General features: G+C 43.5%; 5 protein-coding genes and 1 long non-coding RNA gene across 22 annotated transcripts; 3 read left to right on the top strand and 3 right to left on the bottom strand.

Annotated features, from left to right (window-relative positions):
- The first annotated feature begins 15,103 nt into the window (after window positions 1–15,103).
- On the top strand, window positions 15,104–123,414 carry MATN2 (matrilin 2). Of its 6 annotated transcripts, XM_075920330.1 has the most exons (27): window positions 15,612–15,807; window positions 20,403–20,580; window positions 26,352–26,528; window positions 42,998–43,567; window positions 50,217–50,339; window positions 56,489–56,611; window positions 63,783–63,905; window positions 70,620–70,742; window positions 82,293–82,415; window positions 85,049–85,171; window positions 88,161–88,283; window positions 92,388–92,510; window positions 92,661–92,783; window positions 92,907–93,029; window positions 93,160–93,282; window positions 93,433–93,555; window positions 93,671–93,793; window positions 93,909–94,031; window positions 94,397–94,519; window positions 94,948–95,070; window positions 95,160–95,282; window positions 107,807–108,220; window positions 114,805–114,957; window positions 118,273–118,344; window positions 119,124–119,234; window positions 119,579–119,677; window positions 123,075–123,414. In XM_075920330.1, exons 3-27 carry the CDS (start codon window positions 26,393–26,395, stop codon window positions 123,125–123,127), a joined length of 3,699 nt encoding a protein of 1,232 aa, XP_075776445.1. In that variant the 5' UTR covers window positions 15,612–15,807; window positions 20,403–20,580; window positions 26,352–26,392; the 3' UTR covers window positions 123,128–123,414. The 6 variants fall into 6 exon arrangements, with proteins under 6 accessions (XP_075776446.1, XP_075776447.1, XP_075776443.1 ...); XM_075920331.1 differs by lacking the exons at window positions 15,612–15,807; window positions 20,403–20,580 and adding an exon at window positions 15,104–15,424 and having other exon boundaries at window positions 26,352–26,516; XM_075920328.1 differs by lacking the exons at window positions 15,612–15,807; window positions 20,403–20,580 and adding an exon at window positions 15,106–15,424.
- Window positions 81,774–84,125, bottom strand: LOC142826987 (uncharacterized). The gene is made up of 2 exons (XR_012901303.1): window positions 83,759–84,125; window positions 81,774–82,084 (listed from the first exon to the last, which is right to left on the bottom strand). It is a non-coding gene; the product is annotated as an uncharacterized LOC142826987 (long non-coding RNA).
- A 4,826-nt stretch (window positions 123,415–128,240) lies between the features above and the next one.
- Window positions 128,241–133,516, bottom strand: RPL30 (ribosomal protein L30). The gene is made up of 5 exons (NM_001286924.1): window positions 133,500–133,516; window positions 133,367–133,417; window positions 132,083–132,228; window positions 130,274–130,404; window positions 128,241–128,339 (listed from the first exon to the last, which is right to left on the bottom strand). Exons 2-5 carry the CDS (start codon window positions 133,385–133,387, stop codon window positions 128,290–128,292), a joined length of 348 nt encoding a protein of 115 aa, NP_001273853.1. The 5' UTR covers window positions 133,388–133,417; window positions 133,500–133,516; the 3' UTR covers window positions 128,241–128,289.
- A 70-nt stretch (window positions 133,517–133,586) lies between these two features.
- Window positions 133,587–176,004, top strand: ERICH5 (glutamate rich 5). 7 transcript variants are annotated; one of them, XR_001368335.3, is made up of 5 exons: window positions 146,319–146,699; window positions 153,465–154,247; window positions 157,578–157,694; window positions 158,207–158,293; window positions 171,000–176,004. XR_001368335.3 is itself a non-coding variant. In XM_075920325.1 (4 exons), exons 1-4 carry the CDS (start codon window positions 146,570–146,572, stop codon window positions 161,204–161,206), a joined length of 1,092 nt encoding a protein of 363 aa, XP_075776440.1. In that variant the 5' UTR covers window positions 146,316–146,569; the 3' UTR covers window positions 161,207–161,771. The 7 variants fall into 7 exon arrangements, 6 of the variants coding, with proteins under 6 accessions (XP_075776441.1, XP_075776440.1, XP_014429484.2 ...); XM_075920325.1 differs by lacking the exons at window positions 158,207–158,293; window positions 171,000–176,004 and adding an exon at window positions 161,145–161,771 and having other exon boundaries at window positions 146,316–146,699; XM_014574000.3 differs by lacking the exon at window positions 158,207–158,293 and having other exon boundaries at window positions 146,324–146,699.
- An 8,449-nt stretch (window positions 176,005–184,453) lies between these two features.
- RIDA (reactive intermediate imine deaminase A) lies at window positions 184,454–194,646 on the bottom strand. Its single transcript, XM_075920319.1, has 6 exons — window positions 194,511–194,646; window positions 192,751–192,856; window positions 191,894–191,948; window positions 190,307–190,375; window positions 186,627–186,685; window positions 184,454–185,436 (listed from the first exon to the last, which is right to left on the bottom strand). The coding sequence occupies exons 1-6, from the start codon at window positions 194,573–194,575 to the stop codon at window positions 185,374–185,376; spliced, it is 417 nt and encodes a 138-aa protein (XP_075776434.1). The 5' UTR covers window positions 194,576–194,646; the 3' UTR covers window positions 184,454–185,373.
- A 94-nt stretch (window positions 194,647–194,740) lies between these two features.
- On the top strand, window positions 194,741–240,121 carry POP1 (POP1 ribonuclease P/MRP subunit). 6 transcript variants are annotated; one of them, XM_075920316.1, is made up of 17 exons: window positions 194,754–194,887; window positions 195,958–196,006; window positions 197,567–197,712; window positions 200,479–200,664; window positions 202,723–202,898; window positions 205,101–205,349; window positions 206,001–206,088; window positions 206,405–206,592; window positions 209,186–209,433; window positions 209,581–209,674; window positions 210,630–210,741; window positions 212,948–213,067; window positions 226,619–226,734; window positions 228,978–229,169; window positions 230,138–230,292; window positions 232,907–233,227; window positions 238,724–240,121. In XM_075920316.1, the coding sequence occupies exons 3-17, from the start codon at window positions 197,568–197,570 to the stop codon at window positions 239,376–239,378; spliced, it is 3,045 nt and encodes a 1,014-aa protein (XP_075776431.1). In that variant the 5' UTR covers window positions 194,754–194,887; window positions 195,958–196,006; window position 197,567; the 3' UTR covers window positions 239,379–240,121. The 6 variants fall into 6 exon arrangements, with proteins under 6 accessions (XP_075776428.1, XP_075776431.1, XP_075776433.1 ...); XM_075920318.1 differs by having other exon boundaries at window positions 194,755–194,887; window positions 195,904–196,006; XM_075920317.1 differs by having other exon boundaries at window positions 194,755–194,887; window positions 195,904–196,031.
- The last annotated feature ends 926 nt before the right edge of the window (window positions 240,122–241,047 follow it).

Here is a 241,047-nt window from a genome sequence, read left to right as displayed (position 1 = left end):
TAGACTTTGATGTGATCCTGTTTACTTACAAAGAATGTATAAAGTTACCAAATTCCATTCTCAATTTCTTATAACGGAAACAAACTGAAAGACTTAGAGAAAATTTTAACTGCTCATCTGAAAAGGGGATAACTTTATCATTAACAAGCAGTGCAAATAGTTCAGGAACAAAGTAGTCCTGCAAGACAAGACATTAAATGTGGACACTAACCCGTTGTAACAGTGAAAATCTAAGATGTTCCTATACTGGAACTGGGATGTGTAATTTCCAGCCTGAGATGACATACCCACATTAGCTTTGATCAAGCTCTCATGCTAAAAATAGAAGTGTTAAGTGCAGTAGCACAGGGGTTAGCCACCCAAGTAAGTATCTAGCATCTCGGATGGGCTCATACTTAGGCAGTTAACCTCTCCTTCCACTTGCACTGCTGCAGCTATTGATCTGTTTTTAGCGTACTAGCTCAATCAAAGCTAGCACGGATATGTCTCCTCAGGCTGGAAATTACATCTCTCCCTTCCCCCATTCAAAAGCATTGAATTTCACATAACCAAAAGTGTTGCATGTTGACACATGTCCATAGCCCTCAAATGACTGGATCATGGTCACCAGTGAAAGGGGGTTAACTTCAGATCAGCTCACCCATATCTTTCCACAGGTTGTCAGAAGAAGGAATATAGGAGCTGGTGCTTGGGAATGGGAAGAATGTCTTTGGGAAAGTTAGACTTCACATCCAGAGGTCATGAGACTGGATTGAATCACAGACTGGCATGTTTTGAGTTGTGATCTGATCTCTGATCAAAGAGCTGTGCTTATGACATCTGAATTCATCCATCATTTTATGTCAATTTTGAGTTCATCTTTTAGACCGTTGACCTTTCTGTGCTGCTTGTGCTTATCACATATAATAGAATGCATGCTTGATTCAAATTTGCTTTTGGAATTGCAGGAATTTGATTTTTGGTGGAAGTTTCAAGGATCACATTGCTATTTTTCCAATTTTATTGGACTGAATTATTTCTCAACCTTTTTTTTGTGCTTGCAATTTGTACTTAAAAATCATGACCCTCCCGTCCCCATACTATGACTTGAAAAGATTGCAATTTTCTGTACTAAAAATATCAAGTAACTTATAAATAATACTGGCCCACAAGCAATATTCAGATGTATGTAAATAAATGAACATGAGAAAAAAATTGTGCCAAATCAATGTTTATTTTTACATTAAAAACTATAGATTCACTTTTTTATGTATGATGAGTTTTATGGAGTCCTTTTTTGCATCAGCTAACTTTTTTGTTAGGTTGAATTGAAGAAACATTCATCAGTAAGTCATTTCCCATAGATGATATATTTTGTTGCTTTGTTTTTATCTCAATAATCGAGGATAATCCCAATTCTAAAAAATACGATATTGCTAAGAAGATTAAAGCTCTCAAAGTTTCAATTACAAATTCAGGATACTCAGGCTTCTGTGCCTTCAAAACTGTGTGCACATCTTCTGATGGAAATGAACACTGATGCATTTTATCAAATGAAAGCTTGATCAATTTATCTTACAGGTTTCCTGTAAATTTGACAGATTCAGCTACTCTTTTTTATTAAATGGATTAATTATCCACATCTTGCAAAGTTCAACATCAGGTGGGGAGTAAACATTTTGCTGCTTAAATGTGAGTATATGTTCAATCATAATGTGTTTAAATTGTTTAATGGCTACTTCTTGTCGCTGACAATTTCATGAATTCACAACTCAGAGGAAATTATTCAGGTTCCAAGCTTTTTTTCCAAAGGCTCTCACTTTGTCTCCAAACATTTCTGTTTCATCCTTAAATTCATATTCAGCTCATTCATGACTGAAAACATTAGCTAAGTAAGCTTAAATGAAAATGTTATGATGGGTCACTGAATTAGTTAGAAAAGAGAGACCTTTCATCCTATGGGAACATAAATACTTCAGCTCGCAATTCAAAAAGTCTGTTTAACACTTTCCCCATGAGAACCACATCACTTCACTTCAGTGTGCAAAAGAAGAGTTTAAAAATGTGTGCCCATTTATCACATAAAACTGAAACAGATGAGATGATAGAGGACAGCTTTTTATGAAATATTCAACTTGTAAAGATTCATTTAGCACCTGACGCAACTCAGAAGGCATTTCTTTTTGCAGCATGGGTTTGTCAATGTAAGAAGCAATAGGTCCAAATTAAATGTGACATCGATATTAATCTTGCAAAAAGCCTGCTATTCTTGCCAGTCATTACTTTGGCGCCCGTCACTGCATATAGCAATACTTTTTTCCCAACTGATTTGAAAATATTCGGTAGCTTCAACAAATGCGTTAAATAGAAATTAACGAGTCATGTGGCTAGGGAGTGCTTTTCAGTAGAACATGTTTTCCTCAACAGTAGCATCTAAATTATATGAAATAAAAGCTAAGAAATGTGCTGAGCCTGAAACATCTGTTGATTTATCAAACTGAACAACAGTTTTAAATTCTTTCAACTGCTCATGAATGTCATCAGCCATTTCAGTTACAGGGACCTGTCAGCACCCAGGAGCACAGGCCCAAATAAGACCAAATGCCTGAATAAATGTCCTTTACTTTGTACAAAAGTTTTACAAAGATAAATCTAATGAAGTTTGCCCCCTTTATCAATGAGATATGCACAGCTACTGTGCCCCTCCACCTCCATGTAAAAGCTATCTACCCTATTAAATAAGTTATTAAATAATCAAAAGTGATTTAAATATAAAAATAGGATTTAAGTGATTGCAAGTGAAAACAAAAGTAACTCCTCAAAAAATAAACCATGCCAGCTAAACCTAATACACTAAGAGAAATTGTTACAAATCATATTTCTTACCCTAGTTCTTTTTTCAGGTGGAGGTCCTCAAAAGCCGGTGTTGATATCTTTCTGGAAATCTAAATACGCTATATCTACTGTATTTCCCCTTGTCCACATGTTTGTTGACCCCTTCAAAGAACTCTGGTGGATTAGTGAAGCATGATTTCCCTTTACAGAAACCATGTTGACTTTTCCCAACAAATTATATTAATCTATGTGTATAACAATTTTATTCTTTACTACAATTTCAACTAATTCACCCCAGTACTGACTCACTGGTCTGTAATTGCCAGGATCACTTCAAAAACCCTTTTTAAATGTTGGCATCACATTAGCTGTCTTCCAGTCATTAGTTATGGAGTTGATTTAAAGGATAGGTTACAAACCACACAGTTGTTAGTTCCACAATTTCACATTTGAGTCCTTTAGGACTCTTGGGTGAATGCCGTCTGGTCCCAGTGACTTGTTACTATGAAGTTTATTAATTTGTTCCAAAACCTCCTCTGACACCTCAATCTGGAACAATTGCTCAGATTTGACACCTAAAAAGAATGGCTCAGGTTTGGGAATCTCCTAACATCCTCAGCTGTGAAGACTGAAGCAAAGAATTCATTTAGTTTCTCCACAATGACCTTATCATCTTTGAGTGCTCCTTTAGCATCTCAATCATCCAGTCCACTGGTTGTTTAGCAGGCTTCTTTTGATGTACTTAAAAACATTTTGCTATTACTTTTTGAGTTTTTCGCTAGCTGTTTTTCAAACTCCTTTTTGGTTTACCTTATTATATATGGGGATAGTTGAAATCCCCCACTATTGTTGAGTTTTTTATTTTGATAGCCTCTCTAATTTTTGTCCTGGTCTGGTAGTCAATAATATATCCCTACTGCTATATTCTTCTTAGAGCATGAAATTACTACCCATAGAGATTGTGGAACATTTTGGTTCATTTAAGATTTTTACTTCATTTGATTCTACATTTTCTTTCACATATCGTTCCACTTCCCCACCAGCATGATCTGTTCTGTCTTTCCGATATATTTTGTACCCTGATATGACTCTGTCCCATTGATTGTCCTCATTCTACCAAGTTTGTTGCTGGACCAAAGAGCCCAGGAGCAACACAGGCTATATGGCCCTGGCTGGGCCAGGTGGCATCTGGGGAGTCCCCACCTTGGACAGGAACCCCCAGCATCAGCAGGGCCAGCCAGTGGCCAAGGGAGCCCATGTCAGGGAACTTTTGGTATCAGCGAGGCCAGGCAGCAGCTGGGGAGCTTTCACCCGGGCCGGGGAACCCTTAGCGTCAGCGGAGCCATGTGGCTGGGGATTCCCAGCCCTACCCAGGGGGAATCCCTGGCAGCAGCTGGAGTGCCCGAAGCTGAGTGGCCCTGGCCAGGGATCCCAGGAAAACCCTGATGGCAGCAAGGCCAGTGACAGCTGGGAGGCCCCAGCTGGGAACCCTGGAGAACATCCTGTGGCAGCAGGACTGGCACTGGCCAAGCAGTCCCTGCTGAGAACCCCAGGAGACAATGAGGCAGCAGGTGGGCAACAAGGTGGGGCAGCCATGATGGGCCATGCTTTAGCAGGGCCAGCTGCAGTGTGAGGAGCCCAGGACCAGGCAGCCAGCAGGGGAGCATGGACCTATCATGGTCCAGCAAACTCCCTGGTCCCAAACAGCTCAGGTCCCCGGGGTTCCAGACCAGGGAGGTCCAACCTGTATTGGCTTTCACTAGAAGATCTACATTAATAAGCAGTATATAATAATTTCTCATTTCTTATATAAGAAAGATATATGGACACAAATAGAATATACACATTCAAAGGATTACAAGCTTTTAAACAAAGTAAATGTGCCACATTATGCATATTTTAGTTTATGCATATTCATATTCAGAAACATTTCCATAAAAGGATAGGTACCATAGCATCACAAAGGTATATGCCTCTTCATGGTCATCCATGCTTATAATCATATATAATGCTTCAGGAAACATGACATTCTCAGTTATTCTATATGCCTTATATATTTGGGCAATGAAAACTGACACAAGATACGAAGCTTCAAGAGCATTCTTACCAACATTATTCGTATTCCACATTGTTTGCTGACTAGGAAGGTTTCTACAGGCATGTTAGCAATAAGAGGGTGATCAGAGAGGGTCGAGGGCCCTTACTGGATAAGGGAGGTAACCTAGTGGCAGATGATGTGGGGAAAGCTGAAGTACTCAATGCTTTTTTTGCTTCTGTCTTTACAGACAGTCAGCTCCCAGACTACAGCAATAGAAAATGCAATATGGGAAGGAGGTGGGCAGCTCTCGGTGGAGAAAGAAGAGGTTAAGAACTATTTAGAAAAGCTAGAAATACACAAATCCATAGGTCACGATTTAATCCATCTGAGGGAGTTGGCAAATGTCACTGCAGAGCCTTTGGCCATTATCTTTGAAAACTCGTGGGGATCGGGAGAGATCCTGGATCATTGGAAAAAGGCAAATGTAGTTCTCATCTTTAAAAGAGGGAAGAAGGACAATCCAGGGAACTACAGAGGAATCAGCCTTATCTCAGTCCCTGGAAAAATCATGGAGGGGATCCTCCAGGAATCCATTTTGAAGCACTTGGAGAGGGGCAAGAGATTAGGAATAGTCAACATGGATTCACCAAGGGCAAGTCATGCCTGACCAATCTGATTAGCTTCTCTGATGACATAACTAGCTCTGTGCATATGGGAAAGTCAGTGCCTGTAGTATATCTTGACTCTAGCAAAGCTTTAGATACAGTCTCCCACAATATTCTTGCCAGCAAGTTAAGAAAGTATGGATTGGATAAATGGACTGTAAGATAGATAGAAAGCTGGCTAGATTGCCAGGCCAAACCAGTAGCGATCAATTCTGTCTAGCCGGCGATTGATTTCAAGGATCGGTTCTAGGACCGGTTTTATTCAACATCTTTATTAATGACCTGGATGAGGGGATGAATTGCACGCTCAGCAATCTTGCTGATAACACACAGCTAGGGGGAGAAGTAGATACTTTGGAGGGCAGGGATAGCGTCCAGAGTGACCTAGACAAATTCGAGGATTGGGCCAAAAGAAATCTGATGAGGTTGAACAAGGACAAGTGCAGAGTCCTGCACTTGGGACAGAAGAATCCCAAGCATTGTTACAGGCTGGGGACCGACTGGCTAGGTAGCAGTTCTACAGAAAAGGACCTGGGGATTACAAGGAATGAGAAGCTGGATATGAATCAACAGTGTGGCCTTGTAGCCAAGAAGGCTAATGGCATATTAGGATGCATTAGGAGGAGCATTGCCAGCAGATCTAGAGAAATGATTATTTCCCTTTATTCATTACTGGTGAGGCCACATCTGGAATATTGCCTCCAATTCTGGGCCCCCGCTACAGAAAGGATGTGGACGCATTGGAGAGGGTTCAGCGGAGGGCGATCAAAATGATTGGGGAGCTGAAGCACTTGACCTGCGAGGAAAGACTGAGGGATTTGGGCCTATTTAGTCTGCAAAAGAGAAGAGTGAGGGGGGATTTGATAGAAACCTTCGATGTCCTGAAGGGAGGTTCCAAAGAGGATGAAGAAAGGCTGTTCACAGTAGTGACGGATGGCAGAACAAGGAGTAATGGTCTCAAGTTACAGTGGGGGAGGTCTAGGTGGGATATTAGGAAAAACTATTTCACTAGGAGGATGGTGAAGCACTGGAATGGGTTATGTAGGGAGGTGGTAGAATCTCCATCCCTATAGGTTTTTAAGTCTTGGCTTGACAAAGCTTTGGCAGGTATGATTTAGTTGGGATTGGTCCTGCTTTGGGCAGGGGACTGGACTCAATGACCTCCTGAGGTCTCTTCCAGCCCTATCAATCTATTCAAACTGTTCAGTTTTCTCTTAATACATTCAAAAGGCTTGTTCTTTAATTGTGGATATGTACTTTCCAAATGCCAAATTAATTTTGAAGGTTTCAAGCTTTCAGCACTGCACCCCACACCATGAGGTTTGTTTGACTGCTGTAAAACTACATCTGATAGCTGCACTTGTATTTTCTGTACATCATCTTCATTCCTTTAATCTGTGAAGTGCTTGGTTGAGCTCTTGAAAAATTATCCATTGCACAGTAAGACCTGGCTGAAACATGTGCATGTACTACTTGCTTGCTGCAAAGAACACCACCATCTTCTTCAACAGGAATTGGTAGCAAGCTCTGATTCCATGAAATCATGTACTTGCTTCAGACTTGGTAGGCTCCATAGAAGGTGCACATGACCAGGGCTTGCCAAGCCGCAGCGAGCCCCGCTCACCAGCCATGCGGTTCAGCACGCTGTGCATGCTGATCGCACTGTGGCACCGGGTCGCACTGTGGCACCACAAACCTGAGACACCCCCTTTCACAGTGGGACCTAAACCTGGTTTTAGCACAGCTCATGGGAACCTCTCACCACATGTCCTCTTTCACTGCTTTCCTTTAAGGTGGCCACCTTGGTGGTGATTTACTTCGGCTAGAAGGGTGTCAGAGCTCTGTGCATTAATCTCCAAGCTTCCATACACATGCTTCTTCAAGCGTAAGGTTTAATTTTGGCCTCATCCAAGTTTTTTTCCTTAATGTGCAAGCAAAAGTCTGATTTTTGGGGAAATGTTGGTAAGAACTAATGTAACAATTGACAGAGACCAAATGGTGCCATGAACAATTATACTGATGTCTGTTTTCTTCACAGTTGTTCAAGTCCTCTGTGATGAATGAACCAACTTGATTGGGGGTAACAGAAACCTGGTACATTGCCCCCTGCCCTTAGAAGAACAAAAAAAAGGGGTAAGATAGCAACTAAATGATTTATAGGACTTAATATATGATAGAACATTAACCATATTTGGCAATAGTTTAGACAAACTAAATAAAGGTATCTTGGTTACCTCAAGAGGCTGGTAATAGGACATAGAACTTCTGTGGAAAATAGATCTTGTCAAACTAACATGATAATCCTTAATTTTATTAGATTAAAAGTTTGGCTGATAAAGGCAATTGTGCTGACAACTTCTTTAAGGCATTTGATTTCAAATTGCAAGGTATGTTTAAATAGATTTAAAACTGGCTAAATGATAGGTCTCAGTGTAATTGTAAATGGGGAATCGTCATCAAAGTACGTATGTTTCTAATGGGGGTATTTACAGGTTTGGGACTTGGCTCTATGCTATTTCATATTTTTATTTATGACCTGAAATAAAACATAAAAGTATCATTGATAAAGTCTGCAAGCAACTCGAAGATTGGGGGTGTGTAAATAATGAAAAGGATAGGTCACTGACTGAAAGTAATCTAGATTACTTGGTGAGCAGCATGGAACCAAATGAAAATGTATTTATCTAGAAACAAAGGTAGGCCATATTTTCAGGAAGGTGTTAAAGAACTTCTCTGGACACACAGCCCCAAATCTGGCACACCTATAAGGGCTTTTATAGCTAGAGAGGGATGGCTCCTTAAAAGGGAGGATCCAAGCCTAGTGTAAGGTGGCAGTAAAGGGAAGCAGAGCTAGAGCCCACAAAGCAGAGGCTGCTTCCCCAGAAAGCTGCTGAAGGGCTTCTCTTTTCTGGATCCTCTGGAGAGGTGGAGGGACCATCTTTACTTTGCTTTACTTTTCCCTAGGGTACTCAGCCTGGGTACTCAGCCTGGGCTTGTCAGATAAGATGAGGATTCAAAATCCATCCTCCACAAAGGCTATTTATCTATTTTCTGTGTGAAACAGCAGAGTAAGCCCAGACTATTTTGGAGATTGCACCTTTGCTTTGTTTGTCTTTTTTCATCATGGACTGCAGCCACGCCTTGAAGGGCAGAGAGCCTTATGGCCAGAAGACCGTATCTCACACTCCAAACCAGTGCTACAGCAACAACTACAGCTAGTAGGGGAATCTGGAATGAGAAGTGCCTATCCTAATGGGACAGGGACAACATACAGGTAGAACTTCTGACGGTGCTACCTTGAGATACGACTTGTATAATGGGGTGAATATGGGGGTTTCAGATGCTGCCTAGAGGCACAGAGCGCCATGGTGAGCATATAGAGATTAAAACAGCCTGACCTATTGAAGTAGTTCTGTGATCAGACTTCATTTGACAGCGATGTTGTAGCTATTCTCTGGATATATGGAGGGCTTCTGCTTTCATCTGATACATTTAATGAACACAGTTAACTGCACTTCCACCAATAGATGGTGCTACATGTTTATCTTTGTATTTTGTTGTTGCATCTGATAGGGGTGGGAGGAGGAGTAGTGAGAAATGGGTTCGAGAAGTAGAAGTCAGAAGTTTGGCCTGTCTAGACTACGTGGAAGATTCGAAAGAGGATATGCAAATTCTGTGGGATTTGCATATCTTCTTCTAATCTCACTTTCGAAAGTGAAGGTAGCCGGGACACAGCTTTTTCGGCACCCCCCCCCCCCCCCTTTTCGAAAAGCTGCGTAAACTTCATTTTTTGAGGAAAAGTGGCTTTTCGAAAAAGGGAGGGGGGATTGCCAAAAAGCTGCATCGCGACTACTTTTTCGACTGCTTTCGAAAGTGAGATCAGAAGAGGATATGCAAATTCCCATGGAATTTGCATATCCTCTTTCGAATCTTCTGCATAGTCTAGACATAGGAGTTCTACCTGTTTTGCCAAGTTTCTAGTTGCAATGTTCCAACAAATCCTTTGAGTTCCATAAGCAATTATGCAACCCAGAAGGATGCCTATGGTGGTGGATCTCACACAATATGTATTCACTATAAACCTGTAATGAAAAAAGGGGTTGGAGATACTCAGAGCAGTGAGGCTAGATTCAGCCTGGTCTTGTGACAAAATCTGGAAAGAATAGGATTGTCATGCCAGAAAACTTATAGAGAACAGTGATGGAGTGTCTTTGTGATGATAAAACAGCAGGCCACCTGTAACATGAAAAAACACTGAGTCCGGTATTTGACAGATACTTTTGGCTAGGCGTGGCTGCAGCTGCAAAGAACAGAAGGCTTTTCCTACCTTGTCTATCAAGAAAGGAGAGCAGCAGCAAAAAGAACTCCTTTAAAGGAAATTACCTGGGAGTTCATTCTGCTTGACTTGAAAGGCCCACTACCAGAAATGCCTTCTAGAAATCTGTATTTGCCAGAAGTGTATGACACCACCTCAGAATACATGGCAGTGCTGCCTTTAACAGATAAAAGGATACAGTTTCAGAAGCCTTGATGAGAGATGAAGTGTTGCAATTCAGCCCACCAATCTGCATCTGCAACAATCAGAAAAAGGAATTTGAATAATTTGACATGAGGTTTGCCCACAAATCCAAAAAACTAAAATGACGACCAGTGTTGCCAGTCCTGTGAAAAATGAGAGAGTGGAGACAGTAAACTGTATTGGTTCCATGTTTAGAGTTTAAATCAGTGAAGACCAATTATGCTTTTTGTCATCTTTGTATATAACAGCAGCTGGCACACAATTATTCATTAGTATGAATTATATTTTGACTTCATAAAACCAAACTTCCCTATAATGTGATGTTCAGGCAGCAAGAAGTGGTAATCCTCCTTGATCCTATCAAGGCTTTTGACTCTGCAAAGACTTATGCAAGTGATCTGAGGACAGCATTCCAGAAGGTGGAAGAAAAGAAGAGCTGGATAGCATGTGCCAAGCACAAGATGCCAGGAAAAAGGAGAATTCTGTTCCCAGTAAAGAAGGGGAGATGGTGTGGCTATGTGGCAACCGGAAAAAGTAGCCTGCCCTGTGGACAAAATCCCAAACTTACTCCTTTTCAGAGAGGACCTTCCATACTACTTAAGAAAATAAACACTTTCTCTTCACTGATACAAAACATGAGAGATCACCCCTTTGCAGTAGACAGAGAAGTAAATTCATTCATTGAAAGAAAAGTGATTGCCAATACTGAGGTTGCTCAACAGCCATCCCAAAAGGTTGCAGAAGAGGCCTTGTAGGTACCTCCACAGGTTTCTGTGGCCTATGGTGGAAAACTGGTTGTGAAAAATTGCTGGGTATCCTTGTGACCTCACTACCTTAATAGTCTGTTCACAATGGATAGGCCTAACCTTTAGAACATGAATCCTGTATTCACAGATAACCTAGGTACAACACGTCTCAATGATTGAATATAAGAAATACATAGGCAGAACAATCCAAAAATTTGTATGGATGGTAGACTGCCTGGATTCCTAAGAGCTGCAACAGTATTAAAAATTTTAGTTACTATTTTAAATTCTTAAAACAGTAAATTCTTAAATTGTTACAGAAAAGTGATCATTACAGATTGCTTACACCGATAGATGATGCTGTCTTTATCTTAATGTCAAGTTGTTGTCTTGTATTGGATGAGGAAAACAGAGTTGGCAGGAAGCTTGAGTCTCACTTGTTTGTGCTGCAGTTGATACCTGCAGTCTTCCATTATATTATTTCAGGTCTTTATGTGACTATTATGCTAGCGCTAAAATCACTTACAACAGCGATATGAGAAAACAGGCTCTGTTCATGAAATGGAGCTAGTGGGTAGCAATAATTCATTTATACACTTTAACAATTTATATTCTTATTAAAAACATAAGTTTTAATGATCACTTTTCTGTGTTTACAGAAGTAACATGTATAATAGGAAAATAATTTTTTTTGGCAAATGCAACAGCATAATATTACTCCTTCCATTAAAGAAGTAATATAGCCAATCCCAGTAATAAATAAATAAATAAATAAATAAAACCTAACAGTAGTCCAGACCTGGTCAAGGACAACTTTCAGACACTTAACCATAATGCTTAAGGGCCAATGTTGTCCCATTGAAAAACCAAGGGAAAACAATTGACTACTTGCCTGAACAGTCACTTGGAATTAGTCTTAAATCAGCATAATCTAAGTTTTTCTGTAATTTAACCTTTTAAAAATTAATTTAATAAAAGAATCCTTTACAAATATAATTAAACAGGTCACTAAAGGCCTAAGGGCAAATAATTTGTCATTTTTTGTATTGTTACAAGAATACAGAGAAGAGGGGAAAAAATTAAAGGTTTAAAAAACATGACCTATGTGGAAATTTGATTTGTTCAGTCTGAAGAACAGAAGAAGAAATGGAGACATAACAGTTTTCAAGTACATAAAAGGTTGTTACAAGGAAGAAGGAGAAAACTTGTTCTTGTTAACCTCTGAGGAGAAAACAAGAAGCCATGGTCTTAAATTGCAGCATTGGTAGATGAGGTTGGACATTAGGAAAAACTTCCTGTTAAGGTGGTTAAGCACTGGAATAAATTGTATAGGGAGGCTGTGTGGTCCCCAACACTGGAGATTAAGAAAAGCCAGTTAGACAATCTTTCAGGGATAGTTTAGAATAATACTTAGTTCTGCCTTGAGTGTAGGGGACTGGACTAACGTCAGTACCGGGCAAATTAGTTGAAACTATAGTAAAGAATAAAATTGTCAGACACATAGATGAACATAATTTGTTGGGGGAAAGTCAATGTGGTTTCAGTAAAGGGAAATCATGCCTTATTTAATCTACTAGAGTTCTTTGAAGGGGTCGTCAGACACGTGGACAAGGGGGATCCAGTGGATATAGTATACTTAAATTTCCAAAAGCCTTTGACAAGGTCCCTCACCAAAGGCTCTTAAGTAAAGTAAGTTGTCATGGGATAAGAGGGAAAGTCCTTTCAGGGATTGATAACTGGTTAGAAGACAGGAAACAAAGGATAGGAGTAAATAGCAAGTTTTCGGGATGGAGAGAGATAACTAGTGGTGTACCCCCAGAATCTGTCCTGGGCCCAATCCTATTAAACTTATTCATAAATGATCTGGAGAGAGGAGTAAACAGTGAGGTGGCAAAATTTGCAGATGATACCAAACTGCTCAAGATAGTTAAGATCAAAGCAGACTGTGAAGAGTTTCAAAAAGATCTCACCAGACTAAGTGATTGGTCAACAAAATGGCAAATGAAATGTAATGTACATTACTTTACATTTCTCAACATTGGAAAAAATAATCCCAACTATATATACAATATGATGGGGACTAATTTAGCTACAACTACTCAAGAGACCGTTCTTGGAGTCATTGTGGATAGTTCTCTGAAAACATCTACTCAGTGTGCAGTGACCATCAAAAAAACAAACAATGTTAGGAATCGTTTAAAAAGCGATAGAATGTAAGACAGAGAATCTTATTGTTTCTATATAAAACCATGTATGCCCACATCTTGAATACTGTGTGCAGATGTGGTTGCCTCATCTCAAAATAGATATATTGGCATTGGAAAAAGTTCAGAAAAGGGCAGCAAAAATTATTAGAGGTTTGGAACGGGTGACATATGAAGAGAGAGATTAAAAAGACTTGGACTTTTCATCTTAGAAAAGAGTCTGAGTGGACATGATAGAGGTCTATAAAATCATGACTGGTGTGGAAAAAGTGAATAAGGAAAAGTATTTACTTGTTCCCATAATATGAGAACTAGGGTCACAAAATTAAATAGCAGGTATAAAACAAACAAAAGGAAGTTTTTTTTTCACACAGAACACAGTCAACCTGTGGAACTCTTTGCCAGAGGATGTTGTGAAGACGAAGACTTTAACAGAGTTCAAAAAAGAGTTAGATAAATTCATGGAGGTTAGGTCCATCAATGGCTATTAGCCAGGCTGGGTAGGAATGGTGTCCCTAGCCTCTGTGTGTCTGGAAATGGATGACCGGAGATGGATCACGTGATGATTACCTGTTGTTGTGTTCACTGGCTCTGGGGCATCTGGCATTGGCTACTGTCAGAAGACAGGATACTGGGCTAGATGAACCTTTGGTCTGATCCAGTATGGCCATTCTTATGACTAGAAGACCTCTCAGGGTCCCTTCTAGTCCTATCATACTATGATCTACTCAACTACCACTAGTATGAGCTGCAGAATCTTGAATAGATATTAAAAAGACAAATTTTAATCTTATTTTTTTCGACAAGTCTCCATAAACACTGAACATCTTGGGCGAAAAAATATAAGATGCTAGGGCCTGAAATTCAAATTATTCCAACCTGTGAAAACCCATTGGCTTTCTCATGAGTGATCTTTGGCTGTTGTCTTACAATTTCTGCAGCTGTTATTACTGGCTTTGGATAGTATCTATCAACATGGAAAAGATCTAAATAGCGAGCTGGGTGGACTGTTTGCTACTACATTTAGAGAAGACAATCACCATTCTCTCTCGTGTAAGTCTACTGTTGAAACCATAATGTATCATTAAACAATGCCAGGCAGCTGTGACAACAGTAGTAGATTTTTGATCCAAGTGTAGCTTCTATTGCTGGACAATCAGATATCCTTTGAAAACATACGAGAAATAAAGGCTTCTGTTCGGAAATTGACTAATGAAGGCTTTTATATCAGAACCTTCAATGAAGAGGACAAGAAGTGTTTGCTAAACCAATTGAAAAAGTACACAGACTTGATTCTTACAAATCTACAACAGTGACTTTGGGATTCTACTTAACCTCTATATAGCTTTTTTCCAAAGACCTGCCTTATAAAGCAGGACCTGTTGAGTAGAGTGAAGCACTAACAGCAATGGAACTTCCTACCATGTGAACAGAATAGGACATTTGAAGACAGATTTCAGTGTCATATGATGAATGAATGAAGATTTTATTTAATGTTTTATTGTTACTAGAGGCATACTAGAGTTTTGTATGTTTCCTGCGATGAGAGATTTTATTTCTTCCTATTCCTAGTCATAATAATAAAGCATAGGGACATCTGTGGGGAAGCAACTGTTACGTGCCTCATGCTGGCCCTAGTGAGTCTTCTCCTACTTGTTTTCCCTGAAAGTAGCTTTTATGATTAAAAACACATCTGTCTACCCTTAAGTAACAGTTGGAAGCATACATTTTTGAAGGGCTTTTGTAACCTAAAATTACAGAACTCTGCATCGAGCTTCTTAGCTGGTAGTGGTAGCAGGGCTAGCTTGCCCCCTTGTCAGTTGGACTTCAGCCCTTTTGCCCTATTTTCACCCATTGGCCAGAAGAAAGTTATTTGGACTAACACACAGATAATGACTCAAGCCTTTTCTTGCATAACAAATTTGTAGCTGTTGTTACAAAGCCCATGTCCAGATTTTTCCATCTAAGTAATTTATTATATAGCTGGCAGGCTTTCCTCCAGTGTTAATAAATGATCATTACCCCTACAGTGTCCATTTATTTCACCACCCTGCAATCTGCTTTCCCTACAGAAATTCCCCAGCCTCCATGCAGACACAGAAACCACGTCTGAAGCTAGGAAGCCCACATGATTCACTGGGGACTGTTTGCTTTGGCGCTGGAGGTGCTGGTGTGGGGAATGGGATTTCCATTTCCCAACGTTTCCTTTGGTGGATTTCCCTGGACAGGAATCACTAACTGCGCCGGGCCCCGTGCCAAGGGCTGACGCTCAGATGCTGGGAGAAGGATGCTGCTGATGCTGGTCTGAAGTTCAACTGCTGGTGCCCGGGAAAACCAACCCGCTCCCAGTTTGTCCGAGCCGAGGCTCCCGGCCCCGCTGCTGAGGGAGATCCCCTGCGGCCAGGCGCAGCGACGAGAGCCCCGCTCTGCAGAGCCAGGTCTGAGAGAGAGAGTCGCGTGAGGGAGCGCGGGGAGCCCAGCCGGCCCGAGAGCGGGCAGCAGCGCGACCCCAGCTGGGGCGCTCGCAGCACCCGCGGAAGGGCTGGGAGCACGGGCGGCCGCCAGCCTCTGCTGGCCCCTCACGTGTCTCCACGGGGGAGGGACGGGCCAGTGGCTCCCTCCTCCCTTCCCGCCCGGCACAAGGGGGGCGCCGCGTCTGGGTTTGAAACCGTCCGAGCAGGGCACCGGCCCAGCCAGGCGCCTCCCGCCTGCGCGCAGCACAGAGCGCGGGACAGGGCTGGGAGGCGGCGGGCGGCCTGCCGGGCTCTGTGCGGAGCGCCCCGGCTTTCGCCCTCGGTCTGCAGCCCAGCCAGCGCCGCAGGTAAGCGCCGCCAGCGCCCCGCCGCTCTGGCAGCGCGGGGTTTGCGCCGTGGCGGAGCTGCGCCGCGGAGCCCGCTGCGCGTACGCAGGTGTGGCTGGCGCAGGGCAGCGTTTGAGCAGCGCTGCGGGGCAGAGCAGGGCTGGACCCAAGCAGTTCGGAGATCTGGCTCCCCGGCTGTAGCGTGCAGCCGCCACCCATTTCTAGTGCTGGAGTTTGAGGTGGGCTCTCCAGGCGCTTAGCTGGGCTTGGCGTGAGCAGGGTTTGCTTTTATCTGTCCCATGCACACCCCAACGATGAAATCATAGTTCCATTGAGGATACTTGACACTTACAGACAGGCAGAGTAAGAGGAATGCTGCTTGCGAGCGTCTTAGAGCAGGATTTAAGTTTATTTACTGTGTATGTTTTGACATGTACTAGATTCAATAACTATCTGCTTCCCCCAGCCTCTGACACCTGCCTTTAGTTTTCCACAATTGTGAACATTTGCATTGATAAAAATAGAAAAATACTTAAAACCCATAACTGTGGGCAATTGGGAATGTATCCTTCACTAAAACAAAAAAGAATGCTTAAAAATATACACTGAGATTATCCATTGAAATTATTAAAAATACTCAAATTCTGCTAAAACTTTTTATAAAGGAATCAAGAAGATTCATTGGTGCTTAGAGTCCTCACTTGAAAGAGCTACCTGTTCTGCCTTCTTAGAGACAAGTTAGGTCCTTGCTACTATCCTTAGGTATCATAAGGCAGTAAAAATTGCCACACTGAATCCTCCATACATTTGAAAACACCATTAGCAACCTCTGTTTTATACTTATGATGGTATTTTTATGTAGTGGATTGGCTAATGTGTATGGGCCTCAATGCTTTCTCCTGCAGTCTCAAAATAGCACAACTATGTGTCATAAGCACTATGCTGACATTAAAGGAGATTCTCCTTTGAATTTATACTTGTGGAGTAGGAGAATCTGAGTTATATTCCCAGTTTCCATTGTAAAATTTCCGAGTTGTCATGATGACAATTTTGACATTTACAAAATCCTGAATAGCCAAAAGAGTTGAAGGTGGTTTTTGATATTGAGGAGTGACAGCATTTTTGCATGCTGTCAAACAACTGACACATGGCACCACACAGATAGCTACATTTTAAGTGGTGGATGAAGTAATTTTGTATCTTATCCTCTATTCAGGATGATTATGAATTGTATAAGACTAAGCTCCCAGTTTTGCATCATATCTTACATAACATTAAGGTTTATAAACAATGAATGGTCTTCTTACACCTTAGGGACTCACCAAAATATATAGAATCATGAGCTTTTATGGGAAAAACCCTCTTCATCAGATGAACTGGAGTGGAAATAAGAGAAATCAAGATTTTTTATATATATATATATATACACACACACACACACACACACACACACACACACACACACACACACACACACACACACACACACACACACACACTTACTATACTTTAAAAAGGTTTTTCCTGTGGGACAATACAGTCACTCTGCATCCCTCAGCCCCTTCCTCTGCCCTCAACCACGTGGCCTACCCCTTCCCCTTGATCCGTGGGAGCCACGAGCCATGTGGCCTCCTCCATGCTCCGACCTGCCTGATGAGGGCTGGGACAGTGGGAGCTGTGAGCTATATGGCTCCTGGGGCATGTGGCTTCCTCCCTCCCCGGTACTCTGGGGAGAGGCGGTGTGGCTGCCCTACTTTATCTCCTCTCCTGCCATGATTACCAGGTGAGGAGAGGTGGGAGCACATGGGAGTCATGGGAGCAGGTGGGGGAGTGGGAGCTGTTTGGCCTTGTGGGGAATGGCGGGAGGTGCATGGGAGCCGCAGAGCCTCACGGGGGCTCGGATGGGGGGGCAGTGGTGTGCAGGACATGCCACATCACCAGTGGTCCAAGGGAGGGGGCACATGGGAGCTGTGCAGTCTTGCCTTTCACTGGCGGAGGGCTGGAGTCGTGTGGCCTTCCCCCTCATGGCTAGAGCCATGTGGCCTTCCCCCTCGCAGTGAGATGGAGAGAGCTGGGCCAGCTGCCGCCTCAGTCCTACCCACCCACCCCAACCGGAGGTCAGAGCAGGGAGAGCCAGGGCTGCTACACCTCCACCTGGCACTCCCCAGAGGCCAAGAAGAGAGCTTGGGCTGCCCTCCCACAGGGGCAGGAGTTAGCAAGCGTAACAAGCAGGGGGCACCACCCCCGTGTGTATATGTGTGTGTGCCAACAGTTAATGTCTTTGTTTAGGTCCAGGGTAACGTCAAATCTGTGCATCTGGAAATTAGCCAGTTGATAATACTCTCTAACATAATGAAAATTGTTGTGGGTTCTTCAGTGACCACAAGTTGTCAGGATCTCAGTTTAAAATGACAGCATTTCCATGTCCTAATGACCCATAACATAATGGTGGACATTAGGTTAGTATTAACTCAGAAAAGAAGAATGCAATCTAGTGATACACAAAGCACTTCCTGAAGCATTTGGCTTTTCTTCTTAGGCCACCATTCAAGAAGTGAACTGGCCTGACTCTGTTTAGCTTGAGACATTGGGGGAAAAGATCACACATGGTGTGGTGTGCCTGTGTTACTAAGGGACATTAAAATAGAAGGCATAGATTGTCTCAGTGAATCCCACCATGTCTAGGGATAAGAGACTCTAATAATGGGCATAGTGAGACATGCATATGATTTTTCTATGAAAACTGAAATATTTGAAACTGAAAATAGCTGAAACCTTTCTATACTATTTCCTTTGAATGCCTTCTAAAATCTAGATATTTAAATTTTAATTTATATAATTCTGTGTGTGTGTATAGTTATATAAATATTATTAAAACTAAATCTGATGTATTTGCGTGTTATTTTAAGAAAGAAAATACATCAGATTGGCTGTAAGGCCCTAACCCTGTACATTGGCACATACTTAACTACTTCTGTAAGTAGTTCCATTGACTTCAGTCGGATTACTCATGAGTAAAGTATAATGCATGCTTAAATGTGTGCAGGATTGAGGCCCAAGTATAAAATAGCAAGGGGTATTTTAGGAATCTTATACAGACTAGAGAAAGATTAATCCGATACAAAGACTCTAACATGATTGATATACTCTACTCAGATGAGGAGAAAACATCAACTGCCACTATTTCACATTTATTGTCAGATTTTTCTGATTGATAAAGTATGTTCACAATTAAACTTTGTTTTCATTACAAGTAAAGAGTATCTGGAATACGCTATTTTGTTTTAGGCAGATGGTGGTGTACAATTCACCCTTTCTTCAACCTGACATAGCAGCCGTGGGGCCAGTATGGATACGCTAAATCTGTTTAGCATGCCTGTTATTTTTAATACATTTTAGTTTGTAACGAAATAGCTGTATTTTATTAGACAAAATTAAACAGCCAACTTGTATTATGTGTGTAATCTAAATTTCTCAGCACTATTCTCGTAACTTTCTGGAATCTCAGATGACTAGAACAGACCCATAACCAGAGAGCACAGATGTACGTGCCCCAAAAGAACAAGTTGAATGAAACAATCTATTGTTCAAACAGCAACAGAAGTAAAATCACTAACATGGAGGTTGATGCTATCATAAAATAAGAATCCCTTGGTAAATCCTACTCAGTGGAAATTGTGAAGAGTGAACCATGCTGTTGGTGCACGGGTATCCAACATCACTGTAAACTTTTATTATAGTAAATTTCTGAAATTCTTGAAATTATCATGTTATTTTCAATAATGTCAATATTAACCTCAGCAATATTAATGACTCGAAATATCACAAAGATGGATGTGTTAGAAACAATTAACAGATGCTATATTATTGTTTATTTCATTAAAGACCTAGAAAATGAAATAATATCAATATAACTTGAAATGTATTCTCAAAGAAAATATACTTAACATTTTCACTAAGTTCATTAGATAAAGTGAGTGTTGTCAGCAAGAAAGTGTTACTACGACATTTACATAGCACAATGACATTGTAATGTGAAAACCGAAATGTTGAACATGTTTTAATATGCTTTGTGTTAGCAAGAAATGTGTTGATCTGAATGCAGAAAGTTTATTTTCATTTTTCTTAAGATATCTTGTTTGTAAAAAATTGTAAGATGAGAGAAGTAAATCCTCTCAGAATTTTTAAAATGAGAACTTAAGGTTAAGTTCTAAAAACATTCCAAGCTTTTCTATTACCATTTGTAGTTTAAAATAATTGTAATCAGCTCATGCAAACTGAAAAGATATTTGGTGTAGGTCTGGCTGTGTGCTGCATGCACAATATTACAACAAGCAATGTATTGTGATGTGTACCTGCTTACATAATTTTTGTGTCTTTTAGACTATATGCAACATTCCTTAAAACAATTTGAATTATTAAAAATTGCTACAAATCATCTTTGTGTGATTGCTAATGTTGGGTATGAGAAACTGCTCTATAAAGTCTAGTTAATTTCAACATAGCCACTAAGTATCAAAACTAACAATATTGGGATTTGATATGTCACAAAACTAGTGGAAGACTTACTCTCCTGAATTATGACAAATTGTCTGATTGTTCGTATTATTTGTTAGCCTCCTATAGTGATCATTCTTGCTAGTCCAACCCAACAGTTGGCTGAGTTTGTCCAAACCAAAGGAAAAAAAACAGAAAGCAGTGGTTGTCTTTGACCTCTCTCCAGCACAAAAAAACCCTCAATGGTTTTATTGGGAGCTGTGTGCTATACCATTGAGCCCAGGACTCCATTAGAAGGTATGATGGGAAATGGGTAAACTGGGTTTACCTTGTGGTTTGGCTAGTCTCCATGATTGTTTGATCTGGGTGGCGAGGAGGCACATATTACAACACTGCTGGTTCACCTTGATACCCTACTTTAGTTGCTGTGTATAAACTCACTTCCGTATTAGCTTGCCTGGTTTCTGTAGTGACCATAAGAGCAGTTGTGGGAAAAGTCTATTTTCTGCTGTGCTGAGTGCTCTTTTTACCTTTGTAATGAGGATGTTCAGATAGAATCATAGAGCTGGAAGAGACTTCAGAAGGTCATCAAGTCCGGCCCCCTGCTCAAAGAAGGACCAATCCCAACTAAATCAACCCAGCTAGGGCTTTGTCAAGCCGAGACTTAAAAACTTCTAGATTCCACCACCTCCCTAGGTAACCCATTTCAGTACTTTCCCACCCTCCTTGTAAAATAGTTTTTTCGTAATTTCCAACCTAGATCTCCCCCACTGTAACTTGAGACCATTGCTCCTTGTTCTGCCATCCGTCACTACTGTGAACAGCCTTTCTCCATCCTCTCTGGAACCTCCCTTCAGGAAGCTGAAGGCTGCTATCAAATCCCCCCTCATTCTTCTCTCCTGCAGACTAAAGAAACCCAATTCCCTCAGTCTCTCCTCATAGGTGATATGCCCCAGCCCCCCTAATCATTGTGGTCGCCCTCCACTGGATCCTTTCTATAGTGGGGGCCCCAGTACTGGACACAATACTCCAGATGTGACCTCACCAGAGCCAAATAAAGGGCAATAATCTCTTCTCTAGATCTGCTAGCAATGCTCCTCCTAATGCAACCTAATATGCCTTTAGCTTTCTTGGCTACAAGGGCACACAGTTTACTCATATCCAGATTCTCATTTCTTGTAATCCCCAGGTCCTTTTCTGCTGAACTGCTACTTAGCTAGTCGGTCCCTAGCCTGTAACAATGCTTGGGATTCTTCCGTCCCAAGAGCAGGACTCTGCACTTGTCCTTGTTGAACCTCATCAGATTTCTTTTGGCCCAATCCTCTAATCTGTCTGGGTCACTCTGGACCCTATCCCTGTCCTCCAACATATCTACCTCTCCCCCTAGCTTAGTGTCATCTGCAAACTTGCTGAGGGTGCAATCCATCCCCCTCATCTAGGTCATTAATAAAGATGTTGAACAAAACCAGTCCTAGAACCAATCTTTGGGGCACTCTGCTAGAAACTGACCACCAACCTGACATCGAGCCGTTGATCACTACCCGTCGGGCTCGACAGTCTAGATGGCTTTCTATCCATTTATCCAATCCAAACTTCCTTAACTTGCTGGCAAGAATATTGTGGGAGACTGTATCAAAAGCTTTCCTAAAGTCAAGGTATATCACATCCACTGACTTTCCCATATCCACAGAGCCAATTACCTCATCATAGAAGCTAATCAGATTGGTCAGGCATGACTTGCCCTTCGCTATGGTTGGCTCCTATACTGAAGCAGCAATCCAGGGAGAAAGGAAGGTGTAAGGCTTATAGCTGCAGTTCCAGAATCCAAGCCGTCAGTCAGGAGCTCTTCCCTCACATTCCATTCTCAGCAAGAGAACATGCTACAAGAACAGCTGAAGCAGAGCTGGAGCAGGCATCAGAAGACCACTGATAGAAACGACCACTACTTCTAATGGTTTGCACAGTAGTGCCCATTGATTTTTAACTATTTAAATTGAAACTCCTAAGAGAAGGGGCCACGTTTGTACTCCATTCTCTTCATTAGAGGCTGGGACTGAAAGCAGTTGAAATGAAGTTGGGGAAGGTACCAAAATGCCACAGATCCAGTAGAGAGAGATCCACTGCTTTAAGGACTGTTGCATGGCTACTGTTCAAAGGCTGAGACTGGTTGCAATGGAGTGGGGCCCGCACAAGGACAGATCATTATTGGGCACTGAACCATAACATGAGTAACCCCATTGCTGGGTCTCTCAACTTCAGAGAGGCAGATTTACTGCCCTATCCTGTGTGGTACTGTGCACCTCCTGTGAGGTGCTGCTGAACCTCCATTGGGAATCAATGTCTCACAGAACTGAGGTCCTTAGTTAGCTTGCTCCTGAGGTGGGACTAGAGCCTCATATGATTCTGCAATGGTGGGTTTGAGGCTTATCTACTAAATAAAACGTTTCTATCATCTAAACAATTATTTATAAGACACTAATCATCATTCAAAAGCACTTATGAGATTTAATGTTGCCTGGGAAATTTGCCAGCTTGATCTTTCATGTGGATGAGACCTCCCCTTACCAGATCCTTGCCATTTTTCATAGGACTCTTCCTCATCTAGCCACCTCCTGGATACATTAAACCCATTTTTTCTGTACTGATATCAGGATGCCAGCTACCTAGGCAAGGCTCCTTGGTGGTGAAGCATTGTTCGGGTCAGGGGTGATTCTTGGGATGTATTATTCATATCTCAACTACTTGCCTTGTGCTTTGTGAATTGGCTGCCCCTCAGGCTGTAAGAACTAGGGATGTTAAAATACATTTAATTAAATAGCCGTTTAACTGCTGAAAATTTCAGCAGTTACACATGGGGTGGGGATCGGCTCCACAGGAGCCAGTGAGAGCAGAGAGCTGGCTTTTAAGCCAGCTCCCCGCACATACCGGCTCCCGCCTGCCGCCCTGTCTCACCCCCCTCCTCCCAGCAGTGGCTCCCCAGGAGCCAGTGCGCACAGGGAGCTGACTTTTAAGCCAGCTTCCCACATGTATCAGCTCCTGCCTGCCTCCCTCCTGCCCTGCTTTTAAGCCGTCTCCCCATGCATACCAGGAACCTGCACGTAGATCGTGAAGGTTAACAGATGATCCCAGGCTCATTGGTTAACAGTGTACATGGTTACACTTTCAATCCATAATGAGAACCATTGACTACATCATCATGTTTTGGGTTTGGAGGTGGTTGGCCAAAAGGGGTAGGGCCAGAATTCAAATACAGGTTGAATGTCTTTAGTTCGGCACAGAAAGTCAATATTGTCTAGCAGCATTACCAACACTTGCACCATTTACTGGGATGTTAGAAGACATTTAGGGGTAAATTAGAGATAAATAACAGAACACTGAGAGCTAGGACTGGTAGCTATAAACAAGCTTTATGGGATTGCAGGACATTTGTATACTCCCATAATAAGTGGACATCCAGCTAACTAAAATCATGTTGGACTATGGATGTTGCCAGACCAGGGAGTGCCAGATTAGAGATGTTCAACCTGTAGGATGCAGTCTGAATCACTTACGATGTCACTGAGGGCATGCATTGGAATCAGCTTAGGCTCTTTATCAGTGTCATGTAAGAGTACAGGCAGTCCCCGGGTTACGTACAAGATAGGGACTGTAGGTTTGTTCTTAAGTTGAATCTGTATGTAAGTCGGAACTGGCATCCAGATTCAGCCGCTGCTGAAACTGATCAGTTTCAACAGTGGCTGAATCTGGACACCAGTTCTGACTTACATACAGATTCAACTTAAGAACCCCAGGCGTCCCCAAGTCAGCAGCGGCTGAATCAGGACTCCTGGGGCAGAGCAGCTGGGGTGCTGCCGGGTTGGTCCAGTAGCGCCAAGGAGCGGTGCTGCGGGACCAACCGGCAGCGCCCCATCTGCTCTACCACAGGCCCCGGGCTTTGCTCCACGTCTCACTGGTCTGCTGGGGGGGGGTGGCACTAGCTGCGTTCCCCCCCCCCCCCAGCAGACCAGGGAGACGTGGAGCAAAGCGGCGGAGGACCCGGGCCGGACCGCGGCGCTTCCAGATCAGCTGGAAGCACCATGGTCCGGCCCGGGTCCTCCGCGGCTTTGCTCGGCGTTTCCCTTGTCTGCAGACCAGGGAGACGCCGAGCAAAGCGGCGGAGGACCCGGGGCCGGACCCGCGGCCGCTTCCAGATCAGCTGGAAGCGGCCGCGGGTCCGGCCCCGGGTCCTCCGCCGCTTTGCTCCCCGTCTCCCTGGTCTGCTGGCTCCCCCAGCAGACCAGGGAGACGGGGAGCAGCTTTTCTCGCCCCGGAGGAGGCGGGCGGCGGGACCAGGCATCCCGCCGCTCCAGTCCTCCGGGGCGAGAAAATCCCTGTTAGTAACTGCGGATCCGACATAAGTCGGATCTGCATAACTCGGGGACTGCCTGTACTGTGGATGACCAAACATCATCTCTTTTGTGGGCAATATGGAATATCAGGAAATAAATGGTGTTGATCAAAGTCAAAGATTGGGCTGAGCAGTAGTGGCAGAAGTTTCCAGAAGCCAGATTACAGAAGTCAGACTGTTTCCCCTGGTCTCCTTTCAGTGCCAAGTAAGACTGGGCATAGTGGTGTCTTGTGTCAGGTAGTCCTTGCAAAATGATTAGGTTGAAATTTGGATCATAGGTGGAATAGAGGTAAATAGTTTCTCATTAGCATTTGGGAGGCAGTCCCCTTTAGGGGAAAAAAGTAGCAAGGCAGCACTGATGAAGGCTCAATGGTGGTACAATCTAAGCAAGAATAATTTGCTGTTTTGTACTGGTAGATATTAAAAATGTATCTGGATAACCTTTGGGGTATGTCTAGACTATACGCTTCTTTCGAAAGAGATCGTCTAGACAGCCACAACTTTTTTCAAAAAAGCAATCCACTTTTTCGAAAGATCATCCAGGCAATCTGGATGCTCTGTTTCGAAAAAGCCCTGTTTGTGTTCAAGAATGCCTTTTTTCAAAAGAGCTCTTTTGAAAAAAGGCGTTCTTCCTTGTAAAATGAGGTTTACTGCTGTCAAAAAAAAAACGCTGTGTTCTTTCGATTTAATTTCGAAAGAATGTGGCAGCAGTCTAGAGTCTAGATGCAGATGAAGTTTTTTTTTTTTTAAAAAGGCCACTTTTTTTTGAAAAAACCCTGTAGTCTAGACATAGCCTTGGAGTGCCTGTCACACCATGATAGAGCCTTTGGGTTAGATATTTGAATCCCCTGTTTACCATTTAGGAAAGGATAGAATAGCCTCAAGTTTAGCTTACAAGGCCTACCTTCCCTTTTCTTGAGCATTATAGATGGATTTTATGTTCATACAGGTGCAGCCAAGAATTATCCCAATAGCTTTAGGAAGCAGGTTGTGACGAGGCCATATAAATACATACATATTGGCAAAAAGAAGTTAAAAAGCAGTTGCTAAGGCAAGAATGGAGGCTGAAGAGGAATTATACAGGAAGTTGATGGAAGATAATAGCAAGACATTGATTTTTAGGTTGGCTAAAAGAAGAAAGCATGAGCCACAAGATATGAAGAATCTTTGTGTGAAAGATGGGAACTGTGTAGCGATTAACCCAACAGAGGTATGGAAGCTATTAAATGAGAAGAGAAGGTTAGGAGAGCAAGCACCATCAACAGTTATAGAGAAACCTCAAAAAGGTTTCTGTAGAGGAGATAAAAGAAGCACTGAATATAATGAAAAAATAGTGAACCCACTGATGAAAAAGAGAGAACTGATGATGTAATCAAGGCAGGTGGAGATAATGGAATAAAATGGCTTGATGGATCATGTGTTTGCTGGATACAAGCTAGAATACCATATGACTGGAGCAGAGGGGCTAATAGACTTGCCAGACTTGTTCGCAAGATGGGAGCACTGGCTCTGTGCTCCCAGAACAGTCGGGACCTTGAGTAGAAGGCATGGTGGTGGGGTGTTTGTGTGGTAGAAGGGCAGAAGTGAGGACAGGATGGCCCCCATTACTATAGTATAAGTATGCATAGTTTGGATAATCAGAGTTCTTTTCTTTTCTTTTCTTTTCTTTTCTTTTCCACAGTTTTCCATTCCTGATTGCCCATCTTGCTTTTCTTCACGAAAATGAAGAAAATGGTTACATGCTTCCTACTGCTGTTGGGACAAACTCTACTTTTCAGCGCCTTTGCCAGGGAGAGACATCTTCCAGCAGTATTTTCAAGCCAAAAAAATGGTGCTAACCCACAAGGTATTTTACTTGGTGAGTTGTAATAAGCATTCCTAACAAAAATTGTAAATGTATGGCTTATTGGTCAGATGCTGGCTGAGATAATTATAGTAAAAGGGAATCTGCCATCTGCAGAAGGGAAAGAAAATTTTTGACTTTATTGTTGGTAGAAGGAGATTGCTATCAGTCTGTCCAGTTTCTACCAGGGCAGCCAGAACTTGAACCCACTACTCTGTGCTCCCCAGGCAACTGCCCTATCACACTCTAAAGTTCTGTAGAAAAGAACCTGGGGATTACAGTGGATGAGAAGTTGGATGAGAGGCACCAGTGTGCCCTTGTAAGCAAGAAGGCTAATCCCAAGCATTGGTACAGGCTGCGGACCAACTGGCTAAGTAGCAGTTCAGCAGAAAAGGACCTGGGCATTACAAGGAATGAGAATCTGGATATGAGTAAACAGTGTGCTCTTGTAGCCAAGAAAGCTAAAGGCATATTAGGTTGCATTAGGAGGAACATTGCCAGAAGATCTAGAGAAGTGATTATTCCCCTTTATTTGTCTCTGGTGAGGCCACATCTGGAGTATTGCGTCCAGTACTGGGGCCCCCACTATAGAAAGGATCCAGCGGAAGGTGACCAAAATGATTAGGGGGCTGGGGCACGTCACCTATGAGGAGAGACTGAGGGATTTGGGTTTCTTTAGTCTGCAGTAGAGAAAAGTGAGGGGGGATTTGATAGCAGCCTTCAACTTCCTGAAGGGAGGTTCCAGAGAGGATGGGCTGTTCACAGTAGTGACGGATGGCAGAACAAGGAGCAACGATCTCAAGTTACAGTGGGGGAGGTCTAGGTTGGAAATTAGGAAAAACTATTTCACTAGGAGGGTGATGTAGCACTGGAATGGGTTACCTAGGGAGGTGGTTGAATCTCCATCCCTAGAGGTTTTTAAGTCTCGGCTTGACAAGCCTTGCCTGGGATGATTTAGCTGGGATTGGTCCTTCTTTGGGCAGTGGGCTGGGCTTGATGACTCCTGAGGTCTCTTCCAGCCCTTTGATTCTATGAATCCCTTCATTTTCATCATGTTGATTTTCTTCAAATGGGTAGAGATTTCCCCTGCTGTGCTGAGAAGCTATAGAGGACAGAAACTAATATTTAGCTTATGTCTGGAATATAGAGAGCTGGCTAGTATATTTTCACTGATTTTGGATCCCATTTCATAAGACAGTGTTTAGGTCGGGGTTATGATCCACTACTCACAATTTAATTTAACTGAGTGGATGAATTACAAATATGTCATATTACAGAGCCCCAGGAATTGACTGTATAATTCTCTTAAAATAGGACTAAAATTCCTGTATGTTGTACTTCATTAATATATTTAAACTCCAGATTTGGTACAATAATTCTGCAGAGGACATGTGATTTTTTTTCAGTGTTTCCTTTTGCAAAAAAAAAAAATTAAACTGTTTATTCTGATATTTTGCCCATTTGTTTTCTTTTGAATTCCATTAACTATATTTTCACATTTCCATTCCCTCCCTCTCAGGCATGATAATATTGTAGATATAGGTCGCTTCTGAAATACTTCAGAATTAAACAGATTTATTCCTTTAATTAAGATCAAATGAAATGCTTATCCTCAGCAACAGCTCCCTGCGGAGCAACGCCTGAAGTCCCACTCCTGCATTGCAACCTGGCACACAAGATTACAGTGTTGCTCAGCTGTGGCCTTTCACTCCCTCAGATGACCCAATTCCCTTCTGGGTCTCACACCTTTGATTAGTGGAGGGTTGTGGTTCAGTGAGGAGGGAGAATACATAAAGAAGATAGGGGAAGAGTCCCTGGGACTGATGGAGTATTTGTGGGGGAAGGGGAGCGAGGTTCAATGGGAAAGCAGGAATATATAAAGGGGCATGAGGCACCTGGGAATATAGAGGTGGGGACTGAGATGGCTGCAAGGGTTGGGAAGATTTGTGGGAGTGAAATGGAGAAGTGGGGGTTGAGGGCTGCCATGCTGGGTAAATTTCAAGGAGACGTCTGTGTAATTGTAGGGTGGGTAAGTGTAATGGGGTTGATGAGTTTCTCAAGGGATGGGATAATGCTCAATAGAATGATGCAGTACGTAAAAATGGGTTTTGTGTACTGTTTGTATTTACATATATTCATTTGAGATATTTATCAATGCAAATGTAATAAAAAGAAATAAAACATTTTAAATAACAAAAAATCCTCAAAATAAAATGAGCAATTATGCAAAACTAAAAAGAATTTCATAGGATTCTAAGGAAGAGGGATGCAGGAAAACATGGTTCCTATTCTCTCTCTTCTTGCATTTAGTCCGGAAAACTGCTTAGCTTGGCTTTCTTTTTTTCTGAGGAGAAATAGCATGGGGAAAGTGCACTCGTCACTCTGAGGGTGGGGAAAGAGCATGGTAGCCTCACGGATAAAGTCAATATGGCTGCCCTCTGTTTCAGAGCTGTGTGGCCCAACGGCCAGAGTAAAGAGAGCTCCGCTGAGCTGCAAAGAAGCATAGCCCAATGGCCAGAGTCAGGAGGAAGTGGCTTAATGGGTTGCTTGTCAAAGGGGGTTGCCAGGGAAAGGGGACCCAGGCCCTCCCTGCTCCGCTAAATCCCAGCTCGGGGCCCTGGGATATTGATTTTGTGTGTTCTGATAGTGGATTACAGTTTGTTTCAGGAGAGTTCCAGAATTTCAATAAGGACTGAGATTTCGATCACACATCTTCACTGGGGTATGGTCAAAGCAATGGAAAACTGAAATCAGCAGGAAAAATTGCTAAGAAAACTTGAAAAAAGTGAAGAATGCAGAGGCTCAACCATATTTAGCACTACCCAGTTATAGGAATACTCCATCTCCAGAGCTAAATTCTAATCCAGCCCAAAGACTGATGAGCCAGAGAATGAAGCTGATCTTGTTGACAATCTGAAGGTTGTTTGATCCTGGGTATCCAGGTGCTTCATGTGGTGAACTACAGAGAAACCAACAAAAAAGACAAGTGTTTTATTACAACAGATGTGCCAGAGATATGCCAGATCTGGAGCCAGATGACAAAGTGCAAATACACCTATTAACAAAACAGGATAAATTCTGGCACAAAGCTGCAGTGGTACAACTAGGAAACGACATCATATCAAGTGCAACAGAACAATAAAGATATGAAAGTGCTAGCAGACACTTGCAAGCAGCATACTGCTTCCTGCAGGGAATTGCTTGCAAGCAACTCTTCCTGGGGAACTGAAAACCCATGAGGTTGAAGAAGTCATGTTGTAAGCAGCCACAATAAAGCTGGAAATTATTTACCCTATGTCAGAGTAAGATCTTATATGGCAGAAAATCCAGGCAAAATGAAGCATAAAATATTCATCATCTTGCCTGTGATCTCTTGTACTAAGGTTTTCCTCAGTTTTAGGGGAATCACTTGAAAACATCTGTTTCCAGCTCACAAGAGTTTTACCTTCTTGGCACTGTTGTATCCTGGTGGTTTAGGATATTGATTGTAATAGTCCCTAAACATGTATTTGCCTAGTCTTTGGGAGGCATTTTGTAAGTGAATAAAGAAGCAGATGTCAAGACCAGACCAGGTGTATGTGTCTGCAACATACTGGCAGTGTGGTACATTTGCTGACATGTATAAAACACTACGTGGGAGCAGTGCTGTCAGTGACTGTGATGATCCTGAGGAGCTGCTTCCTGGAAGAGGCTCTTTTCCTGAGAGGGCAGAAGTGGCCAAGCCACCATGAGAAGCCAGAGTGAGTATCAAGGCAAGTGCAGACTGTGGGATCTTTAGCCACTCCCGTCACTGACACACTATGGCAGGGTGAATGAATTTGAGCCTCAGAAGGATACATGAACATGCTATGCAGAGTGCATCCCCTGTGGCCTATTGGCTATTGACAAAATGGAAGTTTATCCTCATCTTGAGGATTGTGAGACTTGTGGATTGATGTGATCTTCTGGAACCAAGAACTCCCAAAACAGTGACATCTGATGCTGTAGTTAAAGCAGTAACAGATCATTATGAACTAAAACAATCTGTTAGTGTCCTGTGATTTAAATTTTACTCCTGCTTCAGGGCTCCTAATGAACCTGTCTCACAGTTTGTGGCAAATCTGTGCTAACTGGTAGCCCAATGGGAATTTGGAAATGGTGTGGAGGATACAATGTTGAGTGACAACATTGTTTGTGACCTCAATAGTGAAACTGTGCAGTTAAGGATTCTGGTAGAGCCCACTCTTAACACTCCAAAAGGCCCTGGATATCGCTGCGGCATTGGAAATGGCTGCTAGAGGCACCCAGGAACTTTCTCAAATCCCTGACAGGTGGGAGATAGGAAAGTGATGGTCAGGCCACAGCAGGAAAGGCCAGCCTCCAGGCCACTAATGCTAGCAGGACTATAGAGTGCCACCAATGGAGGGGATCATTCTCACACTGAGTATAGGCATAAAGATTCAGAGTACTATTATTGTAAAAGAGAAGACATTTGGCTAGGTGCTGCAGAACTAAAGAAAGGGCGTGCAGAGATACCTGGGAAAAGAGGGGAAATAAAATGCCCCCATTCGGGGACCTGAATGGGAAGAAGAGATAAGGTGTCTGCTTTCTTGCATCAGTCAGATTTTTATAAGAAATCAGTCAGAGCCAAGCTACAGTTGACTGGACAAAACATGAAACTGGAGCTTGACAAAGGCATAGTGATCACACAGTTGAGGCAAAAGACCTGCAAAGTTATTGCTGATGCATTCCCTAGCCTTGTCCCTTACCTGAGCTCTACGCAAGTCCTTCAATGTGAGGAAAATTCCTAAACTTGGGAGAATGGAAATAGAAGTGAGGTCAAGCTCCCAGAGAGCTCATCTCCCTCTCTTTGTCATGGCTTTGTCAGGGTCAAGTCTTTTTGGTTGGAACTGACTCTCTGCCTTGCAGGTTGGCTGGAACGAGTTCCTGGGACCTTTTGTATGACATGAGTGCAGGATCAATGAATGACCTGTTGGAAAAACTTGGGCAAGTATTTTGAGAGGAAATGAGAGAACTCCAGAATCTTGGGTTGAGACTACTTGTAGATCCTACTGAATGTCCACAGTTTTGCCAGGTCCACCATCTTCCTTATGAGCTACACGCCAGGGTAGAAGAGGAACTTGATGTTTAGAGACTGCAGGGATTATCCATGTAGTGAAATTCTCTGAATGCACTGTTCTGGAAGTGCCAGTATTACAAGCTGATGGTTCATACAGTTATGCTACAAACAAACAAACTGCAAACCAGGTTACCTGCTTGGAGCAGTACCCTTTCGACGCATAGAAGAACCTTACTAAGCTAGTTATGTTGCATACTTGACAATAGTCCTGCATGAAGGCTCTCAGAATGTAGCCACTATCAATACACATAAAGGATTCTGTGGCTATACCTGCTTAGTGTTTGGGGTTTCCTATATTTGTGCTCTCTTCCAACATGTGACGGAAGGATTACTTGCTGGATTGCACCATGTCCTGGTATACCTAAACGATGCTCTCATGACAGGAGAGAGAGAAGTGGAGTATCTGTGGAGCCTAAACGAAGCCCTACAAAGGTTAGAAGAAGCTGGGTTGCAACTCAAGTGCTCAAAGCATGTTTTTGTGGCCAAGGTGGTGGTTTATTTAAAAAATGGTATTTTGGGGAAAGGACTGTGAACCCTGGTGGAGACGGCTGAAGCTATCAAAGAAGGTCCTGTTCCAGAAAATGTGAGTTAATTTCACATATGGCAAAGATAAAGGATGTTGTAACCAAAATACAAAATTGAATCTCTGTGATCAGATTGAGAGGACTAGCTAACAACTATAGAAATACTCCCATGTTTCTATCTTTTATTCTACAAAACAACAAATCAATATTTTTTCAGAGAAAGCAGTTTTTCTAGCTAGACATCTGCTTGGTAAAGGCTATATGTATTTCATATGATGTGATCATATCAGTTTCTGGGAGTTATTGTCTGAATGCAGTTGGGTAATTGAATGAGTTTTGCAATTGCATGTCAGGTAATTACAATGGTTGCATGTCAGGTAATTTGAATTCTTAGAAATATAAATTATTTGTCTACCCATTTATGAGGTTAAGATGATAAATGAGGGAAATATTCATTTAGTGAACATTTCTTCCAAGGGTATATATAGGTAACACTGGAACTTAAACTGCTAGAAGTTTCCTGAAACTGAACGGTACTGAAAAAGAGAGAGAGAGGGCCTAAAAATATGCAATTGGATTCTGTCCAGTAAAAACGGCTGTTAGTCAAATTTGAATGTCTGTGTTGAATTATATTTTGAAACTAAAGACATAATGATTTATCCCTTGGTTATACGCATGGTTCCTTAATAACATGAATGGATGTAATACGATGCGTGAGAATGACGACTGCATTTGTGATTCATTCACTCTAGACGGTCAAGCAACATAGGTTTATTCAGAAATACATTCTATCCAATCTAGTTTTTACACTTGTGTAGCGCCCCCTCTCCACCTGGTTACCTTCTTTAAAGCCAGTCTCCTTACAGGTTTTGATGGATAGGTCTGGGTTCTTCTGGATCCAGCCACCCACTCAACTTTATTTTTTCTGATGGATTTATTTGGCGGTGCCTCCACCCGCCTCACTCCGTCCTGGCAGAGTCACCAGGGCAACTTGGGAGGAAAATTCTAGCCCAGGGTAATCCCCACATATTTGCCAGATAGTTGGAGACTCCCAGAAAATAGCACAAACACATACACTATAATAAACACAATTATATTAAACAGGAGACAAATATAACAGAACAGGGTAAAACACTATTTTTAGAGTCACCGGTGCCCAGCAACTGTAAGATCACTGTCCCGTTGGTACGCGGACTTTGTTGGGGCCCTTGATGACTGTTGACCACAAAATACTTCTCTGCAGTGGTTTAGCAGTGGGGCTGACTATGTCCAGTACAGCCCAAAGGACTCACAAATGGGAAAAGGCAGTAAATCCCTCCACAGTTTTAATATGCAGCAGGTAATAAAAACCCCAAACAAATTCCCTGACTAACTAAAAATTGGTGCACTCACACATTCCATGCATGAGCCTCAGGTTGAGAGATGACTCAGTCACTGCAAAGGGCTGCTCTCTTCTCGCATGGATCCTCTTCAGGCAGGAACCAGGCTGCTTCAGTCCCAGAATTTTCCTTCACCGTGAAGGGATACAGGGCTCAAGGTGCAGGCCACACAACTGCACCAAAATTCAAACTATAACCTCCTAGCCCAGCATTCAGACCCACACAGCAGGCAGCAGCCCTGAACTCGCTGCTAGAGCAGAGCTGACCATGCGGTGACTCTCTCACTCAGGGAGCTGGAAAGCCGACTCAGCCTGGCTGGGGAAGCCTCCCAGCAAACTCCACAACTGGGAATCAACAGTGGAGACATAAAACCCAGCTGAGGGATCCTGCCTTCAGGTCCCTAGAGGCTAGTTCTCAGGGAGAACCCTGCATGCAGGCCTGGGGCTTACTAGCTCCCACACAGCCAGTCCTCCCCTTGCCCTGGCTGGCTCCAGACTCCCCATGGTCTCTCCTTCCCCCTGGGAAGGGCATCTCACTCCCTATGGGTTGCCGGGCAGACTCTGGCCCTGGTAGGGAGGGGGAGCCAAGGCAAACTCAGAGTACCTCTCCCTGAGCTGCCAGCAGACAAGGCCCTGGGAATCTAAGTAATCTCCTTGGGGGTTACACTTGTGTGTGTCTTGTGTGTATTTTTTGCTCACAAAAGATGTCAGGTTAACCCGGCTAGATTAAATTAGTCCATCTGCAGATAGGACAAAAAAGACAGTGACAAGGAGGCTTTGCACATGCCTTATCATTGTGAAACCGAACTGACATAGAGGCACCAGCACTTGGGAGTGAGAGGGCAGCTTATTCTTCATTCCCATTCAATCTTTGATGTTTCTGCTGACCTGTCAACAAGGTTTCCAGTTAGTACCAGTTATAGGGGTGATCTTATGTCCACTCGTCCACTTGGAGCGGGACTGAGACCACCAAACTGTGTAAAAGTGGACTGTGTAAAAGGTCGTAATAGCTTTTGATCGCTATCTGCCTAGGCTGGATTTGAAACAGTGATAATGAAGTGCTCTGCTTTACCCAAACTGTCACTTCAAATTAACAAGTTCTGTTTTCATTGACTATCAGCTTTTGTTAGCCTATGAGGGTTTGTTTTCCATGGGCCGACATTTCAAAGCTCTAATCTGAATCCCCCAAAGATCAAGTGTATTTGAATCTGGGATTTTGGTCTGCTTCTAGTCACATTTTTAACATTGACATAGTTTACAAACTGTTGTGTTTAGATTTTACTGCTTATTTTTAAGTCCTGCATCAAACAGCACTATCCTCTTTCCAGCAGTGACCAATACAGTAACCACTGTGACATTGAGGCTACGTCTAGTTCAAAATACAGGCAGTCCCCAGGTTACGTACAAGATAGGGACTGTAGGTTTGTTCTTAAGTTGAATTTGTATGTAAGTCGGAACTGGTACATATTGCAGGGGAAACTCTAGCCAAACATTTCTCCAGAGCTCAGTTTTATTCTCCCACACCTCACTTCCCTCAGTCCTTTATTCTCAAACTGAGGTATCTGCTGAGAAAAGCCGCTCTGTGTCTCACTGGTCTGCTGGGGGGGGGGGGGGGGGGGGCGCTAGCTTCGCGTCTCCCTGGTCTGCTGGGGGGAAGCAGCTACTGCAGGGTTGCCTCACCCCATTTGTAAGTAGGGATCCGATGTAAGTCGGATCCAGGTAACCCGGGGACTGCCTGTAAGATACACAATTTGAACTACACAAATTGCATATCTTATTTCGAAATAGCTTATTTCATAAGTAATTTTGAAATGACTCACTATTCTGAAACATCCCTTATTCCTTGTGGAATTAGGTTTACAGGGATGTCGGAATAACGAGACCAGAATAACGGGCTTGCTGTTAAGATGCAGGATAGCTACTTCAGGATAATCTGGTATCCCGAAATAGCATTGCCGTGTAGATATAGCCTGAGAGGACAATATTCTGTTAGTGGTACAAGAAAAATTATGTTCTTATCCCTTTTTTTCTTAAGGCTGTTCTAATTCTGTCCATCATGTTTCTCTGATATACTGGTATTTCTCTAGCTATCTTTATTTAAATAGGGGTTATAATTCTCTAAAAGAACTTAGTTCTAGAAACAATTCTGTAAATTATGCACCAAACTGTAAAAATGTTTTATTCTTATAAAATTGTGCATTCTCTATTTGAAACTGCTTGTTTAAAAAACACAACCACCAAACTACTGTAGTGAGCCAGATCTATGTGGAACACAGTTTACTTTGAAAACGAGTCACACTCTTAAATTAAAAAGTGGGGGGAGTAAGAGAGAGTGTTTGTTCATATGCATATTTTCCCTTGAGGGGAAGGTCAGGCCAAAAAAGAACATGAAACATCCAGTGTCAGCACTTCAGTTTACCAATTTAAAGAAATTACAGATGTACAAAATCATACTGCGAGTAACATTTTTCAAGGGACTCTGAGAAACGGCTTCACTTTACAAGGAAAGGTGGCTAAGCAGAAAGGGGTCTTATGGGCAAAGAGTGGAAAAATTGATTTGAAATCTCTGGGGCTCTGAATATTTATTTAGCTATTGGTAAAGTACTGGTACAAATGTATTGGCTCAGCTCTTGTGATCTAACATGTACTTTATTTGCTTGCAAGCTATGAGGCACTGGCACTAATTAGAGCATGGATAGAGTATTGTTTCCAAGGGAATTTATGGCAACCAGAAAAGACAACTCCTGAAATGTGAGAATATGTTCCCTCTGGATAAAAGTAACTTGTTGCAAATCATGCCTTTAATAATTAAAGTTGAGATGACTGATAACTTACAATGTGTAGAAAACTTCCATTGGCATACAGTCATAAATTCACATTTTAAAAGAAGATTGTTATATACCTTTTAAAATATTTTAATATGATATCCTGAAAGAACAGTACAAACTCATTAAAATTATATTGTTTTATGTTGAATTTTCCACACAAGTCCTCCAAAAGCTATTTGCGTTTTAAACCTGGCCCTTCTCAGCCATAATTATTTCCATGTCCCTCAGCCATAGGCAGGCTGAGAAGTAGGCCACAAAGAAGTTTCAGGCTTGTGAGAAGAAAGAAGTTAAGAATCCTCCTATACACACTTGTGCTCACACTATTTGATGCTTATGTTTTCGTTATGGTTTGTCACTAGGAGAGTAAATATCAGTTAGTAGTAAATATTGGTTAAAACAGTTAACAAGTTAAACAATTAAAAAATATTTTAACCAATGTCACTCAAGCAGTCTGGCACAGGGCAGTTGGGGCTTGGGCTTTGGGGCTGGCTCCCCACCAGGCACATGGGGGCTGCTCCAGGCCGACCTGCTCGCCATGGATGGAGTTGGGGCTGGAGCTGCTCTGGCATGGCCATGGTCTGTCTGCTACAGTCAGGGCTCTGCCTGCTGGCCAGTCCACCGTGGCCAGCATCTCACCCACTTGCTGGCTTGATGGAGCTGGGCTGGGGTCCCTCTGGTTGGCCGACCCAGTGTGGAGGGGGCTGCTCCAGCCTGGCACGGCTAGATGGCTGCTGGGGTTGGGGCAAGCATTCTGGTAACCCTAACACTTACCATTTAACCTTTTACATCTCTGTTTGTTACATGGGCAGGGGAGGAGGAAGCAAAGAGAGGAAAATACCCCTAAACTGTATAAAAACAGAATTTCAAGTGGCACTAGTTGTGCTCCTGCACACTAGCACCTCTCTGTGGTTGCTCAGGACACTAATTCTTAGTCCCTGACCTATATAATCTGTTCTCAGTTGGGAGCACAAGTGACATTCATACCTTGCTGAGAACAGCTGAACCAATTAAGGAACTCTAGGTTATCGGAATCTTTGTCCCTGAGTTCCACGTAGATGGCAAGAGGTGTGCTTCATACCAAACTCAGCTGCACTACTGAGTTGGGGATTAAGAACTATTTGAACTCATTTGTTTCTTGGTGCTCTGGGAGGAGAGGTGCTAACTAATGGCATTCATCATTACCATGGTGCTTTGGTACAGGTGACTGGGAAAAAGCAGGATGGAAGAAAAAGAAGGGACCAGTGTAATCATTTCCCACAGTAATTGGTAATGGAGAATTTGTGTGTGGAAGGAAATGGAAGTCTGTAGGCGGTATCCCTGCTGGTTGGAGCATAATGGAAGGTTTTGGCATGGAGGGAATGAAGATGTATCTGGAGGCTGTAAAATATTAGAGAAAGCTTTTTTCCAAGTCACCTTGCTAAAGGACTTTACAATAAGGAATGCAGGAGGAGAATGAGAAGGGAAGAAGGAGAGAAAAGAAAATGAAGGACAGAGAAAAACTGCAAAATATTTAGTTGGAACTGAGGAGCAGTCAACATTATTCATACACAGAAAAGAGGGGGGACTAATTGCCTTGAAAAGCTTGCAGTGTAGGTTCAAGTTTGATGTGCCTTTGCAAAGCTTCTGCAGTTCCCTAGAATTATTTATTTGCAGGGCTGGTGACAGACATTGCTGGGTCCTGGGTGACGGGGGCCTGGGCTGTGGGCCCCAGGAAAGAGCAGACCCTGGGGCAGAAAAGGTGGGGTTAGGAACTAGCTTCCCCAAGCCAGTTCTCAATGCTGCCCACACCGTGCTGCGTGGGACTCCCGTAGTGATTTAAAGAACTGGTGGCTGCTGCTGCTGCTGCTGCTGCTGCTGCTGCTGCTGCTGCTGCTGCTGCTGCTGTTGTGGTAGTAGCAGCCTAGAGCCCTAATCAGCGTTCCCTCTAAGATTTTCCATCCGTGAGTGGAGTGAGTTTTTTCTTGTGCACCAATATTGACATCATGTGCACAGGGTGCACAGTCTCTCCACAGCCTGGTTCCAGCTGTTGCACATGGGGCAGCCCTCTCTCCCCCGCCACGTGGCCTGGGCCGCCGAAGCAGCTCCCCAGCCACCAGAGCATCACCCCTGCCACACTGACCCCACTGCCACCAGGGACTCTCCCCAGCAGACCCGCGGCAACCCCCATGCTCACCTAGGCCATGTGATGGCTGCACCTGGGCAGGACCATGGTGCTATTTTTAGCACCACCATCCTGGCCTAGGAGCAGCTGCACCGTGGCCCCAGCAGAAGTCCCGGAACATGGGGCAGCCACCCACCATACGGCCCTGCCCATGGGAGCAGCTGGGACTGGGGCTGCACGGTAGCTGCTGGGGTCATGGTGCTACTTTTAGACTCCAACTCCTGGCTGCTGTGTGGTGGCTGCCCAGCTGACCTGGGGCAGGGCAGCCACCTGCTACATGGCTCCGCCCCCTGGGACCATGGCTGTGCTGCTCTGCAGAGGAAGTGGGTGGGACTAACATTTTTCATGCACCTTAGAGGGGGAACTCTGGCCCTGATCCCTTTTAAATCACTGGATCCAGGGGCAACTGCCCAATACCTTCTCCCATCAGAGGCCCTTTTTATTTGTATCCCCTTCCTAGCTAAGCTTTTTGTAAGCATTCTTATCTTATTTTTTTGCCTGTGAATAAAGTGAGGTTGTGCTTGCCAGTGAACTTCAAGTTTGAGTATTTTTATTAAGGCCAGATCTCCTACTGACAGACTAAGAAATTTTATGCAAATATACATGAATATGTGAAAGCCTGTCAAACCCAATTTTTGTCTGTTTTCATAGTAGCAGAAGAAAACCAGACCTCAAATCTTTGGAAATGTCAGGGCCTAAGAACTATTTTTGGCTCACAGTGAATTAATGAACCCGTCTTGAGACAAGCTGGGTAAGATTTCCATTGTTCCGCAAGGGATATGGTAAGAACAAGAGGGGAAGAGGAAAAGATTGAGAGAGAGAAGAAACAAAAATAAATTTTATCTTGCCCCAGCATGGGGAATAGATTAGATTGTTTCCTCACTAGCACACTGATGAGCTGTCATGCTCAAACAGGTGTGCTGTGGATTTTTTTAAAAGTACATGTGAAAACTAGGGAAGGTTCAGAAAAGGACAACAAAAATGATTTGGGGTTTTGGAATGGGTCCCATCTGAAGATAGAATAAAAAGATTTGGGACTTTTCAGCTTAGAAAAGTGGAGACTAAGGGGGGATATGATAGGTCTATAAAATCATGACTGGTGTGGGAAGAGTGAATAAGGAAAAGTGATTTACTTATTCCCACAATATAAGAACTAGGGGTCACAAATGAAATTAATAGGCAGCAGGTTTAAAACAAACAAAAGGAAGTTTTTCTTCACTCAGCACACAGTCAACCTGTGGAACTCCTTGCCAGAGAATGCGGTGAAGGCTAGAACTTTAAAAGGGTTCAAAAAAGAGCTAGATAGATTCATGGAGGTTAGGTCCATCAATGGCTATTAGCCAGGATGGGTAGGAAAGGTGTCCCTAACCTCTGTTTCTCTGGAAGTGGGAGACGGGAGGGATCATGTGAGGATTACCTGTTGTGATCCCTCCCTCTGTGGCATCTGATATTGGCCACTGTCCGTGGACAGGATACTGGGCTAGATGGACTTTTGGTGTGACTGTTCTTATGCCTTCTGATTGGCTATCTGCTCCACAGCCCTACCTCCTCCAGGAGAGGAGCAATCAATCAGAGCTTAATCTGCATTTGACTTCCCTCCTCCCCCCAGTGGGAAATTAGGGCTCCAACAGGAACCAGAGTCATTGAGATGAGTCCAAATCCTTCGATTGAAATTGAAAATCTCCTCTGAAGCACAAAGGGATTCAGATGTGAGGTTGCACTTTTGACCTGTCCTTACCGGTGACAAGCTAGTTTTGATGCCAGCTTTCTAGAGAAACAGCTTTAGTACTTTTTCAGTGTCTGGCTTTCTTCTCTTTTGTCCCCACTCCTGTAAATTACCTCATATCATGCCAGTGTGGAGTTTCATGATAGTTTTTTATTTTGCTTAGCTAAAGCAAGTAGTAATTATATAGAGCAGTAAGATAATGAGCTGGAACATTGGTTAATATACCAGCAAGGCTGTATCTATTCGAACTGGAATTCCATTTCTGCTCATTTTGGCTTATGTTCAACATCCTCTGATTTTGCAAGATTATGTGGCTCTTGCTTATTCGTCTGCTTATGAGTAAAGCTGTACTGTGTATTCCACAGGAATAAATCCATTCAGTTATTTTATGGATAGCAAATAGCATTTCTATTCTGTGCCTACAGATGTTCTTGGCTGCCTGTGAAAAGACCTCTGATTTGGTGAATAAAAACAGGATCTGATCCTTTCCTTTCCTTTCCTTCCCATTGGCAGAAACGTGTAGTTAATATTTTTCAGCTGCTCACAAGAGAACTTAAACAAGGGCTCATCTACACACAGGAGGCTGTCTAGGTTAACTTTAAATCAGCTTCCCTGTACGTAGGCAGACCACTTGCCTAGCTTTGAGCCAGAGTGTCCTCTTTTGGGGTGGTTTGTCTTGCACCCAGCACTGGGACAAAATGGAATGTGGTTTTGTCTGGCATTGTATGGGGGTTGCCATTTTTAAGAGTGTGCTGCTCCACCCCTTCTGGCATGACCTTGAATGAACCATGTGTGCAAGGTTATACTGGTGGGGGGGACACACACTTAAACATGGTGCCCATATCATCCAGTGCAACTTCATGCACCAGGTGCCTGAGGTCATACCAGAGCAGCATGTGCTTAAAGATGGCACCCTCCATGTGGCATGTTCCCATATGCAAGGTCATACCAATGGGAGGCACTTTTCATGCAGCATAATCTCACATGCACTCTGCATGCAAGATAACACCATTGGGGGGGGGGGGGGGGTCAGGTCATGCCATTCTTAGAAGTACCAAAACCTCCAGTATTCCAGGGCATGCAAGTGGCTACCCTGCTTGTGCATACGTATTGTACAATCTTGATTGACCCAATTACATACAATATTTTTCATAGGACTCGTGCCTCATTTAGAGCCCAAAAGAGATGATGCTTTGGACATCAGAGAAGGCTATTGTCTACACAATCCTTCCCCATTTGTTGATGGAGTGAACGGTGTGTAGTGAATGAGACAGGGGATTATAAGAACAGCAAAAGATGGTCCCCAGGTCAATTCCACCATGAAAAACTGGATTCCAATTTCCTCTCTGATGGTAGGCTAGTTGCATAATTGTACACAATTGGTTACAGATTACGTATTCCTTATTTTCTGCATGCCCAACTTGGCAGAAAGGCTGAGTATTTCCAGCTGTGGTTGAAATCACTGAGAGCTGTGCTTTGAATGTGGACAGCACTATGTAATGCCAAATTCTCTGAAAATCAGGCTCATTCCATCTCAAATACAACACACAAAACAAGCAGTTTTAACCTTTAAATGCTCTGTGTGTCAGTTCCTCCTCTGTAAATAGGGATAATAATACCTCCATTCATCACCGATGAAAATAAATTAATTAATGTATGTGAAGTATTCAGATACTTTAGTGATGAGTTACATAGAAAAGCCCCTGAGGAAAATAACAATTCTCTCTTCATGGCAGAGTTTGAATAGTGTGCAGTACATAAATCATAGGGACACAGTCAGAGCAAAGCAAAATATTGAATAGCTGCTCATTCAGTGAGCATTACCCATCCTGTGCATGGAATGAAGCAGGGATGCAGTAGAAAAATTAATATGTAACCATGTAATTAAAGGCTATCTGATAAATACCTATGACAGCTCCCTCTTTCTCCTCTTTCTCGCCTTACAGCGCTGAGAGGTAATGGGAACGGAGACAGATTAAAACATTAGTGAGGAACCTAAAAGACTGAGAAATTGGGATTATGGAATGTTGCGACAAGAGAGATAATGAAAAAGTATTGAAGATGATGGGTGGGAGAGAGAAAATGAGGGAAAGAAAAAGAAAGGAAAGAGCAGCGAGGAACGGAAATGACCAGAATGTAATGTGAAAGTGTGTGCATGAAAGTATGCAAGGGCACACAAGCCATGGAAACTACTGTCACTAATTTCCCCTCCCTCCTCCCCCATGCACTGAAGAGTAGTTGGACTATAGAAAAGTAGCATTTGGTCCATACATAGTACAGGGTGATCCTTTCTGGTCCAGCACCCTCAGGAACTGAGCGGTCCCGAACCACAGTGTTTTCCAGACCAGGGGAGGTCAAGGCTCCCCTCCTGGCTGCCAGTCCTGATTCCCGCACAAGTCCCATTGCTTCCAGCCCTGGCAGGGCTGTGCTCCCTGATTTGCTGGCTTGACTGGGTCTGTGTTCCCAGGCACTGGCCCTGCAGCCTAGTCGGGTCTGTACTGTCCACTATGCTGGCTGACTGCCACCAGGGCTGCGCTCCATACTGCCAAGTGTACAACCAGCTCCTGAACCTGGCCAGCTGAGACTCTCTGATCCAGCAAAATTGTTGCCAGACCAGAGGATACTGGATTTTAGAGGCTTAACCTGTAGCTCATTTTGCCAGCACACTTGAATCTTTGGGCTAGCTTGATTTGCTGTATATTTTAGAATTGTAGTTGATTAATCTTTGTTTTTTTTTCCCCCTTCCAGAGAATGCTTGCAATAGCAAACGTCTTGATCTCGTCTTCATCATCGACAGCTCTCGCAGCGTACGCCCGTATGACTTTGAAAAAGTGAAGGAATTCATTTTAACCATCTTGCAGTTCCTAGACATCGGTCCTGATGTCACCAGAGTAGGCCTCATTCAGTATGGCAGCACAGTCAAACATGAGTTTTCCTTGAAGACATTCAGGAGGAAGCATGATATGGAACGAGCAGTGAAAAGAATGATGCACTTGGCCACTGGGACCATGACTGGGCTGGCTATTCAGTATGCAATGACCATTGCATTTTCGGAATCAGAAGGAGCGCGGCCACTGAGCCAGAATGTGCCCAGAATTATCATGATAGTGACAGATGGGCGACCACAGGATCCTGTGGCAGAGGTTGCAGCTAAAGCCCGGAACTCAGGCATCCTGATTTTTGCCATCGGTGTGGGAAGAGTGGATATGAACACTTTGAAGTCCATTGGAAGTGAACCTCATGAAGAGCATGTCTTTTTGGTGGCTAATTTCAGTCAGATTGAAACACTAACCTCTGCATTCCAGACTAAACTTTGCGGTAAGACAGATATTTGTGGATTTGAAAGCCTGGGTGAAAATATTCAGGGCAAAAAGCAAACATGTAAAAACATCAAAGAAAAGTTATTTAGGTTTTATAGCTTCAGAGGGGTAGCTGAGTTAGTCTGTTACAGGAAAATCTTAAAAAACAACAAATAGTCTAGTAGCACTTTAACAAAACATGTAGATGGTATCATGAGCTTACATGGGCAAAATATATAAAATATAAAGAATACTCCAGTCATCTGAAGAAGTGGGTTTTGCCCACGAAAGCCCATGATACCATCTACATGTTTTGTTAGTCTTTAAAGTGCTACTAGACTATTTGTTGTTTTATAGTGCAATATAAAAACTAAGCAGAAAGCTAACTAAACCAGAAAAAAATGGAGACTAATTTATATAAAATGTATACACTAATAAAAGTGATTTATCCCAAAGACATTCAGATTAGCAAACATCTGTAGTGGAGAGAATCAATTCTGCAGTTGAACCCATTACAGTGTGATTTAATTCTCAGTGAAAATATGAAATGGGTGAAATACCAATACAATTCCTTTACCATTTATTATTGTTATTATTCATTAATTATTTTAGCTGAATTTACCATCCTTTGTTACTTACATGTCAGATAAGTAATTTGATCTATGTTAATATTTTTAATTATTTCATTTAGTACTGATCTGTCAATGTGAAAGTATCATTGTTGTCATATTCTGGGTGCAGTCCAGATCAGTGATGGGTTGTTTCACTACTTATCCTGTAACCCTGGGTGCCTTAAATTGCTCTGCTGCTATAGCTCCCTTGCTTGGATGCTCCCAACCATCTTACGAGCATTCATTGAATGTTTGTCTCATATGTAGCTCTGGGCCTGCAACTCTGACTCCAGCAGCTTCCTTTTGGGGTGTAAAATGCCACAGTCTTCTATACACCAGATTTTTGGTTACACCTGGCAGGAGAACCCCAACTCCTCATGGTCCAGAATTTTCCTGAAACTGTGCCTCCTTTCTTGGACCATTCAGGGGTTTGTTTGCTCAATTAAAGGACAAAATGCACAGATTACCACCTTAACTGGAGTTAGCAAACACTTCAATTCAACCACATCACTGTGTGTGTTTCAATGAAAAGTAAAACAAGTTTATTAACAAAAGTGAGTTCAAGTATGAAGCATAGCGTTAGAAATGGTTACAAGCAAATAAAAGTGAAAAACACTTCCTAAAGATTAAGATTTAATAAAAACTTAATCTTAGTTGAAGGTCTGATTTTTACCACATACCTTCCAGCCAGAAAACTAACCATAACTAACCACCTCGCTCACCAACATCTTCCACAAACTCCAAAGCACTCTGTTCCTTTGAAAGGTAACTTAGGTTCTTTTCCCTTCCCTTTCAGAGGTCAGTGACCTTTTGAAATGGATTATTTTGAAGGTTGTCCCTTTCAGAAAGTAATTCCAGCTGTGGGGAAGGAGACATGGAGTCTGGTGGTGAAAGGAAGTGCCATGCTGATTTCTTACCCCATTGTTGCTTCCAGCACAGCTTGTTATGACTGTATGCAAACACACACACTAATACAGACTGGCAAAGGATTGCACAGCCACTTCTGCCCATCCCTGGCACATTTCTGGACTGCATACAAGCCGCCAGCTATATTTTGGACATGAGCTACATTTAGCCTAAATAGACTAGATTTGTAAGTGGACTACATTCCACCTCCCTCTCCTTCATACACCTCACTGTTCACACAAGGCTTGTTAAACCGTTGGGATGGGAAGGAGCAGCATAGTAACAGGAAAGGCAGTAGAAGGCACATATTTTGAACATCTCTGCACATCATAGCAAGAATGCGAGTTTCTATTAAAACTTTATTTCTAAATGCTTGTTCCACTGCTTGTACTTCCTGGAGTCCATTTAATACTCCATGGAGGGGAGGCATACGCTGTGCCATTAGCAGATACGCACAGCTCCCTGTGGCTGGTAATAACTTTTATATTCGTTCATAATCCAGAAATCCTTCCCATTACTATATTAATAAATACACACATAGAGCTAAAAACCTACCAAGTTCTGGGGCAACTTCTGCCTCCTCTGTTTCGGTTGTAAGTTCCATGGCAGGCTGCTTCTCTGGGGAGATGTCAAAAAGCTCCTCTGAGTATACCCCTGAGATGTGCAGCAGCTGCTCTAGCAGCAAAGCCTCCTTCAGGACTGGTTTCAGGAACAGAATCATTTTGGTAACATCATCTGGTTCTATCCTGGATTGAGGAGGTCACCACTCTGGTTGACTGGGCTGTCATGAAGCTCTGGTGGCTCTGTACTTGGTGCAGCACCCAGCCATGGGCCAAACCCCTCACAAAAAGAGGCTGAAAGACAGCAAGTCCCCAGATGCATAGGTCTCATCCCTGCTCTTCTGATAGCCATTCTTGAGCCACTTAATCCTCTCTCTGCCCTGGGAGCGTGCCCAGTGAATCCCCAGTGCTGCCAGCTTCTTCACTATTTCTGGGCATGTATGGTAACGCTGTGGCCATTGCAAACAACAGGAAAAGGTTCAATGTGTCTGCAGCTCAGCAATCACAATAAAATGGAAGGGTTAAATGCTGAGCTATTGTACCTGAACAAGGAGGCTTGCTTCCATTTCCTGGGAGTCAAATGGCTGTAGAAAGGAAAAAGAACACCGGTCCGTGGAGTTGTGGGATGACATTGGAAGACTCTCAGGTCCCAAGTCTGGGGCTTTGAGGCTGAGCTGTACTGCAAGGCAAAAGATAGAATGTGGGCCTGAGCCCCTGTGGGACTGGTCTCTTACCATCCACCCACAGTGCGGACCAGGCCTGAGTGGGACAGAATTGTGTGTAGATAGAAATGGGATTTGGACTAGAACCTGGGTCTAAGAACATAAAAATGGCCATACTGGGTCAGACCAAAGGTCCATCTAGCCCAGTATCCTGTCTTCCGACAGTGGCCAATACCAGGTTCCCCAGAAGGGGTGGATCAAAGACAATGATCAAGCAATTTGTCTCCTGCCATCCTTCTCCAGCCTTTGACAAACAGAGGCCAGGGGCACCATGCCTTACCCCCTGGCTAATATCCTTTTATGGACCTAACCTCCATTAATTTATCTAGCTCTTTTTTTAAACTCTGTTATAGTCCTAGCCTTCACAGCCTCCTCTGGCCAGGAGTTCCACAGGTTGACTGTGCGCTGTGTGAAGAAGAACTTTCCTATATTAGTTTTAAACCTGCTACCCATTAATTTAATTTGGTGTCCTCTAGTACTTATATTATGGGAACAAGTAAATAACTTTTCTTTATTCTCCCTCTCTATACCACTCATGATTTGATATACCTCCATCATATCCCTCCTCAGTCTCCTCTTTTCTAAACTGAAAAGTCCCAGTCTCTTTAGCCTGTCCTCATATGGGACCTGTTCCAAACCCCTAATCATTTTAGTGGCTCTTTTCTGAACCTTTTCTAAGGCCAAAATATCTTTTTTGAGGTGAGGAGACCACATCTGTACACAATATTCAAGATGTGGGTGTACTATAGTTTTATATAGGGGCAGTAAGATATTCTTCATCTTATTTTCTATCCCTTTTTAAATAATTCCTAGTATCCCGTTGGCTTTTTTGACTGCTGCTGCACACTGCATGGACATTTTCAGAGAATTATCCATGATAACTCCAAGATCTCTTTCCTGATTAGTTGTAACTAAATTAGCCCCTATCATATTGTATGTATAGTTGGGGTTATTTTTTCCAATGTGCATCACTTTACCCTTATCCACGTTAAATTTCATTTGCCATTTTGTTGCCCAGTCACTGAGTTTGGTGAGATCTTTTCGAAGTTCTTCACAGTCTGCTTTGGTCTTGACTATCTTGAACAGTTTAGTATCGTCTGCAAACTTTGCAACCTCACTGCTCACCTCTTTCTCTAGATTGTTTGAGTAAGTTGAATAGGATTGGTCCTAGGACTGATCCTTCGGGAAAACCATTAGTTACACCTCTCCATTCTGAAAATTTACCATTTAGTCCTACCCTTTGTTTCCTGTCTTTTAACCAGTTCTCAATCCATGAAAGGATCTTCCCTCTTATCTCATGACAGCCTAATTTACACAGAAGCTTTTGGTGAGGGACCTTGTCAAAGGATTTCTGGAAATCAAGTATACTATATCTACTGGATCTCCCTTGTCCACATGTTTGTTAACCCCTTCAAAGAACTCTAAAAGATTAGTAAGACATAATTTCCCTTAACAGAAACTATGTTGACTTTTGCCCAACAAATTAATGTCTAAATCCAGGATTACATTTCAGGTTACATTTCAGACAACCTTAATTCTAGTATTTAATGACTTTTGAGTTATTTGACTTTGCCATTGGATGTTCTTCTAAGGTTGTGTGTGAGAGAGGGGTTTTTTTTATGTAATAGTCTATAAATACATTTTGTGCTGCAAATTCTCTAATGCCTGGAACATATAAAATGACTTTCTATTCTACTTAGCAGTTGGCAGATTTAAAAGATATTTTGCCATAATAAGATAGTATTTAATTATTATGGCTAGTGGCATACAGTCAGGAGGAGACTTGTGTTTGGAGAAACATCAAAGAGCTTAAATTTCACTTTCAGAAGAGTTTTAATGCAAAAGAAAAAGACAAGGAGTCCCAGCAGATTCTTGTTCACATAAATGATAGCTCTTGAAAAGTTGTAGTACAGCTGATTATATTATGATCCATCATTTTAATACGAGAGTTAGAAATAGTGTTGGTTTGTACATTGGTTGTGAATTCATAATGCTAGTGACTGTTCCAAGACTAGACACAGGGTATGTTTTTCTCAACCGCAATGTTTTTTCTAAAAAGTACCACATACACCACATGCTGAGCTGTTTCTCTGGTTTCTGTTGGGATCATTAGAAAAATACTAGCAGATTTCCTCAGCATTGCCTGGTTGTACCAAAACAGAGCACTACTCCAAATATCTCCATTTTATCTATTTTCTGTAAGATTTATTGAGAAACAGTCCTCTTCAAGGTTCAGCCTATCTTTCTGGCTCATCTCGGCTCCTCTGTCTTTTTCAGCATTTGCTCAGATTATGTCAATTTTGAGAACTATACTTGCTTTAGTGATTCTCTTTATTCTCTTTTCTGTTTGGTTTTATGAGAAGCAGTCCCCTTATAGGCACAGCCCATTGTCCTGGCACAAACAAACTGTTATGTTGCTTTAAGTTATTATAAGAGGAAGCTGTATACTGAATTTGGTGGTCCTAGCCCTTACCGTTAGGAGGAGTTCTTAATCAAACAGACAAACTCTCCAAAATAGATGAAAGTTAAATATATATAGTCTATACATTTAAAGGGTTCACCCATCTAGTACAATGAAGACCTGTGAAGACTTAGTTGGCTATTGCACAAAGTACACTTACCCATAACTAGGTATTCACTGCGAACGGTTTCACCGTGGGTAACAGAAGTGATGTATAAACAATGTTCATTAAAATAAATAAAACACCAATTAGATTTATTTTCATACACAGTAAGGCAGATATCTTACAATGTTGAATACTGTGGATTTTAATGGCATATGTTGCTTTTGTGAATAGAGTTATCCATGTGCAAGTTTTCTACCTTTAGTTAAAATTTTACATGGAATTAAAATAAATAAAACACCAATTAGATTTATTTTCATACACAGTAAGGCAGATATCTTACAATGTTGAATACTGTGGATTTTATCCACAGTAGAAAGAAAGGATAGGAGGGGATTCTTAATGCCCAGAGTCAGTCTGATCTAGAAAGTAAAAGTTCAATAAAACAGCAATAAATATTCCAGAACTAGCCCTAACTGCTATCTTTCCATCGGCTTTTCCCACTTCTATGTATTTTGCTATTTTTAAGTTGCAATTTAATTTGGTGAGAAAATAAAAAAATATTTTTGTAATTTAGAAAAGCTCATACTCTGTTTTTCCTGAGGAAAAAAATACTAGGGCCCAGTTTCTGTATATTGGGCTGTGGGGGAATGGGCCTCAGTTTAAGCTAGTTTCATGCTTATCTGACCCACAGCACTGCATGACCTGAATAGTGCAAGTTTCCTCATCAGTTCATCTGCTATTCACTCTATTTCATTAGTTTGATGTACTTTTTTCATTCAACAACCATGTAATTAAATACTCTGTAAAGATGAATGTATTTCAAGTCATTTTATTTCTTGATCCACTCTAGTGTGATGTATTTGTTTAATTGGGCTGCATAGTCCATTAAAATCCACAGTATTCAACATTGTAAGATATCTGCCTTACTGTGTATGAAAATAAATCTAATTGGTGTTTTATTTATTTTAATTCCATGTAAAATTTTAACTAAAGGTAGAAAACTTGCACATGGATAACTCTATTCACAAAAGCAACATATATATTTCAGCAAGACACAGAAATATTTTGAAATACAAAATATTTTCAGGCATAAATATATACTGCTTATTATGGTTTTGTTGTATTTTTCACAAGAGCACATGAAATTTTAAGACTTCCATATATGTTTTGGCTGTTAAAAAATAATTTTAGAACCTCTAGATTTTTATAGTATAATCCTTAACAAGCAATTTATTTTCACTTTAGTTATACTTACCATTAACTGATCATGGTAATGACTGATGTTTTGACTTTTTTTTTCAGTGCCCCATGTGTGCAGTATAATTGAGCATGGTTGTGATCACTTCTGTATTAACACTCCTGGCTCCTATATGTGCAAATGTAAACAAGGATACATCCTGAATGCTGACCACAAGACTTGCGGCAGTAAGTTGTCTTTTCTAACTTATTTTTTTCTCATTCCCATCACACATGCAAACTCTCATACCTTCAGTGAGGGGGGGAAAAGAGGTTTCAAGACAGCATGAAAACTTTGAACGTCTCCAAAACAAACTAGATGGGGCAAAGTTTTGCCTCTTTTTTTTTTGGTAAATGGGAAAGCTGTCATTAGCCCTTCCAGGGCCTGTCAACTTTAAGTTAACTTTTAAAAATGGTAGCAGTGTACTGTAACATAGTGAAATGGTATTTATATTTGTTGGTGTATTAAAGCCAGAAGATCTTGGCAAGAATCAAGACAGGAACACAAGCATTTCCATAGCAGCTCTGACCAACATTCCATCTCAGCCAGTATCCTGTCTCAGGTTGTAGCCAGTACCAGACATTATGGGAAGGGGTAATAAACCCAACAGGGACAATTATGAAATAACATGAAGGGAAGTTTCTTCCTAACCAGTATTTAAATCAAGTGATTTTAAATCCTTTCAATAAACTGTTTTAATTTTCTTATCTAACATAATTGTGGATACTTTTGTTTTTCACATGAATGGCTAATATAAACAATTGTCTGTATAGTAATGAGTTCCACCAATTAATCGTGCTTTTTTAAAGACTATTTCTTTTTATGAGTTTAAAATTTGTTGCCTTTCAATTTAATTGCATATCAAGTTCTTATATTATGTGAGAAGGTAAACTGGGGGATCCATAAGTTATCATTTCTATGCAATCCATCCATTTTAAATACCTCTATCCTGTTATTTATCATGTGTGGTATCGCCCGCTATGCACAAGACACACACTCACTCTTAAGTATTGCTATTTTAAATGAAAAAGTCCCAGTCACTCCAACCTTTCCACACATAGAAGTCTGTCAATACCTCTAATCATTTTATTGCCTATCTCTGATCCCCTTCTGTGTCTGCTATCTATCCTCCTCTATGAGAGAGAAGGATCAGAACTGACTATAGTAGTCAGTGTAAGGGTACCAGTTGTGTAAAGATATTATATTATTTTTGGCCCGTTCTTTATGCACCCTATCATTTTGTTTGCTTTTTTGACTACCCTTTCGCAAAGAGATTTCATCTGTGAGAGCTCTTCTTCACTTTACAAAGCTTTAAGAATAATACTTTATACTTCTACAGCTTCTTCTATCCAAGACTCTCAAATTACTTTGCAAATATAATAAATTAAACTTCACAATACACCCATGTACACTTTGTATTACTGCTCTCATGTTACGCATGGGGAGATTTGAAACTTACAAGTCACTTGTTCAAGCTCATGCAGCATGTAGGTACTGAACCCAGATCTCCTACCTTTGTGCTTTTATCCCATTCTTGCTTTTTATTATCATCAGTTCCAAAATGTAGTTTAAATTGCTCTGATTTCAAGTTTCCCCGCCTCAAAAAAGATTAGAAAGAAATCTTCTGAGACATGCTAATTTCTTTGTCACGATAAATTATCCATTCTCTCATTCCTTCCATGGTTCTTTGTTTTCACAGAATAAACGTAATTTTGAAGAAATATTCCTCCTTCCTCTGGCTTTCTAGAATACATCATAATTCCTGAAAATTCTTAAAGTCAGCGTTTTTATTTTACTTTCTTTCAGTTTCACACTCTCTCAACGAAAATTGAACCTGATAACTGTATTTAAGTGCTATTCAGTTTTGGATAAAATCTTTTCTGAAGTAGTTCTTGCTATTTCCTGTTGTGTTATACATTTATAACCGGAGTTTGAGATTCCGGGCTCTATGGGTATGTCTGTAGAACATTTTGGAGTGATCCTCCAAGTCCTGGTGGACAAAAAATGGGCTTGAAGAGTTTGCCTTAGCATTCTAAAAATAGATGTGTAGCCAGCCCCTTGAAGTTGTAGTGTGAACCTTCCCAAGCCTCTTCTTTAGTGGGACTTCAGAGTACTCGATTGGAGTTCTGTGTGTGCAATTAACTAAGGGGAGCATCACACAATGACCATTAATGTGTTAACGTTTCCATTGCCATTTCTGCAGTAATATTCTTTGGCTTGGTTTCTCCTCATCCTGTTTTTTCTTCCTCAAGCTGAATTCACAATATGCAAGATTGAATTTTTTCATTAATTTTCCATACTTTGCTTTAATATGTGGTTTCTTGTTTTTCCTATTTGCTAGCTTGCATTCATACATTTATTCATTCATCCACCCATCTGTCAATCAGATGTCACTTAGGTTCAGTTAGCTAAACTCAAAAGTGAAATGAGTTATGTAGTCTGCTCTCAGTCTACTACCTACTGGACATATTTTTACATTAGCAAACAGTACCATACGTACTAGAGAAATCTGGTACGAAAAGAGAAGATGTGTTGTACATCAAATGTGTTACTAGAGCTGTATATGGAAAACTTAATACAGACCCTGACCTAACTATTGCTGTTGGCCTCTGATTTTCACAAGTACAAAAAAGACAAAAACACATTCCCCACCTGACCTCTGTGCAACATAAACCTCTGTTGTGTTTACATTTAAGGCAATATGAGCAGTGCATCATTTGAAGGTAGTTGGGTTATTAGAGCTGGCATGTGGAGATATAACAGCTGCCCGAGAGTTGACTAGTGGATTGGACATCACCCAAGCACAGGGGGAACAGTGTTCTGTTCATGACAATGCAGGAATTGGGCACCTGGGTTGTATTTTATACATTTTAAGAAATAATATTTGTAAGATACTTTAAAGTTGGAAAGTGCTTCTGGTATATAAATGCTAAGAGTTATCATATGTTTGCTCAGAGAGAACAGCTTGTCAATGTGTAAATAGCATATATTTTACAGGCCATCCATTCCTAGAAAAAAACTGGTTTAATAAATAATGTTCATATTGGATTAATTTTACATTGTAATTAATCTCTCACATTATTCTTCAGCTATACACAGATCATCATGTCCATATTTCAAATGTACCACATTAAGCAGTGTAGCTGCCCTATATTTTTCGATTGAAATGTTATGAAAAACAGAGACTTTTTTCCAAATTAGTAATTTTTGTGAGGTTTTTTTATTTTAGAAAATTTGTGTGTTTTTTTCCTGAGAAATGTGAAAAGCAAAAAATGTGCCTTTTTCTCAGTGTATCTCAATGTGTGCCTTTTTCACAAAAACTCAATTTGAAATAGTTAATTCGAATTAAGCTAATTCAAAATAACGCTAATTCGAAATAACGAAATAACACTGAGTGGACCCTGAACCGAAGTTAAGGCTGGCCGGAACCAGTGCTGGCAGAGCATCAGGTTAGGACTTAGCGTGTGAGGCTGCTGCCTGAGGCTAACTGAGCTCCGTGCTTAAAGGGACTCTACCCACACCCCGGACAGACAGTTCTCAGGGTTCCCTGCTTGCTTGTCTGCCTTCATGAGGGACAGCAAAGCAGTCCTGTCTTGGAGTGCCCTAAGTGCTTGCACTCGGGACACCACAGCACTCGGCCACTTGGAGCCAGAGCTGCCCCATGGCATCTCGTGGGGTTGTTGCCATCAACCTGGCTGCACTTGCTGCAGGCTGCCATCCGCAGGGTCCATCGGGGGGTTGTCAGGATCCAGGAGGCCCTGCGGGAGAGCATCCACCCCGAGGATCCCTCAGAGCCTCCCCGGTCCTCCCCACCAGGGCTTGTGCCCCATTCCTCCCTCACGTCCTTCCACTTTCCCCTCCCTAGCCCCCCTTCCTGATGTCAAATAAAAGACACGCATGTTCAAAAATAGAAACTGGGTTTATTGAACAAAACTGAGGGAGGGGGATGAACCTCTGGGGAGACTGGGGAAAGGAGGCGGGAGATGGGAGGAGAGAGGGTGGGAGAGGAGAGGGAGGAAAACTGAGAGGAGGGAGCTGGAAGGGGGAAGCAAGGGGAGGAAGGGGGAGGGAAGGCTCAGGAGTGGGGGTCTCATTGAGCCACGTGTCTCCCAGCACAGCAGGTGCAGGGGCCTTGGCATCCCTGGGGAAATGGGGAGGAGGGTGTGGAGATTGAGGAGGAGGTTGAGGAGGGAGAGGCGGTAGGAGGAGAAGATGTGGGAGGAGGAACGGTAGCTGGGGGGGCAGCGGGCGCTGGAGCGGCATGAGGCAGCACGCTCTGCACCAGGGTCTGCAGATGGGTACAGATGGCACGACCCTGGCCAAGAAGCTCCCTCTGGAACTCCCATTCTTCCTGTGCCCGCTGCTCCATGATGTGCGTCAGGGCTCACAGGGCCCCCAGCTGCTGCTCTCGGTGCCCCTGCCATATTGTGGTTGTCCTGTGGAGCCCTCAGGTGTGGGAGCATGTCCCGGGTGGGGTGGGGTGCCCTGCACGTGCAGCTGGTGCGTCTGTGGAGAAAGAAGAGAAGTGGTCAGTTCTCCCTGGGGACACAGTGGGTGAAGCCCAGCCCCCTTCTGTGAGGTGAGGATGACCGTGCCCTGCACCGTCAGAGCCACTGTGCTTGCACAGAGGCCATGGTTGGAATGTCCGGCTATCCCCGGGAGTGGGAGCTGCCCCAAGACCGCACCCATGCCTCTGTGCTGTGTATAGTGTGGGTGAGGTGGGGGAGAGATATTAGAGGGGGTTTGTGTAGGGAGGGCGTCCAGCTGTGTCTCGCCCCAGGGGGACACAGGAGCATGTCAGGTCTCTTCACACATTAGGCCACAGCCCCTGTGTGACAGGCAGCTGGAGCCACCTGCACAGGGGTGGCACGGCACGTGCTCACACGTGCACAGTTTGCTGCGTGATCCCTGGGTAAGCAAGGCCCACGCTCCCTGGTCTCCCTCCCCACCCCACTCCCCCGAGAAGGGGACAGTGATGGCACTTACATGGTGTGGCCTCCCCAGATGACCCTGGTGACTCCGCTGCTGGAACAGCTCTGAGGTCCGGTCGGTGTGGCACCCTCTGTGGCAGCTCCTCCTCTGTGCCCTGGTCAGGGCCCTCTGGTCGCAGCTCGCTGCCCCCTGGGGTGGCATGGACCATCCCGCCACCCCGGATGCGGTCCAGTGCCTTGAAGTAGGGGCAGGTGTTTGCCCCTGCTAAGGAGCTGCCCCCAGTGGCCCTGACGTACCTCTGCCACAACTCTTTAATTTTCAGTTGCACCTGCTCCTGGGTGCGCCTGTGGCCTTTCTGGGTCATGGTGGCAGCTATGCAGCCATAGACGGCCTCATTCCTTCGTCTAGTGCAGAGATCATGGACATTGGGGGCCTGCCTCCAAGCCTCAATGAGGTCCATGATCTCTGCACTAGTCCAGGAGGGAGCGCGGCATCTACGACCCCTGGCTGGCTCCTGGGTCTTGGGGCACTGGGCGGGGGACAGCTGGCTGGCACTGGCTGCCCAGCTCATGGTGGGGCCACTGGGTCAGGGGCAGATACTGCTGGCAGGCCTGGATCTGGCACATGCAGTCTGGCCAGAGTCTACCCCTTTAAGGGCTCCGTGGCTTGGGGAGAGGAGAGGAATTTTCCTGGTTTGGCCCAGAGTAGCCACCAGGTGAAACAGGGAAGGGCTGGAGGCCAGCTAATTCGAATTAAGTATCTACACAGCACTTATTTCGAATTAGCTATTTTGAATTTGGCGTTACTCCTCGTAAAATGAGGTTTACCAAATTCGAATTAAGCGCGCCGCTATTTCAAATTAAATTCAAAATAGTGGTTTGCATGTATAGACGCTATTAAAGTTAATTCGAAATAACGGCTGTTATTTCGAATTAACTTTGCTGTGTAGACATACTCTTTTTCCTTCATCCACCTCCCTTTTGTCAGTAGCAGAAGGGAAAACGAAAAAAGTAAATCCAAAAAACTGAAAAAATAATACATGAAAATTTGATTAGCTCAGACCACTGCAGAAGTTATTTTTATTTGTTTGCAAAATCCAAACAAAAAGCCCCCGAACTTTTATTTGTCATCTATCTCTATTAGGGCATGATCTTTCCTGATTCAAATAAATGTCAGTTTTGCTATTGACTTCAACGGATGCAGGATCAGGCTCCTAAGCAGTATGTGGTCACTCTTAAGAGCATAATATTTCCAAAATTTTCCAGGAAACAGGTGTTCTTCATTAGAATGTGTCATTCCCTGATGAGTTATTGATATCTTCCTGAACAGCATTTTCAGTCTATAATTCACCTATACAATATAGAAGGTAAATGGAACCCCATATTAATGTAATGATTTTTTGCAGCCCAGGACCTATGTGCTGTGGAGAAACATGCCTGTGAACAGATCTGTGTGAACACACCTGGATCCTATGTCTGTCAGTGTTATGATGGCTATGAGCTTGATGAAGATGGAAAGAAGTGTATCAGTGAGTATGGCTTAGAAATTCCCTTGGCACACAAGCCAAAAAGACAGGAAGATGAGATTCTGATTTTTCAGGGCTGGTTTTTGTAGGGGAACGTTTGACACAAGCAACCTGATTTCTGCTGAACTCTTTCAGTACAAATAAATGAATAGAACAGCCACAAACCAAGCCTGGAAACTCTTCTTTCTCACACAGATTTTAGACACAGCATGTTGTATATAGATTGTTGTAAAGGTTTTTTCCCCCAGTGAATTCTGAAATAATAAAAAGGTGAAAAACTGCCCCAAATAATTTTACACAGCGTTATTCTGGTACAGGCAGTCCCCGGGTTACGTACAAGATAGGGACTGTAGGTTTGTTCTTAAGTTGAATCTGTATGTAAGTCAGAACTGGCGTCAGCCACTGCTGAAACTGATCAGTTTCAACCGCGGCTGAATCTGGACGCCAGTTCTGACTTACATACAGATTCAACTTAAGAAACCCAGGCATCCCCAAGTCAGCTGCTGCTGAAACTGATCAGCGGCTGATTCCAGGAAGCCTGGGGCAGAGCAACTCTGTCTCGGGCTTCCTGTAGTCAGCCACTGGTCAGTTTCAGCAGCGGCTGACTTGGGGACGCCTGGGGCAGAGCAGCTGGGGTGCTGCTGGGTTGCTCCAGTAGCGCGGCTCCTCGGCGCTACTGGAGCAACCCAGCAGCACCCCAGCTGCTCTGCCCCAGGTGTCCTGATTCAGCCGCTGCTGAAACTGACCAGCAGCGGCTGAATCAGGACGCCTGGGGCAGAGCAGCTGGGGTACTGCCGGGTTGGTCCGGAGCAACGCTGCGGGACCAACCCGGCAGCCCCCAGCTGCTCTACCCCAGGGGTAGGCAAGAAAAGCCTGGTCTGCTGGGGGGGGGCACTAGCTGCACCCCTCCCCAGCAGACCAGGGAGACGGGGGTGGCGGGACCGCCCAAGTCCTCCATGGCTTTGCTCCGTCTCCCTGGTCTGCTGACCTGGGAGATGCGGAGCAAAGCCGCAGAGCACACAGGCAGCGGGACAGTCCAGGCGCGCCACGGCTGTCCCACTGCTGGCATGCTCCGAGGCTTTGCTCCCCATCTCCCTGGTCTGCTGGTCGGGAGACGGGGAGCAGAGCCGCGGAGCACGCCCGCAGGGGGACAGCTCAAGCGTGCCCGGGCTGTCCCGCTGAGGGCGTGCTCCAAGGCTTTGCTCCCCGTCTCCCTGCAGACCAGGGAGACGGGGAGCAGCTTTTCTCGCCCCAGAGGATGGGGGCGGCAGACCGCGGCGCATCTGGGCATCCCGCTGCTCCTGTCCTCCGGGGCGAGAAAAGCCCCATTCGTAACTGCAGATCCGACGTAAGTCAGATCCACGTAACTCGGGGACTGCCTGTATTTCGAATCAAGTGCCTGATTTTCTATTCAGAATCCATGTAGTTCTCATCAATTGTATGGTACTATTTAGACTGGTAATATAACAAACAAAAGCATAGTCACTACTATGAAAATACCAGTTACTGCTAAAGGGTTGCTTTCTCTTCAAATAGAAGTAACATCCTGGGAAAATCTAGGAGAGGATGCACATTCCTTTTAATATCTGTTTCCATGCCATGGTTAGCTGAGAAGGCTTTCCTCATCTGTTTCCAAGGGGTGGCATTAAAAGATCACTATGTAATGATTTGTTGTGTGATTTTTGGATAGGGAATGGAGGGTGCTGTGGGCCCTTCTACCCCAAACCTCAAGCCTAAAGTAGGCAACCTTCGGACTTGTCTATACTGCCACTTTACTCTACTGTAACGTTCTCCTTATGCTTCGTGAAATGAGGTTTACAGGAGCGGTCGACAAAGGCATTCCCTGTCGACCGATCCGCGTCTTGACTGCCACGCTGTGCCGACGATCAGCTGAGCCGTCACAGAGCGGTGGCCATTTTTATTTTAATGAAGCCGGGGATATTTAAATCCCGGCTTCATTGACTGTTGGGTAGTCTAATTTACATGCCTCTGGCAACAGAGGCATGTAGTCTAGACATATCCTTAGTGTGCTACATCAGAGTCCTGCAGAGGGGACAGGAGACTTCTCTAATCTTTTGCCCTTGAGGCAGGGAGTCAAAATTTCATTAATCATTTACATATTACACTATTTATTAAGGTAACAAAGGACTGCTAGGATGTTTCCTAACATTAAATAATCTGTTCCAATCTTTGGGAATTGCAAAAAGTAAGTAGCCTAAATGACAAGAAAGTACAGTAAATGTAGATTTTTTTCTATAATTGTTGTATTCGGGAAGTAGTAACTAAGTTACTAATCTCTTTCTTTGAGAAGTTAACTGGGGGTTTTTTAGACAAAGGAAATGCAATAAATCTAATCTACATGATGTCAGTAGGGCATTTGACCCAGTTCCACATGAGAAATTATTAAACTGAAGAGGATGGTGATTAATATGAGAACTGAATGATGGATAAGGAACTAAGTAAAGGGGAGACTGCATCAGTTCATACTGAAAAATGAACGATTAGGCAGGAGGGAGGTTACTAGTGGAGTACCTCAGGGATCAGTCTTGGGACCAATATTATTTAACATTTTTATTATTGAAATTGGCACAAAAAGTGGTGTGTGGGAAGGTGCTAATAGAATTTGCAGATGACACAAAGTTGGGAGGTATTGCCAATAGGAAGGAGGAGTAGAATACCTTACTGGGTAATGTTGTAAATGTACTAATAAAAATAGGATGGAATTTAATGGTGCAAAGTGCCTTGAGGGACTAAGAATGAGAATTTTTGCTATAAATTTGGGAGTTATCAGTTGCGAGTGGCAGTGGAGGAGAAAGACCTGAGTATATTACAGGCAGTTCCCGGGTTACGTACAAGATAGGGACTCTAGGTTTGTTCTTAAGTTGAATTTGTATGAAAGTCGGAACTGGTACAATATTGTAGGGGAAACTCTAGCCAAACATTTCTCCAGAGCTCAGTTTTATTCTCCCATACCTCACTTCCCTCAGTCCTTTATTCTCAAGCTGAGGTGTCTGCTGAGAAAAGCCGCTCCGCGTCTCCCTGGTCTGCTGGGGGGGGGGGGGGGGGGGGGCGCTAGCTTCGCGTCTCCCTGGTCTGCTGGGGGGAAGCAGCTAGTGTGGGGTTGCCTCGCCCCGTTTGTAAGTAGGGATCCGATGTAAGTCGGATCCATGTAACCCGGGGACTGCCTGTAGTTGATCACAGAATGACTATGAGCTATCAGTGTGAAAAAGGCCAACCTGGTTCTGGGGATGCATCTGACAAGATATTTCCAGTAGAGTCAGGGAAGTGTTAGTACCATTATACAAGTCACTGGTGATACCTCATCTGGCTTGTGTTGAGCAAGGTGGGCCATAAACCAAAAAGTTTGAGAACTACTGCTCTGAGAGATAGTCTGGAGCTCTGCTGGTGAATATGGAACCATGTTAACAGGTTTCTACAGGCACCATTCCTAGAACCAGGTGACTGATTTCCAATACAGTATGCAATTCGGTCTGCAGCTTTAACATTTTTTCTGGTCCAAGCTGTCCATGAATAGACTGGTGGTGAAGGGGGGGGGGGGGGGGCTCAGTTTTGTTCAATGAACGTGGAGATGGCCAAATTTCACACTGCACTATTGGTGAAGTGCTGGTAGTGAAAGTTTCTTTGAGTATCAATATTTAAGCATCTAACTGGTCACCTACATTAGATGGTATAGTTTCTGTTCCTTAACTAGATAATGTAAACCTTCCTTAATAGGAAGAGAGGCTGGAAACGGTGAACCAGAGCCAATGGGCAAGGCTTCATGGCTGCAGAGCTATTAGATACCAAAGCGGCCTGTTAGCAGCTTTCTCAAACTAGGCCTGCAGCCCACTTTGAGAAACACTGTCATAGAGAAAGACATAATTAGAACCAATGGCTGGAAGCTGAAGCCCGACAAACTCAAGTTAAAAAAACATACTTTTTGAGCAGTGAGGGTGATTTACCCTGGGACCAAACTACCAAAGGAAGTAGTGGATTCTAGATCTCTTGATGTCTTTGCATCAAAACTGGAGGCCTTGCCAGAGAATATGTTTCAGTCAAGCAAATTATTGGGTTCAACCCAGGGGGTAACTGGATATAATTACTGTATGGCCTATTCTATGCAGGAGGCTACCTAGAAACAATCCAACTTCAGAGGACAAGAACTTAAAACATTACTTTAGTTTAGAACCTATGGAGAAGCATTGCTTATGTAGCATGAAAAAATTCTGATGCATTCATTGTGAAACAAGTAGATGAATGTCCACTGAAAACCAGATATGGATCTGATCCTAATCTGCATATGGATGAGAATGACTCCCATATGCTTTAAATCTTCAAAAGGCTTCAAATCCAGGGAAAAAAAACCAAAACAATGAGCTAAGCAGAATGCTGAGGCAAGTAAACATTCCCATATTTAAATCACGAGGCCAAGAGTCATTGAAACATTTCAGAGGAGTAAGCACACAGCTGATGCATCTGCACCCCAATCTTCTGCCCCAGGTCACAACCCAACTTCCTGCACTCTGACCCCAAGTCACAGCCCACTCTTGCTGGTGGCCCCTCCAACAAGTTTTCCTAAAATACTTAATTAACTTTAGGAAAAACAAATAAATATGCACATATGCATGTCCAAAATGATTGCGTGTCCAAAATTATTGTAATTTATTTACACAATGGTTTTTTTAAACTCAATCAAAATAATGAACAGTTGTCTCTATTCATAATGGACCTAAACAGAATAGAAACACACATAAGGTACATTGCATGTTCTTGTCTTTTCTTGTTGTTGTTTCTTCTGCTTTTTTGGTTGCTTTTTTGTTTTAGACTTGCAAGCTAGTAAATCTGCTGTGAAAGGTGGAGTCTGTATGTTTGTTAATATTTGCACAGAAGCTGACTTGTGAGCAAGGTAGGAGTCCGTGAAAAGTGATAGGAACAAATACACTACTCCTCACAGCAAATACCACTTTTCACAGCAGATTTACTCAGACCCTGCAAGTTGGAGGACAAATTAAGCCCTGGATGGAGAGATATGTAGGAGGCAGAAACGGCAATGGATGGGAGGCCGGGGTAGAAGGCAGGGGCAGTGAATGGGATGCCAGGGGAGGGGGCTAAGGGCAATGGATGGGAGCCTGGGGAGGCAGCAAGGCCAGCAGTTATGTGGGCAAGCCCAGGGCCAGTGCCTGAAGCCTAGAGTCCAGACTGAAGCGCTGTAGCCAGTGACCAGAACCTGCTGCCCTATGGCCAGAGCCTGCCACCCACAACTCCAAGACTGATACCAGAAGCCCAAGCCCCACCAGCTCCAGGAAGGGAGGGAAGGGCTGTAACAAGGGTGGGCCAAGCAGGGCACTCACCCCGGGTGCATCATAATCAGGGATGCAAAGATGCAGAAAGTAAAAACAATAAGCTGCAAAAGTAAAGAGCGTGACACGTAGCAACCTAAAGAGAGGGGTGCATAATTAATATTTTGCCCCAGGCACAAAAATATCTAGTTACAGTACTGAGGGGGGGAAATCACCAGCTGCTCCTCCAGCATTTCTGTCTCCAGAAGGGAGCAGGGCCCAACCTCTGCTGGGAACCCTGGGGAGGGGCCATTAGTTACCACCCCCATCACTATTCAGAAGGCTGTGGCCATCAGAAAAATCCCCTGGTGGTCGCATTTGAGAAACGTTGTCCTAGAGTGTGGTTGATTTGCATATGAACAATATTACAACAATGTAACAATGTTTGCCTCTAAGAGCAATTGGCAAGAGAGCACTTCAGCCACATACGGTCTGTCACCATGGCTTGTCTTCACTAGTGAAACTGGCAAGCTAGCTATTGTTGCCAGCCCTCCCAGGCTGGCTGGGGTCTACAGGAATTTGCATTGATCTCCCAGTGACTGTTGAAAGCAGTCTGGGAGATTTTAACAGGTTCAGTACAACTAATGAGATTACATCATGTTGGGGGGTGGTGAAAACTACAAGAATGGCGTTAGTCAACGTTGGCAATCTTACGCCTCACATTTCTGTGTGAAGTTGGGCATGTTGCTGTCCTGAGCAGAAAGAAGAACTTAAATCAGACAAGTGGGAATAGTGTGAGCCAAGCAATGTGGTGTGGAAAGAACACTTTGTGATCGGTCTGTGTTTAACAGTTGTAAGAATTAATGTATATGAAGATTCTGCTCAGGTTGCAGGGAATTAAAGTTTTATTTGCATTTGACTCCTTAAGCCCTTTTCTTTAAACCTCTTATTTACCTGTGTAAAGTCTTATTTTAACAATTGCGGGGGTTAGCCTTTTTGTAAATAGTTGGTATAACTCTTATTTTTCTGTCAAACAAAGGGCAGTGTGTGTAATAAACTATCCAGGCCAGAGCCTGGCCTCTGCTACAGCAGCTTTGCAAATGGGAATCTTGGGATGACACAGAGTTAGTGAAGCTGATGTTCCAGTCCCCAGCACAGGGTATGTGTTCCTCCCTTGCACTTGGGGTTCCTGGCTTCTGGCTCAGCTCCTTGAGGTCATATGCAATTGGGGGTAAGTTTAAGTACGTAATCTGGATCTGGCCCAACCCCAGTTGTTCCAGGATTGGGAGCAGAGGGACAGAAGATGACATTAGAGTAGAACCACTATGGCCTCTCTCCAGTGTATGCTAAAGGCATCTTCTATAGTGTGTAGGATTAAGCTCTGTTTCAAGAACTGAGATGGCTTGATGAAGAGTTGCAAAAGTTGCAGGTAGCCATTGAAACAAGAGGGCTGGTGACAATATTTGGTAGGGGAACTAATCTGAGAATCAGATTCAAATCTCAGTTACTCTTGTCTAAATCATTTGCATCAATGGCAGTACCCTGGTTAAACATGAAGTAACCCAGGATAGTATCTGCTGTGTCCCTTCTCTAATCAATATAAACAAGTGGGATTGGATGGGATCTCACACTGAGTCTTGCCATAAAGTCACACATTTGATCAACCATTTAAATGTAACCTGTCTGATAGAAAGGAGCCAGCCCCTAGCCATCACTCATTGTACTAACATTCTTAAACTACAGATGTTTCAAGGCAGAGATCATGCCCGTTCAGTATTTGTGCAGCCCTTAACAATGATCAGGACCCTTAGTTACTGCAATAAAAATACTTAATCGTATTTGTATTTGAATTGGTTTGTCTTAATTCTGTGTACCCTTCCCATTTTCTTTTCCAGTTGTAGACCTTTGTGCTTTGGATAACCAAGGCTGTGAACATGAGTGTGTAAGTACGGATGACTCCTACTACTGTCGATGCCATCAAGGATTTATTCTAAATTCAGACAGAAGAACTTGCAGAAGTAAGTTGTAGGGTATTTTAAGCGCTATGATAAATTTGCTCTCCTATTACTGCCTAAGGGTACGTCTAGACTACCGCGTTTTGTCGACGGAAGTTTTGTCGACAGATACTGTCGACAAAACTTCCGTCGACAAAGAGCGTCCAGACACATTGAGTTCTGTCGACAAAGCAAGCTGCTTTGTCGACAGAACTCCGTAGTCTGGACGCAATGTTACAGGCAATAACACCTTCTGTCGACAGAGTTCTGTCGACAGAAGGTGTTATGCCTCGTAAAATGAGGTTTACCAGCATCGACAAAACTGCTGAGTTCTGTCGACGTTATGTCGACAGAACTCAGCGGTAGTGTAGACGCTGGTATAGTTTTGTCGACAAAAGTCCACTTTTGTCGACAAAACTAGGTAGTCTAGACACACCTTAAGTTCCAGTGGTGATTCTTCCACTGCCCTTCCGGAAGATGCTGAGGACAAGTAGAATGTCAGGCATGGACTAGCTCCTGGAGCCATAAGTAATAAAAGCAGTGCAAGTTTCCTCCTCCTTTGGGGACAGGGAGTTCTTAACATATGGCCATGCTTCTCCTTAGGTAGTAAAATCAAAAGCCTTTATGTTGCATGATCCCTTTGGATTTCCGGAGTCTTTTATTTTTAATGCCCTCCTTCCTTGTGCAAAAGATCAGAAAAATATCTTAATTTATACAACACAATTCCTAATTTTTCTTTGTTTATAAAACAGCTTTGATCATTAACTGTGAAATGCCCTATATGGAGGCACTGTTAAGGTTGCATAGATAAGCATGCCACATTCAGGAAATGTAAATGGAAAGGTATATTGTACATTAGCTGTGGTGATTTCTATATATGGATTATGATAAAGAAACTTAATTGCTGTGGGTGTGAGTAGCTGCAACTCTTAATTTTTGTGAAGTTGCACTGCTTACACTAGTGTGAACAAATACTGTGGTTTATCAAATAATGCAGTGCAATATGACTGTGTTTTATGCAATCCTAGATACACATGTATGCCTGTGATTGTAATAAAAGTCTGTACTATAATGAAATGCTATTAGTCACAATAGAGTTAATGCCAGTTGATGTAATTGGCAATTTTGCAGGCCCTTGATAGCGTTGGCAGGCACCAGTCAGATGCAAGTCTATTAGCATTACATGCAGTGTGCATATTCCCAGGCCATACCAGTATGTGTACATACAGGGCTGGACTGAGCCATTCCGGCGCCCCGGGCAGACAGTTTAATTGAGCCCCAGGTTGGGGGAGGGTGCATGTGCAGCCCCGCCGCTGACCAGCGCGTGGGTGAGGGCGCGGAGCTGGTGTGCAGCTCGGGGCCGCCCAGGGCTGGCTGAGCCTGGCCGTGCAGGGCCCCACAGCCGTGCGGGGAAGGGCGCTGCTGGTTGGCGCTGCGGAGGTTAACGCGGCCCTCCCGCCCCGAGCGGCCGCTGCAGGGTGGCTGCTGGGAGCTGCTGCAGCCCATGATCCGGGAGCCAGGCACGCGGTGCCAAATGGCAGCTATAAGGGGTGCTGCATGCCCCTTACAGCTGCCATCAGGCACCCCCCATAGGTTGGCGCCCCGGGCAGCTGCCCAGCTAGCCCATGCCTTAATCCAGCCCTGTGTACATATCCACATAAGCATGGAGTTTACAGTATTCTTAGTATAGCATAACTGCTTCCCACTGCTTGGGCAGCAATTCAGATTCATTGTTGTTCCCTCAAAATTGTCAGGATTTTTAGGTGATTTTTTTTTAAACTGATCATGCACATCTTAAAACAAGTTAATATTTATGTCAGCTGTTAACAGTGTAAGACTTACATCAGTTGTAAGCACTTTAAAGCAGGGCTACTTAATGCGGCCTGAGGTGTGGTTTGGGTTTACACGGGGCTCAACATGCGGCCAACAGGTGGGATCCTTTGAACATGGCCTCAACTGGGAACATGCTCCATAATGGAGAGTCAATGTAATGGTCTTCTGTTGATATGCATTTTAGTAGTTCAATTCCTGGACTGTCATTGCTCATTAAAAATGCTCTTATGGATGGAAATCGGGTGAATATTGCATTTTATTAATATCAGCAGAAGTGACTTAAATGGGGCCTGTGTGTTGCGTGATCTTGCCTTAATCTTTGTATTCATGCCCATCAGTGTGAAAGAAGCTATTTCCATATCTTTGCATGTATATGCAGCCACACTTAAGTTGTGGCCCTTGGCATGTGCTGTGAGTATCATTATGGCCCCTGGGGCTTCCAAAGTTCAGAGCCCTGCTTTAAAGAGATCTAAACCTCTGGAGCATTTTAACTTGTTTAACATGCTTTAAATACTTTAAAACATCTTAAAGTGCAAAAAAAATCCCAAAATTATAAATTGGAGAAAACAGGTTGTGTAGATGTAACGGGGCAGGAGATGCTGAATAAGAAGCAGCAGCCAAACAAGAATGGGCTGGAGCGAGGATAGCATTGGTTAAGATCAGCACAGGTCAGAATGCCTTTGCTGAATGTAAACATAAAATAACTTATCAAACCACTTCTCTGAAAACTGGACTTCTTTTGCGTCTTTCAAAGCAAATCAAGAATGAAGAAAATAGACTGCAAATTGCTTTAAAATCAGCGAATTGTTCATATTAGACTAAACTGATTCAGAGCAAGGGTGTGTCAAAAATCCCGTGATCTAAATCACACTGGCTATGGGTCAGTGTGAGCAACGCACAAGAAAAAACTTTTAATGACTCATTTTAAATGTTCAAAGTTTAAATGCCTAACATTATTTTCTACAAATTTGGATTGATGGGTAAGTCTCATTGGGTATGTCTACACTACCCTCCTAGTTCGAACTAGGAGGGTAATGTAGGCATACCGCACTTGCAAATGAAGCCCGGGATTTGAATTTCCCGGGCTTCATTTGCATAAGCGGGGAGCCGCCATTTTTAAAACCCCACCGGTTCGAACCCCGTGCAGCGCGGCTACACGGGGCTCGAACTAGGTAGTTCGGACTAGGATTCCTATTCCGAACTACCTAGTTTCACGAGGTGTACCGGTAGTTCGGAATAGGAATCCTAGTCCGAACTACCTAGTTCGAGCCCCGTGTAGCCGCGCTGCACGGGGTTCGAACCAGCGGGGTTTTAAAAATGGCAGCTCCCCGCTTATGCAAATGAAGCCCAGGAAATTCAAATCCCGGGCTTCATTTGCAAGTGCGGTATGCCTACATTACCCTCCTAGTTCAAACTAGCGGGGTAGTGTAGACATACCCAATGAGAGCTAAAAAACAAGACAAGATTCTACTCATTCTAGGAAAGATGGAGCCAAAATGGTCAAGCTAGCTAGTTTGCTTTATTTATTTATGCTTTGATTAAGGCTGCCAACTTTCTAATTGCTCAAAATCAAACATCCCTATCCCTTCCCTGAGCCCCCCCCCCCCACCTCCACCCAACCCCTTCTCCGAAGCTCCATCCCCTACTCACTCTATCCCATCTCCCTCTGTCACTTGCTCTCCCCACACCCTCACTCACTCACTTATTTTCACTGGTCTGGAGCAGGGGGTTGGAGTGCAGAAGTGGGTGAGGGCATCAGCTGGGGATGCAGGCTCATGGCTGGGATCAGAGCAGAAGGGTGTGAGGTGCAGAAAGAGACTCTGGCCTTGGACTAAGAGGTTCAGAGTGTGGGAGGGGAGTTTGGGCTGGGGCAGAGGACTGGGGGTGGGGGTGGGAGAGGTTTTGTGGTGCTGGCTCTGGGCAGCACTCAATTCAGGAGGCTTCTGCAAGCAGCAGTATGTCCCTCAGCTCATAGGCAGAGCCTGGGCCAGATGGCTCTGCACTTTGCCTCTGCCTAGGGTGACCACATTTCCCTATGCCAAATACAGGACACCTGGTAAAATTACTGGTATTCAAGCAAGCTCAACGGCAGTCAGTCGGAACGGTGCAGGACAAATGTTCAAATTCACATCCAGTTGACTGAGGCTTGTTGCACATTACTCTTTCCCTGGGTGCCAGCCTAGCCAGAATCAGTGGGGGAAGGAAGGAGCCTGCCAGCTAGGCTGTTAGGGAGCTGAATGATCCAGCCAGTGGCTGGTTCTTCACACAGTGCTGGGAGTGGGGTGCACCCCGCTGAGGAGGGATCTGAAGGAGCAGTGGGACAGGGAAATGAATGGGCACAGCAGGCAGAGGAGAAGCGTGTAAGGGGCTGTTGAAAGGCAGCAGAAGTGACACACAAACCAGCCACTGCCAGCCCACACTCACCAGCCACCACTGCAAGCAGCCAGTGCTGGCTGGAAATGGAGGGGGGTGGGGGCTTACTGGCTGAGAGTGGGCCTGCGGCACTGACAGACCAGCAAGGGGAGCAGCTGGTCCCACACACTGAAGCTTTGCCTGACCACCAGCGTTGCACACTCACCCCCAATGTCAGCCACTGGACACACACCCCAACTCACTCACCACTGGTGGATGGGCAGCTGGGGAACAAAGATCCAGCCAGCAGTAGGATCCACCAGTATGATGGGAGGAGAGAGACAGGAAATATGGGACAATTGACCTGTTTTTTTTTTTTAAGTAGAGGCACCAGAAGGAAGGCTTAAATACGGGACTGTCTCCTTAAAAACAGGATATCTGGTCACCCTACCTCCTCCCTCAGGCACCACCCCCGCAGCTCCCATTGGCTACGGTTCCAGGGCAATGCAAGCTGCAGACCTGGTGCTTGGGGCAGGGTGGGGCAGCACACGGAGCCCCTGTGGCCATTCCTCTGCCTAGGAGATGAGGTAGAGACATGTCGCCACTTCTGCGGAGCCTGATGGGAAACCTGCTATCCCTGCACCGACCAGACTTAACCACTCAGTCAGCAGTGCTGACTGGAACCACCAGGGTCCCTTTTTGACCGGGCATTGAAAACTGGACACCTGGCAACCCTAGCCAAGTGCAGGACTAGATAGAGATAAGTACTGTAGGCCCAGGCCTTGAGCTTTAACTCCTAGAGTCATTTGATTACATCATACATTTGGGTTTCATTTACAAAAATAAAAAAGTAAGCTTCTAGCCCCTTATGCTTACAAAGAAATGCCTGAAAATAGAAATGTTACCAAGACAGCATGGAACAAAAGCACGGAGAGGTGTGAACTACCCACCACCTCATAGTTCACTACAAGACACATTGCTCTTGGAGTTTGCCATTGGTAGCCCATCCTCCCAAGCAGGTGCACTGTGGTACACCCTGGCTGTTGGAATACTTATTAGTGCCTTCCTGCCATTGTCCTTGTTGCTGATTCTGCTCCTTCATAGGGAAGGGGAGCCCCTCTTGTTACATATAAAAAAGACAGTCTCTGCACTATCAAGTTTTTCTAGATAATCTTTCATTCATCTCTAAGGGTCAGATTTGTAAAGGTATATGGGCACCTACAGATGCGGATGGGCACCTATGTCTTTAGGAGCCTAAGCAACAATTGGGCAGAATTTTTTTTCCAAACATTTCTCCATCTGAAAATACTGATCTGTCAAAATCAAAACTTTTAATGGAAACAAATTGGTTGTGATGGAATGTTCCTTGGGAATGTTTCTCAGGTCCAAGATGGAATTTCTGATGAGAGGAACCAGAACAGCCATTCCAGTGATTATCACATTCAGCCCGAAAGTGGAAGAGTTCCAAAAGGAGAGATTAAGAGAAACTGATTCAGAGGAGTGAGTCAAACTGGGTATCTCCTACCTCTTAGGTGAGTGCCCAAACTATTGGCTGTTCTGCCCTAAGCAGGCCTCTGTGGGTTTTTTTTATGAAAAATTTGGAAGTCTCTCAGTTTTTTTTTTCCAGTGAAGAAAGAAAGCACACCACAAAACCTCAACATGTTTCACAAATTGGATTCATGTCTTCCAGGCATCCCTACCTTTAAAAATCTGACTCTAAGTAGCTAATGTCTGCCCTCCTATTTAGTTGTACCAGGAAGGAGGTGTTAGGGGTTAATTCTGACTGGTGTAAATCGGGAGTAACTCCACGGAGCTCAGTGGTGCTATTCTGATATAAAACCAGAGAGGCCCTTATGGTCAAATGCTCCTTCAAAGTAAAGTAAATTACAAACCTCTTGTTCACGTCACGCTGGTATAGGATCAGGCCCTAAGTGTTAGTCCTGGGGGAATTCTGCAGTTGTTGCAGAATTCCCCACAGAGTGAAGTGTGCGTCGATCCCACTAATTACTGCACAGTGAGCTTTCTTTTCAAACATACTTTATACATTGGTTATAGCGGTTGCCTATAAATTCTGATCAAGAGCAACTTATATGAGGGAACTGCAAAGCAAACCCGCGTTGTTCTGACTGACTTTGACAGTGACATAATGCTCTGATGTGGTGCAAGGTACCCAGTAGCATATGAATACTGCATATTTCTTCTTATAAATCATATCTAATTTGCACACAGTAAAATAGTATAACCAGGGCATTTGTTAAAAAACAAATAATACATTTTCAATGTGATCAATGGGTATTTAGCTGCAGAAATCTCAAACGTATTAGCACTCATTTCTGTACATCCTCCCATTGAAAACTTATGCCGCAAAGATTCACTAAAAATATGTATGATTTATTACTGTCTGTGTGAAAATGGAACATTCTGTTTTCACAGCTTGAGACAGTATGGCAAAGTGTCAGGAGCATATCCAGAAAGCGAGATGCTCATTGAGGTAATTGTTTTTAATTTAATTTATTTGTCTGTGTTCCTCTTTTCTATACACATTTTTTTCAGGACCAGATTATTGTGCTTTGCAGAACCATGGATGTCAACAGGAGTGTGTAAATACAGATGATTCCTATTTTTGTCAGTGCCGACAAGGATTTACTCTTAATCCAGATAAGAGAACTTGCAAAAGTAAGTTTAAGTTGTCCTATAGCAGGGGTGGCCAACCTGTGACTCTTGAGCTGCATGCGGCTCTTTGCTCAGAGAAATGCAGCTCTTATGAATACATAGTAAGGATGTTAAGGATTAGTCGACTAGTTGCTTCACCCTCCCCCCTTGCTGCCTTTATCAGATAGAGGGAGCAAAGGGAGGAGAAGAAGGGGTACTTCAAAGCAGCAGCACCGCCCGGGGTCTGGGCTCTATGCAGTGCTGCTGCTTTGAAACACCATGGCAGTGTTTCAAAGGGGCAATGCCACACAGCTGATCCAGGGCTCCATGAGGTACTGCTTGTTTTGAAATGATGCCGCATTGTTTCAAAGCAGCAGTGCCGTGGAGCCTGGGGTCAGCTGGAAAGTCCCCTGCTGACCCCGGGTTCTGCGGAAATGCCGCATGGAGCCCGAGTCCCCAGCTGATCCCAGGTTCCGTGGAAATGCCTCATGGAGCCTGGGGTCAGCTAGGGAATCCCCAGCTGAGCCCAACTCCACGTGGCATTTCAAAATGGCAGTGCTGCATGGAGCCCAGGGTCAGCGGAGGACTCTGAGTCCCCCGCTGACCGCAGGCTCCATGCGGGCACTTCTGCTTTGAAATGCACAAGAGCCTCCAGGGGTTCTTGTACATTTCAAAGCAGAAGCACCCATGTGGAGCCTGAAGTCAGTGGGATTTCCCACTGGCCCCGGGCTGCACACGGAGTTCCAGCTTTGAAATACACAAATAGCCCCCACTGGGGTTCTTGTACATTTCAAAGGAGGAATGCAGAAGTGCCATTCGTCTAGTAAATTAATTGGTATTTCACATCCTTAGTACACACAGAATTTCACATTTTAGTAAATGGTCTGTTAATATTTGTCTTCTATTACTCTGTTATGTGTTTTATATTTACAGGCAGTCCCCGAGTTATGCGGATCCGACTTACGAACGGGGCTTTTCTCGCCCCGGAGGACGGGAGCAGCGGGACGCCCAGATGAGCCGTGGTCCCACCGCCCGCGTCCTCCGGGGCGAGAAAAGCTGCTCCCCATCTCCCTGGTCTGCTGGTCAGACCAGGGAGACAGGGAGCAAAGCCTCGGAGGTCGCCCGCAGCGCGTCTGGGCTGTCCCGCTGCAGGTGTCCTCCGCGGCTTTGCTCCACGTCTACCTGGTCTGCTGGGGGGGGGGGGGGGGGCGCAGCTAGTGCCCCCTCCCCCCCAGCAGACCAGGCTTTTCTGCCCACGACGCCTGGGGTAGAGCAGCTGGGGCGCTGCTGGGTTGGTCCCGCAGCGCCGCTCCTTGGCGCTACTGGACCAACCCGGCAGCACCCCAGCTGCTCTGTCCCAGGCGTCCTGATTCAGCCGCTGCTGGTCAGTTTCAGCCCGAGGAGCGGCGCTACTGGAGCAACCCAGCAGCACCCCAGCTGCTCTGCCCCAGGCGTCCCCAAGTCAGCCGCTGCTGAAACTGACCAGCAGCTGACCACAGGAAGCCTGAGGCAGAGTTGCTCTGCCCCCGGCTTCCTGGAATCAGCCGCTGATCAGTTTCAGCAGCAGCTGACTTGGGGACGCCTGGGGTTCTTAAGTTGAATCTGTATGTAAGTCAGAACTGGCATCCAGATTCAGCTGCTGTTGAAACTGATCAGTTTCAGCAGCGGCTGAATCTGGACGCCAGTTCCGACTTACATACAGATTCAACTTAAGAACAAACCTACAGTCCCTATCTTGTACGTAACCCGGGGACTGCCTGTATTTATATATAATACATGGTTCTACTATTCACAGCTATTTTGGCTCTTAGTCTGTAACTGGTCGGCCACCCCTATCCAATAGTATGTAATAAAGTTTATCTGCTTTTACATCTCAAAATCCATATGGCTGACTTTCCAGAAAGATCATAATCTCTTCCTTAGTAAAGAGTGAAACAAAACTTCTATTGTAATGTTGATTTTTAACCTAAGACGCTTCCTCCACCCCATAACTTTGCCCAAAACTAAACCAAATTCCTTGATATTTTGCAGGCCAGATTTTACACCACATTAGAATTTTTCTAAAGAGTTTGATGCAATTCTGGGGAGTAATATGAGACACATTATGGCTCAAAACTAGAGTGCACATTGCTTCTTTGAAATTTTCTTACTTTGGGCTTGCTGTTAACACATGTGGTTTTACCTAAATTCTTCAAATGTATGTTTTAGCCAAAAATGGATGCCTTTGACTAGGTTTGGGAAAGTAGGAAATGTATTACTTAATTATTAAAAGCAGTTCATGTTTATATATAAAACACTACAGAGTTCTTCAAATTACCATCTCAGTTTCTTACGAAGTTTAGAAAACAAAGTTGTATCTGCTTCCTAAAATGAGGCATTAACCTTGGTATAGAACAAATGTCCTAAGGAGGATGTGGAATCTCCATTACTGGAGGTTTTTAAGAACATTAGACAAATGCCTATTATGGATAACATTTAAGCCACATCTACATTAGAAAATATTGCTGATGCAGGTTACATAAGCATAAAGCTGTAGTAGTTAGTATATTACTTGTGTGCATACATCAGGGGTGTCCAAACTTTTTTCAAAGAGGGCCAGATTTGATGAAGTGAACATGCGTGAGGGCCGACCATGTTGCCTGACATTCTTTGAACCATTAAAATTAAATGCAAATGAACTATTTTATGCAAAGTTTATTGCAAACGGCATGCTTTTCATTTCGTCACATGGATGACAAATCTAAACAGGTGTTAAATCACTCTGCCTTTCATATCTGAAGCCCAAACGAAAAAAAAATCCAGGAAGCTGAAATATATGTCAGGAACATTGTAAAGTACATTACATATTATTGGTAATAAAGGTTGTCCGTCAACTTTTAAGTTCAAAAAATATGAACAGGAACATAACACCAAGTATACATGTTGTGTCCAAATACATTTATAACTGATTTAGACCAACTGACTAACTGAGATTTTACAATGTATTCATCTCAATACACATGGATTCGTTGGGGGCCATAAAAGATAGATATTGCCAAATTACCTGTGGGGCCGTATTAAACCGGAACACGGGCCGCAATTGGCCCGCGGGCCGGACTTTGGACATGCCTGGCATACATACTTGCCTCCTTGTGTTGGCACTGTGTAGAAGATATTTCAGTGTGCAACCTGCCACCAGTCAGCACATTGTCTTTTAGGTACTTTTGGCAATGCATGGTGGGACAGAAACAGGGCCCATTACAGTGGTGTCTGGAATCAAGGGTCAACCTCCATAATGCACTGTTCTACATTCCATAATATTATCTCTCCCATAATTTTTGCACCTATTTTTCAATTTCCTGTATGAGATCTGTTGTCTCTGGCACAGCATGAAGCTTGCACAGCTCTGAACTATTGTTATGAGAACTTCAAGCACAGGAAGCAAAATCCCCTGGTATTTATAGAACCACAAGAAGAGGTGCAAGGAACATGGTGGTCAGTTTGCGATGGGACATTAGTGAGAACCAATTTCAAGGTTATCGGTGTCATTCACAGAGCAGCAGCAGATGGTGGAGTGCTATTTCTGGGCCTGAGAAACAAGCACTAACTGGTGGGATCGTATTGTAATATCAGTTTGCAACGACTAGCAGAAGCTGCGAAACTTTCAGACACACAAGGCTACATTCCTTGATCTGTGTGCATAAGGACACCAGACTGAGAGCTGCAGAGACAGTGAAGAAACACTGTGGAAACTTGTAACGCTGGATTGTTATCAGTCCATGGGAATTCATTCTGGAGTGGGAAAATCCCCAGTGAGGGCCTTTGTTATGCAAGTGTGCAAGGCCATTAAACATCTCTTGCTGTGCAGCACTCTGACTAGTGTTTCCTGTAAGCAGAGCGCTTGGACATCTGCCCAGGAGAGATTCAGGTGCTGCCCAGCTGATTAGCAGAGTGCTCACAGCTGGCAGCATGGGTTTCTATTTGTCGGTGCACATGTGCACATAACAAAATGTATCCCACTCATGGATGGAAAAAATTAAAGGGAATACTGGCTGTGGGCAATGTGCAGGACAAAGTGGATGTATTGGTACCAGTCAGGTTCTGGAACTGTGGTGGAGCAATAGATGTCATATATATCCCTAATTTTGCCATAGATTGCCTCACCACAGAGCACACAGAGTGAATGTGGGAGGGGGGCTGACCCCTATGCCACCCCATGCCAACCCCCAGTAATCCTCTAGGCCATCCTGAGCCTAATGGGTTCCCTGCATAGGACAATTGAGGTGGCTGCCGCAGGGCCCCTTGAAGCACAGGACCTGGGCCAGCGGTCCTGAGCTGTCCTATGCATGGAATGGCTCTGCTCCTCTGTCTCATGAAGCCACACATTGGCCACCTCAACAATAGCAAGGAAAGATTCAGCACCTGCAGGTACAGAATGCCAGCTGAATGTGCATTTGGTAGACTGAGAAAGGTGATGGTGTTGTTTACTCACCAGACTGGATCTCAGTGCAAAAAACCCCACCAATGATTCTAGCTGCCCATTGTGTCCTGCACAATACTTGTGAAGCAAAGGAGAGAAACTTGTCACAGGGATGGTGGCTATATGCTGAAGAGTTTGAATAGCCAGACACAAGGGCCATCAGATGAGCTCAGTGAGGAGCTATAGAGCTTAGTGGGCTTTCAAAGAGCACTTTAACAGTGTGTCACAGTCATTTGTTTGGATGAACCATGGTCACCCTAAAACTGCAGTTTGGGGGCCTATTACAAATAGTGCTGACACTGCGCCTGTTCATGTTGGGGGGCTTGCTGTATATTTCTGATTATTACACTGATCCTGTGAGTTGTGAGCATACAATACCGCTAATTTCATTTCCACTAAGCATTATCCACCATGTGTTGAAAGCCAAGATTAATAATTTTTTAAACAAAAGAATTTTAGTTAGAATAACAGCTCCAAAAAATCTTAAGAATTTAAAAGTAAATGCGTTTTAACTTAAAAATATTTAGGAACCTTAATAGAATATAAGAACATAAGCATGGCCATACTGGGTCAGACCAAAGGTCCATCTAGCCCAGTATCCTGTCTGCCGTCAGTGACCAATGCCAGATGCCCCGAAGGGAGGGATTGTAACAAGTAATCCTCACGTGATCCCTCCTCTGTCACCCACCTCCAGAGAAACAGAGGCTAGGAATACCATTCCTACCCATCCTGGCTAATAGCCATTGATGGACCCTAAACTCCATGAATCTAGCTAGCTCTTTTTTTAACCCTGCTGAAGTTCTAGCCTTCACCACATCCTCTGGCAAGGAGTTCCACAGGTTGACTATGTGCTGAGTGAAGAAAAACTTCCTTTTGTTTGTTTTAAATCTGCTAACTATTAATTTCATTTGGTGACTTCTAGTTCTTATATTGTGGGAATAAGTAAATCACTTTTCCTTATTTCCTTTTTCCATACCAGTCATGATTTTATAGACCTGTATCATATCCCCCCTTAGTCTCCTCTTTTCTAAGATGAAAAGTCCAAGTCTTTTTAATCTCTCTTCATATAGGACCTGTTCCAAACCCCTAATCATTTTGTTGCCATTTTCTGAACCTTTTCCAATGCCAATATATCTTTTTTGAGATGAGACGACCACATCTGTTCGCAGTATTCATGATGTGGACGTACCATGGTTTTATATAGAGGCAATAAGATATTTTCTGTCTTATTCTTTATCCCTTTTTGAATGACTCCTAACATTCTATTTGCTTTTTTGACTGCCACTGCACACTGAGTGGATGTTTTCAGAGAACTATCCACAGTGACTCCAAGATCTTTCTCTTGAGTAGTTGTAGCCAAATTAGTCCCCATCAAATTGTATGTGTAGTTGGGATTATTTTTTTCCAATGTGCATTACTTTACATTTATCAACATTGAATTTTTTCCATTTTGTTGCGCAGTCTCTTAGTTTGGTGAGATCTTTTTCAAGTTCTTCACAGTCTGCTTTGGTCTTAACTATCTTGAGCAGTTTAGTTTCATCTGCAAATTTTGCCACCTCACTCTTTACCCCTTTCTTTATATCATTTATAAATAAGTTCAATAGAATGGGTCCCAGGACAGACCCTTGGTGGACCCCACTAGTTACCTCTTTCCCAGGGGCAGATGACCATTTTGTGGGGCCCAGGGCAGCCCAATTTCGTGGGGCTCCCCTTTGCCATGGCGCATGCACAGGGCTTCTTGAAGCGCGGGGCCCGGGGCGACCGCCCCACTCGCCCTGCCCTATATCTGCCCCTGCTCTCTCCACTCGGAAAACTTACCATTTATTCCTTCCCTTTGTTTCCTGTCTTTTAACCAGTTATCAGTCCACAAAAGGACCTTCCCTCTTATCCTATGACAACTTACTTTACTTAAGAACCTTTGGTGAGGGACCTTTTCAAAGGCTTTCTGGAAATCTAAATACACTATAACCACTGGATTCCTCTTTTCCACATGTTTGTTGCCCCCCTCAAAGAGCTCTAGTAGATTAGTAAGGCATGATTTCTCATTACTGAAACCAGGTTGACTTTCCCCCAACAAATTATATTCAGCCATGTGTCTAACAATTTTATTTTTTATTATAGTTTACTATAAATAAACAAGAGGAAAAAACATTGATGTTTATTGTAGGAATGCATCCATGCGTCCTGGGTCTATCAGGCACTGTAGGTGAAATTGTGATTGACCATGGTTCCCACAGTGTGGAGTAAGAGAGGCAGATGGGCTGACCCTAAAGCCCAGTGGAATTCAGGCAAGGGGCTGCTATTTTGCAGTTCTCCATAGACTGCAATGGGAGCTTAGCCCAAAACCATTGAACATGGAGGTTCACAAGAGTCTGCAGCATCTGACTTTGCTGATGGAGGAGCCCTATTATGTCCTCATTCATTTCCCTCACCTTTTCCTGCACTTTTCTCCTGTCTGCTCCTTCCTTCTCCATCTTCTCTGCAGTATTTACCCTCCAGACCTTAAGGGTCTGGTGCAGCACTGGCTTGCTGGTTCCACTCTCTGCTCAAGACATGGTGACTGTGTCTAGACTGGCAAGTTTTTCCACAAAAAGCAGCTGCTTTTGTGGAAAAACTTGCCAGCTGTCTATACTGGCCGCTTGATTTTGCGCAAAAGCACTGACTTTCTACTGTCTGAAATCAGTGCTTCTTGTGCAAGTACTATGCTGCTCCCGTTCGGGCAAAAGTCCTTTTCCGGAAATGCTTTTGCGCAAAAGGGCCAGTGTAGACAGCTGAAAACTGTTTTGTGCAAAAAAGCCCCGATGGCGAAAATGGCGATCGGGGCTTTCTTGCGCAAAACTGCATCTAGATTGGCATGGACGCTTTTCCGCAAAAAGTGCTTTTGTGGAAAAGTGTCTGTGCCAATCTAGACGCTCTTTTCTACAAATGCTTTTAATGGAAAAACTTTTCTGTTAAAAGCATTTGCAGAAAATCATGCCAGTCTAGACGTAGCTGGTGAGTATGGCCTCCTGGGGTGAGGGAAACAAAGAGGGAGTTGCTTGGTTGCATGAAACTATTCGTATAGGGCACTGGCACCATTTTTCACAGGTGGTAGTGGTTATGGCTGATAACTCCCTTCTGAAGGTAACAAAGGCAGAGAAAGCACAACTGTTGCTGGCATTTTGAAGTCACCTGAGTATGAATGCTGCTAGACTATGTGCTCGAATGGTGCTTGCTGAAGTTATCGACACCTGGCATAGGAAAGTGTCCTACCACAGAGAAAGAAATAGGGCTGCCATCCCTAGAAGCCTTCAAGAGAGGACTATAGTGTACCTCCATGGCCTTTCAGGAGGACTCAGACATTGCTATGTACGTAAACAAAGTGCTCCACATGGCCCTTGAGGGGAATGAAAAGTAGATAGCAACTCTGCCTCTTTATTGTATTCTCACCTCTTGTAATACGAGTAAATTAATGAAAATTTGATAGCTCCTAAGTTGGCAAATTCATATACCCACTTACCTGAGGTTCCTTCCCATGCATTGGGCTCACCCATGCTCAACTGCAGGGGCTGGCTGGTCTGCTGTGGAATCAAATACTGGTCCTAGGTCACAGCACAACTGGACCTCCCCTCTCCTCCCCCAGTCACTTGTCCCCCATACTCCTTCTCCTGGCTGTTCACTGCAGGGGCCGGTGACTTGGGCTCCTCAGAGGTATCTATGATGGTATGTGAGATGGTGGTGGGGTTTCCACCAAGTATGGAACGCAGCTCTTTGTGAAAGCACCTGGTCTGTGATGTGGCTCAGTGCTCGCTACCATGGCGCCTCCTGCTGGTTAGTCTGGGATTAGCTCTTCTTTGGCTTTGGAGCGCCATCTGCTGGCCTTTTCCAATCCATTAGTTGCCTCCTGTTAGTGTCTCCACCACTGATCACATCCGGCCCCATGTCCCTTCCCCAGCAGTACTGCCCTGCAGCAGTGCCCCCACACTCTGGAGTCCTCCTCTCCCAACTCTCTGTACCCAACTTGCCTCAGTAACCCACTGCCAGACATCATATCCCCTGTCTCAGGAAAACTGCAGTCTGAAATGGCCACTCATCATTGCAAAGCGTGAGTAAACCCTGCTGCCATCTCCTGCCCTGTCTGCCTCCCTGCAGCCCTAATACCTCTCAAGCCTTGAAAGCAAGGCCTCAGCCTGGGGGATTTGTCTGGCAATAGTTGCCTACCTCTGCCTGTCCTTCCCCAGCACTGCTCTGTCTCAGGTACCCTCCCTAGCTTCCCAGGCAGCCAGGTCCTTCCTGCTCCACAGCTGAAGCAGGAAAGTGAGTGAGCCCTTCAGAAGTCCTTTTTATAGGGCCTAGCCAGGCCCTGATTGGCTCTCTCTGGCCTTCCTCTGATTGGGTCCCAGCCCCCTTCTTTACTTTGGATTGTTTTAACCCTATATGGGCCACTGCAGACCAACCATCACATCACAGGCACCAGACTGATTTTTCAGTGGCCTTATTGACCTTCTGATGTGCCTACTGTAGTTCCTTAGCTTTCGTTGTTCTCACTGCTGCTGGTCCCTGTTGTAGCCCTTTTCCCGCCTCCCTGAGCAAGCTGCTCATACATGCTGGTATTTCTGGTTCAGAGCTGTGCATGCAAAGCCTCTTCTCCCCATTGGCCCAGGAGATCCAATAGGCAAGAGTGTATCTGGAGCATATAAATGGGATGATCAGTTGAGCATTTGCACTCAGCGAAGGAGAGCAGATAAAAGAGTGCTCACCAAACTGGACAACCAGGAAAAGGCATTTCAAAAATTATAAGGATTGTAAAGGAGTGAGGGCTTCTGATATATATGACATCTGGGCAGAGGAATTAACAATTGTAGCCAGAGCAGTCAGCTGCTGGAGGACTAGTTAGGGCCAACATAGGTAATGCAGTGTCTACACTTGTATTGCATTGATCTCCGTCAGTAGTTCAGTGCTGCTCGGGAGGTCAGTGCTACTTTGCTAACAGAAAGGGGCACTTATACTGGTGGGAGACCAATTTAAGTGAAGACAAATGCACAGCTAGGTGGATGCAAAGCACTTTATGTTGACCTAACTTTGTGTGGTAAACCCAACCTCCGAGCAGGAGACTGGATTAGATGATCTATCAAGGGCCCTTCCAGTCCTACATTTCTATGATTTCTATGGTGTAGCTCCTCTGATATGGGGCCAAGCAAGCTTGCATCAAAGCAGATGCATCATGAAAGTTTCTTAAGACATATATAACACTTACATGCAGATGAAGAAACTAGCCTGTCTAGAGCAGGGGGCTGGACTTGATGACCTTCTGAGGTCTTTTCCAGCTCTATGATTCTATGATAGCCTTTCTTAGTACCTAAATACTATGAAAACCAAGAGAGAGAGGCAGTATTAATGTTTCTCTAAGGGTATATCTAGACTGGGATGCTATTTCGGGATACCAAAGGTATCCCAAAATAGATATTCCATGTCTTTTAAATTAGCCTGTTATTTTGAAATAGATTTCAAAATAACAGGCTCACTATTCCAATGTCCCTGTAACCTTCATTCCACACGGGTTTATTTCAAAATTTGGCACTGTAGACAGCACCAAATTTCGAAATAAGATTCGCAATTTGTGTAGCTCAAATTGCATATCTTATTTCGACCTATGTGTGCAATGTAGATGCACCCTAATTGTAAACTCACATATTATTTCAGACAGATACAGTAAAGTTAAGAAAATAGATTCCTCTGAAATGTCTTTCATCTTCACAAAAATTGTGTGCTTTGGTATGTGCTTTCTGAATTAAGGAAACACTTTTCATGAACTGGTATCATTTTTAACAGCAGTCTGAATTGCTGCTATTTTTATAATTTTACTAGCAGACTTACTTGGCATTGCCCAGGTCCTTCAGGGCAGGAGCTGGCAATGTGGGGGGTGCAGAAGTCAGGGCAGGGCTGTGGGGAGGTGTTAGGACAGTGCAGGAGTCTGGGGGCAGAGGTGTGTACAAGAGTGAGGGTTGGAAGATGAGGAGGGGCTCAGGGTGGGGCATCCCATCTAGTACAGGCCTTTTCTCTCCTGCTAGCCGCCTCTCAGCTACCAGGGGTCTTTTTTCTCCTCCAGCCCATGCCCCCAGCCACCCCTTCCTTTGATGCTGCGGACAAGAGCTGGAAGGGGGGAAAAGGGTTTGGGGCAGGGAAGCTACTTTCTGGTGTGCTGGAAGGCAAGGGGAGCCCCAGCCCCGCTGGCCACTTCCTTGGTGGTACAGCTGCCCTCAGAGGACGCTCTCCCCTGTAGGCTCACAGCCCCCCAGTGGCCACTCTCAGTATCTCATCTCTCCAAACAGCCCAGCCTCTCCCTTTCCATGTCATGGAAAATAGTCCCTTTCCCGGCACTTCTGGTTATCCTGGCACAACCAAATCTTGACTTTGCTTTGAGTTAGGAGATGAGGAAGCGGCATCCCAAATTTGGTGGTCCTAGCTCTTGCTGTTCAGGAGGAGTTCTTGAACAAACGGAATCGCAGACAGATGCACAAATCTCTAACCTATAGATATAGAATTGTGACCTTATTCAGGACTTTACAGAGCAGGTGTTCCTTGATCAACATAGAAGCAAAGGGTCCAATCCTGCAAACATTTCCAAGAATAATGTTTATTACGAGGAGCACAATTGTGAATTATGGACATGATAATGTCCCTACTAATGTCAATGGGATTCCTTTCAGTGACTTCAATGGGCTTTGGATCAGCCTTTAAGTTTGATAGTATTTCAGAAGGGAGCTCTCATTCCCAAACTCTGTACTTCATGGTTCATGTTAACGACTTGTAAAATAAACCAATCCATCAACTTTTATACTCCCTCTTTTCTAAGCTGAACCGTTTGTCACTGCAGAGTAGTACCAGGTACTCCTTCTCCCCAAAGTGTTGATGCTACTTCTGATGGCTGGAGAAGAAAGAATACAGGAATCAAAGCAAAGTCTTGCACATTTTTACCAATAGACCACAACATCTGCTGCTTCCCACAGTTTTATTAACTGTCTGTCTGTCACATAAAGTTTAGTTCCATTTAAGAAGCATGACATTCTCTAAACTGTTTTGGTTCAGTAATCAGCATATACTTAGCTTGTATTCTTTAACCTCTCTCCCCACAGGGATAAGCGTCTGTGCTTTGGGTAAACATGGCTGTGAACAGGAATGTGTTAACACAGAAGACTCTTTTGTGTGCAGATGTCATAGTGGATACACCCTAAATCATGATGGCAAAACGTGCAGAAGTGAGTATTTCACACAAACTGCAGCAATTAGTTATTGCATTGGGCTGAGTTTAGAAAAGAATGAAAGAACTCTCCAGGGGCCCTTTTGGGATATTTTGGAGCTATGTACACTGTGGTAACTGTACAGTCCAACAAGAGCCAGCTCTAGTGAGGTAATGTTGGTAGGATGCCTGCATATATCCACTCAGTGGAGAACAAGTTTATCATCTTGTAAAGTTCTAATAACAGGAATTATTTATTTAGAAGGGGAGCCTGACATTTTAAATGGTTTGTTACAAATGCATCCAAAACTAGCTGCTATTTAGGCAGTTATACACCTAATACTCATGATTTTTCCCCTTGAAGGCTGGTTGGGGTTTTTTTTTTCCCCTTCTGAAGCCTATCTGATATAAATACATCTTTTGCTATATAGGAATGGAAATACTGCTAGACAAATGATGTTCTAACAAAAATCATGCCAACCCTAGATGTCAAAATATATTATTTTCCCCAGAACCATTTTGTGTCTTTAAAGCAACACTTTAAAAATGCAGAGAGCAGCAATTTTTCTTAATGTACCTATGCCATTTGGAAAAAATACCCAAAGAAATTGTATATATAAGAAAGTTATTATGTTCAGTGAGGAAAGGAAAATATTGATGGATTTGTAGCATACAGGAAAACTTTGATACACTGTAATGTAAGTAAATTAGACAACTTGGTTTGATTTTTCAGATGGCCCAGTGCTTGGCACTTTCTGAAAGGCATAGCCCCTTTGAGGTGTCACAAATAGGGCACTCCATGACTGAGGCATCCCAAGTCACTAGTCACTTTTGAAAATCTTGGCCCTTTTCTCGTTTTATTTGTATGGGTTTTATTTTTGCAGATTTAGGTATCATAATATGAGTGTTGACTTAAATGTATAGTTACTGTAGTTCCAGAAGCCTGCTAATAGGCAGATTTCTGATTGCATTGTTACTTGAAAGAACATATGGAAAGATTTAGTGTGAGAAACTAGAGGGGTTATATTTTGAAATTGATATTAATAATACATATTACAATGGGCATTTGTATTTGTAACAGATGATGTGATCTGAGGACATAATTTGCCAAATTGGATACTAGTTTGTTTATTTTAGTTGTTTCACATCTCTCTTGTATAACTTCCCTAAACACAGCTCCACTTATGATGATGTAAACTTATGGAAAAAAGGAGAATGTGCCAACTGGAACTTCTTGTAACTAGTGAAAACTTCAATCTCAACTTCACTTGTTCAATCCAACAGTATTTGTGACCATGTATGATATTAAATCTGGACAGATTCCTGTAAATGTATTATATATAATTTTAAAACCAATCTTACACAGTTCAGGAGGCCTCTTTCATCTTAGCAAATGGCTGTGGATATGTGTGATAAACCAGTAAATTTCTGCATCTGTAAATGTAGAATTGACACATAATAGATGACATTTATCTCAGGTCACATTGACTTCAGTCAAGTTGAGTTGGGTGAATTTGACCCAGATGACTAAGAATAGTGAAGCATGTCCACTCTAAAAAGTTCAGGGGAGGAGCTTGTTATAAATTTTTTTTAAGTTTTTTGCTCCCTAAAAGTGCTCTGTACTTTTACTGAATTGGCAGCTACACTACATATTCCCATAAACACATATTTTGCTTTATGAACTATCATTGATATTTCTCAATTTCCCCTTGTTATGAGATATAATGCAGAATTCACATATATTTTGGGGAAGGGAGAGTTAGAGACCATTTCCATCACAAATACAGAATCAATAAAATGCAAAGTGGTTACATTAAGTTCCCTATACTCTCAGTTTTTAAGTGTCCCATATTTTGGCTTTAGCAGGTAGAACCTAGCAGCAAAATAATATTTTTAGATTATTTTTGTCAGTTTCAAAATGTATTCATAATCCTCTCATTTTTGTGGAATAAGTTGAAACTCATAAATGATTAACATTCACATTTACTGTCTGATAAAAACATGTGGTGAACAAAGAAGGGATTTCTATGTGTGAAAAAGAGAGTGTGGCTTTGTGTTACTAAAGGCATAACACTATTAGGATTCCTTGATTCTCTATTCCCAATCCTGTGAGATTGTGGGCAAGATCTGTGCCTTACATTTGTTGCCTGTAACATAGGGATGATAGAATCTACCTCCCTGAGTTGTAACAAGTGTAAATTAATTCATGTTTTTCAAATGGATCTTTAAATGGAATAGCTATGTAAGTGCAAATGTTTATGATTTTTTTTCTTAATAACCATATGTACACAAATTCAGCAGCACAGAGAGCAGGTCTGCACTCTACGTACAAGTCAATCTAAGCTATGCAATTTGAGTTACGTTAGCAGTTAACTCAAACTGATATACCAGTAGCTTAGATAGTTACTGCTCGTGCTGGGTCAACAGGACAACTCTCCCATCAACTCCCATTACTCTTGTTCCAGGGGAGTACTGGAGTTGGCAAGAGAGTGATTGGCAGTCAATTTAGTGAGTTTTCACTAGACCTGCTAAATCGATCAATCGCTACAGCATCAATCCACCCGGTAGTGGAGGCAAGCCCTTAGCTCCATTTCATGGTGTTGGTCTTTAAATCTCTAATGTGTCTTATTAATTCCTAACATGAATCATTAGGAGTGGATCACTGTGCTGAGAGCAGCCATGGCTGTGAGCAGATGTGCCTGAACATAGGTGACTCATATGTTTGTCAGTGTTCTGAAGGATTCGTCATTAATGAAGACCTAAAAACCTGCACGCGTAAGTCTTTTGATAATTTCTTTGATCAAAATAAAGAAGACAGATCATGAGCTTCTGTTCACCCTACCTCCTAACACAAGAACAAGGAACTTTAAATAAAATTAAATAGGTGGAACATTCAAAAATCATTTAAAAAACCATTTTTTCATACAATAAATAATTAAACTGTGACTCTGTCTGCCACTGGTAGTCATTGAGGACAAGAACTTTACAAGAGTCAAATTATTCAGAGTTATCATAATTAACAATGATAAAATGGTTTGGAAGGGATATCAAGCCTCATGTTGTAGAGTTTATACTAATCTCTAACCTTTATAGACCAGGATGAGACCTCATGTGAAGGACAGATTAGCCCACATCCATCTACGCAGGATTCTTACATCTTTCTTTGAATGTACAAATCCCTCCAGAGAAAATCCATCATCACTCTCCATTAAATACATATCTACAGAATATCTTACAACAAAGACAATATCCCCGTTTGCAGGCAGCAGCTTAGTTTCCATCTTCAGGCTGCAGTTCTAAAATCTCATTGGTGGGGAAAGGCCTCTGTCTCATTTACCATTCACTCAGGATCTCTGGCTGCCTATTCTTCTAGCCTGCTGGCAGGGAGGAAGATGTTAGTGGGTATTCTTATCCTCTCCTCTTTGCTGTTGGTAAGGGATCTATTGTAGATATATTATTCTAAAGCCAGACAGCTCATTGTCCCTCTTCACAAACTTTGTGCTGCTGCTTTTTTCGTCTTCTACCCCTCTTGTATGTCTGGACACAGGCACAAATCATTGGACCCTATGCTCTGAAAGCCCTGTGCATGGGTGAACACACTCTGTGTGTTTTATTATTTATTCAGGAGCATCATTAGAACTGTCACTAATGCAGCTTTTATAGGAACCAGAATACATCAGAAATTAAATTTGCCCTAGCAATGTTTCTATTCTTAACATAGCTAATAGGTGTTAAGATTCACTTTAATGGGGTAAATTGCTGGCTCCAGTGGAAAAATCAGCAGAAGGGGCCAATAATAAAGGAAAATGTAGTGCATTTTGCCTTTCTATTTCTTCCTGGAATTATCCAAGCTGGCCAGAGAGGTTTGGCAGCCCTCACCAAAGATCTTGGCAGACACTATATAGGCCTGTCTCTCTTCCCACCCCTACCACTCCCCAGGCATGTTGATTGCAGCTTCTGAATCTGCTGCTTTCCTTGCCATTGGGTAACCGTTTCAGCAAGAGTGAAACGGCCATTGGCAAGGTCCTCCTGGAACTGCACAGATGAAGCCATAGGGAGATTCCAGGGAAAGATAATGCAAATCAGAGGATGGAAACACCTTTGATTCCCCCTCTCCTGCCCCCTCAAGTCCACAGAGACCCAGCCAGCCAACCACCCCTCCAGAAGAGGGGTAACTAATGCTATCAGAACAGAACTCCTGCCTTCTGGGCAGAAAGAGATGAGGGATGGATCCATTGCTTCTAGTGAACCAATGGATATAGGGAAGCAGCTGTTGTTTTAAGAGTTTTGTTGATTTTCCAATGGAAAGTCCTGTTTCCTCCATAGTTCAAAAGATGTTTTTAAACTCTGATAATTTAGTTTTCTCTGGGTGTTGCTTGGATTCCTATCAGAAGAATTAAAACTACTTAGTGACTCCTGGACTGTTCTGGGCACTGAATTTAATCTTCCTTGAGTATTTCCTCTACTTGCCAATTTGCCCCTCTCTGCACATCTACTTTGTTCTGCTCCTGAGCCACAGCTGACCCAGTAAAAACAAAAGTACATGGGCAATCTTTTTAGATTATCGTAAAAGATTTCTGGGTCTTTTGGATAACTGTTAAATGAGCAGCTGAATAGATGTGTTTAATATATGCCACTTGTGTATAAAAGCACTTGGGAATCAAAACATTGCTGTCATATATACAGGCAAGAATATCTCTTGGCACCTGAGGGAAGACTCTACTGATAAATTGGCTTCTGCTCTGTTATCTAGCAACAATAGCAAATGGGATTCCAGATGCAGCCGAGATCATGCACAGCTGAGCTGAATGCGGATTATTGAACTCTCAGAGAGCAGCACCCTGTCTCATATTAAAGAAAAGAAAATCCTTAGACAACTCAAGATGACAAATGTAACTGAATTGAAAAGATTTGTGGCAATTATTGTGCAGCAGGCCCATCAATGGAGGGGACAAAGAGGGAAACCACCATTGCTATTGCGGCAGCAGTGGCGGCTGGAGCCCGCAGCCCTTTAAATCACCACTGAAGTTCCAAATGGCGCACTCTGGGCAGCTGTTAGGGCTGCCTGGGAAGGTGGGGGTACAATATGCTCAAAGGAGTACGGGGGGCAGGGGGCACAGCCGTACAGGAAGCATTGAGGGGCGGCTGCCTTAGCCCTTCCTCTTCCACCTGAGGCCTTGCCCCTTCCAGGAGCATGGAGCTGGCCCCCCACACACATCTTGCCCGGGGCCCAGAGAAGCTGTTGGCTATTCCATTGTTCAGCATGAAAGCTCACGGGATCTAATCCAAAATCCACTGGAGTCTATGGGATCAGGTGAACTCTGAGTGCTGGGACTGACCCACTCACATTTTCACATCAAATATGTATGCAGAATCATCCATAAAAATGGATGTTTAGAAGCAAACCTCTGTTGTATTGATAGCTTGAGATGTTTACTGTGTATTACGTGATGTCATTCGCAAAGTATCTGTACAATTTGTTCAAAAAGCTCTGAAATATCTGGACCTTTTCTGAGCAATTTACGAACAGAAAGGTAGCTTTTTTCACTTCTCTCCACAGGAACCACTGTAAATCATACCTAAAGACTCCTTTGTTGTTGCTTAAAGCTCTATGTTTTTTTCCGATAATGAACTGAGTTAGTGTTCAAACAATAGAGTATTTGCTTGTTTGTATGCCATGCAGTTGTTGTAGAGACAACTAACTGCTAATTCATTAATTTTTTATTTATTTTTATAACTTCCATCCTCTTTACTGGTCTTGCAGGAGTGGACTATTGTGCACTGAGTGACCCTGGTTGTGAACATTTATGTGTAAACAGTGAAAAATCTTATATTTGTCAATGCTTTGAAGGATACGAACTTCGCGATGATAGGAAAACTTGTAAATGTAAGTTTTTATCAGACCAAATGACATGGCACCATAGTGTTTGTTGCCTTCAGCTTTATAAAACCAATTTGTGCAATAAAAATGAAGTTGCCTAGAGCAGAGAGTGGAGAGTGAATTTCAGGGCAAACTGCCTCTGTCAGGACTTTGACACCTGCAAGGGGAAGACCACTGTGAGCTAGCCAGTCACAAAGCAGAAGCTGTAGCTGCTGGAGAGAGAGAACAGCAACAGAGTGTGCAGCAAGAGCATGCCGTACTTGGAAGGAGCTAGTCCCCTTAGTGATCCATAGGTGCTGGAAGCCACATATGCAGGATTTACAGTTTGACTCAATGACTCTCAGCACCCCCACTGTACAAACTGTTCCAGCCCCGTGGAATGGCCAGGGGTCCTAATACAGGCCCGTATGCAGGAATTTCTGTAGGGAGGTGCTTTTTTATAAATGTGGATGCAAGGGTGTGAGCATACCTCCTCCCCCCGAAGGTCCCCTGAGTAAGCGAGCTCCGGCTGGTCGGCTGAGGGAAATCAGGAGCAGCATACTGCCCGAGCCTCCCATTCCCATGCTCCCGTCAGGCCGGGGAAGGCTGGGGTTGATTTCTTCAGCCCTGCCCACAAGGCCTGTCTGTCTGATGGGACTCAGGGCCAAGCAGAGTCAAACAAGGTACCTGAGAAATGAGCCTTTTCACAAGGTGTGGAGCAGCCAGAAGCACAATAACCTGGAGTGTGAGAAGCAGCCTGTTGTGTATTGGATTGTAGATATAGATCTTGTTGTTATAGTAACTGAGTTAGGTCACTAGGCTCAGCCCAGCTGGTTTGGGCTAGTTCTGTGCTATGCAATAAAATGGACACTTGCAACTACTCAAGCTCTCTGTGTTTCCACTGATTTCATCCCATACTGTGGAACTCCACACGACATAACACAGCCTTATTGCTGGATGCATGAGCCCTGGAGCATTAACTCCAAGGGCCTGGGGAAATCAGCCCCAGCTTTCGCTGGGCCAGCTGAAGCAAGCCGCTCCTGCCTTCCCCTGGGCAGCTGGAGCACCCTTACTTGAGGGACCATAGAGAGGTGTGCTCACACCCTTTGCACGCCCTTGTGAACAGGTCTGATTCATCAGTTCAAATTGCTAATTGGAAATCTGCCTGTATTTGAAGCCACATTCAGAAGCTCTTCTCGAGCTTTAACCCTGCTGTGCTCTGGAGAACCATGTCTATCCCATGCTGGTAACTGAGGGGCTTCCTCAAGCCTTCGTAAGAAGGGGAAGTATGACTTGCAGTTACCTCACAGAAGCAAGTTGGCTGAGGTACTGTCTTGTATAAATTGTATTGGACCAATCTGAGTTGGTGAGAGAGACAAGTTTTCAAGCTACACAGAGCTCTTCTTCAGGTTTGGGAGAGACACTCAGAGTCAGTGTCACTGTCAAATAGAAGATGGAACAGATGGCGTAGCATAGTTAACACATTCAAAGGACCACTTACGAAGAAGTGGCCCCTTTACAACGCCTCAGTCATGGACTAGTTAAGGGGGCCACAGATTGTTGTAATGAGTCTTAAATCCAGTGTGTCTCTTAAATTCATACCTTTGCTAGATGCTACAAAATAGGAACTGAAGTTCCCAGGCTCATTTTTTTGAAGCTGTTGTGCAGGTTTCCTCTGAGGGTGAGGCCTATGGGATCAGACAGAGTGATGGATTTGTGAAAAGTATAGTACAGGCATGTCAAACTGGCGTTTGGAGGGCTGCATATGGCCCGATCAAAATTTTTTGCGGCCCGTCAGAACATTTTTCTGAAAGAATGAAGTGCGGCCCACTGGCCAATCGGAGCACATGGCCAAGTGCTTGCTCACGGCTGGCCGAGCCACTCTGCACACATGCTCACAGCCGGCTGGGTGCTCTGCACTGGGCACTCCAGCAGGCACTCACAGCTGGCCGCTGTGCTCACGCCGCCCCAGCACCTCAGGTGGCAAAGTTGACTCTGGGATCCAGGTATTAGGTTGGGGGGGCGGCTGGGAGAGCCTGGCTCTGGGGGAGCGGGGAGGCATTAGGTTGGGGGGGCGCTAGCTGTGGGGGTGGGAGGAGGCATTAGATTGCGGAGCTGGGAGAACTTGGCTCTGGGGGAGGGAGAGAGGCATTAGGTGGGGGGCTGGATCTGGGGGAGCGGAGGAGAATTGGGTTAGAACGGGGGTATGGGAGTGTCTGGCTCTGGGGGAGAGGAAGGGGTTATTTTGTTAATATTTTGTTTTTTATTTATTTATTCCCAAATAAAATCACAAAATGCATATTAATTTTATATCAATAAATATGTCAGTTTTTTGCAATTGCATGAATTATATCTTTATGCAAAATCTCAAACTTAACAAACTATCTGAAATTTTCATAGAAGCCTGGTCTATACTTGTTTTTATTTTAACAAAACAAGTTATGTATCATATACAAAATTTAAAAGTACCTTACATTTATATTTAAATTTAAAATTATGTAAAATTAATTTTAAAATGGTTTAATATGTACAAATAATTTTACACATCAAATTATTGTAATATTATAAAATATACCTAAAACATAATCTATAATAATAAATAACTATTTTTGACAAAGTACATTTTTTTTTGGTGGCCCTAGGGCCACGTGTCCTTCTGCCTGGCACCTAAAATGCTGTTTTTTTGTTTTGTTTTTGTTTTTTTGCTCAACAGACCATCTGGGAACCCTAGGTGGCCCTGAAAGCTATTGGTTTTCGTTTGTGTGGCCCCCAGTTGGCTTTGAGTTTGACATGCCTGGTGTAGTAGCTCCAGAGGCATTTCCAAACCTGCTCAGACCCTCTTGCCCCCCTCTGAGCAAGCTACAACAGAATCAGGCACCACCCAAAGGGATGGTCTCCTTACTTCCTTTGGGACTAGAATGTGGGACTGAGGTGACAGCAGTGAAGAGGGGTAATCAACAAACAGAGAGAGAGAAAGGGATGGAAAATGAGTATAACAAAGATATTTAGTGCGTGCCTGGATAGCTTTTAATTTTTGTTTTGCTTTAATCTAAAGTATAACTAAATTAAATAAAATAGCAGCAGCTCTCACTGCCTACCCATCATAAGCTGACAATTTCCTTTGGGCATCACAGCATGTAATACCATAGATCATGTTACACACACCTTAAACCCTGTGTAGACTAAGCTATTGTAACCCTATTTAATTACAAAAAGTCAAATATCTGTTTGACCACAGAGGGGAGTGGGCTTGAACAGGATTTTGCTTGTAGATAATAAGATGATAATAGAAATACCTTATCTTCATAGAAAAAGCTGGATTTGAAAAGTGAATAACTTGACTGTTCAAAATCTGTTCGCTCCTTAGAGGTGTGACCCAGAGCTGCATTTTTAAATGTATTTAGATTCTCACCTAGTGGGATTTTCAAAGCACCCGCACCTAGCTCCACAATGCCATTTAAGCATCTAACTCCCCTTGGTTTCAGTGAGAGTTGGACACCTAGATCCAGTGGGATTAGGAAAATCCCTCTGGAGTCTACCTGCATCTTTAGGCAACTAAACACCATTGAAATTCGACCCCTGGTTACCATATTTTGCTTTCTGAGGCCCCTCTCCTTCCAAAAAATAGACCGTGGATGAGAAGAGGAGAAGGGAAAAGTACTTGTTTGATTAACAACAAAAGATGAAAGAATAAGAGGTTATTGGGAATGTATTGCTGGATTACATTAAACCAACATACGCAAGAATATAAACTGCAGGGCTCTTTCACTGCGTAACTAAGATCTTTTAATATTTGCATTTATAAAAATTTTAGTAAGCAAACTTTATTTTCTGTCTAAATTATTCTCTGGTAAAAATGTCTGCAAATCAGTCAGCCATAGTTGTGAACATGTTTGTGTTAATATGGACAATTCATACATCTGCAAGTGCCGTGAGGGATTTGCATTGCGGGAAGATGGGAAAACATGCAGAAGTAAATAACCTTATTTTTGCCATATAACAGGCAAAGAAAGAAAGAAAAAGAATGAATGAATTTCACTGCTCTTTCATTGAAAGAATGTCCTTATAATATTTGCATTTATGAAAATGTTTTAATTAGTAAACTGCATTAAATATCTGAACTGTCCTCAGATAAAGATCTCTGCAAATCCGCTGATCATGGTTGTGAACATGTTTGTGTAAATATGGACAATTCATACATCTGCAAGTGCCGTGAGGGATTTGCATTGCGGGAAGATGGGAAAACATGCAGAAGTAAGTAACCTTACTTTTGCCGTACTTGTATGTGCAGCAGGCAAAGAAAGAACTTCACTGCTCTTTTATGGAAAGAATATCCTTATAAGATTTTCATTTATAAGAATATTTTCATTAGTAAACTGCATTAAATATCTATGCTGTTCTCAGATAAAGACCTCTGCAAATCAGTCAGCCATGGTTGTGAACATGTTTGTGTTAATATGGATAATTCATACATCTGCAAGTGCCGCAAGGGATTCGCACTTGCGGAAGATAGGAAAACGTGCAGAAGTAAGTCACCTTAATTTTGCCTTACTTGTGTGTAAGAAAGAAAGAAAGAAAGACCTTATAGTATTTGAATTTATGAAAATGTTTTAATTAGTAAACTGCATTAAATATGTGAACTGTCCTCAGATAAAGATCTCTGCAAATCAGTTGACCATGGTTGTGAACATGTTTGTGTTAATACGGACATTTCATATATCTGCAAGTGCCGCAAGGGATTCGCACTGCGGGAAGATGGGAAAACGTGCAGAAGTAAGTCCCCTTAATTTTGCTGTACTTGTGTATGAAAGAGAAAAAAAGAAAGAGAAAGTCTTTATAGTATTTGCAATTATGAAAATGTTTTTTATTAGTAAACTACATTAAATATCTGAACTGTCCTCAGATAAAGATCTCTGCAAATCAGTTGACCATGGTTGTGAACATGTTTGTGTAAATACGGACAATTCATACATCTGCAAGTGCCGTGAGGGATTTGCATTGCGGGAAGATGGGAAAACATGCAGAAGCAAGTAACCTTACTTTTGCCATACCTGTATGTGCAGCAGGCAAAGAAAGAACTTCACTGCTCTTTTATGGAAAAAATATCCGTATAAGATTTTCATTTATAAGAATATTTTCATTAGTAAACTGCATTAAATATCTATGCTGTTCTCAGATAAAGACCCCTGCAAATCAGTCAGCCATGGTTGTGAACATGTTTGTGTTAATACGGACATTTCATATATCTGCAAGTGTCATGAGGGATTCGCACTGCGGGAAGATGGGAAAACGTGCAGAAGTAAGTCACCTTAATTTTGCTGTACTTGTGTGTGAAAGAGAAAGCCCTTATAGTATTTGCATTTATGAAAATGTTTTAATTTGTAAATTGCATTAAATATCTGAATTGTCCTCAGATAAAGATCTCTGCAAATCAGTCAGCCATGGTTGTGAACATGTTTGTGTTAATACGGACATTTCATATATCTGCAAGTGTCATGAGGGATTCGCACTGCGGGAAGATGGGAAAACGTGCAGAAGTAAGTCACCTTAATTTTGCTGTACTTGTGTGTGAAAGAGAAAGCCCTTATAGTATTTGCATTTATGAAAATGTTTTAATTTGTAAATTGCATTAATTATCTGAATTGTCCTCAGATAAAGATCTCTGCAAATCAGTCAGCCATGGTTGTGAACATGTTTGTGTAAATACGGACAATTCATATATCTGCAAGTGCCACGAGGGATTTGTGCTGCAGGAAGATGGGAAAACATGCAGAAGTAAGTAACCTTACTTTTGCCATACCTGTATGTGCAGCAGGCAAAGAGAGAACTTCGCTGCTCTTTTATGGAAAGAATATCCTTATAGGATTTTCATTGATAAGAATATTTTCATTAGTAAACTGCATTAAATATCTATGCTGTCCTCAGAGAAAGACCCCTGCAAATCAGTCAGCCATGGTTGTGAGCATGTTTGCATTAATACGGACAGTTCATTCATGTGCAAGTGCCGTGAGGGATTTGTACTAAAAGAGAATGGGAAAATGTGCAGAAGTAAATAGTTTGATATTTAATGGAAGATTATTCTTGTAAAGGTTTGTATTTATAGAAGTATTTAACTAGCAAACTGTCTCTACTGTTCTCAGAGAAGGATGTCTGCAAATCAGTCAACCATGGCTGTGAACATGTTTGTATAAATACCGGTAACTCATACACCTGTCAGTGCCACGAGGGATTTGTACTAAGAGAGGATGGGAAAACATGCAGAAGTAAGTAGCTTGATCTTTGTAGTATATTTTTGTCTTCATCTGACCAAAAAAAGAAAAAGAATGAATGTCATTGCTTTCTTACTTGAGAAATATCCTTCTAATCCTTTATAAAGGCCAAGTAGTTCTAATTAGCCAACTCTCAACTGTTCTCAGATAAAGACCTCTAAATCCATTGACCATGGCTGTGAACATGTTTGTGTTAATGATGATATTTCATACACCTGCCATTGCAATGAGGCATTTATTCTAGGAAATGATGGAAGAACATGCAGAAGTTAGTACTGTAGCCTAATATATTTGCTGAACACTTTATTCTGATATCAACAACATGAGAGAATGAAAAATTTCAGTGCCCTTTTCTTGGAAGATTGTCTCGTAATCTTTACAGTTATGATGTTTTAGCTGTTAAATATCTAATCTATTTACAGATAAGGACACCTGCAAATCAGCTGGCCATGGCTGTGAACATATTTGCATTAACACTGAAAATTCATATATTTGCAAGTGCCGTGAGGGATTTATATTGAGAGAGGATGGAAGAACATGTAGAAGTAAGTAATCTGATATTTATTGGCAGATTGTTTTTGTAATCCCATTTGCAAAACCATTTTAATGAACAAATGCTCTCATCTGTTCTCAGATAAAGACCTCTGCAAAACAATTGATCATGGCTGTGAACATATTTGCATTAATAATGACCATTCCTATGTCTGCAAGTGCCGTGAGGGATTTGTACTACATAAAGATGGGAAAATGTGCAGAAGTAAGTAATCTGATCCTTATTGTACCTTTCATGCATTGAGCAACTGCTTGTTTGGTTTTAAAATGAATGCATCTAGCATCCCTTCTTCCCAAATAATATAAAGTTTGAGGTCATAAAGTATCAAAGCCACCATTGGAGGAGTGAAAGGTTGCAGCTGTCCTGGAACCCAGCAGTTAAAGGGGCCTAGGGCTCTGGGCTTGTCAGCCGACAGTCAGGGCAGTGTGTGCATGTGTGTTACACCCAAGTCTTCAACTGCTGAGACACAAAGTCTCGTTGCAGTGGGCAGCCTAGGAGGAAAAAAATAGTTTAACGTCTGTGACTTTACTGCTAGGACCGGGGTCCCGTCGCAGAGGGCAGCCAACAGGCTCTCAGACGCCCCGAGTTTATAGGAAGAGCTTATTACACCTTAGATTTCAGCTGCTAGAATTTGTAATTCCTTCGCAGCGGGCAGCCTTGGGGAAAGACTGAAAGGTGCCCCAGTGGATTGTGCCAGCTGGGTGTGACACAAATCCAAACGCCCAAGCTCTCCCTATATCTAAGACTGGCTGAAGTTCTTTTAAATTGTGCTTGGTTCTGTTACAGCAACTGAAGGAGTCAGGTTAAAGCTTAAACAGTTACAGGTTTATTGAGGAAGCTTATAAATCATATGGTTGCAATGGCTATTGTTCTATTTCTTAACTACTAGCAAAATATAGATCTTAAAAATGGTTACAAAGAAGATAAAGATAGAAAAATAGAAATAATGGTACCAAGTAACAGCTTACTCTTTCTATGTGTACACTTAAGACAGAGGATCACATCCAGGTACCATTTTTACCCCCTTCTGTGCCTCTCGACTCCAGCATGTCAGGCCAGGGCCGGTCCCTCAATTCCTAGGAAAGACGAAAATACGAGGTGGGCGTCCCCATAGAACCTCAGGAGGTCAAACACCTAACCCGCCCAGCAGGTAGAGGGTAGAATGACACTCAAAGTGAGCGTGTGCTGGATCTATCTTATATACCCATTGGGTCACGTATTTCTCTTTCTTATCTGTAATGCCAAATGGGGCTGGTCTGTCTTTTGTGAGACCAGTTCTTACAAGGGAGTTGTGAACTTAATTTACACTTGTAAGAGCAATAACTAAATTTGAATTACTGGGGATTCTTTTCTCAGTGGGAAATTCCTCTCCCAGGGACTGTGTGTGTGTTCGAATCAACATGGGTGCCAGCCGGGGCAGTTCTCGTATCCTCGAGGCCAGCTTATTGACTTAATCGCTCTCTCTCCACATATCTGTTTTTTTCAGCTTCTCAGGATCAGATGAGCCAGCATAGACTATGCTGATTTTACTGCTCCTTCTCTGCCCTGTATGCTTCAGAGAGGCAAATAAGATGGATGATAGGGGGGTTAGTCTGTCTGGCTACAGGGCTATAGGAGCAGCAGCAGCAGCTCTGAGCCCTTTAAATCGCCACCAGAACCCTGCCCAATGCAATCTGGGCAGCGCTGATGGCTGGTAGAGGGAGGCACAGTGCAGTCCAGGCAGCGCTGAGCACTGCCCCTTTCACCTAAGACCCTACCCCTTCTGGGGAGGGCTTGAGCCAAGCCACCCCTACATTGCCCAGGGCCCAGCGAAGTCAGTTGCCAGCCCTGAAAAGCATGTTAGCAAGCTAGAAAATGGTTTGAACCTCTTAACCTGAAGATTTTGGAAGCAAAAGCTGTTAAAGCAAGAATTCTTGTAAACCAGCAAGTATAGCAGTCACCCTTTCCAAACATCAGGAAAAGAGTCAAAAGTAAAAAATCTGTGTTACCAGGGAACATGAACTTTAGTTAGGTTCATATACCATAAGTGTGTTTTTTCCTCATGTAAAAGAACATCAGGAATAACTTTGCTGTCATCTAACAGGAAAAGCTTTGACCACTGTCCCATTTATCAGTGTTTTCCTATATTAGATAGTTAGCTGTTGGGAAATCCCATGAACATTTCTGCTACTATATAAAACCCTGGGCCTAGACACCTCTGCAGTATACAGCCCATCAAAGCTTCATGACCCAACCAGGCTCTACAATGGATGTCCATTCTAATCTTAGGTGGGGAGACCTGCCTGCCCCCTAAAGAGTAATATAATGTTCGTGGACCTGCCCAAACCTTCTCACTGCCTAGGACCATTGGTTTTGGATTATTCCTGCTTGGGCTGCAGAACTCACCAAAGGAGAAGCAGAATTGGTGGAGTTCTGTTAAGGGAATGGGGAACTCCTGCTGCCAAACTGCAACCATAGGACCCTCTTCCTCAGCTCTGTCATGTACCAGGCTGACGATCACCTTTAGGTTGCACTGTGCAACTAGTCTAAACAGTGGAGAGAATATTACAGACCCTTTCCTGTAACATAAGAAGGACTCCAGATTGGGCCTGTGGCAATAAATAAACACGTTATAGAAGTCTCTTATGAAGCACAGGCAAGTAGCCTTGCTGACCTCTGTCAATGGAGGAATGCTGCAAAACATACAATAAACCTCTTGGCTCTTTCCTACAGACATGTTAGCTGCAATAATCAATTACTGTCCAAACACAGATGGATGTTGGCTTTTAAGTTTTATTTACATGTGAAGGATAATATTTTAAATTGCTGAGAGAAAAGGAACAGGATAATGGCATCTGGCTAGATCCCAGTATGTATTTGTATTTTGAGAAACTAAGCCAAGTTGCAGACAGGATTTATTACTAGTTGGTATTAAAATATTAGTTTGTGATTAGCTATGCTTTTCATAGTAACGAATTGGGCACATGGTCAGCTAACCAGAGCTTAGTGTTTTAGCATACTGTATAAACCTTTTCTTTAGAATACATAGCAAAGGTGAGAGAAAACTCTCTATCTAATTTGAATATTGTCTATAAGGAATTATAACTAGGAAAGTAAACACTGATCTTGACACAGGCAAAAGTTAAAAATCAAAGGGTATGTCTACACTAGCCCCGTAGTTCGAACTAGGGAGGCTAATGAGGGTGACTGAAATTGCAAATGAAGCGCGGGATTTAAATATAAAATGAAACGGGAGTTCAAAGTAAAGACCTTAATTCAACTTAGCTGTTATTCCAGGAGGAATAACAGCTAATTCAAGTTAGGGGTTTACTTCGAACTCCAGTTTCACTGTCGCGTGTAGATGTGGGCAGTTATTCCGGGCTAGTCAATTTCCAAAATGGCGACCGCCCGGGAACATGCTAATGAAGCATGGGATATTTAAATCCCACGCTTCATGTACAATTTCGGTCGCCCTCATTAGCCTCCCTAGTTCGAACTAGGGGGCTAGTGTAGACATACCCAAGTTAATTTGGGGCGCTCAGAGGAGACATTGAAAGTCTGAAAGAAATAAAGGCACAAATACTACAGTCCTTACTCATTCACATTTCCTTTGAAAGTTAATAAAAATGTTGACTGAGTGAACACAGGAGGATTTGGCCTAATATTAACTAAACAAATGTGCTCTTTTTTTCTGTCCATTCTTAGATGAAGTTGGAACTGGCAACCTTTAATTGGTCTTAAAAAGTTCCTTCAGTGTTTCTGCCCTAAGCCAGCAATTAGGGAGACAACCTAAAGTTTCAGATGAGGGGAAGATAGAAAGGAAAGCACAAATGTATTTTGATTCTAGTAAGATTTGCAACAATTTCAGAATAAGATCAAATGGTGTTTGTAGTCATTCATTTCTTTCAAAACTGGCATACGTATGTGAACGTAGCACAATTAGTACATTCTTATCAAAGCTTTCCTTGGCACTCGTCACAGTAATCTGTTTAAACACCTTGTGATGGTTTCCCCTACCCCGTGCTTTATTAAATTGTCTTATGGATACCAGTATGCATAACTTGAAGATGCTTTGGACAAAATACCTCATGTAACCTATGAATTTTAATGTTTCAATCTGCTGGATCTGTATATCTTTTTTTGGTGTATCTTATATGTAAAGTTAGAAATATGGAATATGGAATGGTTTATGGTTTTAAATGTGCAAATGAAAGCCATCAAGGGTGTTTCCAATGCTGGGCCACCTCAATGTGTTAAGTCTAAGCAGTTGTTGGGCTTAGGTGTGTGATCACCCCAACTGGTAGGGTCTGATCAGGTAATTTTCCATGGAAGAGGAGAATGTGAAAAAAAGAATTCCCACCTAAAAGGAAGGCTATTTAAGATGCAAAGTTTTTAGGCTCTTTGTCTTTGGCTGGAATGTCACTCCCAAGAGAATAAACCAGAGACTCCAGGGGAAAAAAGATCTTGCCTGGCTGTGCGATTTAGCTGAAATCAAAACAGTTTTAGGGTAAGTTTGCTAGAAGCTTTAGGGCAGGACTACTCAACTTTGGAAGCCCAGGGGGCCACAGTGATACTCACAGCACATGCCGAGGGCTGCAACTTTAGTGTGGTTGCATATACATGCAAATATATATGCAAATAGCTTCTTTCACACTGACAGGTATGAATACAAAGATTAAGGCAGGACTACACAACACAGGCCCCATTTAAGTCAGTTCTGCTGATATTAATAAAATGCAATATTCACCCCACCCATATGACTTCACTTTTAATGAGCAATGACAGTCCAGGAATTGAACTACTAAAATGCACCTCAAGAGAGGTCCATTATATTGATTGGCCATTATGGAGCATGTTTCCAGTGGAGGCCATGTTCAAAGGATCCCACCTGCGGGCTGTGTGTTGAGCCCTGTGTAAACCCAAACCGCACCATGGGCCGCAAACAGGACATGGGCCACATATTGAGCAGCGCTGCTTTAGCGTCCTAGAATTAGCTATGTGTTTTCTGTTATTTTAAATTAGTAATTCACTTAGCTCCGCCTGTTTTCACTTGCAGCCACTTACAATCCAATTGTTTTTACTTAATAAAACTACTTTTATTTACTATCAAGCCCAGTGTCAATAATGGTTATTTGGGGGAGCAATCAGTGTGCACATCCTCCTTTCATCCTTAACAGGGACTTACGAGAATGATTTATTTGGGGTTCTGATCCCATTTGCAGAGTGGGTTTCTGGGAAGCTGAGCCTCAGGCTACATTTGCCTCAGACTTGAAGAGGTTCAGTGTTCTGTATTTCTCTTTGGGCGGGGGGGATCTCAGCTCTGTACCTAGGCTGGGGGAGAGCAACAAGGTAGTAAAAAGCCCCAGAGAACAAGGTGGCAAGTGTCAGTGGCTTTGTCAGCACTCTGGGAACAGGGCTGGATTAAGGGAGGGGCTAGCCGGGCAGCTCCCCTGGGCACCAACCTATGGGGGGCGCCTGATGGCAGCTGTAAGGGGCGCTGAGCGCCCGGCCACGCAGTGCCCCTTAGAGCTGCCATCAGGCACCGTGCGCCTGATCGCAGCTGTAAGGTGCGCAGCGCACCGTGGGGCGGGGCCATGCATACTCCGTGCACCCAGGGGTGGAGCCGCGTATGCGTTGCGCGCCTGCTGCCCGGGGCACAGGAATGGCTTGAGCCGGCCCTGACTGGGCAGCACCCCCAATGGGTCTTTTGTGACTGCGCCCTATCACACACATATCTAAATAGATTCATATATTTAGCATTACAACACACCTGTGAAGTAAGGGATGTGTGTATCTTATTTTGGTGCATGTATCATTCTTGTATGTAAAGTTAGAAATATGAAGTACGGGATTGTTCCTGATTTTAAATGTGCAAATGAAAGCCATCAGTGATGCTCAGGAAGCCTTAATGACTGGGTGATCAACATAACGACGTGTAAATAGCCTTGTTTGTCCTTTTAGTCTAAGCAGTGGTTGGTCCTAGGAGGACATAGAATCATAGAATACTAGAACTGGAAGGGACCTTGAGAGGTCATCTAGTCCAGTCCCCAGCCTTCACAGCAGGACCCAGTACCATCTAGACCAGAGGTGACCAACCCATTCTGTACAAAGAGCCAAGATATCAGTGGATCCAGCACAAAGAACCAGGGCAAAGTTGTCAAGCAAAAAAAATAGCTCTGCCCATTGAAGAAAACGTGTTTAGAGGCCACCAATGCCATCTTTAATTCTCCATTTTTAATGGCCACGCTGGATGGCTCCTCTGCCCAGGTCAGCACAGGAAGCCGGGAGGTGAGGGTCATTTTTGGGAGTGTGGGGATGGTTTTACGAGCCACAGGGAGGGGGGCTTCACGAGCCACACCCAAGGAACAGGGAAAAGCCGCATGTGGCTCACGAGCCGCGGGTTGGCCACAGCTGGTCTAGATCATCCCTGATAGATGTCTGTCTAACCTGCTCTTAAATATCTCCAGAGATGGAGATTCCACAACCTCCTTAGGCAATTCATTCCAGTGTTTAATTACCCTGACAGTTCAGAAGTTTTTCCTCATGTCCAACCTAAACCTCCCTTGCTGCAACTTAAGCCCATTGCTTCTTGTCCTATCCTCAGAGGCCAAGGAGAACAATCTTTCTCCCTCCTACTTGTGACACCCTTTTAGATACCTGAAAACTGCTATCATGTCCCCTCTCAGTGTTCTCCTTTTCCAAACTAAACAAGCCCAATTCACATATAGACATGTGACTATAGCACCTTGTACTCGGATATCAGTTTGATCAAGTAATTATCCTGAAGGGGGAATGTAAAACAAAAGATTCCTACCCAAGAAATATCTATTTAAGCAATGGGAAACTATCAGTCCCTTTGTCTTAGGCTGGCTGGGGGAACAAGGACAATTGGAGGACAGGGTTCCCTCTAAGGAGTGTGCCTATGCGGGGATGCACCAAAAATTTCAGTTCCACCCACCTCCTGAGCAGAGCCATGCAGCTGAGGCCCCAGTATGGTGGATGGTTGCCCTGTCTGAGGAGCAGCTGGGCAGAGCTGGAGCCTGGGCCACAGCACTAAAAATAGCACCACAGTCCCAGCTGCAATCCCAGTACACGGGGCAGCTGCCAGCCATGTGGCCGCATCCCCAGGATCAGCTGAAGTTGTGGCTGAGTGGCAGCTGCTGGGGCCCTGGGGCCAGAGCAGCAGTACTAAAAATAGCGCTATGGCCCTGGCTGCAGTGCAGCCATCAAACGGCCCAGGCTGAGCATGGGAGTCCTGGGCTGCAGTGGGGCTGCTGGGGAGAGCCCCTGGTGATAGCGGGGCTGTTGTGTGGAATGCAAAACTCTGGGCACAGGAGTTGGGACCATTGGAGAGAAACCCTGTCAAGAGCGGGGCCACTGGGCAGAGCACAGAGCCCTCCCAGGTAACGTCAGAGCCTGGTGGGGGAGGGGAAGCTGAGCCCTGGGTGACAGCAGAGCAGCGGGAGGATGGGGGGGGGGGGTAGTAGAGCCTCCCTCCGCCATCGGGGGAGCAGAGCTCCAGGCAGCAGCAGGTGGCCAGGAGGAAATGTGGAGACTCGGGTGTGTTGACCTCCCTTGGTCTGGCAAATTCCCTGCTCCAGGACCACTTAGGTCCCAGGAGTACTGGACCAGGGAGGTTCAGCCTGCAGTTTACTTTTGAAGGGTATCTTTGAAATAATTAAGGCTAGAGCTTTTTTATTTTTTGATGGAAGTTAAGGTTCTGGAATACAACATAGAGCCTCTAGGAGAAAGAGCCAACTCACCAAATCACCATAAGTTTAGTCATTACTATAGAAGAAGGCGCTTTGTTTCATCAATTTGATGAGATACCAATTTACTTAACAAACCACTCGCATGAATCTGTAGTTATGTAACAAGCAGAGTTTTCTGTTCATAGCCTTATGTCATTTGCCTCTGTTGGTGGAGAAGACTTGTCTTTTGTATCTGTTACAATGTCCCCCATTTACAAAAATCAGCACTTGCCAAAAGTTACCACAGGACTGTGCTATCTCAGATAACACTATGTGTTAACAGAAGGCAACTGCTGAATTTTCTAGTGTTTGGAAAAAGTAGCTATTAATGGGACAAAGTCAGATTGGAAGGAGATCTCTAATGAGGTTCCACAGGGGTTTATTCTGGGGGGTCTGATGGTGTTTACTATATTTAGTAATGGCCCTAGATGTAGGAATTTGCAGGTGATACAAAGCTGGCCAGCAGCGGGGTTGCAAATACTGTGAAGGATAGGACTAAAATTCAAAGGTATCTTGATAAATTAAAGAACTGGCGGATATCAGAAATTCAGCAAGGACAAATGTAAGGTGGTTTTTCTCAAGGAAGAAAAACCAAACGCACAAATACAGAATATTTTTCTCTCTCTCACTCTCACTTTCACTTGGAGTGTATAGGCAACTAAAATTTTTTCAATGAATATTGATTATTTTGTATTGATGCTAAATCAATATACAGTTGGTGACATTAAAGGGACTTTTCTATGATTCATAGGGGATCTGAAGCATGCAGATAATATAAGAAATATAATAAATAATTAGGTTATATAGTATGTACCATGTAGTAATGTGAACTGAACAGGATGGCAGCCTGCAGCAAGTGCAGCCGGGCTGATGGCAACAACCCCACGAGATGCACCGGCGTGCCCAGGGGCAGCTCTGGCTCCATGTGGCCAAGTGCTGTGGTGTCCCGAGTGAGGGCACTCAGTGCACTCCAAGACAGGACTGCTTTGCTGTCCCTCATCAAGGTAGACAAGCAAGCGGGGAACCCTGAGAACTGTCTGTCCAGAGTGGGGATAGGGTCCCTTTAAGCACGGAGCTCAGTTAGCCTCAGGCAGCAGCCCCACACACTAAGTCCTAACCTGATGACCTGCCGGCACTGGTTCCGGCCAGCTTTAGCTTCGGTTCAGGGTCCATTCAGTGTGGACGCGCTATTTTGAAATAGCAAAATGCTATTTCAAAATAGTTTTTGTGTGTAGATGCGTTAATTCGAATTAGCTTAATTCGAATTAACTATTTTGAATTAGTTAATTAAAAAAAGCGCTGTAGTGTAGACATATCCTAAGGGATTAAACTCAGATAGCTAGCAAAGGTGTTGGCCAGCGGGCTGGGAGAACCAATTGAGATAGCGTTGAAATTTGAATTGGATATAAATTCCTTGCCTGCTTTCTTTGTGTGTGAGAGAGAAACTAGGAGTTGAGAGAGACAGAGTGATTTAAACCCAGGCAGGACTACCATCCCTCCAAGGAATTTCGGGGGCATGGAAGTGGACTGAACCAAGAAAAGATTAGAAGTGAGTAAAGGGGATGGGAAGTGAATCTAGTTGTGTTCAGGGTATTCTTTCTTTATTTTGTGGTTTGGTTTGAACTGTTCTGTGAATCTATCCCTCCTCTTCCCATTTACTACCTTGCATTGTGCCCAGAGACTTTGCTCTGTGTTTTAATTAGTTGTCCTTAGTTGCTCTGTAACATCTAGCAACCAAGTATGCTCTATCAAGTTTATATTTTGTTTTGTAATAAAAATAACTTTTTTTAAGGAGGTGATTTGATTCTTGTGTCCCGGAAGGTCTGTCTGTGTGTATCTGCAGGCCTCTGACTGAGGGGTCAGCCCCCAGAGACTGCAGCTTGTTTTTCTCTTTTCTTTTTTTCAAGCTCTGTTGGTGCAAAAGAGCTTGGGGTACCCCTTGGGGTTGGTTCAAGTGGTCACCCCTGGTTTTAGGGATAAAAATCACTTGATGGTGGCAGCAGTTCCCCAAAATCTGTGTATTGTGATTCCGGGAGGAAGTTTTTTGGTAACCAGTGCCTGTAGAGCATAGGCTTGCGCAGCATATTTCATTAGGGTGTGCACCCAAAGAATTTTTTTAAAATGTACTTTGACCCCCATTAGCCACACCCCTGACCCTCATTAGCCACGCCTCTGGAGGTAACACTCTCGGGGCAATATGGACATATGACCAGAAGTAAAAGGTGTTATGTGACCCCCCCTAAGGACTTTTTCCACCATCCTCCTACCAATAGGAATTAGTTTGGCCCCCGCACCCCCCTCATGAAACTATCCTGTAATTGCACTAACTCAGTGTGTGTGACATTATCTCGGACCCCCGCACCACAGCCCTTTGAAACATTAGGGTGTGTCTGTGAACACCTGGCACCCCCCCTTGCGCACGCCTATGCTGTAGAGGCAAGGTTTTTAAGCTCTCTTGCAGGCCTCCACCTTCTGCACTTGGAGTGCAAGAGTGGAGAACAGCCCTGACTATTGGGCTGGGATGAAAGAGCAGGGGTTGGGATGAGAAGGGGCACTGTGCAGAAGTTAGGGGCAAAGGGAGCACAATGAAGGGTTAGCGGTAAAGGTTGCACGGGATGGGGCTGCAGGGTTTGGGAATGCAAGAATGTGGGAGCAAGGCTCAGTGGGAGTGAGACTGGGAGACAAGCTGGGTGGTTTTCAGTGTGTGTGTGTGTGTGTGTGTGTGTGTGTGTGTGTGTGTGCAGGGTCCTACGCCTTGTTAATTATCCCTTGTTTTAGTATTTTTTCTTTCGTAACAATTTAAAGTATATATTTGTTAGTAACTGGTGGGTATCATGGTGGCACACATCTGAACAAGGGCACATGATGTCAATATTGGTGCACACGACAAAACTCATTGTGCTCACGATGGAAAATCTTAGAGGGAACACTCCTGGAGACCCAAGTCAGAGTAAAAAAATCATCTTTGACTAGTTTTGTAAGGATAAGAATGAGGTATTTTAAGTCATTAAATTACAGGATGGTGTCAGGACTGTTTTTAATGGCTTCGCTTTTTAGCTCTATGTTGAAATTGTCTTTGCTGAAATTTTGAGAGAGAAACTAATCCAATGTATCGCCTATAAATTTATTACGTTAAGCAAACAATTATAAAACAAATATATGTAAATACCTAACTAGCTAATTTAACTTATAATTTGCCTAACTTTCTTAACTTACAGTAATACAGTGGAATAATCAAATAAAGATTATAAATGAAGTATAATTAGTAAGTCACTTGTTGAGTTAATTTGGCTCAATGAGTATTATAATTAGTGATTGTTTTAATCATAACAAAACAACTCTCAGGATTTTACATGTTAAAAGGAGAAGCTTATCCCTTTAAGTTAAGCCATTCAGCTAAAAGTCTAGTCCTTGCCTTGATTTTAAGTAAATGCAGCACTTGAATGATTTTATAGGCCATATTTACAATACAATATTATGTCAACCTAACTTACGTTGCGATATAGCAGTAGCAGTTATTAAATTGCTTGTGTGTACACATGCAGATTTTTGTGTTGGGAGTGTATTTCCTAACCAGGAGCACATGTATTAATTGTATTGTCAGTGTGGGGTATTGTGGGAAGCTCCTGAAAGTCAGTAACAGTCCACGTAAGCAACAAAGTATCTATACTGACATTGCATTGACCTAATTAAATCAACTGCGACTCTGCACTGCTCCAGGAGGTGTTACTAAATCAGGCTAAAGAGGTACTTATGTCAGCAGGAGCCAAATGTAAGTGAAGACACTTCCACAAATAGGTCAACACAAGCCGTTTGCATCAGTCTAATTGTATAACACAGACCAGGCTCCAATAACTTCCTCCTTTGGCTGCTCTCTCCCATTAAGCTTCAGTGTTCACAGAAACTACTGTTATAGCAGTTTCAAAAAGTTTAACTCACAGTTCTCTCACTAACAGGTTTAGGGGTTTAACGTGTACTTCAGGGACCAATTTGTGACATGCAGAGACACACTCATGCACATCAGTGGAAGCTGGAGTGATTTTGCATAAAGTATTTTATAGGGATCCCCTAACTCTGCCTCAGAAGATACCCCAATATCTTCAAATCCCAGTTAGATGTTACAACCTGGTAGCCATAATTTGATATGAGGCACTAGCTTGGAATCTTGATCTTGAAGTCATTGTGAAGAACATTCTAGCTTGCTGTGTACATATCTTGCTACAGTTCATAACTGCTAGAAGTTGTCACTCGAAAATAGGACTTAAGGAATATCCTCTGATAAGGAAGCTGGTAGACAAATTTCTGCTTAGGTCCACAACATAGAGTTTAAATATAATTAATGACTTCTCAGCATATACACATCCATTCATTCCACATGTACTGAGGATAATGAAATGACACTGGAAATGTAATTCTGACGTCGGAGCAGAGTCTATGGCAAGTGGATGGCCTTAATCTAATAACGTTTTGCCTACAAGCCAGAAACCTGCTTCAGACAGCTAATATTGCTAACTTTCATTAAACAGTTAACTGAGGCCTAAATCCAAACATGGCCTGTGTTCTGTACAGTTTTCTTATGCACATGTTTTCACTATGGAATTGCAAATAATGATGGGAAAAGGGATATGAGAATTTAAGCTGTTAACTTGAGTGGCAGATTGTGAGGAGAGGTGGTTTCAAACTATTCTGGATCTTGTCATGCTCCTTTGTTGGACTTGCATGAAGTAATATTTTCCTTCATCTTAAGTACTGTCATGGCCCCCATCACCAAGTTGTACAAGCACCTCGCAGTCTATAATATACTTATTCTCATAATTCCCCGTAAGGTAATGAAGTATCATCATGCACATTTTACAGATGGGGAACTTGTAGCACAGACAGGCTAAGTGACTTGATCAGGATCACAGAGAAGGAAATGAACCCGCATCCCAGGCTAGTTCCCTAACCATGAGAAATCTTTCCACTTTTTAAATCTTTACTTTTATTTTATTTATACAGGGTGCACTGAAGGCCCCATTGATCTGGTGTTCGTGATTGATGGTTCAAAAAGTCTTGGAGAGAATAATTTTGAAGTTGTAAAGGAATTTGTCTCTGGAATCTTGGATTCTCTTGAGATTTCTCCCAAAGCTGCTCGAGTTGGTTTGCTGCAGTATTCCAGTCAAGTCCGCACAGAATTCACATTAAGACAATTCAGCACAGTCAAAGACATGAAAAAAGCAGTGTCTCACATGAAATACATGGGGAAAGGCTCCATGACTGGACTCGCCTTGAAACAAATGTTTGAGAGAAGCTTTACTGAAGCAGAAGGGGCAAGGCCAGTGTCAGCAGATGTGCCCAGGGTTTCTATAGTGTTTACGGATGGACGAGCCCAAGATGAGGTCTCTGAGTGGGCCAGCAAAGCAAAGCAGAATGGTAAACTGCTATTTTGTCCCTGTTACTTTAAAGATAATGTTTATATTTATTTTAAAAAGTATTTCAACATATATTAATGAAGAGACAAGACTGCTGTAATGTACTGACCAATTCATGTGCCACTGACCTCTGCTGGAGAGAATTATATTTTCCCCATTTGGCTTGGACTAGGGATTTTGCCACAAAGCACTCCATTTCAACTAGTATCCCAGGAATCTGAGCATCTGTGTACTGAAGTACCAAACCATTCCAACGCTGTTGCTTTGCTTAGCCTGAATGCTGAGCTGTGACCAGCACATTTTCACTAAACATACTTAATATAAATAGAGAATTGCAGGAGCTTTATTAAAGATTTGTTGATCCATAGGCTACAATTTTATAGAAACCCACTCCCAAAAAACAAACAGATGAATATATTAATCTAAAACACCCCTCTCAAAATATCAGAAATATGTTGGTCTGGACTTTGCTTTAACTATAATTGTTTTAAAAATACATCGTGAATGTGGAAGCAATTATATGTCGCTGTGACTAAGTGTCCATCCTACACAAGACCAGAAAGCATTGAGGTGGCCACATGCACCTGGAGGAGGAGCCAGTGAGCAGTGATTATAGGCAGGGCCAATATAAAGCCCAGGAGCTGAAACCAGCTAGGGCTGCAGGAAAGTACCCTCCCTGGGAGGAGGGAATTGTTCATCTGAGAAACCCAGAGATTATGGGGTTGGGAGGGAGAGCCAGAAGGTATGGAGAAGCTTAGAGAAAAGGCAGTAAGATCTTTGGCTGCTGACCTGAGGGTCCCTGAGCTGAAACCTAGAGTAGACAGTGGGCCTGGCTTGGGTTCCCTACCAGGCAGTAGGGAATGTCACAGACCAGACAATGGAGAGTGGGTTGCCTGGGACAGTTTGCCCCAAAAGACTGTGATGCCATGGACCTTGCCGGAGGATCAAGCCATAAAGAGGAAGCTGCAGCTCCTACAGTCAGAGGATCTGTATGGTGAGAATGGTTGATGGGTGGAAAGACTGCCAAAGGTGAGGGTGCACCTAGAGGGCATGTCTATACTAGGAAATTATTTCAAAATAACTAAACTTGACTTAAGAACTCCCAATTTTACAAAATCGGAATAGCATATCCCCACAACAGGGAAGCCTCAAACTTAGTCCAAGGCAGGCTTTCTTGACTTAGAGCCCCAGGAAGCACTGAGAAGTAATTAGTTCAAATTACTCTGGTGAGTAGTTATTTCAAAATAGTGACACCATAATGTCCACATTACTGCTATTTTGAAATAATTCCCCAAGGAAAGCATGAGTTCAGATTTCAAAATAAGTGACCTGTTATTTCGAAATAATGGGCTTGGTAGTGTTGAGGCTCCACTTATAAATTCGACCTAATGGGGGTTATTTTGAAATAACGCCCTAGTGGAGACCAGGGCAGAAGGAGCTGATTCCCAAAGCGGTTGGGAGGAAGCACCCTCTTGGTAAGTTGGCCCTGTGACAGTTGCTCAATTTCACCAGATCCTGCTGAAATATAAACTGGTGGAGTATCAGTCACATATGCGGGAATTTGGGGGGAGGTGCAAGCTGTGGGAGGGGCTGGTGGCTGCCCCCTCTCCCCATGGCCCAGCCCTGCCCCCGGCCTCGTTCTGGGGTGAGGAAGGGGAGAATCAGACCCAGCCTTCCCCGGCCAGAGGGAGCACAGGGGAGGGAGGCTTGGGCAGCGCACCTCCCTGCTTCGTCCTGGCTGGACAGAGCACAGGGAAGGGAGTCTGGGGCAATGCACCACCCCTGCCTTCTCTAGGTCATCTGGAATTGGCCCCATGATGGACCATGGACTGTGGGTGGTGCATTTGCACCCTCCTTCCTATGGGCCCCTGTGTGCAACAGATAAAGCTTCTAGGACCTTAAAAAGATTTCAGAACATGGTGGGGTTGGAGCAGCCCCTGCTGGGCATGGCAGATAAGGTTGCCAGGTGTCCGGTTTTGAACCGTACAGTGCAGTATTTGAGTTTCCTGTTTGGGAAACAAATTGAGAAAATATAAATGAGACAATATAAATGTCTGGTATTTTCTAAATAAGATGTAATGTAGATTGTGATGTCATGTCAAGTGTGTCCGGTATTTTTGTTGAAACCATCTGGCAACCCTAATGGCAAAGCTGGGTTGGAGCAGCACTACCGGTGGCCATGGTGTAGTGGTGCCGGAGCTGCCTCCGCAGCCTGTGGTTAACCCATTAAACGAATCCTTTAACCGGTTAACTATTCTGGGCAATTTTTATATCCCTAGTACAGGTTGCCTCCCTAAACCAGGACTCTCTCATCTGGCAACATCTGTGGTCCAGCTGGACCACAGATGTTGCTGAACGAGAGTGCCCTGGGTCAGGAGGGTGAGCTGCAGAGAGCGCCGCACTTGGCAAGGCTGGTGGTAGTGGGATCAGGGCCTCAGCCACCCAGTAGTGGTAGCAGGGCCATAGTAACAGGGTTGAGGCAGCCCGTGTGTACTGGCCTGGCAGTGGGGACAGAGCTGTGGCAGCCTGGCTGGCAGCAAGGCCGGGCCGTGGCCACCCAGCAGGGGAAGCCCATCTGGGGCTGTGGCAGTGGTGCTAGGGCTGCGGCAACCCAGCTGGGGCCACAGCAGGTCAGTGGCCTGTAGCGGGGCCAGAGCTTTGTGCTGCCAGGCTGGCAGTGGGGCTGAACAGCAACTATGGCAGCGGGACTGGGGCAGCTGTGGGTATGTCTAGACTGCATCCCTCTATCAGCAGAGGGATGCAGATTAGGCAGGTTGACATTGCAAATGAAGCAGGGATTTAAATATCCTGCGCTTAATTTGCATCAAAATGGCCACTGTTTTTGCCGACTCAGCACTTTGTCAGTAAAAAGCAGCAGTCTAGAGGGGGATCTGTCGAGAGAGAACCTTTTTTGACAGATCCCCCTCTAGACTGCCTCTTTTTGCCGACAAAATGCTGAGTCGTCAAAAATGGTGGCCATTTTTATGCAAATTAAGTACGGGATATTTAAATCCCTGCTTCCTTTGCAATGTCGACCTGCCTAATCTGCATCCCTCTGCCGACAGAGGGATGCAGTCTAGACATACCCACAGCTGCCCCAGTCTGGGCCACAGGAGCTGGTGGCAGGGGGGATGACAGGCCGGGATGGCAGGCTGAGGGACATGGTGGCAGGGGACCTTTCTTGGTCTGGCAAATTCCCTCGTCTAGGACTGCTCAGGTAGTCAGTGCCAGACCAGTGAGGTCCAACTTGTAGTGGTATGGGGAGATGAAGAAGATACTGGAAAAGTACAGAATAGGAGACAACTGTGATAACAAGCTTGTTATCACTATGCCTCTTTCTGAAGGCCTGAAAATAAAACCAGCAATTTAGGGTTCCATACACCGAACTGAAGTAGGCAATAATTGGGACAGCATATGGGAGAGTTACAGGCCGTGGAGAGTAAAAGATTTGGCAAGAAGTACAAGCCAACTCACTTTCAGTGAGAAACCTCAGCAGTAGGTTGCTTTCACTGAGAGAGCATGAGCCAAATACATCTCCTGTGTAATCCCACTGAGGGGAGTGTAGTTATGCTGAGCCAGGAATTTGGCAGTGAATGTGTTATTACTGTTAATTCCAAGTCTTTTAAAAGCAGCAGACCTCAGCATGAACAGTCCATTCATTAACCCAAATCAGCCTCTCTCATATGATAGATGTTTTACAATCCAGGCTAGCACAATGTCAGCCAGGGTCTAGATAAAAAGCAGGACTCTGCTTAATAAAAATGTAGGCACTGGCGATGGAAAAGGTGTATTGGCTATGGCAGTGTTTCCCAAATGGTGCTCCATGGAACCCTGGGGTTCCGTGAAGCGAACGTTAAGGGTTCCGCGAGAACCCAAACACTCCCCTCCCCCGCCCATAAAGAGACAGAGGAGCCTGGCACGCAAAGACGCTGGCTCCTTCCCCGCTCCCCTTTCAGACATCTCCCGCGTCCCCCGCTGCCACTCTGCTTTTATCACTGGACCTAGCAGCAGCAACAGCTGCTTGTCCCGCTTCTGCCCGATCAACCTAAGATCCCTCTCCCGGGGCCCCCGCTGCGACTCTGCTTTTACCACCGGAACTCCTACTCACTGTGAGGATCGGAACAAATCCCCATACACACTGTGAGGACACGTGGCTCCTGTGTGTGACTTTAAGTTTAAGAATTCAATCTAATATCAAAATTCCCCATGGATCGTTGGTTAAAAGAAGGAACTTTAAAGAGAAAAGTGAGTACTTCAAACTCCAATATTTTTACTGAAACCCGCAAGGAAAATACTGAGGCAGCTCAAGTTAATTATGAAAAATTTCAGCTGACTAATAAGAAACGCAGGTATTGTGAGGACTATTTGGCATTTGGATTCACAAGCAATGGAAATGAAGATGCTCCAGGTGCCCAGTGTGTAGTGTGCAACAAAATATTATCTAATAGTTGTTTAGTACCTGCTAAATTGCGAAGACATTTTGAAACAAATCATCCAGAATACAAAGATAAAGACATTAGTTTTTTTAAGCAAAAGCTTGAATCGCTTGAAAAAAGTAAACTCTTCATGTCAAAAATTGTTGCATTTTCATTATCAGATTTGGCAGAGGCATCTTATAAAGTAAGCTATTGTATATCGCTCGCCGGAGAAGCACACACTATTGGGGAATCACTCATAAAACCATGTGCAAAATATATTGTAATGTGTACGTTGGATCAGGAGTCTAGTAAAAAAGTTGAGGCTGTGCCACTATCAAACAATACTGTCACACGTCGTATTCACGATCTTGCTGCTGACATCGAGAAGGAGCTTATTTTTCGACTGCATTTATGTGATGCATATGCATTACAATTAGACGAGTCCACTGATGTTGCAGGTCTTGCAGTTCTGCTTGTATTTGTCCATTATGATTTTAATAGTTCTATTGAAGAAGACTTACTTTTATGTGAATTTTTGCAAACCAATACAACTGGTGAGAATATATTCAATTGTATCAATAACTTTATGAAAACACATCAAATAAGCTGGGAAAAATGTGTTGATGTGTGCAGTGATGGTGCCAAAGCAATGGTAGGAACAGTGGCTGGCGCTGTAACACGAATAAAAAATGTAGCACCAAACTGCACCAGCAGTCACTGCATTCTCCACAGACAAGCTCTGGTAGTTAAGAATATTTCTCCCTGTCTTAAAAATGTGTTGGACAAAGCAGTACAGATTATTAATTATATAATAATTTTTTTTTTGCTCGACAAACTTAATCCCTGGCTAGGAAGTTCCTTGAAATTTTTCTGAGTTTGAAAGGGTTCCGTGGTCAAAAAAAAGTGGGAAACACTGGGCTATGGCATCATATCTAGTCTCCTGCTTTGGCAGTGGACAGCTGAAAATGGTTATTGGTAGTGAGTACACAGATATCATGAACAGTAAAGGGAAACAGATATACTAACCCCAGGCCCCACTTTTTATCTGAAACAAAGGAACTGAACATTCAGTTTTTGCTATTGGTATTTGAAGCTCTCTTAAAAATTGCTTCAGTCCTTAAAAGGATAATCGTTGTGGGTGTTTTTTTAAATGACTGGGATCCCAGCCAGATATTCTGCACTCATTTCACAGTGACCTTTTGCAGACAGGACAAGGACCAACTTTTAATGTTGCTTTAAATTCCAAAGTGGTCAGTGCAAGATCAATGCATTTTCTAATAGCAGAAATGAATATCAGATCACGTGTAAACCAGAAGCAAAAAATTCCTGCCAGCTATTGGAAAACAGAAATATGAAATGTGTTGCTTTGTGTGGCGTGTGTTTAAAATTTGTCTGATGAGAGGAATGTGAGCCATTCCCTGAGCCCACCTACCAGGATGAATTAAGACTGAATCCCCTTAATTGATCTCCTTTTCCCAGTTCTCTTCCTTTGCCCTCCCTCCCTCCACAGAAACTAGATACCCAATGCAGGAGAGACTCTTGCACCCACAATTACTGCCCTAAGACACATTAATCTCTTCTCCCTGGTGTCACGACTGGCTCCTCTTGCCCAGTAGTCCAGTTCCACCACAAAAATTCTGCATTTCTCTTTGACCAAGATCCCAAGCTCTAGATTAATCTGTATAGCTATCAGAAAATGATGCCACAAATCAATTTATCAGGAAACAGATGATCTATTTCAGAATTCTTTCTCTATCTGCCTTGCTGGTACGTCAAGCCTATTTATCCTTTCAGCAAAAATTGGACTGATGAGCTCTGCATCCCTCCCTAGTCATTCAGAACCACTGCTAAATTGACCAGATGTGTGACCAGACGGTGCTCTTTCGGGTTTCATTTATCATCAGTCCTAACCATATGTTTATGGGTTTTTTTAGCTGCAGAATTGTTGTTAAAACCCAATGGTAAAGCAATCAGTTTCTAGAGCATTTCTGATACTGTAGAATTCAATGCAACTAAGATTATTCATCTAACACAATCTTTGGAGTTACATGGCATGCACATTTCTGATGCTATAAGTAATCCAAAACATGATACATCTCCCTTTCATTTAACTGTGGATTTTTAAAAAGTTGCTATAGTAATAACATGCCATTTCTTTGAACTATAGGTATAACTATCTATGCTGTTGGAATAGGAAAAGCAATTGAAGAAGAATTACTGGAAATTGCTTCTGAACCACCAGACAAACATCTCTTCTATGCTGAAGACTTCAGTACCATGGAGGAGATAAGTGAAAAACTAAAAAAGCAGATCTGTGAAGGTACCACATGCCACTTCCATTGAGATTAAGAAAAGTGAACAGCCATCTATATTTTGTTTCTCTTCTGTTTTTAATAAACAATGCATACTGAAACCCCAAAAGGATTATAATGTCCCTTTTCCCTGCCCCCATTTTACCAGGCTGTAGTTAGATCAGTGAATTTCACTTGGGCTAAACATTAGCTAATCCATAAGGAATATTGAGGGTCTAAATTATGATTTATTGAAAGAACAATGACTCTTACCGTCTGAGTCATGTTTAAAATTGTGTAGGAGAATGTTGCTGATGTTTCCCTATGTAAGTCAGTGGAAACACTCAGCAGCAATCAATCAATAAACCAAACAAGGAAAACAAAACTCACGGATTTCTTCTGCAGTATTCACAACAGCAACAAAATAGTTCACTATACCCAGTAAGTAAACAGAAAAACAACCAGTTTGTGCTTCAAACCAGTCTTTGATCCATGAGTGCAGATCCATCCATCATCCCCCCCCCCCCGGCCCCCACTCTAGCCCTGCTTCTGTTAGCTTCTTTGCAGGGAGCAAGCTGGAATGGACTCCTGTTTGCCAGTGACCTAGAGATGACCCTGCACCCACTCGCACTCTATGCTCATTCCTATTGGTGCCTGAAGTCACTTCCTGTAACAAGAGAGTGAAGCACAAGAACCCCAGGGAACATTTAATTTTCATTGTGCTTAATTTTAATGTACCAGTTAGGTGTTTTAGTTTTGTTTTTAAAGTTTGCTGTGCAAGATTGCCTGGCAGGAAGTAACACATTCTTCCTTTAGGCAGGGCTGTGGGAGGACTCAGGAGAAAAAAATCTGCCTGGGATCCCTCCAAACTGTGTATTCCCTGACTCTCCCTCAGCCTTGAGGATCTTATCACTAGCTCCCTTTGATATACAAAATACTGAAAATGCAGAAAAGCAGTTCTGTTCACCCACTGGCATACTAAGTAGGTGTGCAGATGAAGCCCATTTCAAAAACAGAGGGAGATTCCAAGTCTAAAATTCTCTGGAAACTCTTCTAATACAGTGATAGAAATGTAGCCGTGTTAGCCTGGGGTAGCTGAAGCAAAATGCAGGACAATGTAGTCTTTAAAGTGCTTCTTCTAATACAGTAATTCCTCATTTAACACTATAGATGCGTTTCTGAAAATGTTTGTGCTAAGCGAAAACATGCTATGCAAGATCAATTTTCCCTTTAAAAATAATGGAAAACATGGGGTTGCATTTCAGGTGGTGGTGGCAAAGTCAATTTTTTGTTGGTGCTCCGTTATCAATGTCAACATTAGATATCTAGCAACATCCGTGGTTTGTTAAAATACAAAGATAAACACGTGAGTGGAGGAGTGCTGTGACCACATGTATTCATCCGCTCATACGTATTACCACTGTTTTCTCTGATACCGCCGCACAAAGTAGTCCACCACTTGATTATTTTTCATGTTATTTTGGGGACGGTCGTGTTATTTGAAAAAGTCCCCTAAAAATAAAATCGTTCTATTGCAAAAATGTGTTAAGAGGGCACATGTTAAATGAGTAATTACTGTAAATCTTTCCCTATCACACATCCTTTAGATAACTGCAGTACTGTTTACCATACATTTTTCACAGAGGTAGCTGTGTCAGTCTAACTCAAAAACTTAAAAAACAGCAAATGGTGCTGTAGCATCTTAGAGATTAAAAAAAATATAGATAGTATCATGCACTTTCATGGGCACAACCCACTTTTATCATCTTAAGAAGTGAGTTATGCCCACAAAAGCTCATGATAACCATCTACATTTTTTGGTTAGTCTCTAAAGTGCTACAGGACCATGCCATAAATTTTGTTTACTTTTCAGATGTGCTATTTGCTAAACCAAAAATAAGTAAATCTCACCCCCTTGTGGTAGTTTCCAAACTAGAAACTCTGCCACCAGTGGTCTGGTATTCTGCTGCAGCTCCTCTTGTCATTCATCACAAATGGGTAATGCCTCTCACCTGTGGAATTCAGTGGCCATCCCTACAGGGTTGCTGCTAGAGTCTCCAGGACTAAGCACCATTCCAACCTGGGCCACCAGAAATTCTGCCCCAAGTGGTGGAACAAACTGGCATCTCCATTTCTCACAACCATTGTTTTATTTGCATTATTTGTTATACAACAGAAACTTTGTTCTGTTCTTTCATCCTCCACTTGGCTGAGAAAATCACTGGCTCTAACTCTCTTGATTCTTCTAGTACAGCATCTCTGTAGTACAGTAGTTCTCAAACTGGGGTCCGCATACCAATAGTGGTTCCCAGCCACCTTCCATGTGGTCAGCAGCTCAAGCTCAGCTCCCTCCCTCTCACCGGAGTAGGTAGCCTGGGCTGGCACTCCCCCCTATAGCCCTCCCCACCCTGAAGGTTGGAGTGCCAGTGCGGCTTCCTGCTGTGGGAGGGGAGAGAAAGCCCTGAGCCTCCCTGCTGGACCCCCAGCTCACCAGCTGCTGAAATGTTTCTAAGTTTGAAAGAACTCCTTGGCTACGTCTAAACTGGCATGATTTTCCGCAAATGCTTTTAACGGAAATTTTTTTTCCATTAAAAGCATTTGCGGAAAAGAACGTCTAGATTGGCACGGACGCTTTTCCACAAAAGCACTTTTTGCGGAAAAGTGTCCATGCCAATCTAGACACAGTTTTGTGCAAGAAAGCCCTGATCACCATTTTTGCCATCGGGGCTTTTTTGTGCAAAACAGTTTTCAGCTGTCTACACTGGCCCTTTTGTGCAAAAGCATTTCCGGAAAAGGGCTTTTGCCCGAACAGGAACGTCAAAGCATTTGCGCAAGCAGCACTGATTTCGGACAGTAGAACATCAGTGCTTTTGGGCAAAATCAAGTGGCCAGTGTAGACAGTTGGCAAGTTATTCCGCAAAAGCAGGCGCTTTTGCGGAAAAACTTGCCAGTCTAGACGCAGCCTTTTGGTGGCTTAAGCTGAAGAGCAGGGCTTAGTCCTGGAGTCTTCTTCAAAAATGAGCAGGGACAGCCCATTCCCAGCTCATGCTGGGTCCCCCACTGCACACCAGCCTCACAATTGCTTCCCTTTACACACACCTCTGAGTTCCACACACCAGTGTCCTTGTCCATTTGGAAATCGCTGACAATTAGTTAAGTGGAGAAGCCACAGCAGGGTTAGCTTCCAGCCCCCTTTGTCCATTTGTTACGAATGGAAGCTGCTAACAGGTAATCATCAGGAAATAAATACCATTTTCCTATCATTGGATGCTACTCTTCTGTGCAAAGAATCACAATGTTTTTCTATTAATCTCTCTTTCCCTTTTGGAAATTGTTTCTGCCAGCCTTGGAGCAGTCAGATCACCATCAGAATCTACTGACAGATGGGCTTCAGACGACTGGCCCTCGTTCTTCAGGTGAGATGCTTCAAATCAACGTGTCCTGTTTTCACCTCAGATGGTTCCCCACTCAGCATTCTCCACAGAGGAAAAAAAACCAACAAATCGTCTGGTAGCACTTTATAGACTAATAAAACATGTGGATGGTATCATGAGCTTTCGTGAGCACAGCCTACTTCTTCAGATTACCAGTAATCTGAAGAAGTGGGCTGTGCCCACAAAAGTTCATACCCCCATCTACATGTTTTGTTAGTCTATAAAGTGCTACCAGACCATTTGTTGGTTTTTTCCTGTAACAGACTAACTGAAGCTCCTCTACAGAGAAAGTCCATTATTCACCCAAAGGGATACACCTGTAAAATACCTTCCACAAATCCTTTCTGCTCTGCATAATACAGCTTCTGAGCCTTGCTGCAACAAGCTCATGGATGTATCCTCCCTCCTTAAACTTCCATATCAATCTTGTTCTTTATTGGTATCTAGAACCTCAGGCTTAACAGGAACTGACAGATCTAAATTCCTTTTCCAGGTCTGCAAAAAAAACTTTAAAAACATTTACAGTAGATACAGTCTAACAGCTCAGCTTTCGTGAAATTTGTGTACCACAGCTTCTGTGGGTAAAATGCAAATTTACACCATGAGTAGTCTCTGCTAAAATCCAGTGGATTAAGGTGCTAATTAGTGGGTGAGTGGCAGAATCTAGCCTTAAATGAATAAGGTGTTATGTACTAAATTCAACAGATATGCTGCACGATTATGAGTTAATCAATTTTAATTGCAGTTCTATCTTCCTACAGGATCTGAACCAGCCAGCATAGCCATCACAGACCTCCTTGCTTGTTCTAATTTTGCAGTACATCACAAATATCTTTTTGAAGAGGGGAATGTTTCAGAGTCAACAAGATCAGGTAATCAGTTACGATGATGCAGGAATTTCCAGTTGCCTTCTGTGGTTATACAGATTAGAAAGATGGGTCAAAAGTGGAAATTCATAAACAACACCCGCCACAGAGTGGCATTTCTTGACACATTTCTTCATAGTTGCTTAGGTACCTCCTTCTCTGTAATGCTTATAGGTAAGTATTTAACTGGGATCTGATGTGTCTTTTGATGATTGTTGTACTATATTTTGATGCCAGAAAACTATATTGAACATACAATGCATTCAGTGGCTATATTGTTGTGCATTCAGTATTTTTACTTTAGATACTGCCTCACCATTTCTCTAAACGCCTTTGATCTGCTTTTCCAGCAAAGACTTCAAAAGATAAGAAAGAACAATGCAACTGTGAAAATCTTGTGACATTCCAGAACCATGCCAATGCTGCAGTAAGAAAACTAACCCAGCGCTATATCCTTTCTGAATAACTGATCCTGGATCATAAGTAGAAAAAAGTTATTTAGCATTAATTCTCTCTCCCTCTTTTGTAATCAGTGTCAAACACCTAAAACTCAGATACCTCTTTGGGCCCAAAAGCAATTTAACAAAACAATTGTACTACAGTTTATACAGCTCCTTCAATGAAAGGACTCACGATTTTATTCATAAACATGCATTGTCTTAATCACTGAATAGCAAGACAAGTCTACATCTCAGATCAGGTGAGTCGAGTATGAGAGGAGGCAAAGAAAATGGAGACTGATTTTGAAATCATAATCCTATTCTCTAGGATTTTGCTATTGTTGAAATATCCATCATCATATTTTTGAGTAGTGTTTATTGGCAACAAGGAAACTTATCCAAATACTGATGAGAAGTTTCCTGTTGTGCTCAGTGCAGATGCAACAAGCCACTTTGTATAATATCCTGACACTCTCATTTGGAAATTATGGTAAAGAACAGTGGTAAAGACTAATTTTATATACAAACCCCTTCTGGCTTGAAATGTATATTCAGCTACTCTACGTTGGGTTTTACTGTCTCATTTCAGAGGAGTTATTACTACAGTGCTGCAATAAACAAGTTATTTGTAGGTTCCATCAGCCATCTTACATAAGAGAAAACAACGTAAACTTTCTATGTAGCTTCCCATACTGCCTAGCTATTACCTTTAAGAAAGCCATTTTGAATATTTGAGAGAATGAACGAAAAAGCTGCAAGTTCTCTCCCTTCAATTTCAGTTTTGTACACAAGGACTGCATTTGAGATCAGAAGAGACCCACTCGCTGGGTGGGAGGGAAAAGAGGCGGGGGGTTAAGGAGAGAAACAGTGATGCAGAGATTACTCAGAGGAGTTCTTACTGGGATGCTTCCCAAAGCATAAGTGCTTCTGAAACTGGCTTGGCTTAACTGTCTGAGGCACATGTAGGCTTGAACAGGGAAACTTGCCAGAAAAGTTATATTGTTACAGCTCCATTACTAACCTCTCATGGGCACTTAAGTGGTATACAAGCTTGTACCCAGGAATTTCTATGGGGACGGTGGTTTTTTTCCCCATAAATGCGAACTACAAGGGTGTGAATGCACTCCCCATGATCACCCCAATCAAGCAGGGAAATCAGCCCGTCTTTCCCCAGCCGGCCAGAGCAGCATGGAGTGAGGCCTAGGCAGCCTGCCACTCCCGCCTTCCCCTGGCCGGCCACAGCATGCTTACCTGGGGCACACCCCGTGTGTGGACCTGGTATAGTTATGCATGTAACAAGCCTAAGTAATACCAAGAAAAACATTTGTAAACGAATTCTCAGAAGGGATCATAACACCAAAAGCATTGGACATGAACAGCTTAAAAGAACAGTAGACAACAATATGACTAATAAACATAAGATGTTGTATGTCTGTATAGAAGCCAACCAAAAGGAAGTTGCCAAAGAAACAGGGAGAGACAGAGCTTTGATTCCCAAGGACCTACTAGACATAGGAGCATCCAGTGTTTAGGGTATTAGCTTTGAACTCAGGATACAGCTACATTGCAATAGGGACCCACCTGAGCTTACACTACAATCTTATAGCCTCCCCAGCTCAAGCCCAAAACAGGTGACAGATCAGCCACAGGGTGTTTCATTGTGTAGATGTACATTGAAGGCCTGGGTTCAGGATTTTACTCTGAATCAAGCAGAGTTGGGACTTGAACCCAGCTTTCAAACATCCAGAGGGGGGACCAACCCTACCACTCTTTCACAAGAAAAGGCTGAGCTGGGTTAGGCATCTAAGGGTGGGAAAAGAGCTCATGCCTGTAAATCCCAAGCAGCAACAGGCACTGCTACAAGTTGGAGTTAGGTACCTAACTGTTTGAAGGGCAGGCTTGTTCAGGCTGCATCACTGTTCTACAAACTTCCTGTTCACTAGCTTAAGCAGTTCCCAGCTTGCTGGCTTTTGTGGTTCCCTTTCTTATGCACACAATTCTCCCCCTGTAGATTATACAGTGAGAGAGTTGTGCATAAGAAAGGAGATACAAAGAATGAGAAATGGAAGGCTGGAAGTGACTTCAAGAGGTCAAGTCCAGCCACCTGCATTAAGAACAGTCCTGGCAGGTGTTGAGCAGTGTAAAAAATGGGTGGCCACAAACCACCAAGCCCCTGTGCTTTGTGGAGCCAGCCCTTAGTCTGTCTGTTCCATCTGTGAAAGAGTTATATCAGTTTATAAGTGTCGAAGACACACACTGAAGATCACATGGTATTCAAATTCTACAGTACTCATAAGTACCTTGCTGTTTTCCTGTATTGTACCAGCTGTGTTGGTCAGTTAGGGACTCCATAGGTTTGTCATATTAATCTACAGAGAATATATTTATAATGTCTCAATGGTAAGTAGCTGAAACTTTTAAAGATTGCATTAGTAAAGAACAAAACTTCCCTGCACTTTAAAATGCCAACAGAAGCCCCTTTTCTCCTTTGTGCTAAGCAGAAAGTAGTGGCCTGAAACTCCTGTCCATGCGTACTTTTGGTAATGCAAGTAGACAGCATTTTGTAAAATGCTAGAACTAAACTTCTAGGAATGGTTAAAAAAAAAAGTTGTAAAGATCCACATTAGGCCCCATATAGCTCCCTTTGTTCCTGTGCCCAGTCCTGCTTTGACAAGGAAGAAATAAGGTTGATCTGTGAAATGCAAGGAGTAAAGAGAGGGAAGACTCTTAGGCTATGTCTAGACTGCAGAGTTTTTCTGAGATACCAGAGGTATCCCGGAAAAAACTCTGCCACGTCCAAGGAACATGTCTACTTTTCTGAAAAAAAATTCAGAAAAGCAGGTGCATTTTTTTGATAACTGTAAACCTCATTCTACAAGGAAGGGATGTTCCGAAAAAGGGTTCTTTTCCCCCAACATTTGGCCCAGTGTAGATGAGCCAAATGTTGGAAAAGCCTCTTTCAAAAAAAAGAATTGGAAAAAATACACAAATTGCATTTCAATTTGTGTATCTTTTTCTGGAAAAAAATGGCAGCATAGACAGCCTCAGTAACATTGTAAACCTCTATAACCAGCAGTCAGCTGCAGTTATATTTTCTCTCTTCCCTCCATAAGTTGAGGGTGGTAGGAGACACTTAAAGGACAGTGAAAGAGTAGCAATAACATCAAAATGCCAAGTAGAAAAACATGCAGCATTGTGCTGCATTCAGACTAATCTTTAGCTCTTGTTAAAAATAGGTGTGGACAGGTTAGCACAGGCTGCTATGACATGATTTTTCAAATTCTTTTTAAAAGATTTCACTTTCCTTCAGTATATTGAGATTCAAAATAATAGTTGAAAGGGATTCTGGTGAGTTCTTCTATAATACTGGGTATTAGAGATGGCTTTTTCCTTAACTTATCAATACTGGAAGAAATAACTAAGAGAATGGAAGCCCTGGAAAACAGACTAAGATACTGATGAAGAGTTCTTAAGTGTACACTGTACTGTATATTTATACATACATGTTGCAAAGCTATTTTGTTAAAGCTATACAAAGCTATGTAACACAAGTCTATTTGTGTTTGAGGAAAAGATGTTTTTGGACCCATTATTTACCTACTGAGGCAGAGCATATTCTTTTGCATTGATTGCAGTAAGACAAATGTTGAAAGGAATTTTAAAAAAATGTAGTAACTAGCAAAATTTCTATTAAACACTTGAATTTATAAACTATGCAACTTAATAAAATGCTTTTATTTTTAAAATTGTGAAACCTTGGTGACGTGTTTGGGTATTTTTAGGCTATTTACAGGTGTATTATTTTGGGGAAATTTCATTGTCTGCACCACACAGCTCAGATTAGTGATCACCATGGCCTGGGAATCTATTACACTCCTCTGTAAATCATTGTGCCCCAATCTTTTACCTCCATCATACTAAAAATGGAGTACAACATATATTTGACTATACAATAATTTAATGTATACTTTTGTCTAATATAAACCATTGCCTAAAGAAAATGAGAGCATACATGTAGCCCACCTTAATATATCAAATATATACACCAACTCATACCAGCGTTTTTTGGTACTCTTCCAGTGAGCAACACTCAATATTAGTTTGCCATCTTCTTACTACATCCGGAACACATACACTCTTCATCTAGCATTTTAGTTAAATGGGCAAAATTCATTTGGTCCCAGTCTACATTCTGCTGTATCACACTGTAAACTCTTCATATTAAGGGTCTTGCGTTCTGCCTAACAGTGGCAGACATTCAAGTTTTTCCAGTTAGGGGACAGAATATGGGACACTAAAGTGTTTTAGGGAAAATAGTCCTAGGACAAATTTATACACCCATACTCCAATTTGAGAATATAACACACTTCTCTGAAATAGGTTCTCAGGCTGGACAATCCTACTTGTGTTGGTTAACAACAGAACTGAGCAAATAACTGATTGAACAAACAAACATGTGGCTAATGTCAAAGTGAAACTGTTTCTTATCAAAACAAAACCCAAGACAATGTCAACTGAGCAGACCTGAACAAGTTTTCCTGAACTGCAATTTCACCTTCTGCTTCCAGTCTCTGAAAAAAATCTTCCAGTTGTGGGGGGTTTTGTCATGAGTAAATAAATCTGCGTATATGCCTGAAGCTAAAGCTGCGACAGATGTTATTTCAGGAGAATGCTTACAGATGAAAACCAACTCTGTTCTCCAAGAAACTTGAAGGGTGTATTTTTTCTTTCCGTCAAATTCCATTAGTTTTGTTACTAACATCCTCTTCGAAGAGTGTTATATATACACATGGCTTGACAAACCGCGGCAAAAACCACTCGCCAGGCCTGCACTGAGCATGCGCAAACTGCCAGTGAATGGGGCGACCGGCTGAAATCTAGTGGCGAGTAGATAAGCGGATTTGTTGAGCCCTGTATATATAGCATGTTGTTTCTTGCTGTGCCCATAAACATTTAACATATGGACATGAATTAAACAAGTCCCCTTGGCTATGTCTAGACTGGCCCCTAATTCCGGAAGAGGCATGCAAAGCAGGTAAGTCAGAATAGGGAAATCCGCGGGGGATTTAAATACCCCCCCGCGGGATTTAAATAAACATGTCTGCCGCTTTTTTTCCCGGCTTGGGGAAAAGCCGAAAAAAAGCATATAGACTGGCGCGATCCTCCAGAATAAAGCCCTTTTCCGGAGGATCTCTTATTCCTACCTGAAAGTAGGAATAAGAGATCCTCCGGAAAAGGGCTTTATTCTGGAGGATCGCGCCAGTCTAGACGCTTTTTTCCAGCTTTCCCCCAAGCCAGGAAAAAAGCAGCGGACATGTTTATTTAAATCCCCCACGGATTTCCCTATTCTGACTTACCTGCTTTGCATGCCTCTTCCGGAATTAGGGGCCAGTCTAGACGTAGCCCTTCTGATTTCAGCTTCCCAAAATAGTTATTTCCTACCTCTGTTCCAGAACATCAGTTACCTTTTCTACATTCTTGTTAAAATAGTTAATCCATTGTGGCGATGGAAGCATAACTTCTACAAACTTACTATTGTAATAGGACATCCCTCCCTGCAGACTGAAGAGTAGTGGTTCAGTTTGATAACTCCAAAATTGGCATGTGTTTACTGCACTTACAGGAGCAGAAGGTATCAAAGGGTGCCATCTATACTGTAACCTTACCTCAAAATAATTATGCAATTTGTTCTAAGCAATTTCCATAGCTTCTTTAAAGGTAATTTTGAAGTAACTCAGGGTTACCGGGACATTGAAATAAGCTGCCTGTTATTTCAAAATCTATTGTGAAACAGGCTGCTTCAATAGATGTAGGAATAGCTATTTCAGGATACTTCTGGTATCCCAAGATAGCTCTGCAATGTAGACAAAACCAAAAAGTTGCTTGAGGACAGAATTTAGTATTCAAGTGTGATAGACACAAAGGTTATGACATGAATTTGCTTCAGCTGAAAAGTAAAAAACAAAACAAAAAACCAAAAAACTAACTCACATAGGTCTTGCATGAATGTACACTGCTGAATAAAAAGCACTAAGCTATTTAAGTACAATGAGAAAATGAATTTTCAAACATTTACAGCTTTGGACTCTCAATTCTTAATGAATCTCCTTTTGCAACAAATTAACTGGTAAAGAAAAACATTACTGTTACAAAGAATCTCTGAAACTAGACTGAAGCAGTAAAGGGATTCTGCACTTGCGATATGAGATTACAAGAAATTCTGCATCCAATTCTTTTCCAAAAGATCCATTAGTTCTTCAGAATAGTCAAAGAAAATCTACATATAGTTCCTGTCAGAGCATTAGTTAAGCAAGAGACTTTCAATCTGACATTTAGCTCAATCCCCCTTTCTAGAAGAGGTAAATGAATGCAGTTTCATCTTATGTGCTTCCTAGCATACATCCAGAGTTTACATTGTATTTGAAATCTGTATTAGTATCTGCTTTCAGAAGTTGACAGATGCCAAACACCCTTCCTCACCCTTCTCCAAGAAATTTAAACATCAAATACTTAAGTATAGATACTTAGTTTTTACACTAAACACCTGTTAATAATCAAGTGGAGGTTAGTGTACTGTCCAATTTAAATAACTGGAATTTAAACAGGCAAATTGTATATTTTATAAAAGCATTTTAAAAACAAGCTTCCTCTGAAAATGAAAGGATCCTAATATAAATATTTAAAGATCAAGGGGTTAATTTTCCAGTATTTAGCTAAATAAATGCCTTCAGATTTTAATGGATGTAATCTGCAAAGATTCTTACCCTTCAGAAGACACACAAATCAATGAATGATTCAGCAGCCATTTACTACAATGTTGTGTATGTATTTTGTATGGCTATTTTAGATTGCTGAAAAGTTAGAACCACCCAGGAGAGAAGTTGTAGTTTTACTGTGCATTCTTTTTTACTAGATGCCTGCAGAGAAGTTGACCTCTCACTTAAATACTCATTTGTAGTAAATTATAGCACCAATGACTTCCATACAGGCCCAGTACAGAAAGATCATCTCCCCCCAGGAGGAGAGACCAAGATTCTTAAGCTTAATAGTGGTCTGAATAAATCTTAAAAAATCCCATGGTCTTCAGAAGGGACCCACAGTACTTTCTGTTAAAAAAACCAACAACCCACCACATGCACACTTAAACCCTTAGGCTAGGTCTACACTGGCAGGTTCTTTTGCAGGAACTCCTGCGAAAGATGTTCTTGCACAAGAACATGTCCACACGACCACATGCTTTTGCGCAAGAGCACCCATGGCAGTGTGGACGCTCTCTTGCGCAAGAAAGCTCTGATGGTCATTTTAGCCATAGGGCTTTCTTACACAAGAAACCCTGCCACACATTCACACTGCACTCTTGCACAAGCAGCCCTCTCTTCTCACGCTTTACTGTAAATCATCTTGTGCAAGAGTGGGCAGGCAGTGTGGACATTCTGCTGGTTATTGCACAAGAACCCACCAGCGTAGACATAGCCTTAAGGTGTGAAGTTGGGTCCCACAACCCGTCATATTAAAATAACCCTATGCCTCATTGCTACTTCTCAGATTTTGAGAGACACTGTTCTGATATATTGAAATGAATTCGCCCTTTAAAAATGTAGGTCCATGCAAATCTCATGTGAACTAGGCTTTTACACTGAGTTTTGATATTAACATACATAGACCAAAACATGAAACCAAAAATAATGAAATCCTGGGAAAGAAGAGTTGTCAAATTTGCACTGACCTTTCAAAATACCAGTGTTCTCTCATTTATGGTTTCAGCTAAAGCAAAGAAGTGACAAATAATTGGATACCAGTTGTAGTAAGTAACGGGCTGTAGATGAAGTTTTCATCTGGCATTTGTGAAGGTCTGATAATTGGTAATGACATCACTTGTTTGATAAAATGTAACAAAAAATAAATTCAAGGATTCCTCATTTATACCTACCCGACTGAGTTTAAGCCGACCAATACATGATTAAAACCATGGTGCCTAGACCTTTCGTAGGTATCGTGATTAAATGCTTATAAAACATTTTTACTTGTGGAGTAAACTGCTTATTATTTAGGGTTTTTTAGGCACATTTAGAGATGTTAAATACCTCTTCAACCATTTAATTTAATAAAGCCATGTGATTTAATAAGCATTTTATGGTTAAGTCATACCCTATGTAAAAAATTCCAACATTCCTCTTGGAATAATAATAAAAAAAAATCTTCTCTTCCATGGATCTTGAAGAATTTTTACTTCAAATAGCCTCTTTTGTCTTTATATTTTTAAACATTCTTATAAGCTCCATTTTGTTTCCACACCTCAGGCTTATCTCCGATTAAATTGATTTTTAAGGCAGTTTTAAGACCTACTCCCATTGAATTAACCACTCAAAAACAAAATAAAGCACAAAGTTAGAATTTTCAGGGACTCTTATTCCACGTGCCCTATTCAAATCCAAAGCCTATAAAAATGTTACACTTTTTCCTGCAGAAAACAATTATAAATGAAAAGGAGGCACAGTAATAGTAATCAGTCTCTATTTGTAAACTTGTGCCCCAAACAATATAATTAATACAAAATACAATTCTTCAAAACAAGTCTATAACCAGTTTTATTATAGAAAGAAGGACCATTTTTCCATTTTTTACTTTTCACTGGTCTGCTCTGGCATGCTTCTAATGATGTCAGAATCACCTGCAAATGAAAAAAAAATACATCTCATGAAAGCGGTTATAGCAAAATCCATTTACAAATACAGGAGAACTATTTCCATAATAGCTGTGCACTTTAAGCCTGGAAACTATTTTAAGTTAGTCACTCCACAACAAACAATAGCTTCCACTTACAAATCTGTTCACTGGGCTTTTGAAAATTCTACCACATTAAAAGACTCAATAGAGTTAGCACCAACAAATAGTTTTGAGGATAAAGGCCACTCTCAGAAATATACTATTTGAAAGGAAAGTATTTAAGAGATTGCAAGTCCATTGCACAGTTTTAATACAGCAAGTGATTAGTCTGATCACTAAAATATCAAGGCAGCAATCATATCTGCAGCATACACAATATCAACTCAAAAGCAGAAGTATTATACAGACTTAAGAGCTAAATTAAGCATCTAAAAATAAAATTCCATACTGTATTTATATCACACAATAACTAGATGTAGTGAAACTTCAAAGAGTTACTCAACTCCATAATGGTACATGTAGGAGAGAGAGAAAACCATCTTTAAGCAAAAGCTCATCACCTAATAAACCATCTTGTTAGTCTTTAAAGTGCTGCATACTCCTGTCTTTTGTTTCAGCTAGACTAGACTAACACAGCTGCATCTCTATCACCCATCTTTAAGCAGGCATTCAAATTGGCTGAAAGCAACAACTAGTTGTGTCTGATAAGCAAAGGCTTATCAGATAGTTAACTAGTGACTCAACTAGCTCCTTTGCCGCCTCTATCAGGCAGCAAGAAGGGGAGCAGGATTTAGTGCTGGGATTATCTAAATTTAACATCCTTAACTGATGCATTGTCAAACAGCAGAATTGGACTGTTTATGAATAGTTTGGTGCAAATTAAAGACAAGCAAATGTTTGAGTTGTCATCTTAGAGGTTTTAAGCAAACACCCTTTAGCCCAGAGTGGCGAATCTGTTTTGCATCAGGGGCCTCTGGACCCACAGAAAAAAATCAGTCAGGGACCATACACAAGTAGTGCTTTTGGGGGGGGGGGGGGCGGGACACGACAGCACACGCGCACACACACATACACACACACCCCTTCACTGATGTGGATCCACAGACTGAGAAGGAAGACACTTCCCACAGTCCCCTCTCACACCGGGGGTGGGGGGGCAGCCTAGTAGATGGAGTGCTCCAGACCTGCGGTGTGGTGGGGAGGCTAAAGCACAAGCACAGCTACTCCAATTCTGGGAGCGGGGGAAGCCCTGAGTCTCAGAGGCTGGACCCGGGCAAGCCACGGGCCAATTTGGCTGTGGGCCCTGAAGTTCCCTATGCTTTAAGCCCACAGATTTCAAGAGACAATAATTATTTTTTGCTCACTGCTGACAATCACTTTAAATGAGAAAGGTTAGAGTATTAGCAATCATGTTCACTTTCAAGCTTGTATGTCCAAAAAGAAAAACTGGATTAGAGATTGTATCTGAGCCACATTAATTGGCCATTTCTAAACAGGATTACCATCCACTGCAAATTATTGTAAAGATCCACTTTAATGGGGGAAAATAGATTGCTGAGGTAAAGCAAGCCCAAGAAAGAAAACATGCAGTGTCAAGCATATGAATTATACTTAAAAAAAAGAGTTGTGTCCTGGCAATGCTGTCCAGGTCATTGATCTTTGAATTAACCACTCAAAACAAAATAAAGCACAAACTGGTAGGATTTTCAGGGACTCTTATTCTACTTGCCCTATTCAAATCCAAAGCCTTTGGAATTGTGGATCTTTAGAATACGTTAGTCAGTGGTAATCCTATTTAAAAATGACCCAGGATTAAACAGAATAGCAAATCCAGTTAATGTTTTTTTGGTGATTGAGTCTTAAATAAGCAAAAGGAGCAAGAGTGTCAGGGTGGGGACCGTAGGTTAGTATGTTGTCAAAGTTGCAAGATACACATACCTGGATCAATGATAGCCAGTGTGCACACTCTGTAGTATTTTCCACATGCTGTACCCAATTCAATATTGTTGCCACTGTAGTGGTGCACACCAGTCTTCGCCAACATAGCATAGTACTCAATCTCTGATTTTCTGAGAATTAAAAACTACATATCAGAAAGTGGTACACTCACTCATTCCCATCAAATGAATCCTTCAATGGGACATCAGACTAGTTTGAAACCTAACCACACTTCCAAAGTTTTAGATGGAGCAGAGAACTTTATTTTATTCCTCCAGTTTAGGTGTATTGGGGGTGGTCACCATGTCTCCTCAGGGGGACTCCCACTTCCTAATCACAGTTCTGAGATACAAGGCCAATTCGGTTTGTCAAGATTGGGGTCTGGCAGCTATAGTTAGTGATGTCTTTTCCAGAGGGCCCAAGGGGCTGTTCAAATAGCAGCAAGGCCCCTTAGTAGAGGGGAAGAAGGGCCAACAGGAGATGCAAATATAGACTGCTGACAGGGAGTGGGAGCTGAGCAGGGCCCCTTGACACATTGGTCACTGGAACCTGTAGCTGATGAGGGTTGGGGAAGGCAGGTGGTCAAATGCTGAACAGACTGGGAAACAGAAATCTGAGCTTCTCTTGGTGACTAGTGATGTTAGCGCATAGACATTTACAGGGCTCAACAAACAATGTAATCTACTCGCCTGTGGCGACTAGATTACACCCTGGAAGAGCCGGTGCAGAGCGATCTGCACATGCGCAGAGCACAGAACCACGCAGGTGGCGAGCGGGGCTCGCTGCCACTCAGTGAACCCTGGACATTTAAACAATTAACCGATAAGCCTGGGATTATCGGTTAGTCGTAAGAACTACATAAACACCTTGCTGCCTGTGGGGCCATGGGGAAGGCAAGGGTGCCTGTGGCAAACTAGCTTAAGCTGATTCTCTGCAAACGCCAGTTTCCACAGAGCTGCCTGTCCCCCCACTGCCTCTTTCAGAGCAGCGGTTCTGCAGAGCCACCTGCCCTCCTCCCCCATTGCTGCTGCCTCTAAATCACAAGCAGCATCCTGAGAGAAGAGGAGAAGCAGGCAAAATACCTGAGCAATCTGTCCACAGCAAGCCCAGGAATCCCAAGACTAGTGGCTGCTGCTACCCCATACTGTTCAGCCTCTTTATCAGAGACAAAAGTACTGGGCAGTAGGGGAGGAGCTGGTCTGCGCAGGGGTCCATTTTTTAAACCAGCTCCCCTCAGACTGGATCCGCTAGCTACCCCACACTGCTGCCTCTGATAAAGGCAGCACCACAGGGTGGCAGGGAGCTCTCCAATAGCAGGGCCAGGAGCACAATGGTGTCAGCCCCACCCTTAGGGAGTATTTTAAAACTGCAATCACTAAAAATTGTTGTGGCTACACGATTACTAAAATAAACGCTAAGACCCCCATTCGTGACAGAGGCACTAAAGCGAATTGTATCCAGTTCTTTCACACACCTAGCCTGCCTTTCATCTGGCCTCTGAGCTGCAAGTTGTGTCAACCACCACTCCCTCCCTCCAGCAATCACACTTAGTATAATATTCTGCAAATATTTCAAAACCAGTATCACCATTAAAACTTACTTTCCGCCAAATTGTATACATGGACTAAAAGTTATTATGCATGTGTGCTCAAAATAGTGTCAACAGACCCTTTGCTATACCCTTAACGTTATTTCAGTCATGCTAAATGCAACAAATATTAATAAGCTTCCTTTGCTGTATCGAAGACAGGCAGCATAATTTAGAAACACTTTTACAGGAATTAAAATTTTCAATAGAATTATACTTACCTCAAAGCAGGACAGTTGTTGGCTAAGATAACCAGCTTGGCTTTGCCCTGCCGGATCATTTTCAGAGTCTGTTTGTATCCTAGTACATATTTACCGCTTTTCATAACCAGCTGAAGCCTTGAGTTTATAGACTCCAGTGACTTTTTCTGTAACAGTTAAGGTATATGAAGTAATGCATTTAACACAAATAATGAACTGGGGCTTTAACTAAATATAAGGTTTTTGGTTCATAATCTTTTGAATAGTAGAAAGCTTAAAGTAACTCATGTCTAAACATCCAAGTTACAAAAAAGCTTGTAATTGTTTTTGTTTTAACATAGCATGACACCATTCCTCAGATTTCAAGATAAGATAACTATCTACACCTTAAATGCAATGAAAAACTAACTGGCATTTAAATAAAAACGACTACTCATTTTATGTTGTATTGTTCTGAAATTCTAGTATGAGCCTATCCCTTTTAGTGCCAGAATATTGGCAAGATCCTGTAAACCATAATTTAACTGTCCAAGACACAGTAGATTTAGAAGGAAGCATCGAGTAACCCCTTTTTAATTGCAATCTAAACAGCAGACCCTGTCCTCTGTATATCTTTCATACAATCATAGTGACAGTGATCACTATTAAAAGGATGCTGGAGTTATTTTTGTACAATGTTCGTAAAGTAGTACATTTTGTAATTATAAAGGACAACTTACAGAACACCCCCCTCATATTTTCGAGGGTACAAAAATGAATGTACACTGATCACAAGTTATAACATACTGGAAGGCAGACTTAAATGCTCCGACACACATACCCCAACTTGGTTCTGGAATAGTTAGGCAATAATGCTGCCTGACCCCCCCCCCCCCCCATAAAACTAGTTAGTAAAGCCTCTAGCTGAGCACAGCCCCAGGCGAGGGAATACGAGGCTGTCAGTGATAACGAGGCGGGCTGCCACACGGGGCTCACAGAAGAGCGAGGTGGGGGGCAGCCCAGCACAGCTAGGGGCATGACGATACCACCCTGCGCCAGGAGCGAGCGTCGCCTGCCAACTGAACGAGCCCGGTGACAGGCCTCCCAAGGTGACCCAGGGCACCCTGCCTCCCCCATTCACAGGGGCCCGCTGTGCCCCTCACCCCAGCTGCTCTCTGGCCGCTCCTCCTCCAGCCAGCGCCCGACACCGGGAGACCAGCCGCCAACCAGCCCCCGAGCCCCAGCCCCCGAGCCCCAGGCCTCCCCGCAACCTGCCGCCGCCACGTGAGCGCCGGGCCCGCCCCGCTCGCTCGCTCACTCACTCACCGTTTTCTTCGCGGCCACCATGTTGCTGCCTCACGTGGGGTCCGGCGGTAGCTGAAACACAAACGAGAAGATTATTACCCAGCACCGGCCCCGCCCGCATCGCCCCTGCCCGGCCCCGCGGAGCCCCGCTCACCCGAAACGCGCCTCCAAGATGGCCGGGCAACAAGAAAGGAAAGAGCTCCCACAATGCAGCGCAAATCCCCCGTGGCCCGGCGCGCGCGCTCTCGCGAGATGTTACTTTGCTCCGCCCCTTCCGGGTTGACCTAGGCCGGCGCAAGCGGCCCGAGGCGGCTGTCGCTACGTGACGGGGAGAGGTGGTGCTAAGGTTGGTGAAAGCCTCGATTGGGTCTTAGCTTTGTGGGGGAGGAGCCAGCAGAGTCTCGCCCCCGCCCTGAGGTCTGGCGGCCGCCCGAGCCCCGCCCGCTAGCGAGCTTTTCCCGCGGGCACTGGGGGGCGGGACTCTGCGAGGGGGCTGGGAGCCTGCGGGGTGCGGGGGCTCGTTCTCTGACTTGTGGGAGGGGGCGGGGCTGGTCTGACGGGGCTGCGGGGAGTCGCTGTGTAGGCTTGGTCCGTTGGCTCCGCTCAGCCCGGACCTGGCTGCTGTAAGAGGCGCAGAGGCGGGGCATAGCCACTGCGGCTAGACGGGCATTTTAATGTATCAAAGAACGTTACGTGCGGCTCCAGGGACACGCTGCTCATCCCTCGTCTTGGGAAACGCATGTCCAAAGGGTGCCTTAGGAGTGACCGCTCTAAGGGGTGTGTAGGCACCGGGGTGTAAAATCCCATGCAATTGGCTAACAGAACATAAGAACAGCCATAGTGGGTCAGGCCACAGGGAATGAACAGAACAGGAAATCATCAAGTGATCCCTCTCCTGTCACCCTTCCCATGGGTCCATTAAGATTACTGATGCTTCAGATGTATGGAGTGGAAATCCATCTGTGACACTCTTCTTCTCCCCCCCCCCCCCATGATTTATTAAATGGACTTATGGACATGAATATACATAAAGATGCTTTGAGCAAATTATTTCCTGTAACCTGTCAATCTTCATGTCATGATCCTCTGGTTCTGTTTATCTTACTTTGATGTATGCATCATTGGTGTGTAAAATTAGACCTGGAGTAGGGGATACTTTGTGAGTTTTAAATGTGTAAGAGTCATTGAGGGTGTTACCTTCAATGTTTTGATGAGCAACTGTTAACTTGCTTTCTAGACAAAAATGGTTATGATTTTGTTTTTATATGAAACCCTTTGGTGTCAGTGTTCTTACTGTCCCTTGTATTTTGGTACTTTGATAATAAACTTATCCTTGTTTTTGCTATAAATATAATGTAAATTCTGTGATATAAAGCAAAGTGGTGATCTGGAGTTGAGTCTTGCCAGCTGGTTGTATACTCTTCCTTTGGGAAAAGTAGGCCTGGTGTTTCTGAGGGTGTTCAGGTGATATGGGGCTGGATGCTGCAAGGAACACACTTAGGACTTGAGGTTTAGCCTCTTGCATGCTTTTAGAAAAATGTTATCCTTAGTTCTAGTTCACAGCCAAAGTTTGTGTGAAAACAGCATTCTCTACAGCAGAGGTGGGCAATAATTTTGGAATGAGGGCTGTTGTGAGAATCATAGGTCCGATGATGCATACCCAAGGGGGGAAGGACAGAACCAGGTGGACAGTTTTATCAAATAAAAAATATTTATTTATGACAGTGGTGAATTTATAGTATTTATTCTAAGATTTTTAATAGACCGTGTTAATAATGAATTTACAGTATTTATTATATTCTATGATTTCTAGTTAAACATGTCAGATATAAGGATGGGAATGGCAAGGGGAATAGTCTCTAATCTTAAAATATCCAGCTACACTAATTAAATAACAGTGATAACTACAAACTCTATGTACTACCCAAAAACAACTACAACACTAAGCTTATACAACAAGGAAAAATCAAATCATACATACCAACTTACACAGCACACGGAACATTTCACAGATATCGGTTCGGTTGCGAAGGCCTTGGTTACGCCTGAGAGTCTGGGGAGGTGGCTGGTCGGTTGAGCAGGCCGGCAGCGCTTTGAAGTCTACGAGAAGGCACACGCACGGTGGTACATGTGTTGCGAAGACCTCCTCAAGCGAACTGTGCGATGGGTATTTATCCCCAAATCTGCACATTGCTTTCCCGTGCTTGCATATTACCATATATGGCCCAATGGTCACCAAGTGGGGGGGGTCTGTGTCCCAAGGGTTGGGCCGAAACTGTGCAGGTTTCATGCGACCAGGTAAGCCCCGCAGTTCTCACGCCAAGGTGACGGGTGGGAGAGTCTGAGGCTATTTTCCCCTTTTCACACCTTCCCTTTTTCTAAAGGCAATGGTATGCAGGAAGGGTGCGTCCGGTTACTCTTAAAGGATGGAGCCATGTAGATTAGACAGATAGGCACAGGCAAATGAAGCCGCAATTTAAATGATCGCGGCTTCATTTAAATTTACATGGCTGCCGCGCTGAGCCGACAAACAGATGATCAGCTGTTTGTCGGCTCAGCGCGCTAGTCTGGACGCTCCCCTGCCGACATCAAAGCCCTTTGTCGGCAGCCCTGTTATTCCTCGTGGGATGAGGTTTACCGGGGCTGCCGACAAAGGGCTTTGATGTCGGCAGGGGAGTGTCCAGACTAGCGCGCTGAGCCGACAAACAGCTGATCAGCTGTTTGTCGGCTCAGCGCGGCAGCCATGTAAATTTAAATGAAGCCGCGATCATTTAAATCGCGGCTTCATTTGCCTTTGCCAAAAAAACAAATCTACATGGCTCCGTCGACGGAGCCATGTAGTTTAGATGTACCCAAGGAGTCCTGCAGCCCACTGTAGCAAGAGCGGCCTGGCCAAACTTTTTTACTGGGGGGGACAGTTTCTTTTCTCTAACAAGGGCCACTTCGCAAATTTTGGAAATGGCTGCGGGCTGACCCGGAAGGTGGCCCTGGAGGTGCCGCGGCCAGGCAGTTCGGGCCAGCCCCAGAGGCACTGCTACTGCAGCCATACGGCCTGGGGTTGGCCCTGGACCGCGTGGCCACAGTAGTGGCACCTCCGGGGCTGGCCCTAGGCTGCGTGGCCGAGGCTCCGTTGAGGAGTCTCAGGCCCAGTGCTGCCTCCTCCCCAGCAGCTGCGCCAGGGGAGGAGTGGCGGGACTGAGCTCCTCCTAGGGTTGCCAGATGGTTTCAGAAAAAATACCCCCCCCCCCCCAAAAAAAAAGACCCTGAGAGTAGTTAAGAAAAAAAAATCCCAACATGGCCCCTTTAAAAAACGTGTGATGAGGCTTTTTGGCCCTAACAGGCTGCTGGCGGCCGCCTGCCATCTTTCCTCCCTGCACGGGGCCGGACAGCTCCTCTGCAGAACCTGATAAGCACTAAAGTTGCCAGGCTGCCTCCGTATTGAGCTGGACAGCCCAGGATTTTCGTCACCTGTCTGGGAAAAAATCAGAAAGTACTGGACTTTTTAGGTGTCCAGTATTTTCTGAATTTTTTTACCATACAGGAGGTGAAAATACCAGACTGTCTGGTTCAATACCGGACACCTGGCAACCCTTCTCCTTCTTCCGCTGTGCCCACCCCGGTCTACGGGAACCAGAAAGGTTTTTTTTTAATAAAATAAAATAAATTTAGTTGTAACAATAGGAATTAATTTGTTTCATCGTATATTTATATTCTATTTTCATATAACACTAAAAATTGTAAAAGGAGAAAATGAGAATTTTAGCCAGATACATGACTTACACTGATAGCAAGACAAAATGATGTCAAAAGTGCTGTTAACATAAAAAGGCGAAGCTGTAATGCATGTCCAGCAGTAATGCAATGAAAGTTCTGACAAAGAGAAAGAAGGCTGCAAGTATGTGATCTGAGGGATTTAAAGAATTGGATTTAGTTGTGTACATAGGCAGATTGACATTTAAAGTACATTTCAAAATTAGTATTTTAAATTGAGAGAGGGTTGAATAAATTATGTTGTCAAAAGCTGAAACTGGATTTTGATGGCAAATAGCCTCAAAGTGATTTATTTTTCAGTGGAACCTAGACACTCTGAACCCCACAGCTACTCGTGAGTGCAGGGTCTGAACCCCTGCTGCAGGCGCCAGGCTCCCCACTAATCTTCCCACTGGTTGCTGGCCCGCCCTTCCCACCAATTGCATTTCTGGCATGTGACATCTCGTCCTCCTCCCCAGGTGTCGCCTGTGTCTGATGGGAGCTGCAGGACAATGCCTGCTGAGGTAACCAGTGATGCTTTCTGGGTAATGGTTAACCATTACCTAGGAGTAGCTCCCTACCTGCTGCCCATGACAGGCAGAGGGCTGCTTTAGCTCTGCGGGGCTGCCGGCTCCTAGCCCAAGCAGCTTGGGCATCAGCAAGCTTGCATGTGTCTGAAAGCAACAGATTTAAAATTTATAATGACCATGACAAATTGGAAAATTATTGGTATGAGTTCAACAAGGTGAAATTCAATAAAGAGAAATCAAAGGACTTCCCTTAGAAGGGAAAACCCAAACGCACAACTAAAAAATGGGGAATAACTATCTAAGTAGTATTCCTCAGATCAAATAGTGGAAGAAAATTGGCATGACCATATATACCAAAGGGATACAATCAAAAAAAGTGAACACATATGAAAAGGACAAATCAAATTTCAGAACAGAGGGGAGATGAGGGGGGGAGATAAATGTCTGTGAGCTAATGATATTAGAAGTGATAATTGGGGAAGCTATCTTTGTAATGGGTAAGATAATTAGCATCTTTGTTGAGGCCCCGGCGTAAAGTGGGTAACTGAGGCTCAACAAATTGAAAGAGCCAGACAAATACCCAGAAACCATCTACTTCAAGACAGACAATTTGTTTTTTTTATTCTTCCTCATCCCCCTCTGTTCTGAAATTTGATGGTCATGCCAATTTTCTTCCACAATTTGATCTGAGGAAGTGGGTCTGGCCCATGAAAGCTCATCACCTAATAAACCATCTTGTTAGTCTTTAAAGTGCTACATAGTCCTGTTTTTTGTTTCAGCTAGATCAGACTAACTTGGCTACATTTCTATTACTATCTAAGTAGTTGTACTTCTGAAGTGTACTTCTGAAGTGTATCAGTGGCAGGGGTTGGCAAACTATGAGCCACATACAGTCTGTCAGGGCGTTTAATCCAGCCTTAAGGGTTACCAATCCAGCAACACAGTGGGGCTGAGGCAGGCTCTGTGCCTGTCTTGGCCTTGTGCTACTCCTGGGAGTGGCTGGCAATTCCCTGGGGAGATGGAGAGGTTAGACAGCTCCATGTGCTGCCCTCACTGGCAGGCACCATCCAGCAGCTCCCATGGGACACAGGTGACACATAGGGAGAAGGAGAAGGTGTCACATGGCCCCAAATGCCGTGGGTGGGAGGGGCTGGCCAGGAACCAGCTGGAAGATTAGTGGGGGGTCTAGGGCTTGCAGCAGGGGTTCAGACCGTGCACTCACCAGCAGCAGTGGGGTAAGCAGAGCAATAGCCCCAATCTGGGTCAGAGTTTCAAGGTGCTACTGGAAAAATAAAGTGACATAAGATGTAAAGATGGCACTCTGTACATAATTCCTAACAAGAAATAATGACATGTAATTTCACCACAGTAATGTGAGGCGTGGACAATAGAAACAAATCTAGTGGTTATATATGCCATAGTTATGTATATGGTAAAGTGAGAGGACATAATAAAAATGGGAAAGAACTCCCTCTAGTGAAAAAAGAAAAAATTACATTGAACATTCTAAAACAGGAAAAAACTTTAAAAATAACGACTAGTCTTGCAGCACCTTAGAAACTAACAAAAATAGATGGTATCATGAGCTTTCATGGGCATAAACCACTTCTGTAGATGGGTTGTGCCCACAAAAGCTCATGATACCATCTACATTTTTGTTAAGTGTCTGAGGTGCTGTGAGGCTATTTGTTATTTTTTTTTAAATTTTCAGTTACAGACTAACATGGCTACCCCTCTGAAATTCTAAAACTGACCTGTCAAATACTTGACTTACAGTAGGGGTGGCCAAACTAAAGCTTGAGAGCCACATGTGGCTCTTTTATAGTTAAAGTGTAGCTTGCTGAGTAGCTTCCACTCTCTCCCTAAATTCTCCACCTACCAGATTAGGGAGAGGCTTCTGCCCAGCAGCGGTGTGGTGATTCCTCGGGCTTCTCCTAGAGATGACAGGAGCCTGCTAAGAGTTGGTGGGCACAATTTAAAATCCAGCCCAACAGACTGAGTGATGATCTCCTCTTAACCTTCACTGGCCCCTTCCTGCAGCTCCCGAAGTGTGTCTAGACTACAGGGTTTTGTCGACAAAAGTTGACAAAACTATACCTGCATCTACACTACCGCTGCATTATGTCAACAGTAAGTCGACAGAACGTGGCAGTTTTGTCGACGGTGGTAAACCTTTTACGAGGAATAACGCCTTTGTCACCAGAATTCTGTCAACAAAAGGTAAGTGTGGACACAGGGAGCCAGTTCTGTTGACAAAAAAGGCCTCCAGAAAAAAGCCCTTTTCAGGTACAACATGTCTGTGGTTCCTGGCTGCAGCCTCTTAAAGGCACAGGCACCCAGACACGCCTTGCTGTCTGGCAGCTAGCCAGAACAGCTGTGCCAGCCATGGCCCAGCCTCAAGGCCCCTCTGGCCCTTCTCGGGACAGAGACGAGGACCCACTCAGGGGCACCAAAAGGCGGGCACCATCCTGGTCTGGCCCTGAAATAAAAGACCTGCTGGAGCTCTGCTCCCATTTCAGTTATGTTACAAAATCTTTATTTTTGACAGACACATTTACTCTGTGGATAAACAGGTGAACAGTTAAAAGAGAAAGTTTTGTTCAACAGTTCATGCATTTTCTTTACTGCTAGTGTTTGTAATGAAGCAATTTTCTATATACAAAGAAAAGTGGGTCTTCTATGTGTTCTGAATGGGAAGAGAGTGAGGGTTGTGGAGGGAAAGGTAGGGGTGGGCCCATGGGGGAGGCCCTGGGGAGAGTCAGTGGGCTCCTTCTGGGAATCTCTCCCTCAGGGCCTTTCGGATTTGGACACCAGCCTGGTGAGCCTGGCGGATGGCAGATGTCCGGGGCTGCTGAAATGGCCTGTCCTCACCATCAGCACCTGTCCCCCACCCCGGCAGGAAGGTCCCCGCTTTCCTCTCTACGAGGTTGTGGAGGGTGTAACATGTGGCCACCACCTCCGGGATGTTGCGTTCCCCCATCTCCAGGCATGTGAGAAGGCAACAGAACCTCCCTTTCAGCCGGCCGAAGGCACATTCCCACCTGGATGCGAGCCTGGCTAAGATGCATGTTAAAAAGCTCCTTGCTCACATCCAGATGGCCAGTATAGAGCTTCATGAGCCATGGCATCGGGGGTAGGCCACATTGGCCACTATGCACACCGGCATCTGCACATCCACGAGTGCGAGGTGTCGCTGAAGGAAAAATGTTCCTGCTTGCAACCTGCAGTATAGCTAGGCGTTCCTGAATATGCGGGCATCATGTGCCCGCCCCGACCACCTGACACAAATGTCTGTAAAGTGTCCCCGGTGGTCGATGAGGGCCTGCAGCACCATGGAATAGTAGCCCTTCCCGTTTATAAACTGGGCTGCTCGATGGGGCGGTGCACAGATTGCGATGTGTGTCCCATCGAGGGCTCCTCTGCAGTTCGGGAATCCAAGGGCGGTAAACCTGGCGATGATGTTGTCCAGGTCCCCGAGATGGACGAGCCTCTTCAGCAGCTCCGCATTGATGGCCCTCGCCACCTGAAGCATGAGACAAATAGACAAACAGAAACCAGGGAGTTAGGTTCCTAAGCACTTGGGAGGGACACTTCCCCACTCCCACTCCACCCCTCCCCTTGTCAGGATGCCCCCTTCCCCCTCATCTGTGTAGGGGTGGCCGAGGAGCAACCTCCAAGTGCCACTCCATCCCCCACTCCCTCTTGCCTTGCCTGGCAGTCCCCCTTTCTCAATTCCCCCACTCATCAGGGCCTGTCCCCCAAGAGTGACTTACCTCCATCAAGACGGCCCCAACGGTAGACCTCCCCACGCCAAACTGATACCCCCACAGAGCGGTAGTTGTCGGGGATGGCTAGCTTCCACAGGGCGATTGCGACCCGCTTCTGCAGGGGGATGGCGGGCCGCAGGTGGGTGTCCTGGTGTTCCAGAGCAGGGGTGAGCCAGGCACACAGCTCCAGGAACATGGCATTCCGCATCTGGAAATTGCAGAGCAAGTGTTCGTCATCCCAGAGCTGCATGACAAGCCAGTCCCACCAGTCGGAACTCGTCTCGTGCCTCCAAATCTGCCTGTCCCAAAAAAGTTTGGGGGCAAGGGCAGAGCTCCTGCATCCTGGAGGAGGGTCTCCTAGGTATGGTCCGGGTTCATACGGAGCAGGAGATTCATGATAGAGTCATGCAGATGCAGCAGAAGCTGCAGTATGGCAGCGTGGGGCCATCGCCTGCCATGGGGCAGCTCAGGCTCCATGGCCAAATAAATGGTGAAAAGCAGGAAAAAAAAACCAGAAAATAAATTTCTGTGGTGTCCAAGGAAGCAGGGCAACCAAAGCAAAAACTGCAGCAGCTTTGCTTTCCCTCTAGAAGGTAGGCAAGCCAGAGCAACGGCTGTCCACACGTCTCTGCAAAGAGCAGGCAGCAGCACCTGGACTTTAAGGCTGCCCCTGTGACCTTCCAGAAGCACTTCCGGGTGCCTTCTTTTGTCAACAGAGTGTCCGGCAGTCTGGACGCTCTTTGTCGACAAAGCAGATCGGTTTTTTTTCAATCCACGTCATGTAGTCTAGACGCTCTTTGTCAACAATATCTGTTGACAAAGCCTCTGTCAAAAAAGGCATGCAGTCTAGACGTAGCCCCAGGTATTAGCTCCCCATGGAGAAACAGTGGCAAACAGCTGGGAAAGGCTACTGCCTTAGCTCTGTGAGGAGAGCCAGAAGCAAAAGCAGCAGCTCTGCTTGCAGCTCCCAGCAGTTTGCTACTGCCTCTCCCTACAGCTGTAGCTCCCAGTCTTTCATCTCCAGCAGCTTCCATACAAGGTAGGGGCCTGACAACACCATATGACTGAGTGTGAACAGCAAACCCTGGCAGAAATCTGACATTACCTCCTCCTCCCTCCTCCCACACACATTGCCTCTGGCTTCTCCCATTGGGGAAGGATTCTTGGGGATTCAGCCCCATGGGGTGTGCCTACTGGGGTTCAGGTCTTCAGCAGGAACAAGGTTGAAGCCCTGAGCTCCAGCAGCCATATTCCAGCTTTTGAAAATCTGAAAATTGTTGCTTGTGGCTCAGAGGGTCAGTAAGTTGGGCCACCCCTGATACATGTACTGTATGTTATCACAAATGTGCCATTCTGTAAATTGCCATGTGAATTGGGTTCTCATGAAAACTGGACCAATAGTAATGGATCAGAGAGGAAGAGGTGATCACACCTAAATTGGGTCAGGATATTCAGGGCACTGGAGATAGAAACTACCACCTTGGCTTTCACCTGTAAGTAGATTGGCAGACTATATGGAGAATGAATCATCCTGAGCTGAGGGGGAACCTGCAACGGGAAAATCTGGAAAACTTGTTCTGGAATTGCTGCTGGGATTTAATACCAAAATTCAAATGTCACTTTACCATTTTATTCAGGCCTTGTGTCCAAGCCAGAGTAAATGGAACTTTTCCTTGGCAGAGAGAAAGAGGAGGGATAGTATGTTACAACTGGTAAAAGGCTCAGAGTGCAAAGATGAAGTAGGGGAGGCATTGTGATTCAAAGGTGTATCTTTGAGTCATAGTATCTCCAAGGGCTACGTTTGGGGTTGTTCCGTTTAACTTCTACAGTACTCCATGCTCAGAGCTATGCCTAAAGTGATTAGCCCCAAATGGCAGATTATGTATTCAGAAACGGAAGCTGCTCTTTAAAAACATGGTCCATGAGCTTTATTTTATCACCGTAACAAGACTAATTTTTAGAGCATCTTTTAAAGCTGTTGAAATTATTTTAATAAATAGGGTTGCCAGATGTCCAGTTTTGAATCAGACAGTCCAGTATTTGAGCTTTCTGTTCGGGAAACAAACTGAGAAAATATAAATGAGACCATATAAATGTCCGGTATTTTCTAAATAAGATGTAATGTAGATTGTGATGTAATGTCAAGTGTGTCTGGTATTTTTGTTGAAACCATCTGGCAACCCTATTGATAAAGGAAAAATACAGAAGAATAAGGTTAATGTTTTTGAATGTTTTCTCCAGCAGAATTAATAGACTGTTACATAAGAACATGTGAGCACCTGCATTCATTACTTTCCCTTTTGCACTTGTTATGAGTATTAAAAGTGACAGGCTGTGTTTTCTGATAATGATCACATTTAAATCAAATGCAAACATGTTCATCCAATTTTCATAGGGTCATGCACTATGCTATCCCTTTATTGTCAGGCAAACAAATATATCTCATTGTTTCAGAACATTAGAGTCTGGAGCCCTACCAATGTACGTATTTGCTGAATTAGCATTCACATTTCTTATCTGTCATCTATCCAATGACTACAAAGATTTAAAAAAATGAGGAAAGGGCCAAGATACAGGGAAAATCATGTAACTAAATACATATTTATTTGGATATATGCACACTAAATGCAGTTCATCCTCTGCATCCCTGTGTTCTAGAAGGGTATGATCTGTGATTGTCAATGGGTGGGCCACAGCCTAGCTCTGGAGGGTAGGGGATGTGAGTATCTGGGCCGGGGCCCCCCATGGCTGGGTTTTGGGAGAAGGGGCAGAGAAGCAGGAATTGGGTAGTTGTAGATGTTTCCTTAACTCTCTACACTCTGAGAAATTTGTGTGTGTGTGTCTGGAATGTTACAGATCTACTTACTGACGGATATTATAAAATAATTTACCAAAATAATTGAAACTGCTGTGATTATATGCTATTATTTTGAAAAGTGAGATTTGCAGAATTTTAAATATTGTGCATAGAATTTTTAATTTTTTGGTGCAGAATTCCTCCAGGAGTAGTTTATGGCACTTATTACTGTGGTAATTTGTGGCTCCAACCAACAGGAACAAATTTTCTCTCTGTCTAGTAAATCTACTTCCTAACTCTTTTCCACCTCATTGTAAAGCATATCTTGTCTCTCTACCCATCTGTCAATAATTATAGGAACATTTAAAAGTAAAGTGATTTGGGGTGTACTTTGTATGAAACTACACAATAGGGACCACTCTTTCAAAAGGGAATTGGAGAAGGAGATTTGGGTGAGTAAAGACTACTGCTATGAATGTGGGCTGGCTTAGACTTCCAACAGTATATTGTAAAATATATACATGTTGCGGTATAATTAAAATTGTATAAGATAAAAGACTACATTTTATTAAATCAGGTTTTCACACCTTTTCATCTTACTCTTGGTATATTTGTGGCAAAAATGTTAATGACAAATTTGAATTTTTCATTAAACTTGAGTTAAATTTTGTGACTCATTTTATAACTAAATTATGTGAAAGTTCTTATCAGATCATTACATCTGAAATAATTTTAATTTACTTGTTACATTCTTGCTTTGCACAAGTTTGACTTTCTGCATTTCTTGACACTGGGAAAGTGAATCTAGAAGGGGTCCCTCTCTTTCTGAGTTTCCTCTTGGTCTAGCCCAGTATCAGTGGGGTTGGGTGTCCCATCTTGCTGTGGTTCTAGCTCTGTGATCTGTTACTATTTTAGGATTAACACTGAAATCATTATCGCTGGTCATCTGAAGAAGTGGGCTGTGCCCACGAAAGCTCATGATACCATCTACGTGCTTTGTTAGTCTTTAAAGTGCTACCAGACTATTTGTTGTTTAAGTTTATCCTATACAGACTAACTCTGCTACCCCCTGAAGCAGCTGAAACCATTGTGATCCATATGAAGTGTGGGTGGTGGTGGGCAGCTGGATCCCAGTAACCAGGGGTGGCCTGCGAGCCTAGGCGCCCCGTGATGACATCATGGTCATTGACAGCCATACAGGTGGGGGCGCCAATTGTGCCGCCTGCCTGGGGCGCCAGCTGCTGCAGCCGACCTTGGGCTGCTCCTGCCACTAACCCTGGGCTTTGCTTTTGGGTGGGGCAGCTCCTGCCTTCCTATCATACGCCCTTTTCTACTGCTGCCTCCCTGGATAGTTAAACAGAGTTGGGAGAAATGGAGGCTGGAGCAATGTGTATAATGGGGTGGTGAGGGCCATTGAACCATCCTGTAGGTGACCGAAACCATTCCAAGACAGGGGTGCAGCACCTGTGAGGGGGAGAGGGGCTGCCTAGACTAGAGTTGCAGCACTTGTGTATGAGAGAGGGGCTGCGTAGACTAGCGCAGTGGTTCCCAAAGTGTGGTCCGTGGCTCAGTACTGGTCCTTAGAAGAAAAATACTGGTCCTTAGAAAAATTCATGCACAATCCTATTAATTTGTGTGACGGGGTAGCAGCACCCCACACAACCGACCATGGTAGCATGGCCCTCTTGGGAGAGAGCCCGCTGCTGTGGTGTCTCTGACGGGCACGCTCCCGGACTGCAGGGCTAGATCCTGTAGGCACTAGGACCCAAGGAGAAGGCCTGACGCAGTGCACACCGAGGCAGAACGCCCGGTGCCGGACGCAGCTGGGGGAGCCAGTGCTGCCGATAAAGTGGCTGGGATTGAGGCCAGGATGGGGGAAGGGGCAGACCAACCCCCCCGGACACAATTTATTTGCATATTCATCATTTGCTTAGTGAATATGCAAATAAATGTTACTGGTCCTCCACAAGTTTGTGAATCCAGTTTTCCAGTATCAAAAAGATTGGGAACCACTGGACTAGAGGAAAAAAGGGAGGGGGCGTCCAGATTTGACAAAGGAGGCGGACACACTAGTCTCTCTCTCTATGGACCTCCTAGCCTGCCCCACGTGCCTACCGCTACCCTGTTCGACCCCCCCCTGCGCCTGCGCTCTGCACTGGCCCAACTGCGAGCTCTGGCGCTGAGAAAACTAAGTGGCGACTCGCTGCGCTGTTCATATGGCAACAGAGCGCGAGCTGTAAACACGCGGCTGCAGGGGGGCGCTGCTCTGAGCCCGGGAGCTGCAGCGGCGCGCGGGTATCTTGCACGCCACTTGCCCGGTCTGCGGAGTCCGCCGCGGGGTCTCCCGTGAGCCTGGAGCGAGCGCGGGGCGCGAGGCGTCATGGGCTGTTCTAGCAGCACTCAGACCCAGACCCAGGACAGCAACCGGCCGGCTGCAAAACCCAGCGACACCAACGGGCTGCAGAAATGTGGTGAGCACGGACCGGCCAAGCGGGGCTCTTCTCTCTCTGGTGTGTGCTGGGGCCGGGCCGGGCCGGGGCAGCCCAGAGTCAGACCTCACGCATGGGGCTGCCCTGCTGCCCATTTCTTATGGGGGGTCAAAGTCTCGGAGAGCCGGTGTTGTTTATTATTAGTGTCCGCTGTTACGATTTTACTGATTTTGTCCTTCGCTAGCGCCTCTAATTCCAGCCCCCCAAAGCACTTTGCAAGGTGGATGTAAGTGTCATCTCTGGCTGAGGGCATTCGCTTTGTTATCCAGACTTGAATGCTGACTGTGCAGCCAAAATAGTGTGCACAATGTGCTAAGTGATTTACAGAATACATCAAAAGCTGATGGTCAGTGCTCCGAACAGCAGCTTAGGAAGCCCGTCCCTGTAAACGTGCATGTGGATTATTTTACTCAAGAAGTGCCGCTGAGTTCGATGGGAATAGATAGGGGTGATAAAGTCATGTGCTGGAGTGCTTTAAGATTGGGTTTCAAATAAGTCATAACATCTCAAAGGATGACAACAAACAAGGAAAGCAGAATTGCAGGAACATGCTCCTCTAGCAAACTTGTTTTCAAGTTAAAAAGTAAATCCAGTCCTTGAAGGAAGAATTCTTTTTAAACTAGAAAGTGTAGTAGTGTCAAGGGACTATACTACTTGTGCTGCATTTCCCAGAGTTATTGCCAAGGATGCACCTACAGTAGTCATTCAAGCAGGCATTCTAGAAATTTGTCACCATGATTTCTGTTTTCAAGTTCTGTTTTCACAGTTTATAAACATAATAAAAAGTGCTGGAACTTAATATACAAAGTCTTAGCCTAAAATCATTACTTTTTTAATAGACATATTTCTATGTATAGGTAGACATTTTAAGACTCCAAATGAGTCATCAAATAAAATCTTAACACCTTCTATTAGTGAATTAACACAAACCAACCAAAATAAAATAACTCAACCTAATTGTACCTGCAAAGTTGTGAAAAACAATAATATAATAAAGTTATTTTGTAGCAGTTCATAAAACAACATATCAGCAATTGTTCCAGATCATAGAAACATTCCTAGGAAAGCATTCTGAGTTCCTTCAAGGCAAGATGCAAATCTTTGTCTAGTATTGGGTGATAGGTGTGTGTTTTTTTTTTTTTAAACTTTTAAAAATTAAATTTCAGCTTCAACCATCTACATCAGCTAAAACTAGGGCTAGACTTTTGTAAGCAACCTTGTGGGGAAAACTAATTGTACATCAAAATTGTCACAAGCAGGTTGTATATCTAAACTTGGCAAAGAAGATGACTAGTGTTTACTATTTTGAGACAAAACTGTGGCCTACATTATTTTATTATATGATTAAATGATTGTCTCATTTTAAAAACTACTTTTATAACAGTTTAGCATCACTGATCCTAATGCCTGTCATTATATTTGTCATCCAAATATTTTATATTTATGGTACCTTATGTTCTGCTTTTTAATAAATGTTCGCTGACCACAGTTTGTTCATCTAACAGGCCTAATTGTGCTCCAGCTGAAGTCACTGGCAAAAGGAGTGCAGAGGCACATCAAATCTGAGCCCAGTTCTGCAATCTGCCCATGTCACTAGAACTTTAAACTTCAATCGGGGTCAAGATTGCAGGATCAAGCATACATATTACTGGATTTTTAAAAATGTGTAAGACAGCTATGGGGAACCTAAGGCATGGGGTCTGGATGTGGCCCCTGGGTTGCCTGGATTTGGCCTCCAAGGCTTAGGGCCTCCCCCAGCATTGGGAAGCCCACACTGGCACTCTAGCCCTGCCACAGCCGTCCCCAGCCCCTGACTGATTTTTCTGTGCGTTAGCGGCCCCCTGGCCCAAAAAAGGTTCCCCACACCTGGTCTAAAAGGTATAAATCCACTTGATTGAGGTGTTATATAAGAAGCCTCTCCACCAGCTTTAACCATTGGGGTTAAATTCATACTCTGGGTAGATCCTCACTGAGTCAGATTCCACTGACCGTACAATTCAAATGGTTAAACTGTACTAGAGAATCTGGTCATGAACATATTCAGGTTTAACATACCAGTTCTTTAAAATAACAAGCATCTGTTGGAATAAATAACTCTGTAATACAGTGATAAAGTGGAAATAAATTATTCTGATATTTCCTTTGCATGTAGTGGGAAGGATTTCTTTAAGCAAGTTAAGGACCGAAACCTACAAAATCTCATGCATGCTGATATGCCTTGCTCAAACAGTTCTTTCAGGTCTAATGCTGCTCGAATGAAGTCAGTGAGGCTGTGTCTAGACTGCATCTCTTTTCCGTAAGAGGGATGCAAATTAGACACATTGCAATTGCAAATGAAGCGGGGATTTAAATCCCCCCCGCTTCATTTGCATAAACATGGCTGCCGCTTTTTTCCGGCTTGGAGATTTGCCGGAAAAAAGCGCCAGACTAGACGGGGATCTTTTGGAAAATAAAGCCTTTTCCGAAAGATCCCTTATTCCTCTTTAAAAAATGTAGCCTTGCAGGAGGCATAAGGGATCTGTCGAAAAAGGCTTTCTTTCTCGACAGATCCCCCTCTAGATTGCCTCTTTTTTCTGACAAAGTGCTGAGTCATCAAAAATGGGGGTAATTTTTATGCAAATTAAGCTCAGGATATTTAAATCCCCGCTTCATTTGCAATGTCGACCTGCCTAATCTGCATCCCTCTGCCAACAGAAGGATGCAGTCTAGACATACCTTTAGTGTCCAAGATATTTACTTCCTGAATTAATTTAATAGGAAAAAGACATTTGCAAATAGATTTCCATAAACAAATTTACAGAAAAACATATTTCCGCCACATGGCTATGGAAGGTTCCAGCCCCCCTCAGCCACCCTCCCAGTGGCGCAGGCGCTCTTCCCGTGGCCCTGCCAGCTGGGCCGCATAGTTGCTGCCAGAGCTGGAACTGGGGCTACAATGAAGCTGCGTCAGTAGAGACAGCACACCTATTTGTTTACCGCCCAGCTCATCCCACCCTGCTGCTGCATGGGGAAGTGGGTGGATGGGGAACCCCCAGTTGGAGGGGCTAATTGAAAGTTGGGGGTATACCCTAGCAATGTGCCGCAGCCGGCAGGCAGGGATTCATGGCCCACTGCTGGTTTGTGGATCAGCGTTTGGGAACCACTGTCTTAGGGAACTGCCTCATTAGGGTGCTCCAAAATAACTGTTTTCTCCCTTACTATCTCTCACGGAAGATTGTTTCCCTTCAAGGATATACCACAATGAATTTATCTCAAAATCAATCAGACTCAAATAAATTAAAAACAAGATTTATTACATTCTTCAGCCATTTACCCATGTATCCAAAATAATTCTTAATTCTGCTGACATCTCTCATCATTATAGTAATCATTGCACCAGAAAATGCAGTTTGTCAGAATCTTGTAATTACTGTATTAATGCATTTCCTCCATGAACTCCCTTAGGCTTCTGTCATCTTAATATTTTTTGAGAGATAGTTAAGTCCAATTTCTTGGCAAATTTAATCATTTGATTAAATCAGCTTGGTAGATTGGTATTAAATTGATATCTCATTCTGTGATTTGTTTAACTTAAATGCCCACAGGAATGATGCATAAAAGCAATTTTGTTCTATTTTCTCCTGAACTTCATCTAGCAGACTGATAGCTTTATTTATCCTGTAATCCAGTGGCAGATGAAGGAGCCAAAACTGTTTAGTTAATGTTTTTCTATTTGAATTATTCCTTCCACATTGGTAGAGAAGTACGTTTAAATGAATAGTTTGTGTTATAAGAGAGTCATATGTATAGTCATTCAGTGTTAAAAATGTTGTGCATTTTAAGAAGTTATGACACTAGCATTATGACACAATGCTTTCTTTTGTCGTGTATGTGAAGTACTGTGCTGTCAATGCCCTGATCTTCACTGAGGTTAGTAGCGATTTAGGCAGGTGTCCCATTGTGCTTTGGGGTATATGTTTTCTCCTCCAACATGTCTGGAGTGCATATTACTGCAGATATCGTTAACAGGAACTGTGTGGCTGCATCAAGGAGAGAATCTACCTAATGGCTGCTAGTTATGTTGAATAAGAAAACCTCACTCAGTGCTTTGCATTTTCAAGTGAAAGACCTGGCACCCCCTCTGTAAGCATGACCCGTGTGCATCTAGAATTGTCAGCCTGTCAACTGCACAAAACCAAATACCCTTGTCCCGATCTCTGTCCCTACTTTGAGGCCTCACCATAGCTCACTCTATCTCCTCTCCCTCTGTCACTTGCTCTTTGTCCTCACTCACTTTCACAGAAGTGGAGAGGGCAGAGGGCTCCAGCTTGGGGTGCAGGCTGTGGTGTGGATCTAGAAATTAGGGCTTCATGGTGCAGAAGGGGGCTCTAGGTTAAGGCAGGTGGCTGGGGTGAAGGAGGAGGTGAGTACCCTGGGCTGGGCCTACGGCTAATGTGTTTGGGGTGTAGGAGGAGGCTTCGGGCTGCGGCCAAGGGGTTCAGAGTGCAGGAAGAGACTTAGACATAGGGGGTGTAGGTTCAGGGAGGGAGTTTGAATGTGGGGGTGAAGGGTACAGGCTCAGGGAGGCTCGTACCTCAGGCATCTCCGGGAAGCAGCTGGCATGTCTGGTTCCTATGCAGAGGAGTGATGGGGCTCTGTGGGCTGCTTGTGCCCACAGGCACCGTCCTCACAGCTCCCATGACTCTGGATCAGTGAAAGCTGGGAAGTTGGCACTTGGGGCAAGCTCAGCATGAGGTGTCTCTGTGGCTGCCTCCGGGTATGCTGGCTGCTTCTGGGAACTGTGCAGAACCAGGGAAGGCAGGAAGTCTGTCTTAATCTTGCTGCAGCACTGTTTGGACTTGTGGCGGTCTGATCAGAAGTGCTGACCAGAGTTGCCAGGATTCTTTTTCAGCTGAGTGTTCTGATTGAAAACGTGTTGCCTGGCTACCCTATGAGTATCCCAAGGTAGAATTTAACACTCAGTACACTCGCTCTATGTATATTTTTGCAGTAGAAATTGTTTCCTTAGTCCACATCTGATTATGTGGACCTGCCTCAGGCAAAACTTAGTCAGATATGCTTAGATATTCAGTATGCTTTACTCATCGGAATGACAGATCTACTTAAATAATATTTTTTTATACATAGATGCAAACTGTATTGCAGGCTGTAACTTAGAGCTGAGTGAATAATTTTTTGTTTGTTTTTGTTTGGGGGTTGAGTTCAAATTTAAAAAAAAAATCCGATTTTGTTCAGTGCAAAGCTGAAAGTTTGTTCTCATCAAAATGAGAGAACCAGAAACATCATTTGGATCAAATACAATATTTTGTTTAAACCAAAATTATCTTTTCCAGGATTTTTTTTGGACATTTTCACCCCTGTATGTGGTAGTTTTAAATTAGCTATGTATCAAAATAAAAGCAATTGAAATGAAAAGCGCAAACATTATTTTTCAAAATGGCCAAGACAAAAACACTTCCAATTTAGAAAAACACTTCCAATGCAAAATGTCAAACAATTTAAAAAATCACAATCATGAGATTATAAAAAAAGTTGCAATTAATCAGAGTTTTAAATCACACTGTTAAACAATAATAGAATGCTAATTTAAATGTATCATAATTATTTTTGATACATTTAAAAATACAAACTATACAGAATACAAACTGTACAGAGCTCACTTAATATTGTTTTTATTGCAAATATTTTCACTGTAAAAAATATCAATAGAAACAGTATTTTTGAGTTAATCTCATACAAGTACTGTAGGGCAATCTTTTTATTGTATAAGTGCAATTTACAAACGTGAAATAATTTTTTTCTTTTACACAATTGCACTCAAACCCAAAATAATGTAAAACTTTAGACATTATAAGTCAAAGCATGAAGGGACATATAAATGTTTAGCATATATAGCATGTAAATATCTTGCAACACCTGCTACTACGGTGCCATACGTAACTCCTGTTCTCTCTTTTAGGGGAGATTGTAAATAAGAAGTGGGCAGCATTATTTCCCATAAATATAAACAAACTTGTCTGTCTTATAGATTAGCTGAACAAAAAGTAGGACTCAGGGCATGTCTACACTAGGAAATTATTTTGAAATAACTAAATTCGGAATAACTCCAGAAATAACAAAATTGAAATAACATGTCCACGCTATAGGGGAGCCTCGAAATTAGTCGGAAATAGGCTCCCTTAGTGTGGATGTGCTACCTCGACTCTGAGCCCCAGTCAGCATCGGGGAGTAATAACTCTGAGGAGTAGTTGTTTTGAAATAGCAGCAGCGGAGTGTCCACACTACCACTATTTTGAAATACTTATTTCGAAATAAACATTAATCCCTGAGGAAAGCAGGAGTTATTTCAAAATAATCAGCCCATTATTTTGAAATAAAGGGCTTCATAGTGTGGATGCTCTGCTTGTTGTTTTGAAATAAGGGGGGTTATTTTGAAATAACTCCCTAGTGTTCACCAGGGCTGGGTGGACTTGTGGGCTCTAAAGTTTTACATTGTTTTATATCATCAGAACAATTTTTTAAATTAATTCATTTGTTTTGTCTTGTTTTAACTGTGATTGACAGCTTTAATTTTTGTCCTTCTTTGGTCAAAACTGTTAGCTGAATTGGATCTACATGGGCAGATAGTTTTGATACCCTGAAAAATGCATTTTTCACCAAATTTACTATTGACCAAAAGCATTTCACCCAGCTCTAATTGTGATGTCCTGATCTTTTTAAACAACAGTTCATTAATGTCATGTTTTCTTTTTCTTTTTAATTACAATACATTAAAAACTATTTCAGATGAAAACTCTCCAATCACAGAAGAAAATGAAACTATACCTGACCAGACAAAGTTGGACTCAATGGAGGAGGTGGATCTCACACCTGAGGAGACAAAACCCAGTGAGAATCTTCCAGCTAAGGAGACAGAAGTTTTGATTCCAGCAACCGCAGAATGTGTTAATTCTGACTATAAAAGAGAGGATCTGGAGGGCATTCAACCACTGGCTGCAGAACCACTGGACGGCACTGAACCACAAGTGAAACAGATTGAGATGCTGCCGCCTGCGGGATCGGCAGAAGGCACTGGGATACCGCCGCCTGCGGGATCGGCAGAAGGCACTGGGATACCGCCGCCTGCGGGATCGGCAGAAGGCACTGGGATACCGCCGCCTGCGGGATCGGCAGAAGGCACTGGGATACCGCCGCCTGCGGGATCGGCAGAAGGCACTGGGATACCGCCGCCTGCGGGATCGGCAGAAGGCACTGGGATACCGCCGCCTGCGGGATCGGCAGAAGGCACTGGGACACCGCCACCTGCGAGACCGGCAGAGAGCACTGGGATACCGCCACCTGCAGGACCGGCAGAGAGCACTGGGATACCGCCACCTGCAGGACCGGCAGAGGGCACTGGGATACCGCCGCCTGCGGGACCAGCAGAGAGCACTGGGATACCGCCGCCTGCGGGACCAGCAGAGAGCACTGGGATACCGCCGCCTGCGGGACCGGCAGAGGGAAGTGTCCATCCTGTAACAGAAGTCATCTGGAAAGTAAAAAGTAACAAAGAGGACCAACTAATTGAGGGTAATATTTGTGCTTTTGCAGATTTAGGATACCAAATTCTGCCTTCAGAGACTTGTGTACAAGTCCTGTTGACTTCAGTCGATGCTGTGCATGAGTATGTGAGGGCAGAATTTAGTCCACCCATTTTTTACAACTTAGTGTGTGAGACGATGTATTTGGGAAAGACTTGTGGACAGAAGTCAAAATTGTAATAACTGTAATAAAGCCTCTCAGCACTGCCAGTTGATTGTGATACTTCCTTTCACACTCTGTGTTTTCTGGTTAGATAAAACATCCCTTAAACACCTCATTTAATTATTGAGGGGTGTTTCTTTGTAGAAATATTATTGCTCAATATCCACAAATGCTACCTTATCCAGTAAAAGTACATAGCTGACATAAATATTATTGTAGTGTTACCCTAATGGTTCCACATATAGTTTATTTGTAAAGCAATCTATAGAGTGCTGGATGGAGTTATTTTGGAAGCATAAGTAACACAGGCATCAAGCTAAAAGCATAGAAAGTCCTTTTACCTTGCAGGAGTCAGTGGGTCTCCTTGAGAGAGGGTAGCAGAAGTAGTCTTTGCTGGGCTCTCAGGCTAGGCCTAGACTACAAGGTTTTGTCGGAAAAAGCTACGAAAAATGCACTCCACATTTTGTATAGCTTTTTCTGATTCTTTTGTTGAAAGACGCTTTTCCGACATTTGGTGGTCTTCCTTGTGGAAGGAGGAATACAGGGGCTTCCAAAAGAGCGCGTTTGCACTTCCTCAAAAAAAAAGTGGAAGTGCATATGCATTCCCTGGATATACTGGAGGTATCCCGAAAAAACCCCATAGTCTAGACATAGCCCCAGTTATTTATATACTGTGGAGCATATTTCTCGCGGTTATCATTCTATTGGAATGTCACCAGGAGTGCATTTGGCCTTATAATACAGAGTTCTGCTTTGTATAATGATATCTACCAATTTAAAAAAAACAGAGACAACCAGGGAGTGGGAGGAGAAAGGGTAGAAATGCCATCTTACAGGGCTAGTTGCTAGACACGCAGAAAAGTGCAAGAGATTTGAGTGTAAGAAAAGGAGGAACATGGGGTAGTTTTTTGCAAAAAAGGGGAAAGATAGATATCTGGGGAGGAAAATCATGTCAGGGAATGTGGGTGACTAACAGAGGGCATTTGCAATGCAATGTACGTTGAAGGCCTGGGGTCCTTGTGGAAGAAGAGAGTGCAAGGTGGAGTAAGTTATCTCAGAAGAAGACTGAGATTGAAGGGAGTGTTTACACCTGAGGGCAAAGTATCTCATGCATGGATTGGATTTATCATTAGAAACCTGCATGGATACGAAATTGATATCCACATCTGCATCTGCAAAAATGCTTCACAGATATCTATATCCACATCCATGGATATAAAGAGGATATATGTGGATTTTCAGGGCTCTATTTATCGCTGGCTGAGTGTACAGGTAGCAGGTGCATGTCTAAGGGGAGTAACTTAAATTAGGGTGGCAGTTACTCATCAAAGAAATTATACACTTTCATGGTAAGGTATTCCCTAGGGGAGCACCAATAGTATGTTTCTCTATAGGAACACTTGCCATCATAACATCCTCTCCCACATTCCTGCTGAAGAGGTAGATAGGTCACTTTTTCAAGCAGAACTTAATGGCATATGCAGTTACTTGGATGTGTAGCGTCACCATCCATAAACGTGTTGACTTTCTTGAATCTGTGTTGTGAACACGTACACCTCACAGGGATATCAGAGGTACAGGTGCTGCCTTGTCCACTCTGACATATTCTTGTTTAAGAGAAGTTGGAATCTAATTCTTCAAGAGATGATGATTTATGTTACATTTCTAAAATAAAAAACCTGTGTTACATAAAAGTTATATGGCTGACTTGGTTAGTTTGATTATTTGATTTTCATTAACTGACCCTTATTATCTTACTGGCACGATATTGGAAACAGAACACTGTCTACTAATTAATGTAGCATGGACACTGTATTGGGATACCTTTGGAGTCATCTGGTTGTTTGACAAACAGATATGGGGGTTATTTAGACCATCTAATTTATTGTTCCCCTTTATCTAAAAGCAGGATTCCTTTTTAGACAAATTCCATGTACAGTTTTGCTGATGATAATCTGTCTCACAATGGTGCTATAGCACTTACTGTTAATAAGTGTGGGTGTACACTAGGGATATTAAATATAGTTTAATCAACTAATCGACTAGTTGATGGATTTTTCATTGACTAGTCAATTAGTTGATAAGCGGGGGAGGGGGCTGTGCAGCAGGGCTAGCCCCCGGTCCTGGCAGCTAACCCCGCTGTGGCTCTGCCTTTTAAATGTATTAAGAGTCATCAGGCTCTTAATACATTTAAAGGACTAAAGTGCAGTGGGGGGGGACCCAGCGCAAGCCAGAATCAGCTGGCAATGCCTGTGCTGGGTCCCCCCACTATGCTTCTGATTTTTAAATGTATTAAGAGCCTCCAGACTCTTAATACTTTTAAAAAGCAGAGTCACAATATCTGGGATTGGGCGCGAGTTGGGAATCAGCTGATTCTCCACTCGCATCCTGTCCCCCGCTATTCCCCTGTCCCCTGCAGAGATGGTGCTGGGGAGAACTGGCTTTTAAGCTGGCACCTCCCCCCCAGCACTGGCTCCTGCTGCTGCCTCTGTTAGAGGCAGCAAGGGGGGGGAGGAGGAGCGACTAGTCAAGGAACTAGTCGACTATCCAACAAGCTTTTGCTTATCGGATAGTTGACTAGTTGCTTACATCCGTAGTGTGCACACCCACAGGGAAGAGGGTTCTTTCCATTAATTTTGCAATGATTGAGCTCCTATATTTATTTCTAGATTTTTTTTTTATTTCCTTAATTCACTGATACTACTAAGACTGATGACAGTGATGCAAATCATTAGTTTTATATTTCAACTGGAACTGCACGCCATTACATTTTTATATTTGTGTTGTTGACTTACATTTATATATTTATAGTCTTCCTAACTATATCTGTAGTAAAAGTTTACAATAAAATCATGGTTACTTAAGAAAACAAAACCAGTTTGAATATGAAATCAAGCCTCAGACCAGAGTGCTGTGAATGACAAGTGAAGCAGGAGCATTTTATGGACATGAAAAATGCATGTATCTCCTCAATTATAAATTGCATTTGAATGTCTCTTCTCTATTGATTCATTCAGTTGTGGATATATTTCCGTGTCTATAAAGCTATTTCAGGACTGACAAACCCAGGTCAGCCATGTAGAAAAGAGCTGGAGGCACTTAATACTGGTTAAGGGTATCCTAATTTCATTTGATATCCATGGTTACTGTTTCCAGGTGAGACGGGAGAAAAAGTGGAAACTGAGAAGCACAGTGAGCTAGTAAGTGAGGGGACTGAAACAAAAGAAGAAGAAACAGGAGAAGCTGTGGATGCTACAGCAGCACCAGAGATAGGTATGTTGATAGAGGAGTGAAGGACCATGTGTATTATCGTTTAAGAGACAGAAAAGCTGTGTAGTGTCAATGGACATGTCTTTCATTATCATTACATTCTCAATTTGCAGCTGCTGCCTTGCAATTTTATTGCAGAAGGCATATTTATCTTAAGTTAATGGCGTGCAGGGCAGCAACGAAGGTTCTCCATTTTTGTCTGTCTTTGGCCATTTTCTCCACTGTGTCCCAGTTCATTCTCTTCATATCTGCCTCAACAGTAAAGATGTCCTTTTTTGTAGCAATCAAGCGTAAGTAGTACATTCTGTCAGGACTCATTTATATAATGTTCCTATAATCAGTAAATCATTTACTGTTTGGCAAAAATGGGAGACTTTCTGTAGTGCACAGGCTGGAAAATTAGCTGTTTCTTTAAGAGTATGAATCCCAAAGTTATTATTTGCTAGACTTGTTCTTATGAATAGTATATTACCACAACTCTGAGATTTCCTTTCCATGATGATCCTTCATTTTAGATCATCCGGCTTTTTGTTATTAGCAGCTGAATTCAGCAGCATAACACTGGAGTAAATGCACATTCCAGAGTCAATGCAATCATGTGGGTAAGTAGAGCGCATGAGCTAGTGAGAGAATGTTTAAAAACAAATGAAAAATAATAATAAAATAATAAAGAATAATAAAAAAGCTGGCTCTTACGACCTGTTCCTGTAAATTCTCACTCTCACAAATAGTCCGAGGGTGAGCAGTAATTTTTGATGGGAGTGTGGACTCCAAGAATTTGATAAATCTTCAAGAGCCTCTTCCAGGACATTAATGTGCAGAGACAGGGATGGAGGTTGAGTGCAGAAGGAAATTCAGGAGAGGGGAATGAAGTGCACGAGGGAGTGCTAGGTCCTGGGGATTGGTTTGGATATGGGTGCAGGAGGACGTAGAGGAGGAGTGTAGGAATGGGTGCAGGGTCTGGGAGGAGGTTGGGACCTGGGGTAGGAGTTTAGGAGCGGGTACAGAGATTTGGGTTGTGTCCTACAGCAGGAGGGGATTGTGACTGGGGCAGGGATGCAGGAGAAGATTCTGACCTGGAGGAAGGATGCAGGAGGGGGTTCAAGGTCTGGGAGGGGGTTGTGGACTAGGGAAAAAGGGGGTGCAGAGATTTGGATTATGACCTGGGGTAGGGAATTGGGGTGCAGGATTTGGGAAGAGGTATGGGTATGGGAACTGGGGTGCAGAAGGTTTGGGTTACATGAGGTAGGGATGCAGGATGGGGAGCAGAGGTTTGGGGTGCAGGAGGGGGTAGGAAGTGCATACCTAGGCAGCTCACTGCCAGCAGCCCAGCAATGCCTGCCCCAAACCTACACATTCCTGAGAGTAGCCAGCTGTGGGGACATGTACTTCTCTGAGTGCTGCAAGCCTAAGTAAGGGAGGGTTATTTCATGCACTGCCTGACCTGCAGACAGGCAGCTCCCATTGATCAGAAACCGGTCAATGGAAGCTTGCAAGATTGTGACGGGGGTAGAGGCAGCACACAAAGCCTCTCCCACCCACTCACCCTCCCCCATGTGGTTGTACTTAGAGGTGAAGCAGGCAGAGAGCCAACCTGAGATGCCCGCTGGGCTGCAAGCCCCACCAGGCCTTTTTTTGCCTGCCTCTGTCTTAGTCACATGAGTAGTCCTGATCGGACTACTCACATGAATAAGAACTCTTTTTTAAGAGGCAATGGATATTACATAAGATGCTAGAAATATGATAGTGAATTTGTTTATAAGCAGATATCTATGATCAAAAGGAGCCAGAGGACTCGGGATTGTAATTACCATTGATTTATACCCCCATTCTGTATAACAATGAAATAAAAGAAGAGACATTTCAATAGCTGCTTTTTATAGATAGCACCACAGTATAAAAATGAGTTTACTTTTTGATTAAAAAGTGAGCTGTTGCTACTTTACTGCATGACTTGGTCTTTTGTTTATATTTCTCTGTATAGTTCAGTCTGTCTGCACTACTGTGGAAAAGAATGTGCCATATTCACACTAGGCAATAGATTACTTTTGTTTTAAAGAGGGTGACTCTTGAAGCTTGTATTATTGGCATTTGTCTGTCCATTCTTTAGAATAAAGAATGGTATACCATAGGCATGGACTCTGCGTGCTCCGGAGCTGGAATACGCATTTGAAAAAATTAGTAGGTGCTGAACACCCACTAGTAGCCAAGCTCCCCTCTCTCCACCCCCATGCCTCTTGCTCACTGGAAGCCCTGCTGACCTACTCCCTTGCCCTCCAGCACTTCCAGAGCACTGTGAGCAGCTGATTTGCAGTGTTCAGGAAGCTCCGAGAGGGAGAGGGTGGAGCGAGTATGGGGCATGCTTGGGGGAGGAGGTGCGGCAATGGCAGAGGGGAAGGAGTGGAATGGGATTTAGCGCAGGCGGGGCTTGGGGTTGAGCACCTTGCCCGACTAGAGGGGAAATCAGTGCCTACATGGTAGTATAGGATAGTTTGGGAGTGAAGCTTCCTTTTGTGTGCAAACAATATAAATCTAAGTTACATATATGCCCCTGGTACTGTATTACCTGAGCACCTTATTCTCTCTTTGCAACACCTCCGTAAGGCAGAGAAATACATAGAATCATAGAACACTAGAACTGGAAGGGACCTCGAGAGGCAGGACCAGGCACTGTCTAGATCATCCTTGATAGATGTCTATCCAACCTGCTCTTAAATATCTCCAGAGATGGAGATTCTACAACCTCCATAGGCAATTTATTCCAGTGTTTAACCACTCTGAAAGATGGGAAGTTTTTTCTAATGTCCAACCTAAACCTTCCTTCCTGCAATTTAAGCCCATTGTTTCTTGTCCTATCATCAGAGGCCAAGGAGAACAATATTTCTCCCTCTTCCTTGTAACACCCTTTATATACTTGAAAGCCATTATCATGTCTCCTCTCAGTCTTCTCTTTTCTAAATTAAACAAGCCCAATTCTTTCAGTCTTCCCTCATAGCTCATGATTTCTTTAATAATTTTTGTTGCTGTTCTGTGGACCTTCTCTAATTTCTCTACATCTTTCTTGAAATGTGCCCAGAACTGGACACAATACTCCAATTGCGGCCTAATCAGCACAGAGTAGAGCGGAAGAATGACTTCTCGTGTCTTGCTCACAATACTCCTGTTAATGCATCCTAGAATCGTGTTTGCTTTTTTTGCAGTACTGTCACACTGTTAACTCCTCTTTAGCTTGTGGTCCACTATGACCCCTACATCCCTTTCAGCTGTATTCTTTCCTAGACATTTCTCTAGTTTGCCCAGATCATTTTGAATTTTGACCCTAACCTCCAAAGCACTTGCAACCCCTCCCAGCTTGGTATCATTTACAAACTTAAGAATCATACTCTCTATGCCAGGGCTACTGAGCATGTGAGCCGCATGTGGCCCGTGGCCTGTTTTTTTTTTTTTTTTCAGCCTGCAGTGCGGTTTCGGTTTACACGGGGCTCAACATGTGGTCTACGGGTGGGATCCTTTGAACATGATCTCCACTGGGAACATGCTCCACAACAGCGAGGTATCTCCCAGGCGGGGTGAGCATTGAAAGATGCAAGTAGACAGGCTGGCTGGAACATATGGGTACAGGGTGATGGCGTTTCTAGCTCCCAGGGAGGAGGTACAGGGAGCACCGGGGCATCATGGGAAGTGCTGGCTGCTTAGCCTTTTAGGCAGAGCCTGAGAGGTGCTGACTGCCTCATACTGGCCACGTTTGGAGCCCTGCCTCCATCCCGCATGGAGCAATTGACTCCTGTGTGGGGACATCAGTCCTGCTGGAAATCCAGGACGGGGCTCTCGGACATCTGTTCTTTTTTGTCTCTCATGTCCAGGCTGACTTGCCTAGCTCCCTTGCAGCAGGTTGGAGCGCTCTGGCTTTGAAACTTTTTCTGAGTAAAATCACTCCAAGAAATACAGAACCTGAAGCTTCAAGCTAAACACCAATATACACTTTTCTTTTTTAAAGTGCTCATTAAAAGTGCTGTCATATGGGTGGAAATCTGATAAATATTGCATTTTATGAATATCAGCAGAACTGTCTTAAATGGGGCCTGCATTTTGTGTAGTCTTGCCTTAATTGTATTCATGCCCATAAGTGTGAAAGAAGCTATTTGCATATATATGTGCATGTATATGCAACCACACTTAAGTTGCAGCCCTCGGCATGTTCTGTGACTGTCATTGTGGTTCCTGGGGCTTCCAAAGTTGAGTAGCCCTGCTCTATGCCATCATCTAAATCACTGGTCACCAACCAATAGATCGGGATCTACTGGTAAATTTGGAGCCTCTGACTGGTGATCCTGACTGGTTTAGCCTGGAAGCTATAAAGCACTGGCACTTCAGTTGCCCCTCCGCCCACTACCATTGTGCTCCTACCCTCTGCCTTGGAACTGCGCCCTGGGAGCCTCTTGCTCACTGTGCAGAGTGTGGGAGGGAGAAGATGGGGGGTGGTGCTGATGTCAGGGTGTTCCTCCTCCCCCAACTACTGTACCCTATCTCCACACAGAGAGAAGGGGATAGAGGGAGCTTGGCAATGCAAATCTCTGTCACTCTCACATACTGTGTGTGTGTCTGTCATTCTCACAAATACACACTGCCCTTCACTCTTATCTCCCAACCCAACATATACGCTTGCAAAGTGTGTTACTTTTGTTTTTTGACTGGTCTGTGCATTTCATAATTTTTATTTCTCTCTTACGCTTAAATTTAATTCTTTGAGTAGTGAGTTCTAAAATGCCTAACCTGTCATTGCTGGAGTAATTATCCCTATGGTAATTTCTTCTCCTGGAAGTGGCTGGCATGTCCCTGCAGCCCCTAAGAAAGGTAGAGCAGGGGGTCTCCACATAGTGTCCTTGCCTGCAGATACCACTTCATTGATCAATAATAGGGAACCGTGGCCAGTAGAAAGTGTGGGCTCATTGCCTGTAGAAGAGGGGTAGAACCTGGCAGCATGGAGCCATTGCTGTACATGCCAGTTGCTTACTGGAGTGGTGCAGGGCCAGGGCAAGAGTAATTCTGCCTTAACTCCACTGCTCCACCACCCAGATGCCATCTCCGTTAAAAAGTGCCCCACCAGAGCCTGCTTCTTGAACCTCTGTCCCAGCCCTTAACCTCTTCCCACACCCAGACTCCTGCCCCAGATGTGAATCCTCCTGCACCCAAACGCCTTCCCAGAGCTTGCACCCTGAAACCCCTTCTTGACCCCCAGTCACCCACTCTTGGCCAAGCCTGGAGTCCCTCCCACACTCCAAACCCCTTGGCCCAAGAACTGAGCCTGCACCCCAGCCCCCCCATCCCAGCCTGTTGAAAGTGAGTGAAAATGGAGGATGAGGGGGAAATGGAGTGAGTAGGGTGAGGCCTCGGAGAAGGGGTGGAACGGGCAGGGCCTCAAAGAAAGGGCAGGAAAGAAGTGGGGTAGAGGTATTTAGGTTTGAGGTAAATCATACATTGCACTTAAATTGAAAAAGTGATCTTGTGGTTAAAAAGGTTGGACACCACTGCTGATGAAGATATTAAACAGAACCGGTCCCAAACCAGACCCTGTGGAACCCCACTTGTTATGCCCTTCCAGCATGATTGTGAACCGTTAATAACTAATCTCCTGAGAACGGTTATTCAGCCCATTATGCACACACCTTATAGTAGCCTCATCTAAGTTGTATTTGCCTAGTTTATTGATTAAAAGGACATGCAAGACCTTGCCAAATGCTTTATTAAAATCTAGGTATACCACAATCACCTCTTCTCCCTTATCCACAAGGCTTTCCTATAAAAGAAAGCTATCAGATTGGTTTGACATGATTTGTTCTCTACAAATCCATGCTAACTGTTACCTATCATCTTATTATCTTCCAAATGTTTGCAGATTAATTCCTTAATTACTTGCTCCATTATCTTTCCTGTCTCAGAAGTTAAACTAACTGGTCTGTAGTTTCCTGTGTTGTTCTTATTTCCCTTTTTATAGATGAGCACTATATTTTCCAGTCTTCTGGAATCTCTTCCGACCTCCATGACTTTTTAAAGCTAAAGGCTCAGATACCTCCTCTATCCACTCCTTGAGTATTCTAGTATACATTTCATTAGACCCTGGTGACTTGAAGACATCTAACTTTTCTAAGTAATTTGTAACTTGTTCTTTTTTATGTTAACTTCGGAACCCACCCCATTTCCACTAGCATTCACTATATTAGGCATCCGATCACCATCACACTTGGTGAAAACCAAAACAAAGAAGTCATTAAGCACCTCTGCCATTTCCAATTTTCCTTTTATTGTTTTTCCCTCTTCACTGAGCAATGGGCCTAGTCTGTTTTTGGTCTTCCAGTTGTTTTCAATATATTTGTAGAACGACGTCTTGTTATCTTTTCTGTCTCTAGCTAGATTTAGCTCATTTTGTACCTTTTCCTTTCTAATCTTGCCCCGAATACCTGTTTTGTTTGCTTATATTCGTCCTTTCTAATTTGACCTAGTTTCCTCTTTTTATATGACTCCTTTTTGTTTTTAGGTCATGTAAGATCTCCTAGTTAAGCCAAGGTGGTCTTTTGCCATACTTTGTATCTTTCCTACACAGTGGAATAGATTGCTTTTGGGCCCTTAATGTCTCTTTTAAAAAAAAAAACTGCCAACTCTCTTCAGTTGTTTTTCCTTTTAGTCTTCCTTCCCATGGGACTTTACCTACCAGCTCTCTGAGTTTACTAAATTCTGCCTTCCCCAAATCCATTGTCTCTATTTTGCTGTTCTCTCCCTACCATTCCTTAGAATCATGAACTCTGTGAGTTCATGATCACTTTCACTGAAGCTGCCTTTCACTTTCAAATTTTCAGCCAGTTCCTCCCTATTTGTTAAAATCAAATCTAGAACAGTTTCCCCCCAGTAGCTTTGTCACTTTTCTGAAATAAAAAATTATCTCCAGTGCAGTCCAAGAACTTATTGGATAATCTGTGCCTTGCTGTGTTAGTTTCCCAACATATGTCTGGATAGTTGAAATTTCCCATCACCACCAAGTCCTGCGCTTTGGATGATTTTGTTAGTTGTTTACAAAAAGCCTCAGCTACCTCTTTTGCCTGGATAGGTGGTCTATAGTAGATCCTTAGCATGACATCACCCTTGATTTTTACCCCTTTTAACCTAACCCAGAGACTCTTAACAAGTCTGTCTCCTATGTCCATCTCAACCCCAGTCCAAGCGTATGCATTTTTAATATACAAGGCAACACCTCTTCCCTTTTTTCCCTGCTTATCCTTCCTAAGCAAGCTGTATCCTTCTAGTCCAATATTCCAGTCATGTGTATTGTCCCACCAACTTTCTGAGATATCAACTATGTCATAGCAGTGTTTATTTAGCACTTCGAGTTCTTCCTGCTTATTCCCCATCTCCTTGCATTTGTATACAGGCATCTAAGATACTGATTTGATTTTGCCCTCTTGTTCTGCCTTGTCCCTCCTTTATCTCCGCTGTTATAGCCCATGCTCCCTCCTATTTCTGAGCCATTTCCCAGGTCTCCATGTTTTTCACTTACCTGTGGGCTTTGGTCACCTGCCTCTGTCAAACTTAGTTTAAAGCCCTCCTCTCTAGATTAGCTAGTCTGTGTCCAGATATTCTCTTTCCCTTCTTTGGAAGCTGAACCCCATCCCTGCTTAGCAATCCTTCTTCTTTGAACAGCAACCTGTGGACAAGGAAGCCAAAACCCTCCTGTCTTTGCAGCCAGGCACTCACCTCCAAGATGTACCTGTCTCTGTCTGGGCCCCTACCTTCAATAGGAAGGACTGAAGAAAATACCACCAGTGCTCCAAATTCCTTCACCTGTACTCCCAGAGTCTTGTAGTCACTCTTGATCTGCTCAAGGTCACACCTTGCAGTATCATTTGTGTCCACATGGATGAGTAGTATAGGGTTGGATAATCCTCGATAATGCCTCTGTAACATCTCTGATATGGGCTCCTGGCAGGCAGCATACCTCCCAAGATGTCAGGGCAACAGATGGGTCCCTCCATCCCCCTCAGAAGAGTCTCCAAACACCACTACCCTACGTTTCCTTCTTTCAGTGGTGGCTGCAGACCTCCCAGCCTTGAGGGTACAAGGCTTTTCCTCTTCTGCTTTAGGGGGTGATTCCTTAGCTCCCATATCCAGGACAGCATAATGGTTCTCCAGAACCATGGTGGGTGGGTTGGGAGCAGAGGTGGAGCACTGCCTGCTACCAGAAATGACCAGCTGCCAGTGACTCCCTGAATCGGAGCCATCTCCTCTTCCACCAGTGGTGTGTCCTCAGTCTTTTGTAATGGGATAGTTTCCTCAGCCTCAGCAGTCTCCACATGAATACTCTCAAGGAATTCCTTTTGGATTCGGATGCTCCTCAGCCTAGCCACCTCCTTCTATAGTTCTCCCACCTGCTTCCTGAGAAATTCCACCAGCAGGCACCTTTCACATTGGATGGTCTCCCCAGCCCGGATTTCAGTAAGTGGGAATTGCAAGCCACAGTCCCTGCAAAACCACACCAGGATCTGGCTAGAGCAGGGTTTCCCAACCTATAGGTTGCTATCACATTTCAAAAGGGTCGCCAGGTGGCTCTTAAGGAGCCATTCACACATTTTTTGAATTGCCCTGGGTCACCAAGTCTTCCTGAACTGTCAAAATGGGTCCCCATCTGGAAAAAGTTGGGAACCGCTGGGATAGAGGCATCCATGGCCCGGTGGTCTGTCTGGCTACAGGTGCAGGCCGAGGAGAAAGAAGCAGTGCTGGCACTGCTGTTGCGAGTCTTCTTAACCATATTAGGACCCCCTCTTTCAAACTCCTCTGTCTGCAGCCCCCTGTCCGCTTTGCTCTCCTGGTCGTCCCGCCTGTGGCTTTTAAAGCCTTCTCACTTAGGTCAGGCCTACCCCCTTGTTAGCCACACGGGGGAGGCTGATCCCAATGCTGAGTGAGGCTGATCAAAAGTAATCAAGAGAACAGAAGATCAAACACTCCCAGTTGCACAATACGAATTGCCACAGTAACTGAAATCAACTGCAACAGAACAGAAACAAAATGCAAACAAACAGTCCAGCAAGCTCACTTACGCCAAAGCTAATACACTCTCCTGGCAGCTTGATCAGTGACAGGATCTCTTGTGCTCTCTATCAGACCACCCTGTCTGCAGCCTCCTGTTCCATTATCTCTAGTTTACAGATGAGGAACTGGGGCACAGAGAGACTAAGGGTACGTCTAGACTACATGCCTCTGGCGACAGAGGCATGTAGATTAGGCTACCCGACAGAGTAAAATGAAGCGGCGATTTAAATAATCGCCGCTTCATTTAAATTTACATGGCTGCCGCGTTGAGCCGACAAACAGCTGATCAGCTGTTTGTCGGCTCAGCGCGATAGTCTGGACGCTCCCCTGCCGACATCAAAGGGAGTTGTCGACAACCCAGGTATGCCCCAGGTTGTCGACAACTCCCTTTGATGTCGGCAGGGGAGCGTCCAGACTATCGCGCTGAGCCGACAAACAGCTGATCAGCTGTTTGTCGGCTCAACGTGGCAGCCATGTAAATTTAAATGAAGCGGCGATTATTTAAATCGCCGCTTCATTTTACTCTGTCGGGTAGCCTAATCTACATGCCTCTGTCGCCAGAGGCATGTAGTCTAGACGTACCTTAAGTGACTTGTCCAGAGCCACAAATTAAGTGACACAGTAAGAAACTGGTCTTCAGTCTCCTGCTTGCTATGTTAGCACCTAATCACTGGACCATCCTCTCAGCAGAAAACCTGTATTTTCAAGGTTCCTAGTTTCTTCAGATTCCAAGTACAAATCCTAGGATGGCCTAATATTTCCCATATAGCTAAAGCCACTTGGTCTTCCAAGCAAAAAGGAGGAAGAAAATTCTGTTTAACTCTGGCTGTCTGATAAAAAACCAGCATTGCTTCAATCTCTCAATTAAATTAAAAACATAATATTGTTGGTGATTTGATTTTCCAGAGGTATTTTTCTCATTCTACGTGTTCTGGTTTGGACTTTTGTGTCAGGGCTGCTTCTTTTTATTCTTGTTTTTAGCTTGTTTAGCTTGTTTTAGGTCTCACTAAACAGAACTGAGACCCTCCAATAATTTATTTTAAAGTCACTTGAATATTCTAGCACCTTAAATAATAATCTGGTTAATGTCAGTCTGATTTTAAATCTATATCTGATCATGCAGAATAGCACTGGTCCAGTCCTCCCATAGTGTATGTCTACACAGCAGTGTTATTTTGGAATAACTAACCTTATTCCGAAATAACATAGTCCTCATCAACACTACAAGCAATTATTTCAACATAATGGCAAAATAATGTTGAACTGGAGGACTTCTTACTCCAACTCCTGTAACCCTCATTTTATGAGGAGTAAGGCAAGTTAGAGGAAGAGTGCCCTACCTCCGACTTCCTGCTGTGTAGACAGTGCCAGAAGCTCAAATAAGCTATTTTGACTCAAGCTATGCAACTGACATAGCTCAAGTTGCATAGCTTATTTTGGCTTTAGCCCTGCTGTGTAGACATGCACTTAGTCCAGTAATGTGTTGTACTGGTCTCCATTCAAGCCAATAGAGAATAGCTTCTGGGAGCTTACTGTCACTCACATCTGCAGCAAGTTCTGGATTATGCTTTAGGCATTTATGTGCATGAATTTGCTTCAGTTAAGTTTACTGAGGGAAACATTGTGGCTGCGTCTAGACTGGCAAGCTTTTCTGCAAAAGCAGCTGCTTTTGCGGAAAAACTTGCCAGCTGTCTACACTGGCCGCTTGAATTTCCGCAAGAACACTGACGATCTCATGTAAGAAATTAGTGCTTCTTGCAGAAATACTATGCTGCTCCCGTTCGGGCAAAAGTCCCTTTTGCGCAAAGCTTTTGTGCAAAAGGGCCAGTGTAGACCGCTCAGATTTGTTTTGCGCAAAAAAGCCCCGATCGCAAGAATGGCGATCGGGGCTTTTTTGTGCAAAAGAGCGTCTAGATTGGCCACGGATGCTTTTGTGCAAAAGTGCTTTTGCGGAATAGCGTTCGTGCCAATCTAGACACTCTTTTCCGCAAATGCTTTTAACAGAAAACTTTTCCGTTAAAAGCATTTCCGGAAAATCATGCCAGTCTAGATGTAGCCAGTTTGTACATTTTAGTGTTACAGGATAATGAACAGCTTTTCACAAAGGGTAATAAACACTGAAAGGCAGGTGGCATAATGGATAAACAGTTTGGTAAATTTACAAAAATTTTGCCAGTAGTTGCAGATTTGATATTTAAATACTGTTGTGGACACAACTTCTAGTATAGAGTGCTCACTTCCTTTTCACACTTTTGTGATGGGGTGTAATATGTTGTCAGTTTGTACAATGCCATGAAATGCCAATTTCCTTTTTTTTTTTTTTTTTTTTTTTTAAATTGCTAGGCCATTCTGTAGAACCAAAGTGTTGTGACCATATGTGTTGTGACTACCGAAGTCTGGTGAATATAGTATCTGTGTTCAATGACACCTCTGTTTCTAAAGCTCTAGAAATGTTTGTCACTTTAAATAATTGATTGCCAAGGATAAGTTTTTGGACAAAGTGGCCAGAATTTGTCTTTCATGCTGCATGTCTCAGCATAACACTTCTGAGCTTTTGCAAAGCCTTATTATCATTGTGGATGGCACAGTGGAGACCTCTGCTCAATGTACAACTGTGGTCAAAAAGCAAATAATATGTTAGGACTCATAAGGAATGTGATGGTGAATAGTACAAAGAATATAATGCTGTTATATGACTCATTGGTGTGGCTTTATCTTGAATACCTTGTGGCACCGTTCACCTCATTTCAACAAGGATTTTGGAGAATCAGAGGGCACTCAGAGATGGGTGACAAGAATGATCAGGGCATTGAAAAATCTCATATGAAGATGGAATTGTTACCTTTAGATATGAATAAGAGGGGATATGATGAAAGTCTGTAAAATAATAAATGGCCTAGCAAAGGTAAAATGAGAATATCTATTTGATTTCCTTGTCTCATAACACAAAAACAAAGGGAATATTCCATGAAATTAAAAGGTGGAAATTCTAAACTGCTAAAAGGAAATACTTTGTCATACAACGTGTAATTGAACTGCATGACTCCCTACCACAGAATGTCTTTCAGGACAAAAATTTAGCAAGATTCAAAGAGATTGCACATTTATATGGCTTTTACAACCCTATCTCAGAGACAGGATATACTGGAATAGATGACCCTAGAGCAGGGATGGGGAACCTAAGGCCCAGGGACCGGATGCGGCCCCTGGCTTGCCTGGATCCAGCCCCCCAGGCTCAGGGCTTCCCCCCCCCCAGCATTTAGAAGCCTGTGCTGGCACTCCAGCCCCCATGGTCCCCATGAGGCTGGAGCACACAAATTCTACTATGCTGCTCCCATTCGGGCAAAAGTCCCTTTTGCGCAAAGCTTTTGCGCAAAAGGGCCAGTGTAGACAGTTCAGATTTGTTTTGCGCAATAAAGCCCCGATCGAGCCCACCGAGGCTCTGGTGTGCAAGGGAAATGTGGGGAGTGTCTTTCTGCTTCTCATTTGGGGGCCACATCAGTGATGGTTTGGGGGTTTTTGCTTCTCATTTGTGCACAGCCCCCTGACTGATTTTTCTGTGGATCAGTAGCCCCCAGCTCTAAAAATGTTCCCTGCCCCTGTCCTAGAATCTAATGCAGGATGTGAATTCCTGTCTTTCTCTGATAATTTTTAACAATTGCCTTCAGTTCGCTAGCCCAACAAGCAACCAGCATACATGACCAATGCCATTGTCTCAAAGGCATTAGCCACATGAAACCCGATATGTGGCAGCAACTCCATGAATAATTATGTCTTTAAAAATATTTTTTTTAACGGGATAATTTTTTGGGACATAAAATAGCAAGATCAGATTGTGGTTGGCGTGATACACAACAGCATGCCCACACTGATTCTCCCTTAAGTTGTTCATTTGTATCCAACCAGTGTCACTGGTGTGTTGATAGATCACTGCATGACACAAACCATGCAGATGACTGAGAGGACCTTTCACATACGTAGTTTTTGTTAATCTTTGCAAGAAGGTGTTTGCTAGTAACAGCAGCAGTGCAACTAAAATATGCACAAAGAGGAGGGGGATGGAGAGGATGGGGATTGCTAAGGATGGATAGTGGTTCTCTCAAAATATTTTAGCAGAGTGGCAAACTATTCAGGACATAGTATTTAAAGGTACTCTCAAGATAAGTGCCCCTTTAACATATATCATAATAATCAGCGCATCACAAGTTAACTTTTTTATTTCATTTTCAGAGGCAAAGAAAAATGAAGAATGAGAGTCAGGTCTATATGGATGTCCTCTTCTTGGTTCTAGCAGCTGCCCAAATGAACATTCTTTAATCTAATGGCTTTTGTGAGAAAATATTGAGATTTTGTGGAAGCTTCTATGGACTTTGCTATAAGCATTAACAAGGGGCCCGAGGGGAAAAAAAGTATTTTTCCTGAAGTCAAGTTGCCAAGACTTCAACAAGTAATTGTATGAACTTTTTACCTATCTGCCATAGAGTGCCTTCTATTCACTGTTAATAGAGCGGAATTGTCATATAAAACAGTTCCTTAAAATCAGAGGAACTGTTATAACTGGTATCAACTAGCATTATACAGAATTCAAAAGATATAGTACTGTATGTTTTTTCAATGTTATTTGATAGGTTGAGATCAGAAACATGGGTCCAGTCCTTATCCTAAACTTTACACAGGCAAGTTGCTCAAGTGTTTAGATGTAGATGGGATTAGAACCTGAAGAGTGCTCATTTAACAGGACCTGGCTTAATGCAACAATCAGTTTTTCAAGAAAATAAAGAATTCATAGGGTATGACACCCTTTGTTGGAAAATATTTTTGGTGACTTTAAAAAATGGTTACCAATAGGACAGAAATAGTACATAAAGGCTACGTCTATACTGTAGGCTTTTTGCGCAAGAACGGCTGTCTACACTGCACGAGTGTTCTTGCGCAAGTAAATTTACAGTGCAGCATCGGAAAACAGGGCTTCTTCTGGAAGAGTTATTCCTTTCCTCACGAGGAATAAGCCCTCTTGCGCAAGAGCTCTTCCACAAGAAGGCAGTGTAGACAGGCAATATGAATTTCTTACGCAAGAAACCCCTATGGCTAAAATGGCCATCAGAGCTTTCTTGTGCAAGAGAGCGTCCACACTGCCATGGACGTTCTCCTCCAAAAGCACATCTCTTGTGCAAAAGCACATGGCAGTGTGGATGCACTCTTGCGGAAGATCTTTTGCACAAGAACTCTTCCGCAAAACAGTTCTTGCGCAAGAAGCCTGCTCTGTAGGCGTAGCCTCACTTGGTAACTATTGCAATGCAGTGGAAGAAAGCATTTAAATATTTTTTATATATTTTATGCTCATAGCATCAGCCTTGTCACACCTAAAAAATTATAAAAGGAACTAAGCAATTGCTAAAACTTACCGTATTTTCCGGCGTATAAGACGACTTTTTATACTGAAAAACATCCCCCAAAAATCGGGGGTCATCTTATACGCCGGGTATAAACATATAGGTAGTCCCCGACTTGCAGGTACGAACGGGGCTTTTCTCGCCCCAGAGGACACGGACTGTGGGACCTCGCAGTCCCGCCGCCCGTGTACTCCGGGGCGAGAAAAGCTGCTCTGCGTCTCCCTGGTCTGCAGACCAGGAAGACGCGGAGCAAAGCCGTGGAGGGGCTCCGGCAGCGGGGCAGCCCAGGCACACCTCCGCGGCTTTGCAAAGCCTCGGGGGAAGCCGGCAGCGGGACAGCCCAGATGCGCCGCGGCTGTCCCGCTGCCAGCGTCCTCAGAGGCTTTGCTCCCAGTGTCCCTGGTCTGCTGGGGATGGTCCCCAGCAGACCAAGGGCACCGGGAGCAAAGCCGGGGAGGCGGAGAGGTCCCGCGCCTCTGAGGCTTTGCTCCCCATGTCCCTGGTCTGCTGGGGGGGGAGGGCGCAGCTAGTGCCCCCCCCCCCCCCCCAGAAGACCAGGCTTTTGTTGTGGACCCTGGGGCAGAGCAGCTGGGGCGCTGCCGGTTGGCCTCTTAAGGGGGGGTAGTCTTATACGGCGAGTATAGGTGAAAACCTATGTTTTAACTAGAAAATTAGGGGGTCGTCTTATACCCCCAGTCGCCTTATACGCCGGAAAATACGGTAGATGCAAATTATTAATAAAACTACAATTAGAGACTCTATAGTTTCTAAAATAATTATAAATGGAGGAAGCCTCCTGCTCTCAAATTATGTGCATTCTAGTTACATTTTAATGATAGTGTTATCTTTCAAAAATAAAAGTATATTGTGTGGATTTTTACTTCCTTTACAATATGCTAAATAGCTCTCCTGAAGCTGAACTTGAATAATGAAGACTTTCAACATAAACTTCCTGTGTAAACAAGCCTTGAAATACAGGTAGTTGTTTTCATGGATGTGCTAGGGGACAAATCTGTCCTGATACTGAATAGGAAGCAAGACACTACTGATTATGACTGGGACTGTTTGCAAAACCCTTTGGCATAAGAAATCAGAGGACTGCAGTCAAGGAGGAAAGGTGAGATTTTTCAGAATGGGTAAGCACTTACTGGCTCCATTTAGGAGTTTTTCGTATAAGTGTTAAAGATACCTTCAACAGATGGCTTTGGTTTGTGTTAAATGTTTGATTCCTATCCTTTGCCTTTCAATTGTCACTTCAGCTAATATTGATTGTGTTATTTCTTACAGTATTGTTTCTTAATGTTCTGCTCAGACTATTAAAATCTACTGTTTTGATTGAGGGAGGAAAAAACATCCATTTTAGAATACCCATTATCCTTATTTGCAGCCTACTTATTGTGTCAAGTCACAGTTATTTTGATGAGGTTCTACGTTCTTTGCGATTCATACTATGAAACAGATGTAATTAGTTATTTTCTATGGAATATGCAGCTGTTTAAAAATGCTGCAGCTTTTACAAAACACTTATAGCTAAAAAGAATAATTTAATTTTTTCTTTAAAATTTCTAAGATTGGATATTGCTGGGGCCTTTCTACTTGTTCTCTAATATTGGACTAAAAAGTCAAAGTAAGTTACCTTGTTACTTTTTTCATATGTAGAATTCCACTATTGGAACAGAATTATTAAACATTTTAAAGAGTTGAAATATACTAGCAGTAATTACTAGTAGGCATTCCGGTAAGCAAGGCCAGTGGTAGTAGCAGCAGCAGAGGAGCTGCATTAGCTTTTAAAATGTGCTTTATACATAATTAAGATAACCTATTGATTACACAGACAATCCCCTTACCATGGCACAAACTGCACAGCAGTGGCCTCTTAAAAGAAATGAGTGAGAGCACCCATATGCATCACACCACACAACTTTTTTCTAGTAATTTAGCAACTTTTAATCATAAGAAAAAGGACTGTAAGACTGCCAATGTCTCAGCAATACTAGCCTCTACAGTCACTTCCTTCTCTATGTCATGATTACAACTAGCTTAGATTTCACTTCATCCCATCCATTCTAAAAGTAGAAGAGCTTCTCTGACTGGGTGTGGAAAACAAACTGCCACAAAAACTATTTTTACTCTCTGAATTACACTATCACTACCTCCAGAAATAAGACAAGCATTAACATTCTAGTGCTAGTAATGCCAATGTTCTCTAAGATACCAAATTATACACAGTTGTCTTGCAAGCATCTATACACTCTGAAGGCCGGAAGGCCAAATATGTCCTGACATATCCTTCTGAAATCATAGTGAAATGAAGGAGATTGCTGAGGACAGAAACTGGGTCTTGGATCAAATTGGGGTTACAGCATGTTAAAGACTAGTGTTCATATTTGCTGGTGTGATACGTTTACAAGGCCTACCTATGTATGGAGTTATGCTGTGCACCTTAAAGAAGATTTAATCTATACCAGTCTCGAAAGCCATTTTCAGAAACATTTGTAGAAAGAGCTAGTATCACATCCTTGGACTCATGCTGACAGACATAGGTTCCAAGTTCCAACCAAGGATTTGTAGATCATTTCATGCCAGAGGGATCAGGGATTGGTCAACAAGGGTAACCCAACAAGGGTAACCTTATGAATAACCACATTCATGAGCAAGATCAGATAGGAAGTTCATTCAGCCTCTTCCTAGATATTTTATTGTAGTTTGACTCTTATCCACTGTGTGTGCACATGCACATATTGTGTTAGGAACAGAGTGAGAATGTCTCTTACTTATAGAACTATTTTGCAGTCTGCTTAGCCAGATTAAGATATTTCATATATCTTTTCAAAATAAATATGGTAGTTGCAGTTTATCTCAACAAGGGAGAGACGCTCTAAGCACGAGTGCTTTCAATTGAGGATTCATTTTGCTAAGGATGATAGTTTTATTAAAGCTAGATTATGTACACTGATTTTTATTTCTGCTTTGTTTATTCTGCTTTGTTTTTCTCTTGGGAATTTAACTATTTGGGGGAAATACTAAAGAGCATACTATACCAGAAACTTATTTAAAATTTGATTTTCCTTCAAATTAATTTATTAAGTAAGTAGGAGTGGCAGAATTTGATTTTTTTAAAATATATTTTTGACATTTTATATATTTTTATTTTAATGTTTTCACAGTTGCAGGAAATTATGGGTTGGGAATATCCATTGATGGGCGGGTCAGACAATTATGTTATGACAGTACGTTTTGAGATTCAAAAAGTTAAGGATTTATAACTCTTAAAACACAAAATATCGACATCACAGCATATATCCTAAAATCAAACTCTTAAGTTCTCACATAGCATTTGTTCTTACTTGCCATTTCTGCAAAGTTTCATTATCAATGGAAATATTTTCCATCAGTTTCTATACCTATAGATAGTGAAATTGATCTTTACCAACATTCACCAATAAAAATCTAGTACTCCCAAGCCTATAGATAAGCCTTTTTTTAAAAGATGCTCAAATGTGATTGACCTAGTATTAAAATAGTAAATGTGTTATAACTGCATATTGCAAACTGAATTGTTAATATTGTGCATGTAAAGGCTCCAAAACGAAGCCCTTTTGTAAGTGTCCAATTTTAAGCACATGAATAATAATTCCATTGAAATCAATGACTACTCCTATATTTATGTACTTTGCTGGTTTAAGGCCTAAAAATGACATATCCTATGGTAGCCATTTTTCGTATTGAAGAATTTTGGATTAAAATACAGTGGAAGTGTTCTTGCTCTTTTTGCCTTTCAAAATAAAATGAGGTGATAAGTATACTGTAATTTAATTTTAAAAATAAAAAAATTAAACACATTTACAATGTTTTTGAATAATTATTTTAATAGTAAATCAAAATCTTTATACAAATTTGGATCCAGAGTTTGCAAGGAACTCTGCACAGCTAGATCCTCTTTTGTTGATTAAAACAAATCTTACTCCCAACATGTAGATATTTTTTCCCAGAGTTCATATAGATATAGTAATTCACCAACTACATAAAAATACTTAACATTTCTTACAAAGGATCTATGTTTCATCATTGGCTTGTAATACATATTTTGTGCAGCTGCATTGTACCTTAAAACCTTAACCAGTTTTTATATTCAACCTGCACATATTTTACTGCTGCAATAAGATATATAGACATTCTAACCTGGAACAAAGTAGGTAGTGCCTTGATGGTCCAACTGGTTTGGAATACTGTGTTAAAAAATAAGAGCCATACCATGATATCAGGAAAACAAGGTAAAAAGCTGAATGGTAAACTTTAACCTTGGGTGATTTATAGTGTTTTTAACTTGTAAAAAGGTATATTATAAACATAACGGCTATGTCTACACTGGCGCAATCTTGCGCCAGTAATATGCAAATGAGGCTAAGCATGGAATATTGCCGAGCCTCATTTGCATATCTAATGAGCCACCATTTTTGTGGAAGAGGCTCTTGCACCAGAAGGAGTGTCTACACTGCCCCTTCTTGCGCAAGAAATACCCTCTTGCGCAATGCCGTTACGCTGATTATTTTCAGGAATAACGGCATTGCGCAAGAGGGTTTTTCTTACGCAAGAAGGGGCAGTGCAAATGCTCCTTCTAGCACAAGAGCCTCTTCCACAAAATGGCTGCTCATTAGATATTCAGATGAGGCTCGGCGATATGCCACGCTTAGCCTCATTTGCATATTTCTGGCGCAAGATCGCGCCAGTGTAGACATAGCCAACTAGTTAGGGGTGTGTGGCTTGCAAGCATACCTACGGTGTAAGGTGAACATACTGTGAGATAAAAATTCCTTCCTGAAAAGAGTACATATGTCACCTTTCCACAGTATGCTGTCTTTAGGCAATGAAATTGTGTGTCATTTTAGTTTGGACTGACTTTGCTAGTGCTTTTTAGGTAGCATGTTGTAAAACTAACATCTAGATGAGTTGATGTACCCCTTGAAGACCTCTGTGTACCCCCAGAGGTAGCTGTACCCCTTCCTGGGAACCACTGGGAGATAGTATTTTAATAATTGTTCCATTATCTTTCCATTTATTAAAGTTATGCTGAGTTGCAATTCTGGGTCCTCTTTGTTCCCCCTTTAAAGATAAACAATTTGCTGGGACTTCACCTGTCCTCCATGAGTTTTTGAAGATGACTGCTAATGGTTCTTAGAATGCTTTCACTAGTTCCTTAAGGACCACGGGGCAAATTTTATCAGGTCCTGCTGATGTAAATACATCTAATTTATCATGAGATTTCTCTCACCAAATTTCTGTTGCCAATTAAATCATGATTTATCTGATGTACTTATATATCCAGCTCCTTCCTATTTATTCCTCAGACTCCTTGCATTTGGGTAGACACAACTTAGATGGCAAGCAGACCCCTCCCCCAGACTTCCTTCTTGTTGCTCCTACAACCTTATTATATTTTCCCCATGTCCCTCCCACCATACAGACATGTCAAGGTAGTCTTTCTTTATGCTTATTACCTGCCTCCCTTCAACCTCATTTAGTATTCCCTCACTAAGTTGGCAAGTTGGTAGTGAAGATGTTCCTCCTCTGTCTGGTCAGGTGGACCCAGTCTCTTCCCGGCAGTGCTTTCTGCTCAAACAGCCTTCCATGGTCGATGAAGCAAAAGCCCTTCTACCAACACCCAGCGTACAGTCATGCATTTATTTCCACGTCTTATACTTGCACTGTGAGGCTATGTCTAGACTACAAGCCTCTTTTAAAAGAGGCTTTTTCGAGAGAATCTTTCAAAAAAGCCTCTTTCAAAAGAGAGTGTCTAGACTGCAACCACTTTTCGAAAAAGTGAGCTGCTTTTTCGAAAGAGAACACCCACGCAGTCTGGATGCTCTCTTTTGAAAAAGCCCTGTTTGCATTCAAGAACGCCTTTTATTCGAAAGAGCACTTTGAAAAAATGGCATTATTCCTTGTAAAATGAGGTTTACCACAATCGACAAAACCGCCCCGTTCTTTCAATTTAATTTCAAAAGAACGCGGTGGCAATCTAGATGCAGAGGAAGTTTTTTTTGAAAAAAGGCCACTTAAAAAAAAAAAAGCCTATAGTCTAGACACGCTGGCTACGTCTAGACTGGCATGATTTTCCGCAAATTCTTTTAATGGAAAAGTTTTTCTGTTAAAAGCATTTGTGGAAAAGAGAGTCTAGATTGGCACGGACGATTTTGCGCAAAAGCACTTTTTGCAGAAAAGTGTCTGTGCCAATTTAGACGCAGTTTTGCGCAAGAAAGCCCCGATCACCATTTTCGCCATCGGGGCTTTTTTGTGCAAAACAGTTTTTAGCTGTCTACACTGGCCCTCTTGCGCAAAAGCATTTGCACAAAAGGGCTTTTTCCCGAGCAGGAGCAGCATAGTATTTGCGCAAGAACACTGACAATCTTACATGAGAGCATCAGTGTTCTTGCGCAAATTCAAGCAGCCAGTGTAGACAGTTGGCAAGTTTTTCCGCAAAAGCTTTCCACTCTAGACGCAGCCACCCTGGCAGACTGCTGGCTAAGTCAGAGCTCTGCCACTATAGCCTGGCTGAAAAGGTCAATTAGAACCAGCTGAGCAAGCCCAGGCTTGAAGGGCCATTAGAAGCAGCTGTGACCTCAGTAGCAGAGGGCTATATAAGGCAGCCAGAGGGGCAGCAAAGAGAGAGGAGCAAGGAGCCAGGGTGTGCTTCTCTAAGCCAGAAGGAGAGGCTGGTGAGGCCACACTGGATGGTCCCTTGAGCACAGATGATGCTAGAATGTGTCCAGGGGGACAAGAGGTCCTGCCCAGGTGCAGCTGGAACTGAGGGGCAGATTGTGGTGGAAGTGGGTGGGGGTATTGGATCAGCTACTGTACCCTGTGGTGATAGATCGGAACTGGGCCCAATCTGCCATGGAGAGCAAGAGGGGAGCCTCAGGGAAAGGCAAGAGTTTCCCTCTCCCGAGGGAGACAGAAGCATAGCTGTCAGTGCTACGGGTGTGGGGAACAAGGGCATGTTTCAGGGCAGTGTCCTAACCCTGTGGGGACAAAGATGGGAAGCATATCTGGGGGTAATGGGTAATCCTATACCTTCCCACAGACAGGAGGCACAAATGGGCTGCTCTGGGGAGCAATCTCCTGAAAAGGAGACCTCAACCCTGGTGAGGGAGATGTGGGAAACTGAGGAACAGAAGGTGCTGCACGAAGAGGAGGGGGCCTGTTCCCCTCTGCAGGTAGAAGCAGTATTGGAGGAATGGCCCCAACGGGTGCATTTAGTGTGATAATCTGTGGGCAATGCCTGAATTGTATGGGCCAGGCCCTTTACACTAATTTTTGTGGGGAGGGAATGAAAGAGCATCCTGAAAAAGCCCCAAGGGAGTACATGAGCACAAGTAGGGGAAGGGCCCAATTAGAACAGTTTCGACAGGGCCCCACAGCAATTTTGGTTGAGCAAAAACATACACACACACACACACACATTTCAACGAGGCTCTAGGAACTTTTTTGATTGAGCAAGCAACAAAAAAAACAGTGCAAAAAATCCCCTGCCAACACACACACACACACACACACACACTCCCACAGCACAGGAAAACCCTGTGCTAAACTCACACCTCCTGTGGCACAGGCAGCCGACGCACTCCTCCCCGGGGCCGGCAGGGGTGGCAGATTTGTATAATTTTTGGTGGTGCCCCATTAGCCACTCCCTGACCACCATTAGCCACACCCCTGACACACTCGGGGCAAGATGGACACATGACCAGAAGTAAAAAGTGTCATGTCACCCCTCTCGAAGGACTTTTCCCACCTTCCTCTACCAACAGGGATTAGTTGGGCCCCTACCAAATCCCCCCATGGAAATATCCTGCAATTGCATTAACCCAATGTATGTGACTGTGACAGGGTGTCCTCTCCCTGTCCTTTATTCGCAGCTGGGGAAGCTCTGGGCAGCCGCCGTGGCGGGGAGGTTCTCCCGTGCACCGCCTGCTCCCACGCCGCTCCGGTGTCACCTCGGGGTGACGTCAGCAGGAGCGATGTCGGGGAGGCCCCAGGGCGAGCAGGGATTGGGGGGAGCAACTAACGAGCCCACCCCGGGTAAGGAGGCGGGGCAAGTAACGTCCTGAGACGGGGCACGGGAGCGTCAGCGTCGGGCGGGGCTGGAGCAAGCCCTGAATTGACCCCGGCCCGTGATAGGCAGGCTATTATAGACGGTTTATACCGAACTTCGCAGCCATAGCCGCACCCCTGACTGACTTAACAAAAGCGACCCTGCCCCAAAGAGTACAATGGTTGCCGAAGTGTGAAAGGGCCTTTCAGGCGCTGAAGGACTGCCTTAGTCAGGCCCCGGTATTGGCGCAACCGGACTTCGATCAACCTTTTTCGGTGCAGACTGACGCCTCCGAGAGCAGGATAGGGGCAGTTTTGTCACAAGGGGAGGGGGAAAACAAGCACCCCGTAATTTACATCAGCCGCAAACTATTCCCGAGGGAATGCAAATACTCCACAATTGAGAAGAAAGCGTTGGCCGTTAAATGGGCCGTCGCTACGTTGAGATTATCTTCTAGGCAACTGGTTTTGCGTCATAACGGATCACGCTCCGCTACGTTGGCTGCAGACGATGAAAGACACCAACGCGAGGGTGATGCGCTGGTACCTGACCCTGCAGCCCTATGTCTTTGATGTAGCACATAGAGCTGGGGTGAAGCACAAGAATGCCGATTTCTTTTCAAGGCGGTATGAAGGGGAAGAACAAGGCGGAGTAAGCGATTTAAAGGGGGGTGTGTGTGTGTGACGGGGTGTCCTCCCCCCGTCCCGTATTCACGGCTGGGGAAGCCCTGGGTAGCTGCCGCGGCGGGGAGGTTCTCCCATGCGCCGCCTGATCCCACGCCGCTCCGGTGTCGCCTCGGGGTGACGTCAGCAGGAGCGACGTCAGGTAGGCCCCGGGGCAAGCGGGGGAGCAACTAACGAGCCCGCCCGAGGTAAGGAGGCGGGGCAAGTATTGGCCCGAGACGGGGCACGGAGGCGTCAGCGTCGGGCGGAGCTGGAGCAAGCCCCGAATTGACCCCGGCCCGTGATAGGCAGGCCAGGATGGCGGGTCACATTCTTAGGGCAGGACACGCCAGCCCAGGAGGGAGGAGAAACAAACCCAACACGGAGCCGAGAAGCCGGACAGGTGCGGGCATCTCAAACCCGAGCCGGAACCCACAGTATTGGCAAGCCGCCGGTGCGGCTTCACCGGCAATCCTGTCTGTAAAGGGGAAGGTAGGCGCCGTGACGGAAAGGCTTCCCCGGAGGAAGGGAAGTAGCCCAGGGCAGAACCCGGTGTGGTTGGCGGGTTAGTGAGTTTAAGCTACCCGCCCCACTGACCGGATAGGATCCACTCAGGGATCCGAGTCCTTTGGGCCCTGGGCTGGGGCCCATGAGCGAGGGTGGGTCCGGGCACCCCCTTCTCCCCTCCACAGGACCCCTCCGGCGGTTCCGAGGGGGTCGCAGCGGCACAAAAGGCTGGGTTTGGGAGGGCGAGAGTGACGTGGGGAAGAGAGAGGGTGTGGCCAGTGATGAGCACCCGAGGCAGACTGCAGGCGGCCCCGCGGGGGACCGAGTGAAGACAGTCAGACAGGTGCACTGAGGCACGGTGGGAAGGGGGCGACGATGGGCGCCTCCTAACAGTGACATTAAACTCGGGGGCAGAGAGACTGGGGGAAGTGTTCCCTCTAAGGCTATGTCTACACTCGTGGCTTCTCATGCAAGTATAGCCATACTTGCACAAGAACCTACAGAGCAGCCACAGTGCCCGCCTGTTCTTGCACAAGGAAATTTACAGTTCAGTGTTGTAAGAAAGGGGGTCTTGCACAAAAGCTACACTCTTTTCTAACAGGTGTAAGCTCTCTTGCGTAAGAGGGCAGTGTGGATGCTTGGCAGGAATTTCTTGCGCAAGAAACCCCTATGGCTAAAATGGCCATTGGAGCTTTCTTGCTCAAGAGAGCGTCCACGCTGCCATGGATGCTCTTGTGCAAAAGCACAGCTCACGCATGGCAGTGTGGACGTGTTCTTGCGCAAGAACCTTTGCGCGAGATGTTCTTGTGCAAGCCGCTGCCAGTGTAGACATAGCCTAAGAGTTTCCTCCCATGAGCAGAATGGATTTTGTGTTGTGCACCTGTACTGAGTTCATATAGCTTGTTTGGATGTGCCACTGTGGCACCCAAGTTATTAATAAATATTTTATAAACCTTTAACTTTTCTCTCTGCTGCCATGTCTCCTCCCCTTGCTCTATCAGCTCCCCTGGTGCCTGCTGCCCCCCAGCTCCTCACCCACCTCTGCTGTCCTGACTCCTGCCCTTCTCACTGCCCTCAGCCTTCCAGAGACCTGCCCCCCTCCACCAGCCCTTCTCTCCCCCCTGTGCCCACTCCTCCAGTAGCCCCACTCTGATCATGTGAGCTACCCCGCTTCATCCCCTCTCCTAACACCTCCCTCTACACACCTGCCCTGCCTCTCTCCTCTGGTGCTGGACCCTCCCCTGCAGGTGTCTGCCCTTCTGCTTCACCCCAGAATCCCCTGGCACCTGCACCTTCACTTAGCCCTGCATCCTCCTGGTGCCTCCCCCTTCCCTTACTGCCCCTGCCCTTTTTCCCTGATGCCCACCCCCTCACCACTCTCTGCCCCATTCCCTTCCTGCCCCTCTGTGCCCTCTCACAACTTGCCCATCCCCATCTTTCTCATGCCCACCCCTTCTTTCAAGCCTTCTCCCAGCACCTCCTCCTCCCAGCCCCCAACGCCTTTACTCTCTCCTCTCCCAGCATCACCCTGTCCCCCCTCCCACTAACACCTCCCCTCCTGCCCTTTTCCTCCTTGTCTGCACTTGGCCCACTGGCATTTGTCTCACCTCCACTCTGTCTCTTGGCCCCTTCCTCCCCCCCCCCCCACTCTGCACAAGCCCCTTCCTCTTCCCCCTGCACTCCTCCTCCACTCAAGCCCCTTTCTCTCCCACCCCGTCCCCTACCTTCTGCCTTCCACTTTGCAGGGCCGGAATCTGTGCTTGGGCCCCAGACTCTGAACTCAAAGCTAGGCCATGCGATACAATGTGGTGCTGAAGAGTTTTAAAGTGCCGGGCCGTGATGTCACATCACGTCACGCCCGGGCGTCCTCCCCGCTCACCTGCAAACACTATGCACAGCAGCAGCCGGCAGCGGTGGCGAGGGGGTCGCACTGAGAGCAACACACGGCAAGGACGGTCCGGGGCCGGAGAACGCACGGTGGTGGGGCTGGCGGGGTGGGGCCGGGGCCCCCTCCAGGCAGAGCCAGGGGAGAGACCCAGCTCCACATATTGCTGGAGCAGGGCCCCAGGCTCTGAATATTAACTCACCACCCATGGCGCCCGGCACACTTCCGGGTTCAGGGCACGGGACCCCATTCGGGGGAATTGGGAAAATCGGCCTAAGGCCGTCCCTGAGTGGGGATTTGCCCTGAGGGGCTCCCTTAGCAAGGACCAGAATGACCCAGGGAGGGGGAGAACCCAAGAGCAAGGGACAGCTCCCCAAGGAGGACCCCCAAAAAAGGGAGAAACTCTGCCCTTTGGGGTGCTTTTAAGGACTAGCAGGCTGTCTTATGCCCTCAGCTGCGGGAGGTACTGAGACATCAGGGTAGGGGACCCCGAGAGGGCTGGGGCAGGCCCAAACCTAGCAGTTCATAATGGGGGAGGTATGTGATAGACTGCTGGCTAAGCCAGAGCTCTGCCACTACAGCCTGGATGAAAAGGTCAGTTAGAACCAGCTGAGCAAGCTCAAGTCTGAAGGGCTATTAGAAGCAGCCATGGACCTCATTAGCCACAGGGCTATATAAGGCAGCTAGAGGGGAAGTGAAAATAGGAGTAAGGGGAGCACGGAACCAGCATGTGGCTGAGTGTGCTCCCCAAACCAGAAGGAGAGGCTGGCTGAGTTTTCTGCAATCTACAACTGTAAATAGGAGGTGGTGGGAAGCTGGCAATAAAAGGCACAGGTGACTGCACCAGAAAGGGTCTGTGGCTGATTTGTGGACCCAAGGCAAGGGGCCTGAGCAAGGACCCTGCCACAGCACCATTAACTTCAATCTGGAGCTGGATGAGACCTGTACTTCTGACTTCTTCATCCCAAGTCTGAGTCCTGTAGTTGCTGCTTATCTGTGAGAGTGAGACCCAGCAATATCATTAGTGCCCAACTGTATGAGCAGCATGGGGTGGCAGTGAAAGGGACAGATGTTTCAGCAACTTATCTGTAGACGTGCTGGAGACAGGCAGTACATCTCTGAGACATCTTTTCAAACAAAGAGAAGCATTTATTTTTAAATGAAAAAGTTGGTTTATTCCCAAAATCAGACTAGCATCATATTTAATATATGCAATTATGATTAAGTCCCATTAGACACTACATATTTTTCCAAAAGCTAGAATGTGTCCAATTGTCTAAAATTAATGACAAAGTAATTCAAAATTGTATTTGTAGGTTTTCAGATACTTGAAGCTATGCTAAAATTCAAAATATTATTTTTTAACTGATTTATATGAGTTACACTTCTGCAAAGTTGTGTGTGTTAGAAGTGACTCTTCAGAGAAAATTAAGGTAAATCAGGATTGGCTATGTAGGCCCAGTATCTAAACACTTAGGTGCTCAAACCTTATATAGTGGATTCCTATGTGCTGCAGCAAATCAGGTTTTCTAGAATTAGAAATACATGAATTCCACCTTATTTATAAAAACATTAAGTGATGTATTAAAACCCAGGTCTTATGATTTATAGCTAGAGCGCTAGCAGGATTTCTAAAGGTGATATCATATGCTGTCAGCTCTGCAAGTCCCCACCTATGCAATTCCCTGCCTCCATGTACTTCGAATTTGTTCGTTATTGGATAATCTTACCTGATACAACCTTTTTTTTTTTTTAAAATGAAGGCAACAATAGCCAGTTATTGTTACAGACCAAGGCCCCTGTCCTGCAATGAGCACAGGCAAACACTGAAACCACCAGAGCCCCACTGATGTCAGTGGGGCTACCCATGGCACAGGGATCTACCTGCACAAAGTTCATTACACGATTGGGGTTTCAGGGAATGTAAGGTCCCACATCTTGCAGTTGAGGGTGCACAGGCGCATCAACATGGAGCTTCCATGAGGGTGAGCCTGCAGGCAGCCAATTGCAGGAAGAGGGCCTACACCTCTGACACAACTAGTAGTGTATCAGAGTACTACATTTATAGTCATGCTGATGCGTCTTGGATTGGTCCCTGGACAGCGACAGCTTCAATCTCAACTTGTGCGTCCTGTGGGGAAAAATGTTGAACAGAACAGGAATTTACTACTTTTACATGTTATTAAGCATAGTACCTTTTAGGAAACCCACACACCTTAGAAAGCCACAGATTTGCTATTACAAATTAAGATTTTTTTTTTAAAGTAATTTCTTAAGCAGTGTTAATGAAAATGGTGAAGGCTTTCTTTTAATCATTCTTCTACATAGAATAATCCCTTATCCCTGGAGAAATGTTTCCTCCCCTTCAATATTTCAATACTTTGTGTGTGGTATGAACTAGAGATGTAAAAGAGCAGTTGATCAGTCAATTATCCGATAAGCCTCGGCTTACTGGGTAGTTGAGTTGACCACTCTCATTTCCTCCCCCCTTGCTGCCTCTATATCAGAGGCAGTGGAGGAGGAGAGCGGTCTTAAAAGCCAGTTCCCCCCAGCACCATCTCTGCTATGCTTTTTGTCTCCCCCCAGCCCGCCGCTGCCTCTATCAGAGGCAGCAGCATTGGATGGACAGGAAGCTGCTCCAGCAGCAGCCCCTGTCCGCAGGTGGTCCTAACTCCCTGCTGGGACCTCCAGCAGACAAGGGCTGCTGCTGGCTGGGCAAGGAGCCCAGCTCAGTCCTGGTTCATGCTGAGACCAAACCCCGCTGTGGCTCTGCAATTTAAGAGTCAGTAGGAGCCACGCAGACTGCCCCCCAACTCCTACTGCCTTTTAAATTGCAGAGCTGCAGCCAGGTTTGGTCCCGGACCACCGGGAGCAAGGACTGAGCAGGGTTGTCTGCCCACCCAGCTCCTAAATGTAATAGGAGCCAGGTAGGTAAGCAGCCCAGCTCAGTCTCTGCTCCCTCAGGGCTTGGGACCAAACACCTCTGCAACTTAAAACGCAGTAGGAGCTGGGTGGGGAGGGCAGGCTCCTACACCTTTAAATTGCAGAGCCGCAGTGGGGCTTGGTCCTGGCCCAAGCCAGCTGCCTTCCCTTATCGACTAATCAAATAGTCAGTAAAAATTCTATTGACTACTTGATTAGTAAAATAACCTCATTTTAATATCCCTAGTATGCAGATGCTCATGTGTTCATGACAGAGAAATTACATAATTTAACTAAAAAAACTATCTAGAGAAGTTAGCTATGAATGAAGATCCTTCAGTTGCAAGAAGTTAGAGGAAAATAGATCTTTATAGAAGGAAAAAAAACCATAACACTCACTTTTGGCAAACTAACAACCTGGTAGGCTGCTCTGGCTGGTAAGACATTCCCACAGAAAACTACAATTTAAAAGAAAAATGGATGACTAATTTAACTTTCCCTAAAATCACAGTTCAGAATTATCTATAACGATACAAATACACAGTAGGATGTTGACAGTTAAATAGGTATGAAACAAATTGCTGATTTTTGGCCTTATACAATTTCACTAATTTACTTCTGCATGAAGGAACAAAAATACATAGATCTGAGTCTCTGGTATGATGCAGCCACTGTTTATCACTGACATGGCATGGTCCTAAACACCAGCATAACTGCCCCAGCAAAGGTCTGTACAGCATTTGGGTGATCTTCTAGAGACAGAGTTGATGTGGGGGCTCTTACATTCAGATGAGCAAAGCAAAGGAGCCCTGGCCAAAGGAGGAGGAGTATGGCAAGTAGGGATGCTACAGGTTAACCAGATAGCTGGTAAGGTATATGCTTATTGGTTAACTGGAGTCTCCCCTCCCTCCACAGTGGCCCAACCAGCAGGGGTTTGGCAGCCCCCCCACCCGCAGTTGTGGCAAGCAGAGGCTGGGGCTGCACTCACAGCTGGTTAACTATTCTGGGTGGCTTTTTCATTCCTAATGGCAAGGAGCCAGCCCTACGCAGCACCAGGGTCAACGGAGAGCACTCCTGGCAGTTTAACTGAATTCCACGATTAAATTCCTAGCTTGAGGATATCTAGCTAATAGAGTAAAAGATCTGAGTAAGGTATAATGCTGTGTGAATACAGCTGTTGTAGACAGTTTTTACCAGTGAGTTTTAATTCTATGATCAGCAGCTGATTAAAGGTCTTGTTATTGAATCAGGTTAATACATTACATTGAAAGAGCAAATATGTTAATGAATTACTGGTACATGGGCATGTGGTAATGAGTAACTAGCTATTGAACTGTTCTGCATGCTGTACCATGGAATTGCATTTTGACATACAAAAGAGAGACTACTTCAGAATCAGAAACAAGGCATGCCATGTGAGAAAATAGTTACTTGAAGCCAAAAGCTGCTCTTGATTGAAAATTCAGTCAACACGTATTTGGATTACATAGCTAAGTACTCAGGGTGCCATGTTCATGTTTTAAAATACAGAATTCTTAAAGGCTTAATCCAACATCTCAATGCACTCTAGATTTTACCACCTAACCCTTATTTTCTCAAACAAGAATGGTATCTCTCTATATATTAAAGACAACTTTTCCTGCATGACGATAGAGTGACATCAGCACATTGCTCTGCACTCCCCCGGACCAGCATCTGCCTGCCTCTGGGCCTCACCCCCCGCTTGCCTTGGTTCTGTGTGGCACAGACTCAGGCATGCTCTCCCAAGAGCTCCATGCCCACGTGCCTCCTCCATGTCTGCCTGCCTCTGGGCCTTGCCCCTTGTCTGCCAGGCCCATGTGGCCCAGCCTCAGGTGAGCTCTCCCAGGCCGGCAGCGAGCTGGGCAGGTTTTGCATTGTGGCCATTTCCCCAGCTCTCTGGAGCAGCCGCTCTGCAGTCTGGGCTCCCTAGGCTTGCCACCGAGCAAAGCTGCCCCAACAGGCCCATGCAGAAAGGCTGGGCTGGGGGTGGGCTCCTGCTGCAGTGGTTGGGGCTGTGCTGCCTGATTCAGAGGTGCTCCTGGGAGGGAGGGGTGCAGCTCGACGAATTCATGGGAGGAAGGAAGGTGGGGGTTAGGCCAATATAGGAATGGAGGCAGGGGGATGGGTAGAGTCTGGCTGCAGAGGGGGAGGGGTTAAGGAAGGATGGGGGTGTAGGAATGGAGGAAGGAGGTCGGGGTAGAGACAGGCAGTGTGGGGTGGGGAGAGGGTGGGGTCAGGGAGAATGGTGAGTGCAGTAATGGAGGTAGGGGGATCAAACTGAAGTAGGTTGTGGACAGGGGGAGGAGGCAGAGCCCTGCCTAACCAGGGGCAGATGGGGCGCTGGGTCTGGACTCGCCCTGCCTGACGGCTGCAGGGGGAAGGAGGAGGAAGAGGCAGGCTGGGGCTGCCATGCCCTAGCCCAGTCCTCCGCAGCAGCCAGGGAAGAGCTGGGGCTGCCTATCCCGAGTCCAGGGGTTGGTGAGCATAGCAAGCAGGGGGCACTGCACCCTAGTTATCTGTAATACAAGTACTAACCAGCCAGCATCCCACTGAAGAATTCAAATGATTGTTCCAAGATAGCAATAAATAAAAACTACACAACTCTGGACAACGCAGCAAATTATTAATCTGTAGGATGCCTACAACAGCATAACATTAGGGAAAATAAAATGTGCGTGTGCATGCAGAATTGTAAATTTGGCCCCATAAGTCCACCAATACAAAATGTCTGATTTTTACTAGTCTTTGTGGTGTTTAAGAGGCATACCATTTCACGCTCTGGTAAGCATCTAGACTATGCTCAAAGACTGCTAATTCTCATTTAGTACAAGACATGGTCCCCATCTCTCCTTTTGGATACACAGTCTTTCACGGATTCCAAGTTGTTGAGAGAGAGAGAAATCTAACAACATAAAATGTTCTTACTTACTATTCAACCACACTGAACTGAGATTTCTGTTCTGAGGGAGCCCCTCTTTACAAGTTTATATCACAGGCAATGTATTTGCACGTCTCAGAGTGGTATTATAAGAAGAATTAGCTAAAGTTCAAAGTGGGATGCAAGGACTATTATTTTTTATCTTGTTGACTTTATAAACGCCAAATTTATGTACAGGGTGTTAGAATACCACAATGTTAGTGAGTACTTAATTTTGTTTCTGGATTTACAGTTGTCAAACTGGTAAAGACAGATGCCATATCAGCTAACTATCTGAGCGAGTTCCAGAGTGAAATTGTCCATTGTGATGCATCTGTTGTGGCAGTAAGTATACATTTCCAATTTCACCCACTTTTGGTAAAGCTGTACCCCTGTGGGGGATTCTACAAGCATAGAAGACATGTAAATTGGGAGATTGGCATCACTGAGGGATGAAGTAATATGGTAAGGATGTTAAATATCGGTTAATTGACTAGTCAAATAGTCGATGGAACTAGTCGATAAGGCACTTCCACATTCCTCCTTTAAAATGTACAAGAGCCCCCGCAGTGCAGCATGGAGCATAGACTCAGAGTCCCCCGCTGACTCTGGTCTCCATGCTGCGCTGTGGATTTGAAATGCAGATTGAAGGCATTTCAGTGGAATCCAGGACCAGCTGTGGACTCTCCAGCTGACTCACCGGGATCAGCTGTGCAGCGCTGCCCGAACACCTCCTTGGCATTTCAAAGGGGCAGCCCTGCACAGCTGAGCCCGGGCTCAGCTGTGAGACGCTGTCTCTTTGAAGCATCCTCTTTCTCTCCCTTTGCTGCCTCTGATAAGGGGGGAATTGACTAGTCCTTAACATCCTTATAATATAGCAGCATCAGATAAATGCTGATACACCAAGTTTTGTGGCTCTGCTATAATGATACTATCATGTGCCCTATGATTTGTGTAACATGGGCTATGAATATGATTAAAATTCCATGCTTTTTTATATATGGGACTATTAAAAGCACAGTAAATGGAGAAAGGAAGAGATTAAAAAAAAATCTGAGTATGCTGTCAAAATAGATGGTCTCCTATTGAGTAATAAAACGGTACAAAATACTGCCAAAATGGAAATAAAACATCCACTTACACTGTTTGTAGCTTTCATTAATATCACTGAAATCCTTCATGTCAGCCATCAACACAGTAGTCTTTACAACTAAAAATTACATAAATGCAGCTATTATATATGCGGCATGAAAATCCCAGTGTATTCCTTTAATATTTCTTATTTAATTTTACCTCAAGTGACAAACCCCACCCATTCCAAACACTTACCTCTATTGTTAAAATAAAAATGAAGTTAGATCCACTCATACCAATTTATTACACTAGATAATGACATTTTAGAAACAGTACATGCTGAGCTTCAGGACACTTCACTACTGCTTTCATAAAGTTTTTTTTCCTAAGCACAGCATCAGGAATTTTCAAAGCATTACTTACAGACTCACTTCATGCTTTGAAGTTGAGATTTTCAATGACACCCACAGGAAATTAATGGGGACCGTGTATCCCTACAGCAGCTCTGAAAATCTTGGCACTGAAATTCTCATTTCTTCTATGAAACACACACCTGTTACTAAACCCCCAACCACTGCCTTTCCAAGGCTTTGTCTCTGCTATGATTTTGTTACTCTTTTAAGCTTCTCCCCCCTCTGCCCTTTCCACTGCTAATGTGAGCTTCAACTCCACTGTTATAACTTCCACTCCAATTAATATGATAAAGTGGGTTTTGTCCAAGAAAGCTCATGATCCCATATATTTTGGTTAGTCTCTACGGTGCCACAGGACCACTCGTTATAACATTAGGCTATGGCTACACTGGCGGCTTCTTGTGCAAGTATGGCCGATATTGTGCAACAATCAGCAGCGCATCCACACTGCCCACCGGCTCTTGCACAAGAAGATTTACAGTATGGAGTGATAAGAGGGCTTCTTGCGCAAGAGCTATGCTCTTTATTAACAGGTGTAAGCCCTCTTGCAAAGGAGCTCTTGCGCAAGAGGGCAGTGTGGAGGCTCAGCAGGGATTTCTTGTGCAAGAAAGCCCTATGGTTAAAATGGCCATCAGAGCTTTCTTGCACAAGAGAGCGTCCACACTGCCATGGGCGCTTTTGCACAAAAGCACGGCCTGCACATGGCAGTGTGGATGTTTTATTGCGCAAGACTTCTTGCACAAGAACCCTTGTGCAAGATATTCTTGCGCAAGAAGCCGCCAGTGTAGACATAGCCCTGGTGTGGGCAGTAACTGGCACTGTAAGCCCCAGGTGTGGAATATACAAAGGTATTTAGGCACCTTGAAGCCAAAGGGAAATAGGCATCTAAATACCATTCTGAATCTCATCCCAGTTCCTGTAGACCAGCTCTGGGTTAGAGGACAAGATGATGAAAGTGCCAGCTGCACAGATGAGGCTGAAAACAATAGTATCACTAGCCAGTAGTTTGGGGCAAGTCAGCTAAGCATACACGTCTCAAATTAAAAAAAAAAAAGTATTTCCCTGAGTTTCCCTGGATTGTCTTTTTCAATTTTAAAATCCTTGGGCCTGGAATCATATTTTCTTTTCTATCACACAGCTATAATCACCAACTGCATATCTAACAAGACCCCCTTTAGAAAGTCACATTGTTTTCTTCTCTAAATTAAATACTTGGACATCTCTATTATGTAGGCACTCACCATTGGTGTAGTCACAGCCTGCAGCTTTCAGGATTTCCCCTATATTTTTTAGAGCCTATTGAAAAGAAAAGCAGTCTTGAGGTACTGACATTAAGCTATGGCTTCTCTACATACCAGCACCTCAAACTGTAGCTATCAAAGTTTACTCCAGACAACCTCAGATAGCAGCCAACCTTTTCATTAGACAAGTGAAAAGAAAGGTAGGCTACAAATCATCTCACGTAGTGACTGTGCTTCCAGCAGGCCTTCTATTTTTATTCCTTGATTTAAATCACAAAAAGCCACATACATAAGATGAAAAGTTCCCCACTGCAAAAGAACAAGGTCCAGAAGCAATGGCTTGACAAGTAAGCCATCTGGCCCTCCTAGCTGCTAGGATTTGTATTGAGATCCCCTTCCTGGGGTCTGGATTGAGGCTTAATCTTTGTCATAAGTGTCTAATGAATAACAAGGTAAGTGAGATAATATCTTTTATTGGACCAGCTTCTGCTGGTGGACGGGCTAAGCTTTTGAGCTTCAGAACTCTTCTTCAGAATACAATACTGAAAACAGTAAGTAATTGTCCAATTAAATTTAAAGCACATTTCCCCCCCCGATTCCGGAAATGAGGATTTCTCACTATTTTCCTCCTCACCCTTACATTATTTCTGGTGGGGACTGAGGAGGAGGCATTTTCAGCTACTTTATCCCTCCCCACTGCTTCCTGGATTGCTATGTAGAATGATCTCCAACACTGCAGCCTTCATATTTGGGCTTCTCTGTTCTCGGTGAATAGCTCTAGCGACTAAATACAGGCCAAATACTAAGTCACTCAAGTATTAAAATGTATTGTTAAGAGACTTATGATAACTTCTTACCTGTTTAGCCTCTTCTTTTGCCCCTCCAGGTACAAGCTGACCACTTCTAGGATCTATGCCTAGCTGTCCTGCGATATACATTGTCCGATCAATCAGTACTGCTTGACTGCAATATAAGCCATACATATATTTACAGCTCATCCCGAAAAATCTCATTTCCATCCAACCACTCAGAACTATACACTATTTTGAGCAAGCCCCTTGTGGAAATCAGGGACGTAAAATCCCATTTAATTAGTTAACTGGTTAAATGTTATGTTTAACCAGTTAAAGTAAATAGAGCAAGCGGGGATGCCACTCTAGCCCAGCTGGGCTGGAGCAGACACCTGCCCACCATGGCCCAGCCAGGCCAGCCTCCCCCTCCACTATGGACTGGGGCTGCCTGCAAGTCCTGTGAGGCTGAAGCAGCCCTCTACCTATGAAGGGCTCTACGTGGCTGGAGTCTTCGTGTCTCAGTTGAAAATGGCGATAATGCTTTCTTTGTCAGAAGTTTTGAGATCTATAAATGAAAAAGCATTATAAATGTTCTTACAGAGCTCGTGTCATGTATCGGCTTCCTACTCCCCCCTTCCCTGCCGATATAGAGGTGTGTGTGTGTGTGTGTGTGTGTGATCATTATGGTTAACCAATAAGACCAGACTTATTAGTTAATCAAGTAATTGCCTACATGCTAACATCTCTAATAGATACCAAAAATACAAATAAAATGACAAGCCACAGATTTACAAAAAAAGTAGACTAAGCCCTGGCAGCTGATAGCTTTTTATTTTTTACTGGACATACCACCAAGGGTTTTGATTATTTAAAGCCACATGACTGCAATATGTAATTGTTAGGACTGGGTCATTCCAAAAAACACACAGACCATGGAAGACTTATGGGAACTTCCCGCATTATTTTTATTTATTATCAGATTGCATGGGCTTGCTAATGTTGGTGTCCTAGGAGCTTTAAAAAGACATGCTTTTAATATTCAACAGAAATCTAATACAGTAAATTAAATCCACATTTTTAGTCACTAGTTGGCCATTGCTTGACAAATCAGCTTTAAGTTGATTACAGTCATGAATGCAAATTCTGCACACCTGCTCTCTGGCTTTATTGCTGAAGTGTGCTGATGGGATTTATGCTCCAGTCTCAGCAAATTCAGCATATTTTGATTGCCACAGAATATAAGGCTGCTGGCACAGCACCCAGTTATTTCGGACAGCAAGCATGCAATTAAAGACTTCAAAGCCCACCGCAAAACATTATGTAAATGCCAAAAGATTTACTGAAATAGGACTGCCCAGTAATAATGCTTGTATTCACTCTCATAAAGAGACTGAAAACAGAATTTCATAATGCAGGCAGATAAACCTATCATTACGCAGCCACAGGCACAATTAACATATATTCAGTGATAATTAAAAATAATGAATTTCCAATAATATTGTGGACATTTTCCTCATTGCAAAATATCTGCTGTCATTTCCCCATCTCCGTGTCTGTTCCCTTCCCACACCTCCCAAGGGGCCGAATTGTGTCTTTAGCCCAGATCACGAAGTCTTCATCTTCTCCTTCAAGTCCACCCTAAAGTCCCACTTCTTCTGCAAGGCTCACGGGCCGCCAGACTAAATGGGAAGTTCCTCCACGTTGTCCCCTGTGTTGCCGCGGCCCCCCCAGTAAGTTCTGCCTGGGCCAGTCTACGGCCCCGCGCCGGACTCCTGCCCCTGCCGGCTGCAGCACCAGGCAGAGCGAGTCTCCCGCCGGCGCGTTACCTGTAGGGGCCCATGGCGGCCGGCGCCCCGGGGGTGCTGATGATTCTCCGGATCAGGGTGGCCATGGCTGCCTGCGTCACGCGCCGGGGACCCCGCGCTGCGCTGCCTGCGGACCGGCTGCCCGTCTCGCTCTGGGAGCGGAGGAGTCCAGCCCCGCCCACGTGTGTGCACAGCCCCGAACTGCGCATGCTCCCTTAGAGGACCGGGGGGGGGGGGGCCCTCCCGGGGAGGATGCTGGGAGATGCGGCGCTAGGGGCTGGAGGCGGGTACGACCGGGCTGCTGCGGCTGGGAGCGAGGCCGAGGGAGCCGCGCGCCGCCGGGGACAGGGACAGAGGCCAAAGGAGGCTGCTCCCACGCGGGGCGGCCCCGCTGCCAGGTACCGCCCGGGCGTGCCTGCCCCTCCCCCCGCTGTGCCTGGGGGGACTCTCCCTCCCCCGCCCCCTCCCCGCCGTGCCTGGGGGGGGGGACTCTCCCTCCCCCGCTCCCTCCCCGCCGTGCCTGGGGGGGGGGACTCTCCCTCCCCCGCTCCCTCCCCGCCGTGCCTGGGGGGGGGGACTCTCCCTCCCCCGCCCCCTCCCCGCCGTGCCTGGGGGGGGGGGACTCTCCCTCCCCCGCCCCCTCCCCGCCGTGCCTGGGGGGGGGGACTCTCCCTCCCCCGCCCCCTCCCCGCCGTGCCTGGGGGGGGGGGGACTCTCCCTCCCCCGCCCCCTCCCCGCCGTGCCTGGGGGGGGGACTCTCCCTCCCCCTCCCCGCCGTGCCTGGGGGGGGACTCTCCCTCCCCCGCCCCCTCCCCCGCCGTGCCTGGGGGGGGACTCTCCCTCCCCCGCCCCCTCCTCCGCCGTGCCTGGGGGGGGACTCTCCCTCCCCCGCCCCCTCCTCCGCCGTGCCTGGGGGGGGACTCTCCCTCCCCCGCCCCCTCCCCCGCCGTGCCTGGGGGGGGACTCTCCCTCCCCCGCCCCCTCCCCCGCCGTGCCTGGGGGGGGACTCTCCCTCCCCCGCCCCCTCCCCCGCCGTGCCTGGGGGGGACTCTCCCCCCCGCTGTGCACCCTGGGCGCCCTGTCCCTGCATTGCAGCGCTGGCCTGTGGGATGCGGCAGTACAGCTCCCCAGCAGCGAGTCCTCGCGCCCGCCGGCTGTGCTGAGTTGTAGCATGAGACCCGCCGAGTCAGGACACGCCGTGCACCCCTCCTCCCCCGGCCTCCTCACTCCAGGGGAAACGCACCTGCCGCGTGCCGTGCTCCAACCCGTTCAGCAGCAGAGGAAGTTCGGTTTGGATGGTCATAGCTTGTAAGCCAGTTGTTATAGAGCATGCAGACAAACCCGTCAATAATTATTTTGTGCCGTGGCTGGATTGTTTTGAGACTGCTTGCAGTTTTCCATTTTATTTCTCTAGTCCTTTATGCCTTCTGTGCACACTGATTTTGTACCAATAAAACTATTCTGCTAGATCTTGCTAATTGATCCAGCTTCTGATGCAGCTGCATTTCTCTCTAAAGGTGTGTTACATCTAAGTTTGGCAAGGTTAGTTTTTTTTATCTGTAAATGTCAGTAAGTATTGATTTTAACACACACGGGCAACATTTCCATTGATAACTGAAATTTATAGATAGCAAAAGTTAGAAAAATGATGCATGATAACTTAATTTGATTTAAGAATATTTACTTGGTATATTTTGCCATGTGATGTTGATTTTGTCTTCTAATGGTTACAAAGCTTTAACATTTGGAATCTTGTCATTTACTCTCATTGAATTGGAGTCCCCCCATAACTTTGTGGAACTGAAAATTTAAATTGATACAAACTAAAAATGTTTAAAAACTAACACCTGTTGAAATTAAGCTAACATTGAATTCTGCAAAGCTTATTTATACAGTCAGTCCCCGACTTACGCGGATCCGACTTATGTCGGATCCGCACCTACGAACGGGGCTTTCTCGCCCCGGAGCTCACAGGCAGCGGTCAGCGGGCGAGAAAAGCTGCTCCTGGTGCCCCTGGTCTGCTGGGGACCGTCTCCAGCAGACCAGAGGCGCCGGGAGCAAACCCGCAGCCGCGGGGGGTCCCGCGCTTCTGAGGCTTTGCTCTAGCAAAGCCTCAGAAGCGCGGGGACCCCGCCGCGGCTGCGGGTTTGCTCCCGGTGCCCCTGGTCTGCTGGGGACCGTCTCCAGCAAACCAGGGGCACCGGGAGCAAAGCGGTCCGGCGCCAGAGCAAAGCCTCAGAGGCGAGGCACCCCCCCCTCCTCCGCTGCCACTTTGCTCCCTGTGTCCCTGGTCTGCTGGGGGGGGCGCAGCTAGTGTGCCCGCCCCCCCCAGCAGACCAGGCTTTTGTTGTGGACCTTGGAGCAGAGCAGCTGGGGCGCTGCCGGTTGGTCCCGCAGCGCCGCTCTGGGCACTACTGGACCAACCCGGCAGCACCCCAACTGCTCTGCCCCAGGCGTCCTGATTCAGCCGCTGCTGGTCAGTTTCAGCAGCGGCTGAATCAGGACTCCTGGGGCAGAGCAGCTGGGGTGCTGCTGGGTTGGTCCAGTAGCGCTGAGGAGCGGTGCTACTGGAGCAACCCAGCAGCACCCCAGCTGCTCTGCCCCAGACGTCCCCAACTCAGCCGTTGCTGAAACTGACCAGCGCTGACTACAGGAAGCCCGAGGCACAGTTGCTCTGCCCCGGGCTTCCTGGAATCAGCTGCTGATCAGTTTCAGCAGCAGCTGACTTGGGGTTCTTAAGTTGAATCTGTATGTAAGTCAGAACTGGCGGTCAGTTTCAGCAGCGGCTGAATCTGGAAGCTAGTTCCGACTTACATACAGATTCAACTTAAGAACAAACCTACAGTCCCTATCTTGTACGTAACCCGGGGACTGCCTGTACTACTGTAACCTTTTGCTCTTCTCCTGACCTACTGGATTAGTTGTTACAGCGTAAAACACCTTTATACTAATAGAACTGCAGCAATATGTGGGGAACTTGTACCTCTTAATTGTACTGGTGTATAGGTACAATTTGAGTGTGTAGAAAAGGCCACGTGGAAGAAGAGTACATGTACTGATGGTCTTTTTTTCCCCAGAATGTCTAATGCAAGAGAGAAGAAACGTGCCAAGAAAATGAGAAATCAGCCTTCCAGTGTCACCTTATCTTCTGATTATGGACCATGTCATAGTGGAATACAGCACCATAATGGTGGAAGTAGATCTTTTCAAACTCCAAAACAAGGTCTGAGATGTGTGAATTTCATTTTCAACATTTATTGAATACAAATAATCTTTTTCCCCACTCTTGTCTTTTGGGTCAGGGTTTAATGCTTTGGAACCAATGGCACTTCTTCCTCTCATCACCTATGTAGGTAAATTAAGTGTTCATAAAGAGATGAACTGATAGCATAACATTTTTAGGACCAGCTCTTGCAAGGTTTTTTGCACTTTAAGAGATGCCATGACCTTAGTGTCAGTTCTTTCTTTTTTCTTTTTAAATGGACTGCTTCTTAAAAGGATCACATAAGCTTACTAAAACTAGATCTGAATAAAAAATTACTTCTCTTTCATTTTGTGGTGTTTAGTTGGCTTTGTTGCTTCTACATGTTCCTGTTTGTATAGATAGGCCTTTTACATAGCAAAGAGAGAAGCACTTCTTCAAAAAAGGATACTATGATTGTAAAACCACAGAACTTAGTAGAAGGACTTATGGTCAGCTGTAGTACCTGAAGCAACATCTAATCTTCTTTAGAAACTGTCTAGGTTTCAAGTTGTAGGTGTCGTCTTAACATTCCTCGTTCTTGATTCCTTGAAGCTCTATTGCTAGGTCTTTTTGGAGGCAGCTAATTGTAAGAGGGATGTTTGTGATGTAATTAAATGATCGTGGGGCACAGCAGGGGTGGATGAGAGTGCCGCGGGGCCCAGGGCAGCAAAATTTCACGGGGCCCCCCCTTGACACAGCGCATGCGCCGTGGTGCCAAGGCGCATGTGCGGGGCCTCGGGAAGCACAGGGCCCGGGGTAGTCGCCCCGCTCGCCCTGCCCTAAATCCGCTGCTGGGGCACAGTGCTTAAAGCACTCAATTCTGAATCATTGAGATCTAAGATGCACTTAAAACCATAGCCAAGATTTTCAAAATTGAATACCTAAAGTGAATCTCTTGAAGCCTTGCTGAAGGCATATTGAAACGTTCAGTGGATGCTATTGTTTGATTAGTTCACCTGAAAAATCAAGTTGCTTATTTGTGCACCTGTGTCTTAGGATCCTAATTTTAGACACCTATTATCGAAAATAATAAGATCTGCCGTGTAAAAAACGTGATTTAGGTTGTTGCACAAAATTAATACCTTTCTTAAAAATAATAAAATATTACATATGTGAAATACAAGTACTTTTAACAAACACAGCTGTGCAATATATTTAGAGTGGATAAAAGAACCTAGATAAATACCTTTGTATATCTCTATAGCTTAAGTGAGGAAACTTGATAATGTACGTAGAACGCAATCATGAGTTTAAGGGAAAATACTATTCATTTGTCTTTCTAGAATAGAGATGTTCAATTGTGGGAAATCAGCTAATTGAGTAGTTGACGGAATTTCCATTGATTAGGGGAGAAAACTGCAGAGTCACAGTGGGGTTACCTCCCAGCCTGGGAGCCAATCCTACTGTGGTTCTGCTTTTTAAACATATTTAGAGCACAGCAGGGCAACTGGGAGCGAGCTGGGGCTCAGCTGTCCCAGCTCGCTCGCCATCCCCGTTGCTGCGCATCTGCTTTTTAAATGTGTTAAGAGCCCAGCTGGGCGCAAGCTGGGAATCAGGTAATTCCCACCTTGCACCTGGTCCCCTGTGACGCCTCTGCCTGCCCCCCCCCTCCAAACAGTGCTTTTAAGGGAACTGGCTTTTAAGCTGGTTCCCCCCAGCACTGGCTCCTGCTCTCCCCCGCCCCTGCTGCCTCTCTCTGATAGAGGCAGCAAGGGGCGGGGGGAAGCAACTAGTCAAGTCACTTCTTGTCGGGTAGTCGACTGGTCACTTACATCCCTGTTCTAGAACTCGCTATATGAAATACTAGTTCATCCAGTCAGATGTCTGGATCTCACATTATCAGCCATCAGCACAGACCGCTGCACCTATCACCTTCTTTTGAAACTTCATATGCTGGTGCTGTGGACCAAGGTTACCCTAGGCATCCTGTCTCTGCATTGCAGCGCTGGCCTGTGAGGTGATATGGTATTAGTCAGCTCCCCAGCAATGAGTCATCCCTTCTGCGGGCTGTGCTGTGAGTTGTAGCATCAGACCTTCTGAGTCAGGAAACACTGTGCACCCATCCTCCCCCTCAATCTCTTCATTCCATGGGAAACACGTCTGCCCAGTGCCTCGTGCCTTCCTCCAATCAGTTCAGCAGCAGAGGAAGTTCATTTTGAAATTTGGATGGTCATAGCTTGTAAACCAGTTGCTATAGAGCATGCAGATAAACCCATCAATAATTATTTTGTGCAGTGGCTGGAATGTTTTGAATCTGCTTGCAGTTTTCCATTTTATTTCCTTTATGCGTTGTGCGCACACTGATTTTGTACCAATAAAACTATTCTATTTTAGTCAATGGGACTGGGCAGAAAGTTCCATGCTGGCATATTTAATATGGCCAGAGAATGGGCCGGACTTCATTTTAAGTTGTAAAAACAGCTGCTTAATCTGCTGTAGGTTTGCTGTTGAACAGAGCAATGCACTTTACTGCTCCCTTTAGGGTTATAAATGCAGGCCTTCATACATAGTGCATTGGTTTCACAAAGTGCTTCAATATTTTATTTTTCATGTATATTTGAATGCTTCTAAGCCATAGTTGATTTCTTTAAAATAGAAACTGATAGAGTAGCTAACTTTATATTTAAATCAATTCAAAATCTAATCACATGTTAAAAAAAACCACCTTTATTTTATGCTTGTTTATCGTGGCTACTCTAATAGTATTTTTGTTTTCTTTTTTTCCACCCACCAACATGCTAGCAGATCTCTATCCTGAGAGTTCTCAGGGATATCAGCAGCAGAGACATCCGTATCAGTCTCCTGGACCTTCATACAGGAATGAACAATATTTTTCTAAGGGACAAAATAGAAGTGAAAAAGAGAGAGGAAGAGGAGGTTGGAGAGGAGGTCGCCAAAATGTTTCTCAAGAAATGCCTAAATACATAACAGGTAAGTGTCCTAGAGAAATGTTCAATAAAATTTTTGTTAGAAGTAGCCATGGACTGATAATTCAGATCCATGTTTTTGTTTCTAAATTGTAGTAAAATCTGGAAAAACGGAGACCTTAGTTTGATATGCACTTATGGACGTCTGTTTTATCAGTCCATCCCCCCCCCCACCCAAAAAAAAATTATTTGGCCTGAAACTAACACTGCATCTTTGTTCAATCACATGTGTTCATTATTGTAGATGTAAACATACTTAGTTACAAAGATGTGTATATATTCTGATTTCTGTAGGTTAGGAAAATGGAAGCTGACAATGGACCTACATTTTTAAGATATGCCTGTACTGTACACTTTGGGGAGTATCTAGAGGACATATGCTACGTGTTCTTTAGCACAGGTATAAACAGCAGTGTAGACTGTGAGGCGCTGCTTAGACAAGTAGAATAAGAACATGCCTGCGTTCTGTGGTTGTGTATCCTGCTTATCCAAGCTGTGCTCCCCCATATATGTTGCTCTCTTCCTCCCTGCTGCTGGAATCTTTACCCAAAGCAGCAGGAAAAGGGTCCCAGCAGCCGGAGCCTTACGTTGATACATGTAGCTACACGTACAACTGGTTTTTCACTGTGGTGTAAACTATGCATAATGGGCTCTGACTATAACATATTCAAGGAGGTGTTGGTGGTCTTAAATGTGTTTCTTTGCCTAAAGATGGTATTTATGATGAGCAGCTCATGCTCCACACATTTGTCAAGGAGGAGAATGCCTAGATAAATTCATGGGAGAATAAGTTCATCAATAGCTATTAGCCAGGATGGGTAAGAATGGTGTCCCTAGCCTCTGTTTGTCAGAAGCTGGGAATGGGTAATGGGTGGGATCAGTTGATTACCTGTTTTGTTCATTCCCTCAGGAAGCACCTAGCATTGGCAACTGTTGGAAGACAGGATACTGTGCTAGATGAATCTTTGGTCTGCCCAGTATGGCCATTCTTATGTTCTTACAGGAGATCTGATAGAGGTCTATGAAATCATAGTGTGGAAAAAGGAAAGAAGTGTTGTTTACGCCTCATAACATAAGAACTGAGGGTAACCAAATGAAATAAATGGCAACAAGTTTAAAACAAACAAAAGGAAGCATTTCTTCACACAATGCATAGTCAACCCTTGGAACTTTTTGCAAGAAGATGATGTGAACGCTAAGACTAATACAGGGTTCAAAAAAGAACTAGATACATTTGCCGAGAATAAGTCCATCATTGGCTTATTAGCCAGGATGTGCAGGAATGGTGTCCCTACCCTCTATTTGCCAGAAGCTGGGAAATGGGATGCATCACTTGATGATTACCTGTTCTGTTCGTTCTATCTGGGGCATCTGACATTGGCCACTGTTGGCAGACAGGATACTGGGCCAGATGGACCTTTAGTCTGACCCAGTATAGCTGTTCTTATGTTCACATAAATTCAATGCTATTTTTCTTTAATGAAAGCTTTCATATGTGGAAGCAAAGGGACAAATAATACACACCAATTTACATGATTTGGCGATACTGTATCAATTGACACACTTAGCACAGATTTTCCACTCTGATTTACCGGTTATCTGTGCATCATTGTTGTCAATGAATTTTTAAACATTTTGTAATATCATAATTGCTGCCCTTTTTGCTTTCTCCGTCTGTAGTATTTTTTTGGGTCTGAACACTCAAAACAAATAATATAAATTATATTCTTAGTTAAATTAGATTTGATCTAAGGAAAATACTCAAAGGCCTTTAGAATCATGTGCTGAGTGAATGGTTTCTGCTGAGACCATGAGAATACCATAGGAACTTAAATATATTTCACTAATAAGGTAAACTATTTAAATAGTAAACTTTTGTTTTGCTTGGTAAGTATGGTAGGAATCAGTAGGGAACTGTAGCAGCAATATACTAGAATTCCATAGTTTCACAGTTTAAAAAGTGCAAACTGTTGTCACATGTGTTATCAAAGTAAACAAAAGTTGAGCCTCTTGTTTAATACTGTTTCTATCAAATCACCTCTTCATGTTTTTTTCATTTCAGCATCTACTTTTGCTCAAGCTCGTGCTGCTGAAATCAGTGCTATGTTGAAGGCAGTTAAACAGAAGTCTTCCAATTCGTTAGTCTTTCAGACTCTGCCTAGGCACATGCGAAGACGAGCCATGAGTCACAATATTAAACGCTTACCTAGACGTCTCCGTGAAATTGCCAAAAAAGAGGTGCACTTATAGCATTTGGTGTCTAAAGACTTGTCTCAGCTGCATCTTTTGGTTAATTTTAAGAACTTATGTCAGTTTACGCTTCCTGCTTTTAGAGTATGCATGAGTCCTCAAACTTCTTGTTGCTGCCACTGCTGAGCCAAGTATTTTTAATGCATATTATGAGCAATGTAAGGCTAACTAGATGGAGTAAAATACTTATTTAATCAGCCATCACTTTTAATGCATATTATGAGCAATGTAAGGCTAACTAGATGGAGTAAAATACTTATTTAATCAGCCATCACTTTAAAGCAATCAGTTATTGTTTAAACAAATCTGTATTTGGTAAACTGACTGGTATTGAAATCAAAAGATCTTGTTACTGCCAAGATTCTGGAATCTGAATATAATTTCAAGTAGTTTTTTATTCAAATTACAGATAGTTGTACAAATATATTATGTTGCATTACGCTGTATGATGTGGCCTTCAGTGTCCCCTAATGTGACTTATGCCTTTAATTTGTATTTTAGGAGACTTAAACTTTAAGACTGGCTCCTACTAGAACCAAAAAGTAAAATAATCCAGTTCCATGTCTTTTTAATCAAATAAAGTGACTTGGTCATCAAACATCCGTGAGACCCCTCTGACAAGTCAGAGTGTCTTCAGTTTATCCTTAAAGATAATGACTTAATGTTATATGGCTGTTCATAAATCTTTAGGAAAAGGAGTAGGGCACTCAGTATTCTTAAATATACTGCTGACATCCCATATGGGTGCTAACAGTTGTGAGATGCTTCTCTGTAGAGACCAGTATATACTTGCAAAGCCTAAAGTTCACCTGTCTGCAGATTCTCTTGAAGTGTAATAAACACTGCCAGCAGTCATGAACAGTTCAGGACTCTATTAAGCTCTTCTAGTGCATTTGAGGGTTGATTCTCAGTATCCTCAATCTTTTAAGCCTCTAAATAGTTATTAATGTGTGATATATTTTGATTTTTTTGGTGCAGATATGTGGACAATAGGTAATCAAACTCATTTTCTGTAAGTAAAATTAATTTTTAACCCCATGTTCTTGGAGTGAAAAAACAAAGCCTGCTACTCTTTTGTAAATGTGTAAAATGATGTATTTCTCTCTAGGGATGTCAACATGTAGACGACTACATGATTAACTGATAAGCCTGGGCTTATCAGTTAATCTTGTTGACTACATGGCCTCCCACCCCTTGTTGCCTCTGTATTAGAGGCAGTAAGGGTGGAGGGGAAGCGGGAGTCAGTGCTCGTGAGGAGCTGGCTTTTAAGCCAGCTCCCCACGAGCACCAGATCCACCTGCCCCCCCACCTCCATGCTGCTGCCTCTGATAGAGAGGCAGCAGCACAGATGGTGAGGGCAACAGGCGAGAGAGCCCATACATGTGGGGAGCCAGCTTTTAAGCAGGCTCCCTGTGCGTGTTGGCTCTGTGGACCCACCTGAGGCAGTGAGAGGGGACAGGCAGGTGCCAGTTCTGGGAGGAGCCAGCTTAAAAGCTAGTTCGCGCCCCTCTCCAGCTCCACAGTGGTGTCTGTACCTCCGCTCTTTCCCCCTCTCCACCCGCACCCCTCACGCTGCTCTGTCTATCAGAGGCAGCAGGGTGAAGGTAGGGAGGCAAGAGAGGCTGCTGCGAAGCAGCCACTATCCATGGGGGGCTGCTGTCACAGAGCAGCGTTTGTCTGCGGGAAGCTCGCACCCCCTGCGGACCGGGGCTACTGCCACTATCGGAGGCAGCAGTGCAGGGTGGCAGGCAGGAGGTAGTCTGCGCAGGAAGCTGGTTTTTAAACCGGCTCCCCTCATGGACTGGCTCCCGCCTGCCACCCTACACTCTTTCCTGCCTCTGATAAGAGAGACAGCAGCATAGGGTGGCAGTGGGCTCCCCAGGGGTGGGGCCCAGGAGCACACACTTGCTGTTGCCTCTGCACACAGGGACTATCAAATAGTCATGTAACTGCTAACATTTCATGCGATTACACAACTATTCAATTGCACGCTATCTAACATCCCTGTTTCTCTCCCCAAATTTATCAAATCTTAATTATAAATAATAAAATCAAACTATATACCATATGGTTAAGCTATAAATTTATTAGTTCAGTATTGTCTGATCCAGAACAGCAGTCTTCTGCTATAGAAATTTGTGCCTTTGGTGCTTGCCACTGAAAATATCCTACCTTCTTCTGAAAACACAGGCAGAAAAAGCTGTGCATCAGAAAAAAGAGCATTCAAAGAGCAAGTGCCGAAAAGCTCGACGGCGTCATGTAAACCTGGTGGTGGAATTTAATCGCAGGCAAAAGAAGAATATTTGGTTGGAAACACATATTTGGCATGCAAAGAGATTTCATATGGTGAAGAAATGGGGATACTGCTTAGGAGAGAGACCCACAACTAAGAGCTATAGGGCTTGCTACCGAGCCATGACAAAACACTGCCTTCTTCAGGTACCAAGATTGCATCAGTTTCATGTACTTTGCCAAGATGATTAAGCAATTTGCCTTTTAAAATTATAATAGATGTCACATTAAAGCAGTCTTATATGCAAGCATGTATAATGATGTAGCTATTAATATTTGATGTTATGAAATGTCAGTGGGGTGGAGAATGATCAAAGAGAAGAGACTGAGGCAAACACTTATTTAAAAAGTGTTTTAGCTTTACTTGACAGGTTTTGTATTCAAATATATTTCCCCATATGTCACCATACAAGCTAAGAAACTATAATCCCTAGCTTCAGAGGGGTAGCCGAGTTACTCTGTAATCCCTACGACAGCATCTCAAAGCAAGTGTTTTCAGTGGCAGACATTGTCACCCAATTTATTTCCTCTGTGGGTCTAATGTTAGAAAATCTGGGCCTTAGATGAGCAATGCTTACTGAATCAAAACTGGCAATTAGCAAAGAAGGTCAAACCTTTACTTTTAAATAAACAATGCATAGTAATTTGAATTTTGCTTACTCTCTGTCTTTGACTTTAATGTTAATTTTTTTTGTGCTTTTGTGCCTGATCAAAGTCTTGAAAATTATCTGTTTAGTAGCTCTTTATCAGATTTTGTTTTTAAAGCTATTCTAACCTTAGTATTTTCTGTTGTTTAAGGATTTATCATATTACTGTTGCCTAGAGCTGAATGGAAAAGAGGAAGATCTTCTAAAAGTTCTTGCTTCCATGTGTAATATAGATACAGGTAAAACTTACATAAATATTTTGAAATGAAACTAGGCGTCAAAAATAGAGACTAAAATCTGACTCATGGTACAGTACACTAGAGATACAGTACAATCTGGACAAACTGAATCCTGCTACCAGAACTATTACAGGGCTCTGCTTATATTAAATGCTTGAAAAATCATTCAGTAGAGATGATTGGAGGAAAGTAATGGGTAGAAGAGCTGAGAGAGTTTGCAAGAATCTTGTTAGAATCTGGTCTTTTTACACCAGGGTTAGGCCTTATGGGTTACAGCTATATCTTTTTATGTGCATATGGTTTTTTTCCCCCTCAGGACCAACTTTTGCAGCTGTTCCTTGTCTGTCAGGAAGGATTCAAGGCTCCCTGGTCCTTTACCATGCAAATCGCTATCCTGAGGATGCACTTGGTCCCATTACTTTCATTTGGAAACCCAAGGATGAGTGTTACGTTACTTCTAAAATGAGACAATTGTGGATCTGGACACATCCATCCCTTAAGCAGGTATATCAAATTCTCTTTTCCTAGTCGACAGGCTTTTTATGTCTCTCTGAAATCTTCACTTCAGAAATCTGCAATAGACTAATTTTCTGATGGATTTGGGAAAGCTGAGTGCGAGAGAATGGTGCACACAGAAAATAAATGTAATGAGATTTATAAGTGGCTTTTGAAGCAGCCTGAGCTTTGAGCTGTAATAGTGAAATGGTCTTTCATAGTTTGCCAGATAAGATGGCAATTCTAGTATTTCTTACTGCGGTCATGAGGTCTCCGGCCTTGAAAAGTATAAGTGTGTGAATGGTAGGGAAAACATTTTCTTAAGTCAAAAAGACAATGAATCATAAATCATGAGAAGAGAAATGGCCAGACCCTAAATAGCCAAGAAGCTATTTGGGAGCCCTAGCTGTTAACACAGATAAAGGAGTTAGGATCATTTTGGAGGTGTAGTCATTTCCTGTTGGGAAAACATCTGAACCTGGGGATGTGACAAAGGACCAGTATTCAAGGAAGGAGTGCTGCAAGAATGGACTAAAACTCAGACTGACCTCACTTGACCAGCATTAGACAATGTGGTTGGGATGTGAAACTTATGTTCTCCTGATTTGAATCAGAAGATTGCTGGGGAGGTCCTGAGGCTGATAAGTCTGCATTACCTTTAAAAACCAGGTAAATGTGGAAGGAATGTTTTCTAGTTTCTAGATCTTCTTGTTTCCCTCTCAAGGAAAGTAGAGAGGCATATCACAGACCAGTCAGCTGACTGGAGGAGGAAGCCCATTAGTATTATGGCATTGAGGTAGAAGACCTCATCTGGCTCCCCAAATTGCAGTTCCTGACTGACTAAACCTCCTGAGAGCAGACCCTTTTCCTTTTTCTAAGTAACTAATTTTTTGTTTCCTCATGAGAATATTTGATATCAGTTCAGGACACCTGGGAGGAAAGTCTTGTTCTAGCATTACTGGGCTGTGTGTTGGAGGGGAAGGGAGAGGGGCGGGGGAATGAGGCATATTAATAGCATATGCATATAAGCCCATATTACAGATTTAATGTAACCCTTACCACAGATAATTAGAGGTTATCTTGGGTACATACATATTCTAAACTTAACCGCATAGTTGATATTTTCCTTTCTAGAAACTGCTTGGTAAAATACATAGAGATAAACTAAGCCATTTAATAATTCATGTTACGTTAATTTGATTTGATTGCTGAATTTGCTCCTGCGATGATTTTACCAGTTGTTGTTGTCATAACCAATTGTAACTTGTATTATGTTAACTCCTTGGTTTGACTAATTCATTTTCGTTTTCATATTGTATTATACTGTAGCTAATTTTCATATTTTATTATACTTCTCTAAAGAATTACATTACTAACAGGATGTTAACTGTTAATTAACCTTATATTTCTATTTGCTGTTGAACAAAAGCCATAAAAGCAACCCAACTTGTGGGTGGTTGTTTTTTTAAGTGGCAGTGAAGTTTAAAAACAACCTTGACTTTAAATATCCATTAAGCATTTGACTCAAGTCCTGAAACACTGTTATTACTACCCTGTTACAAGGCTTAAATGTTACTGATCTTACACAACTATGTATTTCTTTGCATAAGTTCTTAGAATTATTGTATCTTTCTCCTCAGCTTGTCGCAGCCTCTCCTAAAGGAGTGATTGGGTTAATTATATGCTTGAAGTAGTGATTGTTCACTCTCCCCTACCCCTTGTAGCAAGCTGAGCTTGGAACATGTTTATTGTAGATTTTTATGGTTTCATTTAACTGCATAACTTAAAATTCTGTAATTAGCGCACATTCTTTGTCCAAAAAGTCATTGTGCCTCTCAAAAGAGCACTCTATCCACTAGACTGCAGAGCTGATTTCATGCTTACTGGGATAAAAAGAGTGATTAGTTCTTTATGGAACAGCTTCAACAAGAGACTAAAGGAGTCCCACATCAGATTATTGCATGGCCCAGTGGTTAAGGCACTTACCTTAGTGGTGGCCGATCCCAGTTCATATCCCCTTTTTCCTTCTCAGGTAGAGGCAGAGTTGGGGGGGGGGATCTCCCACATCAGTATCCTAACTACTGGGTAAACATTATGATGGAAGTTGTCTTCTTTTTTGTCCCAACCCAGCATTCTATGTAATTTTCTCTGCAGCCTAATCCAGTAGGTGAGGTCTGAACATGCTTCCAAATCAGGCATCACAGGGCAAGTTAGGTGGAAGAATACCTGTCTTCTCTCAGTTTGTGCATTGGTATGAGACTTGGCTATCTGGACATTTGGTGTGGCCTTGCAGTACATGTGCTCAAAGGCAAAAACATAGGTACTAAGGGAACTTTCATTGCAAAAATGTAGGCAGTGCCAAGTGCATTTAAGTGCTCACAAGGTTTTGGGGGCAGTTGAGCAAAAGCTTTGTGAATTCCCTGAGGCCTGATTCTGGGATTTTGACGTGTAAAATGGCAGTTGGGTGCCTAAGCCCTTTTTTCAATCTAGCTCGTATAGGAAGATGAAGCAGTACAGTGTAATTCTAAAACTGTAACCTTGGATTTATATTTTACAAATAGATTACTAATTCTGCTAACACAAACTCAATTTTTTTCCTTAGGACATACTGACTGAGCTAAAATCAGTGTTTCAGTGTACAGAGCCTGTGGAAACCTGTTCTCCTGAACCAGTTGTCACATTCTGTCAAGAAAAAAAACAGCCAGACGTAGCTATGAGTGTTGGCAGGAAAAGGAAGAGGGAAGATGATGGAGAAAAAGCTGTGCCATTGAAAAAAATCATTGGTGATGGGACCAGAGTTCCACTACAGCCATACTGCTGGACATCACAGACTACTGGTGTTGTGATCAGGTGTGTTCAAATTCTAATGTTAATTTCTGAAACTATGAAATTAGTTAGAATGTCTGATTTAAAATCTTGCTGGCTTGTGCACCATTAATACAGGCTGCATGAATGAATACATAAACTTTCACTTTGTATGTAATTTATCTTTTGCAGTGATTTGACCATGGAGATTCTCAGATATCGGTTGATTGGCCCACTCACGCACTGTGTCCTTACAGAAGCATTGAAAACTGCTTCTGTCCAAACTGTAAGAAAATCAGCAATTTACATGTCTTGAGATGCACACGTTATATCAATAATTCATATTAATAGACTTTTTTAAGACCAGAAGGGACTATTACATTATCTAGTCTGACCTCCTCCATCCTATCACAGGTCATTACATTTCATCCAGTTACAATTCCTGTATTGAGCCCAATGACTTGTATTTAACTAAAGCATACACTCCATTAAAATGTCTGATTTGGGTTTTCTTGAAGAAATAAAACTAACAAAACTGCAATGCCATGGAATAAACACTCAAGTTTTTCAGATTAGTGCTGTATTGCAATGTTCATAAGATGGCCAGACCCATTCAAGGTTCACAATGATATTCTATAGACTAGTGTTTCTCAACCAGCAGGTTATCACCCCTGTAGGATGCCTTGAAAGGCAACCATGGGGATTATGAACAATTGAAAAACTTTGTTACAATCTAAACCAAAACATTTGTCTCTGTGCATACCATTACTCTTCAAGGTCAAGAATTTTATTCTCTCTCTCTCACATACACACACTCTTATATTTAATGTACTTTTTATAGTAAACATAATGTGGTCACAAATCTACATGAATAGGGAGTCACCAATCTAAGAGGTTTCAAAAACATTGTTAACTGTTACTAGTTCTTGAGTTTTGGGAAGAATTAAACTGGCTAGGTTTTTGCAGACAGAACACTGGAAAATGCAGTATTCGATTTATTAAACTCCAATTTCCAGTTTATATGTGTAAAAACGTTCACAATTTGAGGAGGGAAAGTGCGTTACAATTATTTGGGGTGTGTGTGTGTGTGTGTGTGTGTGTGTGTGCGCACACACACACACACACACACACACACACACACACACACACACACACACTATAGAAAATTAAATCTGAATTTGCACCTACAAAACACTTCTGGTCTACCAGGTCTACCATCACAGGAAATCACTGTTTTCCAGGAGATGGCAGATGCAGAAACAGAACTTAACAACTGGTGGGTAGAAAACTGCAAGGATTCTGAGAAGGTGTCTCTTCATCAACGCCAGGAAGCAATCTTCGAGTTGTTGCAAGGTATATAGTAAAGGCTTTGAGGAGGAAAATATTAAACTCTTCAAACTAATTATACTGTTTAGTAACCGATATGGTACACAATTAATGCTTCTAACTGTAATGAAAAACATGCAATACTTTTCTATTATTGTGACAGAAATGATTTTCACTTCAGGCAGAAAATACAGTAAAACTCCATTGGTCCGGCATCCAATGCTCTGGCACTCCTGATGGTCCGGCACCATCGGGAACCCAGAAATGCTCCAGGCAGCTGAACAATTGGAGCTGCTCTGCGCCCAGCTTCCCCGATTCAGCCGCTGCTGAAACTGACCAGCAGCTGAATCGGGAAAGCCGGGGTGCTGCCGGGTTGGTCCCGTAGCACTGCCCCTCGGGGCTGCAGGACCAACCCGGCAGCACCCCAGCTGCTCTGCTGCAGGCGTCCCCTATTCAGCCACTGCTGAAACTGACCAGCAGCGGCTGAATTGGGGACGCCTGGCACAGAGCCAGACTATGGGAAGGGGTGGGAGGTCTATGAGGAGTCTGAGGTGGCATCCTCCCCACCCCACCCCAGACCCCTGATAGCCCCCCCCTTCCAATAGTCCGGCATAGCTGATAATCCGGTACCCCCTGGGTCCTAAAGGTGCCGGATTATCGGAAGTTTACTGTATTGCAAAAGTATGTGTGTAATTAATGTGTCTTAACTTATCAAAGAGCTGGAAGCCTAGTGATATAAAATCACTTCAGTTTGTTAGACTTATAGCTTATTGATCATACCAACAAGAGAGATGTTAGACACTGCAAGAACCAGCAAGCTTTGAAAGAAGTTGCACTGATACTGCAATTCATTTGAATTTCCAAACTATAAAAGAGTAATGGAAAGCAATAAATAAGTGTTGAAGGAGAAAGTAGAAGTAGTACTTTGAGACTGATACTTTCAATTGCACAATATTGGAGAGCAGAGATTACTTTAAACCAAAGCAACATTAAACCTTTAATTCTGAGATTTAATAAATTCAGTATTTACTCATGCATTACTGCATTAATTTAGAATTAAGTTCTAAACTAGATATCCCACCGAAATGCAAGGAAATAGTTAATTATTCAACACCCCTTCATTGTGTCGCTGATCAGCTTCCCCCTTTTCACCATCATCTACATCAGTGGTGGCCAACCCACAACTTGCAAGCCACATGCGGCTCTTCCCCGCCCTTAAAGTGAGACATGCGAAGCCTCCCCTGCAGCTCACGAAGCTGCCCCTGCGCTCCTAGAACTAGTCCCCAGCTCGCTGTGCTCATTGGGTCGGGGGGGCCATCCGGTGCAGCGATTCATAATGGCGTCACCAAGATGAGAGCCTGATGAGGCTAAAAAGCCTTGTCTTCTCCCTCCACCCCAAGAACTTTGTGGGGTTGGTGGGGAGCTCTTCCATTTTTTGTTTTATATTATATATATATATATATATATATATATATATTTTTTTTTTTGCTCAACAAAAATTGCTAAAAAAAAAAAAAAAACCTCTTCACATTTTTCTCTGCTGCTGTTTCGGCTCTCTTCGTTTAATGAGTTTGGTATCCTTGATCTACATTCTATCACCTGTATTTTCTTGTATCTCTTTTCTTACTTTAGTCAACTGAGATTTGAGGGTGATGTAACAGTGGCGTAAATCCTGCTTTTCCTCTCTCCTCCTTTTAGCTACGTTGGGTCCAGCAGTGTTACAGATGAGAATCTGCCGTTAGTGGTCTCTGTCAGAGATGTGGTGTGTGCATAATTCAAATTTGACATCTTCTTAGCAAGAGGGACAAAAAGCTTAATATTGTTATTACAGAATATCAGAAAGGGACATTTAAAAAATATTTCTTCTAAAAAAGTCAATTGATATGTTGTATATTTTTAAAAAAGCACATGTAAAATCAGTTGTCCTCTGAAGAATTACTGTGCCAAAATTGGAGAATAAATTAGTATGAAACAGTGCATTTATTTTCAGCACTAAGTGTAAATCTTGATATAGTCTTAACTACAGCATTGCTACTGTTATCTCCCCTGTACTGGATGTCTATTAGAGTATTAGTGATTCTTCAGAAATATATATTAAACTTTCAGGCATGCAAAGGCATCTGATCCCAAGGCAAAATATATAAATAATATAAAGAGAAGACTGTTTAAGTGCATTGGTTTTTCTTGTTGGTAATATCTGTTTCACAGTGGTGTACATTTGTATATTTTAAAGGAATAAGCTCTCCATCAGAAATTCCAGCAGGTACAATACTGGGTCTGACTGTTGGGGATCCTCGAGTGAATTTGCCAAAAAAGAGGTCAAAAGCTCTGCCAAATCCAGAAAAATATCAAGGTAAAGTGCTCAATTCATCTTGTGATTGTAATAAAACAGGATAGGGTAATAGATCCAACTTATCCCCTGTACTGTATTTCCCCTTAGTCTAGCCTTGTGTGTATTGCATGTTGTCTGTCTTTCTTTCCTGATTACACTCATTTCAAACATTTCTCTTGCTTTTTTCAGCTGCATGTGAGAAGAGAAACTGCTTGAAAACTATGTAGCTTTAAGTATAGCTGTTGTAAGGAAGGGATTTGCACCAAAGCTGGTCTTGTGCTCAGTGGAAGCCTCTGTCTAACCATACAGATGATCCAGGTTCGAATCCTGGCAAGGCCAACCAGGTGCTAAACTTTAAGATGCAACTCTGTCAGTTTCTGTTCTGCTTTGATTATAGTGGCACTGCTTATATTTGTATAGAAAAAAATCCAGTGTTTCCACTTTAAACTCCCTGTATGCTTGAAGTTAAAATGCAACTGCAAAAACTTGAGAAAGGGGAGTTAACAAAGTCATACAGGAAAAACACAAAGTACTCTTGATAATCTAATGTGTGTCTATCTTCAGAAGTTTATTAAAATGACACAGTAATCCAGCATAAAGTATCACAAAGTTTCATACAATGGGAGCTATACAAGTTCAGCAATACGTATGCATTTTGAGTTAAGGAGTAAGAAAATACTGCTATGGTTTTTGTCTGCTTAGGGGAACATAGCAGAAAATAAGAAAAATACAGGGACCCAAAGATTTGGAAATTTTTCTTTGGACTTTTTCCAGAACATTGCTAACACAATCTTCCCTTTCTGCCACTTAAACTCTTACCTATTCAATCCAGAGGCCTTGCATGGGAAACTCAGTCTTTATCTGGATCCTATCAGAGTTGTACAAAACTCCCCTCTTATCCAGATGTCTCTTGTCTTCATGTCACTTTGTATCCTACTTCCATTCTACGTCGCATGCTTAGAACAGTCTTTCATGCAGTGTTTTATTCACTTTCTTTTCATTCACATCCCTTTTTGATATGTTGCTGTATCCCTGACCTTTACTATATTTAAAAAAATGAAAAGTTTTAAACCCAATATAGATTAGTTTACAACAAATTGGTTTGGAGGGTCAATGGATTGTCTTTCTGAGTGACCACCCACACCACTATGCCTGCCACTGGGAATTAGTTATGTATCTTGCCAAAGATACAAAAGCACAATGAGGGTATGTCTTGACTACATGCCTCTGTCGCCAGAGGCATGTAAATTAGACTACCCGACATAGTCAATGAAGCCGGGGATATTTAAATCCCGGCTTCATTAAAAATAAAAATGGCTGTCGCTCTGTGCCGGCTCAGCTCATCGTCAGCACAGCGTGGCAGTCAAGATGCAGATCGGTCGACAGGGAACGCCTTTGAAACAAGGCGTAAGGGAGCGGTCGACAAAGGCGTTCCCTATCGACTGATACACGTCTTGACTGTCGTGCTGTGCTGATGATCAGCTGAGCCGTCACAGCGCAGTGGCCATTTTTATTTTTAATGAAGCCGGGGATATTTAAATCCCGGCTTCATTGACTGTTGGGTAGTCAATGAAACAGTCCTACTGTTGAAATTCATCACATGGGGTAAAGGAGACTAGAACTAGAGCCCTCCCTGGCCCAGGAAGGAGAGTTGGGGACCAGCAGAAATGTGAAGAGTTAAGGAGCATCTCCTGCCCTCGCAAACTGGAAATGAGGCAGAGGAAAGGCCCCCTAGCTATCTTCACCTCCTTGGTAAGGGAGCCAGATCCTCCCCAAAAAAGCCACTATCAATTAGGTAGTCAGGAAAACAGGTGCCACTTTCCTTGCTCCTGAGCTTTCTTCTTTCCACCCACTTTTTAATGCAACTGGCCTCTCTTTTCCCTGTGGGGGATTATCCTTGATTTGAGGAGAAGGTAGGCTATATCTGGTAAACTCTTTTAATCCCCCCCAAACCATGCTCAAAGGATTTCACTATCTTCTCTATGGCCACATGAACAGTTTCATGCCAATAAAAGAGAGTAGGCGGGGGGACAGAGGAGGTGGCCAGACACAGCCCTCTTCTCCTAGGAAAAGACAGAATGCTCATCTCAAAAAGGGGCTGAGAGGCCAGTGGCAGCCCCACCTGTAGCAGTAAAAAAGGGATGGGAAATAATCAAGGCTAAGCAGCGAAAATGGTTGTTGCTTTCCTGATTTCCCCCTCGCCCCACAAATGACTGGGACAAGCACACTCCATACACAGAAGATCTGAGGTGTTTTTTGCAGCCTCCGTTTACTTGTCCCTTTCACAGACACAGTAGACACCCTGGAGATTCCTTTGTGTCCTTTATCTGGGCAACTCAAAACTGAAGTAATGGTTACTGGTATTCCTCTTCCCCCTCCACCAATTGTTGGCTAGATATTGGGTTTTGTGTGTGTGTGCGTGCGTGTGTGTGTGCGTGAGGTAGCTGTTGACCCGAGAGCCATTATTGCTATCCAAACCCTACTCAGTAGCTGCTTGAAAACCTTTTCTTCTGCAGGAACTCTGGGTATCTCTTGTTACCTATCTTTTTCCTGCCATGGGGGGCCTCCCTTACTAAGAACGGGGCCTCTTATAGGAACACAGATATTTGCTGCAACAAATATAGTCTTCCCACCAAGTCACTCTTTAGAAAATACATGTTTTGAGGATGATATTTGCTGGGCTCTCCTCTTTCATGGTCACTTTTAATTAATAACTTTTCAAAATAAGACTATTACATGTGTGTGATGTGAAAAGAATACAGAACATAATCTAGTCATATCAACATACAGCATCTCATAGGGTGGTTTTTTTTTTTTGCACATAAATAACATAGTATGTCGTCAAATTGTGTTTTACTTAAGCAGCTTATGCTGTCCTTGCAGCTTGGATCTTTCCTTTCTATTACTGCTATTAGAAGGGGGCATGTTTTGTTGCTTCTGCCTGCTGAGCTTATTGCAGCATTCACCAGGAACTCCTATTTGGTTGTCTGACTAGCAGCAGGCAGGAAACCAGGTCAGCCAATTTGGTTTGTCAAAAATTTGTCAAAATAGATACATTCCCATGGCACGCTTCCAGACTGAGAAATCACCATTTTCCAAACATTGCCTCAGAACCTTAAACCAGCTCTACCTCTAGCCTTGTTTCTCCCACCTCCAATCACAGTCACTCTAATCTTCTCAGCCCCCATTCCTTCCCTCCTTCATACCAGTGCACTGAATCCTTCCCCTTCTCTTTCCATAGTAAAGTCCTTAGTCCCCCACTCCACGTAGGCCAGGGCTTTTGTGGTCCCAATTCCTCTTGGGATCGAGATGTACTCAAAGGCATTGTGATATCAGAGGTCAGTAACCTGGTTTTCATGTAGATAAGAGTTTTCCAGTTTCACCAAAATCAGAAAGGTTCTTCCCATTGATAGCTACAGAATTCCCTGAAACTTTGGAATTAATAACATGGATTCTGTTTTGCTACAGGCAGAGTGATGTCACCAAGTTGTGTTAGGCCTGGTTTCATTTTGCCAGTTACCTCTTATTGCCTTCCAACCTCCATGCACATCTTTAATGCTGTATAAATGTGATTGTATATGTAATGCCCATTACATTTTAACAGAACCCTACAAGAACATAATTTCTAAATATATCTGTGTAAGAAACATAACTCAATGGCACTTTTTCTTTTTTAAATACTTCAGATTATGGTTCATTAGATTAAAAAACCCTCTCTTTTAAAGTCCTTAATATGTTTTCATCTGACAGGCTATATTGGTGTGGATAAATACAAACACTAAGGTGCATTTGCCGGCAGATCTCTAATGTCTGATTGCAAATTTAAATAACCCTAAATAACTGGCTCCATATCTGTTCCCCAACAAAAGGTTTTACCACCATTTTTGAAAGGTAATTTAGGATTAAGTATAGTTAAATGCAATGCCAAAAAATACACTTAAAGAAATAATGGGTACATTGTTCATATAAACATTGATTCCCCTTAGCCCACTAAAAACCCTCCCCCATTCTATTTTAATTGTACAGAAGCCTTTGTGAATAGGGCACACCAGTGTGGGAGGGCCAAGTGGCTCTGCGGGAGCCAGTGCTCGGTGGAGGAAGGGTGGCTCCTCTGTGCGCACTGGCTGCTGCAGAGCCACCCCCTGTTATAAGCATATTTTAATATCCCTATTTTCTATGGTGTTCTTTTGACATGCTTTTCAAAAATGTCCTTACATGGTAGGATTTTGGCCAGTTATTTGCTCTCTTTGATGGCTAGAATAAGGTTCAAGCCATTCAGGTCTTTGTGGGTCTACTTTTTTCATGCTCTGATCATACAGCATTTGTACTAACTTCCTTGCTTCAGAAATTGCAGCTTATCTTGTGTGCTCTCCCAGTTTGGAAAATCTCTTAAGCAGTAAACTCTCTTTTGATAGCACTTAACACAGATTTCCTCCCCTCACCCAACACCAAACAGGGATGACCGTCCCCTCCTGTTAGCATGTACAGCAGGAAGTAATTGCAGTAGTCAGGAGTGAGTGTTTCACAAATTGCATGCGCTGTGCTGAAGCTGTGCCTGCCAGTTGTGCTGGTAACGGTGCCTGTTTAAATCCAGAGCTATCTCTGTGTTCCATTTTTGGAAAGTACTGAACAGCAAGGACCAAAACATTTGTATCAAGTGACCTAATTCTTAGGATACCTTTGACATACTATATGTCTACACAGCAGCTAGACACAGAGGGTGGCCCATGCTTACCGACTTAGGGCTGCAAGTCTGTTTCATTTCCGTGTAGATTTCAGAGCTGTGGAACCTGACAGAGTGTGAGGATCCCAGGTTTAGGCTTCACCCTGAGCTGGAAACCTATCTAGCAGTGAAACAGCTTTTTGGTCTCATGGGACTCAGTCCACGTAGGCTCACAGCTGTGAGTTTTTCCCTGTTGTGTGGACATACCCCAAGTTACTCAAAGACCATATTAGCACAAATAGCACGTGGAAGCATGCTTGTGTCTACTGTCTCTTGAGTACTGTCCACATCCTGGGCTGTTTCAACACCTCTACTGGTGATAGACTTTTACTCCATCACTGGAAAAGCCTTAAGCAAGATGGAATGTTTGTGCTGGGTGTGCTCCTAAACACTAAGGTGCATTTTGAACCATAAGTGGCTGCCTGTTGGATGCCATGTTTAGAAACATTTTCTATTGTTGAATAGTGCATGCCCAAATCATTGATCCTGTCCAAGGCTGCCATTTGTGGTTTTGAGTTAGTGTTATCATATCTGTCAAATATTTAGATTACAAAATTAGCTTTGTCAAATGCTTTTAGGAACTGCCTCAACAACTTAGCAGCAAGTTCATCAAATGAGTGGCATTTGTCTTCAGCCATCATTAGTATAACACGCCTGGCGTTTCTGATGTACATTATCATATCTTTGTTGTGTGCTGTTAGGTCATGGAATCTTTCAGCCTGAGCTTCCAGCTGTTGCCCTAATTTTCTTTTCTACATTCTCATTGTTCCATCATCATGGGTGGCTAAGAACAGTTGCCATTGAGCCATCATGTCTTCCTTTCCCAAAGAATAGGGCTTTGCAGACAATGGTTTTTGGACTAATAGCTGCTCTGATTGCCCCTCTCGTGTCAGACGTACCTTTGGTGGTCTTGGCCATGTCGGCAACTGTTTTGATCCCAGATTTCTTGACTGGACTGAAGAGTTATGTCATCAGACTTGAACACACCTTTCACAGATTTCTCTATTTGTTTCTTCACCAACATCTGCTATTTTCAGTAGAGATTTGCAGTGTTCCCTCATGTGCGGAGCTGCCTGGCTGGGGGAGGAGCACTTCTCCCTCAGCAACAGCAGCAGCTCCCTGCTGAGGACAGAGCACCAATTCTCCTCCCCCAGCCAGGCAGCTCCCTGCCCCAGTCCTGAGCCCCTGGCTGGGCAGGGCTCATTAAGCAGCTAAGGGGTTCTGCTGCCATTCAGCTTAGAGGAAACACTGGAGACTTGTGCATCTGACATACTTATAGTGCTTATCTACAGGACCATGCCTACAGGACCAGTAGCTGTGATTCAGGGTCAGATGTGTTTGTCCTGTTGTTGATGACTTGGTTGGTAAGAGCTGCAACATGCTATTCCTTCTTCTTCATTGGAGATGCGAGGACTTGTTCATGGACTTTGTCATCTCTATTGTTATACTACTTTTCATAGCTTTTTCATATTCATAATATAAAGTTATGTATTGTCATCTCTAACACTAATGCTGACCTATGCATAAGTGTCTCTGAATTAAAAAGCTAGTTTTTAGAATTTTTCAGAGGCTGATATTACTTTTATAGGCAGTTACAAATTAAAACCTTTTCCCAAGCAGATTAGATGCTACATTGTATGTATGAAAGCTTACACATGGAGAAACTCTATCTTAGGGAATCATGTAAATTTATATCTCTTCACCACTACTCAGTTGAAACTATCCCATGCAATTTACTATTACTGATATAAACCTTCAGTGAGAGACTGATCTGGTTAGCAGATTTCAACTGAAAATTATTGTAACTAAAACTTGTGAGATGCTTTTTTGCATTGCATGTGCCGACCTGTGAAACATTTCAAGTTAGTGAACTGAAAAAGTTATTTGCCATTTTTGTCACATGCTAAATAGCATCATCACTTTTCCATGATTTTTTCCAGAAATAAGTCTTATAGTACATTGTTGTTTTATAGCTTTGATCAATTAAGATGCTGAAATTAACTTAAACAGTACAAACTGTAGTTATAGTCATATTTGCAATGTTTCTAGAACTATGCAAAAAATGAAACTTTCTTATTTTGGGTACCATGGTTTCACCAAGCCTACAGACTTACCACGTCACTTGATAGCTCCACATCACAGCTCATCTAATTGTACATGATTTAAACTTTTGAATGATATATGTTGTAGATGGGTGCAAGGTGAGTTCATTACATTGCAAAAATATGTCTTATGTATAGACATGTAGCACTTCTCCATGACTCACCAGTGGGCAACAGAAATATACTCTGCCCATCTCAACAGCGGGAACCTCTGAAAGAAAACCCAATTCCATTATAATTTTATTCCTGACGATGCAGTGTGCCCTTTTCAGCTAACTGTGGAACATCCTGTGCTGAAGATGCTTTTATTGGTCCCACAAAAACATACACAATTTGGAGCATGTCATCCATTTTAACACTTTTCCTTTCAGGACTTAGCAATGCTGAGCATAAAGCTGTAATTTTTTAAACCTAGGACAAAGTTGTTAATGCCTCTAGATCAGATGCATTTTCTCATTCTGTAGGGGTATGTCTACACTACAAAGTTAGTTCGACCTAACAGATGTTAGTTCGAACTAACTTTCATAGGCGCTACACTAGCGCTCCGTTAGTTCGAATTTAATTCGAACTAACGGAGCGCTTAGTTCGAACTAGGTAATCCTCATTCCACGAGGATTAAGCCTAGTTCAAACTAGCTAGTTCGAATTAAGGGGTGTGTAACCCCTTAATTCGAACTAGTGGGAGGCTAGCCCTCCCCAGGTTTCCCTGGTGGCCACTCTGGCCAACACCAGGGAAACTCTACTGCCCCTCTCCCGGCCCCGGACCCCTTAAAGGGGCACGGGCTGGCTACGGTGCCCGTGCCAGGTGCAAGCCTGCCAGCACCCAGCCAGCAGACCCTGCACCTGGCACGGATCGAGCCACCCACCTGATGCCCCCCAACCCTCCCCCTCTTCCCGGGACCAGGCTGGCGGCTCCCTGGAGCTTGCCCGGGACCGCAAGAGGCGGGCACCTGCCTGGGCTAGTGCGGACATCGTGGACCTCGTCCACGATCTCCGCACTAGGCACAGGAAAGTGGCCGTCTAGGGCAGGAGAGCTGCCAGCTGGCCACCCAGGAGCAGGGGGTCCACTGAGACTCCTGACCCTGAGCCCTGAGCTTACAATGGCCGTACTGGGTCAGACCAAAGGTCCATCTAGCCCAGTAGCCTGTCTGCCGACAGCGGCCAACCCTAGGGACCCTGGAGGGGATGGACCGAAGACAGTGACCAAGCCATTTGTCTTGTGCCATCCCTCTCCAGCCTTCCATAAACCTTGGGCAGGGACACCACTCCTACCCCCTGGCTAATACCACTCCATGGACCCAACCTCCATGACTTGATCTCACTTCCCTTTAAACTCTATTCCAGTTCTAGCCTTCACAGCCTTCTGCAGCAAGGAGTTCCACAGGTTGACTCTTTGCTTTGTGAAGAAGAACTTTCTGTTACTAGTTTGAAGCCTGCTACCCATTCCTTTCCTTTGGTGTCCTCTAGTCCTTCTATTATGGGAACTAATGAAGAACTTTTCTGTATGCACCGTCTCCACCCAACTCCTGCTTTTAGAGACCTCTATCCTGTCCCCCCTCTGTCTCCTCTTTTCTATTATGGGAACTAATTTTGGAAGACACGTTATCTTTATTTTGTACATCAAGAAAAGGGGCTAGGGAAGGGTAAGTGGAAGGAGGTGAAGGAGGAATGGGGTACGAGCCCCCGATGGGGAGGACTAGGCTGGCTCTGCGGGCTTCTGGGGGTGGAAGTTCTCCTGCAGCCCCCCAATTGCCCCCTCTCCCCAGATGGCAGCCTGCGGCAAGTGCAGCCGGGCTGATGGCCGAGTGCTGTGATGTGCCCAGTGTGGGCACTCAGGGCACTCCAAGCCAGGACTGCTTTGCAAGCGGGGCACCCCTGAGAACTGTCTGTCCGGGGTGGGGGTCGGGACCCTTTAAGCACAGCCCTTGGCTAGCCTGAGACAGCATCTCCACGCTCTAAGTCCTCCTCTGATGCCCTGCCGGCACTGCTTCCGGCCATCCTTAACCCCACTTCAGGGTCCACTTAATGTGGACGTGCTAGTTCGAATTAGCTTAGTTCGAATTAACTAATTCGAACTAAGTTGGTTCGAATTAGCGCTGTAGTGTAGACATACCCTAGGATAGCATCCTAAATAAACCACAGGTGTCTAATACAAGTTCTCGAACCATGCAGATAAGAGCAAATCTGTGTAAATTACTAGCCAGACATTTTAATTTCTTGGATTTGACAAAATCTTCCTTGTTTAGGGAATATTATGGTCATATTGATTTGTGCTGATTAGGGCACATAGGGTTGCCTCTCAGCAGTAAGGAAACACTTGCATTACTTGTCATGTGTGTTTTTTCTTCTCTTGGGAACTTCAGCTCTGATGGAGGAGGTATTTCTAAGTGTTTGTAATGATATCCTAACAGATATCATGTTTGTTTTAGTCTTTCATCCTCTAACTTTGTATGAAGATCTTATTCATATTTTTAGCAAGTCTTTGAATTCCTAAAGACACTACAGTCTACAAGGTAAACAGTGTAGATAATTAGCATTTCTCCTTTTAGCCTTTATTTTTGGATTAAAGTGTTGTGTTATAAAGTGTGTATGGTACATGTCTGTTCCATCCGTCAATAAAGTGTGTTCTGAACTGCTCTTGACTAATTCTTTCCCATAGGTGGTACATGGGAACAATATTGACATTGACAATTAGCTACTTTCCATTGTGTAGTGGTGACTTCTGCCACCGTTCCCATAAGGAGAGGACCAAGGAGATGATCCCCAAAGGGATGGACTCCAGGGAAGTCTAGGTGTGTTGAGTGAGTGCCATCATTTGTCTCATTAAATGGATTCCATGCTTCCTTTTAAAAGCCTGTCACTTCTTCCAGCAGCAGTTGCCCTGTAGTCGATATTGAAGAGAGTCACAGAACATAGTACCTTTACTCCCTGCAGACACTGTCAGCTTAACCATCCATGTTTGTCCAAGAAACACAACTGCTGACCAGATTGTTCTTGAAACTTGGTTTCTGCAAAGTACAGCGACTTGAGCCCATTCTAAAGGTTTTAATTTGACTGAAATGTGTTGTATTCTGCACATATATTTTGTCAAAAGAACCTAGCTGTTGGCATCCTTGTAAAATGTCCAGTCTTTTTTCCCTTCACTTTTTCCCTTTGCTTGACTGACTTTGGCTAGTACCACAATTCTTTATATTATAATACTAAATGTAATATACTCTCACACATCAGTAAAAATGTTAGTTATATCTCCTTCATGTTGCTCAAGCTGTACATTTAGAGTTTGTCTACTGACTTCCTTGGGACAGGGACCGTGTCTTCTGCTCTTATATAGTGTTGTGTTCACTGCTGAAAATTTAAGATGGGATTTTCCAAGAGGCCATATGGGAAGTAGGGGCCCAGGTGCCATTGAATTGAATGTGCACAGTTCTTTACGAGAACATAGTTTAAGGCATGGTGCCTTTCTCTGTGACCTTACAAAATCAGACAAAACAGCATGGGAGAGCCCTTGAAGAGAGGGTAGATATAAATAGGTCATTGAAGAGGAGATTTAGGCTTGGGATATTTGAAAGACAAATAGGATTCTTCAAAATATAGGGAACAATAAGAGTTTGCACAAAGCCAGGAGCAGAAAGAGGTATGGGACAGCAAGGAGAAGATTGGAAGGTATGTAGAGAGCATTCAAACTAGAGATGTAGACAGCAGAAGTGATAACTCCTTGAAAATGACATCAGAAGCTTTAGCTTTTTGTAGTAGAATATAGAAAGTAGTGAAGAGTTTCAAGGATGTGGCATGAATGCATCTGCTTGAGCTCTGATGCCTTTAACTGAGCAATTAGAGACCAAAGAAGAGAGAGTTACAGTAATTGAACAGAGTAGTGAATTGGGATAGGGGTTCTCAACATTTTTCTTTCTGAGGACCCCCTCCACATGCTAGAAAAAATCCAGGGAGACAGGGAGAAGGGCTCAGTGCCACAGGTGGGACCATAACCTTTGGGAATAGGCATAGTTTGATATCAGTTTTGGGGGGAAGGGTCGGCAGGGCTCTGGCCAGTTCTGCACAGTGGGGCCCAGGGAGGGAGTGTCACTTCCACCCCCACACACACCTGTCTGGGGCTGTGTATTAGTGGCTACTCCCCAAGGGATCATCTGAAAGCTGAGGATCGGCTATAATCCTAGGCCCTGACCTAGGCGCTTTTAGATAATATAAAGCAAGGGTGGCCAAACTGGCTCAATGCCACATGCAGCTCTTTTACCATTAAAGTGCAGCTCATGGAAGGCCCCCCCCCCATTTTTTTTACCTACTAGACCTTGGGGGGAGTGGAGGGTGGGGCTTGAGATCTCTGCAGCAAGGTGGGTGCAGTAGAGGCTTCTGCCCAATTGGAAGAGGCTTCTTAGGGTTTCAGCCCTGTGGGGCTCACCTGCCCAGGCTTGGGTCTTTAGCAGGAGCAGTGCTGAAGCTCCAACCCTTGGTTCCCACAGCTGTGCTCAAACACTGAAACTTATAAAGACTGTTGTGTGTGACGTGGCAGGCCAGTTAGTTTGGCCACCCTCATACAGAGCGAAGCAGGTTATAGAGAGACTGGATGTGGGGGAGACAGTCTGCTTATTCTTGTATGCAATGTGTAGCCATGTCAATTCCAGGGTATTAGAGAGACAAGGTGGGTGAGGAAATATCTTCTATTGGACCCATTCTGTTGGTGAGAGAGAGAGAACATTTATGGCTTATTACAACAGTGTAACTCACTAAATTTCACTTGAATGGGTCTTGGAATGTGTGCTAATTACTTAAGCTAAGCTGTCTGTTCTGTCTTGTGTCTAGCTGCTTATCTTTGTGGTGTTCTTATGTGATCATAGTTGAATACCATTCCTATTTCAGCATCAACCCAGATGGAGAAATACATTAATCTATTATTAAAATTATTTGAAAAAGTCATTTTCTCAAATCTTTGTGAATATTAGCTTTTTACATCTGGAACAGAATCCTTTTGATTTGTGTTCTGAAGTTTAAGGATTCCTAACTTTTGGAAGATCTAATCATTTTTGTGTCTGTCTTCTGTGATTATATGAAAATGTAACTTCATGAATCCTTTTGAGGTATCCTCTTGATAGCTCTATAGGTGTTCAAGGGACGTTGTCAAGTTGAAAAAAAAGAATTGTCTGAAGTTTATAACTTCTGTAGTTACAAGTGCATCTTAAAATGACCGTAGCCGAAAAATATAGGTTTTTTAATTGTATGCATTTGACAGCATTTTGTGTATAGGCAGTGCTACATAAGAATTTTCCTCTAAACAGTTCCTCCTTTACTGAAAATACACACATAAATATCAACAGCAGCAAATCATTAACATTTGAAGGAATTCTTCAAAAATTATGTATTAGGAATTTTTTTAACCAAGCAATTTTTAAAAATTCATGTAGAATGTCATTTTAAGATGTGGCACCAAAGATGGAAATCCTAGAGCAGTGATCTTTTTTCAGGGCACTTCATTTGCATAATCGAGTCCGGGCGCTATTTCAAAATACCCTATTTCGAAAAAAGAAACACTGTCTAGATGCGGTTATTTAGAAAGAAAACCCTTCTTTCGAAATTACCCTTACTCCTTATAAAATGAGGTTTACGGGTAATTTCGAAAGAAGGGTTTTCTTTCGAAATAACCGCATCTAAACAGTGTTTCTTTTTTCGAAATACGATATTTTGAAATAGCGCCTGGACGCAATTATGCAAATGATGCGCAGGAAATTCAAATCCGCGCTTCATTTGCAATTTTGCTCAGCTGCATTTGCATTCCTCTCTCGAAAGAGGAATGCAGTATAGACCTATCCTAACATTGTTATCCCCTTGCAGATGGGAGTAACTGAGACCTAGACAAGTTGTGTGAGTTGCCCAAGATTTGTCAGTCAGTGGCAGAGCTAAAAGTACTATTTATTTCTTTTTGTTGGTACCCGCCGCTATGTAGATATTACAAACCTGGAAAGGCACAGTCCCTGCCCCTGCAAGCTCTACAAAGATCAACTGAGGGGAGCCTGGGAATAACAAATTAAGTGATGAGGTAGTGTTAGACTTGGTACTGTAAATTTAAAATATATTTTTAAAATTTTATCAAGATCATCCCCATTTATCCCACAAGCTTGTTGAATAGGATGTGTAGCTGCTTGTCGGCATCATGGTAACATTGCTTCCTCTGACTTTCCAAAACCAGTAAATTTCAAGCCTTTTTCACTTAATGGATGATTCCACAAACCAATTATAAAGAGTGTCAGGTTATACATTACAAGTCTGTAGGATTCATTTTGCCAGACTTGGCAACATATACTTACTAATTCATGCTATGAAACTACTTTTGGTAATGACCATTTGTTCAGTCTTCTAAAATGGTTGCTCTCACACAAACAGATTTTTAAATTGACAATGTAGCTAAAATACTTAAGGGTTCACACAAGAATGAAAGTTATTTCTAATTAACTAAAGGTGTGACTTTAAAGCAGATTAAACAGCATTAAACCTCTGTGTGGATGCATTCATAATTAAAAGTGGCCTTAGGACTTGTCTGCATAGCCCCACAGTTCGGACTGTGGGGTGGTAAATTGCTGCGTTCTTTTTGGAAGCTTTGATTTTTCTGTATTAAGGGCTCTAATATATCCATTTTCATAGCTATAGTCTGTCCACTTCTTTTGCTTATATTGTTTATTCCCTTTATGTAGCTTAAGTTGATAAACGTGGGTTTGTATGAAGATTCTCTTTCTTACAGATAATGAAAACATTAGGCAGCTGCTTCTGGAAGGTGTGCCCGTGGAATGTGCTCACAGCTTTATCTGGGACCAGACTATCTGCAAGAACGTTACTGAAAATAAAATCCCAGAGCAGGTAGCAAACATCATGGATTACTATAAAGAAACTGGGTTAACATCTTAATGCCTTCCCTTATAATCAATACAGTAATGTTTAAAAATCAACTCTGCTGCAATTCACTAGCAATATCTTCCTAATTTAATAGTTTTATGTTACTGAGATGAAGAGTCTCTTCTCTAGTTCACTGGAGTCTCTTATGCAGTTTTCTTGCACAATCAATACAGTAATGTATTATTCATTACTTAATTTATGCTATGAAATACAGTTGTAATGGCTTATTTTAGGATAAAATTACAGTTTTCTAAAAACTTTGGGTTAGAGCCTTACCCTTGCTCTGTTGCCTTGACAACTGGTCAAAGGCCAGAGGCTCTAAAAGATCTCAGATCTGGTTAGGTGAGAGTTCCCATAGTGCAAGAACTAAGGGAGATAGCTAGAAGGCTGCCTTGCAAGAGTTTGCCTCACAAACCCAGGCATGGGGGCGTTCTGGAGGGCCCTGCCTGAAGCAGGGTTGCAGCACACTGTACTGTGGAGATTCTGGGCAGAGCTGTATCCTGCAGGCATCTGGGGACAGGCTGCTGTAACTTCTTAGGCTCTCACTTCCTCCGCTGTTCTACATCCCTTGATCTGGAGGACAAGAAGGCAGCTTAAAGTCCCATTAGCTCTTCCCTCTCCTCCCGTCCCCCACAAGTTCTGCACTGCTGATTTCTGTATAAAGTGACATGATATTCTTTCAGATGGCTGTCTTTGTGTGAACAGTCGATCAAAGCACTTCTAAAGCATGACCTGTGTAGCTGAATAGAAATAACTGTGTACAAGCAAAACAGAATAACCAGTATGAATCTGGTGATAGTCTCTGTGCTGCCAAGAACTTGAGTGCTAATTATTCTGTAAAGCTATTCAGAAGTCAGCATTTCTACTTTGTTGCTAGCAAAGACGCACTAACAAGCTAAATTTGATGGGCCTGATCTTATTTGATGTTAAATGCCTTTGTCCCAGAAGGTGGTCCACCCTGGAAACTACCGTATCTAATCACCGGTGGATATACTCGAATCCAATAAACACAGACACGTGTTAAATTTAGAAATATATTGTAAAGTACAACAGGTAAAATATACAACAACATGGATTATAATACTGAACAAATTAACCAACCCCTCACCCATGGATGTAACAGAAGATAGAATAGATGGAATGGAATAGAAGAATTCTATACTCAGTCGTCAGAGGCTCTGGTAGCTTTGAAGCTTAGGACCTTCTACCCTATAGCTGCTTTTAGCTTTGGGAGAGGAACACTGAGGTGTCCTGAACTCCGATGTGTTGGTGGTAGTACGGCAGAACAGTTCAGTTCTTTGTTTGGTCCCTGCTTTCGCAACGGACGAGTGCACTGTTCATAGTTCACAGGCAGAGCAGTTTCCCATGCCGCAGGGCCTTCGCCACAGCAAGCAGAATGAAGCTCTGTGATGTCACAACCTGATGGTGTGGGAGCAGGTAGCTGAGGGTCACGTAACTGGGCAATTGCCACAGCGGTGGGCCAGAGCACCCTGTTGGTGGCAGTGAAGTTAGGTCTGGTCTGTCACTGGCCTGGTCCCCGCCTTCGCCATGGTCTCCAGATGACAAGGAACGACTTTCCTCCAGGTGATACAGGAAAAACTGCCGACCCGATCTCCTCAGGAACTGAGGTTTTATAGAATCCAAGGTGGGAAAACATCAAAGGTTTCAAGTACAAAGCATAGCGTGACAAGTGCACGATAGGAGGCTTGTGCAGATTTGGTGCCATGTGCACCCTGATGGTATCGTGAGCATAGCCACGTGCTGTGTGCAAAATGATGTTTTGGCGGCAAAGTCACTTGGGTTCCATTTAAAGTCCTCCTTAGTTCAGACTCCATTTTGATTTTTCAATATGAGCTGTAACAACTTTCTTACTTTCAGCTACAGTGCTTGCTCTGTAATACAATAATGTGGAGCATGGATGTGAAAATCCTGCTCCCCCCCCCCCCTTTTTTTGAGGGGGGTAAGGTGAAACATGACGAGATTCATATTTCTCCCAGGAGCATCCTACATGTATGTGAACCATTTTTATCTCTAGGTTAAGATGGATTCAAATGTACTTAAAATAACCCAGGCAGAATTCAGATTTCTTTATTATACACAGTGAAAATAGGCAATCATTTCATCTGTAACTGTAATAACTTGCTGGAAAAAGAAAAATGACTGCTAAATTACTGAGTATTTTTCCAACTGCTTGTATTCCATACCAGGATTTAAACCGTATGAGAGGTGAACTGTTGGTACCTGGCTCACAGCTTGACTTGGGTCCTCGTGAATCCAAGATTCCTATACTCTTGGTTCAGCAGCCAGGGAAAGTGGCTGGTGAAGATCGACCAGGATGGGGAAGTGGCTGGGATATCTGTCTCCCAAAGGGCTGGGGCATGGCTTTCTGGATTCCTTTTGTAAGTGGCTTTCATTACAAATTATAGGCAAATAGGACAGGTTATAAAGTTAATGTACTCTGATGTGTGTACTAGAGAAAACTTGTTCTTGTGCAACCTGCTTACAACTGCTGGGTCAAAATGTCAGTTTAGAGAGAGCTGATGGAAAGAAAAATAAAACAACCTAACATTGAACCACTTCCGTTATTGGTCTAATAATGGATGTTTGGACAGAGAATTTATATGGAGGCAGAGTGAGCAGACCATTGCTGCTTTATAGTTTGTCTATTTCTTTAAAATATAAAATAAATACAAAATTTTAAGGAAAAAGGTGTATTCTAAGAGTTTGCCAAAGTTCTTATTTAGCCCTTACTGCCATCCATGAAGCCTAGCACTAGGTCAACCTCTCCAGTAGGCTGTCAGCTGAGGGGTCTTACACAACACAGGCTGGGAATCTCTAATTTCATCGGTCCTGAAACAGGAAAGCAAAGTTTAAGTTATGCTGAATGCTCTTACCTTGCTGTTTGGAACATTCTGTTCTCATCATTCAGAGGATGGTTTGTTATACTGCTATGCAGTTGGCTACTCAAGTTCTGTGCATACGGGTGGAACAATTGCATTAATCCGTTGCATAATAAAAGGTAATTGAACAACTTTGCACAGATGATATAACCCTTGTGCCAACACTTAAAGTAAGAATTTTTTAAATAATTCTCTAGGTTTGTTGATGGTTCTAAGGACTTAATAGAGTACAACTAGCATTTAATTCAAATGAGTTTTTAGAATGTGACATGCAGGGCTTGACGAACGGCAGCGAAAGCTGGAAATGGATGACAGGAGAGGGATCTCTTGATTGCCTGTTCGGTTCACTCCCTGTGGAGTTTCTGGCATTGGCCACTGTCGGAAGACAGGATACTGGGCTAGAGGGACCTTCCGTCTGACCCACTATGACCATTCTTATGTTCTTACTAATGTTGTTTACCTTACAGATATATCAAGGCGCAAGAGTAGGTGGCTTGCAAGAGAGCTTGAAACATTCCGAATATAAAAGAACACCTCATATTCCAAATGATTACCCAGACTGTCCTGCTGGAGTCCAGTTTCAAGAAGATCTAGAAAGCATTCTTCTTGAAAAATTCAAGAGGTGAAGTTAATTTCTCCAAGACTGATTGAGTGCCATTTTAATCAAAACTCAATATGCCTTAAAATAGGGGTCAGCAACCTATGGCTCACTAGGAAGCCGGATATGGCTCTTGAAGCTTGAGCTCAGCTCCCCTTGGCTCCCCCTCAGCAGGGAGCCCACGGACACAGCAGGCAGCCCCCAGGCAGACTCCTCTGATTGCTCTGCCCCCGAATGCTAGAAAAGCGGCTGCTGGGCTGGGCTTTTTTTTCACTAGCTGTGAGCCTGGAAGGGAGAAGGGAGTGGTGCTTCGTGGCTGCTCCTGCCCCAGCACAATCCCATTTGCTGGTTTCTGGCCAATCGAAGCTTCCTGTTTCAAGAACAGGCATTGTGCAAAGCACCAATCCTCCTTCCCCTCAGATTCTTATTCACAGAGCATATGGCTCTGCAGCCTATGCAGGAGCAGGGCAAGCTCCTGAGAAATCTGCTGGGCTGTAGTCTCACTGGTAAGTCTCCTGGCTAGAGCCTGCCTCTGGCACCCCTGCCCTCCTTTCCCCTCCAGCTCTTTGCCCTCTCACTCCTACTCCCTATATCACATAACCCAAACCCTCTGCCCCCTCCCGAGCCCATACCCCCTCCCAGAACCTGCGTCACAGTCCCCTGCTGCTCTAGGTCACAATCCAAACGCCTGCACCCCAGTCACTTGCCTTAGGTCACAATCCTGTGTCTCTGGTCACAATTGCCTCCTTCAACCAAACTTAGTGGCCCCTGGTTCAAAAAAGGTTCCCCACCCCTGCCATAAATAAAGATAATGTTGAAACCTTTTGTGTTGGACATAAGATTTTATTTTATTTAAAAAATGAAACCTGGCTAACAAGCCCCCAATTGGAACCCAGCCCCCATCTGGCCACAGCATCATAACACTACTGCATTCCCTCCCCCCCCACACACACCAAACCTGAGCCTATCATACACCTGAACCCCCTGCCCTGAGCCCCTCATACTTCCACATCCCCAGACTCCTCCACCCCCACATCCTCAGTTCCCTGCCGTAAAACTTCTGCACCGCACAATATCCCAACCTTGTGCACTGAGCCCATCATACACTCCAACCTCCTGCCCTAAGCCCCTCATACAGCTCAACCCAGATTCCTGCACCCCACATCCCCAACCCCCTGGCATAGATTGACAGAAGACAGCCTGAATGTGTGCGTGAAGGTGGATTTGACCTATTATGATGTAAACTTCAAAGAAATGCATGAAAAGATGCAGCAGCAAAAATCCCATTAAATAAAGTCTGTGAGTACAATGTTTCATTTATGCTATTATTAATCATGTCAATTATCAATAATATTCAGTTGTATATTTTCAGTCATGCGAATAGGCATTCTTATATGGCTCTTTGTTGACCACTTGTTCTGAATTTTTATGTAGTTTAGCTCTTTGGTTTGAAAAGGTTGCTGACCTGCACCTTAAAATTCCCTGTGGCTCAGTTCAGTTTCTAGACTGGTGATTTGTGTTGAGGCTTTGTTAGTATTTTAAATCTCACTATATTAAGAAACAAAAGTCCATGTTATGCAGATTAAGTGCTTTCCTCTGAATAAATTAACTAAAAGCCTATTCCCAGAGTTCTGTTCAGAAAAAAACCCTAATACAATTGTGCATAATACAACAAAGTAAAACAAAGCCATACATTTCAAATTCAACATGTAGGGGAAAACCAGTGTCTGCCAAATGAAGGATAAAATTGGTGGCAAGACATTTTGGTTTTATCTATTTAAAGAGGGTGCAAGAAACTAGAGAAAACACAAAAATTAAACTTATTATTGAGTGTATTTATTTTCCCAAGTAAATGAATGGTTATATTCTAATTCTTTGGCCAGGTTTTCTTAGAAAATAACCTCCCAGAGCATACCTGAAAAACCTTTTATTGTATTTGAGGTAGATTCACCATTTGTCAGCTAATGTCAAATACACACATAATACTGTAAAGTGATCGGAAGCTTGGCAGTTACCTTAGATTATGCTTTTATATCCAATGTGTAGTCTCTCTTTAAAGAAATGTGGGAATTGTCTGCATTTCAGTAGTATTCTCAGGGTCATCATATAGAATATTCAGGTTCTTTGGGCTCAGCAGAACAATGGTTGCCTCAGAATGTAGGACAACTGGAATTACTCTCTGGGCAAATAAGTGTCAAATGTTCTGCTTGCTGCCGAGGAGAAGAGGCTAAGGAGAAGACTGAATAACATTGGGCACAGCAGTGCCAGCAAGGAAGCAGCACCCTTTGCATTGCAGAAGTTTAGTTACATACCGATTCTGTGTAGAACTCAAATTTCCAGAGATTCAGAATTTGTCCCAAAAAAAAAAAAAAAAAAAAAAAGATGGCAATTAACTTTTTAATCTTGTTAAGTTAATTAAAATACAACGGAAAAAAAGATGCTTAGTTTTTTGGTAAACTGGGCCCTGTCACTTAATTTTTTTTCTAATGATTTGCAAGTTAGCTGAATAGATTATTTTCCTTTATCTGGTATTTCAGCATTGTATTTTTTCTTTATTCTTAAGGTGCTCTGTAATGAACATTGTTTCCTTGCTTCCAAGTTTTTATGGGACATTTTTCTATTTCCTTTTTTCTTCTAGACGCCCACCTGCAAAAAGGGCAAACTACGTCAAACTTGGCACCCTGGCACCTTTCCTCTGCCCATGGGGGCAACTAACCAGGGATTGGGAAGTGAGAAACAAAGCTCAGGAAGAATCTGTGCTTGCTTCATCCCCAGACAGAATGAGCTGTGCAATTGAAAGTCAGGTTCCTTGTGATCCCAACCCTGGATTGATTATAGAAGATTCTCAAGGTGACAGGGTGACATGCTCGCAGGGTGACATGATGGAAGAAAGGACGACGATTCAAAATTTATGTACAGAACATGAAGATGCAACAAGTAATGGCTTCTTTGTTGTTAGGTATGTAGGAGCGACTCATCAGTATGTACTGTCCGGTGTGCTTATTATTAAAGAGGGATGACTTACAGGGATGACTTACTTATAGCTGCAGCGGCACAGGAGCCAAGAAAACAGAGCTGTAAACAGGGGAGTTTGAGTGGGAGTTTGTAAAGGGAGTTTGGATTGTGGGACTTGTTTGGAGTTTGTTTTTGCTGTGGAGAGGGTGTTTTGGTTTGTTTTTGTGTTCACCAGACTAATAGGATTTTGGTGAGAAAGTAGATAAAACATAGAGGCATTAGTGGCCATGGCCCAAGTAGTAGAGAACACAAGGAGGATGATTGGATGTGGTAGCTGCAGTATGTACATGATTCTGGAGGGGGTACCTGAAAGGAGTTTTGTTTGCATGAAGTGCCGCCTGATAGAGCTGATGGAAGAAAAGATCCGAAGACTGGAGATGCAGGTGGAAACTCTGGTCGAGTTTAGAAGGGGGTTTGAGCAGATGATGGGGCAAAGGCATGACATGGCTGAAGGGGAAAGCTTAGATATGCAGATGGAAGCAGGATCAAGGGCCTCAGAGGGGGGACTGCTGGGCAAAGAAAATGGACAGTGGAAGCATGTGACTCAGAGGACCAGGCAGAGGAAAAGATGGGTCAGTGAAGGAAAAATAGAGCTCAAGAACAGGTATGTGGAGCTGGAAAATGAAGAAGGGGTACAGCAGGTAGATAATGAAGATGGAAGGGTAAAGAAGAAGAGAAGAGTGGCTAGTCCCATAGATAAAGGGGAAGACTTACTGGAGACAACACCAATAATGAGCATTAGGATTACAAGGGAAAATAGGAATGGTAAGGACTTGCAGCCAGAGAAAGCTAGAGATAGACCAGAGAATTTCACTGTCACTAGGAAAAGGCAGGTCTATGTGATTGGGGACTCCTTATTGAGAAGAATAGATAGGCCTGTAATCAGAGCTGATCCAGAGAATAGAAGGGTGTGCTGTCTGCCAGGTGCTAAGATACGAGATGTGGAACTGAGGTTGAAGAGAATTATTAAGGGAGCAGGAAGGAATCCATTGATCATCCTTCATGTAGGAACAAATGATACGGCTAGATTCTCGCTGGAACGAATTAAGGGAGACTATGCTAGGCTGGGGAGGATGCTCAAGGAAATTGAGGCTCAGGTGATCTTTAGTGGGATTCTGCCTGTTCCTAGAGAAGGGCAACAAAGATGTGACAGGATTATGATGATCAAGAGATGGCTTAGGCAGTGGTGCTATAAGGAGGGCTTTGGGATATATGGTCACTGGGAGGCATTTATGGATAGAGGACTCTTCTCTAGAGATGGACTTCACCTAAGTAGGGAGGGAAATAGACTTCTAGGATGGAGGCTGGCTCAACTTATTAAGAGAGCTTTAAACTAGGAATTTGGGGGAGATGGTTGGGAGATGCCAAGGTAATCTCTACGCCAGATTTTAACACTGAGAGGGAGGAAAACAAAGTAAGAAAGGATATAGCTGGGGGTAGGAGAATGTACATGAGGAAGGGTACGGTGGATACTAGTCAAATAGGTCATATTGGAGGTACAATGTCCGGGCCAAATTGGGTAAAGAATGTGAATGAGGCCAAACAGCAAAAATTAAGATGTTTGTACACCAATGCGAGGAGCCTAGGTAACAAAAAGGAGGAACTAGAGCTATTGGTCCAGGAATTGAAACCAGATATTATAGGAATAACAGAAACATGGTGGAATACTAGGCATGACTGGAGTACAGGTATTGAAGGGTATGTGCTGTTTAGGAAAGACAGAAATAAGGGTAAAGGTGGTGGAGTCGCATTGTATATCAAAGATGAGGTAGACTGTAAAGAAATAAAAAGTGATGGAATGGAGAAGACAGAGTCTGTTTGGGCAAAAATCACATTGGGAAAGAAAACTATTAGATCCTCCCCTGGGATAGTGCTTGGGGTGTGTTATAGACCACCGGGATCCAATTTGGATATGGATAGAGACCTCTTTAATGTTTTTAATGAAGTAAATACTCATGGAAACTGTGTAATCATGGGAGATTTCAACTTTCCAGATATAGACTGGAGAACAAGTGCTAGTAATAGTAATAGGGCTCAGATTTTCCTAGATGTGATAGCTGATGAATTCCTTCATCAAGTAGTTGCTGAACCAACAAGGGGGGATGCTATTTTAGATTTGGTTTTGGTGAGTAGCGAGGACCTCATAGATGAAATGGTTGTAGGAGACAACCTTGGCTCGAGTGATCACGAGCTAATTCAGTTTAAATTAAATGGAAGGATAAACAAAAATAAATCTGAGACTAGGGTTTTTGATTTCAAAAGGGCTAACTTTAGTAAATTAAGGAAATTCGTTAGGGAAGTTGATTGGACTAAAGAAATTATGGATCTTAAAGTGGAGGAGGCCTGGAATTATTTTAAGTTAAAGTTGCAGAAGCTGTCAGAAGCCTGTATCCCTAGAAAAGGGAAAAAAATTATAGGCAGGTGTGTTAGACCAAGCTGGATGAGCAAGCATCTCACAGAGGTGATTAAGAAAAAGCAGAAAGCATATAAGGAGTGGAAAATGGGAGGGATCAGTAAAGAAAGCTACCTTATTGAGGTTAGAGCATGTAGTGAGAGAGGCTAAAAGTCAGGTAGAGTTGGACCTTGCAAAGGGAATTAAAACCAATAGTAAAAGGTTTTATAGCCATATAAATAGGAAAAAAACAAAAAAAGAAGAAGTAGGACCACTAATTACTAAGGATGGAGTGGAGGTTAAGGATAATCTAGGAATGGCCCAATATTTGAACAAATACTTTGCTTCAGTCTTTAATGAGGCTAATGAAGATCTTAGGGATAATGGTAAGTTAACAAATGGGACTGAGGATAAGGAGGTAGATATTACCATATCCGAGGTGAAAGCCAAACTTGAACAGCTTAATGGGAGTAAATCGGGGGGCCCAGATAATCTTCATCCAAGAATATTAAAGGAACTGGCACATGAACTTGCAAGTCCATTAGCAAATTTTTTTAATAAATCTCTAAACTCAGGGGTTGTACCATTTGACTAGAGAATTGCTAATATAGTTCCGATTTTTAAGAAAGGGAAAAAAAGCGACCCGGGTAACTATAGGCCTGTTAGTTTGACATCTGTAGTATGTAAGATCCTGGAAAAAATTTTGAAGGAGAAAGTAGTTAGAGACATTGAGGCTAATGGCAATTGGGACAAATTACAACATGGTTTTACAAAAGGTAGATTGTGCCAAACCAACCTGATCTCCGTTTTTGAGAAAGTAACAGATTTTTTTAGATAAAGGAAATGCAGTGGATCTAATCTACCTCGACTTTAGTAAGGCATTTGATACAGTACCACATGGGGAATTATTGGTTAAATTGGAAAAGATAGGGATTAATATGAAAGTTGAGAGGTGGATAAGCAACTGGTTAAAGGGGAGTCTACAGTGGGTCATACTGAAAGGTGAACTGTCAGGTTGGAGGAAGGTTACTAGTGGAGTTCCTCAGGGATCAGTTTTGGGGCCAATTTTATTTAATCTGGATGATCTTGTAAATTGGAGTGATAGCAATAGGATGAAATTTAATAGTGAGAAGTGTAAGGTTATGCATTTAGGTATTAATAACAAGAATTTTAGTTATAAGCTGGGGACACATCAGTTGGAAATAACGGAGGAGGAGAAGGACCTCGGAGTCCTGGTTGATTATAGAATGACTATGAGCCGCCATTGTGACATGGCTGTGAAAAAGGCTAATACGATCTTGGGATGTATTAGGCGAGGTATTTCCAGTAGGGATAAGGAGGTGTTAGTGCCATTATACAAGACATTGGTGAGACCCCATTTGGAATAGTGTGTGCAGTTCTGGTTTCCCATGTTTAAGAAGGATGAATTCAAACTGGAACAGGTACAAAGAAGGGCCACTAGGATGATCCGAGGAATGGAAAATCTGTCTTATGAAAGGAGACTCAAGGAGCTTGGCTTGTTTACTTTAACCAAAAGAAGGCTGAGGGGGGACATGATTGCACTTTTTAAATATATTAGAGGGATAAATACCAGGGAGGGAGAGGAATTATTTAAGTTTAATACCAATGTGGACACAAGAACAAATGGATATAAGCTGGCTAGTAGGATGTTTAGACTTGAGATTAGACGAAGGTTTCTAACCATTAGAGGAGTGAAGTTCTGGAACGGCCTTCCAAGGGAAGTAGTGGGGGCAAAAGATCTATCTGGTTTCAAGATTAAACTAGATGGGTTTATGAAGGGGATGGTTTGATGAGATAACATGATCTTGGTAACTAATTGACCATTCATTATCAGTGGGAAATAGGTCAATGGAGGGATGATAGGAGTTACTATAGAGAACTTTCTGGGTGTCTGGCTGATGAGTCTTGCCCACATGCTCAGGGTTTAGCTGATTGCCATATTTGGGGTCGGGAAGGAATTTTCCTCCAGGGTAGATTGGCAGAGGCCCTGGAGGTTTTTCGCCTTCCTCTGTAGCATGGGGTACAGATCACAGCTGGAGGATTCTCTGCATCTTGGGGTCTTCAAAGTATTTGAAGGCTTCAATATCTGAGATATAGGTGAGAGGATTATTCTAGGAGGAGTGGGTGAGATTTTGTGGCCTGCACTGTGCAGGGGGTCAGACTAGATGATCATAATGGTCCCTTCTGACCTTAAAGTCTATGAGTCTATGAGGTAGGCCGTGAGTATCCAGAATCTAATTGAAAACCACCCACACTCCTGGAGGGGATGGGGAAGTGAATTCTCCTCTGATAAATCTCTACCCAAGTGGGGAGGGTGAGATAAAAAGCCTTCTTGGGAGAAGGAGAACCTAGGAAGCTGTTCTCCTACCTTTCCTCATGGCGAGTGGGGAACCTCTTTTAATAAGCAGTTTGTCAGTACTTGCTTTGGAATGGGCATGCATTGATTGCCTCCACTGGGAAGGCTATTTAGAGGACTCAGAGCCGTTGGTAGGGAGAAAGTGTCATATTTTTATAAAAAAGGAAAAATATGAAAATGCACCCAGCAAAGCTCCTATTACAGTTTCAAAGCTTTATCGCTCTTGATATGTTTACTTGTAATTCCATCTCTAATGCATGGGGTGTGGACAGTTGTTCTGACTACTCATATTTGTATAGAGTGAACGAAGATCTCGTATGACTTCTAGAACAGTGATTAAGCAAGATAATGCCATGCTAGCGCATGTGAAAAGACGTGTCTGGGTGTCGGTGAGGGTGCATAGCAGCATATGAAAATAGTGATAAAATGTAAAAAAGTAAATCTGGCATTAAACTCGAAGTCAAAAGTGCTGAAAATGTAACTGATTTTTAAGTGGATTGTGACCCTTTTCAGTGAACAGTCCTATACCTGTGTTTTTGATTTTATAGTTCTCTTTTCTCATTTTAAGAGCTTTACAAAGGCTGTCCAAGGTAGAATCATTAATTTACAATGACTCTTCTGAGTTGTAATACTTTGAGCATCCTCTAATGCATCTCTTAAACTTCATATAGGAGCAGAAAACTGTTAAGGCAGTTGTCAGCCTGGTGCCGGCCTACTTGTGGAAAAGGTCAGAGGGTACGCCCTGCTTCAAAACTTGGACAGAAAGAAATGACAGAAGAAGCTCTCTTACCAATCTTCAAGTGCTACCGAAGGGCGCTGGTGTGGGTCAGCTTGTCTCTGCTAAGAAAGGGTAGCCCTGAATTACATGCTATGATATGTGTTCCAACCCAGGAGGATTTTCTACAGCTTGACAAAGACCAGCTCTTCTGTGGTCCTCAAGAACCCAAACACCGCGACATGTTCAAACACAAGATACTGAAACTAAAAGAGAGAAAAAAGAAAAAGAACAATGGGAAGGCCCTAGAGAGTGGTGCTTCTCATGCCCTGGAGGCAAAGGCAGTTGAGGAGCATAAAGAACTAATTCTTGGCTTATGGCCTGACCCTCTACCAGATGTTACTTCCCACTGCTCTAGAATTCTTTTAGGGTTTGTCACTCAAGGGGATTTTTCATTAGCTGCTGGTTGTGGAGAAGCATTGGGGTTTGTTAATTTGACGGGGTTACTACATATGTTATCTAGTCAGCCAGCCGATAAAAAAGGGCTTGTTTTGTTAAGAACTCCAGCGTCTCTGCAATACAGATTTGCTAGACTTAATATTGAAGTATAAGCATCATATTATAATAAGGTACCGATATTACCAAAGAAATTATTCCTTGTTTAAAGTCTATGGACTTGTCTCAAATCTCAAGAAATACTTGTGTACCCCATGTTTGTAAAGGGCAATTTATCTTCCTTCAAGCTAACTTGTTAATGAGCTAACCTGTTGATCATTTATCATGTTTATATAGCTCAAATACTTTTTCTTCTGAATGTCTGTATCAGTTTCTGTTTTAAAACATATGTTGGCTTATGCATCTAGAAACACTTTCTGATACTTTTTTTCTAAAGGGCATACTATTTTTTGTTGTTGTTCCAATGCAGTTGAAGCCAGCAATATCTAAGATCTTTCACTTTACAGTGTTTCCACTTCAAAAGGCTTTTTTTATATGGCTGCTGGACTCTGATTACAGTCCATGCTTCTGGTAAATGCATGCCGTCTGGACCTGTGTATATAGCAAACAACTTTTCAGAGCCTATTTAGTCTTGCTGTTGAACAGGTTTGGCTGCTTCAGAGTAAAGTTCTGTAACTACCTTAACCATAGACAGTGTAGACTATTTGTTTTCATTGAAAATGTTCAGTGCTTAAATGAAACAAATGATTACATTCTATGTTAAAGGCTGTGAAACACTGACAGCAGTATGTGTTGGAACTTACATGAATCAAAGCTTTAACTTTTTTCTTTCTGAATCAGTGTGAACTTATTAAAACAGCATTTCCTTTTCAGAATAAACATTTTTTGTTATCGAGAAGTGGTTTTGGCCTACTATGTGATGAGAACTCTTTTAAAATTGGAAACTGAACTACGTAATTTGAAGGTGTGCTGAAGTGCTTTAATGAGACCGTTAGGATCCTAGGCATAGTGTGAAGTAATGCAAATTAGTGGTTACCACTCAAGAAATCGATATTGGTATCATTGTGGATAGTTCTTTGAAAACATCTGTCCAAGGTGCAATGTCAGCCAAAAAAGCTAATAAAATGTTAGGAACCATGAGGACAGGAATAGATAAGACACAGAAAATATGTCATTATAAAAATCCATGGTACACCCACACCTTGAATACTGCATGTACTTGTATCTTACCCCATCTCAAAAAAAGTTATATTAGAATTGGGGGGGGGAAAGAGAAGGGCAGCAAAAATGATTAATGTTATGGGATAATTTCCATATGAAAAGAGATAAAAAAGATGGGGACTGTTCATCTTAGAAAAGAGATAAGGGAAATATGATAGAGGTCTATATAATCATGAATGGTGTGGAAGAAGTGAATTAATGACATGTTTGTTACCCCTGCATGAAACACAAGAACTAGGGGTCAAGTAATAGGCAGCAAATACAAAAGAAACAAAGAAGTGCTTCTTTACACAATGGTCAATGTGCGGTACTTGATGCAAAGACATATTGTGAAGGCCAAAAACATAACTGGGTTCAAAAAATAATTTGGTAAGTTTACTGGGGATAGTCCATCCATGACGATTAGCCAAGAGGGTCAGCGGCACAACCTCATGCTCTGGGTGTCTTTAACCTCTAACTGAGAAGCAAGTACTGGGTGACATGGGATGGATCACTCACTCTGAAGCATCTGGCTACTGTTGGAAGACAAGAAAATAGTCTAGATGGACCAGTGGTTTGACCCAATATGTTATCTACAAAGAGAATACAGGGATTGCATTTTAA

Source organism: Pelodiscus sinensis, chromosome 2 (assembly GCF_049634645.1).
Source record: "Pelodiscus sinensis isolate JC-2024 chromosome 2, ASM4963464v1, whole genome shotgun sequence".
In the NCBI taxonomy this organism is placed as follows: Eukaryota; Metazoa; Chordata; order Testudines; family Trionychidae; genus Pelodiscus; species Pelodiscus sinensis.
Note: the sequence above shows the minus strand (reverse complement) of the source record. Positions and strands in the feature narration are given on the sequence as shown.

Bases quoted from the DNA above. Each gene is read 5' to 3' on its own strand.
- RIDA (XM_075920319.1), bottom strand. From the start codon at position 194,575: ATGGCCACCCTGATCCGGAGAATCATCAGCACCCCCGGGGCGCCGGCC. The intron at 191,949-192,750 runs GTAAGAAGTTAT...TCTTTTCAATAG, and splicing joins CAAAAGAAGAGGCTAAACAG to GCTCTAAAAAATATAGGGGA. The intron at 186,686-190,306 runs GTAAGTGGATGT...TTTAAATTGTAG, and splicing joins TAATGAAAGCTACAAACAGT to TTTTCTGTGGGAATGTCTTA.
- POP1 (XM_075920313.1), top strand. From the start codon at position 194,742: ATGCTGGGAGATGCGGCGCTAGGGGCTGGAGGCGGGTACGACCGGGCT. The intron at 194,888-197,566 runs GTACCGCCCGGG...TTTTTTCCCCAG, and splicing joins CGGGGCGGCCCCGCTGCCAG to AATGTCTAATGCAAGAGAGA. The intron at 200,665-202,722 runs GTAAGTGTCCTA...TTTTCATTTCAG, and splicing joins AATGCCTAAATACATAACAG to CATCTACTTTTGCTCAAGCT.
- RPL30 (NM_001286924.1), bottom strand. From the start codon at position 133,387: ATGGTGGCCGCGAAGAAAACG. The intron at 130,405-132,082 runs GTAAGTATAATT...TTTAATTCTCAG, and splicing joins AACAACTGTCCTGCTTTGAG to AAAATCAGAGATTGAGTACT. The intron at 128,340-130,273 runs GTATGTGTATCT...TTTCATTTGCAG, and splicing joins ACTGGCTATCATTGATCCAG to GTGATTCTGACATCATTAGA.
- ERICH5 (XM_014573998.3), top strand. From the start codon at position 146,570: ATGGGCTGTTCTAGCAGCACTCAGACCCAGACCCAGGACAGCAACCGG. The intron at 146,700-153,464 runs GTGTGTGCTGGG...AAACTATTTCAG, and splicing joins GCGGGGCTCTTCTCTCTCTG to ATGAAAACTCTCCAATCACA.
- MATN2 (XM_075920328.1), top strand. From the start codon at position 26,393: ATGAAGAAAATGGTTACATGCTTCCTACTGCTGTTGGGACAAACTCTA. The intron at 56,612-63,782 runs GTGAGTATGGCT...TTTCTTTTCCAG, and splicing joins AGATGGAAAGAAGTGTATCA to TTGTAGACCTTTGTGCTTTG. The intron at 119,678-123,074 runs ATATCCTTTCTG...ACTTATCAATAC, and splicing joins AAGAAAACTAACCCAGCGCT to TGGAAGAAATAACTAAGAGA.